Raw genomic sequence first — 288,358 nt, 5'->3', positions numbered from 1 at the left:
TGCAACATAAATCTAGTGTAACGTCGTTGTGCACATAAAAATTTATTTGTAAGTATGTGAAGTTGTGTAAAAGCATACTTTGTCAGTGTTAAGGAAATGATAAGTCATTGCTCTCAAAGTAGTAAGTTGCCTCACCTTGGTGTCCTTTAGTTGTGACCATTTGCTGTGAACAAACAAGGTTTATCAATTAGTTTTTATTAGTTGGTAGTAAAACAATATAAACATCACTTTTATAACTCACACATAAATACAACGTAAGGTAAAGGGTCTTCGATAAGTTGTCTATTTCTCTGTCCTCGTTGTCAGTCACTTTGATTCTTTCTATGAATCCTACTAGATGATACATAGTAAATCTAGTATGGTAACAAAAGAACAAACAAAATTATGTGCAAACGTAACAAAAAAAAATAACGTGCAATATTAATACTTACATCACTTGCCAAGCGAGTTTCTTTGCCAAACTCATACTCTTTTGGTTTTGGGGTGTTCTCTTCTATAACTTTTCCTTTCTAATTAACCTGTTCTTAACAACAAAATAAATTATATATGATTAATATCAAATATACACACATGATTCAGGATATTGCTTATACTTTATGTACGATCGAGTGTTCCTTGCTCTTAAAAAATTGAGGCTCTTTGAATTCTTTTTTTTTGTAAGAATGTGTACGATCATACATCTCAAACTACTTAGATATACACATAAAGAAACAACTAATTAAAAAACACTAGATATACACGTAAAAAAGCAATTAATTAAAAAACACTAGATATACACATAAATAAGCAATTGATTAAAAAACACGCAATATACACATAAAGAAGTAATTAATTAAAAAATATTAGATATGCACACAAGGAAGCAATTAATTAAAAAACTTCAACACATACACTACACTTGTATGGCTGAACATCCCTGTGTTTTGTTCTTTGTCTATTAACCTTAGGTCGCCCTACTGTACGAACCACTTTTTGTGGATAGACAACTACAAGAGTAGGTGGAGCGATGTGTGGGATACTATCCACCATAAAAAATAATGGATATTGATTATATGCAGCTTGATACGATTTAACTTTGAATCACTTATCGTAGTAATCTTCTGGTAGATTGCCCTCATACAAAATACATACGATTTCATGTTCATAAGGAATCCAACTAACCTATCAGTCTTCACAAGAGAACAAGTGCCTCTGAAGACCAACATTGTAACCGTGATATTGGTCACGAACTTTATACCATTATCAAGGGCAATGGACTACTTGCACACATATTTATTGTGCACTTTTCTTTAGTTTTTCTAGATTTTTTTTTACCTTCGGCACTACAACACTTGTTATATGCTGCTTTGCAATCTTTCTTTTCTCAAAAAGTTTCTTTAGTATGAGACAGTTTTTCAATAAGTGGAATTAAGGGCTTGTCACGTATGGTGAGAATCTATGAATTGAAGCTCTCCGCTATATTAGATGTTAAACATCCATATCTTTTCACTTGAAAGTGACAGTTGGCTCAATGTTTCATATGCACATCAGTGGTAATATAATTATATGCCTCTGTGATTTATTTCTTAACTTTGGCAAGAAAATAATTGCATTGTTATTTCGTGGCTGCTCGAGCTGCACTCCACCAAAGTGCATTGAGTGGTAAACTAAATTTCTTTGAAAAGTTCTCTGTCAAATGCTTCATGCAAACACATACACACACACATCCCATACACAAATACATTTCTAGCGATTGTGGACGAAACACTAAGTGGCACAATAATTTTTTAATCAGAAATTGAATAATTAGAAAATAGTCTTAGTGTGTTCTCGTCTACAATATGCTTGTTTGTAAGTAACCTCCACACATTCTTCCCGACTGATATCATTTATGATTTCTCTTGGAGTTATCTTTGGGTTATTATGCAAGCATTTATGAATAACACTTGAAATCTACTTTGAAGACACCTTTTATTACAAGGTTGCCTAATGATCCACCACATATATGTTTGCTATCATACTTCTTCATTTGAAAGAAATCTGCTCGGCGCACCTTTGTGCAATGGATCTTCCAAGAGAAATCAACTGTCATATGAGTGTTCTTCCTTGTGCATACGACATTGAATATGTTATTGCAACTGTTTAAGAAATTTGCTTTATAGTTATTCATGATCACATGATCTTTCAAAAACTCATGGTAGTACTGGAAATCAATAAACTGTTTGTCCAAAGCAATTTCTTGATCGTTTGAGTGTGTTAATAGCCATTAGAATTGTTCACAATCATTAAGCCTTTTATTATGCAATTGCTCATACAAATTAGATGTCTCTACTTCAATGATTTTCAATTGCATTTCATTGTACAAGAATCCATTGAACGATAATTAAGGGTTCATATTATCCAATGCCATTGGTGCATCACTTTCATCATCTCCTATCGACATGGTATACTTATCATCATCGATATCATCCAATTCTACACTATCAACATGATCACTGCTATCACTAATTGACTATTCAGTTTCACCAACTACATCAAAATTCATTGTATCTATCATTTCTTTTGCTTTCATGCATGTATCATTCCTGCATTTTCAATATTCAAGATTAACCATCAAAATAACACATTCATCATATCTACATCTTAACTATAAATTACATCAAAATTATAACTTATATATAGCATTGTCGTATGCCCAAAAACACTGCATGTCATTCAAATTACTCCAATGAAGATCATAGACACTTATTTGCCCATGTGGTTTCACATCCTTTGCAATGATCCATTCATCATGTACAACATCAATATCGTTTACTATTTGAGACAATTGGATAATCAACAAATGATTCAAATCAATAGATGGTGCTTGAGATAGATACACATTCTCTACGAGATTCACATTATTCCATTGATCAACTGCTCCTTCATTAACTTTGTATACTTTCAAGTAAACATCATCACTAAATAATATCAATTCTATATCATCTTCTTCCTTAACATCTATCCATATTTCTTGGTTGTTTAGAGAATAACTATACCAAAGGGTCAAAGCAACATATCTAGTTTTATAAGACATCAAAGCCGCAAATTTCTTAAAAGTAATATTCTTGGAGACTACTATAGATTTTCAATTAGTGTATTCAGACCTATGATAGTGTACTTTTAGACACCATCATTGACTACCTACAATAACTATAATAGTGTACTTTAGTCATTTTAATGCTCATACACAGTAAACCCTAGCCCCATTACACCAATATAAGAAAAACAAATACTAACTAAAAGATAAACAAACAATTATAAATAATCCACAACAATATGTATTGCTATAAAAAAATCATAAACATAGTAAACCCTAAACGGAAGTCGATCACAAGGATGATACCGCAACCTCCTTGAAAATATGCATGGGAATACACAAGTATATATTGTATGAAACTCACCTTTTAAAACTGTAGATGGGGAAGTCGATCACAATGAAGATACCACAACCTCCTTAGAATGCAAGAATTGCCGCAAGGGTTCTACAAAGAAGTTTTTTGCAAACACAAACAAGAAGAAGAAACCCTAGAATAAAAATGGGTATATATATGATTTGACAAAATCGTAACTATTAAGAAAAACCACATATAATAAAATTTTTGCAAATATGTAAGTAGAATTTTTGTGATTTTGTTGGTTTCCTTTAAGTGAAGTTTCACACATAAATTTATGCGATTTTAGAATATATGCAAAAGTATACTATTTGTGAGAGATGTTTCACAAATATTTTTATGCAAAAATATTTATTTTATGTGAAAGAGTATGTTATTTAAGATTTTGGTGGTTTCATATTCTTCTAGATTTCACAAATATTTTTATGCAAAAATATTTATTATATGGGAAAGAGTATGATATTTGTGAGCAGTACAATTTTATCACAAAAATGCCTAAATTTGCAGTTGTGAAGGGTAAAAGTGTCCTAATGATATAAGATATTTGCGACTTTGGATTGTAGGGTTTTTAGGAAGCACGTCAAATTACCCATACAATATGGTCATTTTTAGTTGAATCAAAGTAAATGGAATCATACGAGTGCAACTTAACTCACTACACTATAAAAAAAAATGAAAATGGCAACCTTAAAAACTAGCAAGCTTTTAATAAAAAAATCAAATTCTCACTTTATTAATTTAGAAACTAAATCTGCGACGTTCATTTTGGTTCTAGAAAAAATAAAAACCATAAAGTTCATATGCATAATTGAAAGCTTATGGAGTTTGATTTATGACACACATTAGGACTTTTGTCCTTGCCTAAGTCTAGTAGGATGATTTAGGGGTCGTTTGTTTCACGCTGGACAAAAAGAAATCAGCAGAAACCGAAATCCCCTCAAAGCCCTCCCTTGGGTGGAAAATGCTTCCACAGGGGCAGGTGTGATACGGGTTTCCAGAGAAACAGTTTATTTGGGTGGAAAATGTGTGGGCCTCACTTGTTTTTTCCTGCTTGGTTGTTTGTTTCAACTTAGGCTGAAAGAGTGCGCCTTTCATGTGAAAGATGTGCAATCATTTGTCTCTGTGACTCTAACCTTTCAGATCTTCAGGAACTTTAAATAAGGTTCTCAGTATTTGTGATTATAGAAATTTCTAATAAGGCATTTTAGTCGATTGATCGACCATGTTTTTCAAGACCCCCCTTTGTAGAAAATTTATTTCTTTTGTTGTCAATTAAAATTCATGCTAATAGTAAGTAATGATTTTTTTATCAACGGATATCTGCTAATGAGTTTTTAAGACATTCTGCTTCTCTACCGATGTAATTATCGCAAAATGAATTCCGCTTATATAGCAAAATGATAATGCATGTTTGTTTACAAGAATCCGATGCAACAATACATGTACAAGGTGATTGAAGCTCAACTTTAATAGATTCTCTTACCCAGTTAAGAATATTTGACAACCATTGATAAATGATCTCTAAATGTTCAGCAGAAAGGCAATCAACCTTCTAATAATAGTAATACAAATAATCTATTTCTTACCCCTTCTTTATATCTTTTAGTTAGTAAATTAGATTTAATTTTGTTTGAGTTTTATATGAAAACTTCAATATCCAGCATCTTTTTTTAGATGTGCAAGCAAGCATGCTAATTAACGGGCAGACTTGAGAGAGACGCGCATATGATTCAAATACCTACTGTATGAACTTGAAACAGGTGTTGATTTTCCCAATTCAATATATCCACTTTCTGACTTCATTTGATTTCACTACTGTCGGAGCTGATAAACGTTCTTAGTTTAAGAAGCTGCACTACTACAAAATATAGCTATAGCGCAGTCAAGAACTGCAGCTATAGCCTTGTGTAAATGCCACTGAAGCAAACAGCGTCTGTTTACCGATGGTAGCTGTAGGTGTTGTCGTTGTTGGCAACAGTGTCAGTTTCACGATCTACAATGGCAAGTACAACTGCCGCTGTAGGTGTCCTATAGCAGCAGTTTAATAATTCTTGTTGTTACTCTATAGTGGCAATGAAAGTGGAGAAAGGATTTTAGATTTTTGTTTGTCCTATGATATGATCTTAGCAAACACTTGGTTTAGGAAGAGGGAGTCTCACCTAGTAACATTTAAAAGTGGGGTTAATACGAGTCAGATAGATTTTTTCCTACTTAGAAAGAGAGATAGGGGTTGTTGCATCGATTGTAAGGTTATACCAGGAGAAAGTGTAGCTACACAACATAGAGTCTTAATTTTAGATCTTAGAATTAGACAATGCCGCAAAAGGGTTAGACATAGGATAGATCCTAGAATTAAGTGGTGGGCACTGAAAGGAGCTAAACAAGGAATGTTTGTAGAGCAGGTAGTTAAGGAAGTTGATTGGTGTCTCGAGGAGGATTCAGAATCAATGTGGAATAAGATAGCGGGTGGTATGAGAAAAGTAGCTAAGGAGGTATTGGGTGAGTCTAAAGGCGGTGCACCACTAGGTAAGGATACATCATGGTGGAACGAGGATGTCAAATTAGCTATTAAGGTTAAAAGAGAGTGTTATAGAAATCTAAGTAAGAGTCGTGATAATGAGAATTTGGAGAAGTATATGATAGCAAAGAAGGAAGCTAAAAAAGTTGTTCGAAACGCGAGGGCTAAGGTATATAAGGAGGTTTATGACAAGTTGGATACCAAAGAAGGCGAGAAGGATATTTATAGGCTTGCAAAGATGAGAGATAGGAAATCGAAGGATTTGGGTATGGTTAGATGTATCAAAGATGAAACGCAAAGGGTTTTAGTCAAAGATGAGGAGATTAAGGAGAGATGGAAAGATTATTTTGATAAGCTATTTAATGAAAGTCATGCTCAGGATCTTGGAGACTTTTCTATTCCTTTTCATGAGATAAATCGTGACTTCATGCGCAAGATTCAAAAGAAAGAAATTGCAGAGGCTTTGAAGAAAATGAAATCAAGAAGGGCAGTTGGCCCAGATGGTATACCTATCGAGGCTTGAAAATGCTTGGGAGAGAAAGGTTTAGAATGGTTGACAAATCTTTTTAACTTGATTTGGCGAACAAATAAGATGCCTAATGAGTGGAGGAAGAGTACTTTGGTGCCTTTATATAAGAATAAGGGTGATATACAAGATTGCACAAACTATCGTGGTATAAAACTCATGAGTCATACTATGAAACTTTGGGAGAGGGTGATTGAGTCTAGGTTGAGGAAGGTTGTCATGATATCAGAGAATCAATTTGGTTTTATGCCTGGAAGATCAACTATGGAAGCTATACATCTTCTTAGACAACTTATTGAAAGATATAGAGAGAGGAACAAAGATTTGCATATGGTTTTTATTGATTTAGAGAAGGCATACGATAGAGTACCTAGGGACGTTCTCTGGTGGACAATGATGAAGAAAGGTGTTTCTCTCAAGTACATTAGTATAATTAAAGATATGTATGAAGGAGTAGTAACCAATGTCCACACTTGTGGAGGGGTGACAACCAATTTTCCGATAACGGTTGGGTTACATCAAGGATCTGCTTTAAGCCCTTTCCTATTTGCGATAGTGATGGATGAGCTTACGAGATCAATTCAAGAAAATGTACCGTGGTGTATGTTGTTTGCTGATGATATTGTTTTGATTGATGAGTCTAGAGCTGGGGTTAATGCTAAGTTAGAATTATGGAGACAGACATTGGAAGCTAGAGGTTTTAAGTTGAGTAAGAGTAAGACTGAATATATGGAATGTCGGTTTAGTAAGCAACGAAGTAGTGATGGGAGTGTAGTGAAGCTTGGTGAGCAAGATATACCGGTGAATGATTATTTCAAATATTTAGGATCCATCATTCAAAAGTATGGAGAAATTGATGGAGATGTAAATCATAGGATAAAGGTTGGGTGGATGAAATGGAAAAGTGCTACTGGAGTGCTGTGCGATCGTAGAATGCCATTGCGGTTGAAGGGAAAGTTTTATAGGACGACTATTAGACCCGCTTTACTATATGGTACGGAATGTTGGGCTGCCAAGAGACATCATATTCAAAAAGTGAGTGTAGCTGAGATGCGGATGCTTAGATGGATGTGTGGAAATACAATAAAAGATAAGATTCGGAACGAAGAGATACGTAAGAAGGTAGGTGTTGCACCCATTGAGAATAAGATGCGAGAGAATCGTTTACGGTGGTTTGGACATATTCGGCGAAGGCCTAATGATGCTCCAGTTAGAAGGTTGGAGAAATGGGAAAATATATTAGTTAAAAGAGGTAGGGGTAGGCCTAGGAAGACTTGGATGGAGATGATAGGAAAGGATATGAATGCTTTGAACCTCACCGAGAACATGGCGTTGGATAGAAATGATTGGAGGAAAAGGATTCATGTGGAAGACCCAAAATGAATTTCTTTTTTGGTTCATATCGCTGACCCCAATTGTTTTGGGATGAAGGCGTAGTTGTTGTTGTTGTTGTACTCTATAGTGGCAATCTGAAACTGCCACTATAGGTCCTACTTGAGGCCCATTTTGGACTGCCGATGGTACCAACAGCGATAGTTTAAACTGCCGCTGTAAGTACCCTATAGCAGCTCTTACAAACTACCACTGTTGACTACTCAGCATTAGACGAACAATGGCAGTTTGTAAACTGCCACTATTCCAACCTACACAGTTTTTTTTAAATAATTGGCTGTAAAAAATATAATACATAAAAAAACACAAAAACATAAAGGAAAATAACAAGAGGAGCAGGCTCATTGGACACCAAATGAATATTCTATTTGCTAGTACTCTTTAGCCGTGATGTTGTTGGAAAAAGTTTCAAAATATAGCATATTCTGTAAAGTTTTTGGTGATTTATTATTTCCCATAAAAAGTGCTTTGAAAATGTTTAGTCCCATATTTAAGAGGAATAATTTTTTCTCGTGTTTTAAATAGAGTGTTTGTTCTCTATTTTTTACTTTGGTAAACCTTGTGTATTAGGGTGACTTGTGGACATTGTTGCACGTGTGCGCAAGGACGCTTGAGGCATAATGTGACATTTTGATGGTGCACTTTGCACGCTCATAGGGTGCAAGGCGCATGTGAGGTACTGAGGTCTGCTTTGACTAATTTGTCCTTTGACTTTTTTTTTCAAATGGTTTGGCCACTTGAAAGACTTTAAAAATGCATTTATGGGGCATTGTAACTGTTGAACGATTTTGAAGGTCCTTGATCATTAGTCAAAGGCGAGTGATCATTTATGAACATTTTTGTCCAATTTTTAAATCATTGAATTTATGACCTTTAATTTCATTTATCACAAAAACATCTTTGCCTTTCTAAAGTCTATAAATTTTTTCATTTTTCATTTTTTGGGTCATCAGATTTTTTGATTCTCAAGCTTCTCTTATTGTTCTTTTGTTCTCGATTTGGCTTGCCAAGTTTAAGTGTGAGAAAGGTCACCTGATCAAAGCAAATGCTTTTTTCAAATAAATAATTTCTTGTAGGCTTACAACAAAGCAAGAACCAAAAGAAGCTTGTGTTTGACTATTGGATTGGCTTTTGGTAAAGCATGGATCTGAAGCATTGGATGGAACACCAAAAGTTTCATCGTATCCAACAATGTCACGTTCCTACACTTCGCGTAGGAACAGATGCACCGTTTGTGCATGCGCATGCACAAGGGCGCTTGAGGCACAATGTAGCATTTTGATGGTGTATTTTGCACTTTGCATGCTCGCAATGGTGCAAGGCACATGTGAGGTGCTGAGGTCCGCTTTAACCAAACCATCTGTTGACTTTAAAAATGCATTTATATAATGTTTACGGGACATTGTGACTGTTGGACGATTTTGAAGGTCCTTGATCATTAGTCAAAGGCGAGTGACCATTCAGGATCATTTTATTCAATTTTTAAATCATTGAATTTATAGCCTTTAATTTCATTTATCACAAAAATGTCTTGGCCTTTCTAAAGTCTATATATTTTTTTTTTATCTTTTGGATCATCAGATTTTTTGATTCTCAAGCTTTCTCTCTTTCTATTCTTTTGTTCTCGATTTGGCTTGCTAAGTTCAAGTGTGGGAGAGGTCACCTAATCAAAGCAAATGCTTTTCTTAAAAAAAATAATTTCTTGTAGGCTTACCACATAGCAAGAGCCAGAAGCTTGGGTTTGACTATTGGATTGGCTTTTGTTAAAGCATGGATCAGAAACATTGGATGGAACACCAAAAGTTTCATCGTATCCAACAATGTCACGTTGCTGCACTTTGCGCAGGAACGGACGTGCTGTTAGCGTGTGCGTGTGCAAAAAAGCGCTTGAGGCGTAATGTGGTATTTTGATAGTACACTTTGTATGCTCGCAGCGGTGCAAGGCGCATGTGAGGTGTTAACCAAACCATCTTTTCACTTTTCATTTTTTAATGTTTTGGTTGTTTGAAAGACTTTAAAAATGCATTTATATAACATTTATATGGCATTGTGACTGTTGGATAGTTTTGAAGGTCCTTAATCATTAGTTAAAGGACCGTTCATGATTATTTTTGTTCAAATTTTAAATCGTTTGATTTATGACTTTTAATTTCATTTATCACAAAAATGTTTTAGCCTTTCTAAAGTCTATAATTTTATTTTTATTTTTCGTCTTTTGGATCATTAGATTTTCTAATTCTCAAGCTTTCTCTTTCTATTCTTTGGTTTTCAATTTTGGCTTGCCAAGTTCAAATGCGAGAGAAGTCACCTGATCAAAGCAAATGCTTTTCTTCAAAAAAAAAATAATTTCTTGCAGGGATGAAGCTTGGGTTTGACTATTGGATTGGCTTTTGATAAAGCATGGACCGAAAGCATTGGATGTAACACCAAAAGTTTCATCGTATCCAACAATGCCATCATTTTCTTCACGTACTCCATCATCTGTTCCCTATAAACTGGGAATCAGATCAGGTCATGCTGAACATGATCCTTTTTGCTCATGCCAACATCATGGCCGTCCGTTTTGTATTTTGAAATGTTAAAAAGTCAACGGAAAAGTTAAATGCTACGTGGAATTCATCCAAAATGCAAACAGACGGCCAAGATGTTAGCTCATGTTCAACATGACCTGTTCTGCTTCCTATAAACTGGTGAAAACCGTGTTTCTTCATCAACCTCAGAGTCCTCAGGAAAATTAAGACCCCTTTCCTGTTGATGAACAAGCCAGTGTAAGGATAAAGTAAAAATATGAAGTGATATTAGTTTAGCCAAAGCAAAATCGGTGAATAACAAAATAGTGTAACCTCAGCTAAATGGAGATCTTGAGTCTCCACTCCCTGAATTTCTATTGCGATTCTTAAAGCCTCCTTTTCTCGCTCTTTCATTTGAGGACCCCTCTCGAGTTTTGTTCTATATAGTTGCTCATCAAACGTGCTTTACACTCCAAACAATTTTTCATTCACTTCAAACTGATCCTAGTTCCTTTTATCAGATACAGAAAAATATTTATTACTAAATAACCCCATAACAAAGATATCATACAAGAAAAGAACATCAGTGTTTTGTTCAGAAATAGTATAAAGATAACACCGCTTCATTTGTTATTACTGGAAACTTCCTAGAAATACTACTACAACTAGAGGATTTTTTTCAAGAAAGTTGCTTACCATCAACCATTTAAATTGTTCTAATTTAAACAATATGCTGGTTATTTCATCAATACATACCAAATATAAGTTTGTGCTCTCTCAAAAGGACAAAGCATTTAAAACATGCGTACAACATATAAAAAATAAAAAAATTCATGCTTCCAAAATCACCAATAAATTTTTGAGAAGCAGTAGAGAGAGCCGCCCCCACTCGTTCTCGACCCCAAACCGCAGCCACGTCCACCGGGAGAGGACGAGATGAACAGCCTCGGCAAAGAGCGGCAGAGATTCCGGCGAGAGCTTTGCCCTAAATTAGCGAGGCCAAACAAATGGAGGGCGAGGGAGGGAAAGTAAGAACTGCTGCCGTAGGTCGCGAAAATGGGAAGCGGGAGGGGGCAAATTCATATCCCTACCTACAGGGGCAGTTTAAATGCCGCTGTAGGTGCTCACACTCAATAGCGGCAATTTTCCCAAATTGGCCGCTGTTTGAGTGTCGCTGTTTCCCTTCTTTGTTGTAGTGCTGGATTTTCAGAATGCTGGCTGCCATTCAATCGTTCATTGCTCGCACCATAAAAGCGCATTTCACGAGGCTAAAATAAGTAGCCTGATAGGTAAGATTCTAGATCTTAGGAAAAAGGAGCCAAATGAAGTTTTTTTTCGCAGGCTGATGTGTGCATGAATATAAGAGACCATGACTTGGTGGTGGTTTTCGTAGTCGACCATGTATAGATGAAAGTGAAACAATGAGTTTGTGGCTGAATGGGATCATAAGCCCCCCCCGGCCGCGCTCTCTCTCTCATGCACAGACACGCATAAACAAATAAATAAAATATGAATTTATTGATTAAAAAGAAGAAGAAGAGCTCCAAGTCGATTCAATCCGATCTAAATCATTGGAACAATCAGTACAAAAAATGGTGAACGGAGAAGGCTTTTGGCTTCTTTTTTTTCCTTGGGCCGGGGCACTTTAGACAGATGATCGAATCACATCACACATCTCTGATATGTTTGTTTCTTCAAGTGTAGGGGGCGGGCTTGGGAAGGCTTGAGACGATGCCGCAGAGTGGGGCGTCATCGGGCATGTTGTATTCGTCTCGGAGGGAGCGAGCTGGCGACAAGACACTCACGTACAGCTGCTGTCCCAGGTAGTGGCGGTCCCACATCTCGCTTCTCAGGTTCCACATGCCGGCGTTGTCAAACGTCAACAGGATGGCCGTCCACGACTTGGGGTACACCTGAATCGTGTGCCTGCTCACAGCGTCAAGGTTGTTGTAAAGAGCGCGGCTGTCGGGGGTCCACTTGCCATTCTCCATCCTGCAATGCAAATACAAATGGATCTATGAGCCAGCCCAAACAACAACAACAACAAAAAATCAGATGGATCGATCGATCAAGAGAGAGAGACTCACCCAACGGGGAAGAAGGAGTATCCATTCAAATGCCATGCCTGCGGGCTCTTCTCGTGGTTCTCGAAGATGATCTCCACAAAGTCGCGGAACGTCACGTTCAAGACAGCGGGCGCCAGGCTGAGCGGGGTGGAAGCCGAGATGGTGCCGGGTACGTCCACGATGGCAGTGTCGTTGATGACCTTGTCGCCCACGCCAAAGTACTGGGCGAGCTTCAAGGGGGTGTCTGGTGCGACGAAGGAGACACCGTTGATACCGTACCTTTTCTTCCCGTTGGCATCCTTGCCGGCGGAGTTGACGATCTTGATGGTGCGGGTGATGTTGATCTGGCCGTAGTGGTAGGAGCCCTGGGGGTTTGGCCTGGCTGCACTGGCCGTCAGGTTCCACCTGAAGGAGCGGAACTGGTTGAGCGACCAGGCGACGCCGACGGGTGCTGGGGGAAGCTCCTGGGAGGCTGTGCAGTTGGATGACGAGTTGGTAGCACCGTAGCGGATCAGGGCGGTGCCGTTCAGAATGTACTTGGCGAACCTGGTGGATGCAACCATGTAGTAGTCGCATGGTGCCTGGTCGGCGGTAATCAGCACCGAGTAGCACTGCCCCACATGCACGTCCAACGAGTCGTAGACGTTCTGCACCGTGTGCGATCCTTCTATCTCCACCAGCTTCATCTTGTGGCCTTGCACCCGGAAGTTGAGAGACGTCTTCATGCCTACGTTGCAGATCCTGTACCGGTACGTCTTCCCTGCCTCCATGTTGAACACGGTGCTCTCGGCTTCGCTCTTGCCGGATTTTCCGTTGATGAGGACTCCGTTGGGCTTCCCCAGGATTTGACCCTTCTCCAAGCTCATCCGCAGCGTCTGTTTTTTTTTTTTGGTACGTTTGCAATTACTACTAGTCAGCTATCATTCTAATTAATTAATCTCTAAAGTTTATACATAAATGTTTGTTAGTAATTACCTCATGGCTTTTGGTGTACCAATCCCCGATGAGCACGGTGTAGTCGTCGGCAGGGTCATCGAAGGGAACGGGGATGTAGAGACGGCTGTTGATGCGGAGGCCACCGAAGGCGCCGGCAGCCCTGTGCAAGTACGTGGAAGGGAAGTAAAAGTAGCTACCGATCTGGTCCTTCATTTGGAAGTGGTAGGTATGGTTCTTGCCCGGTGGGATGGGGCAGTTGGTGCCGGGCATGCCGTCCTGCCACGAGTTCTTCCTGTGCTGGATGCCGCTCCACGTCAACAGGAAGGGCTGATCCAGGTTGTTGAACACGTTGACGACGATGTTATCGTTGGTGGTGGAGTTGATGTTGGGTCCCGGGAACTCCCCATTGATGAGGATGCCCTTCTGAGGCACGCCCAGCGGTGAGATGGTGCCGTACGTGATGTTCCAAGTGAAAAACCGGTAAGGATTTTCGGCTTCGACCACGGCACACAGCAGCAAAGCTGCTGCTACCAAAGCCATTACCCCAGCCCTCCTCGACGATGATGATGATGCCATCTTTATTTTTCTTCTTGCTTTTCGGATCCCTCTCTCTCTCTCTCTCTCTTGTAATTGATCGCCTTCCTAGCTCTTCTCGGTTCCCTCTCCTAGCAAAATTAAATGATATGGAACGGAAAAGAATGACCTCCCCCCCTGTGTAGGTTGAATCTGGATTTTAGCGCGAGGCCATCGTTGAGTTCCCGGCCGGGGCTTTTTGGCTTTGAACGCACAAACACTTGGGAAGGGGTGGTTGGTTGATTGGGAGCTTGTTCTTCACCCTCCCATCCTTGGCCAATTTATAGCTTCTCCCCCACCTTCCTTTGGGCCCCGAACCAAGCGCGCCAGTTCCTCCTCGTTGGGACAACTGGATGGACACGTACACGTGGAGGTGGTTGGGCACTTCCCAACAATTTTTACGTATAACGGCCCCGCTGATTCGCGGGGTGCGATTAGCGTGGGAAAATTGCTTTACCTTCGTCCTTATGACTTTGTCCACTCACGCCCAACTATCACAACTAATTCTCTCCTAATTAATCTCCTTTCATGCAAACTTCTCGCTAAGAAGAAAAATAACATTTCCTATCTAAAAAAAAGTTACTCTTAATTTGTACAAAAAATTACATTAGTGCCATGTACGTAATAATTTTCTTTTTGAAAAAAATACAAATGCCCCAAAAATTTATAATTCCATTCAAGAAAAAACATGATACATATGTCATTAAAAGCAAGATAAAAGGAAAAAAAAAACTTTTTGACATCCACTAACCATGCTTGTGCTTTTATAATATTTTATTTAATTATAAGATGTAAGATAAGAACCGTCGTGCACTTGTTTTCTAAATGTAATGTGAGTAGACGAATGTGGAAATCAATTGCTCGGCTGTTTTGAGCATGAGGAGTTCCCAACATTGGTAGGGAAAATGCATATTTCAAGATAGTGAATATATCAGTGGTAGTTTATTGCGTTTGGTATCTTAATTTGTTGAGGATAATGGATCAAGCTTTGGGACGCCATAAGTCAATGAGGAGCCTTCATAAAAAAAAAGGGAAAGTTTGCTTGTTTGTGGGATTGAGGACACCTAGTTGGAAAAGGTTAGCTAACGACTTGAAAGAGAAGAAACCTAACGAGGAAATGATAGGTAACAGAATCATGGTTGTTGAGGGAAAGGATACCAAATGTTCTAAGTTGATTGAGGAAAAGGAAAATACGTGAAGAGGGAAAAACGTGTAATCCGATCTAAGAGGAAACTATTGTATGAGCAGCTGTAATGGTATGTATACTTGTATTCAACATTATAAATGCGATAAAACAACTTTCTCAATGTACGCGTGAAATGATTATCATGCGGCTTTCTCCCCTCTCAAAGCACAAGAGCCCCCATCTTACGAAGCTCAATAGGGAGCTTCGTCAACTGTCCGCAGAATCTCCTGCTGCAAGCCCAAACACTACGGGTAGGAGCCGGAGGACAAGGAAAAATAACCTGAACCAATGAAAATCTGCTCGTGGAACGCAAGAGTTTTGCGTATTTTCCTTGCTAACTGGATAAAGCAGGAAAATTTTGATATCCTGGTAGTTGTTGAATCCAAGCTAGAGGATGTTTCTACCGAATTCATCAACACTATGGCGCGACAGTCAGCACTGTTTTAAACCCTTCAACCGTGCATCTGGAGAAATAATTATCCTCTAGAAGCAGGAGATCTTGGCCTCCGACATAGAGGTGGGTGGATTCTTTATCATGGTCCATTTCTCCTATCCCGCACCAGACACATCCCTTGTCCTCACAATTGTCTGCAGCCCCCACCCAAGCCAAAAAAGTGATCCTTTTGGGCAGAACTGAACGAGATCGCCTTCCAAATCAATCTTCCTTGGTGCACTATAAATCAGATAAGAGAATAACGATTTACAGTAAAAATCAAATCAGAGAGTAGTGATTTACAGTAGAAATTAGATAAAAGAGTAACGATTTACAGTAGAAATCAAATTAAAGAGTAGCGATTTATAGTAAAAATCAGATAAGAGAGTAACGATTTACAGTAAAAATAAAATCAGAGAGTAGCGATTTACAATAAAAATCAAATAAGAGAGTTGCAATTTACCGTAGAAGTCAAATCAAAGGGTAACAATTTACAATAAAAAATAAATCAGAGAGTAACAATTTACAGTAAAAATCATATCAAAGGGTAGCGATTTAGAGTAGAAATCAGATCAGAGAGTAGTGATTTACAGTAAAAATCTGATTTGTACTGTAAATCACTATTATCTGATTTGATTTCTACTGTAAATCGCTACTCTTTGATCTGATTTTTATTGTAAATTGCTACTCTCTGGTTTGATTTCTATTGTAAATCGCTATTCTCTGATTTGATTTCTACTGCAAATCGCAACTCTCTTATCTGATTTTTAGTGCAAATCGCTACTCTCTGATTTGATTTCTACTGTAAATCGCTACTCTCTTATCTGATTTCTACTGTAAATCGCTACTCTCTAATTTGATTTTTATTTTAAATCACTACTTTCTTATCTGATTTTTACTGTAAATCACTAGTCTCTGATTTGATTTCTTCTGTAAATCACTACTCTCTGATTTGATTTCTACTGTAAATCGCTACTCTCTTATTTGATTTCTACTATAAATTGTTACTCTCTGATTTGATTTTTATTGTAAAGCGCTACTATTTGATCTGATTTTTACTGTAAATCGCTACTCTCTTATCTGATTTCTATTGTAAATCACTACTCTCTGATTTGATTTTTATTGTAAATCGCTACTCTCTTATTTGATTTCTACTGTAAATTGTTACTCTCGGATTTGATTTCTATTGTAAAGTGCTACTCTTTGATCTGATTTTTACTGTAAATTGCTACTCTTTGATGTAATTTCTACTGTAAATCGCTACTCTCTTATCTGATTTCTATTGTAAATCGTTACATTCTTATCTGATTTCTATTATAAATCTCTACACTCTGATTTGATTTCTACTTTAAATCGCTACTCTCTTATCTGATTTCTACTGTAAATCGCTACTCTCTGATTTAATTTCTACTGTAAATCGTTACTCTCTTATTTGATTTCTATTATAAATCGCTACTCTACTCAGTTTGACGTTGCCATTATTATCTTTTCTGTAAATCACTATTCTCTGTCTACTTAGTTTGGCTTTTGCACTCTCGTATAATGATGAAAAATAGACAAAATGCTGATTTTTTTGGTAGTTCAACTATTTCTCACGAACAGACGACGACAAAGGGTGCTTCGACGATAATAGACGATGGTGATGACAAAGGGTGCGCTCTGGTGACAACAAACAATGACAAAGGGTGCTTCGACGATAGCAGACAACAACAAAAGGTGCTCCGACGGCAGCAGACGACGCTAAATGGTGCATCGTCAATCAGAGCTCCTGTTGTAGCATATGGTGCATCGCCAAAGGGTGATCTAGAATGTTTAGGGTGACATATTGTGGGGAACTCCTGTTAAAGCAGAGGAGTTTGCTCCTTAGGGAAAAAATAATGATGATTTTAACCCTTTTTGGAGGAAGGATATTTTTGTCCTTTACTCAAAATATCATTTTATGGTGCTAATGGCGAGAAAGGGTACTTAAGTCTTTGCAAACACACCAGACTCTGATGCTAAGTGATGCTGACACACACGGGCAAATGAGCCCCACATGCTTACATACATGGCACTCATTTAGACTCGAGAACACGCACCTGCATGTTCTGAGGGGGAACATATAACCGGCTTCGGTCTGTAAGCTACGATTAATCAGAAAGCAAGTCAGCCATTGGGTCAGAAAAAATGAGGGATGTAGACTCAGTGAAATCAAGCAAATGGAGTCAGATCTCGCTATCCTTGAGACCAAGATTGAGCAAGCTCCTCCTTCAGTCTAACACCTCCATTAACTTGATCAAAGAAGTTGCAGATCCCTCGAACAAAATTCAGGAGTGGAGAATCTGCGATGAAATCAAATGAAGTCAACGTTCACGAGTTCATTGGCTAAAGTTGAGATCAAAACATGAAATATTTTCATCTCAAAGCATCTCACAGAAGGCACATAAATACAATCCAATATATCGTTGTTAATTTCATTCAAATCCTTGAGGAACAGATCATCTCCACCTTCACGATGTATTTGAAATAGATTTTTGAGGAACATAAGCCTTGTATGGGTCGTGTTCACAATCTTCTTTTCAAAATCATCAACCCTTTGAATTTCTACTTTGGAAGAGACCTTTGAGGAAGAACTTAAAGCAACAATCTGGTCTCTGCCGTATGGAAAAGCACTCGAGTTGGATCACTTTCCTATGCATTTCTCCAAAATCATTTGGTTGGCCAACTTGCTGGAGTTTGTTCATGACTTCCATCATAGTGGAGTCCTGCTGAAGGAGCTTGATAATTCAATGCTGATCCTCGTTCCAAAAGAACGTCTCTAAAGATTTTTTGAGATATACCCCCATCTCTCTTCTCAGTAGCCTCTATAAAATTATCTCAAAGTTGCTCGCGGTGAGGCTAAAGGAGGTACTAAAATCAAACATATCACACTTCCAAAGTGTGTTCCTCTCTGGTAGGCAAATACATGATTGTGGTCTTCTAGCATATGAAATCATCCACTCACTGCAATCCAAAATGTCACTGGTCTTCATCTTAAAACTTGACATTCGTTTTCGGTACAAGTTCATTGAGTGGATTATGGAACTGGTCGCTAATGCCAAGTCACCATCTCTATTAACGACGTGCAAGGTGGTTTTTTCAAAATGGAAAGAAGGCTTAGACATGGTTGTCCATTGTGTCCCATTTTATTTAATATTGTCAGGGAAGGTTTCAACGCCTTCTTTAGAAAAGCTTTGGAGATGAGATTCATTAAAAGCTTAGATATACAAGGACTTCCATAATTCAACATGGTGCAATATGCGGACGACATCCTCATAATCAGATAAGCTAGCAAAACTCAAATAACTAGGTTTTGGCTCATACTAAAGATCTTGCAGGAAATTTCGAGCCTCACAATCAATTATGATAAAAGTCGTATGCTGAATGCTTCCACCGAACTGGCATCATTTGCAGCATCCCTCTTAGCATGTCATCTTTCAAAATTTTCGTTGGATTACTTGGGTTTAAAAATATTTTCTAGACAGACCCCCCAATCTATTTGGTCATCTACAAAAGTGATTACATGAAAGTTGAATTCTTGGACAATAAACTACATCTCTAAGGCAGGGAAGGTAATACTCATCTGCCATCTTTTTTGTAGTGTCTTATTGTACCATATGATGTTACAGAATGACCATTCGACCAACCGATGGATCAAAGAAACAAACATGAAAAAAAGGCAAAAGGAGAAAACAATCATACATGAAAACAAGGATTTTATGTGGTTCGGCAAAAACTGCCTATATTCATAACTACACTAAGCCTTCTTCTTTATTGATTGAGATACACAATAGAGAGGAGGATACCTCCTTAAATAAGAGTATTGAAGTTTTACAATGAGTTTACTAGTGTTGCTGGATATAACAAGGAGTCTAGGGTAAAATTATAGAACTACTTTCCAAAAAAATTTGCCTTGGAGCTACCGCCCCAAACTCCCCCCTTACGGGCAGAGAGCCCACCCTCTTGCGACCCCCAAGCAACTTATCATGAAGTTAGTCCATGAAAATTGTGAATTTACATTCAAGTACTCTACACTCATTCAACAACTGACACTCTTTCACCTCCCAAAGAAGGTTTGAAAACACCTTAACAGACTCTTTCTATAATTTTTGTGGGGGAACCTGATCCATCAAAGGCCCAATTCACTTGGGACGCATGTCTACCTCTCAAAAGAGTGTGGTGGTTTGGGAATATGGAGGTTATCCTCAATCAACAAAGTCTCACTTTGTCGATGGTTATAGCGACTTGCAAAAGAGGGCCTCCCATGGTTTGTACTAATCAAAGAAAAATACAAAATAAATGTCAACGTAATAGCACATGGCAAAAAGCTCCTCAATCTGGAAGGCCAACAATCAATCATTGGACCTTTTTAAATAGTCAATATCTTCCACAAAGACTAGTTCCCTCTCATGGAACCCCTCTAAGGCTGACAACTTCACTCTCTCTTCTTGCTACAAAGCCTGCCTGAAGGACGGGGCAAACCAATTCCTTAAGAACACCTTATGGTTATGGGTCCCTCACCTAAAACTTAGTTCTTTGCATGGCTTCTTTTGGCGGGAAGAATCAATACTCCAGATTGGTTACAACGATAAGGATACCACCTTGCAAACCGTTGCAACTTATGTGCCCGCAGTTCAAAGACTGCCAAACACCTATTATGGTGATGCCGCTTCTTTCAGGCTTTCTTTATTGCTCCTTGGCTTGATATTTATTTTCAAGTGACATCAGTGGTTTGCTTCAGGCAACTTGTAACCCAGCCACCTGTAACACTCTATATTTTGTTGGACCCTTTATTTATGAGATTATTCTATAATTCCAAGCCTTCACATTGGGATTTGTGATTTATATTGATAGATAAGGGTTCCTTATTGTAATCGAATAATAAAATGGTCGAATATGAGTTTGGATTAGATCTGTTTAGATTTGAGGACATAGTTATCATTTCTGAGAAAGATCATGGCTTTTTTGGGCAATGAACATGCTCGGTATTTTAAAAAAAGGTTAAGGATATTTTTAGCATGAAGATATGCTTGGTATTGTTGGAAAATGAGTTTTTTCTTGGTAGATGGTAGATTTATAAATTGGTTTTATCTCAAGGGCATTTTTTTGGCATGTGGTAGACATGGAGGGTATTACTTTTGGCTGTAGGGGTGTCATGGTCTTTTTCACTATGTCAACTGTCTTGGATGAGTGCCAAGTAGACCCCACCATTCTTCAAAATTATCCATTGAAACCCCCCTAATTTTTGTTTTAATGGTTTTTTTTCTTAGACCTTCCCTCTTCCCCCCTATGCATATTTCCCTTCTCTCTCTCTCAATCGAACCCACCCCTCTCTCCTATATGCTCACTCGCTCTCCCCTCACCCCTATCTTGTGCACACCTTTTTCCTCACATCTTCTCCCCCTTTCGATCTGCCACTCTCCACTAGAAGAGGGCAACCTTGGGTGGATCCTGGCTAGTGGAGGAAATTTTCAAGTGAGGTGAATTAATTTCAACATTTTGGAGTTTTTGGCAACCATGGAGAGATTTGGGGCACATTTTGGATAGTGTTTATTGTGGTTTGTTCATTGTTTTGGCATAGATTCGAGGTATGATCCCCAGTCTTCACAGTTTGCTAGTTAGTGTGTTGCATGCTATTTGAGCATGGATGTTGTTGTCTACATTTTTAGAAGGTAGTCTATGCTCAAATTCTTCTTATATAGATAAACAAGTGTGCATTACTGTAAATCATGAATTATGCCCAATTAGCTTAAAATTTTGCATGTTTTCTTTTAGCTATTGAAATATGTTCTAAGTAGCGATTCTTTAAAGAAATGTTTGAAAATGGGTTGATTTTTGAAGATGTGATTTTCAAGGGACTTAGAGATGAGGTTTGTCTTGTTAAAAATCTATATTTAATGTTATGGAGAAGGGTTCTCCTCTGTATTTTCAGTTTTGATCCCTATGTTTGGCATTCCGATGCTAGAAACCATGTTTGGATACCTCAGGGGTCTACTTCTGCAATGCAAGAGTCGACTCTTGTGTGCTGGTTTCTATCTGGGAGCCTTGAGAGTCGACTCTTGCTTATTGAGTTTTGTTATGTTACCTCAAGAGTTTACTCCTACACTCTAGGAGTAGACTTTTGTGTGTAATATTTCTATGTTGTTACCTCTAGGGTCAACTCCCACACTGCAAGAGTCGACTCCTAATTGTGTTGTTCAATGCTTTCACTTTAAGGGTCGACTCCTATAATGCAAGAGTCAACTTCTATTTGAGATATTTTATCCTGTTACCTATAGGGTCGACTCCTGCACAGCGAGAGTCGACTCCTGACTATGATTTTTTTCATACTATTACTTATAGGGTCAATTCCTGCTATACGAGAGTCGACTCCTTCATAGCGAGAGTCGACTCCTGACTATGATTTTTTTCATATTCTTACTTATAGGGTCGACTCCTGTTATACGAGAGTCGACTTCTGCCTATTCTATTTCATTTCTGATAATCTAAATGTGTGAGATTTTATCCCAGCGTGTCTCTTTTTTTAAAAAAATCAATTATGTAATTTGAGCATATCAATTTAGATATATCGTAGCATGTCTATATTTATGAAGAATTGACTATATGATTCTAGCATGTTCGAAACTACTTTGCTTTTCAAAAACTCTCTATATATGAATATACATGTTTGATTTTAATTAAAGAAGGATGTTTAAACTATATTGGTGGCCCAAAGTTATTGGTGTTTAACTAAGTAAATCTGTCTTGTTTTGAAAACTATTTGCTAGAACTATTCATTTCATGTTCTATGATTAAAATTCATGGAAATTTGAGAAAAATTAAGTAGATAAGTTTGGGATACCACTAGAAGCTTTGGGTGGATTTTTAGTTGAATTGAGTATTTGAACCCTTGAGATTTTTAGGTTTCAGAAGAGAAAACCCGAGTTGGTGTTGTCAGGGGTCAACTCCATCAGTTCAAGAGTCGACTCACTGCTTGTTTGACCCAAGGGTTGACTCCTGGGATTTAAGAATCGACTCCTACATAGGCAGAGTCGACCCCTGCAGGGAGGAGTCAACTCCTATGTTTGCTAGAGTCAACATCTGCAATGGGTGGGTTGACTCCTATTGAGTAAGTGTCGACCCCTGCAGTGCTTGAGTCGACTCTAGTGCTTATGAGGGGGTTTCTTTTGGTGTTTTAAATGTGGGTTGATATGGTTAAGCTTAAGATCTGAGCTATCTAGTCTAATATAGATATGGTGTGGACCTAGGAATCCTACTTGGTTGGTGTTAGAGGTTTTATGCATAGGTTTCCCTTTTCATATTAGGTGTTTGAGCTGAGGATCGACTCCTTTATGTAGTGAGTCGACTCCTGCATATTAAGGGTTGACTCTTTTTGTGTTGAGAGTCAACTCTTGCTGAGAAGGAGTTGACTCCCTAGGGTGAGGGTCGACTTCTGTAATGAAGGGGTTGACTCCTGGAAGTGCAAAACTTGTTATCTTATAACAAAACTTGGGTTTTAACTGTTTTGCCTAGCATTTCAGTGGATTTCAGTTGGGGCTTGTGTTGTGCTTGGTCTGATGGACCAACTTGTGCTTTGAAGCACATAATTCATGGTATGTGTGTTGTGATGCTTGGTATGGGTTTTACTGCAGTGATGCACTAGATGAGTTTGGTGGTCCAAGGAGGGACCCAATCCATGTTAAGATGCATGGGTGGTACGCAAGCATGCATGTCTGGTATGGTATATATGAATGCACGAGGCATCTTTGAATGCATAGCATGATTTATGTTTATAGTGTAAGTATGGCGTTACATAGTTTGAGTATGCATGAGAATTGGTTTTTGAGGTTCGTATTGAAAGTATGGCAATACATAATTATGGTGCCTATGTGATCACAAATTTCTACATTTTGTATTGCAAAGTTGGCAATGCATATAAGTTTATATATGAGTATAATTGAATGATGGTTTATTTTATGGAAATATTTTGGGTATTGACTCGGTGTCATGATGGTTTGATTGACTTTGTGTCGATGTCGTAAGAGCATGATTAGCTTTGTGTCAGTACCATAAGAGCACGATTAGCTTTGTGTTGGTGTCATAAGGGTACAATGGCTTTGTGTGAGTGTCGTAAGGGTATGGTTGGCTTTGTTCTAGTGATATAAGGGTACAATTGACTTTGTGCTTGTGCCATAAGGGTACGATTGCCTTTTTGTGTCGGTGTCATGTTGGCACGATGTAAGTTGGCTTCATGTCAGTGCTATGATGGTACAATGTAAGTTGGCTTTATGTTGGTATCGTATTGGTACATCGTGCTTGGGATTTATATCAGTATCAATAGTAGTATGTTGTATGGTATTTAGATGTTGGTATCGTGAGGATATGCAGTATTGTGGCATGATGTACCGTGGATTGATGTGCTACATTATGCAAGAAATCCAAGAGAGAGAGATAACTTAAGAAGTTCATGCTTTTGGCAGACATAGCATGGGTCTGTGTGTATGGTGTGTGAAGCACCTGAGGATCAACTTGTCCTAGTGCAGTTGTCTAGAGCTTCTCCTTGTGGCAGGGCAACTCTTAGGATAGCAGGGTCAACACCTCTTGTGATCTTCTCATTGTGTTGAGTTTGCTTTAGGGTCAATGTCTGTGAATGAAGTGTTGACTCTTTCATCCTAGAACTTAGGTTTTCGCCGGTTTGGCTTTCCAACCATTTTTGTTGTGTACTGCTAGCTAGTAATCGTGTTGAATGGTTGGATAATACTGAGACTTGTGGTTTATCTCACCCTACTACCTAATTATTTTTTAGTTGTTTAACAGGCAGATGGATGGTACAACACGGAGGACTCGAGCACATTTGCAGAGTTGAACCTGAGACTGCGTCTGGAAGTTTTGATTTTTGTTTTTGGTACTTTGTTGAGAACAAATTATGCATTCTATAAACTTTTACATTTCAAAATGAATGGATGAACACCCTTCATGCCAAAACTTTGTGTATGGAATGAAAATATTATGGGTATAGCTGGTGTTGTACTAGTACATAAAGAAATGATGATTTTTGCAAAGATGTGTGAAAGGTTGATTTGCCAAAGGAGCAAAGTGTTTTAATAATTTTGGTCCTAGTTTGGAACCCATGTTTTGAAAAAAAATGTCTTATGTTGGGTTTGCCTTTCAAAAAAGAGAATTTAATGAAAAATAGTTTTACAAAAAAAATTGGGCATGTTACACCACCCAAGCTCCAGTATGCTAAGAAATGGTTGTTGGTGTGCAGGATATGGCTCCTCTCGGCATGCAGTGGAGAGTCCAGAAGGAATGCAAACAAATTCTTCAGAAACAACTCAAACTCCCTCAACTCCATTAAGTGTTCCATCCAAGCTGACGTTCAGTCCATAACTCAGGTTATTTGGCCTGATTATGATATTTCTTGGACCGGTGATTGTTAGGTAGGACGATAGGACATTTTGGAAAAAAGGTTTCTAATTTAAGTGTGTGGTGGCAAACACAACATACTATTGGGGAGTGCTGATGTTTCATCATCTTTCTCTCTCATTCTGTATTGCTTGATTCTTCTAAAATTTAATAAAAACATTTCCTCTTTTCTCTAAAAAAAAGTGTGCATGTGAAAAAGAAAAGCGAGAGAGAATGCAACTGGTAGACGCAAGTCATATTAATAGAACTACGTAAGAATTGCATTTGCCTCATGTGACTGTACTTTTACATTTTCAAAAATTTTAGTTCGGAGATTATAAAGTAAAGAAACAAGGTGAGGTTTAAAGGCTAAAAGTAGTGAGCATGTAATGATCATGCTTAACGAAAATATGGGCGAGATTGTTTCGGTCACAGGTGAGAAAGTACAAGCTTGAGAAGGTAGTTGTGATTGTTAGTCACAAGGTCAACCTTGTAGCCAATGGTGTAAGTTTTATAAAATAATATTTTATAGAGATATTTTTGATAAGAATGTTTTGTGAAAGCTAGACACCAAATAATAAAAACCGGTTCACACAAGTGGTGAAGTTCGGGTCGAACTCAGGGAACGGAGAAAAACTTTGTATTCCACAAAAATGCAAGCTTTATTGTCTTTAAAATAAAAGTAAATAACTAATCAATATGAGAGTGATACCCTCTATGGAGGGCTCAAAGAATTAAAATAAATACAAGCGTTATTACAAACTCAAATTAAAAAAAAAAATGAATAAACCTAAGCTAAAAGAAAAGAAAAGGGTCTTTAGTTGCTTGAGCTCTAGTTCCTTTGATCTTCACTACTTGTGTTTCTCACACATCTTAATATGATTAATACTTAAGGGCTCTCTTTGGGGCTCAAAGGGCCTTTTTAGGGAACCTTTTTGGGACCTCAAATGGCTCTTTAGAAGTACTTTTGAGGGCTTATCGCATGCACAACTGTTTCTCTTCAAAACAAAAAGACAAAACACAAACAAATGAAGAAAACTATGCTAAAATCTAATGTTAGTTTTATAAAAAAAAATCAAGAAAACATGACTCTAACAAACTCAAAACAAACTTTGTAACAAATTACTAACTAAATAACAAACTATGAAACAACTAACTAATTTAAAATAAGAAAGAAACTAACATGTAATAATCAAATTAACAAACTAACTAATTCTAAAAACAATAAAAACATGAATCTAACTTAACTAAATCAAAACTTAATGAAGGCTAATTAAATATGAAATAACTAAACAAAGGGTTAATTCTAATTCAAGAAAACATGAATTTAAAAATGTCTAATTAAGCTTTATGAAATAAATTAATCTAATCTACTTGATCATACTAAAAACAACTAATTAACCTAATTTCAAATTCTAGATGAATAATTAATAAAACAAGAAAACCCAATTTAAGATATGACTAATTATAACAAAAGAAAGAGTATTTGATCGATGAAAAATGATTATTCTAAACACTAACTGAATGAAAACAGAAATTTTAACTACACCTTACACGTGGAAAAACAAAAAATCAATTTGAACTATTCAGGTGCCTAGTTTTGAGATAACTTCAAACCATGGATCGGCTGATTGCAATAATGGTTTGAGCAAATCGTATTTGTGCCAACTCTGAGATACGTGATTTGGTATATCCAGATCACATGGTTTTTCTGTCAATCTGGTCAACCTACTTCAGCCGACTGATTAGGTCTCTCTAAAAATTTATATTGCTTTGATCCAGTTAGATTCGATCGTATGATTAGATCAACCGATCTAAAGCCATGACATGCAATGGCCTGACGTGAAAGATTTATTTTTTGTTTTCCTTGAACGAAACACAATACTATAATCTAAGCATAAATGAATTAAAACACTAAACTAAATTATATTTTAATGGCAATGACTGACCGAACTTAATATAACTAAAAAAATTAAAAGCCATCAACAATGAATGCTTGAATGGATGCAATGACTATATAATCCAATATGCAGAGAATAAAACAAGAATTAGATTATTCTAGATGCTATGCAAATGCAAATAATAAAATATGATGTGTGCGTAAAACAAATCAAATTTAATCTAATCTAAATGTGAAAACCAATAAAGCGCCAGAGGAGAAGAAGCAAACCTCGTAGTTCACCTCTGATGGAGGGGTTGAGAAAAGAACACGGTCTTTCTCCGGGTTGCACGTACCTCCGACGATGAAGACAAGAAGAAGCCGACGATAGCAAAGGTTTGGGGCAAGATGAAATGAAGAAGAAAGAACCGAGGAAGGAATCGACCAAGAGTAAAATGAAGAAAAAGAGAGGGGAGGGAGGATGGCAAAGGGGGGCGTGAACTCCAAGAGGAAAGATGCATGGTCCTTCTTGAAAATTATATTTTATACTTAAAATTTAGGTTACACAATTTTTTGAAAAACTCCAATTAATTTTTAAGAATTTCAAATGAGCACTTCTAGAAAAATGTGTTTCATAAAAAAAGTAATTCTAAACAAAGTAAAATATTAGTTAAAATTCCTAAACTAATTAAACTATAATTGAAAATTTCTAAACTAACTAAAACACTATAAAAACACAGGGAAGGTTTAAATGTGTAATTTTCATCTTTATTTTTATTTTAATGGATCACACATAGAATTATATGTATAAAATGCAAAATTTATGCATGATCAGCCAACTTTCATAAAATTCAAAACAAAAAAAAAAAACAAAAATAATCACAATTGAAACTTGTACTTTTCCATGTTTCACTAACCTTGAGAAAGTACTGTGATTTTGATTTACTATCACATAATCTAAGAATTATGAAAAAATAACTGCATTATTCTCCCAAAAAGGCACAGTTCCGTAAATGCTTAGAAATTTGTCAAAATTCTCTACAACGCCAAAAATCACTAATTTCTTATTTATTAAGAACCATTTTACTTTTTGCATTCATAAAAATTTATTTTGAACCTTCAAAAGATTAAAATCGAACTAAGGAGATTCACATAATATCTGCACAAACCTCCTAACATTTTTCTTGTGAACCTCCTAAAGATTAAAATCCAAATACGGATATTTGCATGATATTTGTGTGAACTTCTTGACATTAACACAAATTCACAATTTTTCAGTGAACCTCTGAAAGATAAAAAATCATAAAATAAAGAATTCACACGATATTTGTACGAACCTCCTTATGCTCACACAAATTTCTTTTGAACCTTTGAAAAATTAAAATGCTAAATAAGGATATTCACATGATATTTAGGGGTGTCAATGGGTCGGGTTTGGTTCAGACCCAGGTGGAACCATACTTGGCCTAAATTTTCGAGTACGGTATCAGGTCCGGACCGGACCTACCATAAGAGAAATCATACCTGGACTCGATAAGAACTACATAAACCAGACCCAAGCCATACTCAGTAAAATAATATTTTTTTTTAGCATTTTTACATTGAAAACTTCCATGTTTTAATCAAAACATGGGTCAGGTCTGGGTATGGTATAAAATTTTACAATCTATACCTGGATCCATGTAATAATCAAACCTTCGGGTCCAGAGCGAGGTCTTAATCAGGTCTTTTTATTTATCACCATACCCAAATCCTAGAGGGTTTGGTAAGGGTCAGGTCTAAGTAAACCAGACACATTGACAACCCTAATGATATTGTGTGGGCCTCATGATATTATTAAAAATTTCTTGTGAACCCTGAAAAGATTAAAATCCAACTAAAAAGATTCACATTTGCACAAACCTCCTAATGTTCAAACAAATTTCTTGAGAACTTTGCACAAACCTCTTGATATCTATGCATGCCTCTTGACATTCACATAATTTTTTGCGAACCTCTGAAAGAATAAAATCCAAATAAGGATATTCATATGACATTTGTGTGGACCTCTTGAAATTCACATAAATTCACACAAATTTCTTGTGAACTTTGGAAAGATTAAAATTATAAATTAAGGAAGTTCACATTATATTTGTGTGGACTTCCTGCTATTTGCAAAAAAAAAAATTGGATAATCCAAGGAAAAAAACCCACCATCACTGACCACACATTGGCTGGCCACTAGTTGGTAGAAACCTTGAGGTCCCCCTCTGGCTACTGGGGAGTACACTCAACTTCGACCTTGAGGTAAGGGATGCCAATTGTGCATTTCAAACTTATGGCATTCACATAAATTTCTTGCAAACTTTCAAATGATTAAAATCACAAAATAAAGAGATTTACATGATATTTGCACGGATCTCCATAGATTCATAGAAAATTCTTGTGAACTTCTTAATACTTAAAATCACAAAATAAGGAGATTTGTATAATAGTTGCATGAACCTCCTGATATTAAAACAAATTTCTTGTGAACTTTCCATTGATTAAAATCATAAAATGAGAAAATTCATATGATATTTGCATGAACTTCCTGATATTTGCACAAATTCATATAAATTTATTATGAATGCCTGGAAGATTAGAATTTAACTAAGAAGATTGAGATGATATTTGTGCAAACCTCCCAATATTTACATAAATTTATATAAATTTTATGTGAAGTTTCAAAATATTAAAATCATAAAATCAGGCGATTCACGTGATATTTGCATGGGCCTTCTAACATTCACACGGTTTTTTGCAAACCTCTGGCAATTGTAGTATATGCTGTGAGATTGGCCAAAATAGGTGAAAGCATACTTAATGATATCACGAGTCTCATTTTTAACTTGCTCGGTAGTCTGCTTAGATATTTGTGCAAATGTCAATAAGTTCGCACAAATATCATGCAAATTTTCTTAGTTTGCAATTTTAATTTTTTTAAGGTTAACAAGAAATTTGTGAGAATGTGAAGCGGTTTGTATAATTATCATGTGAATATCTTTATTTTGTGATTTTAATCTTTGAGTTTCACAAGAAATTGGTGTGAATGTGAAGAGGTTTGTATAATTATCATGTGAATATCTTTATTTTGTGATTTTAATCTTTGAGTTTCACAAGAAATTTGTGTGAATGTTAGGAGGTTCACACAAATATCAAGCAAATCTCTTTAGTTGGGTATTAATCTTTTAGAGGTTTGTTAAGAGGTTCGCACAAATATCATGCAAATTGCCTTATTTTGTGATTTTAATTAGTCTTTTGGATTTTCTCAAGAAATTTGTGTGAATGTCATGAGTTCTATGCATATATCATGTGAATCTCCTTATTTTGTGATTTTAACTTTTTGAAGGTTTGTTAGAAATTTATGTTAATTTGTGAGATTCATATAAATGTCATATGAATCTCCTTAGTTGGATTTTAGTCTTTGAAATGTTTGCAAGAAATTTGTTAATATTAAGAGGTTTACACAAATGTCATATGATTCTTCTTATTTTGTGATCATAATTTTTTGAAGGTTCACAAGAAATTTGTGAGGTATGCGAAAATATCATGCAAATCTCTTAATTAGATTTTCGCCTATCAGATGTTCACAAGAAATTTGTAAAAATGTCAGGAGGTTTGCATAAATTATATGTGAAGGGTAAAATAATTATAAATAAGCCAGGAATCAATGATTTTCGGGCATGCTGAGAATTTTGACATATTTCTATTCATTTGTGATAACGTGTCATTTTGGGAGGACAGTAAGGCCAACTTGTGTAAGAATTACAACGCATTTCAAACATGTCACAAATGTCGTTCGTTCTAGTTATGACATCAGGACAGATATATGCAACTGACTAGCTTGTGATGGCAAGGTGGTTGGTTCAAACTCAAGATTTGCAGCATATGACGGAATGTCACTGGTATGCTGGATTAGTGGTGCAAGATCACACCAGAAAGCAGCTTATGTATGCTGGCTGGAAAGTAGGGGTTCAATAACAGGCTTTGGAGAAATGGAGTCGATTGTACACGATATACGATATTGCATGATCGAGCTGGATCCACTAACTAGCATCGTTATTGAATATATCTAGAAGGGAAGTTATGTATGGGCGCACATTCATTTATGCATTTCAGATTGAGTCTGATTGAATGGCATAGTTTTGGAAGAAGAAAGAAAGGAACCAAAAAAGATCTTTTCAAAAAAGAGAAAAAAAATGTAACCAAGAAGAAAATAAATACAAAGAAGAGATTGGAGGACTAAAAGATTTGTTTTTTTTTTTAAAATTTTTGCTGTATAATTTTTTATAGAGTGTTAGGGAATGACCTATTGATGGATCGAAGAAATAAGCACGAAAAAGCAACAAAAAAAAAAACCACACAAAAACAAAGATTTTAAAAACTACCTACGTCCACAGCTGCACCGAGCCTTCTTCTCAATTCGATTAAGATACACAATACAAAAGAGGATGACTCCTTAAACAGGAATCTACTAGTGTTGTTGGATACAACAAGGAAACTACAAGAGTTATAGTTTGATCCTACAAGTAAAATTCTAAAAAATACCCTCCAATCTTATATAAAAAAACCATCTCAAAGCTAACGCTCCCGAACTTTTTCCCAACGGGCAGAAAGCACGGTCCCATGCAACTCCTCCCTCGTAACTTACCCCAAAATTGAATCTACAGAAATTAAATATTTATATCCAAATAAAAAACAGGCTCTACAACATCGAGTCCTTTCCAATCCTTCCCTACATATAGTGTTGGTTTGAATCTCTCAGATCTCAACCTAGAGATCCTGAGCTCTGAAATTCGAATATCTCTAGTCCGGTGTCTCCCCCCACCAATTGAACTAGAGATCTGTGGATTTGGGGGCTTTTGTGGCCTGAGGATTTCACATCCCAACTCACCAAGCATGGTAGAAGTACGAAGCGCGGAAAATTGATATAAAATAAAGTTGGGATGAATACATCTCAGCTTCAAATGCTACTGCACAGGTTTTAGCACAAAAATATTTCGAACAAAACAACGAACAGGGATGAAGGTATACGTATACAATACAACACCTATTTGGGTTCAACCTTTGTGGACAATGTATAGACACCACTGTCACTGAAGGCATCATCACTGTTTAGCTCCTTGCCAGGGAGCGGATCATTGTAGGGATGATGCGGAACAGCCTTAGTCGTTCCAAAATCAGTAGCAGATGATGACGCTGATGTTGGGTTCGTATTCACTCCTTCATTCTGCAAAATCGCCTCGATTTCCTTCACAATTTCTCCCATGGTAGGGCGGTCGGATGCAGATTCTTCCACACAACGCATGGCCAAGTCCACAAACTTGTTGAAGCCTGCAAGCACGGCTGCTGTCCTAATGGCTGGATCAAGTAACTCCCTCAGACCATATAGTTCTTTTGTTTTGTCAATGGCCATTTTCACCTCTCTGACAATATACTTGCCTCTTTCTATTGGTTGTTTGGCTGTTAACATTTCAAGCATAACCACACCAAAGCTATATACATCACTCTTTTCTGTCAGTTGCTGGCTCATATAGTACTCTGGATCCAAGTAACCCTGTGATTTGATTACATAGAACAGGGGGCTTGCATTAAGAATTATTATGACAAGCATACAAAAGAATCTCAACATGGTCACAATTGAGAAACAGAAACACACACACACGCGTTTGCGGTAATCATTTTACTTTTTGAAATATCTCACCAGTGTCCCTTTAACTTGAGTAGAAACATGCCCTTTTGCACTATCAGCAACGAGTTTAGACAGGCCGAAATCTGCAACTTTGGCTGTTAAATTTTCATCCAATAGAATATTTGGAGACTTGACATCCCTATGGATTATGGGGGGATCAGCAAGTTCATGCAGATAAGCTAATCCTCTAGCAGAGCCCAGAGAAATTCGAAGTCTCCTCTTCCAATCAAGGTGAATGCCACTCCTTCCTATTAAAATAAAAGAAATGTTCATTAAAAAAGTTCAGAAGAAATTGCAGATAAGTATAAACAAAGGCAAGCTCAATCTAAATATTCCCTGTATACCAGATAAGCCATCTTTTAGTGTTCCGTTAGGAATAAATTCATAGACTAGCATCTGTTCATCACGATCAAAACAGAAGCCCACAAGCCCGACAAGATTTTTGTGATGAACTCTTGATAACAGCTCAATTTCTGTCTTGAACTCGACCCCACCTTGCATAGATCCCCGTTGTGCCCTCTTGATTGCTACCATCTGACCGTTTGGGAGCATTCCTCTATAGACCTGGGAAAAAGCATTTCAAATGAATCATTTGTCAGGACCTCTAAATCAAAACGGAAAGGAAGGCATAAAATCTTGTTTACTTTGCCATAGCCTCCAGATCCTATCTCGTTGCTCTCTGAGAAATTATTTGTGCACTTCTTGACTTCATCATATGAAAACCATCTAGCCCCTTTTAATTGTGGTGCATCCCCACTGTCTTTACCGCTAGTTCCGCCCCAGGATGCTGCAATTCATGCACAAACCGCAGTCATGGTAGGGCCAACAAGGCCAAGAAAGTGCGGCCTCTATATAGAAGTCTTTCTTTTCCAACGAAATGACACAGGGAAAACTCATCTACCAATTAGGAGGTGATTGGACTAAGATTAGACAGAAAACATTACCAAAAGGTCTGCTTTGTACTATGGCTTTTTCGGCCCTCTTCTTTTGTCGGATAGCATATACTCCAACAGTAACAAGTGCGAGAACCAAAACAGAGCAACCAATAGCTATGCCAATGATCACACCAGAACTAAGAGACTTTCCACCATTTCCTTCTGATATGACCGTCATTTAGTCCAATATACCAGCGACTATAATATATAATAAATCAAGTAAGAAAAACATTCTCTGCTAAATCAGTTGCATCAGGATCAGATACCTTGGAAGGGATAGGGAACTGCCACGAAATAGTATGGCCCAAACTCATGAGGAGGCTTGAATGTTTGGTTGGTCAGCTCAAAACCAAGTCGGGAGATTTCTGACCTGTTGAAATACTTGTCATCTGATGGGAAAAGAGCCATGTACAGTAGCATATAGTCACTTGCATCAAAGGATGGGTCATGGAGAAACACTGAGCCCGGTGTCAACCCAAGTTTTGTCCAAAGCTGTCGTTCCAGTAATTGGAATGGGGTGCTGTTGTGCAAGTCCGAAAAAAAGATTGCTCTGAAATGCAGAGTTCCCTCGTAAGGAAATGCACATTCACAATTCTGAGGGTTAACCTTCTGGTTGGGTGGACACGCTGCACTGCCACAGTTTGCTAAGCTAGTCGAGTATGGTTTTGCTGTCATAGTCTGCACCTGGCAGTATTGGATATTTGCATGTGAACATAATGGATTTCCCAGAAGTCTGCAAGTTTGAATGATAAAGAAGTGGCATATCACTAATTTAGAAGAAAAAATTAAGTATCAACTTTAAATATCTCGTACATTAGAGAGTTATTGTAGGAGTTCCCCTGTACGAATAAAGAGATTTGGTTATATTCCAAGTCTACAAGCTGTAACTGCGGAGAAATGGTGTACCCCATATCTAGTGTACCATTAAATGAGTTGTTCTTCAACTTCCTGCAGTTTTTTAAAAATAATTACGCAGCAAAAAACTCAGGTGATTTGGACCAATCAACCAAGAAATATATTCTTCTATGCTTACACTCTCTGAAGAGAAGGCAAACTGAACAAAGCTGTTTGTATCGATCCTTCCAGTGTTCCAAATTCCATGACTCTACATGATCGTGTACAAGTTAGATCAAGAGAATCAAAGGCTTGAAAAATAAGGAAGCAAGTTGAGGGCTGACAATGTTGTTAGAGACTGTATGGCTGTGAACCAAGAGGGGGCTACTGATACATCAAACAAGTTGTTGCTCAAGTCCCTGTAGAAAGAGAATGTTAGTTCAAGCATGAAAGAGAGAGTGAGAGTGAGAGTGAGAGAGAGAGCATATTCTTACACATAATTGAGTCTGTTCATGGCCGTCAAATTAGGTACAGGACCGGTCAGCCGATTTCTTGCCAAATTCCTGAAAAAGATGGAAGGAGATGCAAATTAAATTGTAATGCAGTAGAAGTCCATCAGGTAACAGTAAGAAACTTACAATTCATTGATAAGTGTAAGGTTGTTGAGAGTGGATGGCACTGGACCAGTCAAGGAATTCCTATCAAGTCGGCTTTTGAAGAAGCAAATCCAGGGTTAGGTATTGATAAAAAGTGAATGAAATAATGATGGTGTAAAACAAGTGCTTACACTAGCATATACACAAGTAATCAACAGGAAGAGATATTATGGATACTCACAGGACCTCGAGTGTCTTCACAAGCCCTATTGTGGAAGGGATTGGTCCAGACAACTGATTTCCATCAAATAATCTTTTGTGAAGCAAAGTAGTCAGTAAGAAAGGTAAGTTGAGAACATTCTATATAAAGGAAAAGAAAAAGAGAATCATGATGTTGATGCAAGTGTTTGGTGATCACTGCTAGCTTACATGTGTATAAGCACCATTCCTGAACTAAAAAGCTGAGGTGGAATAGGACCTGAAAGCTGGTTCCTATTAAAATGGCTGCATCCCATAAACAATGAAATGAGTCTACTGTTCAGTGCATGAATACATTTTTCGAGAAGTGTTTTTCTAACTTACAAGTGTTTTGCTTTAAGAAGCATATCCAAACCAGGTGTGCTGCCAGATGAGACCGGAAGAGGTCCACTTAGACTATTGTCTGCAATGTCAAGCCAATAAACATTTGCGAGCTTGCCCAAGGAGGGAGGTATGCTGCCCGCCAGTTTGTTAGAATTCAGCGCCCTGGTAAAGAAAGAAAACCACAAACCCAACAATGAAACAGGAAACCAAAGAAGCACATATAAAATGACGTTGAAATTTCAAAACATTTGAGGTCTTAAATTCTTACAGGAAAGTAAGTTGTCCCAGATTGCCCAATTCTGGGGGGATGCTACCTGTGAACTTGCAAGCTGCCAGGATTCTGACACAGAAGAAGGTGGCGGTCTTAAGCATCAAATTAACCACAAAGCCATTTGCACGAATGGAATTAAACAGAATCCGAATTCTCTTACAGGATCGTTAGGTTCGCCAAGTTCCCTATACTTGCGGGGATTGAACCCGTCAGGTTAGGATTGGAAGATAAATCCCTATGCCAACCAAGGTAAACAGAACTGAGACCAACAATACTCGAGGGCATCCAAACACACACACACACTCACACTCACACACAAGCTAGCTAGCTAGGAAACAAGCAGTACATACAAAAGAGCATCAACCCAATGAAATGTTGTCTTGTCGTCAAATTAAGATACAAATAAGGGTCAGGGACTTACAACACCTGCAACTGAGTGAGCGATCCAATGTCAGAAATGCCACCTTGAAGGCCCATGGATGATAGTTTCCTAAAGAGGGATCCAGAACAATAAGACAGGTAAAACCATCAATTGGATACCCATTAATGGCAATCCTGCCCGACAAGTAAGGTACCAATATTTTGCAGGCTCAGATAACACTCACAAGCTAGTCACTCTGGAATTAGTGCAGCCGACTCCCTCCCATGGTGCACCACAAGGATCTTGAGTTCCCCATCTTGGTGGTGCATTCTGCCATTGAGTCTTGAGGGAAGTGAGTGCAGCAGCTGTCGAAATGGAAATATCCCAAGAAATCAAAACAAGAACGGGTAAGTTATAATGAGCATCCTCGAGTCTCTCTTCAGCTAAAGTTTAAAAGGAAAAAAAATCAATCTAGAAACAGTAGTCCTTTGTTCTAAGTTAAGAAAGGCGGCAGGCTATCTTGGGATTCTACAACCTTGGCAAGATTATGACTACCGGTTTTAGCATGATACTTGGAAGCTGGCACAAGAAGTAAACCTTGAAATAGGTAACAAAAATCCGGTCATTTCATTTAGATAACTAATCGACATGGAATGACATGTGACCACAGGAGCTGCAAAACAGAACTGAGTTGATCCCTGACATTAAAAATCTCATGCTTCGAGTCAACCCCCAATTAAGAAAATAACGAAAAGAAGTTCAAAGTTATTATCCAAAGCGAGGTATCAGACCAAAGATAGCCTTGTCCCGGGAAAGAAATCAGAAGAACCGATGAAAACATGAAGAATATCATACATCTTAGACATGTTATTCTTCCACTGTGGTAGTATCAGAAAAGGAAGAAAGAAAATGCAGAGGTAGGTGATGTTCCTATCATAACTAAAAGCAAAGGAACAAGCGAATCTCCTCTGTCAAAAAAGAAAAAAAGGAAAATCTCAGAGAGAGGGAGAGGGAGCACCATCTTCAGCGTTTGTATCAGCGGAGACTGCAAAAAGATGGCAAGTAACACACACGAACAGCACCTTCAAACAAGACGAACGAATTTCAGCCATGGTGAATTGTGAGAGACGGAGGATAAGCGGGTTGAGCTCAAATGAAATAATTCAGGTGAGAGTCAACTCCTCGCCTCGAGGACTTGGCACACCCCCACCAACTCTCTCTCTCTCTCTCTCTCACCCACACACACTATCATAATTACCGAAATCATTTCACACCGCACCACATGGTCCTATTCTTCCCCTTCCCTTGCAAGCCACTCCATGTTCCCTCCTTCGCTCTTACCCGTTTGCCTTTGTTTTGCCGTTTCCTTCGCCAAGGGGCCAAGAATAGATAGTAAAAGAAATATCAAAAACCCCCGCGCTCCTTCACCAACCGCCCCTCCCCCATCGACTTTCAAATCGTCTAATTCAACGCGTCGCGCAATTATATTGGACTTATCACGTCGTTGGGCCCCACGGCTTCGCTTGGTGTTCCTTGTGCATTAAGCACGTGATCACTCTCCATCTTTTGGGACAGGGCCTGTCAATTGTGACATGGAGGGCACTCCGGTGTTTAATGCACAAATTTTGTGCTATGTAATTGCACTAGATTCGGTCTCGAACCACCCACAAGCCAAAGGGCCACTTTCAAGATTATCACATACAATGACCGGAGCTTACTTCATAGCGAGAAAACAATATGAGCCAAACATATAGTATAAATCACTTGTATCATCGGCATTAAAATACAAGTAACAACCGAGAGGTACTTAGACTGGATTTCATTGACTTTATATATAGAGAGAGAGAAATCAAAACCCACTAAGCTAAATGAAACATGGTATTGGATTTTGGGTGTTTTTGCCATGTGATCATGCTTATTTTTATAAGAATAAGTTCTTGAAGCGTTTGAATCTGGGATAGGTTTTTCTAAGGTTTCAAAAATCAACTACTTGCAATTTTCCTAAATTTTAGAGGCGCCAAATACCTTTTTTTGTCAAAAATACATTAACCAAGTGTCAATTTTTAGTAAATCAATTATGTTGGACACATCTATGAGGTTGAAATTGCCGAAAAAAATACCAAAAATCCAATAGCATTATTCAAAAATAAATCAATTATGTTGGACACATCTTTATATATATATATATATATATATATATATATATATATATATATATATATATATATATATATAAAGAGAGCGAGAACCAAACATATTAGGCTATCTTTTTTCATTATGCCCTGTTAGGCCCCCATAGTTTGAAGTGTTTTATGATAGAACTGAACTATTAGATGTGTTTAGCATGCTTGATTTAGTGGGAATTAACTCTTGGATCATATTTTTTGGATGAACAAATATATTTTAATGAGCCAGACAAAATTGATGTCTTCATAGCCATTGATTTTGGATTATCAGAAAAAACCTGTATACATGGCAGATTCTGGTGATCCAAAAATCAGTTTCCAATAAAGATCATATCTATGGTGTTAGATATGAGAAAAATTACCAAAAACTATGGTATTTGAAGGAGCCTAACGGGGCAGAACTAGTGCATTACATTACATTACATTATATATATATATATATATATATAGAGAGAGAGAGAGAGAGAGAGAGAGAGAGAGCATTTAAAGTGGTTACTTTTGATTTATATAAATTTAATCTCCAAAAATCAAAAACTAATACTTTTGTATGAAGTTTGACATGCTAAATATTGTTATTATATGTTAAAGTTGGTTCAAATACTGGTTGGATCATTTTTTAAAATACAATTATTTTAATGAATTACTAGCTTTTTTAGTTCAATGTAAACCCCAACCACCGCCCCCTTCACCCCCGACTAGGGTTGGTAAATGAACCGAGCTTCTCGTGGCTCGGCTTGGATTGGCTCATGACGAACTTGTTCTTGATCAGTTAGTATAGCTTGCGATTGAGCTGAGCTATGAGCAGTTCATTGAAGTCAAACGAGTGGAGCCCGAACATAGAATGTTCAACTTGGCTCAGGATGGCTCGTATAGATTAAAAAATATTTTTATGTATAAATTATATTTTAAATATAATTTATAAAAAACTAATTCATAAAAAAAAAAACTAATTCATAAATAAAAAATATATACATAAAATATAAACTATTAAGTGTAATATATAAAAACATAGATATTTCATGTATAAATAACATGAAATGTTTTTACACAAGTCAGCTTGTCTCATTCAAGACCGAGCCAAACTCGACTCCGCTAAAAACGGACACGAGCTGAGCCACGAGCTCAATCCACTACTAAATGAGGCGAGCCCGAACATGACATTATCGTTTGGGTCGTTTACAAGCCCTACCCCCCACCCTTCATATTGACAATTCTTCGGTTGGTAAAACTCTTGAGATCCCCTACTTACAAGTTCAAATTCCCAAACCTTGACCTCTGCAGCATGGAAACCCCTCCATTGGCTTCAAAACCTGATCATTCCATCAGGTGATAAATCACAGTCATTCAAGTGGGCAAGAACTGTTCATTAATTTTCACCATTTTGAAAATTGAATACTACGAAATATCGGTGATAATTACTATGATGTAAAAATATGAATTTTTTTGAAAGGCAAACTGGGATTAGTCAGACCCTTCCAGTTATACACTGCACCATTTGGTTTTGAACCTGCAACGTCTCACTAGCTGCTCCTACCAGTTATACACTACACCAAATATTTTTTTGGTGGATAGGTGCTGGTTATGTCATGGCATTTATTAGTGCACGCGACTGGAGCCGGTTGGTCTCCCTTTTGTACGTATGCATAGTTAATGAAATTGAATTGGCCATAGCCTGTGGAGTAAGCTGAACAAGGACGATGAAATTTGAGGGAGGCGTGAAATTATTGGAGGACCATACCTACTCTTATCGTCTTATCGTTTTTCTATTGAATACTAGAGAATATCATAAGAAGATATTTCGCATCAACCGCCTCCGCGAAGGACCGGTTCAAACGAACTCTGTAATAGTCTTCCTCCTTTTTCTCCACTAAAACTTTTAGCACTACGCTGCTCGTAGTCCCATCCACACGATATGCCAGCTTTCTGAAACCACTCCTCCCTCAAATGTTGACCCTTTTACGGATCAGCTTTAGCCTTAGGGGTAGTGTGTCTTGCCAAAAACCACCGTAGAGGGTCGTCTAAGAAAGAAGGAAATTTATGATTTGTCGTGAAAAAGTAAAATTTGTCTAAAACTTATAATGTTCATTCATTCATATTAACTATATATACTCTTGTTTCCTGTTTTCACATGAACCTGAAAATTTCCTGTTTACCTTTGTTTGCCCATCACTTGGATGGGACTCATCTCTGACTGCATGTGTTTGGGCGCGCTTTACTGGATTGGTTGGGAGTAGGTCCACTGACAGATTACCCTCAGGGATGCAGTTGACCTGGTCTGCCCTCGAGTTTGTTGGCCGTTTAACAACGGAACAAACCTAGCCCGTGGCTGAATAATTTCTGGCCATTGTCATCAGTCTCCACCCTCCAGGTATGCTTGCTTTCGATCAGACGTTTTGCACAATTAAGGAATGTTCTTCTCAACGTGTTGAACAGGTCCTCAACCTTGCCCTCTCGTTGTATACGTTACTCGGACTTCATTTTGAGCGTAAGTACTCGCTCAGACATTTTCAGGTCGAAGCTTTTAGCAATCTTAGCTTGTGCTGAGTCCTGACACATTACACAAGGGTGTGCGTCGCTTACTTTGATTGTCACAGTATCAGTTGATTTTGTATTAACCTCCCCAATACTGCATACGCCACTCAGTCGGTCAGAAAAATTTTGGTCTCTAGGCCAACAGGATAAATCTGATGTGCATGATAAAGTTTGTATTTGTTGTGTTTTGGTAATGATCATTAAATTATATTCATTTATGGGTGATTGTTGTTCACAAAAAAAAATTTGCAATGTTATTTAAATCGCATTAAATTGTATAGTGATTGTGTATGAGCCATGTATGGGCCTTTGGAGGCAAAGACCATGTGTTGCTCATACAGTACTAAGTTGTAAATACATTGCAAAAATTATATGTATTGCTTTTGAATTAATTACACTGTTGAATTTGATAGGGCAAGGTACCAAAAGTGTTATTGCATGTTGATTTGCGTAACTATTCTTGTTTGAAGAACTCTTAATTGATTAATAATGATAAAAGAGATGATTAATAATGATAAAAGAGACCTAATTTTTCTTCTTTGGTAACCCTTTATAAGGGTGATAACCTCGAATGATGGTCATGGGAAATCGTGAGAATACTAAACATCGTATGCATTGTTTGCCTCAAGAACTCGATATGTGGTTCGTGTTCCTGGTCATAGTTATAGGAAACTTTCATCACTTTGCCTAAGAGTAGTGTTGTTAGATTCAACTACAGTTATTGATATATCGAGAAAGTGACGTCAATGGATGATTTTTTTGTTGTCCCGACATTATGTGGTGATCGCTAATATTCTAATTTATGGTGATGATTCTTGACGTCGATCGAAGAACATATGTAGAACTTAGTAATTAAAATACAAATTGTGTATTAATCTACCACTCAGAACTACCTCGAACATAAAAAATTTGGCCTGTTTTGAGTGTTCGCAGGTTTTAAGTTTGTAGGAATTAAATTGTGTGCATTAAGTAGGGACATGCATGCAAAAGCAATACTGATAATCGAACATAAAAAGTTATTCAATATTGCATTAATTCATACATCCCTAAATATGCATTTTAGTATGAAACTGTTACTTTTTTTGTTTTAACTATTTATATTGCAAGCTTGTTATAAATATGTGATATTGTTGAGCCCTTTTAAACTTATGTTTGATTTAATCTATGATAACTTTTCTTACTATTGGATTTTGAGAGTGTCTCGTATGAGAACTTTGGTTCTTACTCTTTTTTTAAAAATCGTTTTTATGTACCGGGGCATAGTGATGCAGGGACCAGCTTGTTGGAGGGTGCGAGGGTTATGATGTGGTGGCCCGAGTTCTAACGATGCTAGAGAGTTTTTGTTTTGAGGAACCATGTGAACCTTCAATAGGCAACTTAAATTTAATTTTAGTTTATGGTTTGATTTATTTTACATATGGAATGATTGTTAGGTTGTGTATATTAAATTTGTAATGTACTCCAGATCTCTTAGAAATTTTTTAGAATATTTTAAAATTTCTTATTTAAAAAAAAACTCGCATTTATCGAGGGTCGATTTGTGGTCATTACTGAGTTGGTATTAGAACTAGGTAGAACCATCACCAAGAACTCATAAACTCACACTTTAGAAGCAGTCTTCACATCACTAGTAGGATGTATCTTGTAAATTTTTATTTCATTATTATCCTGAAGTTATGAAAATTGTTATTTTGGTCATATGGGCAGTTAAAACTAAATCAGTATATGATGATTTAATTTGCATGCATGATATGATTATGTTTCTTTAGCGGGATCAATCCTAAGGGTGTGGGTCTGATCTATAAGTATAATTTAATGATAATTTCTTATTTTAATTGATTTTTAGATGTATACTAGTGATCGTACATATGCTTCTGAGAATTGGCAGGAATAGAGAGATTTTTTGATGAACTCCCTCAACAGTCTGGCCGAGACAATTACTACTTATATCCAGGCACAAACTACTCAGTCTGTAACATGCATGGACCCTGTATCAGTCGTGACCCCTAACATTGGTGTGGTGACATATGCGAAGTTTTTGAAGTTGGATCCACCAATATTTTTTGAAAAGGCCGACCTTGAAGCCATTGAGAGCTAGGTTAAGAAAATAGAGCATGCCTTTCGTGACCTACCCATATCGTAGGACAAGTAGACTATTTTTGGCACCTACCGTTTAAAGGGTAATGCCAAGAAGTAGTGAGACACTGAGCGGAAGGTGAAGTTCGCCACTTTGTTTGGGGGGTTGTGTTGTTAGACTCAACTGCAATTATTGGTATACCAAGAAAAGTGGCATCAAAGGGTAATGATGCTCTTATCATCCCGACATTAGGTGATGATTCCTAATGTTCTGATTTATGATGTGTAGAACTTAGTAATTAAAATACAATTTTATGTTAAGTTACCACGGATAACTGCTTTGAACCTTGAAAATTTGTCCTGTTTTGAGTATCTACGAGTTTTAAGTGAGAAATAAATTATGTGCATTAAGTTGAGACATGCATTCAAAAGCAATACTAATAATTAAACTTAAAAAGTTATTCATGCATATTGCATTGATTCATGTATCCCTAAGTGTGCATTTTAGCATAAAATTGTTGGTTGTTTTATTTGAACTGCTTATATTGCAAGCTTGTTCTAAATGTGTGATGTTGTTGAGCCTTCTTAAACTTATATTTTATTTAATATGTGATAATTTTTCTTACTAATGGATTTCAAGAAGATGTCATACGAGAACTTCGATTCTTACCCAGTTTTAAAAATCTTTTTCAGGTACTGAGGCACAATGATAAAGGGACCGACTTGCTGGATAGAGCGAGGGTTATGATGTAGTGGTATGGGTTCTCACGATGTTAGAGAGTTTTTGGTTTGGGGAACCATGTGAACCCTCGATAGGGACCATTGAATTAATTTAATTTAATTTAATTTAATTTAAATTCATGGTTTGATTTATTTAACATGTAGAATGATTGTTGGGTTGTCTATATTAAATCTATAATGTGCCCGAGGTTCCTAGGATATTTTTGTAATGTCTTAAATTATTTATTTAAAATTTTTTATATTTTTTGAGGATCGATTTGGGGTCATTACAATGTTCTGTGTGTTGTATGCCATAAATTTATCATATTATAAATATTTTGAATTATGAAAAGATTTATGCTATATGTGTGTTATATTCTTTCTATGCTTATGTTGTGTGGTGTTCTTGTGGGAGCTCAGGTTGACCCCCTTACTTTTATAAACTTTCAGATAGCGTGTAATATTGGCCGATAAAGATCAGGACCCATGGGACGGTGCTTGAAAAGTCACAAACTTTCCCAAGGATTCCTTTTTGGGACACTAGCTCAGGACATTTATTATTTACTTATTTATTTGATTAAACATTATATTAAGTTGAAATCTCTTATTATCAAAATTAGTTGATAATTGGTTTTGATTTAATTATATTAAATGCACAAATGGTTTACAAAATTCTAGTCTTTTGTGTGTTTGTGAAATATAGTCCGCCCAACGCCTAAATCAGTTTCTAATTAAGTCTTCCACGGTACTCTTTTGTAAGACCTACTAATTTTCTAAAATTTTAATCAAAATAAATAGGATTTTTTATGTGAAAAAATTAAATTGTGAAATGTTGATTTAATTTTTATCTTAGCTAATTAAGATTATTCATATTTTTAGAACTATAAATTAAAGTATTAATTAGGCAGAATAATTGAATTAGTGTTTAATTGTTAATTAATCATAATGAATTAGAAAGTATGTTTAATTAACCTTAAGTGAAGAATTATATTTGAATTATTCCCTAAACTTTGAATTTAAATTAAGAAAAATCTATTAAAGTGATATTGTAGAGTTTGGATCTAATTTAGATTTGGACTGGATCCAATTGGATTAGATTCAACTAAAAGATTCAAGTAAAATTATGATTTGGAATTTCTAAAAATAAAATAAGGACCAATATAAAAAAATTATAAATTGAGGTTCCTAAAAGTAATATCAAGAAATAGTGAAACTAACAAATAATAAAATATGTCAGAAAAGTAACTAAGTAGTTATAGCTAGTTTGAATGAAACCAAATAGAAGCTAACCAAGGAGGGGAGGGAGGCGGTTTTGGCCTAGTTACCACCTTGGTACTTGTAGCCAATAGGATTTTACATGGATCCCAAGGTAGAATCTCTACAAATCCTAGGAAAAACAAAATTATAAAAAGCTAGAGACCATAACATTCTTGTAGATTACCAAATTGGTGAAAATCTTTACTTGATTATGGAAGTCAAGGGTCATATTTGAGATTTTTTTTTAGAAGAGGGTTATACCAATCTCAACCCTCCATCTTCTTACATGTAATATAAACCACACATCTCATCTAATCATGGATTTTGTTCTATAAATACCACTAAAAAACTAGAGGAGATGCATTCAAGAGCCTCTTCTCTCTTCTCTCTTCTCTCTCCCTCTCCCATGATTTTGGTGTTTCTCTCTCTTCTTTCAGTTGAGTGTTGTGTAGAGTGCTATTGAGGAACTCTATTCTACACCACTTGTTGGTTAAAAAACAAGATGTGAATCGATTTAAGCTTCTTTGAAAAAACAAGTGAGGTAAGTTAATCTTCATTTTTGTATATTTTGATTTTTGTTCAAACTCTTCTCTTCTTTCTCTCTCCCCAACCATACAAACATGCATTTCATAATACATGTGGGTATGGAGAAGGAATTCTCATAGTTTGAACCATAATCTTGCACTTATGTATACACTCTCTTGACTCACACACGATTTTGACAAAAACTCATGGTCAAAAATGGTGTTCACCAACTCTAATGGTGTTTCATCACTTCAAACCATGCTTCAATCAAGATAAGTGATTTGCATTTTCATGGTTGAGTTGTTTATTATTCTTGAAGTAATAATTATGTATCTCATGAATTATATTTTCTTCCTCTAACACATTCATGCTTAAAAATGAGATTCTCATGTTTGAAGAATTTTTTATAAGTGAATATACAACTTTTTCCACATATATAGCATTCTAGAAAAAACTCATGTGAACATTATAAAGTTCACATTTAAGATTTGTATTTCATAAAGAGAAAAATGACCTTTATGGTTAGTTCATATAGTTTGAAATGACTTACAGATAGAAAACATGAAAACCTCAAGTGTTAACTATTTTGCATACCAATCCATGATCCTAAGGCATTTTATACATAATATTCAATTTGTGAGGAATGGAGAAATGAAAAAGTATGCAAATTTGGTCTCACATATTAATGGTAGGAAAGAGGTTTTCATTTCAAAAAAATAACCATCTTATAGTCTCTTCAATCCTTCAAAATTTTAGAGACTTAATTCTTTTAGAAACTTGAAACACCAATTTATTCTCAAGTTTCAAATATCACAACTATACACGCCTTATTGAAAGAAGGAAAAAAATATTTTGATTGGCTGGATAGACCCAGTCACGGTCTAGACCAGGTCTAGTTTATGCCTTAGACCTGATCAAGTCTGAACCAGCAGAGTTGTTCCAACCTGGTTCAGGTGGGTCAGCCCAGACCCAACCTTGAATCAAGTTGATCGGTTCGGGCGGTCTGCACTGAACCGGTTCAAACCGGTTGGACCAAGTGGTTCGGTCCAGCCAGGTCTAAACCTAGGCCTGGTAGACTGGTTTGACCCAAACCCAATCCCAGCTGGATGGGAAGACCAGTCATCAGTCACAATGACAACAAAAAATTAATAGAGAAAACCAAAAAAAAGGAGAAGAAAAACAAGAAGAAGAAGATTTAAATTATTTAAAATAAGTTTTGTTACAACAAATAGGGGGAATTCCTTTAGCTGCAAATACCTACTCGTTTGTCTAAGTATTAAATACGCTAGCCTAAGCAAACGACTTAGCAAAAATACTCTTATGGGCATACTTGAGAAAATTACCCATAGGTTTAAATTTCTGCATGTGAAGCATTGGAATATCATCATGATTGAATGTGTAGTGAGCTAGGCTATTAAATGCTTATGCATGTGAATGTTTGAAAATGATAACTCGAATGTCTTATGATAATTATTATGTTTCACATATGCTTATGATCAATGCAATATGACATTGCATATGGAATTAACATGTTTGCCTATGCATATGTTTATGATCTATGCAATATGACATTGCACATGGAATCAACATGTTTACCTATGCATATGTTTATGATAAATGCAAAATGACTTTGCATATGGAATAATCATAATTGTCTATGCTTATGCTTGTGATAATTGCAATATGACATTGCACATGAAATAATCATGTTTAGCTGTGCTTAATGCTTGTGATAAATGCAATTTGATATCATACATGGAATCATTATGCATAGCTTATGCTTATGCTTAACACTAATGTCATATGTCAAAAATGCATAGGGAATGTCTATGCTAGTGTCGAGTGCCTTATGACAATAATTTTTCATGTTTATGTTAAATGCAAATTGCCTATAAAATTCTAAGGCTATGCGAAAAATACAAAAAGAAAAAGGTGTATATGACACAAAGGCTATACTTTATTCAAAGAATTTGTGGAATCTCACATAAGTAGCATATGATGTATAGAATCATGTGATAATGGTGTTCTTGTTTGTGACATAAATTGTTGCCTCATGAATTGGCTATGAAGCCCACACATAAATGATATACATAGCCTATTGTAGAAATACATTGATTTGCATTTGAATGTTATACTTTGTTATGCTATGTTATGACACATTAAGGTATGTATAAATATCATTGGACTTGCGTGTGGATATTGTTTGAAAAATGAACTAACTCTTGAAATGCATTGCTAGATAATGCTCTCTTGGGAGCTTGGGTGGGTTGTGACCCCACAATTGTGAGAGGAAGTCTCACTTTGCATAAAAAAATCCACACATTAAAGATCCTTGCCACTTTCACCAGTGAGGTACTCATATGAGCTAAAGACGCCAAAACACGTAAATTGGGTTGGGCAAAACCATGTCATAACATGTATACTACCTTGAGGAGAGTATGAAGGCTATTAAGCTTAATTGCCTTATAAAGTGAGGGCATGAATACTAACTACCCTAATAAAGATGAACTCACCTATAAAACCCATTCACACCATGGTCTACCTTAGAGGGTAAAACGGTACGACCCAAGTGACAATGTCGCATGTAGGTTTGAACTATATGTCATACCAACTTGAATTAATGAGCAAAGCCATCCTTGGACCTCCAGTCACTCAGAGTTAGGGAGATTGAGGTTTCCCAAAATTGGTATACCTCAGCTACTACAGTAGTAGGGGATTACAATCCAGTTTCCCGTTTTGCCAAAAATCTCTCGGTTATGGACCGTAGGATTGGGTTTGTTTATCTGGTCAGTAGGTACTATGACAAATATATAATTTGCATAATGAACACCATGGTATACTTTAGCTGGCATGATGACAATTACCTTTGCATGCCTGAAGGTGTAAACCTATCGAAACTAAAGTTACTAACACTGCTCATTGACTAACATAGTTATTGTTTCCTTATAATTTTTCATTATGTTTATTTACTTGAGATTCCATGCTATGATATTGGATTTACATGATGAATTATCTGTAATTATATAACTGTCATGAAGCATGTTATGATATTTATGATAGATGTTTGATGAATTATTATGATGCATATTATGTGGATTTGCTTACCGCCTCGCAAGAGTTTTAACCCTGTTTTATGAGGCGCATGTGATGAATGATCATACGGTGCGAAAGTACAATGTGCGGCGAGGCCATGAACCATCATTTCCTAATAGTCTTGGTGATCCTTGGACAAACTTTTGAGTGCCTCATTTTAAATGAGATGTCTTGATGTTATTTGAAAACTTGCAATTTTAATATTCTAAACTATATGAGAAAGATGGAATGAAAATCATTTCTTTCAATTTGTGAGTTAAGGATGGATCTAATTATAAAAGGAATCAGGTCCAGCCTCAAGCAATTATTTCGTTTCTGTAACCCACTGAGATTGTTTAACTTTTTAAAACCCAATTATATTTGATGTGCTATTTTAAATATATTTTTTTTAAATCTATATTTTTAAAGTTGAAAATTTTGGGGCGTTATAGGAAAACTGAGTGAAAGGTGAAGTTTGTCACTTTGTTTGGGGGTGGTGTTGTTAGACTCAACTTCAATTATTGGTATACTAAGAAAAGTGATGTCAAAGGGTGATGATGCCCTTATCGTCCTAGCATTAGGTGATGATTCCTAATGTTCGGATTGATGATGATGATTCCTGACATCGATTGAGGAAATGTGTAAAACTCAGTAATTAAAATACAAATTTTGTGTTAAGCTACCACTGCGAACTGCCTCAAACCTTGAAAATTTGGCTTTTTTTAAGTATCCATGGGTTTTAAGTGGGAAATAAATTATGTGCATTAAATAGGGACATCCATACAAAAATAATACTGATAATTGAACTTAAAAAAGTTATTTATGCATAATGCATTGAATCATGTATCCCTAAATATGCATTTTAGCATGAAATTGTTGGTTGTTTTATTTGAATTGCTTATATTATCAGCTTGTTCTAAATGTGTGATGTTGTTGAGCCCTCTTAAACTTATGTTTGATTTAATCTATGTTAATTTTTCTTACTATTGGATTTGAGAGGGTATCGCATGAGAACTTCAGTTCTTACCCCGTTTTTAAAATCTTTTTTAGGTACTGAGGCACAGTGATAAAGAGACCAACTTGCTAGATGGAGCAAGGGTTATGATATGGTGGTCAGGGTTCTGGCGATGTTAGAGAGTTTTTGTTTTGGAGAACCATATGAACCCTTAATGGAGATTATTGAATTAAATTAAATTAAATTGAATATCAATTCATGGTTTGATTTATTCTACACGTGGAATGATGGTTTTGTTGTCTATATTAAATTTGTAATGTGCCCCGGGTCCTTAGGATATTTTTTGTAATATTTTAAAATTATTTATTTAAAAAAATTCTATATTTTTTTAGGGTCGATTTGGGGTCATTACAACATACCTATTGCTTTATGTGAAATCTTGATTCATGTTGTGTGTGATGTATGCCATGAATTTATCATATTATAAATGTTTTGATTCATGAAAAGCTATATGATATATGTGTGTTGTATTCTTTTTATGTGTTGTGTTATTGTGGGGGCTCGAGTTGACTTCCTTACTTTTATAAACTTTCAGATAGCGAGTGATGTTGGCCAGTGATGATCAGGAGGCTTGGGACATTGCCAGAAAAGTCACAAACTTTTTCTAGAATTCCTTTTTGGGACACTAGCTCAGAACATTTATTATTTACTCATTTATTTGATTATCTGCGGAGGACATTAAACAATAAAATAGCAGCCTTATTACAATCACAAATTAATTGAATAATATAAAATAAACCCTAATCTAAAAATTTTAAAAAAAAGTATTTAGTGCTTGAGATTTTTTAGTCCCCTTCAGGTAATGCTTGTTTTCTTGAACTTTTGCTCTCTGAGGGCATTTTGTGGAACTGATGGGCCTTTTGAGAGGACCTTTAAGGGCGCATCAGGAGTACAAAAAGGGGCTCACTGCACGTCCAAGTGCTTCCCTGCAAAAATCATAAAACAAAATACAACAGAACGAAGCAAACTAAACTAGATCTACACTTAAAAATCAGCAAAAACAAAATTTAAACTATCTAGAAACAAATTACTAAAAGATGAAATAGCAAAACTAACTAAATAACAAACTAAACAAATCATGAAACAAGCTACAAGAAACTAATTCTTCAAGTATTGTCAATCTAAATTAACTAAACCTAATATGCTAACTATCATTCAACATGAACTGCTTAAATAAAATATAACTACTTGAGACTATGAAGTGATTAAATCTGATTTACTTACTTAAAAAAAATGATTTTGACTATTTGAATTAAGAAGAAACAAAACACCACACCGTATTGCTAAGACTTGAAATAAATTAACTGAAACAAATAGACGTCTAATGCAGAATCAACTAAAAGAAATAACAGCTAATGAATCACGAATAATGAAATAAATCACTAAAACAATTAACTAATGCAATCCTACTAATGCAGTGAACGACTACTACAATGAACAACTAAAACACATAATGTCTAATGCAAACAATCAATGAAAACAATTAGCTAATGACTAATGTAGTAAATAACTAAAGAAATACATCTAACTATTATAACCCTTGAGCATCCAGCGTCATTCACGCTGTAAAAAAAATGCTGAAGACTAAAAGAAAAGTAGTTGAAGCAAAAGACGTTGAAGCCTAATAGTTAAAACAAAGATTGACTGATAAACAAATAAAAAAATGCAGTAGCCAGCAAAATCGACAAAAAAAATAACAATCAAACACAGTAAAAAAACAATGTTAATTCCCTAAGTAAAATAACGAATCTATTAACGCATGCATTGGAAACGAGAATCTTACAGAAAATAGCCTACTAAAAATCGTAATCGGCTAATCTAAACTATTATATATATATATATATATATATATATATATATATATATATATATATATATATATATATATATATATATATATATATATATTTCTTTTTATCTTTTCAGATGATAGATCTAACCTAAATAAGCTAAGTATGCAGAATATGCATAATCAAATAAAACTACATGCAATGCTATGATTTATGAGATGCGAAAACTAAAAATTACAATGAAACAAGGGAGGCAAAGATGGTTTTTACCTTGCTGCACTCAAATGGACTTCAGATTTCTCTCTAACAGAGGGGATGAGAGGAACCGACGACGACGGGGTTTAGAAGACAGATTGAGAAGCATAAGAAGCAAGAAAGAAAGAAGGTAGGCAAGCAGTCGATTAAAAAAGGGGAAGAAAGGAAGAAGGGGAGGTAGAGAAGAGAGAGAGAGAGAGAGAGAGAGAGAGAGAGAAAGAGATGCTATAGACTAGAAAAAATAGCATCCATGGCAGTAAAAGTTTTATTTATAATAAAAAATTAGGTTAAAACACATTTTCTATGGAAGTCTAAAATATTTAAAAAAAATCCAAAACAAGTCTTTCTCAAAAATGTGTTTTTCAAAAGAGGTTTTTCCTAAACTAATTAAAATTAGTAACTACTCTCATAATCTAATTAAACTACAAATTAAGAACTCTTAAATTAACTGAAACACTGAAAAACGCAAGGCAAGCTCTGAAAATATGATTTTTCTAGAATTTTCTATTTAAAACAAAACCTCAAAAACTATGATAAAGATGGGTTTTTAATGCAATTTTATCATGGATCATGCATAAATAGAGATGAATAAATTGCAAATATTATGCATGATCAGTACCAGAATGAAGTTCTATCTTTGAGAATACATTTGCCTTCCTCAGTTGATCGAACAAATCATCGATCTTAGGTGATGGGTTCTTGTGCTTTACCGTCACTTGGTTCAACATGCGGTAATCAATTCAAAACCGCATAGAATCATTTTTTTTCTTGACAATGAGGATCAGTGCACTCCATGGAAATACACTCGGCCTAATAAATCCCTTGTCAAGAAGCTTCTGCAGCTACTTCTTTAGCTCCACTAGCTCTGCAGATGCCATGTGATATGGTGCTCAAGAAATAGGTGTCGTACCAGGCACTAACTTGATCAAGATCTCAATCTCCCTGTGCAGTGGCAAATCCTTAGGAAAGATATCTAGAAATTCTCAAACAATATCTAACTGCTAAAAGGGTGTTGCCTGACTGTCTTGCATAGACATGCTTGCCAAGAACACCATGCAACCCTGCTTGTGGTACTTGAAGATCTTCAATACTGAGACTATCTTCACCTCACTAGCTGGTATAGTCGTTTGGAATAACAAAGCAGGCAAATTGGGGCATTCTAAAAGGACTTTCTTTCTCCAACACTGAAGGGTAGCATTGTGTCTGAATAACCGGTCCATACCTATAATGACATTATAAAAAGTCATATCTAGTATGACTAGGTCGCCAGACAACTCATGCCCCTCAATCACCACGCAAACTCTAGGAAAGTAATTCTCGCAGGAAGCAGATATATTCATAAGTGACATCACAACAAAACACTTCTCAAGGCTAGAAGGAACCAAATCAAGCAAACTCGCAAACGATGAGGATATAAAGTTATGGGTAGCACCAAAATCAAACATCACACGAACATAATGATCAACAACTAAGAAGATACCTTTGATCAGACCAGTCTGATCATCATATGTGGTAGTTGTAGCAACATAAACTCTCCCATACGTCCTCCACTATCCATGCTGTTGTTGAGGCCTCTGTTGCTGTCCTTCATGAGCCGTCGACCTATTCGAACAGTGGGTCACAATGTGCTCAAGTTGCTGGCACTGGTAGCAGACTCCCTTGAATAATGAATAAGAGCCCTAAGGATGACTCTTGTTGCACCTGCAACACACATATGGGGCCTTCCCTTGTTGCTGCCTCTATTGGGGTCGATCCTACTGGGCTCCCTACTGGTGCTCATGTTGGGTCCTCTGCCTCTTGCCGCCCGGGGCCTTAACGTCCGCAGATGGGTTCTTCCTTGCTCCGTTCGTCGAGCTACCTCCATTGCCACCTCTCTTCTGTGACCCATCCTTGTACCTCTCCCACTCCTCATTCAGGATCGTCGCAGACTCAATGGCATCACTGAGGATGGTAGGTCAGCAAATCATCATACAGACTCGAAGTTCGTTCTTCAGTCCACGAACATACTTGGTTGCCCTAGCCTTATTATCAGCAAAAAGGTTTGGACAATACCACTCGAAGCTCCAGAATTTGATGGTGTAGTCCACAAAACTCATATTTCTCTGAGCCAATTCAAGGAACCTTTGTTGCATCCATTCCCGTGTGTAGGAGGAAAAATACATGCCCAAGAACTCTTCCCTGAAAACCTCCCAAGGAATCACCTCCACTCTGTCATACTTCACCCTTCGCAGGGTGTCCTACCACTTCTTGGCATCACCCTTAAGACGGTACATGCCAAAAGCAGACTTCCTATCCTCGGGGATAGATAGGATGTCGAACGCCCGCTCAGACTCCTTGACCCAACTCTCAGCTATCTTTGGGTTGGCCTTCCCTATGAAAGTTGACGGGTTCAACTTCAAGAATTTCTCGTATGTGACTACGTCGGGGTTCAGAGCAACTAATCATGTATAATATTCTTATTTTATTCTTCTCTATTTATGCATTGTTCAAAAAGAAATATTCTTTTAGTTGTGGTAGTAGTATGTAATTAGTGAAAAGTAGAGAGACTCTTTTTGTAAACCATTATTTTTGAATTCCTTCTTAAGGAGAGATTAGGGTCTAATAACAGTATCACGAGTTTTCCCTCTTCTCTCTCTTCTCTCTTCTTATTTTCCTCTCTTCTCTACTAGGGTTTCTTGCTATTGTGTGTGTGGGTGTCATATGGTCGCTAGATGATCTAGCAACCAGGATCATCTCGCCTACTTCAACATGGTATCAGAGTTGCGTCCCCTTCTGGGATACAGTTTCTGATCGTGGATCGTGTAATGTTGTTGTGGCTTATCGTGGAAAACTGTAGCAAGCTGCATGAAGTGTCGTGAAACGTGGAAAGTGGCTTATCGTGGAAGCACTCAGATCGTGGGTCGTGTGATATTGTTGATCTAATTCGATTCTCTGTGTTGTCGACACAAATTTTTTACATGATGAAAATCTGATCATTGTAAATTGATTGGATGTTGCGGGCCTCAAAACAAATGATCTTTGACGTGTGGATGGTGAAGAAGTTCAGATCGAATGAAGATCTGATCCATTGAAGGCTGTAAGGGATCTGTTCTGTGTGTGTCAGACGCTTATATGAAATCAGATCTGACGTCTGAATCTGGGAGTGTTGGCATTGGTGGAGCCAGGCCTATTTCAGATCTGTCGAGTCTCAAAGTCAGATCTAACGTGTTTTTTTTTCCTTTGCTACTGTGGTGCTGCAAATTTGATTTGTCAGGTTTGGTAACTATTTGTGATTCAACCAAGATGACATCTCGTTTGTCAAAAGATGGTGATCAAGAAAGGAAACTGGTTGGAGAGTATAAAGCATTTGTAAACCCTTTCTCGTATGGGTCCTCTGTCAGGCTAGATGACTCGAACTACGCGAGGTGGTCCCAGACGTTTATGATGTTTGTTTCTGGTCATAAAAAAAATATGTTCTGTTAGAACCAGAACCACCCGATAAAACTGGAAAATACAGCACATGGGATGAAGATAACGACATCGTTATGTCGTGGATGATAAACAATGTATTGCCCCATATTGCCAATGGTCTTATTTACTACAACATTGCGAAAGAAATATGGGACAACCTTCGAGATACGTATTCTCATGAGACCAATGTGAGCCGCATCTTACAAGTCGAGCAAGAAATTTATCAACTGCAACAAGGAGATCAGTCGCTAGCCCAATATTATGCATCGGTAAAATTTGTGTTTGAAAGGCTGAATGCACATAGGCCCCTCTGTTGTACTACACAGAAGTCCCATCAAAAGCAAACCATGGTTGCAAGATTCCTGACTGGACTATCATCTTATTTCGTAGTTGCAAAGGTTCAGATGTTGACAGGATCAGATGTCCCAACCCTTGCCGAAGCCTATAATTGCTTGAGCAGACTAGCTATCACCCTTCCACAGACTCACTCTGACTCACAAACATATGCTCTTGTAGTCACCCCAGGTCGGGGTAAGGGAAATTTCTTCAATACACGTGGTAGAGGCAGAGGCAGAGGTACAAAAGGAAGAGGTAGATTTCAGTGTACCTACTATGGCAATTTGGGGCATCTTGAAGACCGATGTTGGGATAAAAATGGTAGACCCCCTGCTTCTTCTCAGACATCAAGTATGTCCAAGGCCCAAATTGCGAAGCTTAATATAGAGATTCCCTCTGGTCCCTCTAATGACTCTGTCACTCTTAGTCGTGCAAAGTATGAAGAATTGGTGTCTCACTGCCCTTCTAGTTCGGACGTTGTTACTCCTATTGCTGATATTGCGTGCTCCGTAGGTGAAGGATTAAATCACCAAGGTAGTAGATGGATTAGTGATTCAGGGGCCTCTAGACACCTGTGTGAGTCTTCAAAAAAATTTTCCAAGCTACACCCCATGGATGAATATCATAAAGTTGTCCTTGCCGATGGGAGTGTATCTCCCATTGTGGGACAAGGAAATGTTTCCATCTCTCCTTCTCTTCAGTTGACAGATGTGCTTCATGCTCCTTTCTTTCCTGAAAATTTATTGTCGATTAGTCATATTGCAAAAGAACACAATTGTAGAGTGATTTTTTATCCTTTGTGTTGTATGTTTCAGGATTTACTGACAGGGAAGAGGATTGGTGGAGGCTATGAAGAAGGAGGAGTCTACTATCTTCATCAACCACTGGGAGTCATGCATGTCGTGTCTAAGACATTCTCCAGCTCTTATCAATGGCACTTTCATCTTGGTCATGTGCCATTGCCAAAACTTCGTTGAATTCTTCCTCAAATTTCTCCTTCTACCTCATTCCAGCGTGAAGCCTGTCAGTTGGGTAAACACCACAGAAGTTCTTTTCCTTCAAGTCAGAGTCCATCGAGCCAAAGATTATTTGAGCTTCTTCACGTTGATGTATGAGGACCTAGTAGAGTTCCTAGTACGTCCCAGTGTCGTTATTATTTGGTCATTGTCGATGATTTTTCCAAATTGTCATGGGTATTCTTAATAAAAGACAGATCAGAAGTTCCTTCTATCCTTATGTCCCTCATTATTGAAATAGAAACTCAGTTTGATTCTCTTGTCAAGATCATTCGCACTGACAATGATCTCGAATTTAAAACCAATGAGTTACTACTGTTTTATAAGAATTGTGGCATTCGACCTCAAACTACTTGTGCCCATACCTCCCAACAAAATGGGGTAGTTGAAAGAAAGCATAAACATCTTTTAGATGTTGCTCGTTGCCTTATCTTGCAATCATGTATGCCTCCTTCATATTGGGGAGATGACATTCTTACAGTCTGCTACCTTATCAATCCCATGCCTTCATCCTCGTTGGGAGAACAAATTCCTGTGAAAATCCTATACCCCAATGCACCTCTTTTCTCAATCTCTCCCAAGGTGTTTGGGTGTGTGTGTTTTGTTCATAAACTAGAGCCTCAACGAGACAAACTATCGGCTCAAGCCATAAAATGTATCTTTGTGGGCCATCTAAAAAATCAAAAGGGGTACAAGTGTTATGATCCCATTGCTCGTAGAGAGTATGTCAGTGTGGATGTCTCCTTCTTTGAGTCCATTCCTTTCTTTTCAAGTACTGCCTCCAGATTACTATGTGATCAGGGTGATGCTATGCCATTACCTATCCCCCCTCTTCCTTTGGAGTCAATTCCTACGAGCTTTTCTACCCCTCACACTCAGTCACGGTATCATGATCCTCCTCTGGTATACTCTCATAGATCTCCTCCGGAATCAGAACCTACAACATTACCTTCTTCCTCAGAAGTGAGTCCTCCAGCTCCCATGAATGAAGCATCTATTGTGGATAATAATTTGCCCATCGGTATCAGGAAAAGTAAAAGGCAATGCACTTTACATCCCATTTCTAAGTTTGTTACAGATGCCAGACTTGGGAGTCACATGAAGCAGTTCATCATAGCTCTATATGATGAATCTCTACCTCTTAGTCACCATCAGGAAGTCGTAGACCCCAAATGGAAAACTACTATGCAAGATAAGATGGAGGCCTTAATTACACAAAACACTTGGGAGTTGGTCACTCCTCTAGTTGACGCTGATATTGTTGGGTGTAAGTGGGTCTATACTATTAAGTACAAATCAGATGACTCAATTGAAAGGTACAAGGCCAGGTTGGTGACAAAAGGGTACACCCAGACGTATGAAGTAGACTTCTTCGAAACATTTTCACATGTGGCACGCCTTGGTACTATTCGGATGGTAATATCATTGGTTGTACATAATGGATGGAGCTTATGCTAGTTGGATGTGAAGAACACATTTTTGTATGGTGATTTGTTTGAGATGGTGTATATGCAACAACCTTCAGGGTTTGAGGTTCAAGGGGAGTGTTACAAGGTATGCAAGTTAAAAAATGCAATATATGGTCTAAAACAAAGTCCACGTGCGTGGTTTCAAAAGTTGTTTGAGAGCATGTCAACTTTTGGTTTTAACAGGTCAACATCAAACCACTCATTGTTTGTTAAGAAGACTCCCATGGGTGTTGTGGTTATGGTTGTGTATGTGGATGATATTATACTCACAGGAAGCAATCAAAAAGATATCTCAAAGAGCAAAGATCATCTGCAGAAGCACTTTGTTACCAAAGATCTTGGTCCTCTTAGATATTTCCTGGGTATAGAGGTGGCTCGAAACCGTGAAGGGTTAGTTCTATCACAAAGGAAGTATGTACTTGATTTGTTACAGGAAACAGGAATGTTAGGAGCAAAACCTGCTAATATTCCAATGGATCCTAAATTGCACATGTTTGAAGAAGCAAAACCTGTTGACAGTTGAAGTTTTAAATCTCTAGTCGGCAAACTCTTGTACGTTACAGTGACAAGACCAGATATCTCCCTGGCAGTAAGCAAGATTAGCCAGTTCATGGATAAACCAACCCAAGTGCATTGACAGACAACAATGATGATTCTAGGGTGCTTGAAGTCTTCTCCAGGTAAAGGACTACTATACAAACCAAGCTCATCTCTTGACATAGTTGCCTATTCTGACGCAGACTATGCAAAAAACATTAGTGATAGAAAGTCCACCACGAGGTTTTGTGTGTTTATAGGTGGAAATTTAATAAGTTGGAGAACTAAAAAGCAGACCGCAGTGGCCCGATCGAGTGCTGAGTCAGAATACAGAGCCATGGCTCAAACTGCAGTCAAAATGATATGGGTTAGATCTGTTCTAAGAGATCTACATGTACATACCTCAATGCCAATGGTAATGAAGTGTGATAACAGAGCAGCCACATATATTGCAAATAATCTGGTGTTTCATGAGAGGACGAAACACATTGAAGTCGATTGTCACTATATAAGAGATCTAGTACAGGCAGGACAAATCTCTACCTGTCATGTTACTTCAGAGGATCAAGCTGCTGATGTGTTTACTAAACTGCTTGCTAGTGTGGGTTTTCTCAGATGTTGTGACAAGCTGAGCATGATAGACATATATGCTCCAGCTTGAGGGGGAGTGTTAAAAAGGAAATATTCTTTTAGTTGTGGTAGTAGTATGTAATTAGTGAAAAGTAGAGTGACTCTTTTTGTAAGCCATTATTTTCTAATTCCTTCTTAAAGAGGGATTAGGGTCTAATAACAGTATCACGAGTTTTCCCTCTTCTCTCTCCTCTCTTTTCTTATTTTCCTCTCTTCTCTACTAGGGTTTCCTGCTGCCGTGTGTGTGGGGGTGTCATCTCTCGCCTACTTTAACATGCACGATCCATGATAAATCGCATTAAAAACCTATTTTTATCATTGCTTTCGAGAAATTGATTTGAAATAGAAAATTTGAGAAAATTTGTATTTTTAGAGCTTGCCCTGCATTTTTTGGTATTTTTATTAGTTCATTTTTTTAATTCGTAGTTTAACTAGATTAAGAGTGTTTTACTAATTTTTAATTAGTTTTAGAAAAAACCCTTTTCAAAAACATGTTTTCTAGAGGATGCTTTTGGAAATTATGAAAATATTTCACTCTTTTTGAAAATTCATGTTTTAACCTAATTTTGTTTATAAATAGAACTTTTTAACCAGCAACCATTATTTTTTTCCAGTCCTATACCCTATGCTCCTCTCTCTCTCTTCTATGCCTCCCCTTCTTCCTTTCTTCCCCTTTTTTGATCGATTGGTTGCCTAGCATCTTCCTTTCTTGCTTCTTTTGCTTCTCAATCTGTCTTCTAAACCCCATCGTCGCTAGTTCCTCGCATCCCATCGAATGAAGAGAGAGAGAGAGAGAGAGAGAGAGAGAGAGAGAGAGAGAGAGAGAGAGAGAGAGTTGAAGTCTGTTTGGGTGCAACAAGGTAAAAACCATCTTTTTCTCCTCCATTTCACTGTAGTTCAGTTCTGCATATCATAGAGCATAGCATTTCATATTATTTCATTTGATTATTGCATTATCTGCATATCTAGTTTAGATTAACTTAAATTTAGCATCTGAAAAAAGAAGAAGAAAAAAATATATTTAGATTAATACAGTTTAGTTGTTTTCTTGATTTGCGCATAGAGTAGTTGTAGCTTAATCAAACTTATAGTTGTAACATCATTTTTTTTATTATGTTTGATATTTTCATTAATCGATTCTTCCATCTACTGCGTTTCTTTATTAATTTTTTTTTATGAATCATTCTTTGTTTTAACCATCAGTTGCAATATTTTTTTTATTATTAGCTTCATCATTTTTGTTTTTTTTTATCACAGCATGAATGACGCTGGATGCGTAAGGGTTATATTAGTTAGGTGTATTGAATTCATTTGTTTACTGCATTAGCTATTGGTTGCATTATTTATTTATTCCATTTGCATAGCTATTAGTTACATTATTTAATTCATTTGTAATAGACGTTAACTTTGTTAGTTATTATTTTCTTTGTTTGTTTCATTTGGCAATAGACATTAACATCATTAGTCATTATTAGTTAACGCACGATTTTGGCAAGCAGGGGGTGTGCATGCATGAGATGCTTGATATGTTCAAGCAGGTTCACATAAACATCCCCCAGCTCCACGTCATCCAGCAAGTGCCTGCTTATGCATAGTTCCTCAAAGAACTTTGCACACAGAAGATAAAATCGAGGTTGTTGCCCAATATGACCTTCTTGACTGAGCAAATCAGCTCCGTGTTTTGGCACCAAGCTCCACCCAAGCTCAAGGATCCTGGGGCATCGATCATCTCGTGTGTTATAAGAAACATGACTATCGAGTGTGCATTGCTCGATCTTGGGAAAAATGTGAACACATTGCCGAGCTTCTTATATGACACTTTTGAGATTAAGGATTTGAAGCCCACGACTACTGTCTTTCAGTTGGTTGATAGGTCTACCAAGTGTCTGCGAGGAATCTTGGAAGATGTTTTAGTCAAGGTCGAGAACTTCTACTTCCCTGTTGATTTTTTTGTTCTCGACATGGAGGGCACCGATGTCGCTCACTAGATCCCCATCATTCTGGGTAGACCATTCTTGACCACTGTTCATGCTCGTACAGATTGTCATACTGAAGAGATGAAGGTTTCTTTTGGCAACAAGTGTTTGCGCTTGCATATCTTTGATCTTGCTAACAAAGCGACAAAATATGACAATTTCTTACAAATGACAGACGCCACAGGGAAGCAATCCGATCTACAGTTGGATGTGTATCTTGCTAGTCTTTCTATTTATGGCTCTCCGTCCTTTGAGAATAGCCTACATATGGAGACTAATCTCGTTCATCCTGCTAGTCTCGAGAGTCATCGTAGGGTCCAAAGGGGTAGAGCTGGAGGAAACATAATGCGTAGTGTCACAGATGACACTATTTTTCTCAGAGCACCTGATTGAGCATGAATTCACGTCCATTAATCTCATGGATGATGAAGGGTTACCAGAGATCCGTATGATTGAGGACGTAAAACTTAGCGCTTTATGGGAGATAGCCCATATTTATGATGTATCATTAGAAGCTTTAGTAGTTTTTCTGTTTTTTTTATGAGCGTGAATGATAGAGCATGTATGCATTGCATTTTTGTGTATTTTTATGAGTTGCAAACTATGAGACAGGTGAAACCTCAGCAGAACCATTCATATGCCATATTAGGTAAGGTTTTACAGTGTAGATCAGGTGGCTTCTACTACTTCTCTCCCATTTTTTTCGTTCTTATATGCATTCATATAGCTTCATGCAAGGATGAGGGAGTGTCATTCAAGCATGGGAGATAGTGTAGTTTGCACACCCAAATTTTTTTTGTCTTTGTACTTGCAATTTCGATGACAACTCATAAAAATTGGGCTTTTAAGGAATGTGTTTGACCTTATATGAATGCTTTACATAATCTAATGTTTTTAGAGGATTTTTAAGCCCCACAAAATTTTTTTCTGACATGAATCTATAAAATCATGGTTATTTATGTGAATTTCAAAAAAATGATTATAGATGTACATTAGAGTTTATTTTGAATCATAAGTATGAATATGCATAGTTTTATTTTTGAAAAACTAAGCAAATGAACAAAATTGAAAAGAAGAGCTCAAAAAGTACAAAAGAGCATACATTTAGTTGTCTGAGCTCTTCGTATTCTCCAGTAGCTAGGCTCAAACACAAGTTGAAGTGTTTGATTCCTATGCTGAAAAGAAAAACAAAGAAAGTCACTTCTTTATCTAAATTAATATTTGTGGCCTATTTTGTTCGAGCGAGTAGATCCTGAGGGGTGTTTATACCTGGTGGCCTAAAGCCATATGGTTTGGAAGCCATTGGTCCGAAAGCCCGTTACATGGACTTTATAGAGAGCCTAATAGATGTTGACATTGCATATGACAAGAAGTAAGCTATACGTAAAACTATAAAAATGAAAGGTCTAATGACTCGAGCAATTAAGTCTGAGGGATACTTTGTGTCTAGTGCTCTAATGTCGTCTAGTCTGAGAATCACTGACCCAAAGCTCGTTGCATGAGTCGCGAAAACTAGAAATTTGATTTAGTGCTCAACAATGGAAAGAAAAAGAAAAAGTATGAAAAAATTGAAAATCAAGAAAAAGAAAAGCGCATAAAAGAGAAAAGTTCATTGCTTAGAAGTAAATAGTAAGAAAACCTGTGCAGAAAATATATGAGTGAGGATTAGTAAATAATGACATGTATATATTTGATTTTCTAAGAATAAAGCATAAATAATTATGATATTTAGAAAAGTAGAAGAAAAAAATTTCTTTTGTGGTGGCAAGTAAAATACTCTAATCATGTTTTGATAATGTAATGGCATGAAATATTTATGAAAACAAACTTTTTAATTCCCTAATGCTTATTGAAGTTGAATTTTTATGCATGCATGACAGAGATGTTTGTGGGTAGCATTACTGCAAACCCTCACGAGACCTTCCTCATCCAATTGGGTAACCCAGAGGTTTAAAGGGCTTGTTGCATACGCTAAATACAATCGTGATTCCTACCAAAGTGAGTTAGGCTTTTGTTTTGATTAGTTCAGTTTGCTCGAGGACTAGCAAACGATAAGCATAAGGGCATTTGATCATGCATAATATTTGCATTTTATTCATCTTTATTTATGGATGATCCATGATAAAATCACATTAAAAACCTATTTTTATCATTGCTTTTGAGAAATTGATTTGAAATAGAAAATTTGGAAAAATTATATTTTTAGAGCTTGCCTTGTATTTTTTTGGTATTTTTATTAGTTTGAATTTTTTTAATTCATAGTTTAATTAGATTAGGAGTGTTTTACTAATTTTTAATTAGTTTTAGAAAAAACCCTTTTCAAAAACATGTTTTTTAGAGGAGGACTCTTTTAAAAATTATGAAAATATTTCAAACTCTTTTTGAAAATTCATGTTTTAACCTAATTTTGTTTATAAATAGAACTTTTCCACCAGCAACCATTGTTTTTTTCAGCCCTGTACCATGCGCCCATCTATCTCTCTTCTCTGCCTCCCCTTCTTCCTTTCTTCCTCTTTTTTGATTGATTGGTTGCCTACCTTCTTCCTTTCTTGCTTCTTATGCTTCTCAATCTGTCTTCTAAACCCCGTCGTTGTTGGTTCCTCGCATCCCATCTGCCGGGGAGAGAGAGCTGAAGTCTGTTTGGGTGCAGCAAGGTAAAAACCATCTTCTTCTCCCCCGTTTCACCGTAGTTTAGTTTTACATATCATAGAGCATAGCATTGCATATTATTTCATTTGATCATTGCATCATCTGCATATCTAGTTTAGATTAATCTAAATTTAGCATCTGAAAAAAAAAAAAAGAAATAAAATATATTTAGATTAATCTAGTTTACCCATTTTCTTGAATTGTGCATAGAGTATTTGTAGCTTAGTCAGACCGATAGTTGTAACATTGTTTTTTTTTCTGTGTTTGATATTTTCATTAGTCGGTTCAGCTATATACTGTGTTTCTTTATTAAATTTTTTTTTATCAATCATTCTTTGTTTTAACCATTAGCTTCAACATTTTTTTATTATCTGCAACAATTTTTTTATTATTAGCTTCATCATTTTTGTTTTTTTTTATCACAACGTGAATGACGCTGGATGCATAAGGGTTATATTAGTTAGGTGCATTGAATTCATTCGTTTACTGCATTAGCTATTGGTTGCATTATTTATTTATTCCATTTGCATAGCTATTAGTTACATTATTTAATTCATTAGTAATAGACACTAACTTTGTTAGTTATTATTTGCTTTGTTTATTTCATTTGGCAATAGACATTAACATCATTAGTTATTGTTTGTTTTGTTCATTAGCCGCGATTGCATTAGACGTTAATTTCAGTAGCTATTATCTATTTTAGTGATTCATGTCAATTGGCTGCATTGTTTGTTTTTGTTGGTTTAACATCGGTCATTAATAGCATTAGATGTCGATTTCATTAGTCGTGTTTTATTATATTAGTTGTTAAGGAGGTATATTACTGCAGCCTTAGTGATTGTTCTGTTTGAATTTTCTTCCAGCAACCTGTTAGATGCAAGTTCTATTCCATTAGTTATAGTGGGGTGAAATTTTGTTTTAGTTAGTTTAGACCTACGATTTTTCTGAATACATAGTTAATTCTTCTTTTGTGTTAATTTAGAATAGTTTTGTTTCAAATAAGTGTTGGGAGTTTGTTAGCAGTTAGTTTTAGTATTTTGTCTTGTAGTGGTCTGTTAGAAGTCAATTTAGATCTTATTTTTGTTGAAATTTTTTTAAGCTTTGATCTTGTTTGCTTTTTTTTCTTTATTCTGCTGCGGTTTGTTTTTGTATTCTTGTAGGGAAGCGATCGGACGTGCGGTGAACCCCTTTCGTACCCCCAAAGAGCACTCTGAGGTCCCTAAAAGATCCTTCAAAAGGCTCTTTAAGCCCCTCAGAGAGCCCTTAATCAAACCTGGCATAGTGGTGGAATCTCCCTGAAACCATGGCCGAGAGGTGAACCACTTAGTTGGGTTCAAGGGCACAATAGTGCACACAGAGTTTTAGTATATTCATGGTTCTCCAAAGTCGCAAGTCCAGGATTCCTACCCTAAAAAAGGGACATCGAAGAAGCGTAAATTACATTGTTCCCTTCTTTTATCTTTTTATTATTTCAATATCTTTATTTTGCAAATCAACATGCAAAATCAATAACACACATTTCACAAATCAACATGTGAAACTCATTAGGAGATCATAGCCTGTGGCTACATAGAACAGTGTGTAACGCCCCAAAATTTTTAACCCAAATTTATGTGATTTTTTTTATAACAGCAAAAAGAATAACTCATATAGGGTTAAGCATTTCAAAACATTACATTTGAGAGAAAACTCAACACAGGTATTTCATTTCATTATGATATGAACATTTAAATTACCATAAACCCAAGGAATCAATGGAACAGTAAATCAACAATCTCGATCCAATGCCTCATCCCGTAACCGCTCATAAGTCTACTCGTTTACCTGAAAATGGTAAAAATTATAGGAATTAGACTACCACGTCTAAGTAGGACAACTGTAACTTTTAATGCAGGTATATCATGAATCTAGCATGTGATGTGGGTGTTAAAGGTGATTATCGACATATGTCTAAACAAGTAAGCAGTTTATGCCACAGAAACCAACATTCATATACATGAACATGTAAATAGTTGTCCAACAACCATAACTGAGCAGGTAAAGCATTGTGTGCAACATTAATAAGCAAGTGAATGCGTATTGCAACAGTCATAACAATAACCTGTACAACTCTTAGATAATTCTTCAACTACCTCATATCTACATATTTTACAATTTTATATCGTCACAAGCTCAGAATATAAAGCATGTTAAAGAACATAAACATATCTCTCTAGTATTTTCACTCACTGTGATACCTAACTGCTCTAAAATTGTGTTTAAATTATCTTACCAGCCGCGGGTACGCACGGGCACAGGTGATCATCTCAGAAGAGAACGTTCGGGGGTATATTATTCAAGAGTATTTTATTAACCCGAACATTCTAACTGAGACTAAATCCTCAAAGGAGCGACCAATAGCCGAGAAAATCTCCCAAGGGCTCAACTCAAGACAGGATGCATCCCTAACTTCTGCAAAACACATGTAACTACCACCTAGGACACATAGGTAGTCCTGGTCCCTAACTCCGAGGATGGGGACCAACGAGCCGCTTCACGCTCGAAACACAACACAAGTCCTCGAAGTTTTGTACCACCTACCCTCTCCAAGGTAAGCCTTAAAAACTGGTTTCATTAGTAAATCATTTTCTCGAAGTTCAGAGCATTTCCCAACTTTCTTCTACTGCAATAGCAGTAGATCCCAACCTTAGTCATTTTACCAAGGTGTATAAACAATCCCATCATTTTTCATATTGATTTCATAACTCACTCAAAGTACTTCGGTGCTTTTAAACCAGTCAAGCACACAACCATTGAGTTTAAGTTCTCTTGTCATGTCTACTTTCCATTGTACATAATTTATCAGCCTCAAGTACCTGCATTGGGTACCTATATGTTATGTAAACCCAGTAATTCATTTGAGAATAATACCATGTAATTATAATGGTGTTATAACCACTTTATACACATATCAGTCTTATGCATAGTTAGATAGTAAACCCCATGAACACTTAATCTGTTTCTAAGCAGGCTGTTGATGAGCAATATATGATACATTTCAGCCAAATCAATGATAACAATAACAATATATGGTGCTGGGTAGTTTATATATATATATATCCATGATTGTGCACAGCTGAATATTTATTTGAATAGCCAGAAACATATTAAATAACAAGTTGAGATGCAGCCTAGCATGTGTTTGAGTGCCCACGAAATGACCAACCATACTGACATCAAGTTACTATGCAGTTTCTCATGATCACTGAGTATTCTCACAATAGGCAACAACATCAGATCCATGTGCAAATTCATATTAAACAACATACCCTCTTTAACCAAATTTTGAAATCAAAAGAAATGTAGTACCACATGCATTTGACTGTCCAGTATAAGGTGCAGTTAAGTACAACAAATTTTAGGAAATATCGATAAAAATTCTAATACCACTGTATCAGACAATACACGATCCGTAATCATTCATACAAAAAATAAGATGGAATCTGATAACTACTCAGACATGTGCATATCCTCATTCCATCCATGAACTGGAGCAGTTTCTACGTACAATTAACATCAACTGACACAATCGGCTGTCAATAATTAACATAAGGATGCTCTTGTTTGTCAGAATGCAACTGACACATTCGACTAACAGTAAAGAACTTAATATGCTTATGTACATTTTAAAAGAAACAGATATAAGATAAAAAAAAACAGGGCTCTAACATAATATGATGTGTTCACCAAATGAAATTAGATATATACGGCTAACAGTAAAGAACATAAGCATCCTTATGTACAGTTAAAAGAAATGGATGCAAGATCAGAAACAAGGATTTAACAAGATAAACCCCTTTCCCCAAACGAGGTGAGTAGCTATTGCCGAGTTAGGGTTTATCAAGAAACCCCCAACCGATTGGATTTGAAAATTTCTGGTTTAGCAAGAAAAATCCTTTGTTTACTGATTTGGCACCAGTCGAATTCATACATTTCAATCAGGCATTCCCTTTTTTGCAGTGATATAAATCGAACATTAAATCAGACATTCTATTTAGTAGCAATAGAGAACAAACATTCGATCAGACACTCCCCCTTCACAATGGAAATCCGAAAACCCCAAATCATAGATTTGGGGTTTTCGGATTAAGGTTGATAAACCCCCCCCATTCTTGACTGTCAAGATCTCCCATTGACAGTCAAAATCCCCAAATCGAACGATTTGGAGTTTCCTAAAAGCCTTTCCTAAATTAAGAACTTGAAACCCCCAAATCCAAGAAATTGGGGTTCTCGGTTTTGGGCTAACAATGGCCTTAATCGTTCGAAGGTGTTCCCTTGACCAACCCAAGCACACCCAAACCCACTCAATAACCCACAAGAAAAGTTACCGATCCTACCTTTTTTCGGCAACTGGAGGAGGTTGCTGCAGCGAGAGAAGGTTTTCTTGCATCGGTTCCTCACTTGCCGTGAGAAGGAGGTCGTCGGCGACATTGGTTGCTGGCGGCAGCAGGTGGTCGGCTTCCTCCAGCGTCGGTGCTTCTGCCAGCAAGCGCAGGATCGCCGCCGACGAGGATAAGGGCTTCAACGAGGTGGGAGGGAAGAGCCGAGAGGAGGAAGAGAGATGAGAGGTGAGACCTGCTTTTCCCCCCTTTTAACGAGAGAAGACCCGCAATTACGCGCCCCTCTTGAATTTCTTGTTTTGCAAGAATCGTGCCCTAGGCACAATTCTTGAATCCTGTTATTAATCATAACGCAGACGGGTCTGGGTCTGAACCGTGACCCGCAATGCCAGATCCACTCTAACCTGGATCCGGGTCGGCTTTATAGTGTTGGATCCATCCTAACATGGATCCGGGTCAACCTAAAATGAGAGATCCAAATGGATCCGAGTTGATTCTCTGATGCTGGATCCACAAGGAACGTGGGTCCGGGTCTGAAGTGGATGGTGGATCCACAGGTTGGACCTATTTGGGTCCAACCCCAATTACCCAAATCTTTTATTATATATATTCTTTTGGATCCGATAAGGGATCTTGGACCCAAAATGCCAAAAAATTCTCAAAAATTTGGGTTATTACACAGTGCAATTAGGATAATAATATCAAGTTTGATTTTTGCCGTGTATAAACAATTAAACAAAGAGCAACACATGCTCAAGGCTCACACGAACTACGATGATCCATTTTTTATCATCTATGCATCCATATGAAAAAATCATGAATAACATGCCACTTATGTATTCATTTTACATGCTTTACAATGCATATTCACATATGCTAAAGAATGATGTGCAGGAACAACAAAACTATTATGCATGTGTTCATATAATCATGCCATTTACATGCTTTTATTAATGAATAATCTCAACTAAACATGGAATCACTTATGCAATTATGCACGTGCCAAAACACTTAAATTTTAGGTTTGCACATGCACATAAAGTAGCTTCACCTTGATCACGCATAGCATATCTAGTCTAAGCAAGTAAAATTTTTCATTCTTTTGCATGCATAAGGCTAGGTCTAATACAAATAGCAACTCGGGAAATTAACATGCATAACTGAATTTTTGTTCCAGATTCACACAAGCACATAGAAGGAGCATAAACTGAAAATTTACATATACTAATTTGACCCTCACTTATGCATAAGCTGAACATACAACCACATACGAAATCTGAATGTTTTTCACACAAGCAACTCAAACATTTCGTTCAAAAATACATGACAATATATATATATATATTGTTTGGCCAATCGAACTGAACTGACCTATTCGGCTGGGCCTGATAGGCCCATCACCTGTCCAACCGAACTTGGTTCGGCTGGGCCTGAGAGGTTATGCTGTCGCCCAGCTAAACCTGGTTCAGCTGGGTCAGGGCCTATGCAAGTCTACCAAGGCCTGGCAGACCAGCCGAATCTAATTCGGTTGGGCTACCAATCAACCCAATCAAAACCTTTAAAAAAAACTTCTCTCTTTTTTTTTTCAAGTGCCTGCCCAGCCGACTGCACGACTGGGCTAGGTGGCCCGACAGGACCTAGCAGGTTAGGTCAGCCGAACAGGGTTTGGCTGGTAAGACAACCAACCCCCTCTACAAATTTTTTTTTTCGATCGGATATGCTTAAGTATGTAGATTCAAAATCAAGCATATATATGCATATCCACATTCAAGAATATATGCATGTTCAGATTTGCACAGACTCATAAACCAATAAACATGCTTATGCAAATTTTTAGTTAGGTATGCATGTAAAAATAGATTTATTTGCAAGAATACATGCATATGCTTATATATTGTTTTGCATTCAGCTTTCACATTAATCTAATATGAAATAGTTTGCCATGGAGCATGCATCTAAGCATACTGTTTTAGCAACACAAAATATTTTTTTTTCAAGAGTTTAAATGCACAAAACTTGGGCCAGATTTGTGCATGTTTCAAGCATGGCAAATCTGTCATGATTTAGGGTTTCACAATATATAATAAAGTACATATACAAATATATGTATTGATATATGCATTTTTCCCAAAATAAACCCTGGAAAGGGAAACTCGTTAATCTCAATCTATGCATATTAGAGTAAATATCTAGATTTACTCTTTTCTCATGGATTTCCACTAAAACCTTGCCTGAAAATCCAATCCATGCTTTTTTTCTCATTCACATCAAGAGAGCAAACCCATACCTTTTTTTTGTAGTTAGAGAAAAATATGAAAATCGATGGAGGATGGTTCGTTCTCCTCTGTGTTCTCCTTCCTCTTCCTCCTCTTCTTTCTCTCTCTTTCTCTTTCTTATTCTCTCTTATTTTTTTTGAGCTATAAATAGGTGAAAAAGGGGGGTAACACCCCCTCTTATCCATCCAGCCCTTCTAGAGAGAGCTGGAGGATAATCCCTAATTGAGACTCTCTCACTCACTCTTCTTTTCAAAAAATTTAAACTTTTTTTTATTTGACTTTTTCAGGTTTCTATTTTAAAAAATCTTTCTTACTTTTTGTAACTCTTCTAATTCCTTATCTCACAGCAACTTAAGGACTCTTCTAAGGAATTCAATTAGTTGATTAAAATAGAATTAATTAAAATTAATTAAAATTAATTAATTAATGATTAATAATTAAACATTAAGAAACTTTCAGAGGGTACCTTATTGCTCTGAGAGTCCTTTTAACTCTAGTTAACTTCAATCTAAATATAAAAATTGAATTTAAAGATGTAATTTCATTGGGTATGAGTTTTGGATCTGATTTGAATCCAAGATCCAAACCCCAACTAAATCCTAGGCTGGATTAATTCTTAATTAATATGGGTCATAGATGGAGTCTAGATCCATATTAATTTCGATCAAAAGTATTGGATTCAATTCGATCCAAATCTAGACTCAGTCTTTCGAGATAGTCTTTTTAAAAAAAAATTGCTATTTTCGGGCCAACTATAACCCAAATTTTAAAAAGTAAAATATCATTATACTCAGAATTTCAAAACGCATCCAACGATATATAACTCGAATTTCGCTTCTAAAATTCATTCAAATTTAACCAAAATTTTGCTCGAATTTTGCTTGAATTTAAAGGTTGAAAATAAAATTGTTTATCACTTTTCGATTGGCTCATCTAGACCTTGTCGATGAAACCAGGGCCAAGCCTAGACTCAAAGAACATTGGCTAAAAATTTGAGGTTCTATCATTTTTTCTTCTATACTTAGCCTAATTTTTGAAAATCTCAAATTTATCTAAGTGTGAAAATGCACAATTTTACAGTTTGGTCCCAAATTCGGAAAATCAAAATTCTATTGACTTGTCTTCAGTGGGATGCTTTCGTTTGAACAAACTTGGAGATGAGTGATCTTTGATGCCAATTAGCATCCTTCCTGTATCTCCAAGTCCAAATGTTGTTGGTCAACTATGCTAGTAGCGGCTAAAATCCTTCTCTAGATGGATCATTGGAAGGAAGTGAATCCAACTGACCCTGGATGTCAGAAAGGTGCTCTCCCAATCATGGATGCCGTTATAAACTTTGTTTCCTTGTTTTCCTTGACTTTTTAAGTGACCACACAATAATCTTCAATTTTTGGCTAATCTAAAAAGGTTAGAATTTCAAGTGCACTCCCTATTCACAGATAAATCCATGCACACCAAAACTTACTCCCTATATATGTATATGTATTTATCATTGCTAAAGATGCAAACTGGTTACGTCCAGGATGGAGGTTTTACAAACCTATAAATGAAGGTCCACTCCAACCCTGCTCATGCAAGAAATACTGCCTTCCTGGCACCCGGGCCAAACCTCTGTTTACATCATATAAAAAAGACTTTAACCACTAAATCCTAAATGCTAGAACCCTAGACTTTAATCCTACACACAACCTATGTCACAAGCCCTTAATAATGAACCCTAAATCCTAAACCCTAAACCCTAAACCCCAGAGAGTTAATCACCAAAACCTTATACCCTGAACCCTAAAACACTAAAGCCCGGTATCCTCAACCTTAAATCCTAATGCTCTGTCCAAATTCTTCACCCTAAACCTAAAAACTATAGCCCTAAATGCAAAATCCTAATACCTTATTTCCAAACCCTAAAAGCCTAAAAGGTAAAACAGAGAAAAGGTTGAAGATGATGATACGTTACATTTCATGTGTAACATTATATTTGGATATTTCTTTGTAGGAAAGGATGATACACTTGTTTTAGTGCACATGATTGTGAAATCTCCCAAAAATTGGAAAAATTCACAAAAATCTATTATGCAGTTTGGACGTTTCGAAGTTAATAAAAACCTAAACGTAAAGATAACTCTGTATACTCTTCGACGACATTTGCAAATCGGATAAAGAATGTTTCAAACTATGTCAAACATTGGTAGTATCATTAATTAATTTTGTTATATCATTAAAATAATAAATATGGTTGTGTCTATATCTTTGACAACATTGAAATTGAAGGGGAGCATGTATTTTCCTTTTGTCAACGACTGGGAAACCTAACGGAGTGTCGGACCGATTCAAGTATGCTTGTACCCATTACCCACTATGCATTGACCCTTTATTGGGCAGCAAAACCCTAGACACTGACTCCATATCCTCTAGAAAGGTGCGCTCATTGGTTTTAGATGAATCAAACATGGGATATGATGTCACGATTTTTTTTTTGACAGGGGATGGAACTAGTGAGAATTATATTGCATAATTGGGAATTATAAGGATTTTGTCATTAACGGCATATTTTTAGCAACTTAAAAGCCAGGACTGCCCTGTACAAGTACAACTAAGACAAACCAAATACCGTCATCATCAAAGGCTTTATGGCGATTACCTAAAATTACCCCAACCAAAGGGGAAGGAAGCAACATGCCCAAAAACTACGGCGGTAAACGTGGTTTTATCGTTTAACTGGACGACCAAAGACACCCGCACGCGCGCGCGCAAGACACCCACGGTGAGGGAGGAGGAGACAGGGATGGAGTCTGAGCCGGATGTCCAGAGCGCAATATCCAACGCCATGCGCCTTCGCTTGCCGGACTTCAGGGAGCAAGCTGAGTAAGTCACTGGCGAGTTCCCTCCGCTCATTCGCCGTCTCTCTCTCTCTCACCTCTCTTTATTAGTGAAATTTTGTTCCGACGGGCTCCCGTTGGAATTTCCCGCTGTTTAGTTTTTCTTTGTTCTTTCTTCTTTATTTTGGTCTCTTTTGTTGTGCTTCGTCGGCCTAGCGTTTTCCTGGTTCCCGTACACCGCTTTGGCCGGCTCCTGAGGGGGGGTCTCCTTCGGGAGTTTCGGTTCAGAAGCGGTCGGCCCTTTCCTTTTTCTATGATCCGATAGTTGACCGATTTCCTGCTGAACTTCATGTCATTTCGATTTACCCGCGATGTTTAAATCGTCAGCACACGACCGAATTAGAAGAAGCTAAAAGAAACTTCCTTATCCCTTCCTTCCCAGGCTTGGCAGTTGGTCGCACTCCACTAGCAACAATAAACTCATCCTTTCCGATTGATATGGCACGCCCGTATATACATCAGACAAGGGGCTAAGAATATACCCGAACACTATCAATGCGATCAAATAGTATCTTCGGTTGTCAGTGGCCATCCCTCTTGGGCATTAACACCGACAAATGTGGAGCTTTGGTCTGCTGCCTACTTCTTTGTCTTATGGTCTTCAATCTGCCTCCAGCTGAATATTTGATCATCTAGTCCCGAACTTGGAAGGCAGATCACATGCAGTGTCCCAGTCAAGCACATGATTACCATCATTTTCATCAACATACTATTGTTATCGTCTTGATCATAAGTGTGAAATGCATTCGTAGTGGTTTTTCGACAGTCCTTTCATCTTATTGTTATGTGAATTTGTATCTTTTGTTCTCCCTGCAGCTTAATCATTGTTACATTACAAAGTGCTCCAACTGTAATGGACACTATTTAAAATTTGTGGATGGCGTTGTAACATAAAAGCATATGAACTCTTCTTGCGCGTCCAGCACAAGGCATGACATAACAGGAACACTAACCAGAAAATTTCCACCCCCCGACCTTAGTTATGCCTTGCCTGTATGTTTGCCAGCTGTACTGGACACTGTTGATTTTTGTTGGTGGCAGTGTAACTCAAAGCATATGGACTCTTCTTGTATGTAACACAAGTCATGACTCAACAGAAACACTAACGCTAAAATCGAGGAAGATTATTATTAATAATTTTGACTTTGAAGGTTGACGTTATAACTCGTGTGTGTTGCTAAGTTCACTATGCTCACCAAGTATCCTTTATTCTATTTTGTCACTTTTATTTTTATTTTTTTCCATAACAGAGTTGGGGGAATTAGGGCTCCCTGCCTTTTACAAACAGCTTTTAACCAATGTCCCATCACATGGTGACTTGCACAAACTGCTCCTACCAGATGATCGGAGCCCCCATTGGTATTTAGGCACTTAGTTGACGAATGACTTTGAAACTCCACTAGCATGCACCGTGAATCAACCATTCTTTCTACTGTAATAGTCTCTTTATGTGTAAAAGGACAAGAAAAATGCTTGTTGAATATATTGAACGACGAGCACTGCTACTTGCTCCCTCTCGCTTCAGAATGAATAAGAACTAATGGAGGTCACCTTCTTTTACCACAGCAGCATCTTTCAATACAGCAGCTGGAATGTAGAAGTTATCTACTTCAATGAATTGAACATGAATCAAGTTTTTGTCTCCTAGAAAAAATGGTACAACACTTTAATATAGTTTTCTACCATAATGAATTAAATGCAAAACAAGATGTTGACTTAGAAAAACTGGAAAACACTACCTATAACTGGAAATCTCTAGGTTAATAAAAATACCTAAGCTATTGCATTAGGAATTTGTTGTTTCTTTTTAGGGGTATAAAAGTAACTTTTACTTGTGCAAACTATTGCTAAACTACTATTCATTACCTTTTGAAAATCTTGTTGACTTGTGCTTTTTCTCTCCAAAAAGCCCCTAATATCCCATATAAGTAACATCATAAATTTAAAAAATGTCACTACCTTGAGGGTTTGTTGGCAATTTAAGTGTATTGACACTCCTAACTTTAAACTGAAAGGTTAAGCTTAACCAACATAATGATGATGTTGATGATAATAACAATAAATCAACATGACCTGATCAAGTCATGAGTCAATCACAACTGAGCGAAGACATGTGTCTCAGTGTTTTTGAAATTGCTATCATGCCAAGGAGTCACCACTATACTAGTAGTTCGAACTTGGATACAAATGAGACTTTTATTTGGATTCAGATCATTGGTTCATTCACTCCTTGCATCAGAATGGTGTAGAAAATTTCTTATAAAGTGCTCTTTTTGTGCTTAAATGTGATGGCTTGCTTGGATTCTATTAGTTGAGGATGAAGTGATACATGGAAAAATAGGTTCAATGAGGAGGACAATGGTATACTTGTGTTGTGACAAGTCCATCTACTTGAGGATGCCCAAATGATCATTTAACTCTTCACATGGTCAAAAAGAGGTGAAATTTGGAAAATCCAAATGCATGCTATCTTTGTAAGGGCTTCTACTCGTGAAAAAGGTGTCATAGAAATTTGATAATTTTATTATATATAATTATATTTTTCATGAATCTCTAAATAAGGGGCTTTTGAAAATTTAAAGTTCAAAAATCTAGATTTTTCTACACTGTCCAACACTCTTGGATTCAAATTGGTCCTTAAGAATGAAACAAAGTCACCTAACATTTTGCTTACTACATTTAGTCACCTGGTTTTATGGTTTATGTTTCAAAGACATGTTTGGTCCTTAAATCATTCAATTGACCTTTATTTAGGCAAACAAAAGTAGATAAATGCTTGGATTGTATGATTTTCTTAACAAAAGATGATAAGATGGCATATCATCGTTTCTTTTATAAGAAAAGGGCGAAAAATGCCATTTTATGCATCATATATATAATGCATTTAAATGGAGCAATCCGAATGGTCAGTGTATTTTTTTAAATAGCTGATAAATTAAGAGGTTTTTGTAAATTACTGAATGAAATAACATCGTTATTAGGACTCCATACATTTTTGGGACAAGAAAACTCTCATGCAATAATTAAAAACTTTAGGTGGATCGTAGTGATGAAAAATGATAATTTACTGCATTTATGTGGCACATGTGTTGTTGATTGATCTTTATATAAGGACATTCTTGGTTCTAAAGGGATGTTTAGGGTCAAGTCTGAAGCATTTGAAATGCAAAGTTCACTTATTTGCTCAAGGATATGTATTGTATTATAATAAAGTATTCAATCCTTTGTTATTTATGATAACTAATAGTATGTATATATATGTTTGCATATATATATTTATGTGTGTGTGTGAAGAGTCCATATCGTCGCACACCCAGTTTTCTTGTTACAATGCAACCTACCTGATAAGCAAAAAGTAATACTTCTCATAGTGTTGATGGATAAGTCCTCCCTTTCACCCAATTTGAGATAATCCTAACCAACCGGTTTCTCTAGTCCATGTTGCAAGTATTGTAGCGTATCATACAATAGCTATGATACATATCATGTATTTAAGAAAAATGATACGTTACATACTCGTATCATGATACAAGTGTGTATCTTGTGCATCTAGGATATATTATTCAATACATTGCCCCTGTTCCGGACTGCCATGTTTTCACCTTTTTGTTTCTAATATATATACCTCTTTGGCACTCTCCAGTGCTTGTATATGGCCTTTTGGCTTAAGAACTCTGTGTATCGGGCCCTTCTCTCCCCTTCTCTATGTACTTTTCTTACAAGTTACTATAAAGAAGTTTTATGCATCCTTGCCTCCTTGCTCTCTTTGTGTACTCTTGCTTTCGCTCATGAATGTGTCTTGCGATTTTTTCTGTGCGCTTAAAAGGCCTGCCTTTAGTGTTTGTGACTACCTGAAGCTACATCGCGGGGCCTTCGCTTCTAAGCCCATGACAAGTTGGTACTAGAGCTTTGTCGACGTTCTGATTGACAATGGCATAGAAGAAACATATCATGACTCGTTTAGGTAGTATGCTTCCTCCTGAAGAAGAGTTCATGGCTGATGATCATGTATCAACTATTGCGTATGTTGTCGAGCTTACTGCGACAATGACCAATGTGGAAAAGTTGGTTAATGGGACTTGTGCTGCTTTTACGGATCTCAACCTGGAGATCAAGACTGCAATAGAGGGGGTCGACTCTTTGGAAAGTCTTGCCACTAGATTTGGGGATTCGATGGATGACCTTGTCACCAAGTTTGATGATTTGCTAGGACGGTTCAACATCATGGCTGCAAAAATGGATGTTGTCCTACGAAAGAATAATCAGTTGGAGTGACAGTTGAGGATTGTCCCAACTAGTGGAGCTGCAACACATGTGGATAGGTCACATATTAATCTACCTTAGCCTGCAAAGTATAAGGGCAATCAGAACTTAAGAGTCTTTGAGAACTTTATTTACCAAATAGAGCAGTATCTTAATGCTGCTAGGGTGGAGGAAGATACAGATAGGCTGCGCATCGCAATGATGTACTTTGCGAATGAAGAGACTCTTTGATGGAGACATTGTTTAGGCAACATTCGTCGTGGGTTTGTCGTGGTAGACTCATGAGAGGACCCTAAGAAAGAGCTACATGACTTTTTTTTGCCAAAAAATGAAGAAAGATTGGCCCACGATAGGTTGCTAGCATTGAAAGAGACATGGTCAGTTCATGACTATGTCAAAGGCATTCACCTCGGTGATGTTGAACATCGAGGACATGGGCGATGCAAATTGGTTGTTCTACTTCAGTCATGGATTGCAGGGTAGGCAACCACAAAACTCATTCGGCATGATCTTCTAACTCTTGCTGCGATGCTTGCTGTTCCGGAAAAGCTTGCCGAGCTCTATAGGCACAACATGACATTTCAAGGTAGGCAACATGAAAATGACTGTAATAATAATAATCGAAGTAATGAAAATAGGCAAAGTGCTAGCCGTGGGAACCAACAGATTCAGGGCCGACAAGATGGCCAAAATAATAATAACAATAATCAGAACATAAATAACTTTCAAGGGGTCAACTTGTAATGAAATATGCGGAAAAGAAATATATGTCCTACAATGGACATTCACACATAGAAATCAAAGAACAAGTCCAAAAGAGGACATACACAAAAGCCAATAATGGCTAGAAAGCATAAAATCTTATAAATGCACAAAAGGGCTTGAAGAAGCCACACCTTACAAAGGGGGAGACCCCACTTATTTATAGGCAAGAGAGGAGTGAGGGAGAGTTAGAGAAAAGCAAGAGAGAGGGACCATTGGGAGTCCCAACAAGGAGTCGTTGGGCTCCCAACGGTCACAATTGTGACCGTTGGGGGCCCAACGACTCTTTGTTGGGCCCCCCAATGGCTGTGCATTAAATGCACAAAAAGAAATAAAAAAAGACAAAAAAGAAAAAGGAAAAAATAGAAAAAGAAAAAGGAAAAAAAGAAGAAAAGGAAAAAGTCTAAAATGCCCCTATTGGGCGAGATTACAAAACTACCCCTTATCGGGTAGTGAATGAGAACTATATTTATATATATATATATATATATATATATATAAATATAGGTATTACATATATTTTAACACCCTCCCTCAAGCTTTACGGGGATACAACGGAAAGCTTGTTGAGAAGAAACATGAAACGAGGAGCAGCAAGAGCTTTGGTGAAAAAGTCCGCCAACTGGTACTCGGATGTGACATAGGGCAATGCTATGGTTCCTTTTAGGTATTCATCTCGAACATAGTGGCAATCCATCTCAATGTGTTTAGTACGCTCATGGAAGGTGTGGTTGCTGGCAATATAGATAGCACTCTTGTGATCGCAACACATCTTCGAAGGAATTGAGATGACGATGCCCATATCACAGAGGAGACTTCTAAGCCACACAAGCTCCATGGTTGTAGTGGCCATTGCACGATATTCCGCTTCAGTTGAGGACAATGATACTTTATGCTGCTTCTTGCATCTCCAAGAAATCATAGAGTCACCTAGGAAAACACAAAAACCAGTGGTTGAGACTCTATCATTGGGATTTCCTCCCCAATCAGCATCTGTATAAGCAATTAAATCAAAGGATGATGAAGAGGAAAGAAAAACTCCCTTAGTTATGGTGTTTTTAATATATCTGACAATTCTTAAGACTGCACTCATGTGCACAGTTGTAGGTGCATGGTGAAACTGACTGACGGAGTGAACTGCATGAGCTATGTCTGGCCGAGTGATGGATAAGTATGTCAGAGACCCAACGAGTTGACGGTAGGGAGTAGGATTCTCAAGAAGTGTCCCATCTTCCAGTCTCAGCTTTGCATTGATAACCTCAGGGGTTTCTGTCTTCTTATCATCCGAAATTCCAGACTTGGCACAGAGGTCAGCAGCAAGTTTCATCTGAGAGAGGATGTACCCTCGAGGTGAATATGCAACTTCAATACCTAGAAAATATCTTAAGAAACCAAGGTCAGACATGTCAAAATTTTCTTTTAAAATTTTCTTAATATCATGGATTCCTTGCTCATCACTTCCAGTGATGATCATATCATCAACATATAGTAGTAGAATAACTACAGAGGACCCTGCACTTTTCACAAATAACGCAGTGTCAGTATAACATGAACGAAAATTTAAGCTAGTCATTACAGTACTAAATCTGTCATGCCAAGCTTTCGGAGCTTGTTTTAACCCATATAGTGCCTTTTTTAGTTTAAGAATTTTGTTTTCACCAATGGATACTCCTGGTGGAGGATCCATATAGACCTCTTCACTTAGTTTGCCATTAAGAAATGCGTTCTTAACATCCAATTGATAGATAGGCCATTTTTTAACGGATGCAACCGCAATAAGAGTCCTAACACTAGTCATTCTAGCTACGGAAGCAAAGGTTTCTTCATAGTCTATTCCGTACTCTTGAGCATATCCTTTGGCTACCAACCTAGCTTTATAACGTTCTAATGACCCATCACTTTTAGTTTTAATTTTGAAGATCCATCTATATCCAATAGACTTCTTTCCAGTGGGTAATGAGGTTATTTCCCAAGTTTTAGCCTTTTCAAGGGCACTAAGTTCAAGTTTCATGGCTTCAACCCATTGAGGAATGTTTTTGGCTTCATTATAGTGTGACGGTTCATGATAAGAGTGTAATGCAATTAGGCATGCCCTATATTTAGGTGTTAGGGACTCATAGGAAACAAACCTATTAGGAGGATTGGAGATCCGGCTAGATCTCCTTAAAGAGGTTTCTTCTATGTTGGAATTTTGAGAATATTTTTCTAAAGCGCTAATAGGAGTTTCTTGACCACGCCTAGCATAGGTTTGAATGGACCTATTTTCAACATCATTACTTGCATTTTCAACATTACTAAGAGGAGTATCCTCTAAATCATTAGGAACATCCTCTTCGTGAGGAATCACATCTTCTTGAGAGAGAAGATCAAATAAGAAAGCATATTCGCTTTCATCAATATCTTTATTTTTCTCAAAACCGTTCTCATTTTCTAAAAATGTAACATCTTTTGATACATATAGTTTGTTGCTTTTGGGATCGAAGCACCTAAAACCCTTTTGATTTTCTCCGTATCCTAAGAACACACATTCGATAGCCTTGGGAGATAACTTATCTCTTTTATGTGTAAGGACAAAGCACTTACACCCAAAAATTCTTAATCTATTAAAATCGGGTGTTCTTTCAAAAAGTTTTTCATATGGAGATATATTTTGTAGGGATGAGGATATCATTCTATTTATCAAATAAGTGGAGGTTAAGGCGGCTTCGGCCCAATAGCATTTTGGAATTTCTTTGGAAATAAGAAGAGTCCTAGTGGTTTCCAAGATGTGTCTATGCTTTCTTTCGGCTAGACCGTTTTGTTGGGGAGTCCTAGGACATGACCTTTGATGACAAATTCCATTGGTTTCCAAATATTCTTGAAATTCATTTGATAGATATTCTCCACCGGAGTCGGATCGAAGAATGGAGATATTAGTTGAAAATTGATTTTTGACAATCATATGAATTTTTTTAAAGAAGTTAAAAACTTCGGATTTTAAATTGAGAAAATAGATCCACACATATCGAGTGAAATCATCAATGAAAGTTACATAATATGAGTATCCTCCTTTTGATATGACCGGAGAAGGACCCCAAACATCCGAATGAACTAATTCAAAGGGTCTTTTTGACACAAATGTTCTTTTTGGAAATGGGGTGGATTTCATTTTTCCAAAAATACAACTCTTGCAAACAAAATGTTTCTCATTACAAAATTTCTTTCCAAAGGGAAAGGAGTACATTTTTGAGAAGCTTGGATGTCCAAGTCTTTGATGCCAAGTTTCTATATTTTTATCTTGGACATGATTACAAAATGAGTTAGTAGGAAGTTTCAAGTGGGTCATGTAGTAGAGATCTCCCCTCCTATGGCCTTGCCCAATCCGCTTCCCAGACTGGAGATCCTGTATAGAACAATCCTTGGTTGAGAAGGAGATTTCACATCCATGATCACATATTTGGGAGACCGATAAAAGATTTAAATTAAGTTGAGGTACTACTCTTACATTTGGCACAAAAAAATCTTTTGAAAAATCTAAGGTTCCAAAACTTTTAACTTGTAAAGAGGTACCATCGGCGGTGGAAACAAAGGAATTTTTGGAGTTTCTACATACATTGGATAGTCCATTTTCAATAGGGGTCATATGAAAAGATGCTCCAGAGTCAAGGATCCAAGAAGGCGTACCTGGAGGAGAAGAAGAGGCAATGGCGGCTCCCGAAGTTGATGGCGACTTGAGTAGAATTTGTAGTGCTTCGGATAGTTGAGCAAGGGAGAAGGACTCTTTCCCTTTCATTGTCTCCTCCTTCTTTTGTGGGATTTCTTCAATAATAGCAACTTTACCTTTTGGAGGTTCATTTATCTTTGGACAATTAGGTCTTATATGACCCGGTTCTTGACAATGATGGCAAATGGCTTTCCTATAATTGCCATTATAGTTATTTTGCCTCCCAAAGTGTGGAGGCTTATATGCTTTCATATGATTGCCGGGTTTAGACACGGCAAGAACTTCATCTCCTCCTTTAATCATGCCAAGACGTGTTTCTTCTTGGCATATTTCGGCTATGGCATCTTCCAATGGAAGTGGTTTGGATCTATGAAGGAGGGAGGACCTAACTTGTTCATATTCGGGCTTAAGCCCATGTAAAAATTGGAAAAAGTGTTCTTTCTCCATTTGTTCTCTCCTCATTTCAACATCTTCACTTGATACCCATTTGGGTTCAAGAAGGGATAGCTCATCCCACAAAGGGCCAAGAGTACTATAGTAATCTCTTACACTCATTTCACCTTGCTTAATGGTACGAATTTTTTCTTGGATGAAGAATTGACGAGCAAGGTCTTTTTGGGTATACATACCTTTCATAAAGAACCATGCTTCATTTGCTAGGCGGAATTTAGCAATGTTGGCGCAAATCTTTAACTCCACGTTGTTCATGAACCATGCAAGAATTTTTGCATGCTTACTTTCCCAATCTTCTACCTTGGATTGGTGATCTTCAATAGCTTTCATGCGAGCATTTCCTTCTAGAGCTTTTTCTTGATCACCATCAATTTTCGTAAGTTGAAGTTGAGGTTCCCTAATGGTGCCATAACGTATCCCCAAAGCTTTTTACCTTTGAGGTTGTTCTCCATGGCGGCGGCCCACATCATGTAGTTAGTACCATTGAGCTTGAAGGAGAGATCAATCTTTTGTTCTCCTTCCATTATATAATCAAGAATGGAGGACAAACAAAGAGAGATAAAACAAGACAACTAGCAATATGAATCAAGAGCACAACCAAGGCTCTGATACCATGTAATGAAATATGCGGAAAAGAAATGTATGTCCTACAATGGACATTCACACATAGAAATCAAAGAACAAGTCCAAAAGAGGACATACACAAAAGCCAATAATGGCTAGAAAGCATAAAATCTTATAAATGCACAAAAGGGCTTGAAGAAGCCACACCTTACAAAGGGGGAGACCCTACTTATTTATAGGCAAGAGAGGAGTGAGGGAGAGTTAGAGAAAAGCAAGAGAGAGGGACCATTGGGGGCCCAACGACTCTTTGTTGGGCCCCCCAATGGCTGTGCATTAAATGCACAAAAAGAAATAAAAAAAAACAAAAAAGAAAAAGGAAAAAATAGAAAAAGAAAAAGGAAAAAAAGAAGAAAAGGAAAAAGTCTAAAATGCCCCTATTGGGCGAGATTACAAAACTACCCCTTATCGGGTAGTGAATGAGAACTATATTTATATATATATATATATAAATATAGGTATTACATATATTTTAACACAACTATCGTCGTCGTGATTCTTGTATCTGCCATGGCGATCACTGTGCCGATACGTGTTCCAATAGGAATCACGGTCAAGGGAATGAAGATAACTGCGCACCCTGAGCTGCGAATGCCATTCAGGGTGAGGAAGTTCATCAACCTGCAAAGGAATCAACTATTGGGGCAATACAAATGATAAATGCAGTGAAGACAACTACTGCGGAACCAACTATATGCAAAGAACTGATATACTTGAAACTTTTGCTAAATAGAAGACTCACCGAAGCATTGGTAGACAAAAGTGCTACGCATAACTTCATCTCTCGTGAAGAAGCAGAACATTTGGGATTACAGTGGAAAAAGGAGAACCACATGAAAGTGGTCAACTCCGAGTCAAGGGCCATCTACGATGTTGTCCGTAACGTGCCAAACGAATCCATAACTGGTCAGGAAGAACCACATTTTCAGTCTAACTGATGGATGATTTCAAGGTCATCATTGGGATGAAATTCTTGAGAAGTAAAGGCAGTGTTGATGCCTCACCTTAACGTTATCATTTTGAGGTTGAGAATTAGCCATGCATGGTTACCACACTATCTACAGAGAAGCCCCACGAGCGCTTGATGTCTGTGCTCCAACTGAAGAGAGGCATGAAAAGTGGTGATGCAACTTTTCTCGTCTCGATTCGAGCAATAGATGAAGCGGGAGAAGCCGTTGATGTCCTAGGGGCCCTTGTGCCCGTATTGAAGGAGTTTGACAATGTTATGCCTGCCGAACTACCCAAGAAGCTACCTCTGAGGCATGAGGTAGACCACTAGATTGAGTTAGTGTCGGGTGCACGACCACCCGCCATGGCTCCATACTGTATGGTAATTCCTGAGCTGTAGGAACTACACAAGCAATTGGATGACATGCTCGAAGCAGGGATCTTCCAATTGTCCAAAGCTCCCTTTGGAGCGCCCGTGCTATTTCAAGCAAAGCACGATGGGTCAAAGCGTCTCTGCGTATTCTACAGGGTATTGAATAAATTGGCAGTGAAAAACAAGTATCCTCTTCTTTTGATTGTGGACTTGTTTGATCAGCTTGGAACGGCTAAGGTTTTCTCTAAGTTGGACCTGAGATCAGGTTATTGGCAAGTAAGAGTTGTTGAAAGGGACGAAGCAAAGACTACTTGTGTAATTCATTATGGGGCGTTCAAATTTCTTGTTATGCCATTCGGCCTGATGAACACACCTACAACCTTCTCAGCCTTGATGAACAAGATTTTCTACCCGAACCTTGATAAGTTTGACGTCGTTTACTTGGATGACATAGTGGTGTACAATGACTCTACGGAGAAGCATATTCAACACCTTTAGATTATGTTTCAGACTTTGAAGGATCACGAACTGCACATTAAGTGGGAAAAGTGCCTATTTGGTCATGTGGAAGTTCACTTCCTTGGCAATATTGTGGGAGGAGGCAGATTGAAAATGGACCACAAGAAGGTTGAAGTTATTCAAGTGTGGGAGCTGCCTGCTAAGGTTCCCGAATTACGTTCTTTCTTGGGACTTGCAAATTACTATCGATGATTCATCAAAGGGTATTCTCAGATCGCTGCTCTGCTCACTAATCTGTCAAAGAAAGACATACCATGGCTATGATTTGATGCGTGTCAGAAAGCTTTTGAGAAGTTAAATCACGTTCTGATAGAAGAACCTGTGTTAAGGTTGTCAGATTGTCAACAACCATTTAAAGTGCAGATCGACGCGCCTGACTTCGTGATTAGAAGGGTGTTGCTCTAGGAATGACGCCTAGCACCGATACACTGTGCATGAGCGTCAAATGTTATCTGTCATGCATTGTCTTCACACATGAAGAGACTATCTTTTGGGGTTGCAATTCGTTGTGTGCACTGACAACATTGCAACGAGCTACTTTCAGACTCAGAAGAAGTTGAGTCCATGATAAGCCCCCTGGTAAGATTTTCTGGTAGAATTTGATATAGTTCTTGAGTACAAGTCTGGCATGACCAATGTTGTTGCTGACGCCTTGAGTCAGAAGGCGAAACTTACAACACTTCTCGCTTGAGACAGTAACGTTAGCCAACTGACAAGCAATCTTCTCGAGCAGGTTCGAGAAGCTTTGATGTAAGATTCAACGACCAAACAACTTATCATGTTGGTAAAAGAAGGAAAGACACGAAGATTTTGCTTGGAGGAGGATTTGCTTCGCTCTACGAGAGATCGTATGTATGTTTCACAGCAGGATACTCTATGAAGGCGTTTAATGCACGAGTGCCATGATACCATCTGGGCGGGTCACTCGGGGCAATAGAGGACTTTGGCGCTGTTGTAACATGCATTCTATTGGCCGTAAATACGCAACGATATGGACGCTTAGGTGGGGACTTGCTTGATATGCCAACAAGACAAGTCCATAAACCATAGACCTGGAGGATTATTGGAGCCTCTACTAATGCCAAGCCGTCCGTGGGAGTGCATTAACATGGACTTCATCGTGAGCTTGTCAAAAGCTTAAGGTTGCAGTTCAATTTACGTGGTTGTGGACAGGTTTTCAGAGTATGCTATCTTCGTGCCTGCTCTTGCTACCTGCTTAGCTGCTGATACTGCAAAGCTGTTTGTGCGTAATGCGATTAAGTATTGGAGAATCCCCGAGAGCATCGTCATCGATCGTGATGCCTGCTTTACTGGCAAATTTTGACGATAAGTATTTCGCTTGATGGGGATAAACTTGCATTTCAGCACAAGTTTTCACCCCCAAACTGATAGGCAAATAGAGATGATCAATGGCATGTTGGAGGAATATCTGCGACATTTGTTAGTGCCAATCAAAGAGATTAGGTTGATTTACTTAATGCTGCTCAATTCTGCTATAATCTATAAAAGAGTGAGCCATCCGGCCATAGTCCATTTGAAGTTGCAACAAGACAACAATCGCAGACTCCACACTCTCTTGTCGTGTGAGGACATGACAACATGCTTTATGCATACCAGTTCGTCAGGAACTGAAAGGATCAGACAGAGTTGGCAAATGCGTATTTGAACAAGCCTACCACGCACATGAAGAAATGGGCGGAAAAGAAGTATTGGCTAACAAATAAGGTGTTGGCCAAGCTCTTTCCTGATTGCACAACTACCACCACAGAGGCCTCATTCGCAAGTATGACGGCCTTTCACCATCACCAAGCGCTTTGGGAACTTGGCGTACAGGTTGGACTTGCCATCGAATTTTGAAGTGTATCCGCTCTTCCATGTGTGCAACGTGAAGCCATTCTATGAAGATGAAGGAGACCCTCAATGGAGCATGCCTCAACGAGCTCTGATTTTGCAACGCATGCTGTCAACAGTCAACATCCTAGGCAAAGAACCAGAAGTCATCCTCAACCACTCTAATAATTACCTCGGCAAAAGTCAAGAAGTACTTGATGCAATGGAAATGTCTACCAGAATGTGAAGTCATATGAGAGAAAGCTATTCACATGTTCCAACATCGTCAGCTTGTGGAGGACTACCATGAACAATTGGCATCGAGGATTGCACCAACTTAGTGTGAAAGTATCTTCAACAATGGTCAAGACCCAATGTTCTTGACGAAATACAAGTCCACACATGCACAACAAAAACACTTAGAACACTTGTGCATAAAAGCACAACCCAATTAATCTCACAAATGCACTTAAAGGAATGAATGCGAGCTTTATTGAATACTTGGGCTTTGACCCAAAGCCATGGAAAATATAAGGGGGAAATCCCCATTTAAATAGAAGTGGAGACCTTGGAGGGGCTTCACTTCTAGTCGTTGGAGCCCTTGACCGTTGGAGGGGCCCAACGACTAGATGTTGCCGCCCCCCAAGGTACACACTATCCTAGATTAAAAAGGAAAAAGAAGAAAATAAAAAGAAATTAGAAAAAGAAACAGAAGAAATTACAATATATCCGGAAAATGGATATGCACAAAATGACTAAACTACCCCTCTGACTATTACAAGAAATATATATATTATATATATATATATATATATATATGTAGGTAGATATATGCACATATATATATATATATATAAATATATCTACATGTATCTTCCTATATATATATATAAAATATATATAATTTCATTGATTTGGTATTACAATTTAACACCCCCCCTCAAACTTAGGGCATGATGACTGAAAGTTTGCCAAGATGGAAGTTGAATCGCGGAGAACACAGTGCTTTATTGAAAAAATCTGCCAACTGATATTCTGAAGTTACATATGGAAGATCTATGACTTCTTTCAGATAGGCTTCTCCAACATAGTGACAGTCCACCCCAATGTGTTTAGTCCGCTCATGAAATGTATGATTTTTGGCAATATAGATTGCACTCTTGTTATCACAGCATAACTTCGTGGGTCCTTCGACATTAATCCCCATGTCTTCTAATAGCTGATGAATCTATACAATCTCCATGGTAGTAGTTGCCATGACGCGATATTCAGTTTCCGTTGAGGAAATATACACTTTTTACTGCTTCTTACATCTCTATGAAATTAGGGAGTCTCCTAAAAACACAAAAAAACCAATATTGGAGTGACGATTATTTGGGTCACCTCCCCAATCAGAGTCAATATAATCAATTAATTTTAATTCAGAAGAAGAAGATAAGAATACTCCCTTATTTAATGTACTCTTTATGTATCTTATGATCCGCAAGATGGCACTCATGTGAACCGATGTTGGTGCGTGTTGGAATTGACTTGCAGTATGAATTGCATGAGAGATATCTGGTCTAGTAATACTCAGATACATCAATGATCCCACGAGCTGCCTGTTAGGGGTGGGATCAGAAAGAGGAATACCATCATCAATCTTCATTTTGGCTCCTACTATATCATCCACAATACTTGACTTGTCAATAATCTTAGAAGCAAGCTTAGTTTGAGATAAAAAGTACCCTCTATGAGAGCATGCTACTTCAATACCCAAAAAATAAGTTAGAAATCCCAAATCAGATATCTCAAATCTATCCTTTAAAATTGATTTTATGCTTCTAACACCTTTAGTATCACTTCCGGTTATTAGCATATCATCTACATACAAAAGAAGAATAACAATCCCTGTATTGGTTTTTCTAATGAATAAAGCAGTATCAGTGAAACAGGATGAAAACATTTTCTATCATTACTGAATTAAATCTATCATACCAAGCCTTGGGGGCTTGTTTTAAACCATAGAGAGGTTTTCGAAGACGAAGCATTTTCCCTTTGGGAGTATCTATTCCTGGTGGAGCATCCATATATATCTCTTTATTTAAATCGCCATTTAGGAAGACATTTTTAACATCCATTTGATAGATGTTCCATTTGTTAATTGAGGCAACGATGATGAGGCATTAGACAGTGACCATTCGGGCCACATGAGAAAATGTTTCTTCATAGTCAATCCCGTATTCTTGACTATATCCCTTTGCAACTAACCGAGCTTTATATCTCTCAAGAGATCCATCGCTCTTAGTCTCTACCTTAAATACTTATCTGCACCCTATTGTTTTCTTACCCTTAGGAAGATCTTGAAATTCTCAAGTTTTTGCCCTGTTGAGAGCTGAAAGCTCACATTCCATTGCTTTCAGTCACTCATCATTCTTTTTGGCTTATTTGAAGTTCCTGAGTTCTACATAGGAATGAATGACGCTAAGATAAGCTCTATGTTTAGGAGTAAAGGAATCATATGAGATGAACCTAAAAGGTATCTTTCTATTTCTTTTAATTCTTCGTAGATTTTCATCATTTGTTGAATTGGGACCACTAGGTTTGCTGTATTTTTCAATCGCACTCCTAAAACTGTTTCTGTCTCTATGGGTATATGTTATAGGGTCTCTCGATGCTCTTTCATCACTATGTTGGGAGATAGGAGGATGAAAGATAATATCTTCTTCATCTTCTTTATCATTGGCCTCATTAGAAGTGTGTTCATCATCACTATCATCATCATGAGCTAATAATTCAAATAAAAAAGAGTAGTCCATGTCTTCTTTAAAAGGTTCACTTCTTTTAAAACCATTAGCATTTTCCAGAAAACTCACATTTCTGGAAACATATAATTTATCATTCTTAATATCATAACAACGAAATCCTTTTTGGGTTTCAGAATATCCAAGAAAAGCATAGGCAATGGCTTTCAATTATAGCTTGTCGTTCTTGTCAGTAAGAACAAAGCATTTGCAACCGAAAATTCTCAACCGACTATAGTCGGGTTATTTGGTATACACCATTTCAAAAGGCGAGATATTGTTCAAGTTTTTCGAAGGTAGCCGATTTATTAGATAGACAGATGCTAAAGAAGCTTCAACCTAAAAATCTTTTAGAATGTTTTGAGAGATAAGTAGAGTTCGAGTTGTTTCTATTATGTGTTTATGCTTTCTTTCGGCTAATCCATTTTGTTGAGGGGTTTTCGGACAAGATCTTTGGTGAAGAATACCATAACTTTCAAGATAATTTTTGAATTCACTTAAAAGGTATTCTCCACGAGAGTCAGTTTTAAAAATTTTAAGATCCTCATTGAATTAATTTTTAATCATATGATAGGTTTTAAAAGTCGAAAAAACTTTATATTTATGTTTAAGAAAATAAATCCAACAATATCTCGTGTAGTCGTCAACAAAAATGACATAATATGCAAAACCTCCTTTTGACAAAACAGGTGCCGGTCCCCATACATCCGAATAGATAATTTCAAAAGGTCTTGTTGTAAACATAGATCTTTGACAAAAAGGTATTTTTTTCATTTTCCCAAGTATACAATCATTACAATTGAAATCACTTTTAAATAGTTTTTTAACAAAAGGTAAATGAGAAATTTTTATAATATTTGGATGTCCAAGTCTCTTGTGCCACATATTAATATATTTTTGTTGGACAACATTACAAAATGGGTTCTTTAGAATTTGAAGAGAATCGACGTAGTAAAGATCGCTCTTCCTAGAGCCTTCCCCAATCAACCTCCCGGACCGACGATCCTGTATTCAACATTTGTTAGATAAAATTTTTATATCACACCCATGATCCGAGAGTTGAGAAACCGAAAGTAAATTTAAAGTTTAACTTAGGTATAAATCTAATTTTTGGAATAAAAAAACCTTGTTTTTCAAAATTTTCAAGAGATGTTCCATCCACAGTTGAAACAAAGGATGAGGAGCGATTATTTGAGTAGTCGAAAAAAGAACTCATACTTGGGGTCATGTGAAATGAAGCACCCGAATATAAAAACCACGATGTCTTACCAGGATAAGAAGAGGTTGACATGGCAGCTCCGGAAATAGCCCTTTTGAGAAGAGGTTAAAGAGCATCCACAATTTGTTGCAATGAGAGAGCTCCATTTGAAGATAATGAGCACTCTTCTTTTTGAGGCTGAGATGTGGTAGCCATGGCTAGCAACTTCTTCCATTTGGACATATTGGCTTGATTGTGCCCCGGTTTCTTACAAAAGTGGCACACGAGCTTGCTATAATCTCTCTTTCCTCCTTGACCGCTTGAACTTTGGTTTTGATTTTTGAAATAAGGGGGCTTGTAGGTCTTTAAATTGCTTCTCGGTCTTGAAACAACATTAACACATTCATTTTCTTCATTATTGGAAGGTGTTGCAAGAACACTTGGGTTATTCTTACTTATACCCAGATGTGTCTCTTCCCCCACTTAGTTTAGTAATTACATCTTCAAGAGAGGGGGAAGTGAAGACAGATAGGAGAGACAACCAAATTTGTTCAAATTCGGGCCTAAGCCCATTCAAAAAATTGATAAAACAAACTTCTTCTAATTGCTTGTGCCTAAGCTCAATAGCCTCTCCGCTCCATTTGGGTTCAAGCATGTCAAGCTCATCCCAAATGGAGGACAACTCTGCGAAATACTCTCTAATATTCATTTCGTTTTGTTGAAGGGTCAAGGTCCTTTTTTGAAGATAGTATTGTTGGGACAAATCCCTTGAAGTGTACATTTTTTTAAAGCTATTCCCAAGCTTGAGAAACTTTCTTAAACTTTATAATGTTGGCATTGATTCTTGTCTCCACGGACGAGAAAAACCATGAGAGGATTTTGAAGTTCCTCATCTCCCATTCTTCATGTTTTTTGTTATAATCTTCAAGACCCTTGGCCCTTTCTTCTTCTTCAAGATTTTTTATTTCTCCTCACTCCATCAAGGTGATCTTATGATCTAGTTCGGGAATCGAGCCTTGGACATAGCCCTAAAGCCCTTTTTTTTAATATGCGCCTTTATATTTTCGGCCCAAACGTGATAGCTGGAGCCATTAAGTTTAAAACCGAGAGAGAAATGGGAGTCTTTTTCACCCATTAGAGAGGAGAGATGAGGAAAAAAGATACATACCTCAAGAGATTTTTAGATCTTTCTTGGTGGAAGAATCTTCTAAAGTATTGGATGAACGAAAGGAACCACCCCAATCACCAAATATTTGAGGGCATGTTTTTCGAGGCACCAAAAAAAATGTGAGAATCCACACCATCTTTCTTTTTGCAACCATGCTCTGATACCATGTGAAAGTATCTTCAACAAAATACAATGGTCAAGACCCAATGTTCTTGATGAAATACAAGTGCACACATGCACAACAAGAACATTTATGCACAATAGCACAACCCAATCAATCTCACAAATGTACTTAAAGGAATGAATGAGAGCTTTATTGAATACTTGGGCTTTGACCCAAAGCCATGAAATATACAAGGGGGAAATCCTCATTTAAATAGAGGTGGAGACCTTGGAGGGGCTCCACTTCTAGTCGTTGGAGCCCCTCCAACGGTCACAATTGTGACCGTTGGAGGGGCCCAACGACTAGATGTTGGCCCCCCTAAGGTACACACTATCCTAGATTAAAAAGGAAAAAGAAGAAAATAAAAATAAAATAGAAAAGAAAAAAGAAGAAATTACAACATATCCGAAAAATGGATATGCGCAAAATGACTAAACTACCCCTCTGACTATTACGAGAAATATTATATACATATAAGTAGGTAGATATATGCACATATATATATATATATATGTGAATGTATCTTCCTATATATATAATATATATATATATATAATTACATTGATTTGGTATTACAATTTAACACTTAGGTGGGGGAGTGTGTTCCGGACCGCTATGTTTTCACCTTTTTGTTTTTGATGTATATACCTTTTTGGCACTCTCCAGCTTGTATAAGGCTTTTTTGGCTTAAGAACCCCGTGTATTAGGCCCCTTTCTCTCCCTCTCTATGTACTTTGCTTACAAGTTGCTATAAAGAAGTTTTATGCATCCTTGCCACCTTGCACTCTTTGTGCTTGTGCATGTGCGTACTCTTGCTTCCACTCCTACGTGTGTCTTGCGAGTTTGCCTATGCGCTTAAAAGCCCTGCTATTGTCACTTTCATGGACATCATGAATGCCATTCCTATCATAATTGACAACTTTATCGTTTTCATTAGCTAGATAAAAAAGAAATGAATAATCATAATGTTCTTTGTTTTTATCTTTATTAAACCCATTTTCTTTTTCAAGAAACGTGACATTTATTGAAACATATAACTTGTTTTCTTTTTAATTTCATAACATCGTACCCTTTTTGGTTTTCGGCATATCCGAAAACAACACAAGGTATTGCTTTTGCGGAAAGTTTGTCATTCTTGTTGGTTAGGACAAAATATTTACAAAAAAAAACTTTTAACCTTTTATAATCAGGAGGAGTTTTAAATAACTTTTAAATAGGAGAAAAAATTTCAATAGTTTTTGAAGTCATTCTATTTATTAAGTAGACTGTTGTAAAAGCGTCTTCGGCCCAAAAAATTTTAGGAACATCTTTAGATATAAGAAGTGTTCTAGTAGTCTCAACAATATGCCTATGTTTTCTTTTGGCTAGTCCATTTTGTTGAGGAGTATAGAGATAAGATTTTTGATGAATAATTTCATATTAATCAAGATCATTTTTGAAGTCATTTGATAAACATTCTCCTGAATCATATCTAAAAATTTTAATGTTGCTTTAAATTGCATTTTTGCATAATGATGAAATTTTTGGAAGCAATCAAATACTTTGGATTTGTGCTTAAGAAAATATATCAAAACTTGTCTACTAAAATCATCCACAAAAGTAACATAGTATGATACTACTCCTTTAGACCCAAATGGAGCTGGTCCCCATACATCTGAGTGCACTAATTCAAATGGTTTTTTAGATATAAAATGACTAGGTTCACATGGCAAGGATTTTATTTTACCAAAATTACAATCTTTACAAATTAAATTTTGTTCTTTACATCTTGTAAGAAATTTAAATAAATGTAATTTTGACATACTAGGATGTCCTAGCCTTTTGTGCCAACTTTCTATATCTTTATTTTCCAAAAAAATTACAAAAAACATGGTTTCATAATTCACAATTGTCCATTACATAAAGATCTCCCTTTTATGGCCTTGCCCAATCGGCTTTTTGGATTGGAGATCTTGTATCAAATTTAATTTTAATACTATTCTAACATTTGGTACATCAAAAGTTTAATGTTTTTTCAAAGTTTCAAAACTTTTGATTTTTAAAGAGGTTTCATCCAAGGTTTTAAAACTCGTCGAGTCAACTCGGTGACTCGGCTCGGCTCGGCCCTCCAGCGAGTCAACCCGGCAGGGTAAACTCGGCTTGCCTTGACTCGGCCTGACTCGGCCGAGTTCTGGGATATTTGAAATTTGATTTTTTGGGTATTTCAAAATAACAGTTCAATAATAAATAATAAATTACAAGACAAACCAGTTCAAAGATACAATAATCTACTAATCTTTATGTGTTGATTAAACATATTGGCAAAAAAAATGATTCAAAGATCTAACAAAAAAGTGAAGCATACACGTATCGGTGCTTGTACTTCATGTTCTGGTGTTGGGTGCCTTTGAGTGTTGTTGTATGAACACATATCATATCCTTCATTGTATATAAAAATACATTTTTGTACAAAGTCTGTATTTGCTTATCTTCATATTCTTGTGAATTTCTCTATTTGCAATCTTAAATACACCTCTCACTTTATGCACTCATATCATATCCTTCATTGTATATACAAATATATTCTTGTACAAAGATTGAAATTTTGTATCTTCATATTCTTGTGAATTTCTTTTTTTGCAATCTTAAATATACCTGCACCCACACCTGTGCATAACAATCTGTACCCTGACATCCTTATTTTTTGACAGAAACACCCATATCTTACCAGTTGTGCTGATCTTGTACAGTATGCTTGTACATGTATCCATGTGACAACATTTCCTTTGCTCGGTCCCTCCTTTGTCCTGCCTCTTCTAACCATTTCTTCCAACCTAGAGGTTCTAGGCTTCTAGCTGGGGACAATCAATATTCATGAGTCAAATATGAGCAACATCCTTGGCTCAATAAGCTAATCACCTTTAAATTTAAGGTATTCATTAATGTCCTTTTTATGTCTATTTATCTTTTGCTATAGTTGTATTATGGTTCATAACTTGATCTTTCCATGTGACCTTGTTATGAAGAAGTTTGTACTTTTTCTACTTTGAACTTGCAATTTTTTATTATGTCAACTCTTTAGACTATATGTTTACTGAAAAACATGGTTTGAGACAAATTATATATTGTTTTTCTTTTAAAATCAAAAGTTAACAAAACTCGGTGCGAGTCACCGAGTTGACCCGTCGAGTCACGAGTCAATAAAGAATGAGTCGAGTTCCAAGTCACGGGTTTTAAAACCTTGGTTTCATCGGCGGTTGAAACATAAGAATCATTTTGATTAGTATGGCATTCAAATAGTATGAACTCATTTGGAGTCATATGGAAAAAAAATTTAGAATAAAAAATCTAAGAAGTCTTATCGGGATCAATACATGTGGATACAGCCGCATTGAAGAGAGAAGCTTGATTTTTGAATATTGGTTGTAGTGTTTCCATGAGTTGTGCTAAATACAATGATCCCACACTTTTGGAGCTTTCATCTACACTATTTCTTTCAAAAGTTGGTCTCACGAAAGCCACCTTTTCTTCTATTTATTCCTCTCCTTTTTGGACAAAACAACTTGATGTGACCTGGTTCATAACCAAAATGACATTAATTAGCCACTCTTCTTGTATTCATAGTCTTTTCTTCCATGATCATTTGAGTTTCTCCCATAATCATTAAAGTTTCTCCCATACTTATTGAAGCTTCTCTCGTAATCATTGTTTATCCCAAAGTGAGGAGGCTTATAAGCCCGTGAGTGGTTTCTGGGTCTTGACATAGTAAGAACCGATTCTTCATCTTTAATGGAAGAGAGATTCTTTTGTCTATTTTCCTCCATAGCTAATTCCTTAAGAGTTTCAACTATGGTAGAAACTCTTCCTCTACGAAGAAGAGCTAATTTGGTCTCTTCAAATTTAGGTGTAAGCCCATTTACAAAATGGTAGAAGTGCTATGTTTTAATTTGATTTTCACGGAGTTCTGCATCTTGAGGGCAATGCCACTTAAGCTTTAAAAGAGCCAATTCATCCCAAATAAGAGAAAGCATTATAGTATTCCCTAATGCTCATTTCTCCTTGGGTCATGATTCTAACTTTGTTTTGCAAATTATATACATGAGATATGTCCTTTAGACAATACGTATCCTTAAGATATTTTCATGCATCACTAGCAAAATCAAAATTTGCCAAACTTGAGCACTTTTTTATGTCAACACTATTGATGGGCTATTCAATAATTTTTGAATGACCCATCCTCTATTCTTTTTATCTGTTATCATAATTTCCAATGGCCTTAGACATTTCATCTCCTTGAAGTGCTATTTCTTTGCCATTCTCAATCTTGGTGGACATAAGTTTGGGTTCTCTTTCGGTACCATCGACCAAACCCCATAGACCCTTTTCCCATATTTTGTGTTTTACTATAGATGCCCACATCACATAGTTTGTATCATTGAGTCTCACGAGAATGAAGATGATAACTTCTTTTTCATATTCCATTGTTACAAGAAATGATAGAAAGAGAGAGCACATGAGCAAAAGGAAGAGACAAGAAGGACCTAACAAGAAATGCATTAAGGAGGTTTGATGGTATGCTTCTCGAGGGAATGAACCGACGAACCAAGCTCGTTCTTTTGATTTTTCACATACAAGCAATAATCCAAGAGATCCAATGGCTCTGGTACCATGTAACGAAACAAGAAATATAACAAGTGAATGTCTCTTATGGGCTTACAAGAACACAATCTCAAAGTATTAAAGTATCGTGATAATGGGTTCTATCAGTTTGGATCTAGTCGAAATCCAAACTGAATATTGCGTGTCGGCATGTTTATTGGGGCATACTTGTAACATTGTTTATGTTGTAGGACTACTATGTCCTTTAAAAATCATTGTATCTCTTATATAAAGGAATGAAAATAGGTCACACATGTGTTGAGAAAAGACGTGACCAGTTCAGTCTCAAAATCCCGCGTCCTCTTCCTTTTTGCTGATCAGTTTTGGTGCTATTTTAGAATCTAACATGGTATTAGAGCAAGGTTGGATCTAGGGTTCGGTATTGTCTCCAAAAGGTATAACCATAGAGATTATTGTCTGATTCCAGTCAAGAAATTTTCTCTTCCTTCTGATTATTTCTTGATTCCTGTTGTCCTTCTCAATTCAATTTTTATTGGGTATCTGTTTGCTTCTCAATATTTAAATCTTGATCGTATTTCCATCTGAAAGTTTATTTGGTTCTCTTAAAATCTTTTTTTCTCTCCATCTGCAATTTTCTTGATCGCAAATCCCAAAACCCTAATATTCTAACGTTCCCAAATCTTATTTTCTATCTTTTTTTAGCGCCAGTCTGCAATCTCTATTCTGTCTCGGTCTTGTTGTGGGTTAAACCCTAAACCCTCAATTTCTTGGATTTCCGTTCCTACGCTGTCTCAATCTTGTCGTGCCTTGATTCTCAATTTTCTTTCAGTCATAAGTCTATTGACGTTGATCAAACACTGCATATTGACGTGATCTGATTTCCGTCATCAGTTTATTTAATTTTAGTCCTCAATCTCTGTTTACATCTGTTCTAACTGCATATTGACGTGATCTGATTTCCGTCTCAAAAGAAAAAAAGGCAAACTGATTGCAGTGAAGATCTAAATTCAGTTGTAACAAGATAATCCTTTTCTTGGACTGAATCTGAACCGTGATATCATGCTAGTGTTTGATCAATCTCTCCTTTCTTTCTTCTTCGAGTATACCTATTTTATATCTTCTTTCTTCATGACCATGGACTCCTCTTCAACTCAGCCCGGATTGTCATCAAACTTCCCGAGTCAGCTTGTTTATGAAAAACTGAATAATTCAAATTTCCTGACTTCGAAGAGACAAATCATTCCTTTTATTAGGAGTCAAGATTTCTTTATTCATCTGGATGAATCTATTCCAACCCGATCAGAATTCATTGCAAAGGAGGAAAAAGGATGCACAAGGGACTGCATCTTCCAAGATTGTTCGGAATTCATATTATGTTTCCTGGATGAAGAAAGATCAAGCACTGATAGCCTACATCACTTTTACCTTATTGCAAGAGGTGCTGATTGCCATTCCAGACAATGATGGAATTCTGGAACAAATTGATTTAGACTTATTCTCAGATATTTGAAGCCAAAGTTTTATTTCTCAAGCGTGAATTTCAACTCCTCAAAAAAGGCAGCATGTTTATCATGTAATGCTTGAATAAGGTGAAGTCTATTACAGATCAACTAGCTATTATTGGACGTGAAGTACATGATAAGGATAAAGCATAACAAACATTGAATGGTTTGGGTCCATATTACTATTTATTGGTGACATCCTTGTTATGCTTACCAATTCTGCCCACATTTGAAGACTTACGGGCAAAACTTCTGCACTATGGGATGTCATTAAAGGGCATTGGTGAAGATTCTGGTGCTCAACCTGATTCTCATGATGTTTTAGCTATTGAATTTTTCTTTAGTCGCGGTCGTGGAGAAAATAACTTTCAAGGAGGAAGGGGTCGAGAAAGATATGCAGGTCTAGGTTTGCTTCCTACACCTAATATGCCACCCAAATTCAATGCAAAAAATTAAAATCAAAGAGTTGTTCCGTGTTATTTGTGTAATAAGAAGGGACACATTAAGGCCAATTGATGGTTTAATCACCAAAATAAAGGAAAGTTCTCAAACACCGAGATGAAGAAAGAAGACAATGTTGTTAAGGTTGACGGTACGTGAAACAACTTTTGTTGGCTGTGTTGTCTGGGATGCACTTGAAGAAGCAGAATGATCAAGGGTTATGGTATGTTGACTCCGGGGCAACAACCCATGTTACGGGGGATGTTGGCAAGCTTTCAAGCTCAGTTCCTTACTTTGGTAAAAAATAATATAGTTACTAGAGATGAATCTCACCATCATATCTCTTATGTTGGAAATGTAACCATTCCTTTATCAAAATCATCTCTGAATCTGTCAAATGTCATTCATGACCCTAATATAAAAAACATTATTTCTGTATCTAGACTTGTTGATGATACACATTCTTATGTTGAATCCACTCCCTCTTTTTTGCGTGTCAAGGATCTTCAAACGAGAAAGGCATTCGCTGAAGGGGAGCGACAAGGAAACATGTACATCTTCAAAGAAGATCCATTTGCGCGTACAAGTACTGCCTTGAAGCCTTCATTGGAGTCCAAGTCTTTTCAGTCTCTCTCATCTTCATCATGTCCTAAGTCTGTCTTTAGTCTTTCTAAATATAATAAGCCAAGTCTTTTGCATGGTTGACTTGGTCATTATAGTCATTCTTTTCTTGAGAAACTTACGTCAAGTGAGTTAATTCCTAAGTCAAGTTTGACTCTTGAGGGAAATGATAAAAAGTGCTCAAGTTGTCAAATATGTAAGTCATGTACTTTTTTATTCTATCAATAAAAGAGCTTCAAGGCCTTTTGAAATTGTTTATTCTGATGTATGGGGACCTGCTCCCGTTTGTTCTACTTCTGGTAGCAGATACCACGTTATTTTTATTGATAGTTATTCTCATTACACTTGGATATTCTTTATGAAACACAAGTCTGAAGCTTTTCACCTATTCTGCAACTTCCATGCCTTCGTTGAAAACTACTTTTCTACCAATATCTTGCATTTTCAATGTGATGGAGGTGGTGAGTACTCCTTAAAGGAATTTATTGATTTTCTCCAAAGTAATGGAATAATGCGTAGTGTTTTGTCCACATACACCTCAACAAAATGAGAGTGTTGAGAGAAAGCATAAACATATTGTTGAGACTGCTATGAGTATGATGCATGACAACGATCTCCCTATTAGCTTGTGGACATAAGCATTTCATTCGACGATTCACATTATAAATTGTCTGCCCATGACAATTTTACAAATAATTCCCCATATTTCTCTCTTTTTGGCATTTATCCTGATTACAATGCTTTGCGTGTTTTTGGATGCACTTGTTAGGTTCATATTGAGGATTCCCTTAGAAATAAATTTCAGCCAAAGTCTTCTAAGTGCAGGTTTCTAGGATATGCAGATGATTATAAAGGGTATTGATGTTATGATCCTGTGACTAGACGTGTTAGAATTTCAAGAGGCGTTGTCTTTGATGAGAATGGTTTTGGTGATGTGTTTTTCAATCTCTGCCAAAGGATTCCCAGAGCAGATGTAAAACCCGAGATTTTTATTAGAAAATATTTCAAATTATTCAAGTTGGGCCTAGATCCATATTTCGGATCTAGGACCCATAAAGGGGGTAATTAGGGTTATTTGGTTTAAATCTTGAATTAATAATAATAATAACACTAAATAAATAAAAATTTTAAGTTTTAAAATTTATCCGAGGATCCACAGTGGATCCATTTGGATCCACTTGTGGATCCATATTATTTTGGGGGCCGGGTTACGGGTCCCGGGTTCGGACCCGAGCCCCACCCCATGTCAACCCTTTTAAGAGAAAAGGGCAACCCGATAAGGGTTGCCAGAAACTCCCGTAACAAAAGAGGAAAGGGGGGAAGGGGGGGTTACGCAGGGCGTAACCGACCTCCCCCCATCTCGGCGTGAAGGGGGGGAGGGGTCTTGCCCGATAAGAGGGAGTGGAGAGGGGACCCTCTTCACTCAGCCTCGTCTCTCCCCCATCTCTCCCCGTCTCTCTCGCTCGCTCGGTGTGCACACGCCGGAGGAAAGAAGGTCGCCGGAGAGCTGCGACAGCCAACAGCCATCAAAAGCCCTCTAGCGAGCTCCCTGTCACGACTGCAGCAAGGTGCAACCCCCAGCCGACCCTTCTCTTTCAGCCGATAGCCTCCGATCGCCGGAAATCTTCATTAAGGTACGGTTCTTCTTCGAACCTGGGTGAGGAATCGAACAGGGGTTCGATTCCATACGTTGATTTGGGGTTTTTCCTGATAAACCCTAAATACCCAAATCAAATTGATTTGGGGGTTTTCTTAATATGCCCTGAATCTTGAAATCGGAACAGTTTGGGGGTCTTTCCTTCCCTTAATTAAGTCATTATCTGGAGAACAGTAATCGTATATGCTTATGAAAAAAAAAAGGAATGTTGTTTCATGTTGCTGGCCACCAGTGCATTGGTAGGAGGCGACAGGCCCAGCCGACCCAGTCGGCTGGGTGCTGTTTTAGCAGGGTCCCAGCCGAACCAGTTGGCTGGGTGCTCTACTTCTTTTGGACCGGGCCATAGCAGGCCCAGCCGACCCAATCGGCTGGGTGCTGGCCTGTGACTCGTATGATTCAAAAAAAAAAATTTTGTATGCTGTGTACGTTAAATCCATAGGGGCTGAGTTTATTTTTAATTTAGGTTGAAGGCTTAGATTAAGTTGCTGCATAAAAATTTGGGCATCACGAGCTCTTATGCAAGTTTTGTTGGGGGTGCATTCTGCATGTTGTTCTATGAACATGAGGGAGTTTCAACAGTAGTACATGGTTTATGCATCCTATTGATTAGATCAAAGTGTGTTTTCTGTATTTCACAAGCTTATTCTTTTTCTTATATTGCGTAGTTTAAGTAACTGTTCCCTAGTGGTGTCCTGGAACAATTGCTTTTTGGCTATTACATTCATTTTAAAGGCTGAATCTACTATGCAAATGAAGTTTGCGTTTGACAGTATGAAGTCGATGTGTTTTAAATAGTTCTCTGTGCTTTTTAAAACTTAGCAGGATTAACTTTATTGTAATAATTTGCTTATTATGGTAGACTGTCCTGAAGAAGTCCAACTTAGGTTGCCTTCTTGGGTTTTGACACCAGTATATCCTGAACCAGATATCCTTTAGTATAACTGGAACTCTGACCGGGAAAAATACCTGTTAGGTGCCCACCTTCCATGGGCTATTCTAGTGCTGAACAGAAAATAAAATCCCTGTTATAAAACTGTATGTGTGTGTGTGGGTTGTTTTGACGCAGAATTGGTGAGGGTAATCAGCTTGAATACGTGTTGGTATGCAGGCATTAAGCTAAATATGGTGGTTAAAGTTAGCGTTATCCATAATACTGATTTCATTCATGCATAATAGCTGAAGACATTGCTTATGCTTGAGATTTTCTTTCTTATGTTCCTGCAGCATATGTACATAGCTGGTTTGGTTAATCAGATTTATCATTTAAATTATGAGTGAGTCCCTATGAATGTACCTGTAATCATGGATTCTGAAAAATCAAATTTGCTCATGATAGTCGGTTCTTATGTGTTTCCCACATGTTTTCCTTTTTGGTATAGATCCTCAGCGGTATGCGAACAAAATTTTGATGAAAGCTTATGTTGTGTCAGCATAATCAGTGGATTTGGTTGGACGACCCACTCCAGCTGATCCAGTTGGCTGGGATGGTTGACAGGCTCAGTCGATTGGACTAAATTGACTATTTAGTTAGGAGGATAGGGGTCCGGGATTAGTAAGCCCGACCACCTTCCCTAGCCTGTGCAGAAATTTACATTTTGCCCGGTGAATATGTAAAATGTTATATTAGCATCTCATTGTACGGTTTGTGCAATCATGAATGTGATCATAGATCGGTTATTGATATTTTTGTGAGCACGTATGCTTGATGAGAATGTGTAATGTATGTGCATACTGACACACTCAAAAGAGGTGTGCATTGGTGAACACCCATATGTGATGTATGTAACACACACATATTGAAATTGCATATGAATGAATTATGACATGCATATGTTTGGGTTTATCATTTCATATGTGCATATGTTTTTGGCACTTTTTTTTGGCACTTTGGCTTAGTGTTATAAATAAAACACTACTTTTGTTTTGTGATGTGATGCATTGATGGCCTGGTTGGACCATCATCGGCCTGGAGAGTCGTGGGTTTGGTTTGCTTTCACATAGGTTTTAAATACATCACTTGAACCACATAAGATGGTTTGGCACTTTACTACACTGTTCTAGTGATTTGTACGGGCTGGAGTCCCGAATGGGTCCCTGCAAGGGAGGATGCGGGGTTTTCACTTTACTTTTGCATATGTGTTGCAAACTTAAAGAAATGGATTTAATAATAAATATAATAAATAAGAACAGTGTAATATACATTCTGGGATATCTCATCTGGAGTATGAGAATCCTAGTTATCCGGTCTTGGGGAGACTGTGAGGATACAAAAACTCCGTGTGCGTTGTTGCCCCTGAACCCGATATTGAGGTTCTTCTCCTGGCCACGGTTTTAGGGAGAACCCGCCACTTTACCCGGGAGTGGTGTGTTAGTCACAACTGTGAGTTTATGGTACCAAGGAAGTGGCACTTGTGGGCGTGGGGTGTCCCTTGTGTCCCCGACATTAGATGTGGAGGTCTAATGTTCCGATGGATGGTGCTGTTTCCTGATATCGGTCGAGGGCTAAGTTGGAACCCAGTAATAAAATACAAATTGTGTGTTAAGCTACCTTGGGAACCTACTTGACCTCGGGGTTTGTACCCGTTTGGTGTATCCGCGGGCCACGGTAATTAAAAAGAGGAACTTAAAGATGTGTGCATTTAATAGGGCATGCATATGGAAAGATGAAACTTAAATGAAAGATAACAGAAGAAATCATACATTGCACATAATCATGCATTTTTCTGTTATGCATTAGATCATGCATGTTTGGATCATTCTTGATATCATGACATCATTTGGTGGTAGCATACACTTTACTTTGTGAAATCATGTTGAAAGGTTTTTTTATTTAATTATTGATATGTGACATTGCTTTACTGTTCTTGACTGGTAAGTATATGCAACTGTTAGTAGTTATAGATATTTAAATGTTGCAAATTTTATATCTGCACTCACTCAAATCACTGCATGAAATCTTATCCATGTTCTTTCTCTCACCTAGTTTCTTTAGAAGTAGTTGTGCTCAGAATTTCGGTTCTGACACCCTACTTTGTTGGTTTTTCACAGGAAATGGTGAACAGTGAAGTTGGACATGCATCTGCGGATGAATGAGTTATACTTGGGCTTGTCAGCTTCAGTAGAGGATAGATTGGCTCTTTCTTTGTCATTCAGTTCTTTTAAATTCTGCAATTGTTACTTTACTTTCAGTTGAAGAAAACCTTGTCTTGAAAATTTTCTTGCTCATTAATAAAAGAGTTTTAGTTGGTTGATATTGATGATAATTGCAACTTCGTTTGTGGTGGATGGGCTATCCAATGGAAAGTGGAACTGTGAGGACCCCAGATCTCTGGGAAGGTTTCCGCAACTCTTAGAAAAAAAAAAAATATTCCGCATTTTTCAAAGGTGGGAGTTGGGGTCGTTACAGCAGAAGTTTATCATCCATGGCTAAATGTAGATTTATTTGCGAGTATCAATGGTGATTGCTCATCCCAGTGTATTCAGGAGACAATCTGTTGATAAGGATGACATCAACTCAGGTCAAGCAGGCTTATCTCCACTTGGTATTCAAGAAGGTGGAGCTTCACGTGTTGAAGAAGGTGCAGGCCCGCAACCCCCTCATATTGATAAATTCAAAGGGTATATCTATGTGAGAAAAGGAAAATGTTATCCTCCTGTTTCGAACGTAGAACAAGATAATCATGTGACTGACGATAACGTGAGGAGTTCAGGTAGAATCAGACATCCTATTGAGAGGTGGGTTAGTTATGAAAAATTTCTATGAATTTTTTGCTATTTTTATCTCATATTGATAAGCATGATGAACCCGTGACATTTTATCAAGCTGTGCAATCAAATAAGTGGATTGAAACCATGAATGAAGAAATGAAAGTACTACATGAATGCCAAACATGGGAAATTATCCCCAGACCCATTGTTGATTCGAAACGGGTTTACAAAATCAAGTACAAAACTGATGGCACCATAGAACGATACAAGGCCAGACTTGTTGCAAAGGGGTTCACTCAAGAATATGGTCAGGATTATGATGAAACCTTTAGTTATGTGGTTAAGATGGGGACAATAAGAGTTATATTATCTTTAGCTGTTGATCATGGGTGGACATTGAGTCAATTGGATGTCAAGAATGCATTCCTTCGAGCAACTCCCTGGATATGCTGAAGGAGACCCAGGGACACATGTATGCAGACTAAGAAGAGCCATCTATGGTTTGAAACAAGCCTTCACGCTCGTGGTTTGAAAGTCTCTCCTTGAAAATACAAAAACATGGGTTTTGCCGATCTCTCTTGGATCATTCACTATTCATCTTCAAAAGTGAAGGTACAATTACCTTGTTATTGATATATGTCAATGATATTATTGTTACAGGGAACTCAAAGAATCACATTGAAGAAATAAAGTGACTCTTAAGTTAGAGGTTTAAGATGAAAGATCTTAGGGATTTGCGATATTTCCTTGGAGTTGAAATGGACAGAAATGATGATTACTTGACCCTAACACAACACAAGTATACATTGGATTTGTTGAGGAAGTCTGGTATGACGGATTGCAAGCCTTTATCTACGCCAAGTGTTTTACATAAAAAACTCAGTTCACAGGATGAAGAGCTCTACATGGATCCTACAAGATATCAAAGTATAGTTGGTATGCATCAATATCTTACCTTTACTCACCCCAACATTGTTTATTCAGTCAACCAAGTGTCTCAGTTCATGCATGAACCACGAACAGGGCACATGGATGTAGTCAGGAGAGTATTGAGGTATTTAAAGGGTACAGTTAGAGATGAACTTATATATAAGAAAAATTGGAAGAGTAAAGGTATGCATGACATCACTGTCTACAGTAATGCGGATTGGGCAGGAGATCCTGATGATAGAAGGTCGGTTTCGGGAAATTGCATCTTTCTTGGGGAAAATTTGGTGTCTTAGAGTAGTAGAAAACAGAAAGTAGTGGCCAAATCAAGTACCGAAGCTGAATATCGATCCATGGCTGCAGTAACTGCTGAAGTTACTTTGACAAGGCATTTATTGAATGAGTTGGGGGAACCAATCTCAAAATCTACTATACTATGTGACAATCAAAGTGCCATTAAAATATCGTTTAATCCTATTTATCACAGTAGGACAAAGCACATTGAGATAGATCAACACTTCATTCGGAAAAAGTTGAAGACAAAGAGATTGAACCTCACTTCATTTCTACAAAAAATCATATGGTAGATTTATTTACAAAAGGGCTAACAAAGAACAAATTTTGGTTTTTGAAGGACAACTTGTCCATGGTACAAGACCATGGACAACTTGAGGGAGGCTATTAAAGTACGGTGATAATGGGTTGGATTAGTTTGGATCTGATCCAGATCTAAATTGTATATTGCGTGTCAACGTGTTTATTGGGGCATACTTGTAACATTGTTTATGTTGTAGGACTATTATGTCCTTTAAAAATCATTGTATCTCTTATATAAAGGAATGAAAATAGGTCACGTATGTGCTGAGAAAAGACGTGACCAGTTCAGCCCCAAAATCTTGCGTCCTCTTCCTTTTTGCTGATCGGTTCTGATGCTATTTTAGAATCTAACACAAAGAACACAAAGACCACTTATGGGTCAATCACACAAGCACATACACATGGGCCACTTAGGGGCCAAGAACACCATAAAAAATATAGAATTTGTATAACAAATATTCTTGAACAAGCATTACATACAAAAGGGGTTACACCCTCTATTTATGCACAAAAGGATGCAAAGAAGATCAATTGGAAAGTGCTCCCAACAACTAGAAATATAACTGTTGGGAGCACTCTCAACAGCTCTATTTCAAGAGCATTATAAGGACTATAATGCTCTTGATAAAAAACAATAAATTACAAAAATAATAAAACCCTAAAGTGCCCCTAAAAGTAGTATAAAGGACTGTTGCAAGTACAACTTATTACAAGGCTGTGAAAAGACTAAAATACCCCTATTGGGTATTTAACTATTGCAATGACAAATATATATATATATGCAAATATGCATATCTTAACAAATAGGAGAGGGTTTATGAGTACGGAGACCAAGGGAGTAGGTTATGCCCTCATTGCAAGAGCCGCTACCTGCAAACCATGAAAATGAAATAATGGTCTCAGATCTAAGAATGAAAGAGAAATAATCATCCTGGATTCCGATGATAAAAATGAAATAATCATCCCATATTTCTATGATGAAAGTAAAGTGTTCGATAAAGGTCCATCGATATCTTCTTGCCCATTAGAAGATGATGTTTGAGATGCGGTAAAATAATAGAGCTTTACCGTCTACAATTAAGTATTTGAAGTAGTTAGTGACTAGTCTTAGGTTTAGGGGCTGTAAGAATGAAAAGATTTGTACAGCTTTAAGTACTTTGTGAATTTTCTTTTGCTTATAGATCAAACTATGAATCTTGCGACATGTTAGCTTAATTTCATTGTTTAATATGCATAGCATTTCATTATTTGCATTTTTCTTGTGAAATATGCATGCATTCATAGCATAATATCTTTAATATCGGATGTTATGTCTTATGCAATTCATAATTGTTTGATATGTGATGTTAGATGTGATGTTATGATTTTCTTTTGCTTATAGATCAAACTATGAATCTTGCGACATGTTAGTTTAATTTCATTGTTTAATATGCATAGCATTTCATTATTTGCATTTTTCTTGTGAAATATGCATGCAATCATAGCATAATATCTTTAATATCGGATGTTATGTCTTATGCAATTCATAATTGTTTGATATGTGATGTTATGTTTTTATCTTAGACCCTGTATAATTGTTCTTGTGTTATAAATTTTTATAAATTTCCTTATTTTTTGGATTTTGGTTTTTTATTAAAAAATGAATTTTTACAATATAATATGATATGTATTAATGTATCTTATTTTGGGCCCTGTAGATACGGGCTTTGATACACTTGTTACAATCTTGTCTCCAGTATATTGGGGAAATGATCTAGGAAGGACAACTCTGTCAGGGGTTGTCTATAATAGTTCTAGTCCTTCTAATTGTAATTATATTCACCATTGTAGACTGGGATAGCAAAATGCATAGAAGATTAAAATAAAAATGCCCTATATTCTTATGGAAAAACTTAATTTTTTTTAGTAATTGAAAACAAAGGATGCCATCAAATCCAACACTAGACCTTGTAGATTCCATAGTTATGTTACTCTTTGCAAAGGTTTGATCTTTCTTTCCATTTCTATGTACCTTTCTTCATTGAGTTGAGAAGATTAAGCATTTTTTATGTCTGGTATGTACATCTTGAATCTTTGCGTTGCTAAACCGGCCTATCAGAAAAAAAAAAATTGATACTTTTTGTAGCTTGCAACACCGATTATTTGTTGAATAAATACTCCTTTTCTTTTGCAGTTCTCTAACTCTGGAAGGTGTTCGAAGACTTCTAGAAAAGGATTTGGGTCTAGAAATTTTTTCATTGGACTTACATAAGAGATTCATTAAGCAATATCTGCATGAGGTATCTTGAAATTGTGAAACTTCTTCTAGCAGCTTACAAAATTGTGGCTTTGTTTTGTTACATGAGTGTGCCCACATTTTGCTTAATGTTTATAAAAGTATCATTCAGCTCTGCGTTTGTGTGTGTATGTGTGTGCATATATGCATGCATGTTGCATGTGCATGCATACGTTTGAAGGGGGGGGAGGGGGGAGGCTCTGGAACCAATGACCCATAATGCACCTAAGTTGCTCTCCCCCCCCCCCCCCCCACCCCCCCCCCCCCCCAAAAAAAAAAAGAAAAAGAAAAAGAAAAAGAAAAGAACTATTAGATCCAAAACATGTTTCCTGCTAGACAACCATAGAAAACACCTCTACGGGGTCTGATTGGTTACATAAACCTAGCAGCCATGGCTTTTCACTGGAAAGTATTCATTAAAAAATCTGGTACTGTTGACTAGATAAAACTTGAACCGTCTTTTTACTATAATGTATAGTGAGTAGAGGTCACCTACTCATGCATTTTGAGGTACATCCAACCGTGTGAATGGCTTTTTCATGGTTACTGACCATGGCACATGCTTTGGTCAGGGAATTCAAAGGGCAAAATATGTATCAAAGGGCTTGCTATAAGTCAAATACATTTGCAAAAATCAGGTTTTATCAGCTGATTTTTTTGCTGATCTGACCCGCTTTTGGCAGTGCTGATCTGATGTTCAAGGAAAATTGTTATGGGCAGGGAAAGCCTAAAAAAGAGGATACTGTAAAACTTTCAAATGTAAGATATGAAAAAGCGAAAAAATATGCTAACAATAATATTGCCTTGTATTATAATACTAATAATATCGTAATATTACCTTTAACAATTGAAAACTTTGGATTAAAAAAATGAAATTAATATGTTAAAAAAATGCTGGAGTAAAAACTCCATTACCGGTGATGCATGTAGGTAAAGCATCTGTATGGTTGGATCTATTTGAAAATGCGCATTGAGATCACTGTAATAGAGATGTATGCATGCATGGATTGTAGTCACTAGTACCATTCTCAGCTATTTTTGGAAACAGTTGCGATTTTGTCACGATACTATCTCAATACTTTCAATGTAGCGATACTTTGAAAATATTTGAGTATTTTCCAATTATTTCACATTCTTTGAAAAATCCATCTAAAATATGTATCTTTAGAATGTCGTCGGTATTGGTGAACTAACTGTATGTACATGAGCTATGGTATTTGCAGTTAAGTCTTAAGTTCAAGAATTGCTCCAACGTTAAGGTGTTGTGAGGATTATTTAGGAAATAAAGGGTGAGTTTGAATTTAGGGTTGACTAGGTACTTGTGAATCATGTGATTGCATAGAAAAAGCAAAATGCTGTGAGCCTCATAGTTTCTTAGTATCGAGAACTATGTAACTATGTAATATAGTGTTTTACAAGTAATGCCTTTTGTATTAGGGCTTATTGTACATTACCTAATACTAGGGGATATTTCTGTCTTTTCTTTCATTCTTTATTGCAAAGAGGCAAGCCCTCTCATGATATGGTAAAATAGCAAGCCTATTTTCTTGCTTCTCTCTCTTTGGTGTTCTTGGTAAACCCTAGTCTTTCTTGTTAAAATATATGTATACCATATATATATATACCACATATATATATATATATATATATATATATATATATATATATATATGAATACTATATATATACTATTTCTTTATTATCTTTTGTAATGCCCACTAGGGACAATCTTTTCTATTATGTAAATAGACATGTCCACTAGGGACATTTTTGCCTTTTTTATTTTTTCTTTTCTTTTGCTATTTTGTCATTTATGAAGGAGCAAGAGGGTCCAACCCATAGAGTCGTCGGGACCCTCCCCAACGGTCACATTTTTGTGACAGTTGGGGAGCTTCCAATGACTCTATGGGAGCCCCCCTTGGTCCCATAAACTGTATAAAAGGAGCCTTTTGCCCCCACCTCTCTTCAATGCTTTTTCACAACATTTCAATACATTATTTTTTATATTTCAAGCTCTCTCTCTCTCAAACATTGTGTGTATTTGGTGCCTAGCCCTTTGTGGCTTATTGTATTTTGCTCATTAGTGGCTTCTTGCGCATTCGTTGTAGTCACTTTGTGACATTATTATTTGGACTAGTATTTTATTTCATGGTATCAGAGCTCCTAGGTGATTGAGCACTCTTGGGACTTTATTTTATTTTATTTTTGTGTGCTTGTATTTTGCACACTCATTGTTATCCTCTTTCCTTCCCTCTTCCATAATGGCCGACAAGGATGCAAAGATTGATTTCTCATTCAAATTGAATGAGACTAACTATAGGATAAAGGGCGGCCACTATGGAAAACAACTTCAAATGTAAGAAACTTTGGGGATTTGTATGTGGTACGATTCTGGAAGGAAGGAAATGAGAAAAAAACCTTGAATGAAGAAGAAAAAACAAAGGCCATTAAACAAAGGCTATTGATGAATACTAATTCAAAGATGAAGATTGGGAAAGTAACCATGCCAAAATGTGTGGAGCTCAAAATTTATGCTAATCTAGCCAAATTTAAGAAGGAAAATGAAGCATGGTTCTTCATGAAAAGTATGGTTCTTCATGAAAAGTATGTACACTCAAATAGATCTTGCTAGACATTTCCTTTTGCAAGAAAAGGTGAGAGCTACCAAGCAAGGAGATATGAATAGTAGAGACTACTATAACACTTTATCTCCTCTATGGGATGAACTTGCTCTCTTTGAACCCCAATGGGAAGGAAGTGCTATTGCTATGAGACAAGAATAAATGGAGAGAGAGATTCTTTCAATTTATTCATGGGCTTAGGCCTGAATTTGAACAACTACGAGGATCCCTACTTCATAAGGCTTCAACTCCTCTTAGTGAAATGTTTGCAGATTTATGCCAATAAGAAACACACTTGGCTCTAAAAAATGATATTGATGAAGTACATGCGGTATCTAAACTGGGTAATAATATGAGGACATATAAGCCTTCTCATTTTTGGAAAAATAACCATAACAATGGTGGTATAAGAAAATTGTGTGTCATCATTGTAATGAACCTGGACATCTTGGACCCGCTTGTCCTATGAGAAAAGTGGCTTTCGTTGGAGAGAACTCAAACAACTCAAATGGAGTTAAAAAAAGGGATGGATATATCAAGGACTCCATTACACAACTTGCAGAAGCATTTCAATAATTTGTGAGGAACAACTCTTCCACACCTACTTCCGGTGACACATTTTCATCAACTTTGTAATATCGTGTATTTTTTTTGTAATTTTTAAAATTGATAAATATAAATTTTAAATTATATATTTAATTAAATTGATAAAATCATGGGAAAATACATTAATTTATAAGTGACGTTAGTTGGGTTTGGGCGTGGTATAGAGCCCACTGACAAGACCTAATTGAGTTAATTATAATTTGAGACTTTTTTCGTTTTTAACCTTTAAATTTGAGCATAAATCTAGCGAAATTCAGTTTAAATTCAGGCAAAATTCAGAGGCGAAAATCAGGTATGAGCACCGTTACATCCGCTTCGGAATATTAATCGTGTTGGCAGACTGTTTTTCCAAAATCGGATTACAGTTGACCCGAAAATGACATTTTTCAAAAATGACCCACCTCTATTTTTTACTTTTTTTTTGGATTGGATCGGACTGGATGCACTTTGTTTGATCCAAGTTAATATGGATTTGGTTTGAGTCCTGGATCCATATTGACTAGGATCTGGTTCAGGTAAGATCCATGTGGATTTGGATCTTCGATCCAGATCTGGATCTAAAATCCATTCATGGCCAATTTAAAACTTTAAATTTAATTTGGATGAAGTAGAGTTCTACCCATAGAGGTCTTCCAGAGGGGGGCGACACCCGTTGGAATATTCTCTAGAATATTAAATAAAATAATTAATTTAAAAGAAGGTAGTGCTCTACCTATCTAAGGCTATCTAGAGGGGATATCACCCCTATCTAGAAATAACCAAATAAAAAAATAAAATATTAAAACATTATAAAAAGGGGTTGGTCTCTCCCTCTCTATAGAGCTCGTGTTCTAGAGAGAGAGAGAGTTAGTTAGAGAGAGAATTAGAGAGAGAGTGAGATGGAAAAAGCGAAAACCTAAAACTCGTGAGCGAGAAAAAAAAAGAGAAGAAAAGAAAGAAAAGAAGGAGAAGAAAAGAAAAAAATTAGTTTTTCATACATCCATCGATTTCTCCGATCTTTTCCGAACTTCGACCAAGGTACGAGTTTCTCTTTGAGTGCTTACGAAAAAAAAATATTTATATCGATTCATGTATAGGTATTAGAGGAAAAATGGAAATCTGATTTCAAAACAATATATATATATATATATGTATTGTCGATTTTATATAGATAAATGTATATGTATATTTGTTCACATATATGTTGATTTTCCTAGTCCACGTGTCTGAAAATATATATGTAAATATATATTCAGACCGATCTATTTTATTGATTGTTGTATATGCATATTACTGAGTTTATGATTCATGCATCAAAAATATGTTCATGCTATAGATTGAGTCGGTCTTTTTGCTGATACATCTGAAAATATGTATTTATCTTATATGTGTCAATATTTTTCTCATGCCTGTGTGCTTTAGTAGTTGCCGAGTTTATACCCATGCATATGAACATGTGGTGTACCAGTATTGCCGAGTTGGTATTTACGCATCCAAAGTAAATTCTGCGTTTTTCAGACTGGCCGATTTAAGGGCTTATATATCTAGCATATACATATGTTGCAGTTTTGCTACATTCATTGATAAAACGAAATTTAATTATGTTTACGTGGTTCATGCTTGCAGCAGTATATGTTTTAATCAGACCTGTCGAGTGTTGTATGTATGCAGTTGAAAATAATTTTTCTGTTGTTATCAGATCTGCCAGGCATATATGTGTATGCAGATCTGGAGCATATATATATATATATATATATATATATATATATATATATATGCAAATCTGGCCCAGATCTGCCAAGTTTTCTAGCATGCAGATCTGGTGCAGATCTGCTGAGTATAGGCTTGTAACTTTGGTCCGATCTGCTGTGTTTTTGCACACACATATCTGATTTAGATCTCCCAAGTAATTGTACAAGCAGATCTGGTCCAGATCTGCCGTGTACTTGCTCTTTGGCTAGATTAGATCTACTGAGCACATGTACACGTAAGTTTGGTTCAGATCTACCATGTACATTTGTTTTTGTTTGGACTCAGACCTGCCGAGTCATACTCTGGCAAATTTGGTCCAGATCTGCCAAGTACATGTTTTTTTCAGTTCTTGATTCAGACCTATCCTGTTACATGCCTATACATCTGAATATTTATTGGTCTTGATTCAGATTTGGTCGATTATATGCTCATGCATCTGAACGATTTTATTTATTTATTAGCTAAACTACATGCTCATGCATTCGAATGTGTTGTTTTGATTCATGTTAGTTGAATTACATGTTAAAAATTGTAATCTCATATGTAAATATCCCATAATATGTAATATTTTTTTCCAGTTTAGTTACAATAACATATGTCAGTTAGGTTTTTACTTTTTAGTTTATTTTTCATTTTTTGGACATAATATAGACCTTTTGCTTTTTGACCAAGTCAAAAAGCAAAAGCTGAGAGAGTAGTTGGACAGTCCAACGGCTCTATTTAGAGCCGTTGGAATGTCCGACGACTCTCCCTTGCCCTCTCTTTTTGTGTATATATATGGGAAGTTACCCCATTGTATTTTCATCTTGTGTACGTGGGTTTTGTTCCACTTAAATGAAATTAATTCTTCACTTTTTCATTTGGAATCTCTCTTTTGAGTATTTTGTGTGTGAACCCTAGTGGTTCTTAAGTGTTTGCCTTGTGTGTGAACCTTTATGGTTCTTGAGAGAGTTTATTCATGAGGAAGCATTTTAAGTTTGTTTGAGGATTTCATTTTCTTACATGGTATCAGAGCTTGGTTGAAGCAATCAAGATAAGTTCTTTCGGTGCATTGGGAAATGTGCCACACAAGTTTCTTGCAAGAAAGTGATCTTTCTTGAAGTGGTGATCGTGTGAAGGCGTAAAAAGCTTGAAGGATATTCGTACTCACCATTTGTGGTAGCGTATTCTTATATTTATTTTTTCTCTTTCTTCTTTTATCTTTTTTCCTAAATATTGTAAAATGGATGACAATGATAATGTCACCATTAAGCCCATCAAACTAAATGATTCAAACTATGTCACATGGGCTTCAATTATGAAGCATCTTATATGTGAGAAGGGTTTATGGGGATTAATAGATGGAACCTGAGGAACCTATTCTAAGTTTTATAAAGGATGAAGGAGAAAAGGAAATACCTCTCACGAAGGTAGAAAGAGTTAAGGTCATATCTACTTACGAGAAAAAGTGAAAAGAATGGCGTATGGGACATGCTAAGATCATGTCTTGGCTTATTTCAAGTGTTGATATAAAGAAATGCTCAAGTTTAGCAAAATTTGAGCATGCAAATAAAGCTTGAGACTATCTTGAGAGAATGTATTCTCTTTAAGATATTGCACATGTATGCAATCTTCAAATTAAAGTAAGAAATATGGTTGAAGGAGACAAGAGCATTAGGGAGTATTATAATGGTTTGTTGGAATTGTGGGAAGAATTAGCTCTTCTTGAACCAAAGTGACATTGTCCACAAGATATTGAACTCCGCCAAAACCAAATCAATGCAGAGCACTTTTTTCATTTCATTAGTGGATTAAGATCGAAATTTGAATCCACTATGTCTATCATACTTCATCGTGGAAAAGTGCCTTCAATAGAAGACACAATAGAGGACTTAAGTATGAAAGAAAATAAACTCAAAAGTAGAATCTCCAAGAATGATGACGACTCAGTTCTAGCCGTCTCGAAACCCGAAAACTATGTCAGGACTTACAAACTTCTTAACTATGGAAGGGGAAATGATGAAAAAAAAACAAGTAAACGATTTTGAGAGAAGAAAAATCATTTGCTACTATTGTCGTGAACTGGGACATGTAAAAACCTATTGCCCAAAATTAAAAAGGCCCTATGAGAAAAAGGTCGTCGTCGTCGAACCACCATAAGAATCAAGCGAATCTTCCATTGGAAGCATGTCACTGGCACAATTGGTGGAAGCTCTTGGACCTCTACTCAAGGGAGCATCTTTATCCACGGCAGTTGCAGTCTCTTCAGTTAGCACTTCTGATCCAGGTAAAACTCTATGGCTTTTTGACTCCAGTGTTTTTTTTCATATGACTCCGAATATTGAAATGCTATCCGAATGTCATAACTCAAATGGGTCCAATGTTTTTAGTGCTGATGAAACATCAATAGAAATTAAAGCAATAGGGAACTTTGAAAAAACTTCTCAAAACTTAAAAAGGATTTCATATTCCTCAAATTAGATATATTCCAAAATTGAACCTCAATCTCTTATCCGTTTCTCAATTATTTGACCATGGATATAATGTTTTCTTCTCTTCTCATGGTTGCCAAGTGCAGGATCACCAGTCAGGGAAGCTGACTGGGGAAGGCCATAGAGAAGGAGGCCTATACTACATGGATTTTTTAGAAATTTCCAAGAATACATTTTGTTGTAATGTTTAAAAAATGAACTTGAATTTATGGCACAGGAGACTTGGTCATCCTAACATATTCAAAATTTATTTTTTTTTCAAATATGAAAAACTTTTGTAATTTTGAGACATTTAAATGTAAAAAATGTATTCTTGGAAAAATGAAGAGATTACTCTTTCAAGAAAGAAATTTTATCCCATCTTGACCTCTTAAGTTAGTACATTCAGATGTATGAGGTCCTGCACCTATCATATAAGGAGGGTTTTCATACTGCATCATTTTTGTAGATGATTTTACAAGACATACCTAGATTTATTTTCTCAAACGTAAAATCGAAGTATTTTTACATTTTCAAATATTTCATAAACCGGTTAAGAACCAATTTAAGAGTGATATATCTATATTTCACACTGATTCAGGGGGAGAGTATTTATCAAAAAAATTTAGCAATTACTTAAATCTACATGGTATTTTACATCAAAAGTCATGGCCATATATGTAACGCCCCCAAAAAAATCCAGGACTTGTAACTTTTTAGAAAAGTTTAGAAAGCTTTGAAATCATACAATAATCAGAGTTTAAATAATACTTCAGCGGAAAATGATATTTTTAAAACCACAAGTCAATGGATCTTGAGCACATTACAGCATAAACTTTCCTTTTGTCAAATCCCGCACAACCCTTGAAATCAAATGGTTTAGAAATAGAGTTTCAATAATTGAGAATTCGTTTGTTGAAACCAAGAAGAAGCTTACTAAAACAGTTTTATTAACTCACGGTTTAATAAAAGAGAAATTTTGAAACACACTTTATACCAAATTTACCAACATGTCCTCAGGAGCGAAACGTCAGGGAAAAAGCTCTATCTTGATCTCATCATGCCATCGTGCCATCGCAGACTGTATTACCTATCCAAAACCTGCCCATAAAATGGGTCAGTTTCACTAAAAACTGGTAGGTGCACAGACATGACAATATTGAACATAATTAAGCAGAATAATTTAATATGTCAAGTAGACAGGCAATTATATAACAATTTAATTTCAACAGATTCACAAAGCAACTATCATGAACACAATGTTAAAATTATTCCAAGCATTTTACTGGCACAAGTAGGCTAACTATTACAAGCAAAGCACTGCACAAGAAAGTTAACTAGCAAAATACAATGCTTCATCAACCACACACACAATTCCATAAGTATTGAACCTGTTGTACCCTATAACTTTCATACGTGCATAACTGAACACATTGCGATCAGGTTTAACTTATGTTTCGATATTAACTGGCCAAGCGGATACGCACAAGGCACGACTCTAGAAACAGCCTAGACTGATCCGAGGGTTTATTACGCTATGTATTTTATGATAACCCGGATAGCTGACTGAGTCCGCACCTAAGGGGACGGTCGGTGACCAAGAGAGAAATCCCCAAAGCAGCATAAACAATGGATGCATCCCAAACATGGAGAGCTACCACCTAGGATAATTATGGTAGTCTCATTCCCCTAACTCCGATGACTGGGGAAGCCGAGTCTTTTGCTCGTAACTGCCATTAATGGCCTGTCCATCGAAGTTTTGTACCTTCCTGTCCTCTCTCCTGACAGGAGTCAGCGATTCGAATGAGTACATCAGGGGTAGTTAACTGAAGACTCATTCTACATACTCTGGTCTTTCGACCCACTCGAGTATCTTGCCGGTGAAGGCGAAAACATCACTTATTTAGGTGATCACAACATTTTGTTATTTGCGCTCATCGAGGTTGCCACAACCTACTCATCCAATCATCGCAACGTAAGAAGACGTACTTGTCGAAAAAGTACGGTCGTACATGTCATAAGTACGACTACGATGAAAGGGATATGGTTCCACAAAAGAAACCCCAACAGATGTTATCTGCAAAAGAATTAATACAACACAGCCTGGCAAGATAAAACTTGAATTCACTTCAACAACATTTTTCATATTTCATGATGCAAGGTCATCTCGGATCTCTCGTCCGATCAACAAAGTACTTAACATGTTGTGCATGTCTAAAAGTACGCTATACTGAACCAGGGAGGTCTGTGGGCTTCTCAAAAGGAATACCCAACACACAACTTCATAAAAATTCAAAGAATATAGGAGTGCTCATTTGGCACGATTCATCCTTAAAAGCCATAATGCCACATTAAGTCATTCACACAAGACACAACACTATCAATCTTACATCCAAAATTTATCTTAGTATTGACATGTTACACTAGATTGATACATAAAGAATGGGTCCTTCAACAGAACCTCACTCATTCATATGCTCATGCCCTGATCGGGGTTATTCAAAATGAGCCGCAACTTGAGTCAAGGTTATAAAACATTTCTCCCAAGTGTGTGGACTTGGGAGGGGCCAAATGTGAATTCGCAATCCTGCAAGACTTAATCATACTTTGCAAAAGTTGTGCATTTTGAAGAGCCCTGGGTTTGCAGAAGGAAATCCTCTTTAAAAGAACTATAGTGCACAAGTGCAACTTCTGGTGTTTTGAAAACAGGTGATAACATGATATGCACAAGACTACAGTTATGTAAGTACATATTTACCATGAGTGTGAGCATATGCAGGTTATAACATGTCAACAAACAACTCTCGACTTGCGATGCCGCACATCGAGGGAAAAGCACATAAGTAATACATGAGGTACCAACACCATACATTGACCACTTAGACAGGCAAACACATAAGGTCATAAGTAATACACGAGACACAAGGTCGTACCTCACTCAAAGGAAACGTACAGGCAAAAATGGATGCAAGCAAACAAGGGCATATGTATTTCAATTTTCAAGAAATACGAAACCACACCTCAAATTCATAAACACTACGCAAAATAATAATCAAATAATGAAATTGTACATCCACCCATAGAAAGGTACAGGCAAGTATACATGCAAGCAACTTAGGGCATAAGTATTGCAAAAAGTGCGAAACCACCTTCAACATGTAAGCAAATACACAAATTACTACTCGAAGAGTAAAACCGTACATCGACTCATAAACATGGAGACAAGAATAATAAGTCACGCAAAAGCAGTATAAATCTAAGTACAACTAGCATAGACATTTTAATTATTTCAACTTAATTAGATCTTATTGCCCCTTGTGCGACTTTACCCTACCTTGGGATGTCGTGCAACTGCGTACGCCTACGCGTGAGGATAATATGAGGGTTGAGCCACAGAGCACGATCGAGACCTGTTGCGTAAATCTGCAAGAGTGCGAAACATTTAATTAAGCTAATCTCATTAATGGTGCGATGAGGACATGGGTAGGTTTAGGCGACAGGGACGAGCCACTGCCGAAAACAGCAAGGCGGCAGGGGCCCTCGGCTCCTTCCGACAGAACAATAAAATAGCAGGGGCTTCGGCCCCTGCCTGACGAGGAAGCGAAGGGCAGGGGCCTCTGCCCCTGCCAAACAAGGTCACGCATGGCAGGGGCATCGGCCCCTACCAGACAAAACAGCTGACAGGGGCCTCGACCCCTGCCTCACGAAGGTAACAAGTGGCAGGGACACTGGTCCCTGCGTGCCAGCTCAGAATGGCAGGGGTTTCGGCCCCTGCCAGACAGAATAATGAAGGGCAGGGGTATCGACCCCTACCCCGCAGAACAGAGAACGGCAGGGGCCTCGGCCCCCTTGCCTGAAGAACATGATATGGCAGGGGCCTTGGCCCCTGCCTGACAAAAATAGGGAATGGCAGGGCCCCCAGCCCCTGCCTGACGAATCAAGGGACAGCAAGGGCCTCGGCCCTTGCCTGCAGAACCAACAAATGGCAGGGGCCTCGACCCCTGCCTGACAAAACCACGGAGCCGCAGGGGTGACAAGCCCCCTGCGTGCCGAGAAACAAGAGGCAGTAGGGGGGATATCCCCTGCCCTCCCAGAAGCCAAGAGGCGGCAGGGGCGAGCCCCTGCCAGCCCAGCAAAACAAAGGGCGACAGGGGCATCGCCCCTGCCAGCCGGAAAAACAGGAAACGGCAGGGGCATTGCCCCTGCTCACCGGAGATTGAGAGGAGGCAGGGGGCTAACCCCTGTCAGAGAGAGAGCTCGGGACGGGGGTGACAGGGGGCAACCGACCTCCCGTCGGTTTCCCTATCACCCACAAGGGTGAGGAGGTGCCGCAGGGGCCATTGGCCCCCAACCGGCACTCCGGCGAACCCCCACAAGAGAGAAGGGGACGACAGGGGCCCTGTAGGCCCCCTGTCGGGTTTCCAATGGGCAAAGAGGGAGGTGGGAGGGCGCGACAGAGGCCGTGCGCCGCCTGCCGGCGTCCTGGCGAGGTGACAGAGAAGGATGGGAGGGGGAGGAGGAGAAGGTGGAGGTTGCATACCTGGAAGGAGAGGAGGCGAGGTGGCTGGCGGTCGGCGGCGTGCGCAGGGAAGGAGGAGGCGTCGGTCGGGGTTGCCGGCGAGGTTGTCGCCTGCAGGGAACGAGAAGTGGGGCGGGGCATCGTTCCTCCCCTCCCGCAACGCTCTTAAAGGGCTCGGGGAGGGGCGACAAAAGTGGAAACCCCGATGGGTTTCCCTTATCGGGTCGAATGCGCGGTGGGGGGGGGGGTGCGGCGCACAGGGGTGTTTTGTTTTAAACAAAACCCCTCCTGCGTCGGGTTATGAAACCCTAAAGATGACGGGCCCGGGTCGGGTCTGGACCCGACCCGTCCCGGGTCCGATAAATTTTTTTTTTGCGGGTTTTATAATGTACCCTACAACAAAATGGTTTAGTAGAACGAAAACATAGACACATTATAGAAACAACAAGAACTATGCTCATTACTCATCAAGTTCCAATTTTTTTTTGGGCCGAAGCTACTCTAACTGCAATATATCTCATTAATAGAATGCCATCGTCTTTGTTAAAAAATGTATCACCTGTTAAAATTTTTTTTAAACAAATTCTAAATTATTCGCGATTAAGAGTATTTGGTTGCAAATGTTTTGTTTTCTCCAACAAAAATGACAAGCTTTCTCCTCGGTCCATTCCTTGTGCATTCCTTGGTTATGCAAGCAATCAGAAAGGCTATAGATGCCTTGCTCTCAGAACTAGAAAGTTATGTGTCACAAAATGTATCTTTCTTAGAAAATGAAAGCTTTTTTGAAACTAAAATCCCTAGAGAGGTTGATGAATACTCCTTGTTGGATTTAGTTCTAGAAATTAATGAAGAAGAAGTTGATCAAGAAGATCAAAATAGTATAATCAATGTTGAAACATCTCATCCAGACTACATTCAATACTTTACGCGAGGAAATCTAGAGCAACCTTGTGCTCTAGAAAAATATATTAAAGCATAAGATCAAATACAAACCAAAAAATCATCTAGGGTGTCAAAGGTGCCCGAAAAATTTGTATCCTATGAATCTTTTTCACCAAAACATTAAACATATATTGCCCTATTATACTAAGCTGCATAATTTATGTTATTTAAATGTTGGATGCCTAGTTAGCTGCATTTTATGATAATATTTTGTTTTATACAAAATTGCACAATAATCTGATGCTCATTGCCTAGTTAGCTGCCTAATTGATGATAATATTCTGTTTCATAGGAGGTTGCATATCAAACTGATACTTAATGCCTTTTTAGATGCTTATTAAATTGTTATTCAAGTTAATATATGAAATTGATATATATATATATATATATATATATATATATATATATATATATATATATATATATATATATAGATGGGTTATAACACCCTTGAGATTACATGGCGTGCTCCTTAAATGAATCAATTGGGTCTGCATAACTAAATGGGTACCCGATGCGAGTACTTGGACTGTTAAACTTGTGCACAATATCAATAACACTGGTGAGAAACTTAAATTTAAATTTTGTGAGCCTGACTGGTTTAAAGGTACCGATACATCCGTGCTTGACTGGTTTAAAGGTACCAGAGCACCATGAGTGAGTTTGTGTAATCAATATGAAAAAGATGGGATATGTATATGCCTTGGTAAAATGACTTAAGGTTGGGGACCTACTACTATGATAGTAGGAGGTAGTTTGGAGAAATGCCCCTGTACTTTGGATAATTTAAATACTTTGGGTAATTTTAATAAATGAAAAGATTAACCCACTCAGATTTGGGCTTACCTTGGAGAGGGTAGGTGGTACAAAACTCCGGGGACATGTGTTTTGTGTTTTGAGCAAAAAATGGCTCGTTGGTCCCCAGTCCTCGAAATTGGGAGACTCGAACTACCAGTGTGTCCTAGGTGGTAGCTCTTTGTTCTTCTGCAGAAGTTAGGGATGCATTCTATTTTGATTTTAGGCCTTTGAGAGGTTCTCTCGGTCACTGGCTGTTCTTTTGGGATTTCAATTTCAGTTAGAATGTTCGAGTTAATAAAACACTAATAAATTATGAACTCTCGAATGTTCTCTTCTGAAATGGTTGCCTTGGCCCGCGTGTACCCGTGGGATAATTAAAGATAAACATTTGAATTAGATCATTTTAGGTATCACACCGAGTAAATTGCTAGATTTATAGCTTCACAACTCTTTCAGAATATAGATATGCACTTTTAGCGTACTTTAGAAATTGTAATATATTTGAATCCTGTTGTGTATTTGTTAGCTAAATGTTATTCATGTTGATGTTGTGGTTGATAGCTAAATGATATACATGTTACTCTTGTTGTGTAGTTTCTTTACTTGATCTTGTATATGTTGAAAATCACACACGACACCCACACCACATACTTGACACATGATGTACCTGCAAAAAAAAATTACAGTAATTTCTACTTAGACAGTTGTAGTCTAATTCCTATAAATTTACCATTTTTCAAGTGAAGAATAAAATATCATGCGCGACTACGGGATGAGGCTTCGATCGAGTTGCTTGATTTATTGTGTTCCCGGGACATCTCAAATAAAATTTTAATTTATTATTATTTCTGTTATTTGAAAGCTCTGATGTCATTATTTAATAAAGGTTGTTGCTTGAACCCTCTTGTAATGCGCCTGAATGCTTAACCCAATGAAATGGTTGTTTTCGCTGTTATAAAGAATAAAAAAATTCCTCAAAATTTGGGTTAAAATTTTGGGGCGTTACAGGGAGAATTTTACAAAAAATTAATGCCACATCTTGTTTTGATCCCTAAAATTCTCAGTGCTAACACTCTTTCTAACTTCTGTATCATTGCCTTATGTAATGTGCTTTATAAAAATTATTTCTAAAATCATGGTTAATAGTACGAGGCCAATCCTTACACGTGTTATTTTCCATAACCAAAGTGCTTTTCTTCAAGGTTGAAATATTCATGAGAGCGTTATGCTTGCTTATGAAATTATTTATTCTCTTCTCTCATCAAATTTCATTTGCTTTGCCTTAAACGCAATATAGCTAAAGCATATTACCATGTTGATTGAGATTTTTTACAAAATGTTTTAAAAATTTTAGGCTTCCATTCTTCTTGAATTGAAAAAATCAAGATATGTGTCTCTTGCACTAATTTCTCCATTTTATTCAATGGATTGTCTAACTAAAGTTTTTATAGCGGTCGAAGTGTTAGGCAAGGGGATCCCTATCCCTGTATTTATCTCTAGTGATTCATGAGCTGCAATAACCCCTCATCAAAGACAATACCTCTAGATGGCCTATACTACTCCATATAGGTGCCGATGGCCTTTCCTGTAACACTCCGATCTGAGACCTCGAGAGTCTAAGTTCGGTTGGTATTACTTTTGTAACGACCCCAATTCATATCCATTGAAAAGTGATTTTTTTTTAACAATTGCAGAAACCAAAACCCAAGGATCTGGGGCCTCGCAGACTTAACCAAATTCCAAACCATAAATGATCTTTACATCGAACTAACAAATCAAATAACTAATTTTATTAATCAATAAATCAATGTCTGAGAACAAAATTAAAATAAAGAATATAATTCAGAGCCACACTGTCCAAGAATAACATAACTAAGTCATGCGATCTCGTAGACTCCCTGATGTAGTCATTCTCATCAATGAGCTTCAGGTTCTGTGAAAAATATACGAAGTACGGGGTAAGAATCAAGGATTCTTTGTATGAATTTATGTAAAATCCAAATAGGTAAGAAAAAACATAAATCAATTTATGCAAGTATTCAGAAAAAATATAACAACAATCTCCTAAACTGTTTACTATTGAAGCATTTGAAAGCAATTATCATGCAATAACAATTTCTCACATGAAACTGAAACAAGTAAGAATGCATGAACTAATGTTGAACAATAAATATGCATGATTCAATGTGCATGCATGAATAAATTATTAACTTATTATCAGAGTTCTCTTTTGCATGCATGTCCCTATTAAATGCACACAATTTTAGTTCTACTTTTCATTTAACCTACAGATACTCAAAACAGGCATCACAATTCTCGAAGTCCAAGATAAATTCTTAATTGTAGCTTAACACACAAGTTGTATTTTATATTGGGTTTTACACTTGTTCCTCGACCGATATAAGAAATCAACACCATCCATCAGAACATTAGAAATCAACATCTAATGTTAGGATACCAGAAAAATCAACATTCACTGATGCTACTTTCTTAGTATACTAATAATAAGAGTTGTACTTTCTAAAATCGTGGCCGGTAGGCTAACCACCATATCGAGTTAAGGGGCACAATCACACACAGACTTTTAGTATCCTTACATTTTTTTTTTAAACCACCATCCAGGATTCCCACAATGTAGAAGAGACATCTAAGAAGAAAAAAAATATTAATTACGCTGTTTATCTCTTTTATTTTTTTTAACAAAAGTCAAGCTCTTTATACATGAATCATTTTGCAAATCAACATGCAAAACCTAACCTGAGTAGAAAGCCAATAATTTTCATAATGAATTTTGCAATGCATAAACACTAATCGTGGAACAACACATGCTCGTAGCCTACATGGCCTATGGTGGTTCATATCTGACCACTGATTCAACCTGTCCATTGGAGTTTTTGTACCGTCCCATCCTCTCTCTTGACAGGAAACAACAGGTCGAATGAGCGCTTCAGGTTTTATTTAACTGAAGAATCATTCCGCCTGCTCTGGTCTGTTTGACCCAACTCGAGCATCTTGCCGGTGAAGACGAGTTATCAATATTTATGTGATTACAACATTGTGCCCTTAGCACGATTCGAGGTCACATGACCGTCTCATCCAATCATCGTGGAACTGACATGGCCTGCATGTCTACGAGTACGCTACGACAAAAGGGGTATAAGTTTCACAAAAAGGAAACCCCAACATAAAGTTTTGCAAAGATGCAATGTAATGCATAAACTCCTTTGACAAGTTTTATCTTTCGAAATTGATATACACACTTGTGCTATTTGCACGCTATGAGATTGCTACTGATCTCTTGTTCGTTTATCATAGTATATGTATGCAGCGCATAACTCGATACTAGTTCGATAAACATGACATGGGTTTCTCAAAAGAATCCCACACAAACACATGTTCGTATCAATGAACCGGGGGTTATCCAAGTCGTATCGGATACACAAACGGAGGTAGTAAAAACCTCTCTCCTAAATACGTCGATTCGGTAGACTGGGTTGCAAACTCACAACGACAGAGACTTCCAAAATCCAACTAATCATGACAAATTTCTTCACCAAACCGCTTGCTACTCCTTGATTTCACTTTCTCTTGGACAAACTTTCGGTTGTTCAACCATAAGTTTGAGGGAGTGTTAAAAATTGTAATCTCATAAATAATCTCATATGTAAATATCCTATAATATGTAATCTTTTTTTCCAGTTTAGTTACAGTAGCATAGGTTAGTTAGGCATTTACTTTTTAGTTTATTTTTCATTTTTTGGACATAATATAGACCTTTTGCAGCTGGACATAATATAGACCCTTTGCTTTTTGACTAAGTCAAAAAGCAAAAGCTGAGAGTTGTTGGACACTCCAACAACTCTATTTAGAGCCGTTGGAATGTCCAACGACTCTCCCTTGCCCTCTCTTTTTGTGTATATATAGAGTTACCCCATTGTATTTTCATCTTATGTATGTGGGTTTTGTCCCACTTAAATGAAATCAATTATTCACTTTTTCATTTGGAATCTCTCTCTTTGAATATTTTGTGTGTGAACCCTAGTGGTTCTTAAGTGTTTGCCTTGTGTGTGAACCTTTATGGTTCTTGAGAGAGTTTATTCGTGAGGAAGCATTTGAAGTTTGTTTGAGGATTCCATTTTCTTACGGTTCATGTGTTTGCATATAATTATATATTGCACTTCTATTGATTTTGTACTCATGTATAAGTGCAGCCAGCATGTTGTACATGCTGTACACATGGTTTCTTATGGTCTGGCCGACCCATGTACATGATTATGATCATGTACATAGATAAGCCAGCATGCTAAAAATGCATATTTTTCAGTATTGGTCGACCCATGTACATGAATTTAATCATGTACATGGATCAACCTTAGTTGGCTCGATAGAAATTTCTGCATAGTTGTTTGAGTACATGAGTTCAGTCATATACATGTTTAAGATTAATGGATGTATTCTTTCTGTTATGATACATAAACATGGTTTTGATTTGATCAACTTGCAGTTGTGCATATCATATGCATGAATCTTAAATATACTCGATGTTTGCACAACTGTGATCATATGCATGTTTTGTTGTTTATGCATGGAATTGATCATGATAATGTGCTTTGCGAGCATCTATTGGCATGCGTATATGCTTGGCCTAATGTACATTCATTTGGTGTGTTTTGAATGCGCATTATAAACATATTTGGAAACAATGAATGTGTTTCATGTTCATTGGAATTTTTGCAAAGATGCATAAATCACTTTTGAGATGTGTTAAAGTCAGATGTGAACCACTGCTGGACGCATAGGCTAGGAGCATGTGTTGCTCCAATTGTTGTTTTTATTTATGCATTGCAAAATTTATTTATGAAAATTTAATAGTTTTCCAAAATTAATTGCCCTGTTAAATTGTGAGGGCTTGAGCCCAAATTTGGTTTTACATGTTGATTTGCAAAACGGTTCTTGTGAAAAGAACTTGAAATTATTTGAAAAGATAAAATAGAACAAACACTGTAATTAATCTCTTCCTTAATGTCCCTTCTATAGTGTGAGAATTTTGGATGGCGGTCTTGGGGGGACCGTGAGGATTCTAAAACTCCGTGTGCGATTATGCACTTGAACCTGATATGTTGGTTTATCTCTCGGCCACAGTTTTAGGAAGATTCAACTACTTTGTCTGAGAGCGTTGTTGTTGACTCAGTTGTAGTTATGGGTTTACCAAGAAGATGACATTAGTGGATGTTGATTTCCCTGATGTCTCGGCGTTTGATGTTGATTTCTAATGTTTCGATGAATGATGTTGATTCATGATATTGGTCGAGGAACAAGTGTGAAACCCAATAATAAAATACAAATTGTGTTAAGCTACAACTGAGAACCTAACTTGGACTTCGAGAATTTATCCTCGTTTTGACTATCTACAGGTTTAAGAAAAAAAAATTAAGCTTGTATGCATTTAATAGGTATATGCTGTAATGAAGTGCCAAATGAGAGATGCGAGATCTCCAAGAGAGAGCACGGACATACACAAGAGGCTACTAATGGGCAAAATAAACCACAAAAGTGGTCAAGCGCACAAAGAGGTAAACAAATATATTTCACTCATGAAATGCTTCATAAGAAGCTTAAAGAATACATGGGGCCATGCCCCTTATTTATACTCAGCAAGGGACCCTAGGAGGGGCTCCCATAGAGTCGTTGGAGCCCCTCCAACGACTCTATGTGGACCCCTCTCAAACAATAAAAAAAAAGAAAAACTAAAAAGTAAAAAAAGTAAAAAAAGGAAAAAGAATAAAAGGGAAAAAGAAAAGAAAGCATATCTAGGATATGCGTGTACAAGTGAAATGATAGAATTACCCCTATCGGGTATTACAAAATAAATATATATATTTATATATGTAGTTAGACACATAAACATATATATGATAATATATATGTGTATGTGTCGTAATCTATATATATATACATCATATTTTAACACCCCCCCTCAAACACACGGTGAAATCACCGAGAGTTTGCTAAGAAGGAAGTAGAAGCGAGGCGATGGCAAAGCTTTGGTGAAGAAGTCCGCCAACTGATATTCGGTAGGAACATATGAAAGTTGAATGGTGCCCCGTAAGAACTCATCACGAACATAATGACAGTCCATCTCAATGTGCTTTGTTCGTTCATGAAAGGCGTGATTGCTAGCAATATAGATAGAGTTCTTGTTGTCGCAACACAACTTTGAAGGAGTTGAGAGTGAGACACCCATATCTTTAAGCAAGCTTCTTAACCATACAATCTCAGTTGTGGTAGTGGCCATCACACGATATTCTGCTTCGGCAGACGAGAGAGAGACTTTATGCTGCTTCTTACACCTCCAGGAGATGAGTGACTCACCAAGAAACACACAATAACCTGTGGTAGAAATACGATCATCGGGGTTCGCCCCCCAATCGGAGTCAGTATATGCAAGTAAAGTAAAAGGTGAAGAAGAGGATAAGAATACTCCCTTAGTTATGGAATTTTTTAAGTATCTGATAATCCTCATTACTGCTGCCATGTGAATAGTAGAAGGAGCAGTCTGAAACTGGCTTGCACTATGAACTGCATGTGAAATGTCGGGTCTGGTGATAGATAAATATGTTAGAGATCCAATCAATTGACGGTAAGGCATGAGGTCTGCTAAAGGAGTGCCATCACTGACTCTCATCTTGGCATTGATCACTTCTGGAGTCTCCACCCTTTGTCATTTGTCAGCCCAAACCTAGCAATAATGTCAGAGGCAAGCTTCATCTGAGATAAGACATACTCCTTGGGGGAGTATGCAACTTCAATTCCTAAGAAATACCTTAGAAAACCCAGGCCAGACATATCAAAAATTTTCTTAAAAATATTTTTAATAAGGTCAATACCTTTCTTATCATTACCTGTGATAATCATGTCATCAACATATAGCAACAAAATTGTTATGTATTTATTAGAAGATTTAACAAACAAAGCAGTATCTGTGTAACATGAGGAAAAACCATTATCAAGAACTACTTTGCTAAAAAGATCATACCAAGCTTTTGGTGCTTGTTTAAGACCATAGAGAGCTTTGTTCAATTTTAGAATATTTCCTTTCCCAATTTCAAGACCCGGCGGAGGGTCCATAAGAACTTCTTCACACAGAGTTCCATTTAGGAACACATTTTTAACATCAAGTTGATATATCGGCCATTGCTTGATGAAGGCTAAAGCAATTAAGGTTCGTACACTAGTCATTCTGGCTACGGGAGCAAAGGTTTCTTCATAATCAATCCCATATTCTTGGGCATAGCCTTTTGCAACCAAGCGAGCTTTGTATATTTCTAGAGACTCATCACATTTGGTTTTGACTTTATATACCCATCTACACCCAATTGCCTTTTTTCCTAAAGGTTGAGGAATAATGCTCCAGGTTTGGGCTTTGTTAAGAGCCTCTAATTCGATTTTCATAGCTTCAATCCAATGTGGATGATCTTTAGCTTCCTTGAAAGAGGTAGGTTCATGATATGAATGTATTAACATGAGACAAGTCCTATAATTCGGAGAAAAGGATTCATAAGACACGAACTTTTGTGGTGGCCTACTAGTACGAGAAGATCTCCTAGGTGGATTGTTGTCAATAAGTTCTTCTAAAGAGAAGTCTTGAGAGTATCTGTCAATAGCAGGTTGATGTTCATTTCCTAACCGCCGGGTATATACATTTATATCATTAAGATTTTCATTTTGGAAAACATTATCATGTTGTGGTATATCATTATAATGTAAAATGCCATCACAAGTAGTATCACAAATAATTGCCTCAGGGGACTCAATTCTAGGAGCTAAGTCAAATAGAAAAGAATAGTCAATGTCTTCCCTAGATGTGTGGATATCGAAACCATTTTGTTCTTCAATAAAGTTTACATTTCTCGACACATATAGTTTATTGTTTCGAATATCATAGCATCTATAGCCTTTTTGATTCTCACCATAGCTAATGAACACACATTCAGGAGCTTTAGGTGATAATTTATCTTGTCCTTGACTAAGTACGAAACATTTGCATCCAAAGATTCTTAGTCTATTAAAATCTGGAGTAATTTTAAATAATTTTTCAAAAGGTGAAACATTTTTTAAAGAAGAAGAGGGCATACGATTTATAAGATATGTTGCGGTAAGAAGAGTTTCGGCCCAAAAGTTTTTAGGAACATTTTTAGACACAAGAAGAGTTCTTGTGGTTTCGATTAAATGTCTATGTTTCATTTCCGCAAGACCATTTTATTGCGGAGTTTTAGGACAAGATCGTTGGTGCAAAATTCCATTTGTTTTAAAATAATTTTGAAAATCTTTAGACATGTACTCACCTCCCGAGTCAGATCTAAATATGACTATATTGTGTTGAAATTGGTTTTGAACAAGAACATGAAATTCTTTAAAATTATTGAAGACATCGGATTTATTCTTAATAATGTAAACCCGTGTGTATCTAGTAAAGTCATCAATAAAAGAAACACAGTAAGAATAACCCCCTTTTGACATAACGGGTGCCGGTCCTCATACATCGGAATGCACAAGTTCAAAAGGCCTTTTTGACACGAAATTACTATGTGAATATGGAAGAGAGTGAATTTTCCCAAGAATACAATCATTGCATGTAAATGTATTTGTATTACAAAATTTTTCCAAAAAATGGAAAGAGGTACAACTTGGAAATACTAGGGTGTCCAAGTCTCTTATGCCAAGTCTCAATATCTTTAGATTGAACATGATTACAAAATGATTTGGATGGCAAAAACAAAAAATCCATATAATAAAGGTCCACTCTTCTATGGCCTTGCCCAATCCGCTTCCCGGACCGGAGATCCTGCATATAGCAATGGGTTGGTGAAAAAGAGACATTACACTCAAAATCGGTAATTTGAGAAACGAAAAAAAGATTTAGATTGAGTTTTGGAATAATTCGGATTTTGGGAACAAAAAATTCTTTGTTTTGGTCATAAGTTTTCTCAAGATTTCCAATGCCTTCAACATTCAAGGATGTTCCATCGGCGGTGGATACATATGATTTAAATTTATTGAGACTTGGTTTTGACAAAAGTGATGCATTTGGAGTCATATGGAAAGAGGCACCTGAGTCAAGAATCCAAGAAGTCATACCTGGAAAGGAGGAGATGGCGGCACCGGAAGTGGAAGGTGAAGATGATGATGTAGAGGAGTTCATCTTTATAAATTGTTGAAGAGTTTCGGTTAGATGAGCGATGGACTCCTTTATGTCACCATCCTTCTTTGAATCTTCATTGATGATTGGAGGAGTTTCTCCCACGGAAGCCACATTCTTTTTGAATTTAGGGCAATCCGGACGAATATGGCCCAATTCATTACAATTGTGACAAATGATTTTTCTTCCTCCACCACCATTATTTTTCAAAAAATGTGGAGGTTTATATGATCTTACATTGTTGCCGGGTCTAGACACGGCATGAACTTCATCAACATCTCTTTTCAAGGCCAAACGGGTTTCTTCTTGACATAAGTTGGCCAAAATATCACTTAGAGGAGTAGAGGCCCTATGAAGAAGAGATCCTCTAAGTTGCTCAAATTCGGGACGAAGCTCATGAATAAATTGAAAGAACCTCTCTTTTTTCATTTGCTCTTGTCTCGTGGCAATAACAGTTCTTTCCCATTGCGGTTCGAGAAGAACAAGCTCATCCCATAAAGAGGATAGAGCACTATAGTAGTCCTTAATACTCATATCACCTTGCTTGGTGGCTCTTACCTTTTCTTGTAGAAAAAAATGCCTAGCAAGGTCTCTTTGGGTGTACATGCCTTTCATAAAAAACCAAGCTTCATTAGCCTTCTTGAATTTTGCAAGATTTGCGCAAATCTTCAATTCGACATTATTCATGAACCATGCTAAGATTTTAGCATGATCACTTTCCCAATCTTCCATTTTAGAAAAGTAATCAAGAATAGCTTTTTCTTTTTCTTCTTCGTTCAATGCTTTTTCCTCATCTCCTTCAAACTTAGTTAACTTTAATTGTGGTTCCGGAATGGTTCCACATACGTAACCCCAAAGTCTTTTACCTTTGAGATTATTTTCCATAACGGCCGCCCACATGCGGTAATTGGTCCCATCCAATTTGAATGCGAGATCGATTTTTGCATCTTTGTTGGCCATTTATAGAAAAAAGAATTTTGAAGACAAGAGAGAGGAGAGATATTACTTGTCAAGAGAGAATCCGATGAAGCCTACTCAACCAAGGCTCTGATACCATGTAATGAAGTGCCAAATGAGAGAGGCGAGATCTCCAAGAGAGAGCACGGAAGCACGCACATACACAAGAGGCCACTAATGGGCAAAATAAACCACAAAAAGTGGTCAAGCACACAAAGAGGTAAAAAAATATATTTCACTCATGAAATGCTTCATAAGAAGCTTAAAAAATACATGGGGCCATGCCCCTTATTTATACACAACAAGGGACCCAAGGAGGGGCTCCTATAGAGTCGTTGGAGCCCCTCCAATGGTCATATTTATGACCGTTGGAGGGGTCCAACGACTCTATGTGGACCCCTCTCAAACAATAAAAAAAAGAAAAACTAAAAAGTAAAAAAGGAAAAAGAATAAAAGGGAAAAAGAAAAGAAAGCATATCTAGGATATGCGTGTACAAGTGAAATGACAGAATTACCCCTATCGGGTATTACAAAATAAATATATATGTAGATAGACACATAGACATATATATGATAATATATATGTGTATGTGTCATAATCTCTCTCTCTCTCTCTCTATATATATATATATATACACACACATCATATTTTAACATATGCATGCAAAAACAACTTTGATAAGTAATTCAATAAGTTATTCATGCATGCGTATTGAATTATGCATATTTATTGTTCAACATTAGTTCATGCATTTATGTATATTTGGCTTTGTGTAATATTTAATTCTGTATGATATTTTGTTTAAATGCTTGAATGGTAAGTTGATTATGGTAAATTATTGTTTGTGATATTCCTCCGAAATTTATGCATGAATTTGTTTATGCTGTTTTCTTACTGTTTGGATTTTTAGATGAATTCATACAAAGGACTTCAGTTCTTACCCATTTTTCTTAAAACTGTTTTACAGACACGGATGCTCAATAATGTTTTGACTAGCTGGCTGGAAACTACGAGCTGTGTGATTGGTTTTTAGTTTTTGACAGGGTGGCTCGAGTTGATATAGTTGATTCTTATGTTCACACTGTTTTTGACACTTAATTTAAATTAATAAAGTTTGAATTATTCTTCAGTTGATTATTTGTAGTTTGGTATATTAAATCTGTGAAGCCCCAGATCCTTGGGTGAGTTTTCACAATTGTTTAAAAAAAAATCACTATTTTTATGAGGGTCAGTTATGGTCGTTACAAACTCTTGGTATGTTTTCTTGGATTCTTGATTCGGGTGCTTCATTTCATATGACTCCAAATGCATCACTTTTAAACAAGTCAAGCACTAATTCTTTAAAATCTTTTGTTTCTACAGTCCATGATATATCTTTGGATATTAAGGGAATAGGAACTCTTGAAACTACTTTAAGCAATAAAAAAAAATTCTTTGCTCCAAAAATTAGAATTATTCTAAAACTTAAACCTTTTTTCGGTTTCTCAAATATCCGATCTTGGTTGTAGTGTCACTTTTTCATCTTCAAATTGCTATGTGCAGGATCACCGGTGCATAAAGCGAATTGGGCAAGGCCATAGAAGATGAGACTTATATTTTATAGATTTTTTGTCATTACCATCTAAGTCTTTTTGCAATCGTGTTCAAACAAAAGATGTAACGACCCTAACTCATACCCCTTGAAAATGCGGATTTTTTTTTAAAGAGTTGCGGAAATCTTCCAAGAGACCTGGGGTCTTTACAGTTCTAATTTCAGCTGGATAACCACACACTACAAACGAACTTACATTTATCATCCATAACCAAACAACCAAACTCTTTATTAATGAATCAATGATAGTCTCATACTCAAGTCAAAAATGGAGTAACCGCAGGAAGTAAAAAGAACTAAAAGAAACAAAAGTAGAGCCACTCTGTTCGTAAGTGAAGTGGTTTGAAGCAAATGTGACACTCGTATCTTCTCAGAAGCGAGTCGACTTCACTGATCACCTGCGACTGCAAAAAACCATAAAAATAGGGTGTCAGAATCCGAAGAATCTTGCGTACAGGTCCCTCTAGTGAATCAAATAAGAATAAAGGACATAAATAAGATTCATGTGATATTTTAGAGGGATACAATTATAACTAATTCATAAGACAATTAACTATTCATGTGAAAAGAAGTAATTATTAAGCATGAGGAAACATCAAATATGCAACATGAATCACAATTTCAGCAGTAAGGGCATTTAACATGCATTAGGGAACAACATCATGCATTCATCAACATATAGCAACTAAGGGGACAAGTAAATATGCATGATCTAATGCATAGTAGGAATATGCATGATTTATGTGCAATGCATGGACCTTTTATTATCTTTCATTTAAGTTTTCTTTTTTCCATATGCATGCCCTATTAAATGCACACAATTTAAGTTCCTCTTTTTAATTATCGCTGCCCGCAGGTACGTCAAATGAGTTAAAATCCGCGAGGTCAAGTAGGGTTTCCAAAGTAACTTAGCACACAATTTGTATCTTATTACTGAGTTTCAAACTTAGTTCTTGATCGATATCAGAAAACATCACTATTCATCGGAACGTTGAAAAACATCATCCAATGTTGGGGACACCATGGAAAACAGCATCCACTGACGTCACTTTCTTGGTATACCAAAACAACAACTGTGTCAAACACACCACCCCCAGGTAAAGTGACAGACTCTCCATAAAACCGTGGCTAGGAGAAGAACCTCAATATCGGGTTCAGGGGTAACAACAACGCACACAAAGTTTTTGTATCCTCATGGTTTCTCTCAAACCGCCACCTCCAAGATTCCCATACTAAAGAAGGGATATCATGAAAACATAAATTACACTCTTCTTTACTTTCTTTTATCTTGCTATTAATTCATGTCTTTTACATTTGCAAATCAACATGTAAAATTAATAACATAAGCTTGCAAAACAGCATGCCAAGCTCTTCACGGGACCACAACCCGTGGCAACAGAGAGCAATGCAGTAAAACCATAATATCATATTTGATTTTTGCAATGTATCAAAACCATTAAAGCAGAGAACAACCTGTCCTCGAGGCTCACCTAGCCCCTGATGATCCAATTGGCCACCAATGCCTTCATAAGCAAAAATCATAAAGAGTATGCCACTTATGCATTCTTTTCACATGCTTTTCAATGCACATTCATATACGCAAAGCTGTGCATGAAACAATAATTTCATAAGCATAAGCATAAATTCACACCCCCACATTAAATGCATGCTTTCATGCCATGCACATCGCATGTCAAATGCAAGAGTTCATTCATGAATCATTCCAATTAAAACATGCAAACAACCATGCCATTTTGACCCTGCAAAAGCATCTAAATTCCATATGTGTACATGCACAAGTAGACTTGCTTACAACAATAATTTCGAACAAGGATTTCTTATCAACTTTAAGTACATAAGAAATATCACCCCTTTGTATGCTTATGATTAAATCTAATACACTTGGCATATTTCGTTCCCATAAGCAAAGAAAATTTGGACAGATCCACTTCAAATTGCATATTATATATATTTCCCTTTTTGTAAAAGAATCGCTGCACCCATGACCCAACCGACTCAATCGGCTGGGTCTAGCATGCAGCCAAACCCACCCAGTCAGTTGGGGCTGATTGCTCCACCACTGCTCAACAAATATATATATTTTTAAATACTAACAATTGTTTTTTTTTTTGGTGTAACACATGCTAGATACATACAAAGATGATTTTCTCCTTCTAAAAGCATTGAAGCTACACTTAGACTTGGGAAGGATTCATAAACCTACTCCAAACTAATCGATGCTTCCTGTAAATGGGGTGTGGTATTTGATTTCATAGGAAGCAAGGTTTTTCTTTGTTTTTTTTTCTAAATGACACGAGAATATGTCCATCATTTAAATACTATATATTACTTCTAATGCAAACATTCAATTAAAAAGATGCACTATAGGTCTCTAAGATCCATCCATACCTTCAAGCTAGGCGCTTGGAGTTTCACGCTTCCCGGTATTGCAGGCTAAGACCAGTGCAACTGGGTCTCTTATCCCAAACACAGTTTTTTTTTTATGCAATAAATGAGGAAAAAAAATTCTTGAACAAAGACTATGACTACTAAAGCAGACAGACTTTCCCTGGTGTCACATTTTAGAAAATATCTATGGTATGGGGTGGATGTACCTTTTTCAACTAGACAACCTGTCTTAATTCTAATTGGCAAAGCTGGATCCTATCAGATGTAGATATCTCTTGAACAATTCACATTGGCAGTGTTAATTTTTTTCTTTGTGACACATGCCCAACCGACTGGGTTGGTTGGGCTTAAACATACCCAGACTCAGTCTGTCAGGCCAGCCGAGCCCACTCGGCTGTGCCGTGTAGCACAAAAGAAGAGTTGGGGCCTATTACCAGCAGGCCAACACATGTTTATGAACATATTCGAAATACTGGAGTTTGAGACACGCTGCAACCTCACATAATATGCATATTCAGCATGCATGAACCTATAGTTTTTTTTCCGGTAGGGGCGGGCCCCCCTGCCTCGTTCTTTTTTCCGGCAGGGGTGCCAGGCAGGGGTAAGAAGGAGGAGTGGGGGAAGGAGGGGGCTCGACTGATAGGCCGAGCCTAGCCTCGCCCGTCGGACAGAAGGGAAATGAGGAGGGGCCGAGCCCCTCCTCTGTGAATCAGAGGAGCAGGGAGGGGCCGAGCCCCTCTTCTGCGAGCAGAGGGTGCAAGGAGAGGGGGGGGGGGATCCTGTAAGTGTATATCTTCCTTCGTAAGGTCTGAGAGTCGTAGTTCAACAACCCGAACCTCCACCCATCAACGGTCCGAAATCCCCAAAACTGTCGATTTGGGGTTTTCAGCACTTCAAACCCCCAAATCTGCCTCTCTCTAAAGATTTCCCTAAAATATTCCGTGGAAAGCAAATCTGTACCCTCTTTCTCACTCGAAATCAAGAGGGGAACCCGTACCTCTTTGGCGAATCTCCGACGATCAACAGGTTCAATCGTTGCGAGAGAAGGGTCGGCTGAAGTCGTCCTTCGCTGTTGCCGTGACAGGGGTATCTGCCGTAGCCTGTGGTGGCTGCAGCTTTCCGGCGACCTCTACCTCTCCGATGCACGCCCACACGAGAGAGAGAGAGAGAGAGAGAGAGAGAGAGAGAGAGAGAGAGAGAGAGAGAGAGAGAGAGACGGGGGAAGAGAGACCGAGTGAACAGGGCGAACCCCCTCTCCACTCCCCTTTATCGCCCCACCTCCTCCCCTTTTGCTGAGAGGCGCGGGGTTCGGTTACGCCTGCTATAACCGACCCCCCCTTCTTCCCTTTCGGTAATCTGCAAGAATCGTGCCCTAGGCACGATTCTTGCTTTTCCCCCTCTTTTAAAAGCTGCAGCCCGATATCGGGTTTTAAAAAAAATCCTACCGGTTTACGGATCTGGGTCGGGTCCGACCCGGGTCTAAGAGTTCTTCTTCCTTTTTTTTTTCGTTACTTACCTGCTACGGGGGATGCGACTCGGGTCCGAACCCGGTGCAGATTCGATGGTTATTAGGGTCCACAAATTTGGACCCGCTACCCATTGCGAAGTGGATCCATGGGCTGGGTCCAAATGGATCCAATTGTGGATCCCTTACATTTTTTTATTAATCCTTTTTTTTATTATTATATATATATATATTTCAAATATGATATTATTCACATATGGATCCAGGATCCTGGATCCGAAAGGTGGATCTCAGGCCCATAACACATAAATTATGCAAATTTACGCATAAAAATTTGTGGTTATTACAGATATTATCTTAGCAAACACTTGGTTTAGGAAGAGGGAGTCTCACCTAGTAACATTTAAAAGTGGGGTGAATACGAGTCTGATAGATTTTTTGTAAAACCCCATTTAAAAAAAAAAAAATTGTTTGGACCCGGGTCTGGTCGGGTCCGGACCCGACCCGGGCCCCTTTTTTTATTAGGGTTTTACCTAACCCGAGCTCACCCGAGCTTTCGGGCGCCGCAACCCACCCCCTTCTCCCCCTTCGCTTGCGGGAAGATTAGGGAAACCCACCAGGGGTTTCCCCTTCCGTTGCCCCCCTGCTCCTTTAAGAGAGACGTTGGAGGGCGAGGGGAGTCACCCCTCCCTCTCGCAGCCCTCGCCCCCCCTCCGCGCCGGTCTCCTCCCTGCTGCGCACGCCGCCGACGCCGGCCACCACTCCCAGGTACGCCGCTCTCTTCTCCTCCCTCTTCTCTTCTTCACCCCCCCTTCTGTTACCTCGCCGGGAGGCCGACAGGCGGCGCACGACCCCTGCCGTGCCCTCCCACGTCCCCTGATGCCTTTCGGAGGGTCGACAGGGAGCCCTCAGGCCCTGTCGCCTTTTTTTTTCCCTTTCTGCTGGGGCTGTCGGAGGGTCGATAGGGGTCCAGTCACCCCTGCGGCACCCCTTTTTGCCTGTCATCTTTGGGATCGCCGTGGCTCGGTCTGGCAGGGGCTGGGGCCCTCGCCATTCGTTGACTCTTCCAGGCAGGGGCCGAGGCTCTGCCACCTCACCGCCATCGACAGGGGCTGGGCCCCTGCCGTCTCGTGTCTGTCGGCAGGGGCTCATCCCCTGCCGATTCGATGTTTCCGGCAGGGGCTCAGCCCCTGCCACTTGACGTTTCTGGCAGGGGCTCAACCCCTGCCACTCTTCTATTGCCGGCAGGGGCTCCACCCCTGCCACATAATTGTTGCCGGCAAGGGCTTAGCCCCTGCCACTTCATCGTTGCTGGCAGGGGCTCAGCCCCTGCCACTTTCATTTTGCCGGCAGGGGCTCAGCCCCTGCCACTTCATTGTTGCTGGCAGGGGCTCAGCCCCTACCACTTCATCGTTGCTGGCAGGGGCTCAGCCCCTGCCACTTTCATTTTGCCGGCAGGGGCTCAGCCCCTGCCACTTCATCGTTGTTGGCAGGGGCTCAGCCCCTGCCACTTTCATTTTTGTAGGCAGGGGCTCAGCCCCTGCCACCTAATCGTTTCTGGCAGGGGCTCAGCCCCTGCCACTTGGTTGTTTCTGGCAGAGGCTCAGCCCTGCCACTTTAGCATTTCTGGCAGAGGCTCAGCCCCTGCCACATTTATTTTGCCGACAGGGGCTCAGCCCCTGCCGCTTCTTTGCGTTTGGCAGGGACTGACCCCCCTGCCGCCTTGGTATTTTTTTCGACAGAGGGCTGAGCCTCTGTCACCCCGCGGCTGTCTGCAGGCAAGGGCTCGCCCCTTGTCGTTTTTCTGATTTCGGCCAGCAGGGGCACACCCCTGCTGCCTCTCTCTTTTCCATAGGCAGGCTTGTTTTTCTATTTCTCCGCATAGTAATTAACGTAGCACTGTTGCAGACCTCGCATCGGACCCCCGCTCTGGCTCCTCGGCCCGAGCCTCGTATCATCTACACGCGTAGACACACGCAGCTGCACGACGTCCCGAGGTAGGGGAAAGTCACACGAATAGTATGTATGAACAAAATAAAATAAGACTTTTGAGATAGAATAGTTATTTTGCATACTTGCGTATCTGAAGAAGTATTGGTTGGTCAAAGTTTTACTCTTTGTGATTCTTTTGGAATTGCATAATGTAAATTTTTTGGGTAGACTCATTCTAAAAAGAATCAAGTAGTTTACTTGGCATGCCTGTTTACGTGTAGGATTGCTTAACTCATAATTGTCTATTATGCATGCTTATTCCTTTGAAACTGCATACTTAAGACAGACTTTGTGAATAGACTCAAAACCACTACAATTGCTATTGTAACCGAACCTTAAGGCAGGTACGGTATGAATTTTATGTAAGAAGGAATGTTTTATGTAAGGCAGGGATAGACATAGGATAGATCCTAGAATTAAGTGGTGGGCACTGAAAGGAGTTAAACAAGGAATGTTTGTAGAGCAGATAGTTAAGGAAGCTGATTGGTGTCTCGAGGAGGATTCAGAATCAATGTGGAATAAGATAGCGGGTGGTATGAGAAAGGTGGCTAAGGAGGTATTGGGTGAGTCTAAAGGCGGTGCACCGCTAGGTAAGGATACATCATGGTGGAACGAGGATGTCAAATTAGCTATTAAGGTTAAAAAAGAGTGTTATAGAAATCTAAGAGTCGTGATAATGAGAATTTGGAGAAGTATATGATAGCAAAGAAGGAAGCTAAAAAAGTAGTTCGAAACATGAGGGATAAGGTATATAAGGAGGTTTATGACAAGTTGGATACCGAAGAGGGCGAGAAGGATATTTATAGGCTTGCAAAGATGAGAGATAGGAAATCGAGGGATCTGGGTATGGTTAGATGTACCAAAGATGAAACGCAAAGGGTTTTAGTCAAAGATGAGGAGATTAAGGAGAGATGAAAAAATTATTTTGATAAGCTATTTAATGGAAGTCATGCTCAGGATCTTGGAGACTTCTCCATTCCTTTTCATGAGATGAATCGTGACTTCATGCGCAAGATTCAAAAGAAAGAAATTGCAGAGGCTTTGAAGAAAATGAAATCAAGGACAGTTGGCATAGATGGTATACCTATCGAGGCTTGAAAATGCTTGGGAGAGAAAGGTTTAGAATGGTTGACAAATCTTTTTAACAAGATTTGACGGACAAATAAGATGCCTAATGAGTGGAGGAAGAGTACTTTGGTGCCTCTATATAAGAATTAGGGGGATATACAAGATTGCACAAACTATCGTGGTATAAAACTCATGAGTCATACTATGAAACTTTGGGAGAGGGTGATTGAGTATAGGTTGAGGAAGATTGTCATGATATCGGAGAATCAATTTGGTTTTATGCCTGGAAGATCAACTATGGAAGCTATACATCTTCTTAGACAACTTATTGAGAGAAATAGCGAGGAACAAAGATTTGCATATCGTTTTTATTGATTTGGAGAAGGCATACGATAGAGTACCTGGGGACGTTCTCTGGTGGACAATGATGAAGAAAGGTGTTTCTCTCAAGTACATTAGTATAATTAAAGATATGTATGAAGGAGTAGTAACCAATGTCCGCACTTGTAGAGGGGTGACAACCAATTTTCCTATAACGGTTGGGTTACATCAAGGATCTGTTTTAAGCCCTTTTCTATTTGCTATAATGATGGATGAGCTTACGAGATCAATTCAAGAAAATGTGCCGTGGTGTATATTGTTTGCTGATGATATTGTTTTTATTGATGAGTCTAGAGTTGGGGTTAATGCTAAGTTAGAATTATGGAGACAAACATTGGAAGCAAGAGGTTTTAAATTGAGTAAGAGTAAGACAAAATATATGGAATGTCAGTTTAGTACGCAACGAAGTAGTGATGGGAGTGTAGTGAAGCTTGGTGATCAAAAAATACCGGTGGATGACTGTTTCAAATATTTGGGATCTATCATTCAAAAGTATGGAGAAATTGATGGAGATGTAAATCATAGGATAAAGGTTGGGTGGATGAAATGGAAAAGTGCAACTGGAGTATTGTGCGATCGTAGAATGCCATTGCGGTTGAAGGGAAAGTTGTATAGGACGACTATTAGGCCCGCTTTACTATATGGTACGGAATGTTGGGCTGCCAAGAGACATCATATTAAAAAAATGAGTGTAGCTGAGATGCGTATGCTGAGATGGATGTGTGGAAATACAATAAAAGATAAGATTCAGAACGAGGAGATACGTAAGAAGGTAGGTGTTGCACCCATTGAAAATAAGATGCGAGAGAATCGTTTACGGTGGTTTGGACATATTCGGCGAAGGCCTAATGATGCTCCAGTTAGAAGGATGGAGAAATGAGAAAATATATTAGTTAAAAGAGGTCGGGGTAGGCCTAGGAAGACATGGATGGAGGTGATAGGAAAGGATATGAATGCTTTGAACCTCACCGAGGACATGGCATTGAATAGAAATGATTGGAGGAGAAGGATCCATGTGGAAGACACAGAATGATTTTCTTTTTTGGTTCATATCGCCGACCCCAATTGTTTTGGGATGAAGGCGTAATTGTTGTTGTATCATTTTTTAGAACAATGACGGAAGGGGCTTCTTCTTCAAGTGCTAGTGGGTCCACTCCAAGCTCGACATTTCTAAATTGAGAACATATGAGGTGATCCAGCATGGGAGTGTGCTTATATTAAGGATAAACAAGATTCAAATTCTGTGATGTGCCTTAAATGTGGAATAACTTATAAATGAAGCATATAAAGAATAAAGCAACATCTACTTTGGATTGAAAAAAACACGAAGGCTTGTAATAAAACAACTGCTGAAATCAAGCAAATACTTTCTAAGTACATGGAGGAATCGAAGAAGAGATGAAAAAAATAAGAGAGCTAGTTAATATATATGAAAGAAGTGAAAGTTTGTTCTCTGCTTTCGATTTTATCGAAAGACATGCTGCAGTTTCGTAGATGAAGGGGCAACCGAGTAGTACATTCGGCTTGAGACCATCACAAGCAAAAGGGCTTATGGATTTGTACTTTCGAAGTGACATAGTAGAGAAAGGAAGGCAAACAAATAAACAAACCACGTTAGAGAATCACTTTATAATGAAAGAAAAAGAAACAGTGCGCGAGTACATTAGTAGGTGGTTTTATGACTGTTAAATACTTTTTAATAAAACAAAGTTGCCTTCATTTTACAGTATGATTGAAGTTATAGGCTAATTTGGACCAGGGATGAAGTCTTCATCATATCACGAGCTGCGAGAACCACTTTTGAATAAAGAAATGAAGAAAATGAAGGAGTTCTTGGACCAATATAAAGTGCATTGGTCTAAATATGGATGCAACATAATGTCAGATTGTTGAACTGATACAAAAGGGTGTATACTTATTAATTTTTTGGTTAATTACCTTTAGGAAAAATGTTTTTGAAATCAGTTGATTCATCAAATGAAGTAAAAGTTGCAAATTTGCTTTTTGCATTGTTGAATGATGATGTTAAAGAAGTTGGGGAGGAGAATGCAGTTCAAGTTATGATTGATAATGCCTCCAACTATGTCAAAGCGGGTAAGTTGTTGATGGATAAGAGAAGACATTTATTTTGGATTTCTTGTGTTGCACATTATATAAATTTGATGTTGGAAGATATAGGAGAATTGAAAGAGTTGAAGTGTAACGACCCAAACTCATAACCCTTAAAAAGTGCGGATTTTTTTCTTTTAAAACAAGTGCGGAAACAATACCAGAGACCCGAAGCCTTTACAGTTAAACACAACTATCACTACAAGGGATCTTATACTCATCTTTCATACCAAACCATAATCAAACCAAACTTCATTTATTCAAATGTAAAGAGTCTCGGACATAATTAATTAAAAGTAAAGAAACCAAAAGGAAAGACAAAAGAAAAGAGTCACGTCGTTCCAAGAATCTGCCATGTAGTTCCCTCGTGATTCTTCTCAAAAGCAAGTCTTCTCCACTAGGCATCTGAGGCTGCGAAAAACACAAAAGTAGGGTGTCAGAATCCAAAGAATATGAATCCCTCTAATGAAACAAATAAATATAAAGAATACAAACAAAATTCATGCAATAATTTAGATGAATGCATTTATGACAAATTCGTAATTCAATTAATCATTTATGTAATACGGAACAATTGTCAAGCATGACGGACAATTTAATAATCAATAGAGACTACAAGTTAAGCAATATAGACATTTAGTGTAATATCCGAAAATTTCTAAGTTCTTTTCTATAGCATTGTGAAATGTCCTGAATTTCGTGCCAATATAAAACCCTAATTTCTTTAAAAATTAATGTTTGAGTATATTCGTAAGGATTAAGGGGTTTAATTATATTGAATTGTAGTAAATATAAACCCTACATGGTTTGGATATCTGAGAAAATTCTAAGTGATGTCTAATTGAAAACGTCTTACTTAAAAAGAAAATGTTGATTTTTCTTTTAAGTAAAATTATTTAAATAAAGTAAATTAACAAAAGTAGATTTTAAAAATATACATATTAACATGCTTAATAAGATGGAATTAACTTATATTCAATTCCTTTACATTTTCACATGAGTTGTGGGTATATAAAACTAAAACGGTTTTTAATTAGAATTTTATGATTATTCAATAATAGTTTAATATAATAGTTTTCTTTTTTATAAATTAAAATCCATTTTCATTAGTTTAGTAGGAGCTCATAGGTGGGCCGTCCCATCCTATGTGGCATCTTACTTCAAATTCAAATTGAAAATAAAGGTATAGTGAATTTCAAGGTTATTTAAAGTTTGAAAAGTCAAAGTGGAGATCAAGGGCTCCAAATGAATTTCATTAATGAGATCAAGGGCTGGAATTAATTCCAGCACATAACCTAATTTAAGAAGGGTTATAAAACCCTCCCATAGCCCTTGCCCTCCTCATTTGTGCTGAAAAAAAAAGGAGAGCTTCTCTCTCCCCAAAAAACCCTCTTCTCTCTCTCCTCTATTTCCCTTCCCTATTCTCTTCTTTTAGGGTTTCTTTTGGTTCTTGAGTGCAAGATCCAGGCCTCAAGGGGTGTGGAGAGGAGATCTAAGGTCCTCACCTTGCTGGAAGAAAGGGCTGATCGGTGGATCAAGCAAAAAGGGCTGTTCATCCATCAAGAAATACATTTTTTTCAACAAAAGATAGGGTTTCTATGCTTTTCTTGCAAGAACGGAGTTCTTGGCATGGATTTTGATGCTTTTTCATGAGTTTAGATCATAACTAAACCCTCCTAACCGTGGGTTTGACTCAGATCTAATGATCCATGGCAAAAACACGTTTTCCCCTAAAGAAAACCATTTTTGAAATCGGGTTTATTATAAAAATCGGTTTCTTAGAAATAGATTCGTAAAATATATTTGTATTTGATTTATTCCATGATTTTTATGCAAATATTAGTTTGGATTGATAGATTATGAAGTGTTTCATCTACTGTGAATATTTTAGAATTTTCGGAATTTTATTTCATGCGTATTCCCTATTTCTTTTAATTTTTCTTGGGATTCGGGTGACTCGGTTTGATTCACCCAAATGCAAATCTCGGAATTTCAGGTTTTCCACTTGACCTCCGTTCAGTAAAATGGTCGTTTCTCCCTCGTCCGGAGGAGTTTTGATGAACGGATTGTTGCGTTGGAAAGCTAACTCCATTGTGCATCTACTGTAGAAATTTGGGCTTTGTTCATGGACCGAGCACATCTCTGTGACAGTCAAAACAAAAACAAATAGGTTTGTAGTAAAACATGCATAACTCTCTCATACGGAAGAGTTTTTACGAACGGTTTGCGGCTATGGATAACTGACAACAGTTCCTATATACTGTAAAAATTTCAGCTCTGTTCATGGAGCCAAAAATTTTCTGTGAGCTCTGTACCAGTCAGACAGAGTTAAGAAATTAGAAAAAAAATTTAGGGCAAATTCATAAATCAAGTCTCAAAGGGTGCATAGTATATATGTTTTTAATCAAATTCTTTATAGAATTAGTATGCATTATGTGAATGATTATGTAGGTCTGATTGTATGCAATCTTATATGATTATGGCATGAATTGTAAATGGAAGGTTACACATTAAAGATTTAGGATCAAAAGGTCCAATGAATACAAGTTTATGTTTTAAATTCTAAAAATGTGTTGCCTACATGTATGTTCATGATATTGTGATGATATGATTGTTTCATTGATACGAATGTTCATATATATTCTCCTTGTTGCATTGGCCATGTACATGCATATGCATTATATTGTGTGAAAGTGAATAAGATGTTTATGCTACGCATGTGCTCTAGTGTCTGTAATAAGTTTAATTATATGACTTTGTTTAATGCTTTATAAGAATGCATCAATGACCATAAAGTGGTTTAAGTTTGATGTTGCATAAAAAGTATGACTGTAAACAAGTAATCATGTGACATTAAACTCAAGATACTTGCTTGGAGAGTAGCAGGTGGTACAAAACTTCGTGGGGCAAGTTCTGTTACGGGTACGGAAGGTTGCTCCTCCCCTCCCACGATTTTAGGGGGAAAACCTCTGCATTAGACTGCAGCGTAGAGGTTATAGTACTCATGAGGAAAAACTGATGCATCGGGTTGAAAGGTGTTGGGAATCTCTCTCGTATTAACGTCCCTCACCCCATCTTAGTGAATGGACCTGGCCAGGCTAAAGCCACCCCTGTATGTAAAACACGTCCTGTGTCATGGTCCTGATCTGAGAATGTCTGCCTGTGTCGTATCAGCAGGGCTAAGAAGTGATAACTTAAATGGTGTGTGCATTAATTTGGCATCGCATGCATCATCTAACTAAGAAAATGTAACTAAAGATAAGAAAATATGCATGCATTGAAAGAGCTTCTGCATATGGTAAGTCATGCATTTTAATGGTTCATGCATTTTGTATTTTGAATATATGAATTTATGTCTTTCTGTTAAATATGAAACTTCTAAACATGCATGATTGTTGTATGATTTTTTTTAAGTTAAATTAAATGTTAAATCATGAAATTTCTATTGAAATCCTTGTCTTGTTATTCTGTCTTACAAGTTTAGCATAATTACTCTACTGAGACATGTTGTCTGACCCTATATGGTTTAAAAATTTTCAGGTAATGAGTAGGTACTTACGTGCGAAGGCGGAAGGTTGCGACGGGGACTGAGCCTACCTTTCCTCTGCTTCATGAATTCTGAACTCTGATTTTACTTTAATTCAATTTAATGACAAATGTGATAATTTTTGAATATTATGGAACTTGATTTTATTTCATGCATGGTTGATTAGTTGTTAAAGTTTAAATTCCATAAGTATATGTTCGCAAGCATTCATCTGAAGTAGCACGCCAAGTTTTATGCCCAATGTGTTTTTCCGCTGTTAACTGCTAAAAGATTTAAATGTATTTAAAAAAAAAAAAAAAAAATTCACCAATTTCGGGTTATAAAAATTGGGGTGTTACATTTAGCATGTAGTAGGGAAGAAACATCATGCATTCATCAATATATCATAATTAAGGGACTAAGTAAATATGCACGATCTAATGCATAACAGGAGTATGCATGATTTCAATGCACATGTATGAACACATTATTATCTTTAGTCAAATTTTCTTTTTCATATGCATGTTCCTATTAAATGCACACAATTTAAGTTTCTCTTTTTAGTTACCGTTGCTCGCGGATACACCAAACGAGTAAAATCCCCGAGGTCAAGTTATGTTCTCAGGGTAGTTTAGCACACAAGTATTTTATTATTGGGTTCCAAACTTAACCCTCGATCGATATCAGGAAACAACACCACTTATCGAAATATTAGAAATCAACATCTAATGTCGGGAACATCAGCATCTACGAGTGCCACTTTTCTTGGTATACCATAACAATAGTTGTGTCGAACACACCACTCTCAGGTAAAGTGACAGAATCTCCCTAAAACTGTGGCCAGGAGAAAGAAGCTCAATATCGGGTTTAGGGGCAACAACAATGCACACAGAGTTTTTGTATCCTTACAGTTCCCAAACCGCTAAGTCCAAGATTATCTTTCTATAAAAGGAACATCAAGGGATTGTTAATTACACTGTTCTCTTTCTTATCTTGTTATTAAAATCAATTTTATAAATTTGCAAATCAATAGGCAATCATAATCTCGCAAGTCAACATACGCAATTCTTCACGGTCTACCACCCGTGACAACAATAGAACAGTGCAATTAAAACCGCAATATCAAATATGATTTTTGCAATGCATAAACAAGTAAAATAAAGAGTACACCGACTCAAGGCTTTCAGAGCCTATGATGATCCATCTTGATCATCTATGCATTCATAAGCAAAAATCTTAAGGAACATGCCAATGCATTCTTTCCATATCACATGCCTTTTGATGCACAATCATGAATCCCAATTTAGAGATGTGCATGGAACAACAATATTCATATGCATGTGTTCAATATTCATGTGCATGTGTTCACTATTCGTGTGCATGTACTTCCATGTGACCATTCCACAAACATGCTCTCATTCATGAATCATTTCAATTTGGAATAAGTGAACAATTCATGTATTTATGTACATGCAAAACACACATTAGTTCATGTATACATATGCATTTGAAACAAATTTCATATTGCATAATACTTAAAGCATGTCACATAAATTCAAAGTATTTGAAAGTTTTCATTCAGAACATGTATTCAAACCCCATACATGTACATAACCAAAATCTGGAAATTTATTATGCATATTAAATGTCTGATTCCAGATTTAAATACATCAAATGTTAAATATAATTTTTTTTCTTGAAGTTGGCTTATCAAGCCTAGCTGAGACAGTTGACTAGGGTTTAGCCCCAGCCCAGCTGAACTCAAATAGGCCCAGCCTATCCAAAATAAAGTCTCTTTTATTCATAAAAACTTTTTTTTTGTACTTGCCCAGCCGAGCCCACTCGGCTGGCCCCCCTGCATGCACAGCAGGCCTGACAGGCCATGCGAGACTAAGTAATAGGCACAAGAATATCCCTACAAAACTAACTTAAAAATAGAGATAAATCAGCAAATGCCAAACATATCTGAGTAGAATGAGGGCAATTATCACCTAATTCAATAGTATCTAAAGATGCATTATGCCGTCTAATAATGTCCAATATAGCATGCCAAATCAATATATAAAACAAGCACAACCTTAGGTTATCACTCATGTGCATGAAACAATTCAATGGACATATCATGATATTTTATTATGATGCGAAGAACAAACTAAAGTGAAGAACATTTAAATGGATAAATTGTAGACCTCTCTCCCTTTGAATTGATTAGAAAGATTAAGCACAACAGAAATCAAACAGCATCTTGCGTTGGTACTATTTCTTTTCACACTTGAATCCTTAATTACGTTGATGTAGATGATGACCGATCAAATAACACAAGCTTGAACTATCTTTGATACAACTAAGTAAAGCTGAAAAGAGCATGATAAGGATTTCGATCATATTTGCCTAAATTGGCTGCTTGCTGCCAACATCTCACTGCTGGTACAGAAACAGTTTTTTTTTTTTTTTTATATAACTTGCTGCTCAACAGGTCTGGCAGAATCGACCAGCTGGGCTCGGTTCTGCCAGCCTGGTAGGCCCAGCAGGTATCGCTCACAGCGAGTCACAGTCTGGCTCCAGTTTGCCAGACTGCTGACTCGCTGACCCTTTTTTTTTTTTGCTTGGAAGTACACAGATTTATCAAGTTTGAATGGCCAATTTGAATTTGTGTTCATAACTAAGTGCATGTCTCATATACACATGTAGGCATATAAAGTTCTCTCTTTTTTTTTTTTTAGGACTCAAGCATTTATACCAGCATCGATTTACAGCCGTTCATATCCATGCTTCCGATTTGGTGAGCCTATGAACACAAGTCTAACTTACAAGTAGGCATGCATATGCTGATATGTGCAAATTTATATACTTGGGATCATACCAATACTTTTACTGGAGGGCATGAATAACAAAATCCTTTCAACTATATAAGATGCATGCACAGATTCGGAGCATGAGTATGCATCTATTAAAGACAAATACATGCTGAAAACAGAAATATATTGTATGCATCCCACGATTCTATATGAATATTAAGCCATCATGAACAAGCACTTCATATGCTCTTTATATCATGATAAAAAATCTGTTTCAACATAAAAACCACATGTACAGAAATTTTATGTGAGAAAAGATTGAAAGAAAATCACAAGTACATCCATGGAAAACGATATCCATCAAAAGAAACCTCTAAATAAGCACATCTACTACCAATAAAAATTCTGTTTTAGCATGTACAAAATTTTTATTGCATGAAAGAATGAAAATAATTAAGAACATAACCATGGATGTGTTTTTACGAAAACATAGATTTAAACACACTTTCCATGGATTTTCAACAAATTATTGCATGGAAATCCAATTTATATCAATTTCCTCACTTGATTCAATAGAGAAAACCCATACCATGAATAAAAATTTGAAGAAAAACGATGGTAAAAGTTGAAAAACGTGGGTAAATGGTTGGAGATGGCCCAAACTCCTCTTCTTCCTCCTTTTTCTTTTTTTTTCCTCACTTTATCTCTCCTCCTTTTTTTCCTTCTCTTTCTCTCTCTTTTTTGGGGTCTTTTTATAGGCCCCATAGGGGAGATCGTCCCTTCCTTTTCTCCAGCCCTCTCTAAGAGAATTTCCAAAAGATAGAACTCTCTCTCTCTCTCTCCCTTTGTTTCCTAATTTTTTTTGAAACTTTTCCAAATGTTGACTTTTCCAAGTTTTATGTTTTTAAAAGTCTTTCTTAAAACCACTAAGCCTAGACATGGCTCTATAAAGAGTCCTAATCAACTATCAAAAATAGAATTTCGGAATTGAATTGAATTAAATTAATTAATTAATTGATTAATATTAAATTACAAATAAATTTCTAAAATTTTTCAAAAATTACCAAATTAATAGGGGAGGCTTCTTAACATAAATAAGCCCCAAATTAAAGGTTTTGTATTGAATTTAAAGCTGGGAAAGCGTTGGGCTTGGATTTAGATCCGGATCCGGATCCAAGATCTAAACCCATACCCAAAATGAAAATGGACCAAGATCTGGATTAAATCCAGATTAGAGTAGGACCTAAATAGAACCCAAATTCATAAAGATTCAGATCTTAGGCCTTGGATCCAGTCTGATCCAACTTCGGATCCATTTCGACAAACTGCTCATTTTTTAAAAAATTGCGATTTTCGGTCCAACCGTAGCCCGAATTTAGAAAAGTAAAATAGCGTTGCGCTCAAAATTTGAGACACATCCAACGACATATTACACGAATATCAAATTCCGAATTTCACCTGAAAATAACCCGAATTTCGCTCGAATTTTGCTTGAATTTAAAGGTCGAAAATAAAACTTTTTCTCATATTTCGATTGACTCATTTAGGCCTTGACAATGAGACCTGGGCCAAGCTCAGATTCCAAAGCATCAGGCTAAAATCGAGAATCAGACGATTTTCCTCCCGACTTGTCAAAATTATAAAATGACTAAGTACGAAAATACGCGATATTACATGAAGAACATTTTTGGAAAACCAAGGCATTGGTAGTATTCATATACAAACATACTCAAGTGTTGAGTATGATGAGAACACACACACAAAGGGACTTATATAGGCCTGCAGTGACAAGATTTGCTACTAGATTTTTTACTCTAGAAAAGATATATAATTACAAAAAAGGCCTAAGGTCCATGTTTATTGGAGATGATTGGGCAAAAAGTAGTTTCTCAAAAATGTCAGTTGGTAAAAGATGTGAAAGCAGGATTTTGAGTTCAAAATTTTGGAAGAGAGTCAATCATGCTTTGAAAACAATCACCTTTTGATTGACGTGCTTCGGTTGGTTGATAGCGATGAAAAGCCTGCTATGGAATACATATACTAGCAACCAGACCGTGCAAAGGAACATATCAAGGTATAAGTTAAATTTTTTGTATTCTACTAATTGTAAATTTTAATTTAGCTTTTATAATTATTATTTTTAAATTTTTAACTTAATAAGTAAATTTGCACTATGATGGAGAAATATTTGGCCCTATGTGGGAGATAATCGATAAAAGAGTGAGTTATCAATTGCAAAAACCTTTGCATGTAATAGGCTTGTATTTGAATCCCGCCATATATTATGAGTATTAAAATATCGAGTTCAATGAGGAGATAAAGAATGACTTATATGATTGCATCAACCATCTTGTTCGAAGTGGATCAAGATGCACTAGTTGACCAACTCATAAGATATAGAACTACTAGTGGGCCTTTTGAGATGGACTTAGCAGAGAAGAAGAGAAAAGTGCAAATGCCAGGTAAGATGATCAAATTTCATATAACTTGCTTTACATTATTTTTATAACTTATATATTTTATTTACATCTAATTCGATTGTTTTTTAGTGGATTGGTGGATTTCTTTTGCCATTTGTTGTGCCCAACCTCAGACCTTTGATGTTCGAGTCTTAGGCCTCACATGCAGTGCATCCAGTTGCGAACGTAATTGGAGTACTTTTGAAGCGGTAAAATGTTATTTACTACTAATTAGTAATTACTAAATAATATTTGCCAATTTCTATATATTTGAACTTTATATATTTTTTTCAGATTCATACAAAGAAAAGAAATCGACTTTTGCACAAGAAGTTGAATGATTTGGTTTTTGTGCAATATAATCAGAGATTAAAGCGAAGGTATGAGGAGCGAATGAATAAAGGAGATCTCGACCCCATCGTTTTAAGAGAAGTCAATGATAACAATTTGTGACCAAGTAAAGATGAGGTAGTCTTGTAACTTAAATGAGATCTTGTTGATAAGGCATCCAGAGTGTCAAGGCACAGGGCGGGGGCAAGAAGACGTGCTACTAAAGACCTAAGAAGTTAAATGTCTGATAAAGGAAAGAAGGTGGTGAGCGTGAAAGAAGAAGATGAAGAAGCTAGTTCTATAGATGAAACTGAAGAAAAAGAGCAATATATCGTTGAAAATGATTCAGATGATGATGATGATGAACTTTCAATTTCATTATCTAAGGATTAAATTTAAGTTGCTATTATAAACTTATTATAAACTTATTGGGGTTCTTTGACTATTTTAGACTTGAATACACTTAAAGTTAGTCATGTTATATGTGTAGATTTGTTGAATATCTGTATGCCTATATTTTTATTTGGTGATTAATTGGTTATGTTTTAATTTTTTGTATAGGTTATCAGTTGCATGATTTGTTTACTCAATTATTCTTTGTTTCATTTTTTAACATGGTTATCAGTTATATTGTTTTACATCTTTGTAGTAATTAGATTTAGTAATTCATGTTCTAGGAGGTCAATGGAGGTTAAAGGTCTTGGAGGATGCCTCTCAAAGGATCCTCCCTTGAAATATTGTACACCATTTGACTTGAAGATGCCTCTCAAAGGAATAGAGAATTGTAATTTTTGTGATTTTATAATGCATGGAGGATTGTATAGATTTAAATGTCATGTTGTGGGGCATATCAATTCCATTGTATTATTATGTACGCGTAGCATTCCTTCAGATATTCGTGTTGAGCTTTTTACTAGTCTTAGAGAAGATAAAAGACACAAGTACATGCAACATTTATGGGAAAAAAATTGCCAGAGGTGGTCCTTGATTCAGAAGATGAAGATAACCCACCATTATCATCTCAAGCCACTAAACAAAGGAAATCGTTGAAATAAAATTTGCTACTGAAAAATGAAGATGACTTTTATATATAGACATGTTTTCGAACTCTATGTTTAGTTAAATGTATTGTGTTGTTAAATGTTAAATGTTTTGTGTTGGACAATATATTGAGCAGGTTATTTAGTATAATTGTCTTATAGTGTTCGACGACATATTTTGTTTTGTCTGTTGCTTATTGTTGATTGATTTTGTGTTGTATATATGTTTTTTATTAATTTTAGTAGTTTGTTTAGATATTTGTATGTTTTTTTGTTTTTTTTTTATTTGAGGTACTACCTAGATTGCCTAGACCTCGCCTAGGCTTTTTTAGGAGCTCACCGCCTAGTGCCTATGACAACTAAGAAAAGGCGGCCCTCCTTCCTTCATATTTCATAACTCAAAAGGCTGCCCACATTATGTTGATTGCTCCCTCAATTGGATAAAACAATCAACCATAATAGAGCTTACAATTATCATCCATACCAAACCTTTATTGAAATAGTAAGTGATAAGTCTCTAGACAATTGTAATAATGAATAATTCAGAGTGCAATAACAACTAAATGAAACAAAAATGAAATAAAAGAAGATCGAGCCACACTGTCTATCTGTGATCTGTCTAGCAAGTGCGTGATACCCGTGACTCTCCCAGAAGCCAGTCGCTTCACTGATCACCTGCGACTGCAAAAAACCATAGAAAGAGGGGGTCAGAAATTCGAAGAATTCTGCGTACAAATCCCTCAAATGAGCATAAAAAACACAAATAAGATTTCATGCAATAATCTAGAGAAATACAATTATGACAATTACATAATTCAGGTAAGCATTCATGCAACATGGAGCATCTATTAAGCATGGAAGAACATTGATCAATAACAAAAATCACAGTTTAAGTAAGCAAGATATTTAACTTGCATTAGAAATTAAACATCATGCATCCACCAACATTTAACAATGCATGAGAACAGGTAAAACATACATGATCTGATAAATAGCAAGAATATGCATGATCTATGTACAATGCATAAACACTTTATTATCTTTCTTTAAAGCTTCCCTTTCCATATGCATGCTCTATTAAATGCATACAATTTAAGTTTCTCTTTTTAATTACCGTTGCCTGCGGATACGCCAAACGGGTAAAATGTCCGAGGTCAAGTTAGGTTTCCAGGATAGCTTAACACACAAGTTGTATTTTATTACTGGGTTTCAAACTTAGTCTTCGACCGAATTACCTTCGGAACATTAGACCTCCACATCTAATGTTGGGGACACTCCACGCCTACAAGTGCCACTTCCTTGGTATACCAAAACAACAGTTGTGTCGAACACACCACCCCCATGTAAAGTGGCGGACTCTCCCTAAAACCATAGTCAAGAGAAAAAACCTCAATATCGGGTTCACACAGAGTTTTTGTATCCTCGTGGTCCCCCAAAATCGAACCTCTAAGATTCTCATTCTTTCGATAGGAGACTCCAGAGCATATATTACACCGTTCTTATTCATTATCTTTTTATTAAAGCCAATTATTGAGTTTTGCAATTCAACATGCAAAAGCTGTAACATCCCAAAAATCCAAGACTTGTAACTTTTAGAATAGTTTAGAAAGCTTTGAAATCATACAATTATCAGAGTTTAAATAGTACTTCAGCGGAAAATGATATTTTTAAAACAACAAGTCGATGGATCTTGAGCGCATTACAACGTAAACTTTTCTTTACCGAATTCCGCACAACTATTGAAATCAAATGGTTTTAAAATGCAATTTCAATGATTAAGAATTTGTTTGTTGAAACCAAGAAGAAGTTTACTAAAACAGTTTTAGTAACTCAAGGTTTAATAAAAAGAGAAATTTTGAAATACACTTTATACCAAATTTACCAACATGTCCTCAGGAGCGAAACGTCAGGGAAAGAGCTCTATTTTGATCTCATTACGCCATCATGTCATCGCAGACTGTATTACCTATCCATTATCTGCCCATAAAATGGGTCAGTTTCACTAAAAACTGGTAGGTGCACAGACTAGACAATATTGAACATAATTAAGCAGAATAATTTAATATGTCAAGTAGACATACACTTATATAACAATTTAATTTCAACAGATTCACGGAGCAACTATCATGAGCACAATGCTAAAATTATTACAAGCATTTTACCGGCACAAGTAAGCTAACTATTACAAGCAAAGAACTGCATAAGAAATTTAACTAGCAAAATACAATGCTTCATCAACCACACACACAATTCCATAAGTATTGAACCTGTTGTACACTATAACTATCATATGCGCATAACTCAACAAATTGGGTGATCGGATTTAAATTATGTTTCGATATTAACTGGCCAAGTGCGTACGTACAAGGCACAACTCTAGAAACAACCTAGACTGATCCGAGGGTTTATTATGCTATGTATCTTATGATAACCCGGATAGCTGACTGAGTTCGCACCTAAGGGGACGATCAGTGACCAAAAGAGAAATCCTCAAAGCAGCATAAACAATGGATGCATCCCGAACATGGAGAGCTACCACCTAGGATAATTATGATAGTCTTCTTCCCCTAACTCCGATGATTGGGGAAGCCGAGTCTTTTGCTCGTAACTGCCATTAATGACTTGTCCATCGAAGTTTTTGTACCTTCCCATCCTCTCTCCAGACAGGAGTCATCGGTTCGAATGAGTACATCAGGGTTAATTAACTGAAGACCCATTCTACATACTCTGGTCTTTCGACCAAACTTGAGTATCTTGCCGGTAAAGGCAAAAATCATCACTTATTTAGGTGATCTCAAAGTTTTGTTATTTGCACTCATCAAGGTTGCCACAACCTACTCATCCAATCATCGCAACGTAAGAAGACGTACTTGTCAAAAAGTACGGACGTACTTGTCAAAAGTACGACTACGATAAAAGGGATATGGTTTCACCAAAGAAACCCCAATATATATTATCTGCATAAGAAGTAACACAACACAACTTGACAAGATAAGTCTTGAATTCATTTCAACAATATTTTGTATATTTCATGATGCAAGGTCGTTTCAGATCTCTCGTCCGATCAACAAAGTACTTACATGTTGTGCATGTCTAAAAGTACGCTATACTGAAAAAGGGAGGTGCGTGGGCTTCTCAAAGGAACACCCAACACACAACTTCATAACAATCAAAAGAATATAGGAGTGCTCATTTGGCACGATTCATCCTTAAAAGCCATAATACCACATTGAGTCATTCACACAAGGCACATCACTATCAATCTTGCATCCAAAATTTATCTTAGTATCGACACGATTCGCACGACATGCGACACTAGATTGATAAATGAAGAATGGGTCCTTCAAAAGAACCCCACTCGTTGATAGGCTCATGCCCCTGATCGGGGTTATTCGAATTGGGTCGCAACTCGAATCGGGGTTATAAAATATTTCTCCCAAGTGTGAGGAGCTGGGAGGGCCCAAATGTGACTTCGCAATCCGACATGACTTAAAACTTAACTTTGCAAAAGCTGTGCATTTTGAAGAGCACTGGGTTTGCAGAAGGAAACCCTCTTTAAAAGAACTATAGCGCACAAGCGCAACTTCTAGTGTTTTGAAAACAACTGAAATCAGGTTAGGCACAAGACTACATTTATGTAAGTACATATTTACCATGAGTGTGAGCATATGCAGGTTATAACATGACGACAAACAACTCTCGACTTGCGATGCCGCACATCGAGCGAAAAGCACATAAGTAACACACGAGGTACAAAAACCATACCTTGACCACTTAGATAGGCAAACACATAAGGTCATAAGTAATACACGAGACACGAAGTTGTACCTCATTCAAAAAAAATGTGCAGGCAAAAATGTATGCAAGCAAATAAAGGCATATGTATTTTAAGAAGTATGAAACCACACCTCAAACTCATAAGCAACTATGCAAAATAATGATCGAAGAATGAAATTGTACCTCGACCCATAAGCATACAAACAAGATAATGCGAAATGCAGAAGCAATATAACTCTAAGCATATCTAGCATGAGCATCTTAATTATTTCAACTTAAATAGGTTCATTTATTGCCCTTTGTGCGACTTTACCCTACCTCGGAATTGTTAAAATATACAGTGCGTAAGGATCTGGATCCACATCCATACGCATGGCATATTAAATGAAACACATGTCAAATTGGCTTTATTAATGGCATCCTTGTAATATCTCTGATATTACAAGGATCATTGTATACCTGTTTATTTTATATATCCTAGGGTTTGGAGGTTGAGCTCTAATGTGTGTGCCGCCCCAGCCGATTGTGCATCTCTCTCTCTCTCTCTCTACTTTCCTGTGCATAAGCTGAACCCTTCATACGAAATCTGATATGGTATCAGAGCTCAAGGGTTGCGGAATCCTATTAGAGGCCGTGTTCAGCGAGATCTGAAGAAACAGCCGTGTTCAGCGAGATCTGAAGAAACAGGTTTATTTGGCTCCTCTTCCTTCCTTTTCTATTCTCCTCTCCGGTAACAGGTTCGTCTCTTAACTCGTCTCTTATTCTCCTCTTTGAGTAATCCAATCTTTCTCTGCAACTCGTCTCTTATTCTCGATTCTTAACGTGATATCCCATCGTTTGCTACTCATAAACAGGTTCGTCTGTAATTTTTTTTTTATTATTCTTGTTCAACGACTGTCAGTCATCAACGACTGCAGCCATCAACGACTGCAGCCATCGACGACTGTCAGTCATCAGTCTTTGATTTTCACTCTTAACGTCTGTCAGTGTTTATTCATTCTTTGGTTCTAAATTTTTTTTTTGGTGTCCCCTGTGCAACACTTATAGTCAGATTGTAGCAGTTTACAATCTTGATTCTGAATCTGCAAAAAAAGAAGTTTCAGGAAACCAAGTGATCTCAAACCTCTTTGTTTCTATCCATTCGTTTTGTTTGCTTATTCATTGTCCCATTGATATGGATTACTCATCGTCATCCGGTCCCTCTGCAAATTTCTTGAGTCAGCTCGTTACAGAAAAACTTACTCATTCTAATTTTTTGACTTGGAAGAGGCAAATCCTCCCTTTTATACGGAGTCAGGATCTCGATGAACATCTGGATGGTTTAGTTCCTATACCACCACGGTTTATTTTGCAGGAAACCAAGGATGAGAAGGGTGACACAATTACCATTTCTATTAAGAATCCAGAGTATACAGCTTTGAGGAAGCGGGATCAGTCTTTGGTTGCTTATATTACATCAACACTCTCTCAAGAAGTGTTGGTTACTCTTTCAGATGATTGCACTGCGGCGAATCTGTGGAGTAAGCTGTCTCAGACATACTCTCAGATATCAGAAGCCCCAGTCATGTACTTAAAAAATGAATTTCAAAGTTTGAAGAAAGGCTTCATGACAGTCATGGAATACATAGGCCGCTTGAAGAGTATTATTGATCAATTGGCGGTTATTGGAAGTGCTATTGCAGATAAAGATAAAGTTCAACTTCTCAATGGATTGGGTCCTGATTTTGACATGTTTACCACAACTTTATCATGCCTTCCTCACTTGCCCACTTTTGACGACCTTCAAGCGAAACTTCTCCAGCATGAGATGATTATGAAACAACGGGCAGAAGGAAATGAATCAGCTCGTCCTCATTCAGTTTTGGCCACGGACACTTCTGTAGGTTTTGGACGAGGGAATGGAGGGCATCAAGGAGGCAGAGGTCGCGGACGTTTTGGGCAGGGAAGACGTGGTATCTTGCCTACACCTAATATTTCAGGGGGTTTTAATACAGGGAATCAGAGAAGAGTGCCCACTTGTTTCTTATGTAACAAAAGAGGACATGTAAAAGCTGGTTGTTGGTTCAATCTACAGAATAAAGGTAAAATAAATAAAATTGAGAATAAATCAGCTACTACTGTGGACACAAAAGTGCCATCTTCTTCCACAGATGTGCAACAACTTTTGTTGTCAGCATTGTCACAGATGACGATCAAGCAAAATGAACAAGGCGAATGGTATGTTGATTCAGGTGCCGCCACACATGTTACGGGTAATGCAGGTAAGTTATCTCACTTATTGCCTTATTTTGAAAAAGGTAGTATAGTTACGGGAGATGAAACTTATCACTCCATTAGTCATACTGGCAATGCACATATCCCTATGTCAAAGTCCTCACTTCACTTGTCCAATGTCCTTCTTGCTCCTAATATTAAAAAGAACATTGTTTCTGTAGCTAAACTTGTTGACGATATGAATTCTTCCGTCGAATTTACTCCCTCTTCTGTTTATGTTAAGAATCTACGAACGAAGGAGACGTTCGCTAAGGGGGAGCGACAAAGAAACATGTACGTCTTCAAGGAGATTCCTTCAGTGTCTTCGCCTTCGCCTTCAGTCCCAGTCCTCCAGTTGAAGTCGTCCAAGCAATCTTCAGTGTCTTCGTCTTCAGAGTCTTTATTTTCCTCTTCATTGGAAGTTTTTAATTCATCTCATTGTAATAAGCCAGATATTTGGCATAGTCGTTTGGGACATTTTAGTCGGGGTTTCGTTGAAAATCTTGTATCTGATGGTCTCCTTCCAGAGTCTAGTTTATGTCCATTTTTTGATAATAATAATAAATGTTCTTCATGCGAACTGTGCAAAAGCCATGTTCTCCCTTTTCATATTATAAATAAAAGAGCTTCAAATCCATTTGATATTATTTGTTCTGATGTTTGGGGACCCGCACCTATTCCTTCTCTTTCTGGCAGTCGTTACTATGTTATCTTTATTGATTCTTATTCTCGTTATACTTGGATATATTTCTTAAAACACAAGCATGAAGTTTTCCAAATATTTCGGGAATTCCATTCGATGGTCAAAACAAAGTTTGCTTGTGATATTGTGCATTTATAATATGATGGTGGAGGAGAGTATTCATCGAACGAGTTTATTGCCTTTCTTCAGGATAAAGGAATAAGTCAACAGGTTTCTTGCCCTCATACTCCTCAACAAAATGGGGTTGCGGAGAGGAAACACAGGCATATTGTCGAGAGCGCGATGAGCATGTTACATGATAGCAATGTGCCCGTTAGTCTCTGGACAGAAGTTTTTCACACATCTGTTCATATCATAAATCGTCTTCCTATGGCACTTTTGGATCGAAAATCTCCCTATTATACTTTATTTGGGCAACATCCCACTTACGATGAGCTGCGTGTTTTTGGTTGTGTATGTTATGTACATATGATTCATCTCTGCGAAATAAGTTTCAGGACAAGGCTGTCAAGTGCAGATTTGTTGGGTATGCAGATGAATACAAAGGTTATCGATGCTATGACCCTACTACAAAACGTATTAGGACCTCCAGAAATGTTGTCTTTGACGAACGAAATTTTGAGGTCAATGACTCTGCAGCGTTGTCATCTCGAGAATTAGAAGTATATGATCCATGGATGAGTGCATATCTTTTTGCTAATACAGGAGAAACATGTCAGACAAATTGTCCTTCCTTCGGCTTGAGTAGGAAGTTACATGACCCACAGATGCATGTTGAATTATCTCCAGTTGAGTCTCCAGTTGAGCCACCCCCAGTAGAACGCTTCTCTGGACAGATATACACTAGACGGGACAAAAATACAGAGCCGAGGAATGTGGGCAGCATCGCCACTGATCCAGCTCAAAGGCCGTCACGCATTAAGCATCCTATTCAACGATGAGTGAGTTATGAGACCTTCTCCCTTGATTTCCAGTTGTTTATGTCTCAGCTCACAAAACAGGATGAACCCACTTGTTTTAATCAAGCTCTTCAATCCCGTCATTGGACTGAAGCTATGAATGAAGAAATGGAAGCTCTTCATGACTGTCAGACTTGGGAAATAGTTCCTCGGCCAGAAGGAAAGAATGTAGTTGGCTCAAAATGGGTTTATAAAACAAAGTATAAGCCTGAAGGAAGTATTGACAGATATAAGGCACGACTTGTTGTTCGAGGATTCACACAACAATATGGTGAAGACTACGATGAAACTTTTAGTCCCGTAGTCAAAATGGGTACTATTCGTGTCATCATATCCCTAGCAGTCGATCGAGGTTGGAGCCTTAGCCAGATGGATGTTAAAAATGCATTTTTGCATGGAACTTTAAAGGAAGAAATGTATATGGAACAACCTCCTGGTTATACCGAGAAGGATCCTACTGCCTGGGTGTGCAAACTAAGGAAATCTCTGTATGGGTTGAAACAGGCGTCCCGTTCCTGGTTTGAAAGTTTCTCTATGCAAATTTAGAGTTATGGTTTTAGAAGATGCTCTCTGGATCACTCACTCTTTATTTACCAAAAGGCAGACATTGTTATACTTCTTCTTATATATGTTGATGACATTGTGATCACTAGGAGTTCAGATAATCATGTGCAAGACGTGAAACAGTTTTTAATGAAAATTTTCAAGATGAAAGATTTAGGGGAGTTAAGGTACTTTCTTGGTGTGGAAGTTGACAGACAACAAGACACATTGACACTCATGCAACAAAAATACACCCTTGACCTTCTGGAAAGAGCCGGAACAACGAATTGCAAACCAGTCAGTACTCCTAGTGTATTACATCAAAGGCTGAGCTCTGAAGATGGTCATCCTTGTGTCAACCCTACAACGTATAGAAGTCTCGTGGGGATGTTACAGTACTTGACCTTTACCAGACCTGATATAGTTTATGCTGCGAATCAGGTATCCCAGTTTATGCATGCTCCAACGGAGGGTCATATGGAAGCTGTGAAGCACATTCTACGCTATTTAAAAGGAACTATAGGAGACAGACTTGTTTATCGCAAGAACGATAATCTGCATAGAGGACATGAACTCATCACTTATACAAACGCAGATTGGGCAGGGGATCAAGATGAGCGACGATCTGTCTCTGGATATTGTGTATATATTGGACACAATTTAGTGTCCTGGAGCAACAGAAAACAAAAGGCAGTGGCACAATCGAGTACAAAGGCTGAATACAGATCGATGGCTGCAGGAACGGTAGAAGTCACATGGCTTAGACACTTATTGAGTGATCTTGGGGAGACAATTATTCGATCATTTCTTCTATGTGACAATCAAAGCGCAATCAACATTGCATGTAATCCTATTCAGCATAGCAAAACGAAGCACATTGAGATTGATCAACATTTTATACGGCAAAAAGTCGAGATGAAGGAGATAGAACTACGTCATGTTCGAACAGAAGATCAAGTGGCAGACCTGTTTACCAAGGGTTAACAGGACGTCAATTTTGGCTATTGAAGAGCAAGTTGTACATGCTCCAAAATCACGTACAACTTGAGGGAGGGTGTTAAAATATACACTGCGTATGGATCTGGATCCAGATCCATACGCATGGCATGTTAAATGAAACCAGATCCATACGCATGGCATGTTAAATGAAACACATGTCAAATTGGCTTCATTAATGGCATCCTTGTAATATCTCTGATATTACAAGGATCATTGTATACCTGTTTATTTTATATATCCTAAGGTTTGGAGGTCGAGCTCTAATGTGTGTGCCGCCCCAGCCGATTGTGCATCTCTCTCTCTCTCTCTCTACTTTCCTGTGCATAAGCTGAACCCTTCATACGAAATCTGATAGGAATGTCGTGCAGCTGCGTGCGTCTACGGGTGTAGATGATACGAGCGTCGGGCCGCAGAGCGCGAATTGGACCCGTTGCGTAAATCTGCAAGAGTGTGAAATATTCAATTATGCTAATGTAATTAACGGTGTGACGAGGGGAAGGGTAGGATTAGGCGACAGGGGACCTCGGCCCCTTCCTGACCGAACAACAAATGGCAGGGGCCTCGGTCCCTGCCTGACAAGACAACCGACAAGGAGTGAGACCCTGACTGTCGAAGATAGCGAGGCGACAGGGGACGAGCCCCTACCGACAACACCGAGGCGGCAGGGGGCGAGCCCCTGCCGACAACAGCAAAGCGGTAGGGGGGAAAGCCCCTGCCGACAGTAGCGAAGCGGCAGGGGTCGCGCCCCTGCTGACGGCAGCGAATCGGCAAGGGGTTGAGCCCCTGCCGATGGCAGCGAATCGGCAAGGGTCGAGCCCCAACCGGCGGCAGCGAATCAGCAGGGGGGCCAGCCCCTGCCGTCAGCACCGAAGCGGTAGGGGTCACGCCCCTGCCGACAACACCGAGGTGGTAGGGGGCTAGCCCCTGCCCGTCGGCGAAAGGTCGATGGCAGGGGAACAAACCCCTGCCGAAGAGAGAGAGATCGGGGCGACATGAGCTACCAGCCTTCTGCCGACCCCTTCGCAGGTCATGGCAGAGGTGAGGGAGACAGGAGGATAACCGACCTCCTGTCGGTCGCCCGATCTTTCACAGGGAAGAGAAGGGCGGTCTGCAGGGGCCATTGCCTCCCCCCGGCTCTCCGGCGTACCCCCAGAGAGAGGAGTAGACAGGGGCTCCGTAGGCCTCCTGTCGGCCTCTGATGGATACGCAGGGCACGGCAGGGGCCGTGCGCCACCTGCCGGCCTCCCTGCGAACCCCTAAGAAGGGGGAAAAAGAGGGAGGTGAAGAGGGAGGGCACAACAGGGGCCATCAACCTCCTGTCGTGCCTTCCGGCGAGATAACAGAGAGAGAGAGGTGAAGGGAGGAGACGGCGTACCTGGGGAAAGGATCGCCGGCGTCGTCAGCGGTCGTAACGGCGATGGCGATCTGAGCTGGTGGCGTGCGCAGGGAAGGAGGAGGCGCAAGAGGGAGGTGTGTCTCCCCTTGTCCTCCACTGGTGCTCATAAAGAGTTCGGGGGAGGAGGCGAGAAATCGGGAAACCCCGATTTCCATCCTTATCGGGTCGAAAAAAAGGGGGGTTGCGGCGCACAGTGGAAAGGCCTCCTGTGTCGGGTTATGAAACCCTAACGATGTTGGGCCCGGGTCGGGTCCAGACCCGACCCGGCCCGGGTCCGATATATATATATATATATATATATATATATATATATATATATATATATTAACGTGGGTTTTACAAAAGCAATGGCAAAAGCTCGCATCTACCCCTGCGAGAACCATCACGGGACTCCCGCCAATGGAAACACATAGAACAATGCAATATAGTACAATCAAAATAAATGTGATTTTTGCGATGCATTTAAAATATATAAAGAAAGCGCAAACCAACACTCGAGGCTCACCAAGCCCATGATGATTCATTTCAAACATTGATGTATCGTATGTAAAAATCATAACAATATGCAATTTATGCAATGATACCAACATGATTCCAAATGCACATTCATTCATACCAACTTAACAATGTGCATGAGCTACCGGTCATATGCATGTGTTCACCATCCATGTGAAATTGCTTTTATGAAATCACTTATTCATGATTCATAAGTACATGCGAACATTTATGCAGGATTGTACATGATAAACACACATCGATTTCATGTATGCACATGCACTTGAAACCATTCCATAAATGCACGATAATTAAACATGTCCCATAAATGTAAGCATATGAAACTTTTCATTCATAACATGTATTAACATCCACACACATGAACATAACCCAGATCTAGAAATTGAATTTCAGGGCTGCACACATTCATATCATGTATGCACTTATACCGAAACAAACTTTGCAATAACATGTTAACAAACATGCATTCATATCCAACATGCTAAATTCAAACTAAAGCATAAGAAGAACTTCATGCATCAAATTAAGTCCACCATACTTAGCAAAAATTCTGGAGAATAATCACATGACTAGGCAAGCCTCCATTAAAGAAACATATAATAAATATTTCCCTGATTATGCATACATGTAGTTACAAATTAGGGGCTCAAATATGCAGGTTTAAACATATGTTCATATTCACATATGACTGTCAACCGATCAAGCTATAAGTGCATGATAAAAAATCTAACTTGAACCTTAAACCTATTTGTACATACCTATTCAACAATACCTATTCATCCAATGTTTTCAATAAGCATGCCATTACATATATGTTTTTTGAAAAATATATGCATTTAGTATTGTTTCTAGGCCTATATGCATGCATATACACAGCCCATATCAAAATCCACCATTGGAAATCGATATTTAACATAGGGGTCCCTCATAGGACCACTCAAAAATTCTGTTATACATGGACAAAATTTTTACTTCATGAAAAGAGGTAAAAATACGCAAAAATTCAGCCATGGAGGACGATCCATGGATCATCCTCCATGCGTTCAAAGGAAAACATGCACATACATGTTTTTCCCATAAATTCCATCCAAGATATTACATGAAATCAAACCGGCGTTCAATTTCTCACTTATTTTCAAAAGAGGAGACCCGTACCTTTGATGAAAATCGAAAAATAGAGAAGGATGATAGTGGAGCAAGGGCTGTTGGAGAACGAGCGGGACCTGTCGTGCAGTCTCACTACCCATGAAATTAAGATAGCCCTCGCCTCCTAATGCCATTGTTATGAAATGAATCATCTTGTGAGGTGAAATCCCACGATCAAAAATAGGAGAGACACGCCATAAGCAAGACATTCCACTATACATTTCTTCGTCCATTAGTAGAAACACAGGTGTCTTATCACCAACAATTGTCTGGTCATGACTCTCTGCATATGAAACACATGCCTCCGTGTATCTCCTGTTTGTCAGGCACAAGACAATCTCTTTCACAGACTGTAGTTCATCCCTTTTGTTGTTTAGATAATCAATCCACTTGTCAGGGATTGCCATGGCCAACCGATAATCAAAACCAATTCCACCTTCAGAAATAGCTCGACCAGTGTGGGCATACCAGAGACATCCTCAACAATCAAAATGGCATCAGGATGGAGATTATGGATAAGAGAATTGGCTAGCATAAGATATACAATGGCATCGACATCAGTAGCGTCACTGAAATATTCATTATAGTTTCCTGAAAATACCATGTTAACACCATGATGATGATACAACATGGACGTAATCCCATCAAAACGAAACCCATCAAATTGAAACTCCTCAAGCCACCATCTCAAGTTAGAAAGAAGAAAACACAGGACTTCCCAGTTTGCATAGTTAAATGAATGACAATCCCACAGCTTATGATAACCTCTTTCAGCAGTATGAAAGTAGGATTCTTGTGTTCTCTGGCCCACATCATAACCATTAAGGCCATCTGTCACATTTGTACTTGCATGGCTGTGAACAATATCCATCAATACTTGCAAGCCTAAACCATGAGCTTTATCAATCAAATATTTAAGATCCTCGGGTGTTCCTGATCTACTGCTAACAGCAAAGAAGTTTGTAACATGATACCCAAAAGCTGCATAATATGAAGGTTCCATGACAGCCATCAACTGGACAACATTGTAGTTATTTGAGTTAATACGCGATAGAACATTGTCCGCAAACTCTCTGTATGAGCTGATGTGTGGGTCTGAGCTACTCATTCCTACATGGGCTTCATATATGCGTGGTGCCAAAGGCTTTGCTGGTCGAGCATGTTTGAACTAATACCTCTCCGAAGGGGGTGGATCCCAATATACTCCATCATATGCAGCTGCAAATCTCGTGGGATCAACTGTTGCATATTTTATCCAGGCTGGGATTCGATCACACCATGCTCCATTGGCACACTTAAAACGGAACTTCACTTTTGAATTATGAGGAATTGTTGGATTGCCATACGAGTTTGGTATTTTGATAGTCCAAACACCAAATTCGTTTCTTTCCATTTGGTGGTGTGACCCATTCCAGCCATTGAAGTCTCCAATGAGTTGTGCTTCCCTTTTTCCTGTGAGAGGGAGGCTGCTGTTGCGAGAGGCGAGTCCGCCGGCTTCGGTTGCTCCACTGCCGAGCAAGGGTTCGAGAGGAAGAGCGAGAAGGAGAGGGAGGCGGTGCTGTCGTCGACCACGTACGCAGAGAGAGAGAGAGAGAGAGAGAGAGAGAGAGAGAGAGAGCACCGGCTCAGTCGCACACAGGGAGGGCGGAGTCGAGAGAGGAGCGAAGGAGGAGGCGCGGTGATGTGAGGAAGAGAGAGCGAGAGTGGAGAGACTGCGAAGAGGGATGAGGGCGAGCGACAAAGGGTTAGGGTTTTTCTGAGAACCCTAACCCGCGCCCTCTCTTAAAAAGAGATCGGGGGCGATTCGGGAAACCCCCTCCCAGTGGGGGAAAGGGAGAGCAGCGAGGGGGAGGAAGAGGGTTTTAAAAGACCCTCGCCCCCCTGCGTATCATGTTATAACCCTAATGGGTTTGGGTCCGAATCCGACCCGGGTCCATTTTTTTTTTTAAATTTCATGGGTTTTACAATGTGTGCATGCATACATGCACATATGTGTGCACATGCATGTGTGTGTGATATGATTGTTGGGGGGTGAGGGGTATGTGTAATGTGTGAGTGTATCATATTTCATATTTTGGTTTTGGGTTCTTTGTATTTTTATATATAAGTTGCCATGTTTTGATTCTTGATACTAGTGCCTCCATGATTTTTCTGGTGAGGATGCATCTAAGAATCTGGGGGAGGAAAAAACAGGAATCTCAAAGGATTGCGAATCTCTTATTCTGAAAAGGGGAATGGAAAGCGCTAACTTGGCAGATGAAAGGGAAGTAGATACCTCATTAATTTTGTCTGGAAAGACGGCAGTAAATGAGGATCTGGAGGCAGATCACAGTGTGGAAGAATCTGAAAAAGTAATAAATGAGGACGTCATACATGAGGCCATCCACAAAAGGGCTTCGTATTTTAAGGCTCATTCAGAGTACGTGTCTTATGGTTCTCTAAACACTCATTTATTGTGAACTTTTTTGCTTTTGCTATCCATTTTTTTAATTCAAATTCATCATCTTTCGAGGACATTGAGTACCTTGAGGTACAAGCTAGTAATATTGCTCTTTTATTACTAAATGGATCTTCCAGTGCCATGACCAATTTCTCACTGATATCTGCTTTCAGAACTGTCACTTATTTGGGTGCTCGTCGCTTGCTTGAAGAGGATCTTCAACTTGATAAATTTGCTCTTGATGCTTATAAGAATTTCTTTCGTGAGAATCTAAATGAGGTTGGTCTTTTTCATTCGGGAAGCAATATAAGTAATAAATAAGTATATCTGCATTTATTTTACTCACTGATTTAATTTTTTAATGTTTTGTTTGTTGTGTTTGCCAGGTGTTGGGTTCAGTTGTTGAATCTGTAAATGGGTCAAAAACCAATCATTCTCGTAATGCCTTCTCTGCTAAAGAAAGTAGCAAGAAGCCTAAAAAGCTTAAAGCTAAAGAGAAATGTTCAAAATCATCAGATTCAGATAACACCCATAATGAGGTTGAGGATAATGACATACAACAAACAAAAGAAAAGAGACCAAATATTCAGAAACAGAGGAAAAGGAAAACTGAAGCATTAAAAGTATGCAAGAAATCAGGTGAGACGAGCAAACAAGCAAAACCAAAATTAGCTAAACAAAGTGAGGGAAAACAAGATGGTGAGGGCTCCTCTGAAGATAGTTCTCAATCATCACATGAGAATTATGTCAAGGTTTTGTGTTATTTTATCTTTCAGTTTGTAACTTTGCTGGGAATTTAGTTTGTTATGAAGTTCCTTAACATTTAAGAATGTTGACGTGCAGGAGAGAAAACAAAAGTCATCCGTGGAACATGGAAAGAAAATCGAGCACCTAAAAAGTATAATAAAATCATGTGGGATGTGGTATAGTTTTAATCCTTCACTTTTCATTTATATATGATGGAGAATCTAATCCTGTCACCAGACTGTTTATTGAATTTCCTTCGTATTTAATTTGCTTTCTATCAGTGTTCCGCCATCAGTATACAAAAGAGTAAAGCAGGCTCCTGAGAGCAAACAAGAGTCAAATTTGATTAAAGAGTTGGAAGATATATTAAGTAGGGAAGGGTTGTCTTCAAATCCTTCTGAAAAAGGTAATGCCAACTGAAATATTGACCTTTACAAGAACTGCACACTATTGTCTTCTATTTGATTAAAGGGTTGGAATATGAAGGTGAATCAAGTGGTGGTCTTCTATTTTTATTATAGTTTAATTAGTAAAAAAATGTCATGGGCCAGCCTGGTCGTTGACTCATGGCTGGTCTAAGAAAATGCTGGCTTGGGTTTAAACCCAGTTTGGGCCAAGCCTTGGTCCAAAAAGCAGGCCCATGTCTAGCTCAAATGGGTCAGGCCACCAGCTGCCCAACTCCCACCCTAGCTTTGGCCCAATCTCTGTATCTTCTCTTTTGAAATATTGTTTTTAATTGCTTGCTGTCCCATGGTATTGTCATATATATGTATATTTTTTTCTGTTTTATCCAAAATACCCGATAGGGGTATTTTGGTCTTTTCACAGTGTAATATAAGTTGTGTACAACTTATTTAAGTTTTTTATTTTCTTAATTTTTTGATTTCTTCTTTTTTATTTTCCCCTTTATTGGGACCATTGGGGCCCCCACTTGTATAGACATTGGGGTCCCCAACGGTCACCGTTGGGGTCTCCAACGTCTATCTATTGGGAACCCCATTGGCCCCCTCTTACTCTCTCTTTCATTATGTATATAAAGGGTTTTCCCCCCTTCATTCATGTAAGAGTTTTTACACTCTCTTTATAAAATTATTTCTTTTTTAGCCTTTTGGCATTACCCCTTTGTGGGTTTATGTAGTTGCACTTTATGTGCTTGTGATTTCCCCTTAATGGGTTTGTGTATTTGCACTTTATGCGCTTGTGATTTCGTGTCCATTATTGGACCTTCAAGTGTTATCACTTGTTATTTGTATTTTCACCTATTTCTTTACATGGTATCAGTGCCCAATTGTGATCAAGCTAGTTTTTCGGTGCATCAAAAAGTGTGTCATTCAAAATTTGAGAAGGTGGTGAAGTATTCGTTACCTCTCATTTCTTCTCTTCTCCTTGGATTTACTCGGTATGTATTTTACATTTCTTAAGTATTCCTTGTGTTATTTAGCTTATGCATTATGCATGAAAAAATTATTTTTTTTATCGTTATACATATATATATATTCTATGTTATTTGTTAAATTAAAAAAAAATGTATGCTTTGAAATTTTTTTATATGATATTTTAATTATCGTTGAACTTGTTTTCTTATCATGTTTTGCTTATCTTAAGAAAAACTAGATATATGTATCATGTTTGAATCTTGGAAAATTTGAAAACTTGCTTTAATATATATATATATATTATTGACCTTAGATGGTTCGTCAATCATGTTCATATCTTAAAATAATTTGATAATGATGTTATATTTCATTAAGTATAATCTTACTTGAACTTGTGTGTATAACAATAGTAATGACTTTAGGTGTTTTGAACTTATGATTATGTTGTTGACCTCACGCCTTGCATATGATTTAAATATTGTATTGCATGCTTGATGGACATGCGTGTTCAGGTTTAAAACCCTTGACTCATTGTATACTTAAAATATAAACTTTTATATAATGACTTTAGTGTTTTAAATTTATCACTTGCATATATGCTTAAATTTGTTTGTAAGCATGTCTTTTGTATGAGATATGTGACTTTAATTATTGCATATACATGAGTCTTTTTAATCTCTTTATGAGAATGTATGCACTTGGTTTTTCGTTTGGTTCTTTTGGTATCTATACATATGCTTTGATTCTCTTTAGTGGCATTAATTGTTTTATAGTCGACTTGTGAGTTAAATCTAAATAGTCTTTTTCAAAATCATATATATTATTTTTATCTTTTCTTTGAGAGTCATTGGATTCTTTGCATGTGATATGCCTTATTACATTTATTTCTTGATTGATGTATTCATGAACTCTTTTTGAAGAATTGTTTATAATAAGCATGATTCTTATTTGCTTATTAAAAATTGTTAAAATTGTCATGGGACATATTGTAGGACATATGATTGCACTACATTCATTCTAAGATTTCATCTTATTTGTTAGAGTTTTTTTTAAATCGGTTCCTTTTATAAACTAGATCAAGTTAGCTCCTTATATAACTTGCTTATGTTATCAATGCTTCTTAAGCATTTTGTGTATGAATAAAATATTATTTATTTTTTCGAGTGTTCCTTCATTTATACCCTTTCAAGGGTCATGCTTGTAGTGTCTCCAATGGACACCTTTTTGTGAGTTATTCGTGCATTTGTGGAAGATCTATTATTGAATTTGATTTGAAACTTTGCTTTTCAAATCAGTATTTTGTTTGGAAAATGTTTTCTGTGAGTATTTATTGTTTTCTTATGGCATCTGTGTTGTCCATCACAGACTTTTATATAATGCATCAATCTTCTTGGCCTTGTTATTATTGAATCAGAGATGTTTGTTGGGGTGAGTTATGTGCACCTCGTGTTATGTCATTTTAGATTATCAACTTGTAGTTTGACTCTAACTGACAGTTATGTAATCTTTGAGTGTTTTGTATCACTCATTTATTTTTTGGCCATTGATTTTATTATGGATGCTTTTAGTTATGTGTATCTGTGATGACTATCTATTTTTTTTGAAACTATGGTGTTTTGAAATGTAGTTAAAATTGATAATAATTGCATTAATGTGTTTCCATTACAAGCTTTCTTACCTCGATTGTCTTTTCCTTTCTATGCCTCTTATCTTAGTGTCATTATAAGTAGACGAGATGTTTATTCACACCTTCGTATGTGATTTTTAGCCCATTGTTGGCTTTATATTCCTGCTCTAGTAACTGATACACTTGTTTTAAGTGACATTATATGTAGATAAGAGATCTTGATTCACACCTTCGTGTGTGATTTTTAACCCATTGTTGACTTTGTACTCTTGTTCTAGTCGCTGATATACTTGATTTTGAGTGTCACTATATGTAGACAAGAGATATTTATTCACACTTTTGTGTATGATTTTTAGCCCATTGTTGGCTTTGTACTCTTGTTCTAGTCGCTGATACACTCGTTTCAAGTGTCATTATTGTTAAATCATATATATATATATATATATTTAACACTATAATACCGATAGAGATATTATAGTCTTTTTATAGTTGTTTTATTAAACAACTATATTTTCTTTTCTTTCTTTTCTGTTTTTCTTTTTTCTTTCTTTTTTCTTTTTTGTTTTGTTTTATTTCACGCCAAATAGGGGCCCCATAATATAGTCGTTGGGCCCCCCAATGGTCACAAATATGATCGTTGGGGGCTCCCAACGACTCTTTTGGAGCCCCCTTTTGGCCTCCTTTTTTGAACCCTTAGTGTGTGTATAAATAGGGGTGAAAACCCTTGTATTTTTTAGTGAAGCCTTTGTGCTCTCTTTCAATAAAAGAGATTTTATATTTTTAGTTTGTGATTCTCTTATGGCTTGTGTATGTATTGTCCTATAGTGGACTTTGCTATTATTTTCTTTGTGTATTTGTCCATTGTTGGACATTGTGAATGCTTGTAACATTCTTCATCTTTCCGCATACTTCATTACATGGTATCAGAGCCATTCAGTTCATAGAAGCAAAGGCGTGATATTCATCTTTTTACTCGTCTTTATTCTTCACACACTTTGGTGGCATCATGGAATCCAAAATCGATCTATCCTTCAAGCTCAATGGAAAGAACTACATGATGTGGGCATCGACAATGGAAAACAACCTCAAAGGTAAGAAACTTTGGAGTTATGTAATGGGTTCTATTCCGGAACTTTAATTAGAGCTCACCAAGATTAAAGGAGACCAAGAAAAGGCTCTTGAGAGAGATGCTCGTCTCAAAGTCATTGAAGACCATCAAAGGAAAGTTGAAGATTGGGAAAACAATCATGCCAAGATTCTTGCTTGGTTCATGAACAATGTTGAACTCAAGGTATGTGCAAATATAGCTAAATTCCGCCGAGCCAATAAGGCTTGGTTCTTTATGAAGGGTATGTATACCAAAAAAGACCTTGCAAGAGCATATTTTTTGCAAGAAAAGATTAGAACCGCCAAACAAGGTGATTCGAGTATACAAAATTACTATAGTGCATTAAATCCACTATGGGATGAGTTGGCTCTTTTAGAGCCCAAATGAGTTGCTACGAAGGATGTTGAACTAAGACAAAAACAAATGAAACAAAATCGATTATTTCAATTTTTGTTTGGGCTATGCCTCGAATTTGAGCAAGTGAGGTCATCACTTCTCCATAGGTCTATTTTTCCTTCAATAGAAGATGCCATAGTCGAAATCACACAAGAGAAAACTAGGCTTGGCATGAGTAAGAATATTGATGAAGTGCTTGCCATATTCAAACTTGGCAACAATGTGAAAACCTATAAACCACCAAACTTTGAAAAACAAGAAAACTATAGTGGAGGAAGAAAGATGATTGTATGTCATCATTGTTATGAGCCGGGTCACAGTAAACTCGCTTTCCCAAAGCTAAATGGAACATTCAAGCCTAAGGTGACTTTCCTTGAAGAATCCACCACCAAAGAAGATGAAGGCAAGAGCGGTGGCCTCAAAGAAACTCTTGGTCAAATCTCTATGGCTCTACAACAAATTCTCAAATTCACTTCCTCCACATCGGGTGCGGCCATTGCATCTACTTCGTCTCCCGGTACGTATTTTTGGATCTTACACTCTGGAGCATCTTTTCATATAACCTCACATGAGAATGCATTAACCGTATACATCAATTCAAAAAGTTCACGTGTTTCCACGACCGATGGAATCTTTTTAAAAATCACAAGTATTGGAACACTTAACTCTAAAAATTCTCAAAATCATTTGTTCCAAAAGTTAGAGTTGTTTCAAAACTAAATTTAAATCTTTTTTCAGTTTCTCAAATCGCCGACCATGGGTGTGAAATATCTTTCTCATCTAATGGATGCTTTGTGCAGGATTTTCAGTCCGCCCGGACTGGGCAAGGCCATAGGAAGGGAGACCTCTACTATATGGATCATCTAAACCTTCCTACAAAATCTTTTTGTACTTATGTCCAAGATAAAAGCATTGAAACTTGGCATAAAAGACTTGGACATCTAAGTTATTCAAAAATGTATCTTTTTCCATTTGAAAACAAATTTTGTAAGAAAAAAGACATTAATCCCAAAGATTGTATTTTTGAAAAAATGAAGTCTATTCCATTGCCAACTAGAACATTTCTTTCTACAAGACCTTTTGAATTGGTGCATTCGGATGTTTGGGGTCCATCTCCGATCTTGTCTAAAGGTGGTTACTCTTACTATGTCACTTTTATAGATGACTTCACTAGATATGTTTGGATTTATTTTTTTAGTCATAAATCAGAAGTATTTTCCTTTTTTAAAGAGTTTCATATGAAAATTCAAAATCAATTTCAAAGCAATATATCCATTCTTAGATCCGATTCCAGTGGAGAATATTTATCTACCGAATTTCAAAATTATTTAAAGCTAAATGAAATGTCATAAAAAATCGTGCCCTAAAACTCCACAACAAAATGGACTAGCGGAAAGAAAACATAAGCATATTATTGAAATCGCTAGAACATTGCTTATCTCTAAGAATATTCCAAAAATTTTTGGGCCGAAGCCGTCTTAACCTCAACATATTTAATCAATAGAATGCCTTCTTCTAAACTAAAGAATGTCTCTCCATATGAAAAACTTTTTAAATTTTCTCCCGACTTCAATCGCCTTCGCATCTTTGGTTGAAAATGCTTTGTCCTCTTACATAAGAGAGATAAGTTATCCCCAAAGGCGATTGTGTCTTTTTAGGCTACAGAGAAAATAAAAAAGGCTATAGGTGTTTTGATTTCAAAAATAACAAACTATATGTTTCAAAAGACGTAACCTTTTTGGAAGATGAGAATGGATTTGAAAAACTAGATAAACAAAATGAGATTGACTACATGTTTTTGCATGACCTTATAGATGATATATGTGATGATTCTATGAATCATCTTGAAAATATAGGGGATACTTGTGATGTATCCAATATTGATGTATCACCATATAATGATGATATCAGTAATGAAAATATTAATGTTTATACCTGAAAAGAACAAGAAAGGCCTATTAGTGCCTTGGAGAAGTTTTCTCAACTTACCGAATCTTTGGAAGAAACCCCTCTTAGGAGATCTTCTAGAGAATCAATTCCACCCAATAGGTTTGTATCATATGAGTCCTTTACACCTAATTATCGGGCTTGTCTGATAACACTATATTCATATTATGAACCTACTTATTATAATCAAGCCAAAACTATACCACATTGTGTTTGAAGCCATAAAGATAGAATTAGATGTCTTAAAAAAGGCCAATACTTGGGAAATAGTCAAACTACCTTCACATAAAAAAGCTATTGGATGCTGATGGGTCTTTAAGGTTAAAACCAAAAGCGATGGATTCTTAAAAAGTTATAAAGCTAGATTAGTGGCTAAGGGATATTCACAAGAATATGGAATTGATTACGAGGAAACATTTGCTCCTGTAGCCAGAATGACAAGTGTTAGAACTTTAATAGCTGTCGCATCAACCAAAAAATGAACTATATATCAATTCGATGTGAAAAATGCCTTTTTTAAATGATATTCTAAATAAAGAGGTATATATGGATCCGCCACCCGGAGTTAACATTGGACAAGGTCAAACCCTTAAACTTTTAAACGCTTTTTATGGTCTTAAGCAAGCCCCCAAGGCTTGGTACGATCGATTTAGTGATATCATGATTAAATTGGGATTTTGTTTCTGTTATACTCACACTGCTCTTTTTGTGAAAAGTGTAAGTACGAATATTGTGATCTTATTACTTTATGTTAATGACATGATTATCATAGGAAATTATCAAAATAGTATTGTTAATGTTAAAAATATTTTAAAAGATAGCTTTGACATGTCTGACGTAGGTTTTCTTAGATATTTCCTTGGTATTGAAGTTGCATATTCTCTCCGAGGATATATTTTGTCACAGATAAAGCTTGCTGCAGATATATGTACTAAGTCTGACATTTTAGATGATAAAACGGTGGAGACTCAAGAAGTAATAAATAAAAAATTAAGGTTGGAGGATGGGGTTCTTCTAGAAGATCCCACACTCTATAGACAACTCATTGGATCTCTCACATATCTGACTATCACCAGACCTGACATCGCTCACGTTGTTCACTCTGCTAGTCAATTTAAGCATGCTCTTACAACTGTGCATATGAGTGCCGTGCTTCGGGTCATCTGGTACCTCAAGAACACTATAACTAAAAGGCTATTTCTATCTTCATCTTCTTCCTTAAATTTATTTGCCTATACTGATGCAGATTGGGAAGGTAATCCTAATGATAGAATCTCAACTACTAGCTTTTGTGTCTTTTTAAGAGATTCTTTAATTGCTTAAAGATGTAAGAAGCAACAGAAAGTCTCACTATCCTCTACTGAAGCTGAATACCGGGCTATGACAACCACTACAATGAAACTTGTTTGGCTTTGAAGTCTTCTCAAAGATATGTGGGTTGAAATTACTGGAGCTTCAAAGCTTTGTTGTGACAACAAAAGTGCCATTTATATTGCCAGCAATCACACCTTACATGAGCAGACCAAACATATCGAAATGGACTGATACTATGTTCGTGATGAGTATCTATGTGGAATAGTTACATTGCCATATGTCACATTAGAATATCAGTTAGCCGATTTTTTCACTAAATCTCTTTCTGCTCCACGCTTTATGTTTCTCCTTGGAAAACTTTTGGTCATCTCCCCGTAAAGTTTGAGGGGGGTGTTAAATCATATGTTTATATATAACACTATAATACCCGATAGGGGTATTATAGTCTTTTCACAGTTGTTTTATTAAGCAACTATTTTTTCTTTTCTTTATTTTCTGTTTTTCTTTTTTGTTTTGTTTTATTTCACGCCAAATAGGGGCCCCACAATAGAGTCGTTGGGGCCCCCAACGACTCTTTGGGAGCCCCCTTTTGGCCTCCTTTTTTGAACCCTTAGTGTGTGTATAAATAGGGGTGAAACCCCTTGTATTTTTTAGTGAAACCTTTGTGCTCTTTTTCAATAAAAAAGATTTTATATTTTTAGTTTGTGATTCTCTTAAGGCTTGTGTATGTATTGTCCCATAGTGGACTTGGCTATTATTTTCTTTGTGTATTTGTCCATTGTTGGACATTGTGAATGCTTATAGCATTCTTGATATTTTCGCATACTTCATTACAATTATATGTAGACAAGAGGTGTTTTTACACACCTTCATGTGTGTCTTTGGCCTTTTAGTGACATGTTGTTTATGCTCTTGGTCTAGTCACTGATACACTTGATATTTGAGGTTTGGAGGACTAGGAGGTGATTGCTTGTGATGGTTAAATTGATACTCTAATTTACTCATTCAAATGTTTGAGAATTTTTAATCTATTCAAAATTGTCTAACTCATTTTTTCTTCTATGAGAAATGATTGATTGAAATAATTTCATGCATCAGTATTGAATTGTTGAAAGTTTGAAAAATATTACTTCTTGATATTTGGGAGAATGTAATTTTTCACAAATTGGTGTTCATTTGCAAATATCATTTTATAAAATTTTTAAAATATCTCTTTGAAATTTCTAAACTTTGACTGCTTATTTCAATGAAAGATGTTTATAGATAAAGTTTTTTTGCATACTCATATTATGAGTCTTCTTGTGTACTTGAGGTTTTTGTGAGTATGTCCCATAAATAAATACTTGAGTACTGTTATGACTAAAGGTACTTGATTTTTAGATTAGATTCATGCTTCTTATATGCATTTTATTGAAAAAAAATAGTTATCTTTTTTTTTATTATTTTATGTGCAATAGAAATGCTTTAATTACATGATGAATATATGTGTTTACATAATTGTATGCTTAAAGTTAATTAGCTATTTCTAAATCTTTTATAATGCTTGCTCTTTTTCACTAAAGAACTTTTTATGCCTTTGTTTATGTTTGCTTCTTTGTGTACATATCTTTCTTTAACAATATAGTAAGTTTATCGAATGGTCTTTGAGCTTGATCCTCTTATCGATATTTTCACATGGCGATTGATTGAAATGCGTAGAATATTTTCTATGCATAATTGTTTTATCTCTTTTTTGAATCATATGTTTTATGCATGATCAATGTTAATGTTTCTTGAAAAATGAGTTGACTCAATATATCTTGTTTGAAATATTCTATTCTTGCTTTTAAATTATATTCGGCAAAAATATTTTTCTTGTATACTTGGAGCTTTTTCGTTTGTTCTACAAGTTCTTAAAGATAAGATGAAAGAGTACCTTTGATACATCATGATGATAGTTAATAAAAGTGATTGGGGATGATCATTATTAAAGACAGTTGAAGGCTGACATTTGCAAAATTCTTTGATATGCTATAGAGATGGTGATTTTCATTGAAGACTTGGAATCCTTCCTTTTGTATTTTCAAACTTTTCGTCCTCTCCACATAAAGTTTGAGGGGGCGTGTTAATATATATGTATCTATCTATCTATATATATATATATGTATATGTATTTTTTTGTTTTATCCAAAATACCCGATAGGAGTATTTTGGACTTTTCACAGTGTAATATAAGTTGTGTACAACTTATTTAGGTTTTTTATTTTCTTAATTTTTTGATTTCTTCTTTTTTATTTTCCCCTTTATTGGGACCATTGGGGGCCCCACTTGTATAGACACGTTGGGGTCCCCAACGGTCATTAATATGATTGTTGGGGCTCCCCAACGTCTATCTATTGGGAGCTTCAATGGGCCCCTCTTACTCTCTCTTTCATTATGTATATAAAAAGGTTTTTCCCCTTCATTCATGTAAGAGTTTTTGCATTCTCTTAATAAAATTATTTCTTTTTTAGCCTTTTGGCATTACCCCTTTGTGATTTTATGTAATTTCACTTTATATGCTTGTGATTTCTCCTTAGTGTGTTTGTGTATTTGCACTTTACGTACTTGTGATTTCGTGGCCATTATTGGATTTTCAAGTGTTAGCACTTGTTGTTTGTATTTCTGCCTATTTCCTTACAAGTATCTCTTCATAGTCTGTCTTCCCCTTATTCTTTGCATCATGTTCTTTTGATGCATCTAATTACTTAATTTTCTTCTTGGTGAGTTACTACTATCTTGCTTATCTTGGGGCAATAGTTTCTTCATCACCTCTTTGGTGAGAATGTTTCTTCATCAACTTCTCTTTTGGTGTTTGATCTAAGGCTGTCTTTTTGTTAGGGGGTTTCACTGAGTGATGTCCCTTCTAGGTGTCTTTGTGTAATAGAATTAACTCTTAAAGGGTGTATTCTTAAGAAGGTTTTGGAAAGAGTTGCTTGTCTGTTCATTGTTTTGATGCTGCTACTTGTAGGATGTTCTTAGCTAACTTCATTAGAAGACAGATTGATGCAATTTGTATTTGGAGTTGAAAATGGAGATTGTCCTTTATTAGAAACGTAATATATGGTGGCAATGCCCATGAACAATCAACTGTATGCCAAGTAATCAGATTATTGTGAAGGATCATGGAACTCTAGAGGTTGAAATGCCACAACCTACGACCTTGTGCAAGAATAACCAATCAACTCTATGCATAAAAAGATTTAACACAATTAATTTGCAGCCCATACATAAATGTTAGAACCAACTAGACAATATTTTTCATTAAAGCTATTAGCAAAATGAAACCGGCTGATATTTGTAATAACTTACTACTTGATATCTTTGTCCCAACTTGAGTGCGAGTGTTGAGTGAAGGGTATTTTTGTGTTTTTTCTTGTAGTATGGTCTACATTAGGACTTTTTTTGTTGGGAAATTTTCAAATACCCACCAAAACTTTTGGGTCTAATTTCTATGCACACCAAACACTTGAAAGTTTTGAACTTCCCCCAAGAGTTTTTGCTTGGGTTAAGCAAATGACACCAGGTTAATTACCTTCAATAACTTCTATTATTTATCTATTAGAATGATCATTCTACCCATGCACCTTTCCCAAATTAAAGACCCTAGTTATTAGGAAACTTTTCTTGGCCTTATTAGCAGTTGTCATCTTCCTAATCCATTCTTTCTCTCTCTTTGAGTTCAGAAAAGAGTGGACATTGAATACAAGCAGTTACTCAAAGATTCAACACCTTATAGAAAACTTATCGGGGCACTCTCTTACCTTTTAATCACTAGACCAAATATTTCACATGTTGTACACACAACTAGTAAATTTCAACGCTCTTCTACCACTATCCACATGAGAGTTGTTTTACGAATCATTAGATATATTAAAACCTCTATTTCTAGGGGTCTTTTTCTGTCTGCCTCATCTCAATTAGATTTAATTGCTTATGCTGATGTTGACTCGGGCGATGATCCCAATAATAGATATGCAACCATGAGTTTTTGTATTTTCTTAAGTGAATCTCTAATATCATGGCAGTGCAAGAAGCAACAAAATGTCTTGCTTTCGTCAACTGAAGTTGAATATCGAATCATGGCTACTACCATGATTGTAGTGGTTTAGCTGCAAAGATTGTTGGCATATATAAAAATTCAAGTAATACAAGCCTAAAAATTGTGTTGTGACAACAAAAGTGCGATCTACATTGTCAGCAAACATACATTTCATGAGCGCATCAAACATATAGAAATAAATTGTCACTATGTACGCGAGGAGTGCTTACATGACACTATTAATCTGCCTTACATTACATTAGAGTACCAATTGACAAACTTCTTCACCAAACCCCTCGCAACTTCTAGATTCCACTTCCTTTTAAGCAAACTTTCGATTATTTTACCGTAAGTTTGAGGGGAGTGTTAAAATATGTAATTTTTGTACATATGTATATCTATATATATTATAATATATGTATATAGTATATATGTATACATATATGTATATATAATATATATATTTTATTATTCATTTTTTGTAAATTATTTTTTTGTTTTATTTTTCAAAGTTGACTGAGACTAGGCTCTAGTCCAACGGCTAGTCAAAGTAGCTGTTGGATCTAGTCAAATGACTAGATGGTCTCTTCTCTCTCCTTTCTTTACTCTCTCACTCCTCTCTCTCATTTGTATATAAATAAGGGGTGAACCCCCTTTGTTCTTTAATGCTTCTTGCATTTTTTGTGAATAAATACAATTCTAATTTTTATATCGAGAGTCTCTTTGGTGAGAGCCCTTTGTGGGTTTTTTATTGAGCTCTTTGGCTCACTTGTGTGCTTGTTCATTGGGACTTTTGTGGACATTCTTGTTTGTGTGAAGACTCTCATTTCCTTATAAAAACTTGGATACATCAATGAGGAAGTGAAAAACCCCTGATAAAAGAGATTCCAAGTATTTGGATTGAAAATGCAAAAATTATCTTGTGATTGTGTGGCTCCTCTACTATATAGATCCTTCTGTTGGTGAAACTGTATGATTTCCAAGATTTTTAAAGAGGTGTGTGATGCAGTTTCAAATGTCTATTCAAGGCACATCAATGTAGCTAAGAAAATTGAGATTAAGGACAAGATTAAAAGATGCAAGCAAAGGGAAGGCAATGAGCTTATAAAGCTATGGGAAGAATTGAGTCACTTTGATAGAATCAAGTGTCTGCATTGTGTTAAGGAATGCAATAAAGAACTGGAAGAACAAAAGGTGTTCGACTTATTGTAGGGTATAATGACTATGAACTTGTAAAATTGAATCTCATGGGAAGAGAAGTACTACTCTGTCTTATCGTCTATATTCTCCTTTAAAGGGAGGAAGACCGGGACCATTTGATGGTGTTCAATGAGTTAATGATTGAGAAATCTACCCTCTTTAGTGAGCATACCTCACTTAAGTGAGAGAATTAGGGGGAGAAGGGAATAAGCTACTCAAGGTTGAGGTCAATGATTTGGTGGTATAGATGAGAAAGATAAACTGAAGTGCGCACACTGTGAGAAGAATAGATACAAACAAGATCAGTGTTAAGGATTTGGTAGAAAAGTCATATGGAGGAGAAGTCAAGCATATAATGCTTCCCGTAGCACTCAACGTAGGAATAGGCTAAGTAGAGAGGAATCCATATAGTTAAAGAAGAATTTAAGAGTTTGAGTTAAAAGAAGCAGAGGAAAAGATGCAATGTGCATGACTCCATTGGCCTCCAGTGTGCATGGCCTCATTGACTTCCTATCATGCACAACAAGGTACGGCTGCTACTGCACAACTAGCATTTGGTGCATGGATCATTGATTCAAAGCACCTAACCACATGTTTGGCATGAAATCTCTATTCACTGAAAGTAATGCCTTTTAATATCAATCGAAATCTAAAATTGGTTGATGAATCTCCATCCCCAATTCTTAGACAAGGGATTGTTTATGTTCATTCGCTTCCACTATATTCGATTTTGAGCACACCAAAGTTTCCTATGAATCCTTTTTCTGTTAGTTTCATCATTAAGGATCTAAGTTGCTCAATTACTTTTTTTTCCTTCTCATTGTATATTTCAGGACTTGAGGATGAGGAAGATCTTTGGTCATGGATATGATGAGGTCAATGAACTATACAAGCTTGAGATGCTTCAACGGTTAATGTCATGTAGTCATCGGCTTTCTTTGAAGTTAGAGTCCACTTATTGTACTTGAGATTGGGATACATGTCAAAAGGCGAAACAATGTAGAATACCATATCTTGTTAGCTAGTGTAGAGTATCACTTTTGGAGTTTGTTCATTCAGATGTATAAGATCTAACCCTTATGATGTCACTTTTTGGCTATAGGTATTTTACCTTCTTTGTTGATAACGTTTCAAAAATTGACTACAATATATATGTTGAAATCCAATGATGAAGTCTATTGTTTTTCTCATTTATCACAAGATAATTGAAAACGAATACCAATATACCATGTATCATTGAAGGTACTATACTCTAATAATGGGAGGGAGTATGTATTGCAGGCCTACTTTCATGAACATGGCATTTAATCCCAAACCACCTGTCCCTATGCTACTTAGTAGAATGGGTCGGTTGAAAGTAAAAATATACATATATTAGACGTGGCCAGGTCTCTAATGTTTAAAATGCATGTATCTAAGAGATATTGGTCTGCCTTATTGCGTCCTACCTAATTAATCAAATACCCTCTGACACTCTCAAAGGAAAACCTTCATGGGTATACTAAAACCCCAAGAACGATGTTTGTTCCATGTGACACCTTCAGTCTTCAACAAGATCTCCCTGACCCACCGACCTGGAATCGAATGAGTTTGCTAATCTCTGTAGATGTGCATCTCATATCCATTTACCTCCTGCCTACAGAGATAAACTTGATCAAAAGGCTAGGAATTGTATTTTCATTAGTTACTTGTCATTCCAAAAGAGATACAAATGTTATGGTTTGATTATCAAGAAGTGATTCATCTCAAAGATCCTCTTTGAAGACAAGTCATTCTATTGCAATGAAGGGAAGGACGAGTTGTGTGCTGAATATCAAGTGGGAAGAAAAATATCATGTTTGCCTAGAGTCTCCCTTAAATTGAAAGTGTTATCCTTGCACTTGAGACTTCTAGATTCTATGCTAGAGATGAAAGGAATGTCTATGTGCACTCAATGTCCATGCCAGCAGATGTACCCACTTCAAGAGACCTCAAAAATGCGCAAGTTGGAGAACCTCAACCTTCCTCCTCTCACAGTAATGACTTAGACCTTCGTGTAGCCATTTAGAAAGGGAAGAGATACTGCATTAGTTTTGTCTCTTTTCAATCACTATGATATCCTATAGAACCTTCATTGCTGGATGTGACATTGTTCCAATTCCTAGGAATGTGGAAGAAACATTCAAGATTCCTCAATGTAAAGTGGCAATGATCAAGGAGATGGAGGCTCTACGAAAAATCATACTTGGGATCTGGTACTATTGCCACCAAGAAAAAGTGTTGTGGGGTTCAAATAGGTGTATATATTGAAGTTTAAGTCAGATAGAGCTATAGAAAGTTTCAAGGCTCAATTGGTTATAAAAGTGTATACACATGATTATTTGGAGACAAAATTGAATTTTATTCGGGTAATTCTCGTGAAGAATGCCTTTTTACATAGTGCACCCCTTCAGGATTTCTACCTAAGGTGGATGAAAATGTGCTCTGCAAATTGAAAAAGACAATTTATAGGATAAAGCAATTGCCCCATACTTGGTTTGAAAGATTTGGTTGAGCCATGATAGAATTTGGGTATTGAAGGTGTGCTTTTGATCATTTACTCTCTTTATAAAGAGAGGATAACACATCACTATCCCCATTCCTTGTGTGGATGACATCTAGTGATGGGTAATGATAAACAGAAATTGGAAGGTTAAATCAATGCTTGAGGCACGTGCTTGACATTAAAGATTTAGGACATCTTAGGTACTTTCTTGGAATTGAAGTTTTGAGGTCAAGACAGGGGATAGTTATATTTCAAAGGAAGAATGTGTTGGATCTTTTGAAGGAAACTGACATATTGGGTTGCAGGCTGTTCGACACTCCTATAGAGCGTGTCAAGGTAATGGTGCACCATATGAAGATAAGGTCATATTCCATAAACGGGTTGAAAAGTTGATATTGTCCTACTATCATGTGATTGGACATAACATATGCTGAGTGTGTGTTGAGCAGATGCATGCACTCAACAAGTCTTCTTCACTCGTAGTGTGTATTAAGAATGTTAAGATATTCGAAGAAGAATCTTGGGAAAGAAATCATTACATAAATAATAATCATTGTTTAGTTGAGTTGTACACCTAGAAGGATTGGGCTGGCTCCATGGATAATAGAGGGTCCACCACTATCATGAGCCTACTTTTTCAATAGGCCAGTGCGGCACGACGGTCCTTCCTTACCGTCGTAAGCCTTCCTGCCGCTTTGTCACGGGCATAGAATCTTTCGCAAACCTGCGATGGCGCCATACTGCCCATTCTCGCTAGCCTAACGGCCAAATGCCGCGCACCAACACTTTTCCATATGCTGAATCATTTTCATTGGCCCTACGCACCACCTCATGCGCAACTGCCTAGCGGAAGCTGATCAAGCGCATTTTCAAATGCGAATTTCATCTAGTCCATGCCACTTAGTGTATAGTCGTCCCATACCAGCTATCACTTCCGAAAGGGGCACAAACTTGCCTTAGCCATGTATGCCATGGAGCGTATTGCGACTCCATGCGCACGCTAAGCAAAACCTCGCCACCAAAGGAACAAAACCTTGCGGTCCCAGTTCGAAGACCAGTTGATGATTGAACACCATAGCGAAGAGCACCACCCAAACTCATTGGTTGACACTTAGGCATTCACTCGCCTAACCCCATGTCACTATACTCGGTTGGAGTCACCTAAGATGATTCCTGGGGGAATTAGCCCTAACCCACATGCACCCCCGTGCATCCAACCGCTACGCGTGGGAAACTCCTGCAAGCCGAGAGGTCCTTAACCAAATCTCCAAAAGCAACATCATCTGATCCGTTGGCACTGCTTAGCCAAACAACGCTCCACGTCTGTGCTGCCATACAACGATGTACTAACGACGATACCATTGCATATCACGTGCCATGCTACCACCGCACGTCACCGATCAAGCCAACGCACACCACACGTTCCTACACTCGATGCATTTTTCACATAGTAGAGCTTCACACTACAACTGTCCCATTCTGAAGGATCGGTCTGAGACATTCTCCCCCACCTAAACCATTGTCGTTCTCGACAATGCCGGTGCAGGTAAAAACACAGTCTTAATTGATATGTCAGTTTTCCTTAGTACTTATTTTTGGTCTACTTCTTTTCTTTGCCCTACCCAACTTGTTCTGGTTTTCATCCACCATCGTCACAACCTTTAACACGCCAAGTCCCATTCCTCAATGCGTCTCCGATCACTTAGACAACGGTCTTCCGCTTCATCAACATCGAGCATTCTTTGCTCATGAGACCCCAGTGCAGTCCCGTACATAAGCGGGTCATCCTCGCTCGCACGACAAACTTGTCATCTTCAAGCTCATGATTGGGGTGCCTTTCAACCCCAGCAAGGAAAATTTCAAGCCCCTAGTGGTCCTTGTAGAGAAGGACGACCACCAACATATGCCGCAGAGATATTAACTCCCTTTAAGACACCAACTTATGGTTTTCCAACGGTCCAAACTAGTCCTCAAGCGGGGGATGCTTACTTGCGTATCACCCCAAAACGGTCCTTCAAAGTGTCTTTCTGGGCACTCGTTCTCACAAGGGGCAACACACCCAACACTGCAAATCTCATCCAAAGCCAGCAAAATGTTTCTATAGAAACTAAACCGATGAGCCACGAACAATAACTTTTTCAGCACACATAATTTACAGAGGAACTGCCAAGTCAAGGGACTAAAACAATGAGCATTCTGCTCAAGATGGGCATTCTGCTAACCCACAATCTTGGGAGAGAATATAGAAGTTTAGTTTAGTCTCTCATACCCAAATGTGCAAATCCATCCAGCCGAATCCAACGTGCATTCTCTGTATATACAAGCCAAACATCATGTTCCACCTGCAAGTCTAACACAGAACTGGTAGAAATCTTCGGCTTATCTACGTTCCCTTAGCCAACTGAACAACAACCTTACACTTCTGCTTATCATCGGCAAGATCACCCATACTATCTTGCCAACATCTTGTTTCTGAGCTCGGTCAACAATACTATAGCTGCACAATTTTGCGTAATCAAGATAAACCATCTCTGTCCTCTTCAATGTCGCACTTCATAAACAACAAGGTCTCCATGAATCTTTCTGCTCTGATGCCAATTTGTCACGAGCCTACTTTTTCAATAAGCCATTGCAGTGCGACAATCCTTCTTTACCGCCACAAGCCTTTCTGCCGCTTTGTCACGGGTATAAAATCTTTCGCAAATTCGCGATGGTGCCAGACTGCCCAGTCTCTCCAACCTAATAGCCAAAGGCCACGCACCGACACTTTTCCATATGTTGAATCACTTTTATTGGCCCTGCGCACCACCTCGTGCGCAGCTACCTAGCGGAAGTTGATCAAGTGCATTTTCAAATGCGAATTCCATCTAGTCCATGCCACTTAGTGCATAGTCGTCCTGTACCAGCTATCACTTTCGAAAGGGGCATACACTTGTTTTAGCCTTGCGTGCCATGGAGCGTATTGCGACTCCATGCACACACTACAACAAAACCTCGCCACCGAAGGAACAAGACCTTGCGGCTCGAGTCCAAAGACCAGTTGATAATTGAACACCATAGCGAAGAGCACCACCCAGACTCATTTGCCAGCGCTTAGGCATTCACTTGCCTAACCCCAAGTCACCATACTTGGTTGGAATAACCTAAGGTGATTCCTTGAGGATTTAGCCTTAACCCACACGTACCTCCGTGCATCCCACCGCTATGCGTGGAAAACTCCTGCAAGCTGAGAGGTTCTTAACCAAATCTTCAAAGTCAACATCCTCTGATCCAATGACACTGCTTAGCCAAACAATGCTCCACGTCTGTGCCGCCATACAACGATGCACTAACGATGATACCGTTGTCTATCGCGTGCTATGTTACCACCGCACGTCACCGATCAAGCCAACGCACACCACGCATTCCTACACTCGATGCATTTTCCACTCAGTAGAGCTTCGCACTGCAACTATCCCATTCCGAAGGATCGGTCCGGGAGAACCACAACCTTGTGTGTATTTATAAGTGGCAATTTAGTATTTGAGAAAAGTAAAAAAAAGATGCAGTTTCACTATCTAGTGAGAAATCTAAGTATAGAGTTGTGTTTCTTAGTGCATGTGAAGGCATCTGGTTAAAAGCAATTCTAAATGAGATGGACACTAAAGTTATACTACTAGGGATGCACATGAGCCAAGCTTGGCATGTTAAAGCTTGACTCACTTAGGTAAATTGGTGTACAGGCTCAGCTCGAGCTCATCCTGAGCCTGAACCAGTGGTGTTCAGGCTCGGCTCATGCCGAGTATTGAGTCGAGCAGGTCTTGGTCCGAGTTCAGCAGGAATAGAGAGAGAGAGACGCTGGGCCTCGGTGAGCTACTCGGCGAGCTTTCAGATCCGCAACGATGTTCACCAACGATAGTGGTTCCCGAATGAGCAGGATGCATTCATCTCAGGGCTGCGGTTTGAATTTTCAGCGGCGAATGCAATCAACGACTCCCTCTGCTATCATCTGAGGTGCATCGGGAAGCCTGGGGAGTATGAGGTTGCGATCAGGTGCATTCATCAGGGACAATCTCTCTGGACTCCTATCCTCCATATGCAGTAGTAGTTCTTAGTGGCGGACGTAATGCATGCTTTTCAGCAGGTCACTTGGAGGAGGCAGCCCAGGCATCCTGATCCAGCCTCGGCAACCGGCTCTTTTCCCCATCCAAAGCCAAAGGCGAAAAGGCCAGCTTTGCAAATTGTGGGTGGCAGGCACGGGAACAAGGTCATGGGTGCAGAAAATGTGAGGGAGAGTCGGGGTGCGGATTCAGACTCACATTGCCTTAATTAGGAAGCATCTTCATTATCAGTTAGTATGAAGAAGAGCTTGGGGAATGATACCTATGGAGTTGAAATCAGTAAGACTGATGATACATCCTCTGGGTTGAGTGTTATCTCATCTGATCAGAGCCTGATCTGAAAGGAATGAACAAAATGGTATTAGAAGCCAACAGAACAAAATCTGGGGATGAGAAAGAAGGTAACAGAAGAGATGAGAGAGAGAGAGAGAGAGAGAGAGAGAGAGAGAGAGAGAGAGAGAGGGAAGGGCTCGGGGCAGGGGTGTGTGTGGGGGCTCTAGTCGGGACTCAGGGCGGGGGCTCGAGGTGGGGAGGGCCGGTTTATTGGAGAAAGTTTGTATACATGCAAGTGCATCTTGTGACTCACTGATACCAAAGCCGACACTTTTGACAAATTGTGGCCCAACAGCTGTATGCATAAGCCTTGTGTAGTCTAATTGTCTGGAAGCCCTGCATTGCCCACACGGCGCATTGAGCATGAGGCTTGCACTTACTATGGTCACAAGGTACCTAGAGGCTCAGGTACATGTGGAAGCAAGAGGCGACACTTCCATATGTGGGCGAGCTGTCATATTACTTAAATAATCTAGTGTTTTGTCCTAAAAATATAATTAATCAAATATTCTATGAAAGCGATCTAGCTTAATTAAAGGAACAATTTTTTATAGCCTTCTTTTCCTTTTGTAATATCTGGGTTGCTGAAAATAGCAAACTTGATGCTGATGCACCCTATCCAGAACAGGTAACCCAGTTTGCAGTTCAAAGAATCCTGTGACCCTGGTTGGAAGTTCAATACTACTTATGATCCAATTTCATGGGGCTTCAGCAGATGCACATATAGCAGGCCATACTGATCAGGAGAAACTGTAGGCAACTAGTAATTAGTGAAGGATCTAGATCAACTGAACAACAAAAAACACTGAAATCTTTGCTGTAGTTGAATTTTGTTTCTTGTTCATCATACTTGATTCCATTTTGATAATTTCCTGTGATGTTCAAATGCTAGTGTTTTCTTTTGTGCTCATGTTAGTTCTTGTCCATTACTTCCTTTTAGCTTTCTGTTTAGTCTTTTCTAGTTGTCAACAAAGTTTGGCATAAGTGAAGAGATGGTTTTGCTTGTTCAGTCAACCAAGTTGTAAAACATATGTTTTTGCCATATCAACTATGTGAAGGGTGTGGTTTAGTTATTGTTCTGCACATAGTTGTGTCATGTTGTTCATATTATCTTTTCAAAAAGGTTTCCCCATTAATGCTACAATTAAGATGTGCAAATATATGCTAAGGCATTTCAAGCAATCATTTGACAGTTGCAGGTAAACATTTCATAACACCAAGCTTGGTACCATGTGCAGGACATGTGCTGCCTATACCTATAATTTTGTTAAGTATTGTTAGGGAGTAACATGTTATTTTCATTTATTTTCTTAACAGAAATCAAAGATGTTAGAAGGAAGAAGGAGAGAGCAAAAGATCTAGAAGGCATTGACATGTCAAACATAATTTCAGGTTCTCGTAGATCGAGACCATGCTTTGCTATGCCACCAAATCCAAAAATAAGAGATGAGATTTATGATGATAGTGATGAAGAGGATACCGAGGATGAAGTTGGCAATAGTGAAGAGAACAATGATAAATCCCATGAAAATGGTATGAAAAACTCAGTCAATTTGAACCAGCAATGTACTTGATCTTCTACTTGCTGATGGAATGCCCATATTCATGTGTGCCTGTGTTACCAGACAATTCATTTGTCTTTGTTTATTTTGATGTTCCAGAGCTCATTTTCTTTTCAGTTCTGAATATTGAATTGCCACTTGCATAATTTCGTTACAAGAGGACCATTTACATGCCCAAAAGATGAAAACTGATGAATTGGCTGTATCACTAGAGCGAACTAATTAATTGGTTTGTATAGATAAGTATCTCATGTAAAATATGTTTTGATGATGATTAAAATTGAGAAAAATCATTACAAAATAAAATATGGGTTTTGGTGGGATGAAAGAGAAGCCATCTGATAGCTGCTTCAAATTCTAGAAAAAGAAAATAGCAGAATGGGAGATGCAAAGGTAAAATGGGACACGACATCAGCACCCTTTGATTATGACATGAAAGTTTGTAAAACTATAACTTGGGGATATATATATATATATATATATATATATATATATATATATATATATATATATATATATATATATATATATATATATATATATATATATATATATATGAGTAATGATCTGGTGCTCTGGGAGCACCTACTATAAATCATAGTTGCAGGTTGCATCTTCTCAATCTGACCTTATAGATATACTTAACACAGTTTATTTGATAGAAATCAAGGTTTGGATCATGTTTTTTGGACATCAAAATAGATTTTTTTTGTCATGAAATTTTGGTACATTGTTATCCGTTGATTTTTTAAGATCTTAAAAAACCTACATGTATGCCATAATCACATGATCCAAAACTTGTTTTCCACTAAATAATGATTGTAGATCATATCTATAGGGTCTGATCAACGACAAAAACACTCAAATTTTGAAAATTTGAAGCTTCTATTAGGTGGGAGTAGGTTATTCGGGAGCACCCTATCGTTACCATATATATATATATATATGTCATATAGGTACGGGTGCGGATACAGGTGTGGGTGCGGGTGCGATGATGCGACACTTTACAAAAACTTGGGTGTGGGTGAGTATATATATATATATATATATAATTTTTAACAGAGTTTTAAGTTAACACTAATGAAATAAAAACAATTATTATATCATCAATTCATCATGCAATAAATCAAATTAACAATCTACAGTTGCTATTCCTCATCAATAAAAAATAACACCATAATTAAATCAACCATAAATATATTATGGCTACACTAACTGAATTAAGAAAACATGAAACAATCAAACAAGTTATACATAAAATAAGTAAATTATACTAATAAAAAAAGCAAACAATGCATAATTGCATACCAAAAGTATATCATACACAATATATATGATGATGAGGTAATGATCCTAATAATTTTCTGCTTCATCATCAAGTTCGTCATAAGAAGGAAGAGTAAGCTCGATTAAGTCTATGTTTATAGTGGAAAGATCATGCTCCCATTCCAATTCATACTTCTCTGGGTTTACATCCCAAAATTTGGATGATCCTTGTCTGCATTATAATTAAAATTTAAAAATGTTAAATACATGCATATTTAAATAAAGGAACTAAGAAATAGTCAAATAACTAAGATGACACTTACAAAATAGTACATGTATTCCTCATTGGTTTGCGAAAGTAATTGAAGATTGGAATGAACAAAGACTAAATCCTTGCACGCTTGCCAATAAGTTTGTTTCTCTTGATGTTGTGGATTTGGACATATGAGCTCTAATCTCTTTCACAACATGATGATATAGCAGACTAGGATAGCAATCTCAATGTAAGATGTTGGAGAAAATGTGTTTCTGATTCATATATTGATTACCATATGATAGGATTTATATCCTCCTTTCTCGCTAGTAATGCCTGTCAATAAAACCTTCCAGAATTTTTTTTTTCAAATTCTTGTGTAACTTGCTTTATAATATGTTCTCGATAAAGTCTTGCTATACACATTTCTATGCTTTGACAACTCTGGGTCTAGATTTGGAGAGACACGATCAACACCTCTTTCTTGCCAGTTCTTTGCATAATGTTTGGGAGTGAGAGAATGTATCGTGCAATGCAAATGAGTGTTGTTCATATCCCATATTTTCACTAAAATTGAATGTATATAATTAAAAAATTCTAAATCATCAAGTGCAGGATCTTTTCTCTCATGCTTAAAAACTTCAACTTGAATATTTTCAATCAAATCATCCCATATTTCATGAACTTTGTGAAGCATGGGTTTATTCTTGTCAACTTCTCTCAACATTTCCTAAATAGGTTGCGTAAACTTACAAAAGAACACAACTCTATCCCAAAATTCATCATCAATAATGCATTTCTTAATTTCTTGAGCCTTGGCAACATCATCAGCACTATAAAATATCTAATTATCATCAGTCACCATGTTAATCAAAACATTCTTGACTTCTTTGATTCTTTTCATCATCACAATGATGGACGCAAAAGTCATCATGTTAATCAAAACATTCTTGACTTCTTTGATTCTTTTCACCATTACAATGATGGACGCAAAATGTGTTTCAATAACCTTCAACAATTTTAGATTAAAATGCATATTAAATATGGCATTAACATGATAGTAGTTGACAACAAAATTCTTATTGTTTTCAACATCTTTTTCTAATTCTTCAATCTATGAACATAGAGCATATGAAAGTGAATCTTCTTCCTCTTTGGGGTTGCAAATGTTCTTTAGGGCCAAATTTAAATTGTATGCTACACAGGGAGTCCAAAAAATGTGATACTCACTCTCTAAACTCAATGCTGCCCTTTTACAAACTGGAGTTTGTCTCTGATGATTCGTATTACTTTTTCATCACTCATTTCATTTATTACTTCTATAAACAATCCCTTCAAATACTCAATATTTTTATATTGCTTAGATGCATCAACTGCTTTCAAGAATATTGACCCACTAAGTGAAGAACCAATGAAATTAATCAGTGGACACCTTTGAATATCTGTCCACCCATCAGAAACAATGGAAACTCCATTTTGTTCCCATAAAAATTTCTTAATGTTTGGCAAGAATTGTTGTTCATAGTTTTTTGAAACTTGGAGGTACATAGCCACTCAAATTACAGTTTTTCAGTGAAGTAATTAAATCATTCCAATAAGGATTTCTAATTTTATTAAATGGAAGTGAATTAAAATAAAAATACCTCTTTACTTTTGTATCAATTTCCTATCTTCCATATGTATTGAATGATGCTTGTATCAATTCCTCTACCTCCTACATTTACTTTTTTTTAGCATCTTTTTGGTGGTTTGAAAGGGTACATTGATTGCACAAAAATCAATTATTCTCTTTCTCTTTTCATATTCATCTTGTATGTTGTATTTTTTTGTACCATCTCTGCGTTGCTCCATCAACTTTTTTACATCTTGAAATGCTATGTCTTGATATCTTTAATAAATGAGTCTTAACTCTTGTGTAAGACCCAACAAAACTTTTCTCACAAAGAGTGCACCAAAATCTCATATTTCCTTCACCTCTAGTTTTTCCAAACCTCTTCACATGTGTTCATAGTGACCCATCATCACATGCAGCCGAAGAGAATACCACCACTACCACTACCGCTAACAACAACACTAGCACTAGCAGTAGAACTTACATGTGGAGATGAGGATGACACAATTCTTTTCTTTTTGTTTGTGAGTCCTTTCCATTTATCTGTCATTTTTGTTCTTAAAAAAATAAAATTTATATTAAAATAAAATTCATAAAAAAGATTAGCCGAACTTAGAACCCAACCCAGGCCTGGGTGGGTTCAGTAGAACCGAACTCATGTCTGTTGGGTTCATCCCTTGTGCCAACGAGGGGAGGAGGAGGAGAAGAAAAAAAGAATGGAGGCGGCGACAACAGAGGGAGGAGGAGAAGGAAGAAAAAGAAAGACAGGAGGAGGCGGAGAAGAAGAATTAAAAAGAGGAGGAACAAAGAGAGAGAGAGAGAGACCTACTGTCGCCGTCGAAAGAGGAGTCAAAGAGGGTGGGGAGGGGAGGAGTCATGCCCTAAACACCCCGCTCTCTGATAATTTTTTTCGACCAAGTCCATTTTTGACACATAACCTTGGGTGCGGGTTGACCGTACCGAGTGCTACACTCGCATCGCATCGTGTCGACATGGGTGTGGGGGGCTTTTTGGCGAGTCCCTGTGACACACACACACACACACACACACACACACACACATATATATATATATATATATATATATATAGTGCGTTCCTTAGGGCCCCTTTTCATGAGGTCTTGTTAGGCCCCTTTAAAAATCATAGTTTTATGTATTTTTTTCTCACATCTAACATCTTAGATATGATCTATAGGTTTTGTTTAGTGTGAACCAGCTTTTGGATTTCCACCTGCATACAGGTTTTTCTGGTGATCCAAAATCAATGGCTATGAAGGTACCAGTTTTTTCTGGCTCATAAAATCTTGTTTCTTCATCAACAAAACATGATCCAAGAGTTTATTCCCACTAAATCGATCATGCTAAACACATCTAACTGTTCAGATCTATCATAAAACACTTAAAACCTATAGGGGCAGAACGAGAAATGGGGCCTAATATATATATATATATATATATATATATATATATATATATATATATATATATATATATCACTGTGGGCTCAATAAAGAACTCCATCTAGTAAGAATCTATTTTCTCGTGGGATCCTACAAAATGGTCCCTGACCTTGATGAACTTTTTCAGCCAAAAAAACAGTTGATTCATACAATCTGACCCGACCCCTCTTGGATGTTTTTTGTACATTTGCAGCAGCATGCCAATCCTTCTCATTCTACCCCTTTGCTCCTATTCTGAATGAATATAGCATCACAAGATGATACAATAAATAGACAAGCCGTGTAGTCTCTTTTAGTAGACTACACTTGACGGCCGGAGAGAACCAACTAGCCTCTTTTTTTATTGCCATTCTGAGAACGGTTCCGCCATTCCATATGGAACAATGGCTAGCCGGATAGTCGCTGCCGAAACCAATATGAATGTTTCAGTATTGCTAGGGCTGGGAGGATGATAGGAGGGTAAGGGATCTTGGTTGATCTGCCCCTCATTCAGTTGCTCTGCTGTTGAAGCAGTTTTTTATGCAACTTACCGATATATATATATATATATATATATATATATATATATATATATATATATATATATATATATAAAATATTAAAATGTAATGTAATATATGGCAAATTTTAAAAGAAAATACATACAAATAAACATAGAGTAAGCAATCAAGGTCACAGAAAGAAATAAGTTAAGAATACAGTATCTGATAGAAATTTCTACTGTCCATAAAGTGTCACTGTATTACATGCCGTGTCATATGAACATGAGATGAAATGCCAAGTGTCCTTATGGCATAGGGTAAAAGTAATGGTGCAATTAGGTTCGAACAAAGATGAAACTAAGGTAAGAAAAGGGTTAGTATCCATGTTCATGGGGGAGATGCATAGAAACCTGGTATCAAGAAAAACATCCTCAGGGATCTCTACCCATTTATGTAAGAGGTACTCTAAATGTGAATGTGCATGTGCGTTCATGTGCATGCACATGTTATTTGGATATGATGAAAGCTTAAATAACAGGATAAAATAACCTGTTGGACAATGTCTATATTATTTAGTCAGGCATACTTGATGTGGGAGATCTAATCTCATGCCTATAAACCTTGAGGGAGTGTTTTTTATCACATCTTAGTCTTATCGTGAAAGGAGTTGAATGGTCTTGACCAAAACTTCTTTTACATCAGCTTATCTCAATCACAGTGAGTTTTGTGCTTGGCTTGTCATGTCTACATAATTTCTTGTGTAAGGATGTTTTTGTTAAGATGTATATATATATTGTAAACCGAAATACCCAACAAGGGTATTTCAGTCTTTTCACTGTAATAGGCATCAGCTCATTAGGGACTGACAACCTTTTATTTTCTTTTACTTTTTTGTATTTTTTATTTTTTATTTTTTTTTGTGTTTTTGGGGTAGCTCCAAAGTAGCTACCCCAAAGCTTTGTATTCTTTAACTCTCTCAAGAGAGGATTTCCATTCAATAACAAAGATATTTGACCCTTGTGTGGGTGTTGTAGCTTATTCAATCAAGTGTTATACTTAATTGAAGTGTGTTCTTGCAAGTCCATAAGTGACATATTTTGGTTTTGATCCATTTCATTACATGGTATCAAAGCTTTGGTGTTCTTGAGGCAATACTTCCATAATATCAAAAGGCGGATCGTGATAATACCAAGAGGCGGATCGTTGATCGTTGCATTGGGAAGCGCACTACCTCTTCAATTATGTATTATCCTTCTTTATTTCTCTTGTTTCCGGCGGATCGTGATAACACCAAGAGGCAGATCGTGATAACACCAAGAGGCGGATCGTTGATCGTTGCATTGGGAAGCGCACTACCTCTTCAATTATGTATTATCCTTCTTTATTTCTCTTGTTTCCCTGTCTTTTTTTCTTTTTTTCTTATTGTAAAGAAATGAAGAGTTCACAAATATTCTAGCCTAGCGAAATTTGATTTCGCTAGTGATGTGTGAAAATATCTTAAAGACATGTATAGCCTTAAAAGATATTGCTCACATATGTAATGTCCAAAACAAAGTAAAAATGATGACCCACGGAGAGATGAGCATTAGGAAATACTACAATGCACTCTCTTCTTGAGCCAAAATGGCATTGCCCTCAAGATGTAGAACTCCTTGAAAATCAAATTAAAACAGACATTTCTAGCAATTTGTTAATGAGCTTAGACCCAAATTCGAAGGGACAAAATCTGCTCTTCTTCGTAGAGGAGGTGTACCATCCATAGTCGAAACTCTTGAAGAGTTAACTATAGAGAAAAATAGATTGAAAAAACCATCCGGTTTAAAAGAAGAATCCGTGCTTGCTATGTCAAAGCTCGGTAATCATACTAGAAGTTATAAACCTCCTCATTTTGTGAAAAATGCGAATGGAAGAAACACTTGTTAAGATGTGTTAATATATTGTTAATATATATATATATATATATATACACGAATATATATATATATAAACCGAAATACTCATTAGGGGTATTTTGGTCTTTTCATTAAATAGGTGTCAACCCTTACTGGGCTGATATTTTGTACCTTCTTTTGTACCCTATTTTTGACTTTTGTTTTTCTTTTATTTTTTTCACTTTTCTCTATGTAAATGGGACAACTCATATGACTATTGGAGCTGTCCCAACGGTGACAAATGTGATCAAGAGGAGGATCATGGACTTGGCAAAATTCAACAAAATTATTATTGTTACATCGGGAAGCGAACCATCTCCAAAAAGTCTTGTATTGCATTCTCTTTCTCTTCTTTTCTTTTCTCTTATTGTAAATGGAGAATGAGAGGGAAGTGATAGTCTCCATTCCCGTATGCCTAAATGACACCATTTATGTGATGTGGGCATCTATAGTAAAACATAAAATATGAGGAAAAGGGCTTTGGGGGTTGGTTGACGGCACCGAAAAGGACCCTAAACTCATTCTTACAAAAATTGAGAATGGAAAAGAAGTTGTGTTTTAAGGAGAGGAAATGGCTAAAGTCGTTTCCGAATATGAGAAAAGATGGAAGAAATGTATGGGTTATTCAAAAATTATTGGATGACTCATCAATAGTGTGGACATTCACAAGTGTTCTAGTTTGGCGAAGTTTGACTTCGCTAGTGATGCGTGAAAATATCTTAAAGAATTGTATAGTCTTTAAGGATATTGCACATATATGTAACGTCAAAAACAAAGTAAGGACCATGACTCAAGGGGAGATTACAATAAGAGAGTACTACAATGCACTCTCTCTCCTTTGGGATGAATTGACTCTTCTTGAGCCAAAGTGGCATTGCCCACAAAATGTTTTGCTCTGCAAAAATCAAATCAAAGCGGAGCATTTCTATCAATTCATAAATGCGCTTAGGCTCGAATTTGAAGGAACTAAATCCGCTCTCCTTCATAGAGGAGGGGTCCCCTCCATAGTTGAAATGCTTGAAGAATTAATTATGGAAGAAAATATATTGAAAAGACCGTCCACTTCTAAGGATGAAGAATCCGTGTTTGCTATGTCAAAACCCGAAAATCATACCAAGAGTTATAAACCACCTTATTTTTTAAGAAATGACGATAGTAGAAACCTCAACAACTATGAAAAGAGGGGTGATCATGATTCTAAAAAAGGTGAAAAAATTATTTGCTACCATTACTATGAACCGGGACACACCAAACTTTTTTGTCCCAAAAGAAATGAGGAGGCTTATAAAGAAGACAAAAGAGGGGCTTCGGTTGAAAGGAGTGAAGTGGATGACTCTAAATGCATCGGTTTGCTCTCTTTAGCTCAACTAATGGAGGCGTTGCAACCTATGCTTAAAGCTCAAGCTTCTTCTGTAAAACCCGAAAATTTTATAAAATTATGCAAATTGGGCCTAGATCCAAATTACAGATCCAGGACCCATAAAGGGGTTTTTCCGCATACATTTACCTCGTAAATTTGATATGTACGTATAAGTACAATAATTTTTAATTAACTAAATAATTCGGAGAATAATCATTCAATGGGGGTGCGTAGATGGGTATGGGATCCATATACTTGTACATATATATATATATATTTATATATATCTAAATATATATATATATGTGTATAATCATAAATAAATAATATTAATATTGGTAATACTATAGAAATATAATATATATATATTAAGCGGATTCGAGGATCCACAGTTGGATCCAACTTGCGGATCCATTTTGGTGGGGGTTAAGATTTTATAAAATGTGAGATTCAAAATGAATAAAATTTTTAAGTTTTTAAAATTTTATCCGAGGATCCATAGTGGATCCACTTGTGGATCCATATTGTTTTGGGGCCGGGTTACGGGTCCCGAGTTCGGACCCGAGCCCCACCCCATGACAGCCCTTTTTTTTAAAAAGAAAAGGGCAACCCGATAAGGGTTGCCCGATCTTGTTGTAACAGAAAAGGAAAGGGGGGAAGGGCGGGTTACGCAGGGCGTAACCGACCTCCCCCATCACGGCATGGGGGGGGGCTGATAAAAGGGAGGATGGGGAGTTAGGGGTTTCCCATCCCTCGCCTCTCTCTCCACTCAGTCCCTCATCTCTCTCCCTCGTCTCTCTCGTTCTCTCTGTCTGTGTGCGTGCGCCGGAGGAGAGGAGGTTGCCGGCGAGCTGCGGCCAGCCACACCCACCACAGCCCCCAGCGAACACTTTTCTTCACGGCAGCAGTGAGGAGCGTCAGCCTCCAGCCTTCGATCGCCGGGAAACCCATCGGAAAAACAGGTACGGTGCTCCTTGGAATCGGGTTGAGGAATCGAACATGGGTTCGATTCCATGCGTGGGTTTGAGGGTAGGACTTGGGGTTTATATCAACCCTAAACCTAAATCCCCAACTCTGTGATTTGGGGGTTTCGGATCTTCCTAATGTGGGGTTCTCAGTTTTCAATTTTTTTTTTGGGAAAAGTTTTGGTAAATCCCACACTGAAAACCCCAAAATCTTTGATTTGGGGTTTTCGGTTGTCACGAAGGAGGGATTTGGGGATGATTGACGAAAACCCCAATTCAGCCGATTTGGGTTTTCTTGTTTTGGAATTGAGGCATGATACATGTTAAATTCTGTTTGGGGATATCGTTCTGGGTGAAATCCCAAACCCATAATAGCAATAAGACCTTACTGCATATTTGTCACTATGCTACTCTGCTCAAAAGAAAAAAATAAGCTGATTGTTTGCCAAGTGGGACTTTAAATGAGAACTTTCTGGTCCGTGTAAATCTAAAGTTTTGCAATTTAACATAATGGAGTCTTTGTTATTATATATCTTTTACCGAGTAAAATTTGTGAGTATATCTGTCTGTTTTAGAATCATGTTAGCTGAAGTCGTGATGGTATAAATGAATGAACTGATGTTCTTAAGAATGGATCCATAGTTAGATATATTTTTGTGATGACATCTCTTGCATATGAAGACCAATCACATGTGTTGTACTCTACATCATTGGTGTTTGTAGTTTTTTTTATACAATGTAAACTTAGGATTTAGTTTATGATTTCTGTTTTCAACATATTAGATGAAAATCAAATCCTGTTACATATATTCCAGGTTACAGTGAGGTCCTGTTAAGTATATAACAGAAATAAAATTCTGTTTTGAAATAGTCTGGGTTATTTATCAAAGGAAACTGTTTAGCTAAGTCGTGGTGAAGGTAGCTGCTTTTGATTCCTGTAATTTGAACTAAATTCCTATATTACCTTTGTTTCAGATTTAATATGTGAGACTTACTTGTTCCCGTATATGAATTAGCAAAATAATTGATTTCAGTGTTAAGTTCTGTGTTAGTTTTAATTAGTTGTAATGATAGAAACTTATTGGTGTCAAGTTCAAGCACAACATTTGTTGAGTTTAAGTTACTTATGATTTTAGTAAAATAAGTTCTTATTTGAGCTTGCGGTTCAGGTGAACCATGGTGGTGCCATGTAAATACGAGTTATATTCTTATTAGAGAAATGTGTCGTAATGGAGCAAAATATATATCTCTATATATATATGTACATTTCCTTTCCTTTTGTACAAGATATGTACATATGCTGTTTTAAATTTTTTTTGGTCACAGGTTCTCTTAACTTATATACTTAACACTTTCTTTTGGGTAGGCATGTTTTGGCACTCATAATGGCTGGTTCTTTGTTAATCATGCTCATGCATGAAATTTTTTGCATGATATTGAAATTTGGGTGGTACCCTGCCCAGCCCAGCCGAATGGTGCTTGACTATATTTTTACAAAGGAAAGTATGATAAATGTCATTTCCTTAATTGCCCATGCTTGTGGACAAATGACAGGTCGATGGAATCCTTGTTCATGTTTAGGGTAGCTCATATGGAAGCTTAGCCTAGCACTTTAATTTTTCAGAATACTAGCTATTCATGTTAGACCTGGCTCGTTGCATACAGGGGAATGAAAATGCCAATAGGCTTAGACTTGATTTGATATGCTTGATTGGATATCGTTGTCTAGTTGTTTTCATGGGCATGAGCAATCATGAAACTAATGCTTTATTGCTTGAATCTACATGCACGGGTGTTCACATGATAATAAAATTAATCAAGGAATGACAACGTACATTTTCAATATGTGATGTAGGTAATACACACATATTGAAAATGCATATGAATGCATTATGACATGCGTATGTTTGGGTTTATGATTTTCATAAGTGCACATGCTTTTGGCACTTTAGCTTAGTGTTATGAATAAAACACTATTTTTGTTTTGTGATGTAATGCCTCGATGGCCTAAATGGACCATCATCGGCCTGGAGAGCCGTGGGTTGGGTTTTCTTTTATATATGTTTTTAGCTGCATCACTTGAACCACATAGGATGGTTTGGCACACTACTACACTGTTCTAGTGGTTGATACGGGCTGGAGTCCCGAATGGGTCCCCGCAAGGGAGGATGCGGGTTTTTCACTTTACTTTTGCCTATTGTGTTGCAAACTTAAAGAATGAAATTAAATAAAAATATAATGAATAAGAACAGTGTAATATACCTTCTGGGATATCTCATCTGGAGTATGAGAATCTTAGTTATCCGGTCTTGGGGAGACTGTGAGGATACAAAAACTCCGTGTGCGTTGTTGCCCCTGAACCCGATATTGAGGTTCTTCTCCTGGCCACGGTTTTAGGGAGAGTCCGCTACTTTACCCGGGAGTGGTGTGTTAGTCACAACTGTGAGTTTATGGTACCAAGGAAGTGACACTTGTGGGCGTGGGGTGTCCCTTGTGTCCCCGACATTAGATGTGGAGGTCTAATGTTCCGATGGATGATGCTGTTTCCTGATATCGGTCGAGGGCTAAGTTGGAACCCAGTAATAAAATACAAATTGTGTGTTAAGCTACCCTGGGAACCTACTTGACCTCGGGGTTTGTACCCGTTTGGTGTATCCGCGGGCCACAAAAATAAAAAAGAGGAACTTAAAGGTTGTGCATTTAATAGGGCATGCATATGGAAAGATGAAATTTAAATGAAAGATAACAAAAGAAATCATGCATTGCACATAATTATGCGTTTTTCTGTTATGCATTAGATCATGCATGTTTGAACCACTCTTGATATCATGACATGATTTGGTATTAGCATATGATTTACTTCTTGAAATCATGTTACAAGGTTTAATTATTCAGTTCCTGATATATGTATTGTTTTACTATTCCTGACTGGTGAGCACATGCAATTGTTGGTAGTTATAGATAATTAAATGTTGCAAAATTTTATATCTGTACTCACTCAAATCACTGCATGAGATCTTATCCATGTTCTTTCTCTCACCTGTTTTCTTTAGAAGTAACTGTGCTCAGAATTTCGGTTCTGACACCCTACTTTGTTGGTTTTTCACAGGAAATGGTGAACAGTGAAGTTGGACATGCATCTGGGGATGGATGAGTTATACTTGGGCTTGTCAGCTTCAGTAGAGGACTTAGTGGCTCTTTCTTTTATCTTTTAGTTCTTTTATTTTCTGCAATTGTTACTTTACTTTCAGTTGAAGAAAACCTTGTCTTTGAAATTTTCTTACTCATTAATAATAGAGTTTTAATTGGTTGATATGGATGATAATTGCAACTTCGTTTGTGGTGGATGGGCTATCCAATGGAAAGTGGAACTGTGAGGACCCCAGATCTCTGGGAAGGTTTCCACAATCTCTTAGAAAAAAAATAAAAAATTTATTCCGCGTTTTTAAAGGGTATGGATTGGGGTCGTTACATCTTCTTATTCAGGAGTGGCCATGTCTACAAGTGACAACCATGGTAAGACTTCTTAGATGCTAGATTTTGGTGCTTCATTTCATATGACTCCTAATGAGTCCATATTGACCGAATGTAAGTTTAATTCAAATGATTCTTGCGTTTCAACAGTCGATGGCACTTCTTTGAAAATCAAAAGGTTTGGTATTTATAAAAAAACACTCATCTTTTACATACCAAATATTAGAGTAGTGCCAAAATTAAATTTAAATCTTTTATCGGTTTCTCAAATTGCAGACTATGGTTGTAAAATAGTTTTTTCATCTAATGATTGTCTAATACAGGATCTTCAGTCCGGGAAGCTGATTGGGCAAGGCTATAGAAGATGAAACCTCTATGTCATGGATAATCTTGAATTTACCAAAACAACTTTTTTGTAATTTTGTAAAAAAGAAAGATATAGAAATTTGACACAAAAGACTAGGTCATCCTAGTCTGACCAAATTACAATTGTTTCCATTTCTTTCAAATTCTAAAGAAAAAAATTTTGTATGTGAAGATTGCATTCTTGGCAAAATGAAGTCTTTACCTTTTGGAACAAGACACCTTATAACTAAGAATCTATTTGAATTAGTGCATTCGGATGTATGGGGACTCGCACTAGTCATATCCAAAGGAAGTGTTTCTTATTATGTTGTGTTTGTAGATGATTATAGTAGACACTCTTGGATATTCTTTTTAAAACACAAATCAGAAGTATTTGATTGTTTTAAAAAATTTAACAATTATATAAAGAATCAATTTAAAACAAATATTCAAATCTTTAGAACTTGTTGAGAATAGGTGGTTTTAGGTTAAGTTCTCTTATATTAGAGGTTTTCTGAAATTTTGTTCTCATAAGGACTTAGATGTAATTTTTCCTTTTTGCCTCTCTCTATTTAATATAGAGAGAAGCCCTAATCTAATTTAACGTGATTTAGTTTTCTGTGCAGCCGTCTCTCTCTCTCTCTCTCTCTCTCTCTCTCTCTCTCTCTCTACACAGGTGGCTGCTCCCTTCTACATGGTATCAGAGCCCTCGATCTCGGGAGCGTGATCACGAAGAGGACTGATCTTCACCAACGAAAAAAAAAATTCAAACTGCGTGAAAATCAGGTTTGTTGTTGCACTAGTGTGGAAGATCTGATAACAGATCTGGGATGTTACCCAGATCTGTCGTCAGATCTAAGGATGGAGCTCCTGTCGTGATTTCCTAGAGCCGTAACCATTTCTTTTGAATCTGGTTTTTTTTTCTCTCTTCGTGGTTTTTTTTTTGTCATCTCCTGCCGTGATTGACGTGCCGTGATTGACGAGTTCCTGTTGTTCCTGCTGTTTGGGTCACGCAACAGGCTTCTGTGCTGCTGCGTGCCAGCCGTGAGCTGTTGGTTGTTCCTGCTGTTTGGGTCACGCAACAAGTTTCTGTGATACTGCGTGCCAGCCGAGATTGTCATGTTTTCTGTGCTGATTGCGTGCCTGTCGTGATTTTGGATTTTTTTTTTCTGTGTTTTCTGCGTGTGATCGAGATATGATTGATCTATTTAATTGTCTTCTGAAGACTTATTGGCCGTTATGTTTTATATGTTTGGGGAACAACAGTTGTCGTGTTCATCTGTGTTGCAACTGAATATTCTTGTTGGTCGTGGTGTGTTTGGGTGCAGCAATGGTCGTGACTCCCTGCTGTGTCGAGTTTTGTTTCGTGCTGTGTTAGTTTCAGCTATCCCTTTGTCGTGAAAGCAGCATGAGTGATTACCTGCTGGTTGTGGGCTGTTTTCTTTTTTGGAAACAACAGGGTTGATTCCTTACAGTGTTGGAAAATTCTACTTGAATACTTGTTCTAGTGAGCAGTATGGCTGAAAATTCGAAATATGATTCTAAAATGGAACAGATTGGGGAGTATAAGGATTTTGCCAACCCCTTCTCGTATGGCTCTTCCGTAAGGTTGAATGAAACCAACTATGCCAGGTGGTCCAGAACGTTTATGATGTCGGTATCTGGACATCGTCGAAAACACATTTTGTTGGAAGGCGAACCCACTGAGAAATTGGGAAGATATGTTACTTGGGATGAAGATAATGACATAGTTATGTCATGGATCATGAATAGTGTCGAACCCCATATTGCAGATGGATTGATCTACTATAATATAGCCAAACTGATGTGGGACAATCTTCGTGACACATACTCACAAGAAACGAATGTGAGTCGTATCCTGCAAGTCGAACAGAAAATATATAATTTGCAACAGGGAGATCAGACCTTGGCCCAGTACTATGCCTCTGTCAAAGCTGCGTTTGAAAGACTTAATGCTCACAGGCCTCTTTGTTGCTCGAAGCAAAAGGATCATCAAGAACAAACCATGGTTGCTCGTTTTCTTACCAGTCTTTCTTCAGATTTTTTTGTTGCAAAAGTTCAAATGTTGACTGGATCAGATGTTCCCACTCTTGCTGATGCTTACAATCGTCTGAGTAGACTTGCGATCTCTCTGCCACAATCTCAGCCTGTGACTCAATCATCTTCTCTTGTTGTCCCATCTAGTTATGGGCGTGAAAATATTCAGAATATTAGAGGACGAGGACATGGACGTGGTATGGGAGGCAGAGGAAAGCTTCAATGTACATTCTGTGAAAAATCTGGACATTTAGAAGATCGTTGCTGGGATAAGCATGGTCGGCCAACCTCTTCTTCATCAAAGTCATATACTCCTAAAGCAAATGTGACTACTATCGAGGCAACAAATGTACAAAAGAATATCGCTGAAAATGAAAGTAGTATCACCCTTAGTCGTGCGGAATATGATGAGCTGATAGCTCTTCGACCTTTTAGTTCCACTCCTCCTGTAGCTGGTGTTGCATATTCAACAGGAAATCATCTTCATTCGACTGATAGTAAGTGGGTTATTGACTCTGGTGCATCCAGACATTTGTGTGGAAATTCACGTGTTTTTTCAGATCTAAAGGATATTAAGGCTCAGCTTGGAGTCTCCTTAGCCGATGGGAGCTCCTCCCCGGTTGTTGGTCAGGGAAATATTTCTATATCCTCATTACAGTTGAAAAATGCTCTTCATGCTCCAAACTTTCCTCAAAGTTCTCTCTGTTAGTTGCCTTATAAAAGAACAAAACTGTAGAGTAATATTTTATCCAATGGGTTGTCATTTTCAGGATTTGCTGACGGGGAAGAAGATTGGTGGAGGCTATGAAGAAAATGGAATTTACTACCTACATCATCCAATGGGTACTGTTCATGCTGCAGTGGAACATTCATTCAGTCCTGTTCAGTGGCATCGTCGTCTTGGTCATCCTTCATTGTCAAAGCTTCGGTCGGTCTTTCCTCAGATTCTTTCCACCACATCATTTCAGTGTGAAGCATGTCAGTTGAGTGTCGTTATTATCTTGTTATTGTTGATGATTTCTCTAAGTTGTCATGGGTATTTTTAATAAAAGAACGATCTGAAGTTCCAAGTATTATCAAATCCTTAATTCTTGAAATAAAAATTCAGTTTGAATCTATTGTCAAGATTGTTCGCACTGATAATGCTCTCGAGTTTAAATCAAAAAGTCTGTTACAATTTTACCAAGATCATGGCATCCAACCCCAAACTTTCTGTGCCTATTCATCTCAACAAAATAGGGTGGCTGAGCAAAAACATCGGCACCTCCTTGATGTTGCCAGGACCATTATGATTCAATCCAATGTTCCTGCGTTATATTGGGGTGATGCGATTACCACTGCTTGCTATCTGATCAACCGCATGCCTTCGTCTTCTGTGGGTGATCAAATTCCATTTCATATCCTAAAACCTAATGCTCCCTTTTTTTCTTTATCACCAAAAATATTTGGATGTGTTTGTTTTGTACACAAACTTAGCCCTGACCGTGATAAATTAGCCACTTAAGCTACAAAATGCATATTTATCGGTTATCCAAAAAATCAAAAGGGCTATCGATGTTATGATCCTATTTCTCGCCGAGAGTATGTCAGTGCAGATGTATCTTTCCTGAAATCCTCTCCATATTACTCTATTTCTGGTTTCCCGCTGCAGGTTGATCCAGCCGAGTCTTTTCCATTACCTATACCTCCTTTTCCTTTGGAATCTGTGCCCTCATTACCGAACCAAACTTCATCCTCTTCCAGATTTAATAATCCTCCATTGGTATATGTGCGTAGAGCTCCACTTCCGCAAGAGCCTTCATCTTCTTCTTCTCCTGAGGTAAGTTCTACTAACAATCGTGATCTTCAGGATGATGATAACAGGCCTATTGCTCTACGAAAGGGGACAAGACAATGTAGCTTATATCCCATATCTCATTTTGTCTCCCATGCCAGAATTGGACATCAGATGAAGTCTTTTATTTCAGCCTTATCTGCTGAAACTATTCCTCTGAACTATCAACAGGCAGAACTTGATACTCGCTGGAAGCTGGCTATACAAGAAGAAATGACAACTTTAGTATCTCAGCATACCTGGGATCTAGTTGATTTCCCAACAGATGCTGACATTGTTGGATGTAAATGGGTATATACAATAAAGTATAAATCTGATGGTTCTATTGAAAGGTACAAGGCCAGATTAGTCGCGAAAGGGTATACTCAGACATATGGAATCGACTTCTTTGAAACTTGTTCTCCTGTTGCACGGATGGGTACCATCCGTCTTGTTCTCTCAGTAGCTGTTCAACATGGTTGGAGCTTGTGCCAATTAGATGTGAAAAATGCATTTCTATATGGGGATCTATCTGAGACCGTTTACATGCAACAACCTCCAGGATTCGAGGTTGAGGGGGAGTGTCAGAAGGTGTGTAGATTGAGAAAGGCGATTTATGGCTTGAAACAAAGTCCTCGTGCATGGTTTCAAAAGTTGTTTGAAGTGATGTCAAGCTTTGGCTTTAATAGATCAGCAACAGATCATACACTTTTTATAAAGAAAACTAGTTGTGGCATAGTTGTTATGGTGGTATATGTGGATGACATCATTCTTACAGGAGATGATGTGAAAGCTATTGAAGCCACAAAGGCTCATCTTCAAAAACACTTTGTTACAAAAGACCTTGGTTCACTCAGGTATTTTCTGGGTATAGAAGTTGCTAGAAGCCGTGAAGGGATGGTTTTGTCTCAACGGAAGTATGTTCTTAACTTATTAAAGGAAACGAGCATGTTGGGAGCTAAACCAGCAAATATTCCCATGGACCATAAAGTTCAGTTGTTTGAAGAAGGGTCAAAACCAGTTGATAGCAAAAGCTATCGCTCCCTAGTAGGGAAGTTATTATATGTAACTGTGACCAGGCCGGATATTGCTTTAGTAGTAAGCAAAGTTAGCCAGTTTATGGACAAACCAACTGAGGTACACTGGAATGCAGCCATAATGATTCTCAGATATCTAAAATCCTCTCCTGGAAAGGGGTTATTGTTCAGGAAAGGTGGAACTCTGGAGATAGTAGTCTATTCTGATGCTGACTATGCTGGATCTGTAGTAGATAGAAAGTCTACCACAGGATTCTGTGTGTTTTTGGGAGACAACTTGATTTCATGGAGAAGTAAGAAACAAAATGTGGTTTCCAGGTCGAGTGCAGAATCAGAATATCGGGCTATGGCCCAAACAACTGTTGAATTGATATGGGTTCGCACTGTTCTTCATGATCTCCAGGTGAAGGTTTCCTCTCCAATGACCATGATGTGCAATAATAAAGTAGCAACATATATAGCAAACAATCCTGTCTTTCATGAGAGAACAAAGCACATTGAGGTTGATTGCCACTATGTAAGAGATATGATTCAAGCTGGTCATATCACTACCAAATACCTAAAGTTGGAAGACCAAGTTGCAGATATGTTTACAAAGCCTCTTGCTAGGCCAAATTTCTCAAAATGTTGTGACAAGCTGAGCATGATTGATATCTATGCTCCAGCTTGAGGGGGAGTGTTGAGAATAGGTGGTTTTAGGTTAAGTTCTCTTATATTAAAGGTTTTCTGAAATTTTGTTCTCATAAGGACTTAGATGTAATTTTTCCTTTTTACCTCTCTCTATTTAATATAGAGAGAAGCCCTAATCTAATTTAACGTGATTTAGTTTTCTGTGCAGCCGTCTCTCTCTCTCTCTCTCTACACAGGTGGCTGCTCCCTTCTACAGAACTGATTCCGGGAAAGAATTTGTGTCAAAAGAATTTGAAAATTATCTTGACTTAAATGAGATTATACATCAAAAATCGTGTTCGTACACCCTTCAACAAAATGGACTTGCCGAAAGGAAGCATAAACATTATTGAGACCACTAGAACACTTCTAGTATCTAGAAATGTTCCAAAAGTTTTTTGGGCCGAAGCCGTACTTATGACGGTCTATTTGATAAATAGAATGCCTTCAAAATGTATTGAAAATGTCTCTCCCATTGAAAAACTTTATAAAATGTCTCCCGATTACAAAAGGTTAAGGGTCTTCGGGTGAAAATGTTTTGTTCTTACAAACAAGAATGATACTCTCTCCTAAAGTCATTCCTTGTGTGTTTCTGGGTTATGCCGAAAACCAAAAAGGATATATGTGTTATGACATTGAAAGAAACAAATTGTATGTTTATCGAAATGTTACGTTTCTTGAAAATGTAAAAGGTTTTAGCAAAGATAATATCCAAGAGAGTTGTGATTTTTCATTCCTCTTTGACCTAGTCAATGATAAGTGTAAAAATATTCATGAGAGCCAAGACATGCACGAGGCAAATGAGAATGTGAGTAAAAATCTTGACAATGTAGACCTATTTCACAATAATTTACAAACTTATGCTCGACGTACCGAAGGTCACCCATCATGTGCTTTAGAAAGATACTCTCAAAGTCAAGAAGAAGACTCTTCTAGCCTTGGAAAATTCATAAGAATTTCAAGAGCTCCTAGTAGATTTGTATCATATGATTCCTTTGAACCAAGGTATAGATCTTGCCTAATGGTCATTCACTCGTATTTTGAACCTCAATCATATCATAAGGCTAAACATTGTCAAGAATGGGTTAAGGTCATGAATGATGAGTTAGAAGCATTAGAAAGAACAAAAAATTAGGAGATTCAAACATTACCTAAAGGAAGAAAAACTATAGGATGCATATTGGTATACATGGTAAAAACCAAATACGATGGAACAATAGAAATATATAAAGCTAGGTTAGTGGTCAAAGGATATAGTCAAGAATATGAGATAGACTATGATGAGACGTTTGCCCTAGTCACTCACATGACTGCTGTTAGAACTCTCATTGCTATAGCATCGATTAGGAAATGGTCTATATTTCAAATAGATGTTAAAAATGCATTTTTAAATGGCAGCCTGGATGAAGAAGTGTACATGGATCCTACTTGACTTTAGCACATGAGAAAACTCTTCAATTACGTAAAGCCTTGTATGGCTTAAAACAAGCTCCCAAAGCTTGATATGATAGGTTCAATGATGTGATGAAACAACTTAATTTTAAATCTTGTTTTGCTGACACTGCGTTGTTTGTTAAGTCTTCCAATGCAGGGATGGTGATTCTATTACTTTATGTGAATGATATGATAATCACGGGAGGTGATAAACAGGGAGTTGATCATATCAAAGATGTGCTTAAAGCCAACTTTGATATGATAGATCTTTTTTTACAATATTTTCTTGGAGTAAAAGTAACATATTCACTTTGTGGTTATTTTTTGACACAGACTAAGTATGCAGCAGAGATTATTGAGCGATCAAGACTCTCAAATGAAAAACCGGTTGATACTCCAGAAGTTATAAATGCAAAAATGAAGAAAGATGATGAAGAGCCATTGCAAGATCCAACTCCCTACAGACAAATGAATAGGGCTTTGTCTTATATTTTTATTACTTGTCCTGATATATCTCATGCTGTTCATTCTGTTAGTCAATTCCAGCATGCTCCCACTACAGTGCATATAAGTGTTGTAATGAGAATTGTTAGATATATTAAGAAATCCATTAATCATGCTTGTTTTTATCATCCTCCTCATTAGAAGTCATTGCATATTCTGATTCTGACTGGGGAAGGGATGTAAATGATAGATGCTCAACCACTAGCTTATGTGTGTATGTAGGTGATTCTCTAATATCATGATGATGAAAAAAACAACAGAAGGTGCCTCTCTCCTCCACTGAAGCCGAGTATCATGCCATGACAACAATTACGTCTGAGTTGGTATGGTTGAGACAACTTCTTGAAGACTTGTAAGCTCATATTGCGGAACCTTCAAGATTATGTTGTGACAGCAAGAGTGTTGTATACATTGCAAGCAATCATACATTTCATGAGAGGACCAAACATATTGAAATTGATTGCCACTACGTTCGTCAAGAGTTCCTGAGGAAGACCATTACATTGCCCTATGTTCCGTCTGAATACCAACTAGCAGACTTCTTTACCAAGGCGCTTCTGTCTCCTAGATTTCACTTCCTACTTGGCAAACTCTCGGTTGTTCCACCATGAGTTTGAGGGGGAGTGTTAAGATATGTTAAGATATTGTTAATATATATATATATATTTGTATATAAATATAAATATATATATATACATAACTATGTAAACTAAAATACCCATTAGGGGTATTTGGATCTTTTCATTAAATAGGCGTCAACCCTTAATAGGTTGATATTTTGTACCTTCTTTTGTACCCTATTTTTGACTTTTGTTTTTCTTTTATTTTTTTCACTTTTCTCTATACAAATGGGACAACTCATATGACTGTTGGAGCTGCCCCAACGGTCACAAACGTGACCGTTGGGTTTAGCCCCAACAATCACATGTTCAGCCTCTTCCTCATTGTATTATAAATAGGCACAATGGGCCTTTGTATATTTTTAAACTTATTTTCTTGAGTATTTATATGCAATAACAATTTGTTAGACCCTTGTGTGGGTGATGTGTTGATTCAATCAAGTATTCTACTTGATTGAAGGTGTGTTCTTGCATGTGTATTGGATTTAATCCATCTCATTACAACACTAACTATGAAAGAAGCAACAAAAGAATAGATCATGAATACAAAAAGGATGCAAAATCATATGTTATCATTGCTATTATCTGGGACACATCAAACCTTTCTGTCCTAAAAGAAACAAAAGAAGATCATAGAGATGATAAGAGAGTTGCTTCAGTTGAAAGCCATGATGTAAACGATTCCAAGTGTATCGGCTCGTTATCTTTGGCTCAACTAATGGAGGCACTACAACCAATGCTCAAAGGTCAAACTTCTTCCTTCTCGGGCACGGCCGTATGCACAAGTGGGGACCCTGGTAAGACTTTTTGGATACTTGGCTTTGGTGCCTCTTTTCACATGACTCCAAATGAGTCCATATTATCTGAATATCATACTAACTCAAATGATTCTTATGTTTCAACCGCCGATGGAATATTTTTGAAAATCAAAAGTTTAAGAGTATTTAAAAACAACTAATTTTTCACATACCAAATATTCGAGTGGTACCAAAATTAAACTTAAATCTTTTATCCGTTTTTAAAATTACGGATCATGGATGCAAAGTCTTATTTTTATTTAATGATTGTTTAATACTGGATCTCTAGTGCGGGTAGCCGATTGGGCGAGGCCATAGAAGAGGAGATCTCTATGTAATGGACAATCTTGAGCTATCAAAACATTTTTTATAATTTTATGGAAAAGAAAGACAGAAAATTGATACAAAAGAGTAGGACATCTTAGCGTGTCCAAATTATAATTGTTTCCATTTCTTACAAGTTATAAAGGAAAAGATTTTGTGTGTAAAGATTGCATTCTTGTTAAAATCAAATCCTCCCCATTTGGGCTAAGACATTTTATATCTAAAAATCCATTTGAGTTAGTACATTCGGATTTATGGGGACCGGATCCAATTGTATTAAAAGGAGGAGTATCTTATTATGTTGTGTTTATGGATGACTATAGTAAATACTCTTGGATATTTTTTCTTAAACAAAAATTAGAAGTGTTTGATTGTTTTAAAAAATTCCATCACTATACAACGACTCAATTTAAAATCAATATTCAAATTTTTAGAACTGATTCTGGAGGAGAATTTGTGTCAAAAGAGTTCGAAAATTACCTTGGCCTACATGAGATTATTCATCAAAAATTTTGTCCATACACTCTTCAACAAAATGGAATAGCCCAAAGGAAGCATAGACATATCATTTAGAAAACTAGAACACTTCTTATTTCAAGAAATGTTCCTAAAAGATTTTGGGCCAAAGCCTATGGCAGTTTATCTGATAAACAAAAATGTTCCTAAATATTTTTTGAAATGGTAATCTGGATGAGGAGGTGTACATGGATCCTCCACCATTACTCGTCTTGATATTTCTTATGTTATTCATGTAATGAAAATAGCGGAAGCACCAATAATCCAAAGAACTTTTTAAAGGAGTCAAACAAAGAGCCAAGAACACAAGCACGTAAAGTGTACAAATAACCTAATAAGGGATAAAGTGCCTAAAAGGCAAAAAATATATTAAAGGGAGATAAAGTGGGCTGAAAAGCCTTACAACACAAGAGGGAGAGCCCTTTTTTTATAGAGGAGAAAAGTATTAGAGAGAGGGACCACGTGGGGCTCCCTTCTAGTCTTTGGGAGCCCCAACGATCATATTAATGGCTGTTGTGGCCCCAACGACTAGATAGTGGGGCCCCTAGTGGTCCTTTTACAAGGTTTAAAAATAAAAAGAAAAAGAAAGAAAAAAGAAAAACTTAAAAATAAAAAAGTACAAAATAATTACAAAAATACCCCTATCGGGTATTTCAATGTACAACAAGAAATAAAGAGTATATATATACATATTTTAACACGCCTCCTCAAACTTTACGGGGCAAAGACCGAAAGTTTGTCAAGAAAAAACATAAAACGCGGAGTTGGAAGTGCTTTAATGAAGAAGTCTGCCAACTGATATTCTGAAGTAACATATGGTAGTGTGATGGTTCCTCTGAGAAATTCGTCTCGAACATAGTGGCAATCCATTTCAATATGCTTGGTACGCTCGTGGAATGTATGATTGCTTGCGATGTAAATCACGCTCTTGTTATCACAACACATCTTGGTGGAAGAAGAAATGAGGATGCCCATGTTACATATGAGACTTCTAAGCCACACAATTTTCATAGTTGTCATCGCCATGGCCCGATATTCAGGTTCAGTGGATGATAGATAAACTTTTTGCTGCTTCTTACACGTCCACGAAATGAGTGATTCTCCTAAGAAAATACAAAAACCAATAGTTGAGATTCGATCATTGGGATTTCCTCCCCAGTTTGCATCAGTAAAAGTAGTTAATTCAAGAGATAAAGAAGATGATAAGAAACGCCTTTTGGAGATGGTGTTCTTGATATATCTCACAATTCGCATCATGGCTGCCATGTGAACTATAGTAGAAGCATGCTGAAATTGACTTGCAGCATGAACCACATGAGCAATATCCGGACGAGTGATGGATAAGTAAGTAAGGGATTCAATCAATTGTCGATAGGGGGTAGGATTCTCAAGAAGAATGCCATCCTGAAGTCTCAACTTTGTATTTATAACTTCAGGAGTTTTAACTTTCTTTTCATTTGAAACTCCTGCTGCTAATTTTATTTGAGATAAAATGTATCATCGAAGAGAATATGTCACTTCAATACCTAAAAAATATCTCAAAAACCCCAAGTCGGACCTATCAAAAGTTTTCTTTAACATAGACTTAACATCATTTACTCTTTTTGTCACTTCGAGTGATGATCATATCATCAACATACATAAGTAGAATAACAACGGAGTTACCTGTTTTCTTAACAAAAAGAGCAGTGTCAGTATAACAAGAAATAAAACCCAAATTGATTAATACATTATTAAACTTGTCATACCAAGCTTTGTGAGCTTACTTAAGGCCATATAATGCCTTTTTTAATTTCAAAATTTTAGCATTTAAATTCATGCTAGGAGGTGGTTCCATATAAACTTCACTCAGTTCTCCATTTAAAAAGACATTTTTGACGTCAAGTTGAAAAATGAGCTATTTTTTAATAGAGGCTACTGCAATAAGGACTCGAACACTAGTCATTCGAGTAACATGGGCAAAAGTCTCATCATAATCCATCCCATATTCTTGGGCATATCCTTTAGCTATTAATCGAGCCTTAAATCTTTTTAAAGAACCATCACTTTTAGTTTTTACTTTGAAAACTCATCTACATCCAATGGGTTTCTTGCCATTAGGGGGATCAATGATTTCTCAAGTTTGTGCTTTATTAAGTGCATTGAGTTCAAGTTCCATTGCTTCATTCCAATGGGCATATTGTTTGGCATCATTATAATGCGATGGTTCATGGAAAGAATGAAGAGCTAACAAACAAGCTCGAAAATTTGGAGAAAAAGAATCATAAGATACAAATCTATTAGGAATTTTAGAAATACTATGTGATCTTCTTTGAGAGGATTTTTCTAACGATTCGTTTTGAGAGAGTTTTTCAAGGGCACAAGGAAGATTATTTTCATTTCTTCTAGTATAAACTTGTATGTGACTTGTTATATTTTTATTTAGGTTTTCATGTAGATCATGTTGCTCATCATTTTGAGGTTCAATATAATCCTCAATGACAACTTCAGGAGGTTCAGTAGATTCAACATGATTGTCTATGCATTTTTCTTAAGGTAACAACTCAAATAAAAAAGAATAATCAACATTTTCATTTAGGTTATGTGAAAATCATTTTCTTCTTCTAAAAAAGTGATGTCTTTTGAGATATAAAGTTTGTTATTTAATAGGTCAAATCAGCGGTAACCTTTTTGTTTTTCGCCATATCCTAAGAAAATGCATTCAATTGCCTTTGAAGAAAGTTTATCGTTTTTGTGAGTTAAAACAAAACACTTACATCAAAAAACTCTTAGTTTTTTATAGTCAGGAGACATATTGTAAGTTTTTTAAACGGAGAAAGATTTTTCAAAGAAGATGAGGGTGTTCTATTAATTAAATATGTTGAAGTCAGAACAACTTCGGCCTAAAAGGATTTTTAAATATTTTTGGAAACTAACAAAGTTCTAGTTGTCTCTATTATGTGTCTATGCTTTCTTTTCGCAACACCATTTTGTTACGGAGTGTTTGGACAAGAACGTTGATGAAAAATTTTATTTTCTTTCAAATATCTTTGAAAATCATTGGACATGTATTCACCTCCCGAGTCAGATCTAAGAATGGACAGGTTTTCTAAAAATTAATTTTTAACCATTACATGAAATTCTTTAAAAAAAGAGAAAACCTCAGATTTACGATTTAAGAAGTAAATCCATGTAAATCAAGTAAAATTGTCAACAAAGACAACATAATATGAGAAACCTCCTTTGGATACAACAGGAGAGGGACCCCATTAATCGGAATGAACAAGTTCGAACGGCCGTGTGGGAACATAATTTCTTTGAGGAAATGTAATAGCTTTAGATTTTTCAAAAATGCAATCTTTACAAGTCATGTGTTTGTCTTTACAAGTATTGTCCAAAAAAGGAAAAAGAGACATCTTTAAAAAGTTCGGATGACCAAGTCTTTTATGCCAAACTTCAATACTTTTGACATTTACAAAATTACAAAATGACTTGGATGGAAGTGTGAAAAAAATCATAAAATAAAGATTGCCTCTCCTATGGCCTTGTCCAATCAGCTTCCTTAACTGGAGATCATGCACAGTGTAATCTTTAGGTGAGAAAGAGACTTGGCAACCATGATCGATAATTTGAGAGACTGAAAAAAGATTTAAGTTAACTTTTGGAATAACTCTTACTTTAGGGACAAAAAAGTTTTGAGAGGATTTCAAGTCAAGTGTTCCAATACTTTCAATCTTTAAAGATGTCCCATCGGCCGTTGAAACATACAAAGATATAGGGTCGGAAAAAATATTCAAAAGAGAATTTTTATGAGATGTCATATGAAAAGAAGCACCAGAGTCTAGTATCCACATACTTGGAGGTGATGATGAATAGGCTATGGCGGCTCCAGAAGTTGATGTTGAAGAAGTCTTGAGAAGATTTTGGCAGACTTCGGATATTTGGCAAAGAGTTTATTTGATATCTCCTCCATTGATATTTTCTTCTTCTTTCTTTGGAGTGTTTTCTCCAACCGTGGTCACTTTTCCTTTAAGCTTGGACAAACCGGCTTAATATGCCCCGGTTCATTACAATAGTGACAAATCACCCCCTTTCTATACCCATTATTTTTTGAAAAAATGGGGCAGTATATATGCTTATACATTTATTCCCAGCCTAAGAACGACCAAAATTTCGTCATTCTTAATGCTTATGCCAAGACGAGTTTCCTCTTGGCATACTTCGGCAAAAATATCTTCAATAGGTAAGGCTTTACTTCTATGAAGAAGAGATTCCCTAACTTGTTCAAATTCGAGCCTAAGCCCATGAAGAAATTGAAAGAAATGCTCTTTTTCGATTTGTTCTCTTCTAAGCTCAATATTTTTCAGAGCCACCCACTTGGGCTCAAGAAAAGCGAGTTCATCCCAAAGAGGGGTTAAAGAATTAAAATAATCACGGACACTCATGTCTGCTTGTCTATTAGATCTAATTTTTTCTTGACAAAAAAATTGTCTAGCTAGATCTTTTTGGGTATACATACCATGCTTCATTGGCTCTCCTAAATTTAACAATGTTGGCATAATTTTTAATATCAACATTGTTCATGAACCGTGCCAAAATTTTTGCATGGTTACTTTCTCAATCTTCTACCTTGGATTGGTGCTCATCAATGGCTTTGATGCGGTCATCTCCATCTAGAGCTCTTTCAACACCTCTTTCAATTTTGGTGAGCTTTGAGGTGGGTTCAAGAGTGGTGCCCATCACAAAGCCCCACAACTTTTTACCTCTTAGATGACTTTCCATAGCCAATGCCTACATAAGATAGTTTGCGCCATTGAGTTTGAAGGAGAACTCAACTCTTTATTCATGCTCTATTGATGACGGGAAAGATAGAATATGAAGAGCTCTATAGATCTTTCAAGAATATTGAAAATCCAATGGCTCTGATACCATGTAATGAAAATAGCAAAAACACCAATAATCCAAAGAACTCTTTAAAAGAGTCAAACAAAGAGCCAAGAACACAAGTACGTAAAGTGCACACATAACCCAATAAGGGGTAAAGTGCCTAAAAGGCAAAAAATATATTAAAGAGAGAGATAAAGTGGGCTGAAAAGCCTTACAACACAAGAGGGACAACCCTCTTTTTATAGAGGAGAAAAGTAGGAGAGAGAGGACCACTTGGGGCTCCCTTCTAGTCGTTGGGAGCCCCAGCAGTCATATTAATGACCGTTGGGGCCCCCAACGACTAGATGGTGGGGCCCCTAGTGGCCCTTTACAAGGTTTAAAAAGAAAAAGAAAAAAAGAAGAAAGATAAAAGAAAATAGAAAAGAAAAACCTAAAAATAAAAAAGTACAGAATAATTACAAAAATACCCCTATCGGGTATTTGAATGTACAACAACAAATAAAGAGTATATATGTATATGCGTATGTATATATATATATATATATATATATATATTAACAATTCATTCTGTTAGTCAATTTCAACATGCTCTCACTACAGTACATATGAGTGATGTAATGAAAATTATTGGATATATTAAAAATTCTATTAATTATGGATTATTTCTAGCATCCTCTTCCATTAAAAGTTATTGTATACTCTGATTCTGACTGGTGAGGGGATGTAAATAATACGCTCAACCACTGGTTCTTGTGTTTTTGTAGGTGATTCTTTAATTTAATGATGATGCAAAAAGCAGCAAGTATCTCTCTTCCACTGAAGCTGAGTATCGTGCCATGGCAAAACTACGTCTGAGCTGGTGTGGTTAAGACAACTTCTAGAAGACTTGAGAATTCATATTGCAGAACCTTCAAAATTATGCTTTGACAACAAGTGCACTGTATACATTGCAAGCAATCATACATTTCATGAGAGGACAAAACATATTGAAATAGATTGTTACTACGTTGGTGAAGAATTCCTAAGGAAGACCATCACATTGCCCTACGTTTCGTTTGAGTATCAACTAGCAGACTTCTTCAGTAAAGTGCTCCCGTCATCAAGATTTCACTTCCTACTTGGCAAATTGTCGATTGTTTTACCATGAGTTTGAGAGGTGTTAATATTGTAAACCGAAATACCCATCAAGGGTATTTCGGTCTTTTCACTGTAATAGGCGTCAACCCCTAATGGGCTGACAACCTTTTATTTTCTTTTACTTTTTTGTATTTTTTCATTTTTTGTGTTTTTGGGGCAGCTCCAAAGTAGCAGTTGGAGCTGCTCCCAACGGTCATAAATATGACTGTTGGGGGCAGCCCAACAACCACTTTGGTCTGCTCCTTTGTGGTCCCATTCATTATAAATAGGCCTCAAAGCCTTGTATTCTTTAACTCTCTCAAGAGAGGATTTTCATTCATTAACAAAGATATTTGGCCCTTGTGTGGGTGTTGTGGCTTATTCAATCAGTGTTATACTTAATTGAAGTGTGTTCTTGCAAGTCCATAAGTGCGTATTTTGGTTTTGATGTGTTTCATTACAGTTTTGTCTTTTGTTTTCTGTCTTTGTATCTATATATTTGACCCTTGTGTGGGTGTTGTGGCTTATTCAATCAGTGTTATACTTGATTGAAGTGTGTTCTTGCAAGTCCATAAGTGTATTTTGGTTTTGATCCGTTTCATTATAGTTGTCTTTTGTTTTCTGTCTTTGTATCTATATATTTGACCCTTATGTGGGTGTTGTGGCTTATTCAATCAGTGTTATACTTGATTGAAGTGTGTTTTTGCAAGTCCATAAGTGTGTATTTTGGTTTTGACCGGTTTCATTACAGTTTTGTCTTTTGTTTTATCTTTGTATCTATATATTCTTCATTTATGATTGTTTAATGATTCTTCATTTTTTTAAGTGAAAATAACAGAAGTCCGTACTTAGTTCTTGTATAATTAGCAATTTGTTTTATTTTTAAAATCTCAAAATGGGTCATAACGTGGACAGTTTGAACGACTCATCTAAATCCTTGGCATGTTGCATCTGGTTCTGTTCTCCGTATATGCTTGCCTTGTTTTTCAGCTAACTGGAGTCCGCTATTTGAAATCTCTTATGTTATTTGTCTATGGAACTGTCATGTTTTGTTTAAAACAGATGGTGAAGAAGGAAGCGATTAATTCAATGCTTCGCTTTAGAAGTGACCATCAAGGAGTTTTCTCACAGGAAATTGGCTGTGGTTTAGGGGAACTGATAATTTCAGATGAGTAAACTTGTGCTACACTTTGAACAAAGCTTCAGCATGTGTACATTTGGTTCTAAATGCTTTAACGTTTCTCTTTACGGCTAATTCCCAGTCTTTTAGTATCTGTTGAATGATTAGAAAATGACAATGTATTAAACTATGCCTTTTGAAGTGTATCCTTGAAATGTATATTTGTAATTGTCGAGAAATGAAGTGCTGGTGGTTTCCACTGCAGTGACCGTTGACATCTTAACCTAGCGGGTTACTTGAATTTTTAGAAGGATAACCTGGTCGGTCAAAGAGTTCTCTGTGCAGCAAATTTCCCCGTGACTTGTCTGGAATTACAGAATTTGATGTTGAAATTGATGATACATTTTGTTGGAACTAAGTTGTTTCAAATTCAAGCTCAACCCTTTTATATTCCATGGGATGGGAATCTGTTCAACTGCAAATCTTGGTTTGCAATTGAAGCACACGTGTGCACAGACAAACAGCTCACTGATGTGGTGCAAGCCCCATGCCAAAATCTGAGGTGCCATCAAACATGGGATCTCAAATCCGGGGAGTTGCACGGATCTGAGGTCATTACTTTTGTGAGACAAAAGGGAGAGAGTCGGGACCTCAAATCCCACTTAAGGGAGGTTGGACCTCAGGTCTCATTCAAACACAGCGTGAGTGTTTAATTGCCTATACCTCTTTGTTTACTCAGGAGAAAATTTCCCATGAGGCAATTTTCTCACATTTTTACTAGAGAAGCCTTTTGATTTGTCGGATTTAAAGTAAAAAAAGTGCGGAAAGAAAAAATGATTAAAAGTTTATCCGAGCAAAAAGTTAATGAGAGATTTCTGGTATGATGTTTTCTCGTGTTTGATAAGGTATTTCAGAAAAAGTTTCTCCATTTCAAATCTTTTCCCTTGCAATCAAATGACCACTAAACAAGTTGATTAAGAAATTACACTTGTTAATTAAATAAATGAAATGAGCCTAAATAAAATAATAAGAAAACATTTAATGATACAATAGAGGTAAAAGCAGATCTGAACAGAGATTGATGACACAAACTGCATTAATATTCAAAGATTGTGGGCCTTACTGAAGTCAAACCTGGTTGTTCACAATTAACGGATTTGACACATAAGCCATGTGGGTGTGAACAATCGCTACTTAAGCCAGCCTGCATCTAACAGTCATCTTGTTCTATAAAACAAGGAGGCTTGCATCCACAAGCTATAGCTCACTAGATCTTACCCTGATCCACGTGGTTTCACAATGTATGTGTGCCTAGGGCATCGAACCAACCTATATCCAGCTAGAGATGTCCTGACTCCAACTATAATTCAGCTGGCTCTGTGTGGGCGGCCGAGTTGGAGAGGAGATGAGAGGGACAGGGTGGAGAAGAGAGTGGGTAATGAAGTTGGACTTGTCAATTGCATGCTGTAGTTTAAATGGGGCCATCTCCACTCTCATCACCACTCCCATCTCCTAATTTGGGATTCCAAACAATAGAACTAATTTCTTTTTTTGTTTTGGCTTCCAAGCAGAGCGAATGTGTAATCAAAATCTATGGGTTTTGTTTAGTGGGAACTACTGGATTTTTGGATCACCGAAATCTCACCTGTATACAGGTTTTTCTGGTAATCTAAAATCAATGGATATGAAGGTACAAGTTTTTCCCAGCTCATAATATTTTTTTGTCAAAAAAACATGATTCAAGAGTCAATTCTCACTAAATCTAGCATGCTAAACACATCTAATGGTTCAGATCTATCATAATCTACTTAAAACCTATAGAGCAGAATAAGAAATGGGGTCTAATATGTTCAGTTTTCATATATATATATATATATATATATATATATATATATATATATATATATATATATATATATATATATATATATATATATATATATATATATATATATATATATATATATATATATATATATATATATATAATGTGTTCCTTAGGCCTCCTTTTTCATTAGGTCTCATTAGGCCCCTTCAAAAATCATAGTTTTTAAGTAATTTTTTCACGTCTAATACCGTAAATGTGATCTATAGGTTTTTTTTTAGTGAGAATTGGCTTTTGGATCGCCAAAATCTGACATGTATATAGGTTTTTCCGATGATTCAAAATAAATGGCTATTAAGGTACCAGATTTTCCTGGCTCATTAAAATATGTTTTTCATCAAGAAAACATGATCCAAGTTTAGATTCACACTAAATTGAGTATGCTAAACACATCTAACAGTTCATATCTACCATAAAACACTTAAAACATATGGGGCATAATATGTTTAGTTCTCTTTATATATAAATGAAAACCTCTTTTAATCGTAACTTCGTAAATAACGAAGTAAAATCACATATTTTACAAGAATATATAGCTAATTGCACAGAGAGGCACAAATACGTTGCTAACTATACAAATATTCGGTACCGGTTCTTTCATGTTTACGGTTTTTCGTATTATAAAAAGTGATTGTCCTCATCACAGGCCTATTTTTGCATTTTGTAGGGTTTCTTTTTGGTCCCAACTTGCTTGATCTTTTGCAAAAATCTAGTAACTTTTTCATCAACTATTTTCGATCATTCTTTTACGATGATTCATCAATGATACTTTACCATCGCACGTTTTACTTGGTTAGGTCGAAAAGTGAGTTTCATAATGCATGTTATTTTATTTTTATTTCAAACTTTTTTTATTTTTTTATAGAAATAAGCATCATGAGGTCTATGTGTATTTGTGTTTGGTTGTTTGTTTGTCCTGTATTTTATTTAATAATTTTTATGTGATTTATCATTTAGGGTTTATCATGTTGTAGATGATTTATGTGACTTTGGTTGTTCTTTATTTAATTTTTGGTGTTTCTGTATTAGTGTAATGGGGTTAGGGTTGACTATGTCGGTGTAATGTATATTTGTTTTCTGCATAGGTAGTCAATGATGGCCTCAGTATTTGTTAAACTACACTATCATCTCACTAATGAATATAATTGAAAATCTTTAATAGTTTAAAAAAATAACAACTTTAAGAAATTCGTAGCTATGTTGTCTCATAAAACTAGATATAGTGAAGAGTTAGTCAACCTTCAGTATATTTATTCTCTAAAGGCAAGTGATGAAAAAATGTGGGTTAATATTTTTTACCATGATGATATAAAAGTGATGTTATTTAGTGATGATGTTTACATAGTGGTTCATATAGTGCAACAAAAAGCACTTGGAACACAGTGAATGATGTTGATGTCCTAAATATGCAATTGTCCCAAGCAATAAATGATAGTAATGTTGTACATGTTGAGGGCATGTAGTTACCCGAACCGATTAGAAATATAGATGTTCAATATGCAGACAATGAAAAACTTTTATAAACAAATAATAGTTTATATTAGCAGAGTATCACTACAGAGGATGTAGAAACACGTGGGAAGCCTAGTGCTAGTGATCATCAACGCAGCAATGTGAATGACATCCAACCTTCTAGAGCTAAAGACAAAGCTAGATACAAGTTATTGGACATTGGAATTTACATTTTAGATGTAAGTGTACTGATGAATGTGATATTTTCATGGTTAATTTTGAAAGTTAAAAATGCAGAATTGTTGCATGCATGAAAGCAAATAATGAGAGAATGAATTTTGATTTATTGTGTGCAACAGAAATAGTCAATTAGTGATAACAACTAGCGATGATGTAGATAGTGACATTAGCACTAAAGGTGACTATTCCATCTCTATTGAGTAATACTCAGAAATGATAAGAGCGGACATTAATGACAAGAGACAAATAATTGTTGTTGAAAATGATACAAGAATGACATATGAAAAGCCCAAACCTTGGTATGGTGTGAGCTATACAAGCATTTGTTGAACAATAGATTTGTTTTATGTTTTTACCCTAATATTTAGCTTTTACTTGATTCTTGCTCAATGGATTCTCTTTTAATAAAGAGTAATTAACAATAATTGATGCAAAGGCAACTCAGTTGTTGTAACAACCTCAACTCATGTAATATCACGTATTTTAGTACTTAGTCATTTTATAATTTTATCAAAAATTTGGCAAAGTCTAGGAGAAAAATTACTTGAGGCTCCATTTTTAGACTGATGTCTTTGAGTCTGAGCTTGGCTCAGGTCCCATCGACAAGGTCGTAACAAATCAATCAAAGCAAGATAGAGAGTTTTAATTTCAACATTTAAATTCGAGCAAAATTTGGGTTATTTTTGGGCAAAATTCAGAATTTGATATTCGTGTAATATGTCATTGGATGCTTCTCAGAATTCAGAGTGCAACAATATTTTACTTTCCTGAATTCGAGTTTTGGTTCCTCGAAGACTGCAGAGAGTGGGTCCTAGTGGCAGGAGGTAGGTGTTTGTGAATGAGGGTGAGAATTTAGAGTGTTTACAACAGACCAACTGTCTCTCGATCGCCATGGCCACGCTTGCCTTCTTATACTGTGGATTGACCCGTTTCGTGCTTAAAGATTCTATCTTAGTAGAAGGGTGCATCTACGCACTACAGTCTTGGTTCCTTCGACACGTGCCAACTCGAGCCAGCTCATTCAGATATAATAGCAAGAAGCCACTGCCTATTTCTCGGTATAGATTCTTGATTGAGAACATCCATGAAGAAGAAATCATGTGGGACTACTTCGACCGTTAGGAGTCACTCCCTCGATATACCTTTGCATATGACAAAAGATTCAAGTTACTCAGACCTTTCTTCTCTATTTATTACCAACCGGAGCGATGTGTCAGGCAGTTTTCACAGAGGCAGAAACACATTGAAGCTCGATTATTGTCAGACATTGTGCCAGAATTCAATCTAAAGTCTGCTCAGTAGTCAGGAGCATACTATTCTGCCAAGCATAATTGAGATTCATTTGTCACTCTTATTATTTTTCTTGGTCCTCCAGTGTCTTCTGATTACCATGGGTGGTGGCAAATTGTTTGTCTGCCCCCTCTTTGTCAAGTCTATTATTAATAAAATCATTCCTCTTCAACAATTAATCTTTTTATTATGGTTTGACGACCTCGCTTAGGTAACAAGGTATATTTTAGTCGTTTATTTTCTTTACAAGAAAAATAGCACAATTATCATGATTCTAGCGATGACCCAATCCCTGGTAATGGGATATCCTTCAAATTGTCAGCCTAACTCTCATCAAATATTTCCCCCCTATTTGTTTGATCCCCAAGCCATTCTTCAAATCTAATTGCCTATTTTATTCTATAGAGAGCATTTGCAATTCTGCATGGTTCAGACAAGGTCCGGCAAGAAGACCACATCCATCCAGCATATTGATCTATCCTCCACATCTGAAAAAGAAATGGCGTCTCCCTGATCTCCCAGGGATCAGAGCCAACAAGACAATGATGAGGTTGACCCTCAAATGTATTCACTATTTCAGAAGATGATGAATAAAATAAAGAATGAACTGACAGGGGCAAGTTGAGGCAAAATCCTCAGTAAGAAAAATGTCAAGGGTCGTACCATGAAAAAGCACTTGAAGATCTCAAAGAAAAGGGTTTAGTACGAATATACCTCTAATGAATCTGAGTCAGTGAATGACACTGATGAAGAGTGTGAGGACTAGCGGGCATTTCAGAAGTCAACTTAGGGGCAAGGGCTGACCAAGAAATCTAAAGATCAGTCTGTCAATGACCTAGTTCAGGCATAGTTAAAGAAAATGGCCAAGATAGTCAAAGATCTGCAAGCCCACGATAAGGGCAAGAAGGTCTTCACAAGTGAAGACTTTTATGATGGATTAGATGGGGATGACAGTCTCGACAATCTCCCTAGGAAATTCATCAAGTTTGATGGTTCTGGCGATCCCAAGGCTCATCTTGCATGTTTTTTGCTGAGTGTTCCAAGTTCAAAAGAGATAATCGCGCTCTGTTCTTTTGTTTTCCATGCAATTTGGAGGGCACCGCAGCCAAGTGATACTCAGAGTATATCAATCCTATCAAATTAAAGGAATTTGACAAGGTGGTTAATTTATTTATTGAGTAATTTTTGTTCAATACTGAAACATTGTCCACATTGAACCATCTCTGCAACCTGAGACAAAAAGAGGGTGAAAAGGCTAGAGATTTTATTCACAGATGGAGATCTATTTGCAATCGAATGAGGGATCCGATATCAGAAAAGCATGCATTGTCAGTGATCCTAAATCATTTCTCTCAACCTCTAAGGGGCCTAATTTCTATCTCCACATGGTGATCTTTCATTGAATTAACAAAATGAGCAAAATAGCTCGAAATGGGGATGGAGAATGGTGTATATGAGAGCCTCATGCTCTCAAAAAGCAATCAAGATGCCAAGAAGAAAACTCACTTCACTCTTTTTGCCAATTCCTCCAACAATAACAAAGGCAACAAAAATAATCGTGGTAACAATTCAGAGGGATTTAAAGGACAAAAAGAAAAGTTTTTCAACAATGATAAGCCTCTTCAATCCAGTCCTCAACATAAAGAGAAAATTCAGGAAAAACCAAAGCGCAAGGACTAGAGTATTGATCGCAAATTCACCCCTCTAGACCAGACACTCGAGAGTGTTCTGGAGTATATGCTCGCGAGAGATATGATCTGTTTGCCTAAAGCCGTTGATCCCCCAACAATTATGGGCAGATTCAAAGATCAATTTTGCAAGTTTCACCGAGCAGTAGGGCATGACACAGAGAATTGTTTCGTCCTTAAGAACATTGTTCAAGTCTCCATTGATAAAAATCTCCTTGTCAAATAGGAAGAAAATACCAATCAGCCGTCCTGATCGAACTTTTCCTTGAAACTGACAATGGCAATGTTTTCTCATTCCTTTTATTTTGCTTTTAAAGGAATAATTTAGTCTTGTTTCTTTCCTCAATTTATCATTCTTTCTTCAAATACGTCAATAAAAATATCAATTCTCCTCACTTTCTCCTTCTTTACAAAATATCTTCTTGTTAGAAGTGACCACTTTTAGAGTGTCTCTCGAATCAATCAAGAAGTTTGTCGCCCTGTTATCTTCATAGAGCGCTCTTTAAATATCAATTATTTATCCTTTTGTCCAATATCTTACCCCCTAGTTACACTGGGGCATCTTTTAAAAATTTATTTTTTCTTCAAGATCAAACAAAATCTCTCACCATCTATTTGCATTCATTCACATTTGGCTGCATTCATTTACATTTATCTGCATTTTGTATTCATTTGCATCAAAATCATTACCCATTCAGAATAAGGGATAATCTTGAGACCCCGGCAGTTGTCCAAGTTATCACAAAGGCGAAGATTGAAAATCTTCTATCACAATCAACAAGCACTTTTTAAAACACCAATCTCAAACTCGACCTTCAGGTTGAGTCTTTTATCAAAACCATTTTTGCTAGTCTTGCCAAAATCAACCTTCGGGTTAAGCCTTCTTCTAAATCCAGTTCTTATTGGTTGAACTCTCTAAACACAATTTTTACTGGTCAATGTTTTCGAACCTAGTCTATACTTGTCTAGTTCTCCTTCAAAGATTCAAGCTCCGACTCGAATTTTCCAGTTGCCTCTCGGATTTGAGTTCTGACTCAAATTTTCTTTTCTTAAATTTGTATAGTTTTCCTTTGGAATTCAAGTTTTGACTCGAATTTTCTATTTGGTTTAATTTTCCTTCTGGATTCGAGTTCCGACTTGAATTTTTTTTTCTTTAAATCTTAATTGGTCTAATTTTCCTTTAAAGATTTGAGTTTTGACTCAAATTTTCCTTCCTTCAAACTCTAGAATTGGTCTAGAAGATTCGAGTTTCGACTCAAATTTTCTTCCAAATCCAATTCATCTAATTTTTCTTCTTTTAAATTCAAGAATTGGTCTAGAAGATCCGAGTTCTGACTTGAATTTTCTTTCAAATCCAACTTGTCTAGTTTTTCTTTGATGATTTGAGTTCTGACTCGAATTTCCTTCATTCCAAAATCCAGTTTCGTGTTGGTCCTTTTACCAAATTTAGCCTCTGAGTCAAATCCTTTGCAAAACCAGTCTTTCTCAAATCCAATATGTGGATCAAACTCATTTTATTGAGAACTATTTTCATTAATCTTGTTTTAAAACTTAGTCCTAGTACTGTGCCATTTTAAAAAAATTGTCGATCTTGAATCGAACCCATTTTTAAAACTTAGTCCTCGTATTGATTCCTTTCCTCTAAATTATTGTTCTAAGTGAACCAATGTTGTTCTTAATTGAACCGATGTTGTTCTTAATTGAACTGATGGTATTCTTAGTTGAATCAATGTTGTTCTAAGCGAACCGATGCAGCTCTTAATTGAATCAACGTTGTTCTTAGTTGAACCGATGTTGTTCCAAGTGAACCGATGTTGTTCTTAAGTGAACCGATGCTATTCTTAATTGAACTGATGTTGTTCTTAGTTGAATCGATGTTGTTCCAAGAGAACCTATGTTGTTCTTAATTGAACCGATGTTGTTCTTAGTTGAACCGATGTTGTTCCAAGAGAACCTATGTTGTTCTTAATTGAACTGATGTCATTTTTAATTGAATCGATGTTGTTCTTAGTTGAACCGATGTTGTTCCAAGCGAACCTATGTTGTTCTTAATTTAACCGATGTTGTTTTTAAGTGAACCGATGTTGTTCTTAATTGAACTGATGTTGTTCTTGGTTGAACTGATGTTGTTCCAAGCGAACCTATGTTGTTCTTAATTAAATCAATGTTGTTCTTAATTGAACTGATGTTGTTCCAAGCGAACCTATGTTCTTAATTGAACCGATGTTGTTCTTAAGTGAACCGATGCTGTTTTTAATTGAACTGATGTTGTTCTTGGTTGAACCGATGTTGTTCCAAGTGAACCTATGTTGTTCTTAATTGAACCAATGTTGTTCTTAAGTGAACCGATGATGTTCTTAATTGAATCGATGTTGTTCTTTGTTGAACCGATGTTGTTCCAAGCAAACCTATGTTGTTCTTAGTTGAACTAATGTTGTTCTTAATTGAACCAATGTTGTTATTAGTTGAACCAATGTTGTTTCAAGCGAATTGATGTTGTTCTTAGTTGAACCGATGTTGTTTCTAGTGAATCGATGTTGCTCTTAAGTGAACCAGTGTTGTTCCTAGTGAACTAATGTTGTTCCTACGAAACCAATGTTGTTCCTACGAAACCAATGTTGTTCTTACGGAATGAATGTTGTTCCTATGGAACCAATGTGAATCCCCTTTTGAACCATCCCTTATGATCCGGTCTTTCATTAAGATCCTAGCTCAAACAATCAATCATCCTTCAGGTCATCATTTTTTATCAAGCAAACCTTCAGGTTACCAATTCTACCAAAGTTAATCATTATTTTCCAACCTTTGGGCTGCATCCGCCAATCATGGTCGTCCAAGATTTGACCTTTGTGTCGAACTCATTTGCCAATTAGCTCAAAATTAATTATCAATCATTTATCTTGCGAGGGACCCTTTCTTATAGGGAGAATTCGAGGGAGCTCGTTCTTTTTGCATGCAATTTTTGTTGGTTCGCTAAACCCCCTTGTAGGAAAAGTTTGAAGGGACTCACGTTTTGCGAACAATTTGCAAGACAATTTTTTATTATCACACAAGTAACCCTATTTCTAGAGAGAGCTTTGATGGGAGCTCGTTCTCCTTATGACCCCCCAATATTTTTTGTTAGGCCATCCCGTCATTGAGGACTCTTTTTCAGGGAGAGTGTGATGGACTCGCTCCTCTATGATATTTTTCTCGACCTTTGTTATCGGCCACCTTTCCATAAGAGAAGCCTAGAGTTAGGGAGTTTTGACAAAAACTTAATTTCTCTTTGAAAGTTCATTTTGCAAACACCTCCTCTTTAGGGAAGAGAGGAGTATTTTTTATTACTCATTCAGGTAAGGGTCAAACCCGAGTTTCTCTTTTGGGGAAAGGAGAGGAGAATCTAACCACAAATATATCAATTAGACCTCAAGCGATTTCTTTTACCAAGGATTTCAAGAATATTTTGCCAAATTGCTATAAAAAATAGTTGTTGATCTCAAAATCTTTATTACACAAAATTTTACCTTATATTAGCTTCAATATTCTCTCCAAAATGTCGAAGCTTTTGCGAAGAAATAATAAAATTCAAACTTTTCTGTTGGTCAACCAAAAGGATGAAGAAAAATCCTTGATATGACTAGCAAAGAAAAAAATTCAATGATGTTGAAAAGCCATAAATGAACTGATATTGATCGTAGCTATGACACATTTTTAAAGACTATTCTTTTGATAATAAGACAGTGAAAGTATCCTGGGCGATATAAAAGAATTCACTCCACTCAATTTCAATATATCTTTAATCAATCAAGATACAATTGACTATCTGCAAAAGGGATCTCTCAATCATCGTTAAGTTGAAGACTGATGGATGAGTTAGACCCCCGGGGCCAAAGAAAACTCAGATCATCTCCAAGTTGAAGGAGTATGTGATGTGTACTTCTAGGAAAAGTTTAAATCATCGCCAAGTTGAAGGGTGATGCGATGAACCCTCTGACAATCCCTTAAAGATATTTGATCACTTTATCGTCAAGAGATTTCCATTAAAGAGACCATACTATCAATGTAATTCTTGGGACTAAAGAAGACTCAGAACATCTCCAAGTTGAGGGAACATGTGATGTGTCCTTCCAAGGAAAATCAGAACATCGCCAAGATGAAGGCTGATGTGTGAAATTCTCACTAAATCTCAAGAGAACTTACTTTTTATGTCTCAAAAGAGCGTGAAAGATCATCAAGAGATTTCAATTAAAGAGACAACATCATTAATATAATTCTTGGGACCAAAGAAGACTCGAAACATCTCCAAGTTGAAGGAGTTTGCGATGTGTCCTAGGGAAAATTAGAATATAGCCGAGTTGAAGGCTGATGTGGTGAAATTCTCGCCAAATCTCAGGAAAGCGCATTCTCTATGTCTCAAAATAGTGCAAAAAGATCATCATGGGTAAATTTCAGATATCAAACTACCAAGAATTATCTTTATTCATATGAAATTCTTTTATCAATATCCTTTTCATCAATTGCTTTTATGAAACTGAGAACAAAATTTTGTTATTTTCATATAAAGGAAATAGATAGCTTCTTTGAAGAAACTCGACAACAATAATTTGATTTTGATTATAGATTCTATGAAGTTAGCCCGGTTGGAGGTTATCTCCTACTCAAGATATTGACTTCATTATAGAGTTGGTTCCTAGAATGGCTCCAATCTCTTAAGTCCCTTACTAGATGGCACCAGCTGAGTTGGAGGAGCTGAAGAAGCAGTTACAAGAGTTGCTTGACAAGAGATTTATTTGACCTAGTGTTTCATCATGGGGAGCATCAGTCCTTTTCATAAAGAAAAAGGATGAATCTATGAGGTTATGCATTCATAATAGGATGCTTAACCATGCGACTGTGATGAATAAGTACTCGTTACTGATGATCGAAGACTTGTTCGACCAACTTCAAAGAGCAAAGGTAAATTTAAACTAGAGATTTTTTAATGTTTTACCCCAATTAATAACATAGACTTTGAATCTTTTAATTGGGTTATTGATGTTTTGAAAGTATTTTTCAAGATCGGTATGTGGTCTAGATATCATCAGCTAAAGATTAGAGGCAAAGATCTTCCCAATACAACATTTAGAACGCGTTACGGGCACTATGAGTTCATAGTTATGCCCTTCGAGCTTATGAATGCCCTGATAGCATTTATGGATCTCATGAATCAGATATTTAAATTGTATTTGGATCAGTTTATGATTATCTTTATAGATGATATCCTGGTTTATTCGGTGAGCATGGAGGATCACAGAGATCACCTGAGGATAGTATTGTAGACCCTTAGAGAATATCAGTTGTACGCTAAGTTTTCTAAGTGTGAGTTTTGGCTTGAGGAGGTCATGTTCTTGGGCCATGTGATCTCGAAAGATGGAGTGTTTGTGGATCCTTCTAAGGTAAGTGATCAATTTTGTATCTCCAACTTGTGTTAAGTTGTCATTATTTATTATTTTTGTTGGTATATTAAAGATGACAGTAGTACTGGATTGGAAACCACCAAAGAATATCACTGAGATATGTAGTTTTATGGGGTTAGCAGGGTACTACAGGCATTTTTTTCAAGATTTTTCCCGGATTTTCCTGCCTATGACCAAGTTGCCATGAAAGGGGACTAAGTTTGTATGGGACTCCAAGTGCAAAGAGAGCTTCAGAACTTTGAAGAAGAAGCTCACAACAACCCCAGTGTTGACCTTGCCATCAGGGCAAGGAGGGTTCGTAGTCTACACGGATGCCTTAGCTACAGGTTTGGAAGGTGTTCTTATGTAGCATGGCAAAGTGATAGCCTATGTTGCTCATCAGTTGAAGGTTCATGAGAGGAATTATCCTACTCACGACCTTGAGTTAACCGCGGTTGTGTTCGCATTGAAGATTTAGAGTTACTATTTATACGGTGAGTAGTATGAGGTATTCACCGATCACAAGAGCCTTAAGTATCTTTTTATCTAGAAGGAGTTGAATATGTGGTAGTGTAGATGGTTGGAGTTCGTGAAAGACTATGAGTTCACGATTGCCTATCACCTAGGGAAGGCAAATTTAGTAGCAGATGCCCTTAGTCAAAAGGTGAGTAGTGTCTTGTATGGTTTGTGGAGTCTAATAAAAAACCTTATTGAGTAGAATCCTTTTGGATAAGATTAGGGAAGGATTTTCTTATATAGCATGGCAGTAAGGACCAAGCTGATGGAGTGAATCATCGAGAAGTAGAAATGTAACGCCCCAAATATTTAGCTTGAAAATTTTGGAATTTTTTTTTCTAAACAACAGCGGAAAAGCTTTATTAAATCCTTAGTCAAATTATTTGGGCGGATTACAAGTAATAGCACAGACTCAAGGCATTTAAGTAAAATGAATTCTTGTATTGAAATACTACAAGTTATCATTTACAATTTGAAGATTTATTACAAGTCAGAAATCCTCAGGACATCCGAAGAAGATATGGTCACATGGCACTGTCTGCATCGACGACCGCAATTGCTCGCCATACTGGTTTCCTGAAAATATTAATTCAGAAGGAGTCAGACTACCACGTCTGAGTAAGAAGCATAATATCCATATGAATGTGCACAGTGTCATATGTACAAGTATATGTGCAACATGTTTAGATAGAACTAATAACTATTTAACAATTGATAAATGTACAGGTCACTAAAGTCAAGCATTTTATGATATATTCCATCAACATCAAAGCATGATCCATCATATGCATAAACCATATTCATATAAGTAATAACAACTTTGGAACTAATGAGCATGTACATCTGACTTAACTAAAGCATTTCATATAAGGTGTGCATAAAGCACAAACACCAAATACATCGTTCATAAGTTATCACAATTTTCATGTAAAGAAAAATTGATTTGAATCATGCTCTACAGGAGTCACAACTTACTTCAACAATTTCAACATCGAGTAGTATGCATCTACTTGAAGATCTTTCTTAATGCACTAACTTTATTTTCATCTTATTAATTACCTTGTGGGTACGCACAGGCATTCAACATCATAGCGGACCGAGACCACATGGGGGTCTAGTATTTTATAACCCGTGTGACTAACTGTACGGATATCCAAAGGGGACGGTTCACGACCGAGAGAGTACTCCCCAATGGCTAGAACTAGAATTAGGATGCACCCTGTACTTCTGCAGAAGACTTGGATCTACCACCTAGGACGCATTGGTAGTCCTGGCCCCCTAACTCCGTGGACTGGGGACCGGGTGAGACACCTAGCTCTCACAAAACAAAAATTGTCCCACGGAGCTTGTACCATCTACCCTCTCCAAGGTAGACCATGGGTCCAGTAACATACACCATCTTTCAGGTGTACCCAGAGCCCTGGGAAACCAGTAACATATACTGTTGTCAGGTATACCCAATATCCCGAGAAACCAGTAACATATATCGTTTCAGGTATACCCAGGATCCCTTAATTATTTGATGTGTGCATATTTTCATTTTATATATTCTTATGTGCAAGTCATTGCACCACAGAGGATTTTCAAAATCTTAACCCACACTCGGAATGATCTTATTGTATGCACATTACCCATCGAATGCCTCATAGGCACCAACCCCAATTTTTTTGAATTTTGGCTTAAATATGAGCGAGTACTTATACTTAAGCATTTTAAAGTTTTATTTCTGAGCTCGAGTGTACGTTTCGTACCCCCACTGACCATGCACTCATAAGGCATGTCTCAAGTATGACTTTTCATAAGTGCTCGTATGGCACTACATTGGTCCTGTAAGACCGCAAGCTCAGTTTTGAGCTTTCACAAGATCATGGCATGAAAAATGTTCTTTATTATGCACACTTTTGCAGAACAAACATAGATCAACTAGCATTGAAACATGTCATAATATTTGCATGCAATCATGATTCAATTATATGCAATTCTCTTAGCATCATATATGCCCATATGGCACCAAAAAGATTTGACATACTCAGTTTCAAGTTGTACTATCATGCCCTTGTAGTTTTTCTCATTTGTACAGTTATAACAACAATATGAATTTGGCAATAGGCAATTCATGCAATAAAACATTGGTCACAACCTTCGTATGTCAATCACTTACAAAACCCATGTGCAACATGAATATGTCATGGATGTCTAAATTATTTGCCACATTCATCTATACATAACATTTGTTTCATAAGCATATAATAAAATCATTGTGCTATTAAAACTTGTGCACTATAATGTGCTTTTACTATATCTAATGTATGTACAAAATAGGAAATCTCAGACCCACTTTGAGTATGTGCATAATAGTGAATCTCTGATGTGATATATATTCCACTTTCAGGGAAGTAATAAGTACCATTATCATTTTCTATACTTCACAAACTCAAGAATGAGATAAACATATTTTTCGGGAACAAATAATGAAATGTTCAACTTTTGCAAAACTGTATCTATGTATACGGTGACGGCCAAAACCATCCAAATTCCCATCTTTATATATATATATATATATATAAACAAGTAGAACAAGAATACCTATACAATTGAGGCTTTGTGAACTCGAGCATTTGTCATTTATAAGGTCGTACTGAACCCTTTTGTCTTCTCAGAACATTTTATCATATATATGCATATATATACATATAAATATATACTCTTGACTATGGTCGGGTTGCGATGAGTCATTGACATGCTTCAAATTTGTTACAACCACCATTGGGCAAAGGCAGATCTCTAAAAGCCTTGAAGACTATACCGAGCCACCCAAACTTGAGGCAAAATAGCCCAAGTCGATCTGTCACTATTTTTTTGCTTCTTTTTTTTTAAGCAATCTGGGTGAAACAAACCGTTTTTCAGTTATACATCTGTATCTTTATTTATTTATTTATTTATTTATTTTTTATTTTATTTTTTTGGCCTGCTGTCCCAACACCGTGTGTAAGATGCCACGGCTGAGGTCAATGTTACCCCAGCCAACTATACTCAAATAGAGTGTGAGATGCCCCGTTGCGCATGGGGACCATCGACTATATGAAAATTGTGACACCAGGCTGGAGATGGGCAAACCTCAGTCTACTGTGTCCCCACACTAACAGCGACAATGGCCTCAACAGGGTGCAACGTCCACTTCCATGCATGTTGTTGTCAGACGATGTTAGGATGGACCAGAGTGATGTGAATCTTGGTTAGTTGTGGTTTAGCAAGTGTAAAGATTCTGGTTAGACCAGAATCAGGTTTATCTATTACTAACCGTTTTCACTAGTCTATGCAGATGTCTTAAGAAGACATTTATATGGTGTTTTCTCCTTATGTGACAATATTAGAGTTACATGGAAAGAAAATCCATGAGCTATGTCACACTGATATATACTCCATTTGACGCCTATTCCATATCCCGTATATACAAGTCTTATTGGGAGCTTCATAAAAAGGGCCACATCTCCATATTCTCAGTCGTACCCATGTGTCATAGCCCATGGGTTTTACGACTCAACTCAATGGAATGAATAAATTGATCACCAGTAACTAAGCACCATGAAATTGTATATGCATGTCTATCCACCTTCTACAACATGGATTAGTTTATGAATCCTCATAAAGTTATTTGATTTCTTATAAGCTTCCTGAACTCTTACGTTTCTTTGCAAGCATTTGCAATCCAAAGGGACAATAGCCTTATCATACACACAACTTATAAAGGAGCAAGGAAGGGGTTCAATAAATCCACATTTTGCAACCTGTAGAAAAATTAAGGGACAATGCGTTGCAGCATCTAGACTAATGATGATTAGTCTACTCTATTGACACCAACGTTATCAAATTCCCAGTTTGATTACTTTCGATCAAATCCATCATTAGTGCCTTGAAATAATACACATTCACGCATGAACACAGGAGGTAAAAAATTTAAGAAAGAGAATATTCAGCATGCTAGCATCTGCCCACTTGATTTGGTTGTGTATGCTGAGGCGGTGGATCATCATATATTTTCATAAAAAAAAATATGACGCAACAATATTTATGCTTTGTCTAAAGGTCTTAGGGAGAGTATATAGAACCCCTTTATACCAGAGTGATTTCAGTCAGTCATATGTGCTTGCATACAGTTGAATGGTGCTGCAACATCTTATGCTACAAGGCACCAAACCCAACACATAGATACATATACTCCTTGCCTCGTTGAAGATCGAATCCGGAGGTAGCCGTGCTTCCTTCGCTCGGGCATTGAATGACCTCAAGCAAGCTTCTTGCTGGAATTAATGGAGCAAAACTCTCGAGGATGAACCACCCGTCCAACAATGGAGTCCACGTTTACGGAGAGAGAGAGAGAGAGAGAGAGAGAGAGAGAGAGAGAGAGAGAGAGATGAAAACGATGGAGCCCAAAATGAGTTCACATTTTTTTCTTTTCTCAAGGCCCACCTTTCCCTAATTAATCTCCTTCATTTAAGCATGATTTTTAATTTCTAAAAATTTTAGAAACTGTCCACCATTCACATTTTTTTTTTGTAACTCCCTCCTCCATATTCAAAATTCAAGAGGCCCCTCTACCTTCCATTAGCCATTATTGAGTTTCCCATTTGGGAATTTGTCCAGCCCCTCTTACCTTGAAAACATGTCTTCCTATTAAAGTCACCTTAATGAGGAGTTACTAAAAAAAATTGTTGGTTATAAAATATTTCCACAAAAAGTGTCCCTGACGCACTGAGGGATTTGAACTGGGGTTCTCCTCCCTACGGGGTAACGAGCCCCACCAGTGTGCCATACACAATTTTGTTGCATATCTTTGCAACGAAATTTTATTTAACCTCTATTAACGTTTTTGACATGTTTGGCCAAATTGATGTTTTTTGGCAAAACCATTTGGCGCACAGGGGGATTCAAACCAGAGTTCTCCTCCCGTTAAGGCAACCAACCATACCAGTGCACCAACTCTTACTTGGTTGCACTTCTTTTTTACTAAAACTACAATGATGAGCGATGTTCGAAATCGCGTAAGACGTACAAAGTGGTGTGAGCACTGTTTATGAGGAATCAAGTCCCGAGAGCTGTAAATCAAAATCATAATACATATGACTAGTAAATCTCTGAATATGGGACCCAAATGAGGAAAAAAACTCGTTATTTCATGTAAATTACTGGAAAGCATATATCAATCGGATATGGTCATAACGAGGGCGATATTCGCAAGAGATGAAACTTTAGAAAAGTGCTTTATGAATTTAGTTGTAATTGAAAACTAAAATTTGGATTTTAATCGGGTTTCAGATCCATCCAAGATCTGAATCCATACATCGTATCCGAATCCAAAATCCTAGATCCATTTGATCTAGTTTGGATACATGATCCATTTGGATCGGTGCTATATCACTTTACCGTCTCTATTTCCAAGAATGGTAATATTTATTTATTTTGATAATTCTTAAAATTTTGTAGGTTTTGCAAGAAAAATGATTCATAGTTTCTGTAGATGTTGGATGAGGCGCAAGTATACCATCCACCCTGGTAGTATACTAAGATGTTCAAGGATCTACAAAAGAGTTACTAGTGGGATAGTATGAAGAGGGAAGTGACTGAGTATGTGCTTAGGTGCTTGAACTGTCAGCAGATCAAGATAGATTACCAGAGGGCCAACAGTTTAATGTAGCAGATAGAGATCCCTCAGTAAAAATGATAAGAAATCATAATGGACTTTGTGGTTTGCTTACCGAGGACTTGCAGGGGTAAGGATGCGATTTGGGTGATAGTGGATCGACTCACCAAGTTGGCCCATTTTCTTTCGATCAAGATCAGTCAGTCTTTAGAGAGTCTGGCAGACTTATACATGTAGGAGATAATGTGATTGCATAGGGTGCCACTATCAATTACATCAGACAAGGATCTGAGGTTCACATCCAAGTTCTGGGGACAATTGCAGAAGGCATTAGGTATGAAGTTGAAGTTTAGTACAACCTTTCATTCTCAGACAGATGGATAGTCAAAACAAATGATCCAAACTTTGGAGAACATGTTGAGAGCGTGTGTTAAGGACTAGAGAGGTAAGTGGAATAGACATGTTGTTTTGGCAGAGTTTGCCTATAACAACAGTTACCACACCATTATAGGGATGGTGCCTTATGAGGCATTGTACGGATGACAGTGCATATCACCAGTCTACTGGGATGAGGTTGATGTAAGGTCAGTTGATGCACCAATGGTGATTGAGCATTACATTGAGCAGGTACAAAAAATATGAGTCAGACTTTTGGCAGCTCAGAGTAGGTAGAAGAGTTATGCAAACTGATTACATAGTGAGCTCATATTTAAGGTAGAAGACTTCATTTTTGTGCAAGTGTCTCCTACCAAGAGTGTGTTTAGATTTGATAAGAAGGGGAAGCTCAACCTTAGGTATGTAGGACCATTTAAGATCCTAGAAAGCATTGGCATAGCAACTTACTGGTTAGAATTATCACCTCAGTATTCACATATTCATAATGTATTTCATGTGTCAATGCTAAGAAAATATTTACTTGACCCATCACACGTGATCCAATATGAGGATATTGAGATTCAGGAAGATCTGACCATTGAAGAATAGCTTATTAAGATTGTTGACCGTAAGGAGAAAGTATTACGATCAAAGATTATTCTCTTAGTGAAGGTGCACTCGCAATATTACAGAATTGAGGAGTGTACATGGGAGCCTGAGTCAAGCATAAGGGAGAATTATCCTCACTTATTTGAGTAAGTACAAATTTTACAAACGAAATTTCTTTAAGGGGGGTAGAATGTAACACCTGCGGTTTTATTTTTGCTTTTAACTTTTGAAGTTGGGTTAAAACCAGTTTTATATTCACATGAAATTCGTGAGTCTAAATTGGTTAAGCAATGTTTTGGACTCAGACCAGGTTCTAGGAGAGGCTTAGAGGGGTCACGCTCAGCCCAGTGGAGGTGCTAGGCATGATCAGTGTGGCCCACAAGGGTTCGGGGGGACTCAGGGCTATTTTGGATCATAGATGAGTTAGGTTCAGATCCAAAACTGAGATTGGATCCAATGTGGATTTGGATCTTATGTTTATATATGGATCTTTAAATGAATTTTGAAATTGTATTTCTTTGTTTAGTTCCTAAATCCAACCTAAATGGGGATTGAATCTAGATCAAATTTTGGATCTGAATCATTTTGGATTCGAACCCAAGTGGGATCCACTCCAGACTCTAGAGACCTCATTAGGAGGGTCTTTTAAACCCTAGAAGAATCTAGATAGGGTGGGACTCCCCCCTCCTAGTGGATCCCCTTAACTAATTAAATTAATTAGTTAGTAATTAAGACAAATTAGTGGTTAATTAAATTAATTAATTAATTAATTATTAGGTAGTTAGTAAGTGAAATTCTAGAATAGAATTCTTAGAGATGTGATTAGGTTAGTTTTGAAGAGGATTGTACTCTAAGGAGGGGATCCCTCCTCTGTGTACTTTCTAATATAAAAAAAAAAAGAGGACTCTCCTATCTTTTTTCCTATTCTCTTCTTCTTCTTTCTTTTTGCTCTTCTTTAGGATTTTTTCAGCAGCCATTGAAGCTTCCCTAAGGTGTTAGGATGGGATACAAAGGTTTTGGTAGTTTCGAAAACACATTTCAGGTAGGATTCATCCTACATGCAACATAGATTAAATGCAAATGCATAAAAGTGTGTCTTGCTAATTCTACGAGTTGATCCATGGTGGATCAGATCTGGAATAGGTTTAAAAAAGGTTTTAAAAGTGTTTTTAATTCAATACCATGCTTTAAAACAGATCTACAAAATTATTTTTGGTAAATCTATGCCTGGACGGCTAAACTGAGAAATCGGGTAACCCAAAATGCATAGTTTCATGTTCTTACATATATTTAAATGGTTAAGTCTTTGTTTCCAGCATGATTGGATGCATATTTGCTTTCTTTCATGTGTTTACATTACAAATCATGTTCTTACAAATTTATTTTATACATTTTATGGTGTTTTTGCATGCTAGCATCTTAAACTAGTTATTCTGTGCAAAAATTATGATTTATTTTGATAGTTTAGATTCCAAAGCATGTATCGTGACCATATGACGACTCTTTATGATTGTAGATGATGTTTAGATGTTGTTCATATGTTGATGCATGATTAAAAATAATTGTTCTATGTTTATACTCGAGTTTTCTTATTTTTATCATGATTTATATTATATTTTTTATGTGGTCTTTATTTTCTTAACTAACTCATTGCGGTAAAATAAAATAACTCTCAAATCGGATCACCAATAGTCAAACCCTTTTATAAAGGCATTCCAGACATCTAGGAGGTATCTCAAAAAAAAATGTAAGCCTTATTGGAGGTATGAAAATGAGGGTTATGGCTGCTATAACTCAAGACAAAAATTTTGACCTTTGTGCAGAGCGATTCTTAATAGTTAGTTTTGCAAAAAATCCAGACCTGATCCAAAAATGTGATAATGGACCTTCAAATCTGATCCATATTCCAATTAAACCCATCTCCAAAGATCCAAATGTGAGAATATCAAAAATGCCCTCTCAAAGTGGTGCATATGCTTTTTAAGAATTTTAGATAGTTTAGGTATTGTTTTGGAAATAGTTATAATTTAGGCCTTCTTTTGTAATTTTTATAAATTATGTCTATAAATAGGGGACATCCAGCATTATGTCATTGTCTTCTACCTAGGGTTTCACACCCCTTTCCATACCTCCTTTCCACCTTTCTTCCTCCCTCCCTATTTTGTCGCCACTCTTCTTTATGTTATTTTTCTTCTCCTTTCCATCCAGTTTTCCATTGTTCATCCTTTTCTTTTTTGTTGTTTTTTTTTCATATTTGCTGCAACTACCCATGGCTAAAAGCTGCAACTTCAGATTTGGTGTGAACCACCATCTACCACCATGTTCGACGACCGAGAAATCTCCTCTGCACCGACTGATCTCTTTATTTCACCACTGACCTTCTCCTTCAACAACTCGGTTTTTAGGCATGTTGCAACCAAAAATGGATTCCAACAACAAAAAGACATTCATGGCATAAGATCTGAGGTATAAGTCTACTCTTTTCTATCCCCAAACTCGTCGGGCAGCCCTTGAGGTGCGCCTTCCTCCCCCTCTCTACTTTCAGTTTTTATTTTTATATTGTTTTTAAAGAAATCGAGTATTGGTCATTTTTCTTTTGAGTTTAGGTTTAAGTTTTTGATATGTTATATTATTTGTCATTTAGAATCAGATTCTAGGGTTTGATCATTTTCTTTTTGGTGTTTTTTTCAAGTCTTGAGTCGTCACGGGCCTGAAACTTAACCAAAAAGGCCTATCGAGTAAAATAGGATTCGTAAATCCTGTCTGTTTGAGTCAGTTGAGTCATTTATTTTTATATGTTCATTGATTAGATTAGTTTTAGTTTAATTTTAGATCTGAATAGGTTTATTTTCTGTTTTAGATTCATGTTTTTTTGAAAAATAAAAATATAATAAAATAACCTTTGTCGATTTTTATATTCTATGCATATTATTTTGTTTTAATCAAAATCGTGCATGTAGTTAGTTTAGTTTTCATCAATCCGGTTTTTTTATTCAGTTAGGTCCAGATTTAGTATAGTTTAGTTTAACTTAGAGTAGTTATTTTTGGTATTGAATTTAGTTTTAGTTAATTAAAAACTAATATTAGCCGACTAGTTTTTTTTAGTCTTTTCAATTCTTTTTAAGTTTTGGTAGTTAGATCTCATTATTTTTTGATTAACCTTCTATTTTAGGTTAGTTTATTCCTGATTAAATAATGTCTTTTGTTATTTTAGCATAGTAGTTAACGTTTTGATTAATTGCAATTAGTTTTTATTCAATTATTAGTTAAATTACATAAATTGATAGTTAAATAATTAGTTATTTAGTTTTGCTTAATTCAGCTGAATAGGATATATTTTATTGTCTTTATCAGTAGTTAATTGTTAGTTTTAATTCCAGAAATTAATTTTTAGTACTTAGATTAGAAATAGCTATTTTAGATTAATTATCATTTTAATTAGAATCTTTTTATTCTAGCCGATTTGGTTAATTGTTAATTATTCTGTTTAAATAGTAGTTTTTAATTCATGTCAATTTTTGTTTCTTTTACATTATTTAAATCAATATTAGTTAGTTAGATTTCATTAGATTAGTTTAATTAAGATTTAGTTTAGATTAAAAATAGATTAGTTGATGTTTTTTATCATTTTTTTCACGTTATTTAGTTTTGGTTTTAGAATAGAATAGTCAATCTTTATTTTTTTGTTTTTAGACTAATCATAGTTTCTGTAGTTTAAAATTAGTTTAATTTTAAATTGATTCATGTTATTTAGTTTTGGTTTTAATTCATATTTGATTTTGTCTTGGATAGTTTATTAAATACATAGTTGTCGGTTTCTTGTTTTCATTCTTAGTTGCATAGTTAATTAGATTAGAAAATTAGGATAGTTTCTTTATTTCCAGGTTGTTATTTGAATTCCGTACAGATCAGTTAGTGTTAGATTTTCATTGATTAGTTAGTTAGTTTGTTAGTCTGTTATTTATTTAGTATATTAGTTAATTCTTGAATTATTGTTATTTGGTTAGCTTTCTTGATTAGTGTAAGTTAGTTAATCAGAAACTCGAATTTTAGTTAGATATTTCTTGTTTAGTTAGATTAGTTCATTAGTTCTTTTACTTCTTGATAATTTTATGTTAAGTTAGTTAGGCTCTTTTAATTATTGTTATTTATTCATGTTAGATTAGTTATTATTAATCATTAATTGCATTAGTTGGATTGAATTAGTTTATTTGTTCTTAGTCAATAGGTAGTCTAGCTAATTAATTCTTTATTGTTCCTTTAATCTTAGTTATTTTAATAGTCAGTTAGATTAATTAATTGTTTAGAATAGGGTAGTAGCTTTCCTTTATTTTACTTTATAGGTCCCTATATCTGCGTTAGAATAAGGAGGAGGGTGAGCTGAGGTGGTCAAAATTTTCTCTTAAAGCTCTTTGGATTTTGTTTGAGGGGTTTCTAAGTTTAGTTTATGATATTTTTATTATTATTTTTGTTCCTTTTTATTTTAATTAGCATTATAATTAAGAAATATTGTAATTATTCTTTTATGTTCCAGTTATTAATAAAGTAAGTTCTTTTGTGAATTGTGTTGCCTAAGTTTCGTTCCCTGAGAAGACGATCCTACTTGCTACTCTGCAACGAGTGCAAGAACTAGTTTTGAAATTATCATTTGGTGCATGGTTCTTGGTTTTAAAATTATTGTTTTCAAAATTGTATCAGTATCAATAGAGTCAAATGATCACAAAATTGCTTGCAGTAAAAGGTTTACTGATCTTGAGCAGTGCCACAAGTTTTTGAGATATCATGTGGTTAGGAATAACCTTAAAACAAAATTTGTGAAGAGCTATGGTAACTGAGTCACTCTTGTATGTACGAAAAAGAACTCACGAACTATGATAGATTTTTTCTAGAAGATCCATTGCACAAAGATGTGCAAAGCAACGTTCTTTAAAGTAAAGAGGTATCAAAGCGAGCATACATGTGGGGGGTCAGTGGGCAACCTTGTTGCAGGAAAAGTATCTTCAAAATGAATCTCACGTGTTATTTACAAATGCTTGCATGATAACCTAAAGATGACTCTAAGACAAATCATGAACGACCTCAGCTGCGATGTAGATATGGAGGTTTCTTACAAACAAGCATGATGTGAACATAAATTAACTAGGCTCATGCTATATGGTTCATTTGAGGAGTCCTTCAGGATGTTGCTTATTGTCATCATTTGATGACGGCTAGCTCTGGATTGGTAGCATTCATTGAGACTGATGCAGATAGTAGATTTATGTTTATATTTTTATCCTGCTAATCATATATCGATAGGTTTGTTAAACAATGCCTTTCACTTCTTATGGTAGATGGCACTTCCTAAAAAGAAATTACATGGGTATTTTGTTGTCTTCCCACACTATTGATGCTTCTGGTGATATGTTTCCTGTAGCATTTAGAGTGGTGGATAAAGAGTTGAAAAAGTTATGAAAATGGTTTTTAGAGCATATAAAGAACCAAATAAATATATACGATGATGATAAATCCAAGGTTAAACACAATTCACAATTATCTCAGATAAGCACAATGGGCTTCTATATGTTGTCCCTCGCACATGGCGGAATATAACGAGGTGGTGTCATACAAGTAAGTGTATGTCAAGATCTTGGTCACAATAGGCAAAAACATAATTAGGAAGTAATGTATGACTATTTGATGCATTTAGAAAGTAATCTATGACATGCTTCTTTGTAGTTTATATAATATTTTTTCAATATTATGCTTCTTTTGTCCAAGTACTCATTCAGTTTAATGTTGTATTGCAGGTTAGTTTTTTTCATTATTGATTTATTATGATATTTATACAGAATGGTCAGCCACTGTTGTGCAAGACATTCCTAAGCAATATGAAAATTGAAAGTACTGTAGGATCGATGCAACCAACACTAGAGGGGGGTGAATAGTGCTTTTAAACTTTATATTTGGAATTTGAAAGATTTTGAATTCTACAAAGTAATCACACACAAAGAACACAAAGATTTTATCCTGGTTTGGTCCTCCAGACCTACTTCCAGTCCCCAACCAAAACCCGCTTGAGATTTTTACTATCAAACTTGTGTCATTATAAGATCAAACAGACCAAAACTGGTCTCACTTTCAGCAACAACCCTACTTAAAGCAAACTTCTCCTTTAAACCAAGGAGACTCTGTCCTTTTACAGAAAATTTGAAATAAACAACTTATAATCAGCCTATGAACCTTTCTTATGAATGCAAAGGAAGTGAAATAGGTTTGTAGAGGCTTCTAAAGCTTCAAAAATACTCAACTCATGATTTTACTTACTCACAAAAGAAATTGGAGTGAAGAACTTGAGTGAAAAGACTTAGTGAGTAAGAAAATGAATGCTTGAAGAATAGAAGTGAAAAACACATAATTCGATGTTTCAATTCATTTATTTTGAGTGTAGATCTCACTCTTATTTATAGCTGAAGAATTTCATACATTGGTGGTACAAAAGGGTGTTAAACTGATAGTTTTGAATAGTCAAAACGTTTGAAAAATGAACACAACTTCTGAAAAGTTTTAAAAAATGACTATATTAGTCAACTAAAAAAGTTGTCAGTCGACTGAAATCAAATATTAGCAGACTGATTGTTAAATCAATCAACTACTGTGTCTAGCCAAAAAGATTTGAATTTGGGATTTTGAAAATTAGTCGACTAAAGAAAAATTAGTCGATTGATGAAAATCATCAGTAGACTGAAAAAAGCTTTCAGTCGACTTCTGTTAAATTTTTTAAAAATCGGACATTCAGGTTGGTTGACTAAGAGTAGATTAGTCTACTGATAAAAAAATAGACATTTATATTTGAAAAAGGAATGAGAAAATAGGTCGACTAATAAGACTATTGGTCGATTAATAAAACTAAAAATATAGATAAAGGGCTTTCTAAAATGATTTTTGCGAAGGGTTCTTTTTAAGAAAGTTTTCCTAAGTATTTTTAGGTGTAATTCAAGTGAGATATGCAATCAAAGTAAGGCTCTTACAAGAATCCAAGAATTTTAAAGAGATTTACACTTGCATGAAATCTTCAATCAATTCTTCAATGTAGAACTTGTAAACTTCTTTAATTCTTTTCTTCTTTTTTTATTGCCATAACTGAAATCAAGTTGTTTCAGTTGTTCATCATCAAAATATCATACTTGAATTATCGTGTACAACTTTCTTGTCTTAACAATCTCCCCTTTTTTATGATGACAAACTAGTCACAAATAGAGCATTGATAAACAAATAGAATAACTTACTCTCCCGATCAATATGTTGTCAAAACATAAAAAGTTAGTATATCAAATAACATATATCACATATGCATATTGTTCTCCATATATCACACATTGTTCACATGTATATTGTTCTTTATGTATTGTGAATATTGTTCTCCCCCTTTGTCATGATCAAAAGGAGTAGGTGGAGTCATAGTATCAAAAAGATACATGCAGATATAAGTTCAAAAATATTACAAACCAAAAATGTTATCATAGCAATCAAAGTTTAAGAAAAATGTTAGTCTTAAAATTTTCAAGTAAAACAAAAAATTTAAAAATAAATTATAAGTCCAATATTGAGCAAATACCAAGTTCTCTTCTAATTCTCATAAAATCTTTATTTTAGAGTGATTTAGTAAAAATGTCGGCATGTTGTGCATTTGTGGGTATAAAATTCAAAGAAATATTACCTTTTAAAACATGATCTCATAAAAAAATGATGTCTCACCTCAATATGCTTAGTTCATGAGTGCTAAACAGGATTTTTTGAAAGATTTATAGCACTAGTGTTATCATAATAAATAGTTGTTGTTGAGTAATTTAAACCAAAAATCTCTTAAGGTTTGCTTCATCCATAGTACTTGTGTACATGCTAAACTAGCTGCTATAGATTTTAATTCAGTTGTTGAGAGTGATACCGAATTTTGCTTTTTACTAAACCAAGAGACTATGTTATGTCCTACAAAGTGACAAGTTTCACTAGTACTCTTGCAATCAGATTTGCTTTCAGCAAAACCTGTATCACTATATGAAACTAAATCGAAGGAAGATGACTTCGGGTAAAACAATCCAAAGTCTAAAGTATCTTTTAAGTATCAAAGAATTTGTTTTACAGCAATTAAGTGTGATTCCTTTGGATTAGCTTGAAATCTAGCGCACATACATACACTAAACATTATATCAAGTCAATTAGAAGTTAAATATAATAGAGATTCGATCATACCTCTGTAGAGCTTAGTATCTACAACTTTATCATTTTCATCTTTATCAAGAGAGGTAGTTGTTCTCATAGGATTTTTTCTCGATTTAGATAAGTCCATACCAAATCTGTTAAGAAGTTCTTTTGTATACTTGGCTTGGCTGATAAAGATTTCTTCTTTAGTTTGCTTTATTTAAAGTCCAAGAAAGTAGTTCAATTCACCCATCAAGCTCATTTCAAACTCTTTCTGCATAGCTTTAGCAAAACTTTGCAAAGAGAATCATTAGTAGAAACAAATATTATATCATCAACATAAATTTGCACAATAAGAATATCTGAATTTAAATTTTTAATAAATATAGTGAAGTCTACCCGATTGATGGAAAAACCAGATAGTTCTAGTAAACTTTGTAGTCTCTCATACCATGCTCTTAGTGCTTGTTTGAGTCCGTATAAAGCTCTTTTTAATTTATAGACTAATTCTGGATATTTCTCATCTTCAAAGCCTGGTGGTTGTTGTACATAAACTTCTTCATTGATGTATCCATTCAAAAATGCACTCTTAACATCAATTTGGTATAACTTAAAATTCATGTAGCTAGCAAAAGCAAGCATCATTCAAATTCACTCCAATCAAGCCACAAGAGCAAAGGTTTCAACAAAATCTATGCCTTCTTCTTAGTTATAGCCTTGTGCTACCAACCTTGCTTTGTTTCGAATGACTTCGTCGTTCTCGGCCAACTTGTTCTGAAAGACCCATCTCGTTCAAATTACTGGATGACCCTTTGGTCTATCAACTAGATCCCATACATCATTCCGAGTGAATTGGTTAAGTTCTTCAGACATGGCCAAAAGCCAAAATTCATCATCACAAGCTTCAATGATATTCTTTAGTTTTAATTTTGATATGAAAGCAATATTTGTAATATATTCTTCCAACTGGCTTCTAGTTTGGACACCACTATTTATTTCTCCAATAATTTTCTCATATGGATGATTACGAAGTTCTTTTCAAACCGGTGGAAGATTTTGAAAAATATTTTCTTGTGAAGTGCTTTCTACCAAAGGTTCTCTTTGATGTATGACTTATTCTTCTTTGCTTAAAGATACAATTGCTCACCATTCTCATCAAATACACTATGTAAAGACTCTTCAATGCAAGTTCTTTTATTAAAAACATGGTAAGCTTTGCTTCTAGAATAATATCTAAGAAATATTGTTGCGTCTGATTTTGAATCAAACTTGTCAAGATTATCTTTGGTATTTAACAAAAAGCATTTGCTACCAAAAATTTTGAAATATGAAATCTTTGGTATATGATTATAATACAATTCAAAACAGGTTTTATGTAAAAAATGGTTGAATAAGAACACGGTTTAAAACATAACATATTGCATTTACTACCTTAGCCAAAAAGTATTTTGGTAAATTTTTATCTTGAAGCATAGTTCTAGCACATTCTTGCAATGTTTTACTCTTTCTTTCAATAACTCCATTTTGGGGAGCTGCTCTAGGAAAAGCAAAGTTGTGAGATATTCCATGTAAATTACAAAACTTTAGAAAATATTCATTTTCAAATTCTCCTCCATGATCACTATAAATAATAATAATAGAGGTAGATTTTTCATTTGTAATTTTTCTACAGAGTTAAGAAAATTTAGAAAAAGCATCATTTTTGTTTTTCAAAAAAATCACCCAAGTAAAACGAGAATAATCATCTACTATGACAAAAGCATATTTACTATCATTCAAACTTTGAATTCATGATGGTCCAAAAATATCTATATGTAAAAGTTTGAGAGGACGCTTTGTTGAAAGTATATCTTTTGCTTTGAAAAAACTCTTAATTTGTTTACCCATTTGGCAAGCATCACATAAGTGATTCTTTTTATATGATATTCTAAGTAGGTCTCTAACAAAATCATTCTTGGATAACTTAGAAATTAATTTAAAGTTAACATGTCCAAGTCTCTTGTGCCATAACCATTGAATTTTATTTGAAGCAATAAGACATTTTTCATTGAGGGTGGGTAACTCATCAAGATAAAGTTCATACACATTGTTCATTCTCTTTCCTTTAAAGATGATCTTTTTAGAACAAGAGTCAGAAATTAAACATAAATTATGTTCAAAAGAAATGAGAAAACCTTTGTCACATAATTGACTAATAGATAATAAATTATGCATTAATTCATCAACTAAAAGAACATTTTCTATCAAGGGAAATTTTGGATTACCAATATTATCAATACCAATTACTTTTCCCTAGCTATTGTCACCAAAGGTAATGGTTTCTCCATCCTGTGATCATTGGAAAAAAATTCCTTTTGGTTTCCCTCTTTTCCATCTCTTTCCCTTTCTAGCCTCTATTCCCTTTTTGGAGGGGAATAAAAGATAGAAAAAGAAGAGAGAAGAGAAAAGAAAGAAGAGAGAGGAACTCTCTTGCAAAGGTCTCACTTGACCTTAATTTTGAAAATTACTCGCCCCCGTTTTAAAAATTTACGGAAAATGGAGAGACGGGATTTGCTCGTCGGTACGAGGTTCGACTGTTCTTGGCGCCTTTACCAGGGGTAATCGAACCAAGGATTCAATTTATACCTTTTTGCTTTGCCTAAATATTGTCTAAGAATTTATTCTAAGTCTAAAAATGCACAAAGAATCATGTTTGTGCAATGCAAATGCAGAAATGTATGCTTTTGAGAAAATAGTTTCGAAATTCTGGGATTTCTCAAGTGATTCTGAAATAAATTTGATAATGGAGTAAAGAAATGATTCAAAGGGTTGAAATTGATTTCAAAAAATTAGATTTTTGAATTTAACTTAGAATTTGAAATATATCTAGAAAAAGAGACTTGAAATTCCAAGTCTTAGAATAATCAGAGTTTGAAAACTGAACTTCAAATTTGAAGAAATACAAGAAAAAGAGATTTTAGAACTTGAGATAGAATCTTGAGAAAAATGGAGTTTCAAAGTCAAAATGGACTTTGAATTTGAATGGATCGATTCTGAAAAAGAAATTTTTAATTTCAGAACCTGAAAAAGGAATTGAATTTGGATTTAGACTTAAGAAGAAAAATAGTTTCTGGAAATAGGAATTGAAAAAGGAACTGGATTTGAAATATGGAATTCTAGATGGAATTTGATCTGAAATCTGAAATCCTAGATGGAATTGGATCCGAAGTCTGAAATCTAAGATAAAATTGAATCCGAAATCTGGAATCCTAAATGGAATTGGATTTAAAAATCTGAAATCCTAAATGGGACCGGATTTGAAAATTTGAATCCAAGGTGGAATTGGGTTCTAAATCTAGAGTCCAAGATGGAATTGGATTTTAGATCTGAAATCCAATATGGAATTTGATCTGAAATCTAGAATCCTAGATGGAATTGGATTCGAAGTCTGGAATCCAAGATGGAATTTAATCCGAAATCTGGAATCCAAAATAGAATTTTGGATTCGAAGTCTGGAATCCAAGATGAAATTGAATCCGAAGTTTGGAATCCTAAATGGGATTGGATCCAAAAGTCTGGACTCCAAGATGGAACTGAAATCTGGGTTTGGAAATGGATTTTGAAAAATAGTATTTGGATTTTGGAAATCCAGATAAAACTCAGAATTTGATCTGAGAAATCCTGAATTGATTTTGAAATTGAAAAATGAGGATGAATTTTAGGAAAGATCAATTTTCAGAGTGAATACTAAGTTTTAAAGTCCGATTTAGGATTTAAGACTTGGAATTTTGAGAAATAAAGAATAAATCTCGAATTCAGACTTGAATTGTGAATTTAGAAGATGATTTGGAAGATTTGGGCACCTGAAGTGAAGAATAAAGAATAAAACTTGACTTTAAAATAGGAATTTTTGAAATTAGGTGATGAATCTAGGAATTTCAAAGTTAAATTGAACTTTGAAATTTGATCTGAAATGTTAAATGGAATTTGAATTTTAATTTTGAAAATGAAAATGAATTTGGATTTACAAAGTTGAATTAAACTTCGAAATTGGATTTGAATTGGAAATTGAATCTTGAATATAGAAATGAATTTGAAATTTTAAAGTCAAATTGGACTTTGAAATTGAAGTTTGAATTTTTTAAATAAGATAGAATTTGAATTTACTATAATTGAAGATTGATTTGAGAAGTGAAGAAGATATTTAAAGAATTATCTCAGAATCACTTGGGTTTTTGAAAATAATTTTAGAAAATATGATGTAATTCTATCCTAAGTGATGAAATGAATTAAAGAATTTTGAAAATTGGATATTAAAAAGCATATTTCATTCTTTAAATGAATTGAAATAATATTGAAGATATAATGCATTTCTGACTATGGTCATAAAATATATTATATAGTAATCATATTTAAATTCAAGTGAAGAATAAAACACATTTTGGTGCCTTTATAGAGTTTAAAACGAAATTAACTCTCAATATACCCTGACTATAGCCATTGATATATATTTTGAGTTAATTTTAAGTTAAACTCTGATAAAGGAAGAAAATATTTAGAAAAATATGATGATTTTTGAAAAAGATCCAGTGTGGATCCAATGTTATCCCATAAAAGATAAAAATCCTAAGTTTTTTCACACCTTGACTATGGCCATTGATGCAAATCGTCAACTTAGTATTTAATTACCTTTTATTAGAATGGTGCACGTGACATTTGTGTTCCCATTCGTGAAATTTTTGAAAGAAGGGGAGAATAATATGAAATAAGTAATTTATGATATTTACGATGCTCATTCATTCTATCTAAAAGCTGGAAATGTAAAATTCTCATTATAGTCTAACTATTACATCTTTTGAGATTGAAATGGAAATTACAACTTCTAAGCTAAAGAAGGGGACAACATTCTCCGTATATTTCCTGTGAAATCCAAGTTAACACAAGGTAAAGGATGCATGTAAAAGAGAAATGTCACATCGCATTTGAGATGCAAGAAGATGGAATGAATGTTTGAGATGCACGCTAAGCTAATGATGAAACGAATTCCATAATGCTTATGCTTATGCCTATTCATGATATTTATCTTGAATAAGGAAGGCTTAATGAGGTTTGAAGTATTGGTGCCTATGGGAAATGGATGCATGTGTTTAATGGGGAAAATGCATGCTCATAATGCATGAAAAATGTAAAAGCATGCTAAGTGAATGTAAAAGGGGCTAAACATAGACCAAAAACCAACACTTGATATATGCTACCGAATGCTGAGGCTGCTACTATAGATGCTAGGCAAGAAGCATTAAGGAAGATATTAAGAAAAAGTAAAACACTTATGGCAATTAATGAGAGTGACAGGTCATTGGGGCATTATTTGACAATAAGCAAGAACACCATAAAAGCTCAGATGTACTCCAACAGTTAAGCTCAATTATAAGGTTTGGATATAAAAGTTAAATGTAGAATAGTACCTATAGTACACTACCTCACACATTATGACAATAAAATGTGAATTATATGCACTCATATACTGCTAACCACATGATACTCTGATCTAAATGGACAATGTATACTAACCACATAGACTGCCAGCGTGTTTAATATTGTCATTACCCTACTATACAATATGACTCACCTGACTACTACTAATATACATTCAGACTGCTGACCCATGTGATGCATACATGTTGATTCATACTATTGGCCCACTATTTCGTTGTTTAACATACCACCCTATTCATGTAACGTTGACTCACATACTGCTAACTCGTGTACTGTTAACTTAGATCCAGTGACTCACGTTTTCTGTTTAAGAGGCTACCATACACTGATGTACATACTAACTACCCATATACTAACACAGCCTATGCTAACTCACTGACTGACTCCTTATACAGACTACCTAAGCAATGTGCATTAACTCATATACCAAAGCTAATTAATCTAATGCTAACATATTGCTAACACACCCATGCTAATATACTGCTAATAGAATCTCAGTGTTATGACTTGATCCCTGCTAAATCCATACATGCATTCGACGGACTCTTACACAGCTCTTGGAGATGAAAAGTGAATTTGCAATAAAATTCCACTGTAAAACTGTGTTAATTTCACAATTTCCAGTCAAGAGAATCAAATGGAAAACTAATTTAGTTGATCAATAGCACCCAGCTGGGGGTTAGCTATCTGCTGGGAATCGGTGATGAGGATTCCAGATTGGTCAGTGACATTTAGTTGTTATTTTCTAAGGTCCTCAACAGTATTTAATAAAAATCCTTAGCACAGATATAGAGATATAGTTGTAAAACATACCTTACTGGAAGATGATAACACTGGTTATCAGAGTTACTCAAACTGCTGGGCAATATACAGATGAGAGGATGATGGGTATGACAGTGAGACTATTCCTGCAAAACCAAAGACGTGTCAGTCTCAAATCCGAATATGAGATTAATCAATGGTTGGTCATGAATCAGCCGCTGACAGACTGGTAAAGGTGGTTGTTGAGGCAATCATCTTGGGACTGCGAAGATTAGCTGACCTGAACTCCACTGGGTACATCAAACTAGCTGGAAGTCTGGATAACCAGATTCAGAGTTTTGCACAAAACAACCAATTAGAAGAAAATTTATGCATCGAGGCATCCCTGGATCCTTCCTTGGTCAACTCTGACAGCAAGGTATTTCCTCTGTAAGGATTTAACCTTATAACTGGACCGAGGCTTAAAACTACATTGTTTCTGAAGAACATTCAGAATGGTGCTGATCTTATTGAATATGAGGCAATTTACGTATGCTAAGGAACAACAATGAAGGATAAAAGAAAAGTAAAAGGAGATAGAGAATCAAATCAGAACTTTGAAAATGTCTCTACAGTTCAACTCATGATGGAGAAAATTGCTTCACACGTCTGATTAGTTCATCCCTTTTAAAACCTGATTTTACATTCATTTAGAAACCAGATGAACGGATTACTGAAGAATGAGCAGAAATTTATATCTCTTATAACCTCACGGAGTCACCCCAAGGCACAAGCATCAGAACTAACCTTTGTCAATACTTACTGAAAGGCTTGCAAAATGATTCATGTAACTGAAGTTGAATGGATGCAAGTTTCAAATAGCATTGATCTTTGAAAGCTTTATATCATGAATGGAAAACATGAAGTATCCCACAGCCAAGGTCACAGGTGTACTTGAATCTATTTCAACTGAATCATATCAAATGTATCATGGCAGATACATGGATTCCAAAAGGAAAATGTTAGAGATTGTGACAAAACTCCAGTTCTGATGTCCGCTCAATGCTGAATGGGATTCATTATAGCAACCATCAGAAACGATATTAGGAGGACTATGAGATAGGCCACGAATTTCCACTTTGGACAGCGAATATTGCTTGAATCAACATGATCACGGGCATCCGATATTTCGGATAGATGTAATATCTGCTCTGGCGCAACCAACATATTCTCCCCAGATTTTTCCACTTTATCAGGACAACTATTGGTCGGTAAGAGCATATTCATGGAAAATGCGACTGAGGCCTTTTATCAGTAGTGGAATCTCTTCTACAAAAATGGTCTCGTCAACAAGGGCTGATTGATCTTGGCAGCACAGAGATGATCGTATCGCACGACAACGTATTATAAGAGGGAGACGATAACTAAACAAGGCACAAGGGATGCTAGATGCAGATGCAAAAGGATGCTAACATGTACTGAATGCAAATCTATGGTAATCTACAGGAAAAACACGCGGATGAAGGAAATAAATGCAATGAATTGACAGAAATTAAGAATTAAATGAAACGATAAGGATAGATTATACTGATAAAACTTGTTGTATTTAATAAAACAATTACAATAATAAAGATATAAAAAAATATAGGAATCGGAGGATTCCTGTTGATGTAGCAAGAGGCAGACCGATCCTGCTACATGCAGGTCGATCTTACCTGCGATGCCCCTTTGATGAAAATGAAAAGAAAAAGAAGAAAGAAAAGAAAGAAGAAAGAAAAGGAGGAAAAAAAATGATAAGATAGCTTCTACGAAAGAAAAAAAAGAAATCAGGATACAAAGGAGGAAAAGGAAAATGAAGGTGGAGATAAACTTGAAGTTCAAGATTCGGATGAATCGGTGATGCCATTGCGAGGCATCGTCGGTCATCAGTATGTGAGAAAAGATCAAAAATCCCCTACAAATTTTAAACAGAGATAAATACTAGAAATTACAATGCAGATAAAGAAACACAGATAACGAAGATGAAAATAGGGGAAAATGAACTCTAAAACATGCGCTAAAGCTTTTGTGAAGATCAAGGAACGTCAGGGATAAATGATAGAAGGGAAGAGTTCTTACCTTGTCGATTTGAGGTGGAGGTAGAAGAGATGACTCCTCTAGGTATAGCCGCTGGATAGATTTTACTCACCAATGGGAGAAGAGGAGAACCAGGGAAAGGGGAAGCTTCGAGAGAGAAGCGTCGAGAAGAGCACATGGAGGGGTGATAACGGATCCTAAAAGAAAAGAGGCTATGCGGGGGTGAAACGCGATGGAGGACCCCTTCCCCTGCGGTTTTCTTTTATAAGAGAAAACCATTGGGGATTTCTCAGATCGGGTCCAAAAAGTTCGTGATTTTTTTTTTTTAAAGAGTGGTTTTTTTTCAGATTTTTCTCAAAAAGGTGGTTTTAACTAAAAGAAACTTTCAAAAAGAGGTTTTTAAACTAAATTTTTCGTATTTTTCTTTTCTATTTTTATTTTTATTTTTATTTTTATTTTTATTTTTTTCTCTTTTGCATTTTCTACTTTTTTGGTGTTTTTGATATAAAAACTTTAAAAACTAAAGGGTTTTAAACTAATTTTGTGAAATTTAAAAATATTTACAATAGAAGTGTTTTCTGAGAATTTGGGTTTGAATTTTGAAAATTCTTTCAGAAAACAGGTTTGGATCCAGGTTTTGAGGAAATATTCAAGTTTTGAACCTCGAATCGAGAAATATAAAGTAGTGGATCCAACTGGATATCGGTTGGACTGTTTGAGCCTTTCAAAAAATATTTTTGGTATTTTTGTAAATTTGGTTTTAAAAATTAGATAACGCGGCTTAGATTTGGATTTTGAACTGAATCCGGATCCGAAATTGAGTCAGATATATAAAATGAATTTGGATTCTAATAAATCCAAAAAATAACTCGAATTTAGATTGAAAATGACTCAATTTACTCAGAAAATGGTGGCTAGGGGCAAAAAGGAAATATTTACAAAATTTTAAAAATTTTGAGGTGTTTACACATCCTTACTTTGAAGGGTGAAAAATAACTCTGGCCTTCCAGTCATATGTTTAGAACAACCGCTGTCCAAGATCCACTTGCTTCTTATTTTGTGAACCTACAACAAAATTGGAAGACAAAACATTTGGCCCCTTTTCATTTTTTGGTCCATGAGAGTTAGTCTTAGGAACTCAAATCTATTTGGATATTGGTTTCCTTTGAAAATAATCACTCTTTATATTATAAAATCTTTTAGCATTTCTAGAATTATAGAAAGAATCATGATAAGATGGATAAACATGACTAGGCTTATATGCATTGGAAGTATCATGATGAGGTATGTTTTTACCATGATATACATGACTACAAAACTGAGTTCTTTGAACCAATGATTTTGAGTTTTGACTTTGATGATTCTTTACCACATAGTTTGGTCTATTTTGAGTATCAAAGAAACTATATCCCAATCCAGTTTTGTTAACCGAGCATCTTTGAGAACCAATAAGTTTTTTCTATATTTTCTTGACCATTAGTGAACTTAGTCACTGTAGATAGAAGATCATTTGATTTTTCTTTCTAACTAGATATCTCTTCTTGTAAATCATTGGTTCTAATGTCAATTTCTTTTATCTTAGATGCTTGAGAAAAGTTCTTCTTCTTCAGATCTTTCATCTCTTGAAGTAACACTTTGTTCTTAGAGTCAAGAGTCAAATTTTTTATTTTCAACTCTTTGTTTTTAGAACTTGGACTCTTAAATTTAGCATATAATTCATTAAAAGATTCTAATAACTCATCATAATCAAATTGACTTACCGATTCTTCTTGTGCTATAAAGCACATGTTGGTGACTTCTTTATTTGATTCTTTATCAGAAAAAGAGTCACTTTCATCTCAATTTGCTTGAAATGCTTTTTTCTTCTTGAATTGGTCCTTATGATTGACTTTGAGAAGAGGACAATCTCTTTTGATATGTCCAACCTTTTTGCAGTTGAAACACTTAACTTCATTAAAATTTGATGGTTTAGTTTTCTTTATCTTTCTTTGAAATCTCTCTTTTTTTATGAATCTTTTGAATTGCCTAGTGATAAGAGCAATATCTCCATCCTCATCTGAATCTTCAAAATCTGAATCTTCAGAATCTGAAGTGACCTTGAATGCAAGAGATTTCTTCTTTGGTTCTTTTTCTTGTTTATCTTGAAGTTGAACTTCATATGTCATCAAATTACCAACCAAGTCTTCAAGAGAAAGGGTGTTCAAATCATTGGCTTCTTCTACTGTTGTGGTCTTTTTCTCTTATTCTGGAGTTAAACACCTCAAGACTTTTCTAACCAAATCCACTTGTGAATAATCTTTTTCAAGAGATTTGAGTGTATTTGTAATGTCGGTCCTTTTTGTTATCATTTCAGAAATTGACTCATTTTGCTTCATTTTAAATAATTCAAATTTATGAACTAAAGAAGCAATTTTAGATTCCTTGACCTTTGACATACCTTCATGAGTTACAAGAAGAGTATGTCAAATTTCATTTGTAGAGGAACATTGAGAGATTTGATTGAACTCTACCTTGTCAACAACACAATATAGAGCATTCATAGCCTTGGCGTTGAGTGAAGCAATTTTTTTGCTTTATCGATCCATATGCTGAAATTTTTTGATGGTGCTTGATACTTTTCAAAAATGACCCTCCAAATTTCAAGATCTATAGATTATAAGAATATTGTCATTTTTACTTTCTAGTATTTATATTTTGTTTTGTCAATTAGAGGAGGACAGACTGAGGAGCATCCTTCTTTGTGCTGAGAAGATGATGTTGTTGTCATGCTAGATGATAGTAAAATCAAAAGATAGCAAACTTTGCTCTGATACCAAATGACAGTATTGTAGGATTGATGCAACCAACACTAGAGGAGGGGTGAATAGTGCTTGTAAACTTTGTCTTTGGAATTTGAAAGATTTTTAATCCTACAAAGCAATCATACACAAAGAACACAAAGATTTTATCCTGGTTCGGTCCTCCAGACCTACATCTAGTCCCCAACCAAAACCTGCTTAAGATTTTCACTATCAAACTTGTGTCACTACAAGATCAAACAGACCAAAACTAGTCTCACTTTTAGCAACAACCCTACTGAAAGCAAACTTCTCCTTTAAACCAAGGAGACTTTGTCCTTTTATAGAAAATTTGAAATAAACAACTTATAATCAACCTATGAACCTTTCTTATGAATGCAAAGGAAGTGGAATAGGTTTGCAGAGGCTTCTAAGGGTTCATAAATACTCAACTCACGATTTCACTGACTCACAAAAGAAATTGGAGTGAAGAACTTGAGTGAAAAGACTTAGTGAGTGAGAAAATGAATGCTTGAAAAATAGAAGTGAAAAACACAAAATTCGATATTTCAATTCATTTATTTTGAGTGTAGATCTCACTCTTATTTATAGTCGAAGAATTTCATACATTGGTGGTACAAAGATTATTTTATGAATTCTTTATTTTTTTGATTTTCTTGATTTTGATTAATTATGAACCTTTGTCTCAAGTTATGAAGATTATTTCAAGAATAATTGAAAAAGCTAAAATATGTGGACTAAACAAAAAATAAATGATTTATATATTTTTAGATTTTGGATTTGGATCTAATCTTATTGCATTGGACCCATAGCGTCGAATGCTCTAAACAACATCATTATTGTTTCAATAGAAATCTTGGCCGATCAGTGGCTCATCTATTAAATCAGAGTTGACCTTAATGTTTCTCATTTTGAGGGCATTGAAATCGACTATCTACATGCCCAAATTGGTATTGCTTTGAGTGTTTTATCATCGACTGAAGTTCGTGTTTAATTATAAGTTAAAAATTAATATTTTTCGACATCAACTAATTTTTTTTTGCCAATTTGTTTGCGTATGATTAAATCTAAGACCACTACGATGATCTATATTTTGAGAGCTATCAAATCAACTATTTAAATGTCCAATTTTGATGAGTCTTTAAGTATGTAGGCCTTTCGAAAGGTTGCCATGTCACTAGAGCTCAAGGCAGGATAAGAAATTTTCACTTTTCTTCTCTAGCTTAAGTAATTTTAAAATTTAATGAATTAGGACCTATAATTTATTTTCTTATTTTATTAATAAAAGAGATTAATAAATATTAAATTTTTATATTTAAGATGAGACTCTTTTTTAAGCCTATCTATAAATAGAGGCCCTCATGAGAAGGATTAACAAAGTTAGTTCTCTCTCTCTCTCTCTCTCTCTCTCTCTCTCTCTTTCTTTTCTCTTTTGTTTTTGGTTTCTTCTTTCCTCCAAAATATCTAGGAGGTTTGGAGAACCCTTGTGCAACCATTAGACTTGCACTTAATCGTTGAGTGGTGGTGGAATATGAGTGGAATTGTTTGTTTCTTCGTTCTAACCACGAAAATCGATCGTAGACAGGTAAGATTTATGTAGCTGATGTTTTTACACCCTTGGAGCATGTATGATTGAAGTATTTTGATTTTAAGCAACTTTGAATATGTTCTTGATATGTTCTACATGTTTTCTTGGTTGAAGAAATCATTTTTTGAATCAAAAAAATAAAAATATTGCATTTTTTTCAAAAATAATTTTGCAAAACATGCAAAATTTGGGTTTTATTATTATTTCATATTAGATCTAATCATAGTATGATTCTTTATGGTGTTATTCATATACTAACTAGTATTAAGTTAGATTAAACAAAAAATAATCAGATTCTAAAGGTTTTATAATCTTAAAAAGGGTTTTTACAAAACCGTTTTCTGAGAAACCTAAAGCTATGATGTCTGATAAATTTTTTCTAGCCACTTTTAGAAAAAAATTAATAACTCTATAAATACCTATTCAAAAAATCTAAATAAAATCACTATAATTATCTACATATCTTGATCTTAAATTTAGAATCTTGTTTCGCTCATTTTGGATCTATATTGATGCAGATATGCCTATTTTAACGGAGCCCTAATTTCTGACTCTGTTTACAGGATGATTTTGACCCATCTTTGATAAAAATTATAAACGCCTATGAAAAATGACTTTAAATATTTTATAAAAATTCTGAGTGAATTTTAATGCCTAATATCATACTGTGTAAAAAGGGTTTTGTCAAAAACATTCTAAAAATATTTTAAGAAATACTTAATCTGATTAAAATCCTACATATTCTGGATTGAAACTCTATCAGAATAGGGTTTTGTAAAATATTTTAAATTATTTATATATTTATTTATTTTATAAATGGTTTATTGGGTTGTATTATTTACAAGTATATGTAACCACGGTCAAAATATCACAATTTTATCAGTATTTTGCTATTCTTGATAGATTTTATAATATCAGGTTATCAGATATCCAAATTTGTTTCAATAACTTATACTTGTTTTTAATTAGCAACATGCTAGAAACTTATGATTTTGATATATTTCTTACATGTATTGCATATTATTAATAATTTTATGTCATATTACATTAAGATTAATGAGCTAGCCATGTGAGAAGATCTGATTGGGATGTTTATGTGAATCGTATGTGTAATACATGATTCCTTTCATATTATTTTGCAAATATATTATTCTGATCGATTCTAAAAGGCATATTCCATTGAGATATAAATTATTGATAGTTTGTATGGCATGAACTGAGTTTAAGTAATGTGTATTTATCTTGTTTAAGTATTATTACAATTGAACGTAATTAAAAATATATAATTTTTTCGGTTTGGGCTTATGGGGGCTTAGATCGGGGAAAAAGACTTATGTGTTTTTAATTATGGGTCAATTGTAATGAGTTCTTTAGTGTGTATGCTACCATAGATATTTTAATTAGGTTTAATATGATTTGAGGACTGAAAGTTCAAAATATTAATTGTAATCATATGGATTTGATTGGTAAGGGTTTATGGGAGCTCTTATCGGGAAAGTCGAGTTAATGACTTCAATTATAATTTAATGTTTTCTTTAAACTTTTCATAAATTCAGTGCATAAATCATATTTGGTCGAGATAAATATTTGTGATAGAGTTAATGGTAAGATTTATTGTTTCTATATATGTTGCAAGTGAGATTTATGGACCTATTCAATCATAGCAGTTTGATTATATGATTTTTATGATAAATTGATTATGAGCATGACTGTAATTATAAAGCATGTAAAAAATGAATAGTGAGCATGTTAATGTTGTTTCATGTTGGCCATAGATGCGGATGCATAATGATGTATATGTGATATTATTGCATGTTTATCTTGTAATATTAGAAATAATATGATATTGCATGAGTGGACTGTTAAATGACATGTTAATATAATTTCAAACTTTTTAGAATATATGTTGTGATTTTGGTATGCGGTATTTGTAAATACATGCAGGAAGTGTGATATCCTACAGGGTTTGATGGGAACTTGGTGTGCTTAATGAAATTAAGATAATAATGGTTTCATAAGAAGGAACAATGAGATGGAAAGTGTACTATCCTAAATGGTAGTTGCATGTGTTACATATGGCCTAAGTTAAAGATACCCTATGATATCCCTTCCAGGTATGCCTTATTTCATGGAGGTATGCTTAACTGGTTGCAGTGATCTACCTTAGAATGGGTAGAAGGTATGAAATTTCTTTGATCCTTTAGTTTGACTTGCGAGAGGCAATTCCTTGCTAGGTCCTTCAACCAGGGAGATTAGGGAGACCAGAACTGTCAGTTTGTCTTAGGTGACAGTTTTGGGTACTTCTGTAGAAGTGAGTGATCATGATCATCATTGTGATGCAGATGTCATGCCTTTGAGTAGATTTCTCTTGGAGCGGTTGTTTCCTCTCATGGTTTTGGGTTCCGTCCTTGGGAGATATGACTCAGAGGGCAACTCAGGTATAATAAAATACATAGCATAATAAACACCTGAGGTAGTAAGCCTGTTTTGGGTTGGTCTACGTCATACCTAGGTAGACCAAAAAATTAAGATGAAATATAAATTATTTGCTCACATTACTTTATTGCACTTTGCTTTACTTTACTTTATAGTACTGCAAATTATTCTTGTTCTTGAAAGTTGGTGAATTCATGCTTATTGATATATGTCTTGTTCTCATCTAGAGTTTGATGTTAGCATATTTAAGATTGTTATTTCATACTTGCTTATGAATTTTAAATTCATGAATAGCTTATAGAAATTTTATATCTGTCTTGTTAATAATTGATGTAAATTCTGAGATACTTATATAATGCAAGCTTTATGTGTTGTACATTGCATTAGTTGTGTGAGTTTTACTAGGACTTTTCAAAGTCTCATTCTTTCAAAATAAAATATTTTTTAGGCGACATATGATGGCCAGAGCGAGTACAGAAAGCTGGAGGGGGTTATACACACTGATGTTTTCGATGATCCCAAGGGCTTCTTATTTTATTTGAATTTTAATACTTTCTGAATTGCTTAAGTATTATTTAATTGAATATTTGATTATTAGTTAAATTTCGAATTTTAGTTACCTTGTGCATAGTCAATGTCTATTCGGATATGCGATAATAGTAGTTCTCTTAATGTAATGTATCTAGAGATTTAACCAAGAAACCAGTTTATAAAATTGATTTTAAAAATCAATATTTTTCATTGTGTTTACTCACCTAATAATAACATAAAGATTTTATCAGTTGGATGCTTTAACTTTGAACCTTGTTGTACGGAGCTACTAAACACCATTGTATGTGCAGGTTGACTCCCTAAAGCTTCATTCGATTAAGGCGAAGATAATGATGAAAAACTCAGTATATTAATAATTTTTTTATGTAATGGTTTAATTAGATTCATTAATGGATGGTTCCATACTGGATCTGGTACTAGGAGGCTAAGACATGCTCGCGCTTGCGCTCAGACAGGTCGTATAGTACTTGGTACGGTTGGAATGAGTCTGTTGATAAGACCGTTGTATTATTACATTTTACAAAGAAAAAAATAAAAAATAGATTCAACTTTATAAAAAAAATCTAGTATTTTTGGTTTGAAATCGTTCGGGCCGTTACAAAAGGAATTTTGCAAATACATGTGAATTTTAGTTTATTGTTTTTAATTAGGAAGGTAATCAGGTAAAAAGAAAAATATGGTATCCGAATGCAAAAAAGGAGTTGAGAAATGAAACCTCATTATTTCATAAAATAAAATCATTCATACATTGCATTCATTCAATTCTTTCACAAAATGAAGATTCTCACATATTGTATTCATTTTATTCTTTTATAAAGTAAAATCGCTCATACATTGCATTCATTACCTTTTTCACAAAATGAAGTTGTTTCTCATCGCCTCTTTGATGGAGAGAAAATAGAGTATGTGTAAAGGTACCGCCATCTCTTAGACCTTAAGAATGTTGCATATCACTGCATCTTTGATAGAGAGAAAACACTACACTCTATGTTATTTTCCTGCATATCATTATATTGAATGCTAACTTGCAGACTTTTGGTTTCCTATCCCATTCATGCCATAAGATGCACTTACCGAAAAAACTCAGTTCGTTAGAGCAGAGGCCTCAAGAATGCTATATATCCCACCTATACCACGTGATCGAACATTGACTGTGAGATACGTAGATTTTGTTGATGGGGGGATACATCATCCTCATTCCTATTCTCTATGATGGGAATGGGTTGCAAATTTCATTTTCAATGCCACTCATACCATAAGATGCTCTAAACGAAAAAATCTATTGCCGATGATTTTTTGCCAATAAAGCATTGTCGATCTTCTCACCGCTAATGCTTGGTGATGATGCATGAAATACACATTATTTTTATACTATATTCATGCATTTTTATGTACTTTAAAGGATAATAACTCATGTATTGGTGCATTTAAGTGCAAAGGAGCTACAATTCAAATTTCACACAAATCGAAGTTAAAATAAGGAAAATAAAGAACTTTTAAGGTTTTGGAGCGATTTTTGAGGCCATTTGGATCCAGATTCAACCCAAGAGCTCAAGTTTGGATCATGGATTTGACCCAAACCATAAATATCCATAAAACCAAATGATCTAAAGTGCAGTCCTTTAAGTTTTTCCAAAAACCCCATTGTTGACAAGCATTTAAGTACTTAGATGCAAATAACAAAGAGTCTAGCTTGTAATTAGAGATGATTTTATTTTTAGGTGGCTTTTAGAATTAGGAACAACTTGCTTAGGTTAAACAGTTTAGAAAATTAGGGCTTCATGTTTTTTGCTATTTTGGAAAAATTGTCCAACCCTCTCTCTCTCTCTCACGCCCTCCCTTGCGTGGTCTTCTTCTTCCTCTTTTTTTTCCCTCCTTTTTCTATTTCTTGTTTGTCTTTCTTTGGTGTGCTGATGTATTTTCTTTACAGATGTTGTAGATCGTGTGGGAGTCTTCCTCGGTTCGATGTGTTGTCTGCATCAACAAGGATCAGACATGCTTCTTCCCCGATCGACTCTCTTCCTTCTCTTCACCAACGTCTTCCTCTTCACAACTTGACTTCCGGACAGGTGCAGCAGCTTGAGGAACATTGCAGACCATCAAAGGACATGTAGGTGTGCCTTTCGAATAGCATTAACCGCTCTTCCTCCCTCTAAATCGTCAGACAGCCCTAGAGGTGAGTCTTCCCATCCCATTCTTTTAGTTAGATCGAGTCGATAGGTGTCTAGATACAGTATAGTTTTTCTATTTTTTTTACAGCAGTAGCAAAGTGTTGAATTTAATTTTTTTTCATGTCCTAAGATCGAGTCTAGCATTATTTTCATGTGTCGAATTCTTTATTTTCTTTTCTTAGTTATTGTGAAAATTAGCTAGACACAGTCTAGCCATTTTTGGTGTTTTACAATTTTTTTTTAAAGTCTGATTTTTTATAGTAGCTCAAAGTATCTGAAATTCATATTTCACCCTCTAAGATTGAGTTTAGTTAAAGGTTAGTGTAAATAAAAATAGATTTTTAATTTGCTTTGTTTTGTTAGTTAAAATTAGTTTTTTTAGTATTTGTAAAATCAATTTTTAAGGATTGTCGTCTTCTCCAAGAAGACGGTAGCCATTGTTGATCCAGCAAGGTCTGACGTGTTTTTATAAAGTTTAATTTAGTTTTAGCAAGTTTTGATTTGGTGCTTAATGCATTTAGGGCATAGATTTTAATTAGTCATTAATTAATTAAATTACTATAGGTATTTCTTATATGGTTAATTAGAAGTAACGATTTTTTTGGCATTCCATTTCTAACCATGCATCAGTTCATTTAGATATGATAAACAATAGGTTAAGTATAGTTAGTTTATCATAATTTTGAGAATTCAAAATTTGAATAAAGGGCATTTGGGGATTTTCAAGTGTTAGGCGATTTTGGTAGTTTAGTGGGGTTATAAATTTTGTGAGATTTTATTTTGGTAAGTCTGGGTCTTCTTGGAGGACCCAGACTAAAGAGGATTTTCTTCTCTTTATATTAGGCAATTGCATTAAATTTTTAAAGATCTTACTTCAAATTTCAAATTCATTTGACTTAAGGGGAGGAGATACCCTTTTAAATTATAAATTCTAGTCAAAATGTGTGGGCCCCCTTGGGGCTGGCATTTTTTACTTTGAATAGTCAATTTCCCTTTAAGGCACGATGTTTGGACCTTACCTTAATTCCAAATTAGCCTAATCATTTAATTATTTCCCTTCTCTTAGCTAGATTAGTTTATTCATATAGTTTGCATATTTCATGTGTTTTAGGTAAGTTCTTGTTATACGTGAATGCTTATAGATCATATCTTATAATGCTTGTTATTACTTAACTAGGTTTTCTATTGATTAATATCAATTTGGGTTAAAGTTTATGTATTAGATCAGTTTTGCATTTGCAGTTGTTTTAATTAATTTATGTTTAATTAGGAAGTAAAATAGCATAGTAGTCTTATCATTTTCGTATTTACATTTGTTATTATTATTTTAATTTGAAGTCTAGTGTGAGTAGGTCCCACATAGGGGACGACTACAGTAGTGTGTAATCATCTTAGACTATATTTGTTCCTTAGCTTAAGTTAGTTTATTTACTTGTGTGCATTTTAGCCTTGCTTTAGAACTAATTTGTTGTTTATTCAAAGTAACTTAGGTTTTATTTTAGATTTAATTTTTTTAGCTTAATTAAATTTTGTTTACTGTATTTCAGCAGAGTATTAGGACTGATCTGCATGTTATTGCATGAGTCTAAAATCATTAGTGCATGAATTGAATGAATTTCAATTGGTTTTGAATTGAACTTTTGAACCATGTTTTGTCGTCAGTGGCCGTCATCATTTCATGTAGAATTTTTCAAAGCTTTTAAGAAAAAATAGTTCTATTCTATTCATTCATGTGTCCTCTGCAAACTAAATTTCAACTCATTCATAGTTGATTTGGTCATACTTTTAATTGTTTTTCAAAAACCAGTTTTTCGGAAGTTTAAATTTTGGATAGGCAAAATTCCATATTTTAAGCATTCTTGAAATGCTTATAATTGGAGATTCTGAATGAATTTTTGAATTCTATAAAAAGGGTCTAATTTCTGCACGTGCTAGGAATCCAACAAAATAAATTTCATGATTTTTGGATTTTATTTGCTTTTTCAAACTGTCTATTTTTGAAAGCCTGACAGAAAATTATTCCTACACTATAGCGAGGGCAAAACAGACATTTTACTAGTTAATTAATTTTCTGTAATTTTTTGTAGTTTTTTGCATATCATATAGTTTGACTTTATGAGTTAGTGTAATTAACAGTAGAATAAATTAATTGTTTTATTAGAATTTATATCTTAGTGCAATTTTATTTAAATTACAAATTAGTTGTAGTAGTTATTTTTAGGATTGATTTTAGTTGTATTTCTAAAGTATTGTAGTAATTTCAATTAATAACTTGTGGTTTTTATTTTTTTTAGGTTGATAAGCATACTACAGGTCAAAAGTTAATTTTACGCCAATGAATCGATTATGATACGTGCAAAAGGATGAAAATGCCCTTTGGACTTGGAGGAGGCCTAAGCAGCATAGTTTAGAGTTTTTTTTAGTTGATTTTTTGTTACATTAGTGTGTGAATTAACTTGCATTTTTTTTATTGTAGTCATTGTGAGATATTAATAAAATGAAGTTTTTAGAGTTAATATTGAATATTGTCATGTTCCCTGTGAATTCAACCTGTACTCGCCACGATTGTAGAAAATCGGTTTTTATATATTTGGTTGTCGATTTTCCAAACTTTTATTAAAAATATCTTTTTAAAATTATCATTGCAAAAGTACAACCACTTGGCCTTCGAAAAATGACTATAATTTTTCACTGGTTGGAAACCATAAAAGACCTAGTTTATGTGAAACCCTTGCTTTGCTTTTATACTATTCATACAAATTTTGAAATATCAGTGGATACTTGTTCGTAATTATCCAACTTTCACAAATTTTATGATTTTCATAGGTGATTGCACGAAACTCGTCATGAGTTTCATAAATTATTGGAATTTTGCAATCTTTTTTGGAATATCACAACATCATATATGATTTTATTGATGAGTTCTCTGGGTGTATTATTTTAGTGTCTTAATGTGCAAAAATCAGAATTTTGCAGTTGCAAGGGGTAAAAGTGCTAAGAAAAAATTGAGAACCTGCACAATTGTCTATTCAGTACATTTGGTAAATTATGGAACATTTTTTAAATCATGTTTTTTTTGTACAATATTGTTATTTTCTGAAGTAGTGTGTTGGAGCATCTGATTGCCTTCAACAAGATCATGAGAGCTTGAAGAGGATGATAAATCTTTAATTTTCTTATAATCATTCTCTCTGGGTTATGCAAAATTAAAGACTATTTTTTTGTACAGGAGATAGAGTATCAAGTTTGATCATTACTCTCTAATGAGGTGTTAGAGAATACTTTCCATAATAATGATAGCTTGGTGGCAAAAGCATTTGATCATGATCGAAGACAGTTCAAGGAGCATGACCAAGACAAAAATCATAATGAGAATGACATGTTCATTATGAAGTGCTACTTCTACAAGAAGCCAGGTCATAAGAAGAAGCATGAAGAAGATATAAAAAGAAGGAAAGCCAAAAGTATTGATGAAGCAAGTGTCACAGCTAGTGGTTCTGAGAATGATGGAGAAAGTATAGTTGTCTTATAATTTGAGGTAGAATCTCTACGTCGTTAAATTATCGACAACCCACTTTCTATGATAGATGCACTCTAGCCGCGAATCAAGTATCCCTTTCTACATGTCGCAACTTCTAAGATTTAAGGGGTTATGCATTCTAATCTCAATATAATTTCAAACGACATGACCAGATTCAAGGGACTCAAGGCTAATTACAATCTCATCACAATGCATGTTATTCAAATATTATAACATAGATATGTTATCATAAAACAATCTCTTTCTAATATGCATGATATATCCTGATTGAGGTATGCATATAGTCATCTCATTGTAATTAACTCATGCATAGTCATTCTATGCATATCATGTTTACATTCAAGAGCTACATTTGCCATTGTACTTAGGATCATTGGTTATGTTTATATAATTATGCACTTTGTAGTGATTTTGTATTGGCTTATATTTTGGAGGGTACTGTTGAGACAAACATTCTATCACCGGGTTTTGTGTCTTTTTCGTGATTCTCATGGGACAGACAAACAATACAAAGCAACAAAGAGTTGCATTGTCCTTAAGAAAGGTAAAGTATTGAGCTCTGACAAAGACAATTACAGAGATAGTTTGTCTACATTGGTTTCTTGGAGACATGGAATTGTGAGGACATCATCTACACCTTTGCATTTTTTATAATAAAGTGACATACACATCATAAATAGTTCAACATTTAATGAATGCACAAAACACGTTGAGATAGAATGTCATTATGTACGTCAAGAGTACCTTGAGGGAACTATTTCTCTGCCTTATGTTTGATCTACACTGTAAATAGCTGATGTGTTTGTCAAAGCACGGTCAACTCATCAGTTTCATATGTCTCTCAACTTGTGATGGTATATATTGCACCTTCTGGAGTTTGAGGGGCAGTATGAAATTATAGGTTTGATCATAAGGCTGAAGATACAGGGATACAACCATTTTTATGAAGTTTTCAATATGACTAATATATAAGGGCATACGGGACGGGAGCAAAAAATGGAGTGTTTGTGTGACATAGTATTTCGATGTGTATTGTTGTAGATACTAGTTAAAAGACATTTCAGTAATTACCTTTTACGGTATTCTGTTTACTCTGATGAAGAGGGTTGAACCTTAAGAGTTTCTTATGCTCGTTAAATAAAACAAAAAGGTTCTCTCTCTCTCTCTCTCTCTCTCTCTCTCTCTCTCTCTCTCTCTCTCTCTCTCTATGAAGTACCATAGATCTTTATAATTTTGCAACTTTTTTGTGTGTCTATGAGGCTTAGAGAGAGAGTGGTGTGTGTTCTCCCCGAAACACAAATTTGTGTGTTCCTGTGTGTACGGAGGAATATTTTGGGACCCGCGATAATTCATATGCCAATGTTGCCCACGATGACTTTATAATAAAATAACATATAAAAAAGGTAGATATGCTTTTGACGAAAATGTCCTCCCATAAGATAGATATGTGTTGGATGAAAATATCCTCTCGCTCCCCGTAAATAGATTTACACATTTTGGTTTTGTTTTTAGCTTGTGTTACAACACATGGATGCTTTCTCGTTCCTGTCTGATGAGTTGTGAATCCTGATTCATAGTTTTTTCTCTTACAGAAGGGGGGGTCCAAGGGTTCCCCCCTGCACGGGTCCCGTTGTGCGATCAGCGAACAGGGGTCCAAGGGGGCCACCCCTGGTGGGGAGTCGTGGAGGGCAGCGCCCCTTGAAAGAATTTTTTTTGGGCTTATGTTTGAGACTCGGTTTCTTATGGATCAGACCCAACTTGTTTAGGTTTAAGGTTGTCGCCCTTGCCTTGTATAAATTCTTTCTTTTCTTTCTCTCTTGTAATTATTGAAAAGAGCAATAAGATTTCTCTCTGAGCGGCCGTGGTTTTTTTAATTCTCTCTCTGTTGAAAAAAATGATTTACAGTAGAAATCATATAAGAGAGTAGTGATTTACAATAGAAATCAGATAAGAGTAGCGATTTACAGTAGAAATTAAATCAGAGAGTAGCAATTTATAGTAGAAATCAGATAAAAGAGTAGCGATTTAGAGTAGAAATCAGATCAGAGAGTAGCGATTTACATTAGAAATCAGATCAGAGAGTAATGATTTATAGTAGAAATCAGATCAGAGAGTAGCGATTTACAGTAGAAATCTGATTTCTACAGTAGCGATTTAAGGTAGAAATTTGATTTCTACTGTAAATCGTTACTCTCTGATCTGATTTCTACTATAAATCGTTACTCTCTGATCTTATTTGTACTGTAAATCGCTACTCTCTTATCTGATTTCTACTCTAAATCGCTACTCTTTTATCTGATTTCTACTATAAATCGATACTCTCTTATATGATTTTTACTGTAAATCGTTATTCTCTTATTTGATTTCTATTATAACTCGTTACTCTCTGATCTGATTTTTACTATAAATTGTTACTTTATGATCTGATTGCTATTGTAAATTGTTACTCTCTTATCTGATTTTTATTGTAAATCGCTACTCTCTGATTTGATTTCTACTATAAATCGCTACTTTCTTATCTGATTTCTATTGTAAATCGCCACTCTCTTATCTGATTTTTATTGTAAATCGTTACTCTCTGATTTGATTTCTACTATAAATCACTACTCTCTTATCTTATTTCTATTGTAAATCGTTACTCTACTCAGTTTGACGTTGTCATCATTATCTCTGCTATAAATCGTTATTCGTTGTCTACTCAATTCGATGTTTACACCCTCGTATCATGATAAACAATAGACAGAATGCTGATTTTTCTAGTAGTTTAACTATTTCTCACGAACAGATGACAACAAAGGGTGATCCAGCGATAATAGATGACGGTGATGACAAAGGGTGCTCTGGCGACAGCAAATGACGACAAAGGGTGCTCCGACGACAACAGATGACAACAAAGGGTGCTTCGGCGGCAGCAGACGACGACAAAGGGTGTGTCATCAATTGGAGCTTCTGTTACAACAAATGGTGCATTGCCAAAGGGTGATCCAGAACGTTTAGGGCGACATATTGCAAGGAACTCATATTAAAGCAGAGGAGTTTACTACTTAGGGCGAAAACGATGATGATTTTAACCCTTTTTGGTGGAAGGACATTTTTGTCTTACTCGAAACATCGTTTTATGGCGTTAATGGCGGGAAAGGGTACTTAAGTCTTTGCAAACGCACCAGACACCAATGCTAAGTGATGCTGACACACACGGGGAAATGAGTCACACGTGCTTACATACATGGCGTTCATTCAAACCCGAGAACACGCACCTGCGTGTTCCGGGGGGGAACATATAACCTGCTTTGGGGCTTACATATTGAATTTATGAAAATTATAAGTTATAAATTTACAATCATGTTTTTTGATGCAAACATGGCATTGTGCAGGTTAGGCCAAGTCAGTGATATTTTACATAAAAAAAAAAACATCGGATCTTTAGTAAACCAACCATGCAATTGAGTTGATACAACTTGCCATTTGATTTCCATCTGGATAGTTGCGTAACTTCATTAGTACCAAATACAAAATTATACATGCACACTCCACTAGTTGGAACTCACGGGGGGAGGTGATTTTGACAAAATATAATCCCAGCATGGTCAAAAATAGAAGGAATCGGCCTTTGGAAATCAGACATGCATGTTGGAAAAACACGATCCAAGTTTCAAACCCACGAAAATCCGTCATGCACGTTGGAAAATCAATGGCTTTAGCCATTGGGTGTACAAGTTCTAGACAACTTATGAATATCCCCATTTACTTAGAGGTCTTTCAAGGCCGAGTAGTTTTACCTTGTAAATTTAGAGTTTTGGCACTGGTATAACTATTTAGTTTTTTGGATTCTTGTTATTGTCTCCTCGAAACTAAGTCTATCTTCCTGTAGGTCAATGACCAACCCCACAGGAATTCACAGGGAGCGTTCCAGATATAGGTCCGTTCAGCGAGAGTGGTAATGCCAGAATGCATTTTTTCATCAGAGCAATTAGATATTCGACTTTTTTTTGCCCTAGTCCTATTGATCTGCTATCTTTATTTATGCTTGTTTTGGGCCAGTTCTATAGGTATAATGTTCATTCAAATGACACTCCTTTCTGCTTACCTGTATTCGTTGTAATCTTTTTTTATGCTTTTGATTCACTTGCTGGAAACAGGTTCAAGCAGCTGACTCACTATTCAAATTAATTTCAGAAGTAGCCAGCAATAAGAAAGAACAGTGCGTTTGCTGGCAACATTTAGCAAGCAAACAACTGCAAGTTTGAAAGAGATTGAATCTCATTATTATTCCTCTGTTGTTAGGACCGGTCAAATACAAGTATGATACTGAAAGGTATGTACGCCTGTAAAAGCATATGATGAATTTGGCATTGCCGAAGGGTTGGGCGAAGTTTATTTTAGATGGTGCTTTTGAATTTCTGTGGGCGCTCATTTCTGCTTTTGCCACTTTTATCTTGTCAGAGAATCTGCTTTGTTTTCTCTCTTATATGTGTGCTTCATAAAAGACAGATAGTTGGGAATACAAATGCGTAAGAACTTTGTAGAAAGGAAGGAGGGATGTCACCAACCGGAGCTCCGTTTGTCTTGCAGGAGCAGCTCGTGCAACGTCACCACCTTGTGTTGGGACGTTGCAAGTTCGAATCCCAATGGTATCATTGTATAACTGGTAGCGTCTGCCTAACCCTGCTTGCCTTTAAAAAAAAGTAAAGGGAGGGATGTCCTTTTTTGTGTTTGCATAAAAGGAAACTTAGAAACTTCTTATTTGGTTTTGTCTAAGCTTTCACTTCCGCCTGCAAAATATTTTTCAAAGCTAGAACAACCGTCATGAATTAAGAATCGCAAACAAATAATTCCATCGAATAGGTTTAACCATGACTTTAGCTTTCTTTGACCTAGGCGTGATCCAGTTTGTTCGGGCATTTAAGTTCCAGCTTAGGCCTCGTTTGGATGACTGAGCAAAAAAAAAAACGTTTTATAGGGGTGGGACTTGGGAGAGGGCAGCGCCCCTATTCCCGATAAATTGGGTTTTCAAAAAAAGCAGTCTGCTTTTAGCGGATTTTTCAAAAACCAGGTTTTCAATCACCCTGGTTTTTTGAAAACTCAGTTTTCGGCATTCAAAGTTAGATCCCAAACCTGGTTTTGGATGATAAAACTGACTTTTCACTCAAAACCTGGTTTTGGATGTTAAAAACTCGGTTTGGGGTTGTTGCCCATACGGGCCCTTATGCATGAATCCGAACAACATTGCAGATAACATGCTCAGATATGAAGTCCGACAGGTTGATGACTGTCTGACTTTGTGTCTCGGACGTTGCAGATAAAAATAAATAAATAAATAAAAAGGTCTTTTGTTGGTCCATAGAGAGAGATATCATCTTTGAAACGTGATTCCTTTTTTGTTTCTTGTATTGTTTGAAAGTATTTATTCATCCCCTTAAAAAGAGAGAAAGTAGTCCGTTTGAATTTTTAATAATGAAAGACATTGTGGTAATTTGGCTTGTTATCTAACCTGAGTTAAACCAATATAATTTATTTTTTATGATAATAAAGCAACTCTACCGGATCACTTGATGGGCCCACCTCCTTGCAAGGTTCCAAACTGAGGATACCACCACCCAGCCACACGTGGTCCCGCCAGGACCCACTCATACGTGGGTGAGTTAAAGGGACAATTTTAAATCCAGGCCCAGTTTTGGCTTATATTTAGGATTTCAAAGTGAGGCTTATATTTGAAATTAGGGGCAAAATGTTTTCTATTTTTTTATCAATCACGTACAATATGATTTGTGGGAAAGAGGGTCATCTCAATAAATATTATAAAAATGCCCCTTAGGTGAGTGATATAAAATATTTTATATTAATTCTATTATTAATATCAACATGTTTTCGTAAGTATTAAATAAAAAAACTTTTTAAAAAACAATACAAAATATTTTATATATATACACGTGTTACAGCTTCTTATTTTGATTTTTTTTTTTTGAAACCCGAGTCACATACGCATGATATAGCAACGAAGGCAGTGGCAGAACCAATAATCTAAACTAGGGTGGGCAAAAAAATGCATATTAAAAATTAAAAAAAAAACACTAATAAATTATACTAGCAAAATGTTTTAAAATTAATTATTATAAAACACTATAGCGACATCCCTCTTTGCTGTCCTTGAAGCATGACGTGCATTGGTTACATATGTGCTCTCCTCCTTCTCTTTTGCCAATATCTCATTCTTGGTTCTTAAAGATATGTCTCTTACCCTTATTATGTTAGGGTCTCTAATATCATCTATTGGTTGGAGCTCTCTTTTCATGAAAGAGTCTAATTAAGCTGCCCGCTTAGAATGTTAGGCGGGGTGCCATCTGCTGTCCTTGATTTAGCAAGCAACTGAGTGGCTTTCGCTCCTTGATCTATTGTCTATCAATGTCCTGCTCTACCTTTTTTGAGTATTTGAGTTAGTTGATAGAGTCCTGTACTGTAAGAATAGGCCACTTATTGGCAAGTTCGGAAGCTCATGCTTAATGCTAATTAAAAGTAGCACAAAAAACCTTAAAACCCTAATTAAATGTTCATGAAATCTGAAAAAGAATCTAAATCAAAACTTTCAATCATAAAAAATCATAGATCTATGCTAATTGAAAATTTTTCCACTTTAATTGAAAACTTTCAAAGCTTTAGGAGGGGTGCTTAATGCTAATTGAAAAGAAAAATAGCACAAAAAACCTTAAAACCCTAATTAAATGCTCATGAAATCTGAAAAAAAATTAAATCAATACCCTCAATCATAAAAAAGATTATAGATCTATGCTAATTGAAAAAAAAAAATCACTTGGTTGAAAATTTTCAAAACTTTAGGAGGAGTTTTTAATGCTAATTAAAAAGAAAAATAGCACAAAAAACCTTAAAACTACAATTAAATGTTAATGAAATCTGAAAATTTTCTAAATCAATACCCTCAATCATAAAAAAAATCATAGATCTATGCTATATTGAAAAAAAAATTCACTTCAGTTGAAAATTTTCAAAACTTTAGGAGGGGCTCGAGCCCCTCCTCGCCCCCCCCCCCCCCTACTCACTTAAGCAAGAATAAATTGAACTATTTTTTGGATCAGTCGTGCCCTTATTACAAACGCAGGCCATTAAGTGGCTTTTGAAAATATCTGATAATTAAGTGGCTTTTTGTAAATTTCTCTAAATGTTTGTAAAAGCATCCACCCCTTTTAATTGATCCCTGAGACCAGCACACTGGCATTTATTGGCTTTCTTCTCGATCTACGTAGAAAATGAACCTTGTCATGAGTCATGACAAGGGGGCGATTTTTATCTAAAGGGTGCACAAAAAATACGGTTAATGACAAGAGAATGATGGATGATGATAATTTTCTCTAATGACAAGTTAACTTGTTATTGAAAACCTCTCACCATAAGTCTTCTGACAACAATTTTTTGTTGCATCTCATGTGATTTTAAATTACATAGGATTTAGAAAGTAAATCTCATTTGGACAGTACCCCAAAAGCAACCAAACATACAAAAATTTTGGCACAAAACCCCAAAAACAAGTTTCACAAAAGTTAGCATAAAACCTTAGATTTAAAAGATGAATCTCATTTGTGTGATATTCACTTTCCCATCAGGAGTATGGTTGTGTTTTTGAAAAGTGAAAACGCTGTTAAAAAGAGATTACTTTCAAAATCTCATGAGAAAAACTTTCTCACTCCTGGGTTCTTCACCAACTCATTTTTATGAAGTTTGTTTTTGAGGTTTTGTGTCAAAAAAAAATTTATGTTTAATTGCTTTTGAGGTATTATTGAAATAAGATTCCCTTTATAAATCTCATGTGATTCCAAATCACATGAGATGCAACCAAAAGTAGGGTCTAAATTCTGAGATCACAACAAAGCATGAGAGCACACTTGAAAATCCGGTTTGCAATGTTGTCAGAATCAGTGTATGAACCGAATCATTTTTCAAAATGATTCAGAAAATGGCTGGTTCGAATCAAATTGAATTGGCTTTTAAAAATTTTAATTTTGAAACAAAATAAAATAAAAATCAGAAATTTATGAAAATATAAATCAAGTAAATTATGATTTATAGGTCCAATCAATTTCTAAAACATGTACATAAAAAATCGCTGAAGGACCAACTCAGTTGGATTTAAAAACTTAAAAAAGAAAAAGAAAACCTATTCAGTTAATTTTCTAGAAAATCAGTGAAGCATCGGTTGAATTCAAATCGGCTGATTCAATTAGATTCTGACAACATTGCATGATGAAACTTTCGTCACCCGATCAACTTAATAGCCAAAACCCAACGAAGACCGGGCTTGCTACCATGAAGAAAGGAAGAAAAAAACTATCATGAAAAACGAGAAATAAAAAGGAGAATTAGGAGGAGCTAATGACCCTGGGAAATTAGAAATTTTGAAAAGGATCGAGACAAGATGCATAATACCAGAGATGGGTGTTACGTTTACGTAGACGGCTCAAAGTCCATATAAATAACCGATACAGGCAAGTAGAATAATAATATATATGAGTGATGGCCATGAGGGCGGAAAGAAACAAAAAGATATACATAGAATAATAATAATAATATGAGTGACGTACATTTTCTTCTTTTTATTTTCTTTTTCTTTTATCCTTTTTTCTCTTTTTCTTTGTGGCTTATTCTGCCAATTGGAAAATGAATGGTTGAAAAAAGAAAGAACGAGAAACGTAGAAAACGGTCAGGAATATATCCCAATCGCATCATCTATATATGTGCGCCCCAAAAAAACCCTCAACGCATTCTGCTTCCCACCGCCTTTCTCACTTCTGTAGAATAGCCCCCCCTTCGTGTCGTCTACTTTCTGGGTTCTGCAGGTGATCTCTCTCTCTCTCTCTCTCTCTCTCTGCTGCAATTTCGTTTTCGTTTGTAACTTGTTTCTCATCGGCTGATTTGATATATCTTATGCTTTCCTTTTCCTTAGATGTAATTGGTATCAAATCGATCGGTTTGGTTCTCCTTTTTGTCTGCAGGTCTTGCTTTCGCCCTTTCCAGGAAAAGGAAGCGAGCGAAGAGAGATGACTGACAGTGGTGTGGTGGCCGTTTACGGCAATGGTGCCATCACCGAGGCCAAGAAATCTCCCTTCTCCGTCAAGGTGGGTCTAGCTCAGATGCTTAGGGGAGGTGTCATAATGGATGTTGTCAATGCCGAGCAGGCCAGGATTGCCGAGGAAGCCGGTGCCTGTGCGGTCATGGCCCTCGAACGCGTCCCTGCTGACATCAGGGCACAGGGAGGTGTTGCTCGGATGAGCGATCCTGGTCTCATCAAGGAGATCAAGCAGGCTGTCACCATCCCCGTCATGGCCAAGGCAAGGATAGGTCATTTTGTCGAAGCCCAGATCCTGGAAGCCATCGGCATCGACTACGTCGACGAGAGCGAGGTCCTCACCGTCGCTGATGACGAGCACCACATCAACAAGCACAACTTCCGCATCCCTTTCGTCTGTGGCTGCCGCAACCTCGGCGAGGCCCTGAGGAGGATAAGGGAGGGTGCCGCCATGATCAGGACCAAAGGAGAAGCCGGCACCGGCAACATCATAGAGGCCGTGAGGCATGTGAGGTCGGTCATGGGTGACATCAGGGTCCTCCGCAACATGGATGATGATGAGGTCTTCTCCTTCGCCAAGAACATATCCGCCCCTTATGATCTGGTGATGCAGACCAAGCAGTTGGGGAGGCTCCCGGTCGTGCACTTTGCAGCCGGAGGCGTAGCCACGCCTTCAGACGCTGCCTTGATGATGCAGCTGGGCTGCGACGGCGTCTTCGTGGGGTCTGGTATCTTCAAGAGCGGTGACCCGGCCAGGCGGGCTCGCGCCATAGTTCAGGCTGTGACCCATTACAGCGATCCTGATATTCTTGCCGAGGTGAGTTGTGGATTAGGTGAGCCTATGGTTGGCCTCAACCTCAAAGATGATAAGGTTGAAAGGTATGCCAACAGGTCGGAATGATCCTTGCTGAGCAGCAGGACTGACGGCAAGGATGGTTAAGCGTGTTGGTGATTGCACTTGATGAGACCCTCCAGAAAAAGAAAAAGAAAATCAGATCGCAGAAAAACGTTAATTACCTTCTTTCTCTTTGTACCTCAAGAATCATGTAGTTGATCCTCCGTATTGTGGTCTAGATTAGTGCACTGCAATCTCTCTGGGTTGCCATTAGGCCGCCCTCTATGTTTTGTTATTTCCTCTTCTTTTCCCTCTTTTTTTGGTTCCCTTTTTCGTCTTCTTCCTTCAATAATCGTATGTAAGTTGGGAAGAATTGTTTCTGCTCATCTGCATCTGATGATAGGTAGCCGTTATCTGTAGCTCGGTTGTAAACTCTGTTTTTGTTGATGAATTTCAATTCCTGTCGCCATATCTCTTATGATTGGTGTGGTAGATTTGTAATGATCCGTCACCCATTTACAAATCCATCCATCTTCCCATAAATGATTGTTTTATATTTGCATCACTTTCATCCACTAGTTTCTCTCTGAAAACCTCGAAATTTAACGCAACCGCAATTGAATATGTTATATTTGAACCCTAAAGCCGTATGTTCCGTTTAGATAATTTATTTATGACATTTTTATTTTACTAAAAGTGGCCTAACAGTACACTTGTTTACATGGAAGTATAAACGAATTCAGGTTGTAATTAATTTACTAGCATATTTTATGAAAAAAATAATATATTATTTAAGCGTTGGGCGTAACTATCTACACCAAAACCCATCGAATGAAAACTATGGTGCATCAATGGGCGGAAAAAACACGGTGGACAGTCTAAGAAGCTAAATCTTCAAAGAAATTAAATCAGCATAGACGTCATTTTCTCTCGTTTCCTTTCGTAGGGATTAAAATACCAGAAGCATGCCCAGTGATTAATTAGATTGGCCCAATCTTCACCCAAGCGTCCTCCATCCTTTTGATATCATTTGTAGTATCTATCTTTGCTGCATCCATCTTTTGACGAGATCATGGTCAGGAAGTGGCAGCATAATTGGCTGGGACAGTGAATCATCTGGCAGCCTTGATCTCTCCAAGAAATGCCTCTGAACCGGATCTGCAAAGCATAACAGGGACTCCTCACAGACACGTTTGATAGATGGAAGGGGGCTTGGCCGGAAATACTGTAGCTTTGAGTACTCCATCACGAGATTGAACATATAACTGTAAATGGTCTCCATACTCGGCACTTGCATGAAATCTTGAGCGCCTTTTCCTATTGCTTCAGCCTGCCACACGAGTTTATCTATACATTACATGACCAGTTGAATTGTCTGCCCTTAGCTCGGGCTTGAGTTTCAAGCCAGGGTTAGGCAGGCCTTTACCAGTCGTGGTTGCTACTAATTACCTAGTAGATCTAAATGTCTTTCTAAAAAATATTGTGCAGTGAATAATTTTCTTTTGTAACCAATACCCATGCTGGTTTTATACGTAGTATGTTATGAGAAAACCAAAACCACCACTGAGCAACACAACTCCTGTTCCCATAATTTAGATTAATAAATAAGATAAGTAGCTAGAGATAACCAAAGACATGTTTCCATCAAAGACATTAGCCGTGGCACTAAATATTTATTTTAAGTGGGATCCACAAGATCCATATTTCCATCAAAGACAAGTATCAGGATATCTTTATAAGTGGAATTCCTCGTAGAGGTTCATAGACTTCCCATGGCTTAAGATGGAAGAGCCCTTGGAATGAACTACATCTCTAGTTCATTGCTTTCTAGGACTGGTTATCTAGGATGCCTAGTTTAGGTCTTTCGGATATACTGGAAGCATCATGGGCTTCAAATGAGTTCTTTTGGAAGACTAAACGGCAAAAACCATACCAAGTTCCTCCATTTTCAGAGAAATTTCCACTGAAGTTGATTTTCCATGACCTTAAAAGTTGCAGGAAAATATTTCACTCTGCTATAATAAAAATAAGCCACCAATAAAAGCAATGCTAATGTCAAAGACTTCACGCATCACTAGGTGGATCTCTGTAAGATGAACCAATCCATGCAGCAACATGATTTCTATTAAACATGTATATATGCTCTGGGCCGGAGACAAGTTTTGAAGCATTCAAGTAGTTTCAGGCATGAAATATTTGAACCAGTTAGCAAGAGAGAACAAACATAATACATAATAAAAGATGAACAAAAATTGACTTTTATGGGATATAGAATTTACTACCTCAAAAGGATGTGCATTTCCCCAGTCAACTCCAAACTTTATAGATTGACAAAGCTTTATAGCTCTAACAGGCCAGTAACTTTCTCTTGGCATAAGACCACGACTGAAGAAGTCATAGTACCGCGGCGATATGATCTTGGAAGTGAGCCACAAGGATGTATTTCAAACTCACAGACCACGCCCTCGGCATAGATCTTATATCTGTAAATGAGAATACGAGCACTATCAAAATAATAGCATTGTCTAGATAACAAACCATGACAATCAAACCCTTGTATGCACAACTATAAATCCCCCATTTTCTATTCACTGGATGAATATTTTCCATCCCATTCATGCAAGAATGAATAAAAATTTATGACAAACATTTCATTTGCAGAAAAACACAAGATAATGCTAATCAACCAAGAATCGTAAATTCATGGAGCTTAACTATTTAAGCAACAAATAAACCAACACTCAAATCAATTTTAAAATGGTCAAGAATACCATCGCTAAGCTGCAAAACTAAATTCATGGAGGACAGAATGACATTAAATAATTGCTGTTTCTCATAGACTAGTTTGGTGTTGGTAAGAATCTCAGTCATACAACTTTAGCTAAAGATCTTATTTCATGTGACATGGTTGCTAGAATTTGTTTTGCTTACATAGTTGACTTTCCAAAATGAGATTCAGTAAACAGACACATTATAACTATAAGGAAATGGTTAATCAGGTTCAAAGATTCAAAGAAAAAGCATAAGGGAAGCAAGAAAAGAAGAAGAAACTTGAGATTCATTACTTCAAAGTACAAACACGATGTTAAATTGTACATATATTTATATATATACTTATGTATATATGGTATTATATACGTACATATACATATATATATATATATATGTCACATGGGTGTGGGTGTGGGTGCGGGTGCGGGTGCGGGTGCGGGTGCGGGTGTGGGGATGCCGCACTTTAAAAAAACATGGGTACGGGGGTGCGGCAAAAAAAAATGGGTTTGGATCCGTGTCGAATTCAGATAAGCACGCAGGGTAGGGTTTCATTCGTGAAACCCTCCCCCACGCTGCTCACTCTCTCTCCTCGCTCGCCTTCTCCCCCGCCGCACGTTCCATCTCTTCTGTTCGTTTTCCGGCCACTTGACACTGGCAAGCTCCACGTCCTGCGAGCCCCCCTTCCGGCCCCCTTTCAGGTGAGCTTCTTCTTCTTTCTTCTCTTTTCTTCTTCTTCTTCTTCTTCTTCTTCTTCTTCTTCTTCTTCTTCTTCCTCCTTCCTCCTTCCTCCTTCCTTCCTTCCTTCCTTCCTTCCTTCCTTCCTTTCTTCTTTCTTTTTCTTTCTTCTTCTTTCTCCTTCCTTCTTCCTCATTCCTTCTTCTTCCTCTTCTTCTTCTTCTTTAGGCGAGCCTCCCTTGACGTCTTTTTTTTTTTACACAAATGACCCTAGGTGCGTTGACCACACCTAGGGTCTGGTTGACCGTACTGGGTGCTGCACCCGCATCGCGTCGATGCGGGTGTGGCACCTAGTTAGCCGAATTCCTGTGACATATATATATATATATATATATATATATATATATATATATATTTAACAATAAATATATATGTTAGGGAGAGTCAAACCGGGTTTGACTGCTCCCTCGCTTTTTAGCCTTTCTCTTCTCTACCCTCTTGTATATATAAGGGTGTTCTCCCCTTTGATTTGTTTTTGGCACACTTTCTTTGTTGAATAGATTATATTTTATTCCCGTTTATGGGTTTGTTAGGTTGTTCTTTTATAACACTTTGTGGTTCACTTTGTGAGTATGGTAAGTGGATTCCTTGAGTAAAGACTTTGGTTCGTGAATTGAAGTCTTTTTGTTTGTTTACATGGTATCATAGCAAGGTTGCTTGTTGCCTCGTTTTTCGTGCTCAATGGAAGAAAGAAAGACCTTGGTAAGTCAAGTGTTCGCGGAATTGTGCAAGTATGGCTTGTTGGCTCATGTGATCAAAGAGGTGTGCTCATTCTTTTTCATCTTCTCCCTCCTCCCCATTTTTCTTTTCTCTCGTTCTCTTTTCTTACTTTCTCCCTCTTAAGCTCTTGTAGAAATGGATGGCAATGATAATGTCACCATTAAACCCATAAAGCTCAATGATTTCAATTATATAACATGAACTTCTATCATGAAGCGCCTTATTTAGGGAAAGGGATTGTAGAGACTAGTAGATGGATCCAATCCAGAACACAAGCTAGTTCTCACTAAGGTAGAGGGTGAGAAAGAGGTTCCTCTAACCAAAAGTAAAAAAACTAAAGTTATAACCGCTTATAAAAAGAAGAGGAAGGAGTGGAAGATGGGACATGTCAAGCCTTGTCAAATTTGAACATACTCAAGGCTTGAGATTATCTTAAGAGAATGTATTCTCTTAAAGATATTGCACATATATGTAATGTGAAAGATAAAGTTCGAACTATAGTTTAAGGAGGTAAAACTATTAGAGAATATTATAATGACTTATCTGAACTTTGAGAAGAATTGGCTCTTCTAAAGCCAAAGTGGACATAGAACTCCACCAAAGACAAATAGAGGAAGAGAACTTTTATCAATTCATTAACGGTCTAAGGCTAAAATTTGAATCTACCAAGTCTATTCTTCTCCATAGAGGAAAAGTGTCCTCTATTGAAGGCTATAAAAGAGTTGAGTATGTAAAATAATTGATTGAAAAAGCATGTAAGCAATGTTAAATTATAGTGTGTGTATATATATATATATATATATTTTTTTTTTTTTACATATATAGAAAGACATTTATTCATATATATTTTGTATCTCTCTCTCTCTCTCTCTCTCTCTCTCTCTCTCTCTATATATATATATATATATATATATATATAGATCACTAGGGGTAAAAGTATCTTTTTACACTTTCACGCATTCTTGTACATAATATTTTTTCCTTTTATTTTTCTGTTTTCATTTTTCTTCCTTTTTTTCTTTTTCTTTTTTCTCATGTAATTGGGCCCACATATGAACGTTGGACTCTCCAACGGTCATATTTATGACCGTTGGAGGGGCTCCAACCAACGTTCATATGAGAGCCCCTCCAAGGTCCTCTCTTGTGTATAAATAAGGGGATGTCCCCTTTTGTATTTTAAGCTTCTTTGAAACTATTCTTAAGTGAATGCTATACATTTTTCTAGCTCCTCTCTCTTTGCGCATTTGCCACTATGGTTTGGTGTAATCTTGCCCATTAGTGACTATTTGTTTGTGTGTGCATTTGCTAGTCTCTTTGAGACATTATTTCTTTTTCTTAGCATTTCGTGACATGGTATCACAGCTTTGGTTGTTAAAGCATCATTGGCTCCCCTCTTGCTCATATTTGAAGATAATCGTATCACTCTTTTGCTCATCATTGATCTTCTCCAAAGATGGCGGATAAGGATTCAAAAAATAAATCTCATTCAAATTGAATGGGACAAATTATCGTATGTGGGCGGCCACCATGAAAAATAACCTCAAATGTAAAAAACTTTAGGGTTATGTGTGTGAAATCATTCTAGAACCACAATTGAAGCATACAAAGAACGAAGGCAATGAAGAGAAGGCCAAAGCTATTCAAGAATATCAATAAAAAATGAAAGATTAGGAAAGCGAGCATGCCAAGATATTGGCATATGGTTCATGAATAATGTGGAGCTAAAAATATGCGTCAATCTTGCTAAATTCAAGAAAGCTAATGAAGTTTGGTTTTTCTTGAAAGGTATATATATCCATCGTGATCGTGCTAGACACTTTTTTTTTAAGGTAAGAGAAACTAAGCATGGAGAAATGAGTATTAGGGATTATTACAGTGCTTTATCATCATTATGGGATGAACTTGCCCTTCTCAAACCACTAAGAAAACGTAATGTTATTTCCATGAGGCAAGAGCAAATGGAAAGAGAAAAAAAATCAATTTATTCATGGGCTTCGTCCCGAGTTTGAACAACTAAGATGGTCCCTTCTTTATAGGGCTTCTACTCCTCTTAGTGAAATTTTAGCCGATTTATGCCAAGAAGAAACCTGCTTAGCCTTGAAAAAAGATGTTGATGAAGTTCAGGCGGTATGAAGACCGGGAAACAATGTTAGGCCATATAAACCACCTCATTTTTCGAAAAATAATAATGGAGGTGGAAGAAAAATTGTATGTCACCATTGTAATGAACCGGGTCATATTTGCCGGATTGTCCTAAACGCAAGAAAAATGTAGCTTCCATTGGAGAGACTCTAAATAATTCAAGTGAAGATTCTAAGAAAGATGGAGATATAAAAGACTCTATTGCACATCTTACTGAAACACTCTAACAATTCATAAAGATGAATTCTTCTACACCTTCCACCTCTGGTGCCGCAATCTCTTTCATCCCAGGTATGTCCTCTTGGATTCTTGACTCAAGTGTCTCTTTCCATATGACTCTGAATGCATCTCTTTTATCAAAACCAAGTCTCAATACCTTTAAATCCTTTGTTTCCACTACCGATGGAACATCTCTAGATGTTGAAGGAATTGAAAACCTTGAAAAAGTTTATGATCAAAACAAAGAGTTTTGAGTTCCAAAAATAAGAACTATTTCAAAACTTAAATCTTTTTTCGGTATCTCAAATCACCGATTTTCGATATAGTGTCTCTTTTTCACCTACCCATTGCTATGTGCAGGATCTCTAGTCCGATAAGCGGATTGGGTAAGGCCATAGAAGAGGAGACCTATACTATATGAATTTTTTTGTCTTTGCCATCTAAATCTTTTTGTAATCATGTTTAATCAAAAGATATTGAGACTTGACACAAGAGGCTTGGACATCCTAGTATTTCCAAGTTGTATCTTTTTACTTTTTTGAAAAAATTTGGTAATAAGAAAACATTTACTCGCAATGATTGCATACTTGGCAAAATACATTCGCTTTTGTATTCAAATAGTAACTTTATTTCAAAAAGACTGTTTAAACTTGTGCATCCCGATGTATGGGGACCGGCACCCGTTATGTCCAAAGGGGGGTATTCTTACTATGTTATTTTCATTGATGACTTTACTAGATACACATGGGAGTATTTTATTAAGAACAAATCTGATGTCTTCTCTAATTTTAAGAAATTTCATGTTCTTATTCAAAATCAATTTCAAAACAACATAGCTATTTTTAGATCCGATTCCAGAGGATAATACATGTCAAAAGAATTTCAAAACTACCTTAAACTAAATAGAATTATACACCGAAGATCTTGTCCTAAAACTCCTCAACAAAATGATCTAACTGAAAGGAAACATCGGCATCTAATTGAAACAACAAGAACTGTAAATGGCCTCATTAAGCTTTTCACTAAAATATGCAATGGGTTCACCTTCTTAACTTAAGACAACACCTATGTCAATTTCTGACGCATCACAAGACAACTTAAATACAAAATCAAAACTAGGTAAAGCTAAGACAGAAGTAGAACATAAATTGGACTTCAAAAACTCAAATGACTTCTGGGCTTCAGGGTTCCACTGAAAAGTTATTCCCTTTATACAATTTATCAATGGAGCAGTTATGTTACTAAAATGCGAGATGAATCTCCTATAAAATCATGTTAATCCATGAAAACTCCTAACAACAGTGATAGAGTTTGCTAGAGGCCAATCTCTAATGGACTCAACCTCAAAAGGGTCGACCAAAATACCTTTATTGGACATGACAGCCTAAAAATAAAACACCAGTGGCCTTTTCATTAAAAAAAAATAGCCTTTTCAAATGACGCATAAAAATGTTTCAGAATAACCATGTCCTATGTTGTCAAAGGCGTGCCTAGGTGTTGGGCGCCACCCAGCTCGACTAGGCGAGCTACCTAGTCGATTCAGTGTATATGTATATATATATAACAGTTATATATTTTATATATGCATTATTTATATACTGAATAGTTTATATATATATATATATTTATTGTGTATGTTTTGTTTATCTACTTTATTGATTAATAATTGTTTGTTTTGAAATGTTTAATTAGAACAATAGAAGATGCAAACCCAAGTAATATTAATTGTTTGTTTGATGTTTAATGTCATTCACTCTTATGTTTTGACCCTTTAATATTAATTTTTATGCTTCAAACATGCTTTATTTATCTCATATTGTGTAGTTTATCTTTTTCTACATTGTTTGTTCTTAATTTGTTTTGCCTGCCTAGTCGACCGCCTAGGCCTTTTCGAAGGTCCACCGACTAGCCCCGCCCCGCCCCGCCTAGCGCTTTTGACAATATAGACCATGTCAAAAAACCAACCTCAAATGATGCAATTGCTAATGCTCACTCTTACTATAAATGAGTATGTCATAAAAATAAACTATCAAAAAATTTCTTATGTTCGACCTAAAAATTTGGTTCATGATCAGCATGAAAGTGGAAGGGGCATTGGATAACCTAAAGGGCATCATGAGCCACTCATATAGGCCATCACGAGTCTTAAATGTAGTTTTTCACTCATCTTATGGCTTAACTCTAGTTTGATGGTAACGACTCCTCAAATCTAGCTTAGAAAAAAGTTTAGACCCGGTCAATTGAACTAAGAGGTCATCTAACCTAAGAATGATAAATCTAAACTTAATTGTAATCTTATTAATGCCACGACTATCAATGCACATCCTCTAAGTATCATTTTTCTTAGGTATTTAGAATACGGATTGAGACTCTCCCTAACATATCTCTTTTCTAACAACTCCTCTACCTAACTTCTCAAGTCCTCATACTCCGTAGGACTTGTCTTATAATGGGGTAAATGGGATAAAGACGGTCCTGGATACAAATCTATATGATGTTGGATATCTCTAAGGGGTGGTAGACCTTGTGGAAGTTCTTAAGGAAAATTGTCCTTGGATTCTTCCAACAATGGTGAGACTCTAGGGTCTACTGGTTGGGGCAAAGACTCACTCGAAGTGAGGTCTACTGCCAAAAGGGTTGGATTTGGATATGAATGATGTAGATGACGATGGTAATAGTGGCAAATCCCTATAAGGTAACAAAGTGACCTTTATACTCATGAATGAAAATGAATATGGGTTTGCCTACCATTACGAATAACCAACCTATCGAACTACCAAGGTCTCCCTAAAATAAGGTGACTAGCATCCATAGAAAGGACATTGCACCAAACTTGGTTAAAGTAAAAGTTTCCTACAGGAAACTTCACTAGACACTGACTATCCACA

The 288,358-nt window shown here is 36.6% G+C and overlaps 4 protein-coding genes and 1 pseudogene across 6 annotated transcripts; 2 read left to right on the top strand and 3 right to left on the bottom strand.

Moving 5' to 3' along the window:
* Nucleotides 1-11,899: 11,899 nt before the first annotated feature.
* Nucleotides 11,900-13,937, bottom strand: LOC149842765 (protein SKU5 SIMILAR 14-like). Its single transcript, XM_090001567.1, has 3 exons — nt 13,401-13,937; nt 12,447-13,300; nt 11,900-12,351 (listed from the first exon to the last, which is right to left on the bottom strand). The coding sequence occupies exons 1-3, from the start codon at nt 13,935-13,937 to the stop codon at nt 12,054-12,056; spliced, it is 1,689 nt and encodes a 562-aa protein (XP_089857693.1). The 3' UTR covers nt 11,900-12,053.
* A 17,823-nt stretch (nt 13,938-31,760) lies between these two features.
* Nucleotides 31,761-37,503, bottom strand: LOC149842764 (Leucine-rich repeat protein kinase family protein). Of its 2 annotated transcripts, XM_089999413.1 has the most exons (20): nt 37,385-37,503; nt 37,145-37,208; nt 36,371-36,491; nt 36,187-36,255; nt 35,926-36,000; nt 35,763-35,834; nt 35,495-35,656; nt 35,342-35,416; nt 35,154-35,225; nt 34,955-35,026; nt 34,811-34,879; nt 34,661-34,735; nt 34,516-34,587; nt 34,296-34,430; nt 33,749-34,215; nt 33,492-33,644; nt 33,192-33,334; nt 32,892-33,111; nt 32,560-32,795; nt 31,761-32,412 (listed from the first exon to the last, which is right to left on the bottom strand). In XM_089999413.1, exons 1-20 carry the CDS (start codon nt 37,391-37,393, stop codon nt 31,906-31,908), a joined length of 2,868 nt encoding a protein of 955 aa, XP_089855539.1. In that variant the 5' UTR covers nt 37,394-37,503; the 3' UTR covers nt 31,761-31,905. The 2 variants fall into 2 exon arrangements, with proteins under 2 accessions (XP_089855539.1, XP_089855538.1); XM_089999412.1 differs by having other exon boundaries at nt 37,145-37,385.
* Nucleotides 37,504-73,017: 35,514 nt separating this feature from the next.
* Nucleotides 73,018-220,582, top strand: LOC149842762 (uncharacterized). 2 transcript variants are annotated; one of them, XM_089999410.1, is made up of 9 exons: nt 73,018-73,134; nt 108,158-108,263; nt 167,679-167,962; nt 168,157-168,262; nt 168,370-168,735; nt 168,827-168,906; nt 169,012-169,136; nt 190,033-190,248; nt 220,242-220,582. In XM_089999410.1, exons 1-9 carry the CDS (start codon nt 73,055-73,057, stop codon nt 220,262-220,264), a joined length of 1,386 nt encoding a protein of 461 aa, XP_089855536.1. In that variant the 5' UTR covers nt 73,018-73,054; the 3' UTR covers nt 220,265-220,582. The 2 variants fall into 2 exon arrangements, with proteins under 2 accessions (XP_089855536.1, XP_089855537.1); XM_089999411.1 differs by having other exon boundaries at nt 73,021-73,134; nt 167,715-167,962.
* LOC149842763 (1,4-alpha-glucan-branching enzyme pseudogene) lies at nt 165,441-167,533 on the bottom strand (annotated as a pseudogene).
* Nucleotides 220,583-277,690: 57,108 nt separating the features above from the next.
* LOC149842761 (pyridoxal 5'-phosphate synthase subunit PDX1.3) lies at nt 277,691-279,425 on the top strand. Its single transcript, XM_089999409.1, has 2 exons — nt 277,691-277,817; nt 277,974-279,425. The coding sequence occupies exon 2, from the start codon at nt 278,019-278,021 to the stop codon at nt 278,946-278,948; it is 930 nt and encodes a 309-aa protein (XP_089855535.1). The 5' UTR covers nt 277,691-277,817; nt 277,974-278,018; the 3' UTR covers nt 278,949-279,425.
* The last annotated feature ends 8,933 nt before the right edge of the window (nt 279,426-288,358 follow it).

This window comes from Nuphar pumila, chromosome 3 (genome assembly GCF_984573655.1).
Source record: "Nuphar pumila chromosome 3, dmNupPumi1.hap1.1, whole genome shotgun sequence".
In the NCBI taxonomy this organism is placed as follows: Eukaryota; Viridiplantae; Streptophyta; class Magnoliopsida; order Nymphaeales; family Nymphaeaceae; genus Nuphar; species Nuphar pumila.
This window is presented reverse-complemented; position numbering and strand designations above follow the sequence as displayed.

Coding starts and splice junctions, on each gene's coding strand:
- LOC149842765 (XM_090001567.1), bottom strand. CDS start 13,937: ATGGCATCATCATCATCGTCGAGGAGGGCTGGGGTAATGGCTTTGGTA. Junction 13,301..13,400: donor GGTACACCAAAAGCCATGAG/GTAATTACTAAC, acceptor AAAAAAAAACAG/ACGCTGCGGATGAGCTTGGA. Junction 12,352..12,446: donor TACTCCTTCTTCCCCGTTGG/GTGAGTCTCTCT, acceptor TTTGCATTGCAG/GATGGAGAATGGCAAGTGGA.
- LOC149842764 (XM_089999412.1), bottom strand. CDS start 37,238: ATGGCTGAAATTCGTTCGTCTTGTTTGAAGGTGCTGTTCGTGTGTGTT. Junction 36,256..36,370: donor AATTCCAGAGTGACTAGCTT/GTGAGTGTTATC, acceptor ATCCCTCTTTAG/GAAACTATCATCCATGGGCC. Junction 35,835..35,925: donor TTGGCGAACCTAACGATCCT/GTAAGAGAATTC, acceptor CTTCTGTGTCAG/AATCCTGGCAGCTTGCAAGT.
- LOC149842762 (XM_089999410.1), top strand. CDS start 73,055: ATGGAGTCTGAGCCGGATGTCCAGAGCGCAATATCCAACGCCATGCGC. Junction 108,264..167,678: donor TTAAGCAATATCTGCATGAG/GTATCTTGAAAT, acceptor TCTTGATACTAG/TGCCTCCATGATTTTTCTGG. Junction 168,907..169,011: donor ATAAAATCATGTGGGATGTG/GTATAGTTTTAA, acceptor GCTTTCTATCAG/TGTTCCGCCATCAGTATACA.
- LOC149842761 (XM_089999409.1), top strand. CDS start 278,019: ATGACTGACAGTGGTGTGGTGGCCGTTTACGGCAATGGTGCCATCACC.